Source organism: Eptesicus fuscus, chromosome 9, assembly GCF_027574615.1.
Source record: "Eptesicus fuscus isolate TK198812 chromosome 9, DD_ASM_mEF_20220401, whole genome shotgun sequence".
NCBI lineage: Eukaryota > Metazoa > Chordata > Mammalia > Chiroptera > Vespertilionidae > Eptesicus > Eptesicus fuscus.
The window spans coordinates 90910017-91198374 of NC_072481.1; the positions used below are offsets into that span (position 1 = coordinate 90910017).

General features: G+C 42.3%; 1 protein-coding gene and 1 pseudogene across 5 annotated transcripts; one reads left to right on the forward strand and one right to left on the reverse strand.

Annotated features, from left to right (window-relative positions):
* Nucleotides 1–18680: 18680 nt before the first annotated feature.
* On the reverse strand, nt 18681–232890 carry CDYL (chromodomain Y like). 5 transcript variants are annotated; one of them, XM_054721523.1, is made up of 7 exons: nt 232509–232890; nt 110374–110764; nt 41718–41974; nt 40163–40335; nt 34361–34571; nt 20299–20442; nt 18681–19035 (listed from the first exon to the last, which is right to left on the reverse strand). In XM_054721523.1, exons 1-7 carry the CDS (start codon nt 232530–232532, stop codon nt 18877–18879), a joined length of 1359 nt encoding a protein of 452 aa, XP_054577498.1. In that variant the 5' UTR covers nt 232533–232890; the 3' UTR covers nt 18681–18876. The 5 variants fall into 5 exon arrangements, with proteins under 5 accessions (XP_054577498.1, XP_054577497.1, XP_008153086.1 ...); XM_054721522.1 differs by having other exon boundaries at nt 41718–41908; nt 110098–110764; XM_008154864.3 differs by having other exon boundaries at nt 110098–110764.
* On the forward strand, nt 160325–160696 carry LOC103298116 (ubiquitin-60S ribosomal protein L40-like; annotated as a pseudogene).
* Nucleotides 232891–288358: the final 55468 nt, after the last annotated feature.

The following is a 288358-nucleotide window of genomic DNA, read 5'->3' on the forward strand; positions in this document are numbered from 1 at the left end:
TATGCGTGATGGACAGTTTCCATGGCTACCCAACGTCTGAACATCCTTCATGCATTAAAAAAGTTTGGGTCTGAATGTGGCAGTGGGGTGCCAGGTAGCCCCCCAACCCAGCCCCGCCTGCCCCACATAGGTGCAGGACTCATGTGAAGAAGGCGTGATATCCTTGGGAAGATCCAAGACAGAGACACAGTCCTGCAAGCAGACTGAGGACAGAGAATCATTCATTTATAATAACACTAGAGTCCCAGGGCACGGATTTATGTACCAGTGGGGTACCTTGGCCTGGCCTGCGGGGATCGGGCTGAAACCAGCAGTCCGACATCCCCTGAGGGGTCCCAGAATGCAAGAGGGCCCCCTGGTGGTCAGTGCGCATCATAGCTACCGGTTGGCCAGTCGAACGGTTGGCCAGTTGCTTAGGCTTTTATATATATAGATAGGCTCCTACCCTGGTGTGTAGCTCAGCTGGTTAGAGCATCGTCCTAATACGCCAAGGTTGTGGGTTCGATCTCTGACATACAAGAGTCAACCAATGAATGCATAAATAAGCGGAACCACAAATCAATGTTTCTCTCTCTCTCTCCCCCTTTCTCTCTCTTTAAAATAAGTAAATAAAAAAAAAAAAATAGCATGGGCTCCAGAGGCTTCATGGCTGGGAAATGAGCCAGTGGGGAAAAGCCCAGTATGCCAAGGTGCAGAGCAGGAAGGGGGAGCTGCAAGGAACAAAGAGAAGGGGCGCTCCTTTTGTCTAGCTGCTGGGCAGTATAGAGATGAGGGGTGCGGTTGCAGCTGAGTGCTTCACATGTCTTCTGACTGGCTTTTGTTGTTTGGGTGCCAGCCCTGGCCCAGAGTCTGCACTGTAAGGAGCCTGCCAGGGAAGATAGTAAGGATTGCTGCCAAGCTGGTGAAGGCTGGTTGGGATGTCCTGCAGGCAGGGTCTCCGGGCACATGAGCAAAGCTGGGGCTATGCGGAGGGCCTGACTCCCAGGAAGTGGCCCCATTCCAGCCTTTCAGCTGTTTCTGCTTTCTGGGAATTGAGAATTTTAAACACTCAATGAATGCTCCAACCTACAAAAAGAAAGAATTTGCCTGCTGGACTTAACCAACATTATAAATTACTAGAGGCCCAGTGCACAAAATTCTTGCACCGGTAGGGTCCCTAGCGGCTGCCGACTGCTGGCTGCCAGCTGGGGCCTCCCTTCCCCTTCCCCTGTCCGTCTGCTGCCGCCGCTGGCCAGAACAGGGCAGTCAGGGGGAGGGGCCACGGGCAGTTGGCTGGCCAGCCCCTCCCCCTGGTTGAAGTTCCAGTAGAGGGGACAATTTGCATATTAGGCTTTTATTATATAGGATTGTTGATCTACTTATTGGTGACAAAAAGCAGATCAGCAGTTAGCTGGGGAGAGATGGGAGGGCAGGAGGGAGGCTTACTGAGAGAGAGGCACACGGAAACTTTGGGGTGATGGAGATGTTCACTGTCTTGATGATGATGGTGCCACTGGTGTATACATATTTCAAAACGTATCCAGTTGTACATTTTAAATATGTGCAGGATCAGGTAACATGTTTTAAAATTTTTAATCTTTATTATTGAAAGTATTACAGATGTCTTCTTTTTTTCCTCATTGTCTCCCCCTCAACCCCACACCCTCATCCCCAGGCCTATGTCTGTGTCCCTGGGCTACACATTTAAGTGTATAAGTTCTTTGGTTTATCTCTTCTTGTTTCTCTCCCCGCCCTGAGGTATGTCAGTGTGTTCCAGGCCTCCAGGCCTCAGGACTTATTTTGTTGGTCAATTCATTTTGTTCATTAGATTCCACATATGAGTGAGATCATGTAATACTTGTCTTTCTCTCACTGGCTTATTTCACTTAGCATGATACTCTCCAGGTCCCTCCGTGCTGTCTCAAAGGGTAAGAGATCCTTTTTTTTTTTTTTTCCCCACTTTCACTGTTCTAGGGTTCTGTGAAGGTCCAAGCCGATGAGAGGACTAGCCAGAAGTACAGGGTAGGGAACATTTAATCCCACATCTATCTCATCCCCATGACTATTTAACACACAGACAGTCACTGGAGCTTGTGACTTGAACTTCAAAATTTGTAGGGCCCGTGACAAGAGTCCCTCTTCTTTTAAAAATAATATGTTTTTATTGATGTCAGAGCGAATCATTGATCAGTTGCCTCCTGCACGTCCCATACCAGGGATTTAGCTGAAACCCGGGCATGCGCCCTGACCGGGAATAGAACTGTGATCTCCTGGTTCATAGGTCGATACTCAACCACTGAGCCCTGCCGGCGGGGCCCTCTTTTTCTTTTTGCAATGGGATCCTCTTCCCTCCTCCTTCCTGGGAAAATTGGAAATTGATAAGAGGAGTGTGAAAACTGTAAGGGAATGAAGCACAAGAGAGAGCCCCATGGCAGAGCTGAGGACTGTTGTTCTGACAGTCTCACACCCTTATAGAACAAGATTTATAGGTAATTTCTCTCCAAACTGTGCTTATGTAACAGTTTCTTACTCCAGGAGGATTTAGAGCTCTCTAATAACAAAAGAAAAAAGTCAGTGCAAACTATCATACCTAACAGATTGTTACTAAGAAAAATTTTCACCAAAATGTAAAAATCAACAGATTATTTTTCCTTTTACACGAAAGAGGTCTAGGAAGAGGTGCTTCTGAGGAGGGTTGCTGAGGTGTTGACCTGCTTTCTGTAGGAGGTGCCTCCTCCAGGAGCCCTGAGGTGGCCCGGTCCATTTCAGCTGCTCTCTTGGACCCTCTGGGGATCAATAGTTCCTGCCAGGCAGCTGGTGAGGAATCAGAAGCTGGGACACAGGTCCCCACACCAGGACCAACACCTCATTAGCACAGCACTGAACCCCAAAGCAAAATATGGGAAAGTCCTCCACCAAAACACCCAGCAATGGACCATAGGGGCTGGCTTCACAGAGTGAGCTAGAAGAGGCAGGAAGAGACCAAGTGCATGCAAGATGGAAGTCACAGGATTTCACAGCTGATTTTAGAAACGACGGCCCATTACTTTGCTATATTCTGTTTGTTAAAAAGAAGTCACTTGGTTCAGCCCACCCTGAAGGGAAGGGGATTACAGGAGGGTATGATTACCAGCAGGTGGAGATTATTGAGAGCCAATTTAGAAGATGCCTACCATACTCATCCATGGAAACTTGCAAAAATGAATCAACTCAAAACCGGTTACATGACTGTTAAATCCCTGCAACCTCATTAAAGGTCAATTTCTGAGTCATGCCAAAATCTCCCTTAATGATTTGTACTTGCCTAGTTTCTGTAGTAGAGCTATCAATTTTTGCTTTCTATATTTTGAGGATAAGGAATTGTTCTTTCAGTAAAACTCCATCTGCTGTCATTATGAAGTAATGTTCTTCTCTAACATGCTTTTTACTTTAATACTAGGGGCCCAGTGCATGAATTTGTGCACCTTGAAAGGAACTGCGGGCCGAAAGGCTGTGGTGGGCACAGGGACGGGTCTTGGCCCATCCTCTGCCCCTGGCCTGGCCCCTCCCACCGAAGCCCCCAGTCCCATCTGCCTGCAGCCCTGCTCCCATCACCGCCACTGCTCCCACGCACTGATGGCACTGGCCTCGCTCGCACCTGCTGATAGCACGGAGCGATTGGGGCAGGCGTCATCAGTGGGTGTGAGTGGCAGCTGCTGCCCCAATTGCCTCTCAGGAGCAGGGGGAGGTAGAGAAGCCCTCAGGGGTGATTGGGGCCAGTAGCTGCAGCTTACACCCGCTGACAGTGCTGAGCGATTGGGACCAGCGCCAAGGGCTGGCAGCGGGTGCAAGTGCCCAGCGGGACCATGGCATGCAGGAGCAAATAATTTTCAGTAACCACCAGAGGCTTGTCCCAATGACAGCAACCAGCACTCTGCCTTGGTCTGGCACCCCTGCTCACCTGCTCCACCATCCCGCTGCGGCTGATGCCTGTCATGTTCCGTGTTCTGCTGCCTGCTGCCCACTCCCGCCATGTTCTGAGTGCACCCCCTGGTGGTCAACACACGTCATAGCTACCGGTTGTTTGGTTGTTCTGCCATTCCATCTATTTGCATATTAGGGTTTGAATACACACACACACACACACACACATATATATATATATATATGTATATATATATATATTTTTTAAATCCTCATCTGAGGATATGTTTTTATTGATTCTTGGTGGGCGGGGAGGGAGAGAGAGAGAGAGAGAGAGAGAGAAAGAGATCGATTGCCTCCCATACTTGCCCTAATCTGAGGTTAAACTCAAACCTAGGTACGTGCCTGGCTGGAAATCGACCCTCAACGTTTTGGTGCATTGGATGATGCTCCAACTGAGCCACCTGGCCAGGGCCTACTTAGTAGATATTCTGATATTAACACAGCTACGGCAGGTTTTTTTGTTTTGTTAGTATTTGCACAGTACATATTTTCTACATTTTTACTTTCAACTTTATATATTTTTGTAAAGAGCATATAGGTATACCTACATCTTTTCATACAAGCATTTAGTCCATTTTCACTTAATGTTTTTATTACTATTTTGATCTAAAATTCACCATGTTAATTATGTATTTATTATCAATCCCTTTTTGTTCCTTTTGTTGCTTATTTTGAATCAATTAAGTACTTTTCCATTTTCTCCCTATCTTAGTTTAGAGCCATGGTCGGCAAACTGAGGCTTGCGAGCCACATGCAGCTCTTTGTCCCCTTGAGTGTGGCTCTTCCACAAAATATCACAGCCTGGGCGAGTCTATTTTGAAGAAGTGGCATTAGAAGAAGTTTAAGTTTAAAAAATTTGGCTCTCAAAAGAAATTTCAATCGTTGTACTGTTGATATTTGGCTCTGTTGACTAATGAGTTTGCCGACCACTGGTTTAGAGGATATATGATTCTTTTTTAAACAAAATTAAGATATAATTCAAATGCCGTAAAATTAACTACTTTAAAGCATATGTTTAATGGTTTTCAGTATATCCCCAAGGTTGCACAAACATTGCCACTAATTCCAGAACATTTTTATCAACCCAAAATAAAACCCTGTACTTGTTAGCAGTCAGTCACTCAACCCCCACCCCTCACCACTGGCAACTACTAATCTACTTTCTGTTTTTTTCTTCTTCTTTTTAAAAATATATTTTTATTGATTTTGGAGAGGAAGGGAGAGGGAAAGAGAGAAACATCAATGATGAGAGAGAATTATTGATCAGTTGCCTCCTACACTGGGGATCGAGGCCACAACCTGGGCATGTGCCCTGGCCAGGAATTGAATCGTGATCTCAATGCTCAATCACTGAGCTCCGACGGCCAGGCTACTTTCTGTTTATATGGATTTGTTTATTCTGATCATTTCATACAAATGGAATCATACAATATGTGGCTTTTGTGGCTTCTTCCACTTAGCATAATGTTTTCAAGGTAGAACCATATTATAACGTTTATCAGTACTTCATTCCTGCCCAGTTGGCATGACTCAGTAGTTGAGTGTCAACCTATGAACCAGGAGTTCAGAGTGCGATTCCTGGTCAGGGCACATGCGGGAAGTGCAGCCTCAACCCCCCGTGGGGGGACGTGCAGCCGATTGGTGATTCTCTCTCATCACTGATGTTTCTCTCTCTCTCTCTCTCTCTCTCTCTCTCTCTCTCTCTCTCTCTCCCCCTTCCTCTCTGAAATCAATAAAGATATATTTTAAAAATACTTCATCCATTTTTATTGTCAAATAACATTCTATTTTATGGATCTACCGTATTTGTTTATCCATTCATCAGTTTGATGAACATTTTGGTTGTTTGCATTTTTTTTACTATTATGTATAAAAATGCTATAATACTTGTTTTCCATCTTCTTGGGTATATAAGTAGGAGTATAACTGGGAGTGAAATTTCTTGGGTATATGTTTATAACTTTTTTGGAACTGCAAGCTGTTTTCCACAGTGGCTGAACCAATTTACATTCCTACCAGCAATGTAGGAGGATTTCAATTTTTCCACGTTTTCATCAGCATCTGTTATTTTCCATCATAATCATCCTGGTTTTGTGAAGTGGTATCTCATTGTGGCTTTGATTTGCATTTCCTAATGATTAATGATATTGAGCATCTTATGTACTTATGTTCATTTGTATATCTTTTGAGAAATGTCTATTCAAGTCCATTGCTTATTTTTAAATTAGGTTGTCTTTTTATTGTTGAGTTGTAAGCGTTCTTTATATATCCTGGACACTAGACTCTTATCAAGTATATAATTTGGAAATACTTCCTCCAAATTAATTAAATCTTCACCTGAGGACATGCTTTTATTGATTTTAGAGAGAGGAGGGGGTGAGAGAAAAGCATCCATGGTTGCCTCCCAACTGGGGATCCAACCAGAAACTTGGGTATGTGCCCTGACCGGGTATCAAACCCAAGACCTTTTTGGTGTATGGGATGATACTCCAACCAACTGAGTCACACCATCCAGGGCTTCCTCCATTTTATGAGTTGCCGATTCACTTTTTTGGTAGTGTTCTTTGATGTACAAAGTTAAAAAAAAATTTTTTAATCGAGTGCAATTTGTTATTTCCTTTGGTTAACTGTGATTTTAGTGTTATATTTTAAAAATCCATGTCTAATCCAACATCATGAAGAGTTATATCTTCATTTCCTTCTGAAAGTTTTATACTTGTAGGTCTTATATTTAAATTTCTTATCCATTTTGAATTAATTTCTTTTACTTTAATTTGATTTCTTTTTTAAAAAAATTCTCACCTAAGGATATGCTTTATTTGATTTGAGAGAGGAAGGGGGTAGAGAAAGAGATATCAATTGATTGCCTCCTGTATACACCTAGACCAGGGATTGAACCTGAAACCTAGGTATGTGCCCTGATCCGGAATCAAACCTACAAACTTTTTTGTTGTTGCTGCTAATCCTTGTCTTAGGATATTTTTTCCATTGATTTTCAGGGAGAGTGGAAGAGAGGGAAAGACAGAGAGAAACATCTATGTGAGAAAAACACATTGATTGGTTGCCTCTTGCACGAGCCCTGACCAGGGAGAAGCCTGCACTGAGGTATGTGCCCTTGACCAGAATTGAACCCAGGACGCTTTGGTGGGCAGGCCGACGCTCTATCCACTCAGCCAAACTGGCTAGGGCTAACCTGCAAACTTTTGGTGTACAGGACAATGCCCAACCAACTGAGCCACCCAGCCAGGGCTAATTTGATTATTTTGCATGTGGCTATACAGTTGTCCTAGAATCACCCACTTTTCTCATTAAATGGTCTTGGCACCCTTGTTGAAAACAGATTATAGATGTGTGGTTTTATTTGTAGACTCTCAATTTGACTCCATTGATTTATATATCTACCTTATGCCAGCACCACACAGTCTTGATTACTGTAGCTCTGAAGTAAGTTTTAATTTGAGAGGTAACCCTGCCGGTTTGACTCTGTGGTTAGACCATCGGGCCCGCAGAATGAAGGGTCGTGGGTTCCATTCTGGTCAAAGGCACATACCTCGGTTACAGGTTCGATCCTGGCCCTGGTCAGGGCGACTGTGGAAGCAACCAATCTATGTGTGTGTCGCTCTGTCTCTGCCCCATCCTCCCACTCTCTCTAGAAATCAATGGGAAAAATAGCCTCGGGTGAGGATTCACTAACAAACTAAATAAATAAATTTGAGAAGTTGTCAGCTCTTCAATGTTGTCTTTTTAAAAAATATATATATTTATTGATTTTTAGAGAGAGAGGAAGGGAGGATAGAGAGATAGAAACATCGATGAGAGAGGAAGTCATTGAATGGCTGCCTCCTGCATGCCCCTTGCTGGGGATTGAGCCTGCAACCTGGGCATGTGCCCTGAACCAGCGACCTCTTGGTTCCTGGGTCCATGCCCCACCACTGAGCCACTCCAGCCGGGCCCTTCGGGCCCTTCCACTTTGTCTTCACTTTCAAAATTGAATTGGCTATTGTGGCTTCCTTGCATTTTCATGCAAATTTTAGGATTAGCTTGTCTACTTCTGCAACAAAATAGGCAGTTGGGATTTTGATAGGGATTTTAGTGAATCTATAGATAAATTTAGTTTTTCCAGTTTAACCATGTTTTTTTTTTCCAATCCATGAATGCCTTTCCAATATTTTGTAGTTTTCAATGCAGAAATCTTGTACTTCTTTGGTTAATTTATTCATAAGTATGTTACTTTTTTATTCTATTATAAATGGAATTGTTTTTCTTAATTCAGTTTTAGATTGTTTATTGCCACTGTATAGAAATACAACTGATTTTTGTATTTTGATCTTGTTTCCTGTAACTTTATTCAACTAATAGGGGTTTTTTTTTGGTGTGTATATGTGGTTCCTTTAGCATTTTCTATATATATTAAATCACATTATCTACAGATAGTTTTACTTCTTCCTTTACAATCGGGATGACTTTTCTTTCTTTTTCTTTTTAATTGACATATAACATTATATTAGTTTCAGGTGCACAAGATAACGATTCTATACAGATGCTCCTCTACTTACAATGGGGTTATGTCCCTATCAACCCATCCTAAATGGAAAATATCATAATTCAACAATGCACTTAATACTACAGCTGGTCATTGAACAGTATGGTTTTGAACTGTGTGGCCCACTTGTATGTAGGCTTTTTTCAATCAACAATCTGAAAAAAATTGTAGATGAACCATGTAGCCTAAAACAGATAAGCCTACATAAATACATTATAGTATTATAAATGTATTTTCTCTTCCATATGGTGTTCTTAACATCTTATTCTATTTAGCTTACTTTATTGTAAGAATTCAGTATATAATACATATAACATACAAAATATATATTAATCGACTGTTTATGTCATTGGTAAGGCTTCTCTGATTATTACTAATAACTGTAAGGTTATTAGTAAAGTTTGGGGAGTCAAAGTTATATGCAGATTTTTGACTGCGTGGGGATCAGTGGCCCTAAACCCCAAATTGTTAAAGGGTCAACTGTACACTGTAGAGTGTCAGTTGTTTACCCTGGTGATTGTGTTGCTGACCACGAGCTGCGGCTCACTGCCAGTATCACAAGAGAGTAGCATACATTTTTGCTAGCCATGGAAAAGATCAAAATTCAGAACTCAAACTTCAGGTTCTACTGAATGCATTTTGCTTTTTCACACCATCGTAAAATTAAAAAAAAAGAGTAAGTTATAGCTTCATAAGTCATATTGAAATGATCACTACAATAAATCTAATTAGTATCCATCACCATACATAGTTACAAATTTTTTCTTGTGATGAGAACTTTTAAGGTCTACTCTCTCAGCATATTACATCTACTCTCTCAGTATATTACATTCCCATGACTTAGTTCATAACTGGAAGTTTGTACCTCTTCACACTCTTCACCCATTTTGTCCCCTTTGCTGCCACCCTTGACCACCCACTTCCCCACCCTAGACCCTGGCAACTACCAATTTATTCTCTGTATCTATGAGCTTGATGTTTGGTTTGGTTTTCAATTCCACATACAAGTGAGATCATTTGTCTTTCTCTGACTTATTTTACTTATCATAATGCCCTCAAGGTTCATACATGTTATTGCAAGTGGCAAGATTTCATTCATTTTTTTATGGCTGAATAATATTCCATTGTTTATTTATTTTCTTGTCTAATTGTCCTGGCTAGAACTTTCAGAACAATGTTGAATGGAGTGGCAAGAGCAAACACCTTTGTCTTGTTTCTGATTTTAAGGTGAAAGCTTTTAATGGCATTATTAAGTATGATGTTAGCTGTGGGTTTTTCATAGATGTCCTTTATCAACTTGAGGAAATTCCTTTCTAATCCTAGTTTGTTAAGTGTGAGGATGTTGGATTTTTCAAACACTCCCCTCCACTGCATTTATTGAGATAATCTTGTTGTTTCATCCTTTATCAATGTGGTGTATTGCATTGATTTTTGTATGTTCAGCCAAACTTTCATTCCTGGGATAAATCCCACTTGGTCATGGTGTATAATTTTTATGTGGTACCAGGTTGTTTTGTTGAGGATTTCTGCATCTATATTAATAAGGGATATTGATTTACAGGTTTTTCTTTTTTGTTGTTAATCCTCACTGATATTTTTTCCTCACTGATTTTTAGAGAGAGTGGAAGGGAAGGAAGGAGAGAGAAACAGAGAGAGAAACATCGATGTGAGAGAGACACATCAATTGGTTGCCTTTTGCATGGGCCTCAACCAGGGCAAGGAACTGAACCTGCAACCCATGTACATGCCCTTGACTGGAAATCGAACCCGATACCCTTCGGTGCACAGGTGGACACTCCAATCACAGACACACCGGCCAGGGTCTGTTTTCTTTTCTTGTAACGTCCTTGTGAGGTTTTGGTAATAGGGTAACAATGGCCTCATAGAATAGGTTAAAAAGTATTTCTTCCTCTTGGAAGCACTTGGGAAGGATTAATATTTTCTTTTTAAGCATTTGCTTTATGGACTCATGAGAACTCGTGAGTGAAGCCATCTGGTTCTGACCTTTCCTTTGTGCCAAGTTTTTTGATTACTGATTCAATCTCTTTACTTGTTGGGATATTCAGTTTCTCTATTTCTCCTTGAGTCAGTTTAGCAGTTTGAGTCGTTCAAAGAATTAGTTCATCTCACGTAGTTTATCTAATTTGTTGGTATACAAATGCTCGTAATATTCTCTTGGAATTTTTTACTTCTATAAGGTTGGTGGTACTTTCTCCTTTCAGTCCTGATTTTAGTAATTTAAGTATCCCTTTTTCCTTGGTCAGTCTAGTTCATCTTTTCAAAGAGTTAACTTTTGATTTTCCCTGTGTTTATATTCTCCATTTCACTTGTTTCTAGTCTAATCTTTATTTCCTTCTTTCTGTTTGCTGGTTTAGTCTGCTCTCCTTTAAAAAAATATTTTTATTGATTTCAGAAAGGGAAAGGGAGATAGAAACATCAGTGATGAGAATCATTGATTGGCTGTCTCCTGCACACCCCCTACTGGGATGATCAAGCCCACAACCTGGGCTTGTGCCCAGACCGGGAATTGACCCCTAACCTCCTGGTTCATAGGTCGATGCTCAACCGCTGAGTCACACTGGCCTGGTTCCTTTTTCTAGTTTCTTAAGCTGAGAGGCTAGACTGACTTGGTATCTATTTATTTTTCCCTTTAAAGATAGTGTTTTGTTACATAATTTATTGTGTGTTTTTTAAAATTTTTCCTTCATCTTTATTTTCTAACTAGAGGCCCGGTGCATGAAAATTCATGCACTGGAGTGGGGGGACTGGGGGGAGGGTCCCTCAGGCCGGCCTGCCCCCTCTCACAGTCTGGGAGCCCTCAGGGGCGGGAGGCGACCCGGCGATCAGGGGAAGGTGATGCCCCATCACACCTCTGCTGCTGCCACTGCCGGCAGTGCAAGCCTTGGCCGGCCCTGGTTACCTGAGCCTTGGGCAGCCCTGGGCAGCTAGGCAGCTGCCATCCGAGGCTTGCCTGTGCCTCGGGCTGGCCTTGGGCAGCTGAGGGGCTGAGGGGACTGGGGGACTCTGGAGGCAGGTGTGGGGCTGAGGGGACTGGGCGCTGCCATCTCGTGGCTGTGGGCGCCACCATATTTGAGGGCAGGGCAGTCAATTAGCATATTCCCTCCTTATTGGCTGTGGGCACCGCTATCTTTGAGACGGTGTGAGGGTCAATTAGCATATTCCCTCTTTATTAGATAGGATTTCTCTTGTAAAGGTGTCTTTTTTTGCTGTTTAGAAATGTGTTTAATTTCTACATTTTTTAATTTCCTAAATTTCTGTTGTAAATAATTTATTTCCATTGCAGTTGGACATATATTGTATGACTAGAGGCACAGTGCACGAAATTCATGCACGGGGGTGTGTGTCCCTCAGCCCAGCCTGCACCCTCTCCAATCTGGGACCCCTTGAGGGATGTCCGACTGCCCATTTAGGCCCGATCCCCGGGATCAGGCCTAAATGGGCAGTTCGACATTCCTCTCACAATCCAGGACTGCTGGCTCCCAACTGCTCACCTGCCTGCCTGCTTCATTGCCCCTAACAGCTTCTGCCTGCCAGCCTGATCACCCCCTAACCACTCCCCTGCCAGCCTGATTAACACCTAACTGCTCCCCTGCTTGCTCAATTGCCCCTAACTGCCCTCCCTTGCCTGCCTGGTCACCGCTAAATGCCCTCCCTTGCTGGCCGGGTCACCCCTAAATGTCCTCCCCTGCAGGCCTGGTTGCCCCCAACTGCCCTCCCCTTCTGGCCCAGTCACTCCTAACTGCCCTCCCTTGCCAGCCTGGTTTCCCTCAACTACCCTCCCCTGCAGGCCTGGTCCCCCCCAACTGCCCTCCCCTGCAGGCCTGGTCACCCCCAACTGCCCTCCCCTGCAGGCCTGGTTCCCCCCCAACTGCCCTCCCCTGCAGGCCTGGTCGCCCCCAACTGCCCTCCCCTGCAGGCCTGGTTCCCCCCAACTGCCCTCCCCTCCAGGTCTGATCATCCTCAACTGCCCTCCCCTGCAGTCCTGGTTGCCCCCAACTGCCCTCCCCTGCCAGCCCAGTCACTGTAACTGCCCTCCCCTGCTGGCCTGGTCACCTCAACTGCCCTCCCCTGCAGGCCTGGTGCCCCCCAACTGCCCTCCCCTGCAGGCCTGGTGCCCCCCAACTGCCCTCCCCTGCTGGCCTGATTGCCCACAACTGCCCTCCCTTCTGGCCCTCTTGTGTCTACATGGGGGCAGCCATTTGTGTGTTGGAGTGATGATGGTCAATTTGCATATTACATCTTTATTATACAGGATTTCAACCCTTTAAAATTCATTGAGACTTGTTTTTATTGCCTAACATATGGTCTATATTGGGAAATGTTCATGTGCACTTGATATGTCTTTTGCTGTTGGGTTGAGGGTTCTATAGGTGTATGTTAGGTCTACATGGTTTATAGTGTTGTTGAAGTATTCCATTTCATTGTATATCTGGTATTTACTTGTTTTTTCCAGAATATTCCATATAGGTGATATTTGTCTCCCAGTTTTAGAATACAATGTAAATTTAGAAAAAGAGAAATTAGTGTTAAAGCTCATTAGACTTTATCTTTTACAAAAGCCTGTATTAAATAATTTATTAGTCATCTATGGACATAATATAGCTCTAAAATTATAAAGTTTGTTTTGAAATACTTAATTTTTTTATCTCACCAAAAAAGTAACTTTTAAACCAATGTTCAGATTATCCAGTGCCATTTTCACCAAAGCAGATATTTATCTGTGTCTTCAGAGCCACTGTGGGAATGTTCCCCATAGGATAGGGAGGAGTTTCCTGGAATATAGTCAGCCCTTCCCAGTCAGGGTGTTTGTTTCTAAATGTGGTATGTATTATAACTCCTACAGATGCAGAAATAGTCTGTAGATTGCCAAAATTCTCTGGTAGGTCCAGCCTCACTTGAAAAAAGTACTAAATCCTAAGTCGCCAAATAGCCTCACACCACCCACTTTGTCTAACTGCCCCACTTCTGCCCACAGAAACACAGGCCTGTGGGGACCAGAATAGACTGGTCCTTCCAGGCCATTCTGCCCTGGTCAAATACCCTAGATCAGTGATGGGCAACCTTTTGAGCTTGGTGTGTCAAACTTCGCCAAAAAACTGAGCATAACTCAGGGAGAGGGACAAGCTGCCCACCCCGGTAGTGTGTCACTTTGAGGAAAAAACATTATTTCGCAAATGTTTCATCCTCAGGAGCAGCAAAGGTTTCATCCTCGGCATGCGGCCGCCTTAGCGGCCGCGTGTCATCAGAAATGGCTACGCGTGTCAATGCTGACACGTGTGTCATAGGTTCGCCATCACTGCCCTAGATACTTGGCTCTCAGTGTAGAGGTCATGAGTTAATTGGTTTCGTGTGCAGTACTGAGGGTTTGCTAAGCAATTCTAATGTGCAACGTTTGACACCCATCACTGGACACTTCCCATAGTCAGTTTTTACCTCAATCTGATTTTGGCAAGTCAAGTGGTCAAGTTGTTGAGGGAAGCAGGCACCCAGAGCAGTGGAGTGTGAAGCAGTAGCTAGTAGCTACTCTTGAATGCCAGGACACATACAAGGCTGTATGATGGGAAGGATACCTGACGCCTCTGGGCCAGTTTCCTCTGTATAAAGAAGTGCATGCAATGCCACAGATCCTCTCCCACTCGATCTGGGCTTTACTGCAGGGCTGAGGGTTCCTCCGAGGACTGTTCTCACCTGCCCAGAATCTGCCTTCTTGTGGAGGGAGGGTAGGGAGAGTAGAGTTCCCCCGGGCACGTACTGGAGGCCATTAGAGTGCACTTTAGGACAGGAAGGGCATGGGCTGGGGAATGCTGGTTACAAGATAGAAAGGTCAGAAAGAGGCCACCTGATGGGCTAGCTGGCCTGGAATTTGAGGGAAGCAGATGAGACAGCTTCTTGAGGGCCGGCCGGACAGGCTGATGGAGCCGTGTTCCAGGCTGTCCCTCTCACGTCACTACTCGGTAGCTACCAATTCAACTGCAATGCACACATTTCCCTTCCCTTGGAGACGTAACATTTGTTCACGCTAATGTAAGTGAAGAGGTCATGCATGGGTGGGGTGGAGCCTGTAATGTGGCCAAAGGGGAGTTGGCCAAGGCTGGCCCCAGACCCTCTGGGCTCCTGCTTTACCCAGAGACTTGGGGTAAATAAACCCCAAGTGAACCCTTGTTCACTCTTGACCAAGTAACAGGGGCCAACAGGGGCCACGTGAGCAGCCCTGGCCGGGTGCTCTCCCCACACTCCTCTCCATTTACATTGTGGACATGGAGTTCCCGCAAAGATCTCAAAGCTCAGGGTCTTTTGATTTCTTTAGTCTTCTTGCCAGGGATGTCAGAAATGAAGCCAGCTACCAAAAGATTTGACAGCTCTCATCCTATATAATAAAGAGCTAATATGCAAATAGTCATCACACCCTCACACTGTAAAGCAGTACCGGCTCAGACACTCAACACTGGGAAAAGAGGAATGGGGACCAGACAGGCACAAATGAGCTCCCAAGAGAGGAATGGGGACCAGCCAAGCACAAATGAGCTCGCAAGAGAGGAATGGGGACCAGTCAGGCTGTAGCCCATGAGAGGACAAGCCGCCTACCCTACAGTCCCAGGTGGCAGAGGCCTGGGAGAGGGATAGGCCACATGCCCTGCGATCCTGGGCACCAGTGGCTGCACCTGTGTCTGCAGCCCAGCCCAGGAGAGGGACAAGCCACCTGCCCCACTGTCCCAGGCACCAGCGGTTGGGGCTACGGCCCAGGAGAGGGACAAGCCACCCACCCCACAGTCCTGGGCACCAGCAGCTGCACCTGTGCCTGCAGCCTGGGAGAGGGACAAGCTGCCCATCCCGTGGCCCTGGGCACCAGCACCTGCAGCTGTGGCCTGGGCAAAGCCGCCTGCCCACGGTCCCCTGTGGCTGCGGCTGGCCCCAGGCGAAGATGGCCCAGGCCCTGGGTGCATGTGGCCGGCCAGAGTGCGGGAAGCCCAGGTCCCGAGTGCCTGCAACCAGCCAGAGGAGGGAATCCTGGGTCCCAGGTGCGGGGCGAGCCAGAGGCAGTTAGGGGCAATCAAGCCAGCAGGAGAGCAGTTAGGGGTGATAAGGCAGGCAGGCAGAGGTGGTTAGGGGTGATCAGAGGGCAACTGGGGGGGACCAGGCATGCAGGGAAGGGCAGTTGGGGGTGACCAGGCCTGGCAGGGGAGGGCAGTTGGAGGTGATCGGGCTGGCAGGGGAGGGCAGTTGGGGAGCAGTTAGGCATCAATCAGGCTGGCAGGGGAGCAGTTAGAGGATGATCAGGCTGGCAGGCAGAAGTGGTTAGGGGTGATCGGGCAGGCAGGCAGGCAAACAGGATCCAGCAGTCCCAGATTGCAAGAGGCAGTCAGACATCCCCCGAGTGGTCCTGGATTAGAGAGGGTGCAGGCCCGGCTGAGGGACCTGCCCGTGCATGAATTTCGTGCACCGGGCCTCTAGTTTTATGATATTTTATTAAAAATATATTACATCAATAAATAGTCTCTGAAAACTGAGTATACTAAAAAAAAAAAAAAATCACATGAGCTAGCAGTATTTGGCGCTCAGGGCAGTGTAAGTGCTGGCTGCTGTCACTGCCACACAGCTGTGGAAGCCAGGCAAGAAGGGGACGGCCCTGGTCGAAGCCCTAAATGGGCAGTAGCGCCCACCTCTACCTCAACTTCCGAGGGTTGAGCAGTGCTTCACCCCAGGGGCTGGGAAGCACTAGGGGAGAGGACTTGATAAACAGAACAGAATATGGTTTTTTAACCTTTTAAAAGCATACAATGGGCCTGGCTGGTGTGGCTCAGTGGTTGAGTGTTGATCTACGAACCAGGCACATGCCTAGGTCGTGGGCTCAGTCCCCAGTAGGGGGCATGTGGGAGGTGGCCCATCAGTGATTCTCTCTCTTCATTGATGTTTTTCTCTCTCTCCCTTCCTCTCTGAAATGAATAAAAGTATATTTAAAAAAAAAAACAAAAACAAAAAACATACAATGGGTGTTTTTGGCATGCTGCTCCACCTAAGATTTTATAAGACTTCATTCCTTTCCCACAGCAGTGTGGCTGTAGCATAATTATTTAACACAAACCTTACTGATGAACAAGGCATGCTGTTTCCAACTTTCTACTATTAGGAACAATCCTGAGATGAGTTTAATTGTATATGTATCTTTATTCTTATTTTCTGCAAGAATTCATTCATTAAGATGAATTCTTATAAATAGGACTTACTGGGTCTAGGTTTTTAATACTTATTTTGACAGTTACTACCAAATTCTTTTCTAAAGTTCAACTAATTTAGAGTTTCACCATAATGAGAGGCTACATTTTCCATCACCTCACCAAGATTGAGCATGAGCCTACTGAATCAGTTCCCTATTTGTAAATTCTAAAAAACAGACATTACACGGAAGTTGCTAGAATATAGGTTTTTGCCACATTGAACTGGGCTGGGAGGTTGGTCCTACCTCTGACCACTTACCCACATGATCTGGGGTGAGTGTTTCACACCTCACATTCTTTACCTATATAACTTTCTGTACACAGATAAAGTCTCTTAATACTGAATCAAAGATATAAATCACAGGAGCTTATATGAGACACAATATAACTCTAAACATGCAGAACTAGTTAATATATGCTAAAAATATGCTTCTTTGAGAAAGAAGCAACAGGATGAGTGACACAAATTTCAGGAAATGAAAACGGTAACCTGAGGAGGGGAGGTGGATGTGACCCAGGAGGACACTGGCCATTTTCTAGTTCCTTCCTAGGGGTAGTTACAGTGGCTCGTTACTCTTTATACTGTACAAATGTTTTATGCTCCTATGGCTATTTCACAAAAAAGATTGTACATTCATTGAGAAACTTCAGAAGTGAAGAATTATAAGAGAAAACATTTTAAATGTGTTAAGAAATATTAGTTTTATTTAACCAGTTTTCACAGCTGAATATTTATTCTATAAAAACTTTACAGATTGTACAGTTTATATATATTTCAAACTACTGAACGAAAAAGTAGGTCCCACAGATGCAAAAATACTGCACCAACCAATCCCAGGTAAAGGCAGGTTTATACACTGTACAGCTCTCCACGCAGCCAGGAGGCGGTCAGTTCTAGTATAAAATTTAAAACTGTACAAAAATAAGGTTTTGATTTTATTTCACTCTTCATACATTCAATATGATTGCAAGTGCAGAAGCCTACCTACTGCCAGGCCTCTGCAGTCAGGAATTGGCCCCGCTCCTGAGAGCAGTGCGCATGTCTGTTCATGTAGGGCACTCTTGGACACCACACTGAACTCAGCGTATTGTGTAGACATGAGCCCGGAGACCAAGAACATTAAACATCCAATAGAAGGTAGTTCTTTTTCTTAAAAAGGCGTTTCTGCATTTAATAGTGTGCCAAAAGAGTTTTAACTTATTAAATAAAATATATTCTACGTGAACCTAAAAAATACAGTTTATAAACATAAAAATACTTTTTTTGGTGTAATACATCAATCATATCTGCACATAGAAAACCAAAATTGTATACAGAGTAGCATTTCTCACCCAGCAACAAGAAGCATTGCAGTTATTTTTTCAAAAGGGTCAAAGACACTATTTAAATCCCACTAAGGCTAACTTACAGCTTAGATTCCATACTCAGGCTGTTCAGTGAGTCACTAGGACTGCAAAACAAGCTTTCTTCCCGAGACAGTGGTTTCTCCATGTTAACTGGGTGAGAACCAGGCATATTAAAAGAGAAGGAAAAAGCAACTGATTTTTTTTTTTTCAGCATAAATCCTAAGTGTACTTTAGTTTGGGGGCATGTTCACCAGTGGATTTTTCATCAGAAATTTCCTAAAAGGTAAGTTTTACTTTTGATTTGGACTTTTCATCTGAGTTACTGTGCCTTCTTGGAGAAAAAAAGCACATCTCAGATCTTTCTGTATCTCTATTTGGGGCAGGGGAGACGAGGCTGTCTAGTGCCTCTTTAGAGTCTGTTCTAGAAGGAAAACAAACATTATCCCAGACTTTTCCTGCAACCCCAAACCAGCAAAACACACTTTCTTCTTTATACAGTACAAGCCAAAGATAGCAGAAATTAGAGCTGCAGCGAGCAGTCTAGCGCTCACCATTACTCTCATACTTGCCTGAATATTAAGTATAAAATAATGATGTTTGGGCAAAGGAGCTTTGTAATTATTTATTTTAAAGTTACAGTACTTAAAAACTCCTTGACAATAAATAGCTTGGATGTTTCAAGTCCTGCTTCCAAGCGTGAGCGAAGAGTGAACACGTTTCAGGCTGTGAGGATGGATTCGGGCACCTTGGAGCCACAGATGTCCTGCTCTTCAGTTCCAGTGTCATCAGCAGGCAGCCTGCCAATCAAAACTCATCGATCTTCCTCTGCAAGTATTTCAGCATGGAGTCCATCCCTTGGGCGGAGCCCCAGATCTTCTTCAGCACTTCACACTCCCTCTCATTGGCCTGCTCCAACTCTGCTTTCATGTTGCAGCGCACAAGGGCTTTGGATTCCTCCAGCACCTGGACCCAACAACACAGTTAGTTAGCGGGTGTGTGTCTGCAAGCACTGGCTCCACGGCACAAGTTCATGTGGGTAATTATCAAACCTGAGTAACGACCTATCAAAAAAAAAAACTACTAGACATTTCCCACAATATACACCAGGACTAATATATGTACAAAGTCTATTTTACACTAGATATCAGACACATTCTCAATATCAAAACGGTTGTCAAGCTATTTTGAAAGGGAGCTGTATTGTCTACTCCCTGCCTCTTCCTGACACCAAGACCAGCCGTGGCCCACGCTGCTGTGCTGCATGAGCCCACGCATAACTCTGGTGCTCAGGGGAAACCGGGAGAATGTCTGCTGAGGGGCTTTAATTCTAATGAGGGCTGTTCATGTTTGGGATAGCTTAGAGCAGCAGTTTCCAACCTTTTTCATCTCATGGCACACATAAATAAAATTCGGTGGCACACCAAAAAATATTACATTTTGCTGATCTGACAAAAAAAGTATAATTTTAATTCACACTGGTCGGCTATTGTGTTGACTGTTCTCATTTTTTTATTTTAAGGGAAAAGAGGTCAGTGCCCCTGACTAAATAGTCAGGTATTGCATGTTTTAAAAATTCTTGTGGCACACTGGTTGAAAATCACTGGCTTAGAGGGAAGTTAGATCAGTTAATATCAAATAACATTTCACCTTATAATTTGGCAAGTGCAATTTTGTTAAAAGATTAACTATTATCCAGCACATTTATTAGACAAAACTTAGGTCTACCGTGTGGAAAAAGTGATTATATGAAAGGGCTTTGAAAGCAGAAGAGCTATATAAATGTTGTTTTTTTTGGTAGACTTTTATAGGGTTAAAAAAAATAATCCTCACCTGAGGACATGCTTATTGATCTTCGAGAGGGAGATGGCAGAGGGAGGGAGAGAGAAACATCAATTGGTCGCCTTCCTGTACTTGCCCTGACTTGGACTCAAACCCACAACCTTTTGGCCAGGGCTATAGGGCATTTTTAAGTTACTAAACTTGAGATTGAAATGCTTTCCTTTAATTCTTGTGCATTCGCAAAGGGAGGACAGGGTAAGCAGATTGAAGCACTGGCATCCATTATGGCTGCCGTCAGTATTTCCCATGAAGGTGGCTGTGCAGGGAGCAAATGTGGGAGGGCTCAGGGAAATACTGTGAAAAGTCTGATCTTTCTGGAGGAAAAGGTCATGGCAAAAACACACACACACAAAAAGTCACACATGTAAGAGAACAAATTTGACGTACAACTGGATTACACGAGGCAAGCTCCTTAATGCGAACCATGACCTCTTGGGTGAAGGTCCCAGGCCAGAACACCTGTGAGACCAGGCCTTTGCCGCACGCCTCCTGCGCTGTCAGCTTGCGGCCACTGAGCAACATTTCATTTGCCTGAAAGGAAGAAGAGTTGACACCGATATGAAATGTGACGGGAGGCAGGCAGAAAAGACCCAACCCAATAACTCACCCCTTAAAAATGCACACTGAGGATGGGTGTTTGAACGGCCTGGGCTGGGACCCCCTGCACACCCTCCAGGGCTGCACCCAACGCGCACCTCTCTAGAGCCTGTGCACTGAGCAGAAACCCAGCACAGCACAGCCCACGACGCGGGCAGGAAGCAACAGACCGGTCAGTGGGTTTTCAAGAAAAATGAATGTAACAGACTTATCTTACGATGTAATACAGGATCAAACAGACAGCCAAGAAATCTAAATTAGAGAAGATCTGTTTGTTAATTTGAAGTCACTGGCATGTCCCTCTCTACCTGCCTCCTCCTCCCAATGTGTGAACTCATTTAATACACAAAACAGTTTCCTGAGAAAATGAGGCCCAAGCAAAGCTAGAACATTTGCAATTTTAGGGACGTGAGCCAGCCACGGAGCTTCTGCACATGCAGGCGGGGAGGTCCTGCAGGGGGATACCTGGGAGGCAACGGCCAGGACTGAAGCACCCGCAACGACCACTGCCTAGGAGGGTCTGACTATATGCATGACTCAATGGAGGGAGTGAACACTTGGTTTTAAGTGTGTGTGTATACACACACACACACACACACACACACACACACACACACACATGAAATTGGTTTTAACTTTGTCCTGGATTCTACAGCACTTTTAAGGTCTCATCACAAATTTGCATGAATTTCATTATCACTCTAATGATAGGCTCACAGATGCTGAAGTAAGGAGAAAAGAGGAGAATAGCTATCTGACAAAGAAACTGCACGATTCTAATGTCACAATTTCCTATCTTGCATGGTTAACCTTCCTGAAGATTCTGGTGGTCACAAAGAAGCTTCTGAGCTCAGGTAAAATGCACTTTTGGTAGGTGTCTTTCTTTTCCAAAAGAAGCAAAATCATTGTTATGAAAAGACCTTAAAGTATTAAGTGTCTCTCTCAGTTGACAGTACCTGTGTACCTCCGGTAAAGGCACCTCGATGGCCAACTGCACGTGAAGTGCACAGTTTAGAGCAGTGGTCGCCAACGGGTGGTCCGCAGACCACTGGCGGTCCGCGAGGTCTGAAAGGTTGGTGACTGCTGGTTTAAGGAAACCTTGCGAGCAGCGGCCGCCAACTGCTGGTTTCGAGTATGCACACAAGAGCTGGCAGAGCAAATGTCCTGCGGATTCATCACCCCATTTCAACATCAACAGAGATGCAAAGCAGCTGTAGAACAGGGTCTTCAGAAGGACTGCAAGGTTCTTAACACTCACGACTCACTTGTGTCCCCAAGTGGAGCATGTTATTTGAGTAAGTCTTGGACAAAGCCATGGGTGTTTGAAGAGTCTGAAGGTGTTCTACAAAACACCCGAACAGCCTCCTCAGTGGAAAGGTATAAAATAAACAACGGATTTAAAAATCTGACTTAATCTTATTGTTAGCTGTTAAGATTGTTCTTCTGAAGGCAGGTCCAAATGCAATGAGAAAGGAAAACAGTTCCTGATGAAATGACTTAACTGGGAAGTGCTCTATGGACAGAGAATTTTCAATTCCTTATATGCATTTCTTTTACTCCCAACATACTGTAAAGACAACACAACTAAATCACTTAGGTTAGTCTGAAGTACGTTTGTAGGACAAACATGAACTGCAGGGTCTTCGCTTGGAGAGTGAACACAAAGGACTTCGCTGGCCCGAGTGCACATGGGCAGTGGGAGGGACAAAGAGCAAGGCATCCTTCCTGCATTTCTCCTCCAGCGCCTCCAGGGGCCCTCTCTGTTCTCCCAGTCATTTTGAAAGTTTTTTTTTTTTTCCCACCTGGAGGCCAATTTACTGCCCTACCACTATTCTCTTCTCTCCTGGTCTTTCATTCCCTTTTCTTGATTCTCTCAGGCTTGGAGCCAGGAAGCTGGGGCTGACAGCCCATCAGAACCATCCTCTCCTCCAGTCAGCGAGAACCCAGCTAACTCCCTACTGGCTGTCAATGGATGTGCAGGACATTTCTGAATCTACCCAAAGGACTGAATGGTGGGACTAACTCAAGGCTGTTAAATGCTTTCTCACCAAAATACAGGCAGTGAGTTGGTTTAAAATATACTTATCAAGTAAAACCATTAGGAAAAATTCCCTTGGTAAGATTAAATATACATAAGTTGAATGGATATGTTCTCATACACTCAATTTCCAATAGTTTTAAAAATACCCAATGTGGTCAAAATTGTCCAACTGTTTTAAAAAAGTTATAGTGTAGCTATGCAGACAAATGATAAATGCCGAAGGACAAGAAAGTATTAAGTTGAAGTATAGGTCACATGGGATATGGCACATGGTACTCTAGTACAGCTATTTTCAACCTTTCTCATCTTGGCACACAAACTAAAATGTGACACCAAATGTTTTTGCCGATCTGGCCAAAATAGGTACAATAGAGTGGTATGTTTCTTCACCATCCTGGTCATCTGAGCCAGGAATAATACATTAGTTAAAATTTTCCTGGTGTGTTAGCCATGACTGGAGTTAAGCCTTGCTCTTTGAATAGATAAATGTCTTAGAGGTTGACTGCTTCCTGTTCAAGTTTAGCCAAAAAGATCACATTGAGAAGTATGGTGAGGAAACCTGACGGGCTTGGGTGGGGAGGAACCAGGAAGCTTCAAATCTCAAGGAGGCATAGCTTGGCAGTGGTTCTGCCACTTACTCCCTCGAACCAGTCTCTAATCTCCTCAGAGGGCAGCTCCCCACTGTAAACTCAGGGCAAGGCTCTCAGGACCAAGAGCTGCCAGGCTTACAGATGGGAGTGTTGTCAGCTTTGTGGTTCCTCAGCTGTCAGTCACAGGGCCCAACACTTTCCTGAGTGTAAAGGCTCACAGGGGTGGGCATTGAGACAGGACTGGGCTTTGCAGTGTCTGGCTCAGCGTGGGCACTCCACGAATGTTCACTGGGCACAAGGAGGACTCACTGTAGAGCATTATACTCTTAAGCTAACCTACATAAGCTGTGACTACAGCCTGGCTCCAAGATCTCTCTCCCTGCAGCAGATACTACAGAAAAAGGTAGTTTTCCCAGCTTGTTTACCTGCATGTTCTTCTTATCCTGCTAATACAATCGCTTTAGCTTGCCATCCTGCAGTTTTGCTCATAGCAAGTGGGGAAAACCAAACTTGTTCTAGGCTTGCCTCAGGCTCCTGAAATCCACACACACTAAGAGCTCAGGAAAGGAATGGCACCATCTGGGCAGCAGTCCCTTTCAGTAAGACTTGTCACAATACAACTCACCTCATCAACGTCCACTCATGAGTGTGTAGAGGTTTTAGTCAGCTACTCCAAAAAAAGTGCAGATTTTACACTGTGTGCCATTTAGGCTCTTTGCTCCAGCTTTATTTAGAGCAGGATTTCTCAAGCTGGGCATGAAGATACTCTGGCCGGGAAAAGACTTTAGTGTGGAGGACGGCCTGTGAGTTGTAGGATAAACTAGCATCTCCTCTGTTGTGACCCCAAGTTTCTAGACATTGCCACCTGCCCATTAGGACTGGAGGATGGGGCAAATCGTCCTGGCTGAAAACTGCTGCTCAGGTTACACAGGGAGATCACAGGAGAAGCAAACAATAATGATTTTCAAGCCTTGTCCAGCGGGGTCAAAGGTGAGGGAGTCAGGAGTAGACATCCACTTTGTACTACCTTCAAGCTACTTATGGATCTTTCTTAGCACAGTGGACTCTAAGACCGCTACCTCTTAGCAGCATTTGGCCCAAGGGCTCCACTTCCAAGCTACCTTTGCCCAAAATGTGTTCAAATGTGAAGTTTAATATTTTCCCCATAAAAAAATGGAGATGACTTGAGGTGAACACTGATATGTCACCTAGAGCTGCTGGCCCAGGAAATAATTGCTGCTCAACTGCCAGGAGCAGTGTCAGCAGGCAACTACCTGCGAGAGCTTTCCAGGCAGCCTCTCCCAGGGGCAGGCCCTCTGGGGGCTGCTGCATCCAATGGCTGAGTGTGGTGAGGGCACCTGGAACAACTGTGATGGCCACATATGCCCCAGAGTCTACCATGGGCTCAGCTAGGGCATCATCCGAACTGCACCACAGCTCACCTTTGCCCTCTACCCAATCCTGTTTCCTCTCTGCCTCGTCAGAGGTTGATACCGAATCCATGTCCTGCTTGCCATAGTCACCTGACCTCTGCTTCTACAGAACTACCTTGTGGCAGGTGGGAGTGGAAACGGTGATGAAAGGATTTATTGCTCCCTAGCTGGCTGGCAATGAAGACCTTCTCACAGGTGATGGGATAGTAACTGCTAGTTGCCACTGACACAAACAGAGGGATTCCTGGGTACCAAGATGGCAGAGAGAGTTGTGACCCACATCCAGACCCAGGACTTATCAGAGTCGCCAAGCTCCAGGCAAGGTTGATCAGCCACACACAGAAGGTCTGTTTGGCTATGTGAGGAAGGAAGAGGGAGGATAAACTTGGTATGGGGACTTCTGGGTGGATGCCCCCAAACTCTGAACCCTAGATTCCTCTGAGCCCTCATAAATGGCCCACTCATCTCCATTCAGAACAAGTGCTACCCCTTGTTCGAAGACAATACAGAAATCTCTTTCTACAGGACTGCATCACTTCCCTTAAGCCCTGCGCATCCCCTCTCTTGGCCATCAGGCCTGTAACTCCCCAGAAGAGTTGCATGACACAGTTAGAAAGTGCTGGTGGAGCTGGGAGAAGACAAGGGACTGAATTCTGAGGATTCTTCTTGACCAGGGGGCAAACCACCGGGTTGGACAGGGGAGCTTTCCTGACCTACAAGACTTAACATGCTGGCAAGTGCCCAGGAGAGGCTGTGTGGTCTTGCTGCTGGGATGGCTTCTAAAGTATGGAGAAAGTAACAAGGGTCCAGGCCAAGTGAAGTTGAAATGCCAGAACCGCTGTGGCTGACAGTGAAGAGGGTGGGACAAGATGCCATGAGGAGCTTATGGCAATGCCAGAGAGATGATCTCAATGCAGGTCCCTGGGGTTCTGGAGCAAGGCCGTGCCTTCCAGCAGAGAAGTATATATCTTTTAAACAATAATTCTAGTGTGCATTCTGGGCCCTGGTAGAGAAAGAACACCTAGCTCTGGGACACCAAGTGAAATGTCCATCATAAGCTGAGTTATCAAGGTCTAAGGGTCAGACGGGGCCAGTGGCAGGTGCACAGCTGGGATCAGGCACAAACACTAGCGAGCATAGGTGAGATGCATAAACAGGTGGCCCAGACCCACGCACTACGCACCACTGATGTACCAGTGCCCCGCCTCAGTTAACATCTATGGCTGAATGGGGATTCCCTATGAACAAGCTTGGTTTATGGGTGGCCTGGCTCAAAAGAACATGCAAGGGGAATGCTCTGAAATGGGGGATATGCCTGATCATTTATCTGGTGTAAGAGAACTTCATCAGGGTTAGAATCCAGAGTGAGCAGGGTAGTGGTGAACGGTCTGTCTGACTGGCCAGGGTCCTGGAAAATTGGGGACACAGATGTGTAGGCTAGAGGCATATAGATGTGTAACTGGGGAAGGGTATAGACTGCTGGCATGTCAGTGTCCACCAGAGAGCACCCACCATGAAGAGGAACTAAACAACTACATAAGAAAGGTGACACTAGCCAGTGTTGGTTGTTTGGCCCCCTGGTGCTGGAGCTCAATAGCACGGGCTCTGACCTATCAAGGCTGGTTCAGCTACTGTTGTGGCTGGACATGAAGCCTTCTAGTAGCAGACACCAATGCCAAGCGACCTGCTTGGCATCATTCCTGAGGCAACTAGCCAGCCAAGCATAAGTTGAGCAAGCATGTCAAACTCGCAGGCAGCGGGCCGCATGCCTCATTTAAAGAAATGAGGCATGCGGCCCGCTGCCTGCGAGTTTGACATGCTTGGTACAGGAACAGATGCTTACTGTGGGTTTGGGTTTGCTTTCCTGCCTGCAAGTCCTTAGGCGACCTCACTCTGAGGCTCACTGGGTGTCACAGAACACAACACCAGACCAGAATATCCCCCTTCCAGCAAAGGAGGTGTGGGAGTGGGTCCTCTCGCGGAGTCACATTAAATACCTGCAGAAGCTGCCAGCCTAGGAGCACTGGGATGACCCATAGTACGGGAGGAGCACCAGCCAGCAGGTGTGCTCCTGGAGGATGGGCACTGTCTCCCAATTCACAGTATACACAATGCAAAGACCTTGATATTGTACCATGTTCACAACAAGAACACAGCCTGGGAGAGAAAGGGTGGAAGCAGGAGTGGCTGCATTTATGATCCCTCCCAATGATCTACTGAGGGACATTGTGCTTCCTCTCCTCTGGGCGCTGCTGGTCCCAGAGGGGGCATGCTTTGTTGGCAGATACAACAAGGGTCCCAGAGAACTTGAAACTCTGACCACTGCCTGAGCACTTGATGTCTGAGCCCAGGGCCAGCAGGCGAGGAGGGGATGTGTGGAATCCTGGGATCCACCAGGAGCCCCCTCTTTTTCCTCCCCTGCCAACACCAGCTGAGCACGGCATGATAACCAGGCCTCAGGCCTCTTGGGGACCAGTGACCTACCACCAGGGCAGCACTGAGGGCTGCAGAGGTGGTGAGGGGGTGGTCTAATACAGAAAGGGAGAGGATGAGGTGAGGGAGGACTAAGACCAGCTATGGCAGGGCGGCTGCAGTTTGTCATATTAAGCCCTCTCCTTTACATTCCTTGATTTAAACTATTTAAAACTTTCTATCTTGGGAATAATTTTAGACTTATTGGAAGATTACAAAAGTAGTACAGAGTTCTTGTCAACCCATCATCCAGCTCTCCCTTAACATTAAGATCTTATATGACATTTTACAGGGATCAAAACCATAAAATTCCCATTGATACAATACTATGAACAGAACTACAAATCCTGTGCAAATGTTGCCAGTTTTCCCACTGCTGTCCTTTCTCTGATCAGAATTCTGAGAAGCCACCATGCATTGAGCTGTCAGGTCCCCTTGGCCTCCCCAGTCTGCAAAGGCTTCTCAGTCCTTCCGACTGTGGCAGAAGGGCGCTGCTCCGCATCTATAGACCGTGCCACACCTGGGCCTGCTTGGCACTCCCTGGATGAGACTGAGGCAATGCACATCGGCAGGACTCCAGCAGGCTGACGCGATGTCATTCTCTGTGCAGCACATGAGGGCAAACCACAGCCGACAGGCCTTATTTCCGATGAAATATAATCTCTCAGGAAGGAGTCGTCTGCAGGCTTCTCTACTTGAAAGTTACTGATTTTTCTATCGTAAGTAAAGAGAGAATGCATATATCCTTCTTCTCATGGTACTTTTACTACCCACTAATTTTAACATCCACGTGGTTCTTGCCTGCAGCAGTTACCACTGTCTAATCCTCCTCCTCTAAGTCTCCCCCAGGAAGAGAGGACTCGGGAACCTGGAGGAACTGCCCCCCTGCAAACTGTTCGAAGAGGCAGATCCAAGGGATAAGAGGTGGGCTGAGATCCACTACAGGGAGGTCTTGCTGCCCCAGCTGCTGGCAGTGCCATCAGCAGACATTCATTAGCTCCTGTGGGGACTCCCCCACTGCAGAGAGCCACCGACCATGGGCACAGCCCACTCTCAGTGATAATGGACATAAAGGAAGCAGACACTTCGGTCCACTGTGGTGCATCTACTAAGAGGCCATATATGTCCCGGAGCTCCCATGGGATAGCCGAAGCTTTGTCAAGCCTGCTCACAGTTCAATTTCTCCTCTTATCTCTTCCTTGTCCCTTCAATAGGTGTTGGATACTTAACTCCACTTAGCATCTGCTTTTGGAGACACTACAGAAATACCTCAGAGACATTGCAGATTGGGTTCCAGACCATCGCAATAAAGTGAATATGACAATAAAGCAATTCACATGAATTTTTGTTTCCCAATGCATTTACAAGTTATGGTCATACCATACTGTAGTCTATTACATGTGCAATAGCAGGTGTCTAAAGAGACAATGTACATACTTTAATTTAAAAACACTTTATCGGAGAAACCAAGGTGGCGGCATAGGTGAAACACCTAACCTGCAGCCGGGCACAACAATTTCAAAGGCACAACTAGAGGTCAGAACGGACATCGTCCAGAACCACAGGAGAGCTGGCGGACTGAAATGCCCACAGCTGGGGGGAAGGAGAGGGCCACGGGGACAATCGGGGGAGCCGTAAAAGCCTGAGGTATGGAAAAACTGGTGGAGACACTGAGCGCGCGCGCCTGCGGGGAGGATGGAGCCGGAGAGGAGGGGGCGGCTGACGGCCCGGCCGGCGTTCACTGGCAGGAAGGAGATAAAGGCTCCGGAGTGCGCTAAACGCCGGCTCCGACTGCACTGAGCGCCAGTTCCGGGCGAAACCCTGGGAAGCCAGGCGCAGGCTGGGGGAATGAATCTGGGCTGTGGGGCGAAGGCACAGAGGAGCGGGGGAAGGCAGAGCTCCAGAGGCGCGCATGGGAAGGGGCGCAAAGGACGGACTGTTGCCTGCGCCACTGAACTGCCCTAGCGGGAAGGAGACATAAGTTCAGGACCGTGCTGAACCCCAGTTCCGACTGCACTGAACCCCAGTTCCGGGCGAAACCCTGGGAAGCCAGGCGCACGCTGGGGGAATGAATTTGGGCTGTGGTGGCGGAGGCACAGAGAAGCGGCGGCTCCAGACGCGCGCACTGGAAGGTGCGCAGAGGACGGACTTTTGCCTGCGCCACTGGGTGGCCCTGCTGGGAAGGAGACAGGGACGCCAGACTGCGCTGAGACCCAGTTCCAACTGCACTGAAACCCAGTTCCAGGCGAGAATCTGGGAGTCCAGATTCATTAGGGGAGGGACTGGACTGTTTGGCAGTGGGCGAAATTCCAGGGCGCGTTTCTCTCAGAGGTGTTTGCAAGGAATACAGAGGGACACAGACACAGGAGCCTCATAGGGTGGGGCTGACAGGAAGCCAAGGTTGTAGGCTCCACCCTGTAGCTCCGCCCCAGCCAAGCTGAGCAGAAGCTTTTTCCTGCTGAGTGCCTCAGGTAGTGGCTGACCCACACTGCATTGGAGACCCAGAAACGAGGGCATCTAGTGGTTGGTGGGAGATGACACCAGATTTCAATCACTTGCATAAGGGAGGCATTCTAGAGGCAGACTCAGTGAGCGCCAAGGCATTGCTGCATCAAGACCCGGCCCACAAACATGTCTCCTGCACAGCAACTCTTCCTATATGGACAAAGAGGGTCCTCACGGCCAATTGGCCTGGAGGACAATTCCTCCCAGTGACACCAACAACAATCAAGACTTAACTGTACAAAGGAGGACCAAGATGGAGACATAGGGCAGCAGCCTGATCGTTGCCTACCACAACAATATTGAGACTACGACGGGAGAGCAGAGCAGACACCAGCCAGAAAGACCGGGGGGCTGGCTGAGCAGATGCTCTACAACTAGAAGAAAAGAGAGGGGTACGCAGGATGATGCTGATGCCGGTGACCCAAAGTCCACACTTTAAGAACTATGGCTCAGGCGACACAATGGTGGCCTGGAACGTGCTCGGCGCAGTTCCCCCGGCGGTCTCCGGCTGAGGGGATGGCTCCACTCGCTGCCGAGCACGGACAGACGAGCCCCTGGGAGACATGGGGTGGGAGACTCCGTGCTTGCTGACCTCCGAGTCCTTCAAGAATCTCAATGCCCCGAAGTGGCCAGGTGCGCACGCTCAGCGACTGGCCACCGTTGCAGACCCAAGGGCCGACGCAGCGACACCGGACCAGCCCACCGCCGGGCACCGGGCACACCGGAGCCTTGCCGAGCCCGCCGCCCAACGAGTTCTGCGGCAGCCGCCCTGGAGCTCTGAGAAAATGACCGAAGGAATTGCTGAGAGGGAATCGACCAACAGGAATTGGGATCAAGAAGACAAAACCCCGCTGAGACCCGAGTCCAGGCGAGCCTGCGAGCCTCTGGGCTCAGATGTGGTCACACGCCTCTGGGTCTAGGTGAGGCCTCACGCCCCTGGGTTTGGGTGAGGCCACACGCCCCTGGGTCCAGGTGAAGCTGGATTCCGGGTTCGGGTGAGGCCATGTGCCCCTGGGTCCGGGCGAATCTGAACCCTGGGTCCGGGTGAGGCCGTGGGCCCCTGGATCCGGGTAAGGCTGGGTCCCGAGTACGGGTGAGGCCGTGCGCCCCTGGATCCGGGTGAGACCACGCGACCAGGGGTCTGAGAGAGGTAACGCGCCCCTAGGTCCGGGCGAGACCATGTGTCCCTGGATCCGGGTGGGGCCTCGTGCACCTAGGCCCGGGTGGGGCCACGTGCCCCTGGGTCTGGGGGAGGCCAGGCGTCCCTGGGTCCGGGTGAGACCGTGTGTCCCTGGATCCGGGTGAGGCCTCGTGCGCCTAGGCCTGGGTGAGGCCACGTGCCCCTGGGTCTGGGGGAGGCCAGGCGTCCCTGGGTCCGGGTGAGACCGTGTGTCCCTGGATCCGGGTGAGGCCTCGTGCACCTAGGCCCGGGTGAGCCCAAGTGGCCCTGGGTCTGGGAGAGGCCAAGCATCCCTCGGTCCGGGTGAGACCATGTGTCCCTGGATCCGGGTGAGGCCTCGTGCACCTAGGCCCGGGTGAGCCCAAGTGGCCCTGGGTCTGGGAGAGGCCAAGCATCCCTGGGTCCGGGTGAGACCATGTGTCCCTGGATCCGGGTGAGGCCTCGTGCACCTAGGCCCGGGTGAGCCCAAGTGGCCCTGGGTCTGGGAGAGGCCAAGCGTCCCTGGGTCCGGGTGCGACCATGTGTCCCTGGATCCGGGTGAGGCCTCGTGCACCTAGGCCCGGGTGAGCCCAAGTGGCCCTGAGTCTGGGAGAGGCCAAGCATCCCTGGGTCCGGGTGAGACCATGTGTCCCTGGATCCGGGTGAGGCCTCGTGCACCTAGGCCCGGGTGAGCCCAAGTGGCCCTGGGTCTGGGAGAGGCAAAGCGTCCCTGGGTCCGGGTGCGACCATGTGTCCCTGGATCCGGATGAGGCCTTGTGCACCTAGGCCCGGGTGAGCCCAAGTGGCCCTGGGTCTGGGAGAGGCCAAGCGTCCCTGGGTCCGGGTGCGACCATGTGTCCCTGGATCCGGATGAGGCCTCGTGCACCTAGGCCCGGGTGAGGCCACGTGCCCCTGGGTCTGGGAGAGGCCAAGCGTCCCTGGGTACGGGTGAAGCCAGATCCTGGGTCCCGGTGAGGCCGTGCGCCCCTGGATCCATCCGGGTGAGGCTGGGTCCCAGGCCCGGGTGAGACCACGCGCCCCTTGGGTATGGGTGAGGCCACGTGCCCCTTAGTCCGGGTGACGCCGTGCCCCTGGGTTCGGCCGAGACCAAACCAGAGGGAGTCGGACCTCCATTACCACCATTTGTCCACCATCCAGAGCTGAGGGGTCAGTGCTGACATGTACACATAAGGAACTACTGGACATTGAAATTGGGTCTCAAAAGAACTGTTGGGCCAGGGGGAAGCTCGCTACAGATTGATTCATTTGCCTGTCAGCATAACTATTATTGCTCGTCTCACATTCAGTTCTTATTAGTATATATCTAGTGACATATGATCTCGCTCATCTAGGGGAAATGATGAACAACATAGACTGAGGAACAAGAACAGAACCAGAAGCAAGGAGGCATCGATCGGACTATCGGGCCTCAGAGGGAGGATAGGGGAGGGTAGAGTTCAACCAAAGGACCTGTATGCATGCATATAAGCCTATCCACGGTTAAGTTCAACAGGGGATTGGGGCATGCGTGGGGAGAGGGGTGGGATGGGAATGGGGGGATGAGGACAAATATGTGACACCTTAATAATAAAGAAATTAAAAAAAAAAAAAAAAAAACACACTTTATCGCTAGAAAATGCTAACCAGCATCTGAGCCGTCAGCAAGTCATTATCTTTGCTGGTGGAGGGTCCTGCTCGATGTTGACAGCTGCACACCAATCAGGGTGTTGGTTGCTGAATGTTGGGGTGGCTGTGACAATTTCTTAAAATAAGACAAGCCTGAAGTTTGCCACATTGACTGACTCTTCTTTTCATGAACAAATTGACTCTCTGTAGCATGTGATACATTTGAGCCAGTCCTCTCAAACCTGCTGCTGCCTTATCAGCGAAGTTTATGTAATATTCTAAATCCTTTTTGCCACTCCAACAATGTTCACAGTATCTTCACAAGTAGATTCCATCTTAAAAAAACCATTTTATTTGCTCATCCATGAGAAGCAACTCCCCATCCGTTACAGGTTTATCATGAGTGCAGCACTTCAGTCACTTCTTCAGGTTCCACTTCTAACTCTAGTCCTTGCTATTTCCACCACATCTGTAGTTACTTCCTCCATGAGGGCTTGAAACCCCAAAGTCACCCATGAGGGTTGGAATCAACTCCTTCCAAACTGTTAACGTTGATATTTTGACCTCTTCCCAGGAATGATAAATGATCTAAATGATAGCTAGAATGGGAAATCCTTTCTAGAAGGATTTCAATGTACTTTGTATGGCAGCTATAGCCTTACAAAATGTATTTCTTAAATAGTAAGACTTGAAAACCAAAATTATTCCTTAAGTCTATGGGCTGTAGAATGGATGTGGTGTTAGGCATGAAAACAACATTAGTTTCACTGTACATCTCTGTCGGAGCTCTTGGTTGACCAGGTGGATTGTCAATGAGCAGTAATATTTTGAAAGAAATCTTTTTTCTAAGCAGTAGTTCTCAACAGTGGGCTTGAAATATTCAGTAAACCATGTTGTAAACAGATGAGCTGTCATTCAGGCTTTGCTGTTCCATTTACAGAGCACAGGCGGAGTAGATTTAGTATAATTCTTCAGGGCCTAAGGATTTTTGGGGTGGTAAGTGAATATCGACTTAACTGAAAGTCACCAGCTGCATTAGCCCCTCACAAGAGTCAGCCTGTCCTTTGAAGCCAGGCATTGACTTCTCCTTTCTAGTTATGAAATCCATAGATGGCATCTTCCTCCAACATAAGGCTCTTTCATCTACAATGAAAATCTGCTTAGTGTGGCCACCTTCATTAATTATCTTGGCTAGATCTTCTGGATAACATGCTGCAGCTTCTACATCAGCACTTGCCTCTTCACCCTGCACTTTTATGTTATCGAGGCAGCGTCTTTCCTTAAACCCCAATCTCTGCTGGCTTCAGGCTTTTCTTCGGCAGCTTCCTCACCTCTCTTGGCTTCCATAGATTTGAAGAGAGTTAGGGCCTTGCTCTGGATTAGGTTTCAGTGTCAGGGAAAGCCATGGCTTGTATGATTTTAAAACCTCCTACATATCAGCAATAAGGTTATTTTGCTTTTTTATCAGTTGTATGTTCACTGGAGTAGTATTTTTCATTTCCTTCTAGAGTTTTTCCTTTGCATTCATAGCTTGGCTAACTGATGCAAGAGGTCTAGCTTTTAGCCTATCTTGTCTTTCAACACACCTTCCTCACTAAGCTGAATCATTTCTAAGTTCTGATTTAAGGTGAGACAAGTGTGACTCTTCCTTTCACTTGAGTGTAGCTTTTAGGTAATTAGGTATATTAGACCTTTCCAGTGCAAACTCTGTTGTATGGTTACATATTGGGTATTTACTAATAGTGAATGTCAATGTTAACTATGTAGAGATATAGATTTCTCACTGAATGAGGTCCTTCTCTAGGAAATGACATTAAACACTGTCCATAAATGTTCTATAAACCAATATGAAAACGTGTGATTTCATGAATTACAAATATAAGTTAATGAGCAAGAAATGAATTACAAGTGTATTTGATGAAAAGTCCCCATAGAATGACACCCTGTATATATTTAGAAAACCAATAACCAAACTAGATTTCTTCAGGAAGTTTTCTAAAATTATTTTTTAAAAAGAGATACTCACAGATGCTCCTCCCATAATCTTGGGAAACATAACGGTGGAACAGCCATCTGGACTCTGTCCGAAGGTAGTATAGGGTGTTTGAAACCAAGCCTTTTCATTGGCCCAAACCACATCACAAAGAGGCAATATGGATGCTCCTAGTCCAATGGCAGGGCCATTTACTGCTACAATAATAGGCTTCTTAAACTGAATGAAAGTATTCACGAAGTTTCTAAAATGAAAAATAAATGGGGAATTACTCAAAATATTATGGATTTGAGCAACAAAAAACCCACTATTATGGAATTCAATTTACTAGGATTGTAAACTCTGTGAAAATTATGAGTTGAGATTTGTTGAAGGTCTTCCCTCAGAAGTTGTGGACCATGGATTTATTTGCTGTGTGTTATAAAGGCTTACTGATACCCGAGCTGCCATGCTGGAAGTGGCTGTTGCCACAGGACCTATCTGAAGACGATGGGCAATACACAGCTGAGGCTGCTCTTATATCTGCAGTGGCTCATGGGCTCTATGACCAGTATGTCTTTTCCCTCAGCCTTCCTTCCCTTAAGACACAAGGAGCCCAATAAACATCATGAGGGTCAGATGACCAATCTAGAAGCTCTCACAGAGAAAACCTGGCACAGGGCATACTATTAACACTGTCCAATGTTGAGCAAAGACTAGAGGATTGGGGTCAGGAACCATGGGGTTGGGACCTGGACTGGATAGGTGATTTTAGACAGCTGATTATTTGGAAACAACAGATATTTCCTGAGTTTATATAGGATTAGACTGAATGCCATTGGGGATATAGAGACAAGAAGCTTACAGGCTGGTTTAAAATATGAGATTCAAACAAGAAGAGCAGTAACCGCAGACACCATTTTGAACTCCGCTGTGTTGTGGAATACAATTAAAGCAGGATTTCAGAGGAGAGTGAGACTAAGGGTAGGATGGCCTTCACAGAGGATGGCAATTTCTACAAAACTGAGCCAAGGCTATTTGTAGATTTGTTTTAGGTTCAGGCTGGAATAGTAGGCTGCTTTAGGGTAGGTTAGTGCCATGCCATACTGGGAATGTGCACCTCCACCACTAGAAGCTCATTTTATGCACAGAGGTTGCTTTCTTGTTCTGCTTTAACACGGGGAAGAGAAGGAAAAATACACACCAAAATAAGTACCCAATAATTCCTTTAAGGCAGTCTTAGTTCTAGATAAGAATCACAGAATTCTAAATTCTAAATCTGATCCCTATCTTTGGGTGTTCTCTATCATTCAGCAATTTAAAAGCTAGAGTATTCTGTTCAGATTATCTCTGAAAATCATGATTTGGCATCTTAGACAGTACCCCTGCCCCCCATTGACACAGAGGACCATATATTTTTGAGGACAGGTTGGGAGGTGTGTATGTATGTGCATGTGTAGAACAGGAAAAAGGAGGGACTGTAAGCAGAATTTGACAGCTTGCAAGCCTAACTCCATAACTGTTCTCAATGGTACCCATAGTCATAGACCTCAGCCTGGTTTCCAAGGTTTGCTGGATCTTTATCTTGAGTGAAAATAAATTCATTCAAATGAATGAGTTGCACTAGACTTTTTAAATGAGAGCACCTAAGGCACTGGTGTAGCAAGATCACATTGGGTTTTACTGATACAAGGAGAGCCAGGCAACCTTTTAAATAGGTCCTTGAAATAACTGTTGACAATCTACATGAAGATACTTCAGTTATACCACCTTTGAGGATTTGGGTCAGTACACATGATAGAAATACATTTTGTATGCTCAGTTATTGATGACTCTTGACAAGGTAACTGCTGAATTTATTTCCATGATATAAAGCAAGACATTTTTAAAGCATGTTTCTCTATTTTCATCTCCCTCATATGAATATCTGGAAACTACGAATGGGATGGTAGATTAATATGGAAAAAATGATCAAAATAGTGGAATAATAAATTCTATAGAGAAATGGTAAAAGGAATTAATTATTCCATGTAGCAGTGTTTTCTCTCTCTACATGTTTGGATAAAAGAAAAAAGGTTCTAAAATAGATATTGCAAAATCAAAGCTTGTATTTTTAACAAACTGGAGAAATATTTTCGGAACTGGATCTCCCATCCCTTAGATGCTACTTTAATTGTTATTTTTGCTTGGAATGGTAACTTAATCTGAAAGCCATCGCTGTTTCTGAAAAGGGGATGAATTAGCTAGTACTCTCTGGGGTGAAGACCATGTTCCCTTTTCAGAGAACACAACCTGGACCTTTCTAGAGTGTAAACTCTGGGATGCCAGAGATGAGCATGGTTCTCAGAGATTTGGTTTTGTTTAAAAACAGAAAAACAAAACAAAACAAAACTTTATTTAGTTGCTTTTCTGTTTAGTAGAAACTTCTCAGTCACTAGCAGAAGTGGGGATGGGGAGCTGCCTTCAGGGTGGGGGATGAAGCTCCAGGGGCTTGGCATTCAAGGAGAACCTATCTTCCTTGCTTTTGCAAGTTATTTTAAAACAAAATCAAAATGCATGAACGTTCAAATGTGCTCAGCTCAATGCAACATATTGAATTTAAAATTCAGTTTCCTTTGAATTTTCTGCAAATTGAATTAAAGACTGTGCCGGGTATGACAGGGAAGGAAAGATCATTGGCCACAATGGAGTTTTAAAAGACTTATAATTAAACAAAATAAAAATTCTAACCATTCTTTTGAAGAACATTTACTACTTCACAGACATACCAAGGAGAAACTCACATAAAACCCACTACTCTAAGAACTGTTTGGGGAAAATGAGGCTACCAGATCTGAAGTTTTAGTCGCTCACTGCCCTGTCTCAGCTGAGCTTTCCCTTCCTAGTGAATATATAGACTAGGGCTGAATGAGGAAGAGGTTGAGTTCTAGGGGTATTTTACTCACTGGCCTTGTTCTTCACCCAGGTCCCTCTTTGTCTCACGCTGTGGTGGTGAAGATGCCCCCTCTGGGGAGAGAAAGTGCTCCCCTCTGGGGACAGAAGGCTCCCTGGTTTTTCAGTTCCCGAAGATTTCAAAAGCCTAACTTTACAAATTGACTCGTAATCATTTTATCACTAATGTACTAAATATTTTTATTACAATTTATTTGCAAGCTGTTTATCACCAACGTTTCTGTTAACAGAATTAGCGGCAATAGATTCCCAACAAAGCTAATGTTTAAATCTAATCTTATTTCCTACTTTTCTTTTGGAAACTTGCTATAATGACATTCCTTACCCCCAAGTTTTAAGAAATCAAGACAAGATACCACAGAAACAAAAAATATATATAGCAATAGCTTTACGTGTGTAGGCTAATTTTAAACATATAAAAATTAACTGAAATGCAAATGAGCAAGAGTAAAAGTTAAGTGAATCTGGTGTAATTATTTTTAGGATCCTGCCAGTGTACATTAAGAAAAATTCACAATGACAAAAAAAATATATTCATTTAAAGAAGACCCAAGTTAAGTTTCCCTAAAGCAGGATTTGACTTTTCCCTAGAATACTGATTCAGTTCTTGTGAGGAGTGAGGAGAGTGGGAAGGTCAGGAGAAAAAAGTGGGAGAGTGGGTAGTTGATGAAAATAAACATTTAGCATCACCTAGAAGTTTAACAAATGAAATCACTCTAATCTACCTTTCCTCTGCTTTTTCTAATCCCAACAATACAAGCCTTAGCGTTGACAAGAGCAATTCAACACTGGAGGAATGGGTTGGGATTAGGGTTGAGGCACCAACAAGATTTAGAAATGGCACTCTGGGAAATGCCGGTGGGGTGAAGTGAGCCAGCACTGAGAAGCACTGGCTGGCAAAGTCTATTTTCTTATCACAGCAGATCTCCCCAAATTACAGTATTAGGTGTAAAATCAGTGTGCTGTTACAGAAAACATAGAGTCACCATTTGAGATATGTTTTATACCAGAAAAATAAAAATTAAGTTCACTAGTTCATCCTGAAAAGATAGAAGGGACTTAACAATTAGGATTGCCTTAGAGGTACTGACAATCTGTCAAGGAATCACATGGATGGTCAAGCAGTTTAATTTCAAACTGAATAACAAGATGGACCCATCTAGCATTCTACAAATTTGGAATTATTTAGGAGACTAAAAATAATACTTGAAATGAAAGTATTTTTGAAAAACTACTATATGATAGCTTAAGAAATGGTAATGTTCAAGAAGACTAGGAAATAGATAATGCCCTGTATTCATGTATATATCATATGAGAAAACATAATTTTGAAAATCATTAACAATGTTATAAAAAGCCAAAGTAATGCCCAACATAAGGAGATCTGTCAGAGAGAGATGCCACACACAACTCCAGACCTACCAAAACAGAAATGCACTCCACCAGTCTTGACATGCACTTCTGAATTGTTTAGGGACCACAAAGCTATGCCCCCAAGGCCACTGCTTAGGGTCTCAGCCACCTGGAGCCCAATAATTATCAAGAGAGGCTCAACTTCAACTCTCCAAATACCTAGGGATTTTGGAGACCATCCAACCAACTTTATTGCCATTTTGCAAATCTGTGACTCTAAGGTTTCATCTTTCTGTAAATAACAAAGGGTTCTTAATGGATCACTCAGGGACATGTCATTTTAGGGAGGTGTGTGGAAAGCACAATGGTCCTCTTGGTTGGTGACTGGGCTTCATTTACTTTAATCTTCACTCAAGGCTTTATTTATTTATTTATTTATTTATTTATTTATTTATTTATTTGAGGGAGGGAGGGAGAAAGGGAGGAAGATAGACAGACAGACATTGATGTGAGAGAGAAACATGGACTAGTTGTCTCTCATATGCACCTCATCCAGGGACCAAACCTGCAACCTAGGTATGTGACTGGTAATCAAACCTTCGACCTTTTCGTGCATGGGATGCCACTCCAACCAACTGAACCACACCAGCCAGGGCTGGGTTTCATTCACTTTAAATAAATAAATACATTTCACTCTGGAAAATTAGATACTTTAAATACATACAGTAATTAGCATGAGAAATGAGGGACATGCTTATAGCAGAATTATGTGGTTCTAGGAAAAGATTTTTCAAATGTTAACATATAGTGGAAAAATCCAGAAACAGAGAAAATGGAAACATGTAGTCGTGTTATTAAATGAAAAAAGGAAGTTGTAAAACAACACTGAATAATTTCATTTATTTAACAGAAACAAAAATAAAGCTTTATTATTTGTGTGTGTGTGTGTAATACATATTTAAAAATGTTTAGGAAATGGTTGGGGAAGACATACAAATGAACTGCAGATAAGAGGTGAGATAGAGGAAACTTTTACTTTTTACTCTATGTTATAGTTTGATGTGTCGTTGACACTCAGGATAAATTTGAACAAGAATGTGTATTGCTTATACTAAAAAACAAAACAAAACTTTTCATGTGATGTTATGAAACTGGATCATCATAAAGCCTAGACAATTTATTTTAGAGTCAAGCAAATGTAAGTTATTATGTGAAAGAGAACGCATCTTTATTTAAGGGGCGAAGACAGAACACACTCATACGACAAATAATGTGGCTATATGCTATTATACACTCTAATCATTAAACGCTCCCTGAGCACTTCACAGGGTTTGAGCCAGACTGGAAATCAGTTATTTGCCCAAGGCAAGTAGCAATGTATGCCAGGCCCACAGAAAAGATAGATGATTTAATTACTTTTACTACTCGTGTCTCCCAGTGGAAGGAGATGTACATTTCATTCACAAGCTTGTTTAAGCCTGTCCTATCAACCACTGGTAACTAAAAGCAAAACACTCAAACCAATGTTCTGAAAATGCCATTCATGCATACCTGATAGCTTCAGCCATTTTAGTGCTTTCTCTTTTTCTGTCATCTGTTAAGCGCCGTATGAAATAAAGAAAGTCGAGCCCGCAGCAGAAGACGCTGCCCACTGCGCTGAGCAGCACGAGCTTGCTGTCGTCGGCAGCAGCCGTGCTCAGTGCGCTCTGGACTTCTTTCATTACCTGAAAGTCACCAAAAATTAAAGTGGCAAAGAGTATTTTCGATACAGAATCCTAAAAGCATTTCATTGTGGAATATCTAGATCTACACAAAGTACATTTACAGCCTAATACTGTTCCCTGTACCTACCACAATTTAAAATAATTCACAAATTTCTTATTTCTGTAACCTGAGATTGGGAATGCTAGCCAGAGAGTATAATTGGGAAGACATGTGAATCTAAGTTACCTTAATAGTCTAATCATTGTGGCTCTCAGAAGATAAGGCAAATTACATATTATGTCCACTTGGAATTTCTACACTTTAGACAGCAGCTGACACATTCAACCATTAAAAGAAACCAGTTCAGTTCCCTGGGTCTTGTTGTTGTTGTTGAACACTAGCCTGCCACACTTGAGACAGAAATCCCAATAGTGTGGTGCTTAAGTGCAGTAGGTGCAAGGATATGAGCATGGAGACGTTAGAAAGGCACAAAACCATTTGGAATGATCTCTGCAGCATTTACAAATAACCAATGAAGGGGCTCTGTAGTCTGAAAATGGACTGGGAACCAGTGCCGAACTGGTTTGTCATGTGACCCTGGCCAGATATACAAACTTGATGCAGTTTGGTTTTCTTGTTTGGGAAAAACTTGACCTATCCGCTCACAAGTGGAAAACAAGCAATTACCAGAACTTAAAATTTTAAGTAAGGTACAATGCAGGTTCAAATACTTCTGATTTTAGATATTATTAGAACCAAGGTTATCTATTTAGGTCAAAGAATTAAACCTTTGCAAGCATTAGTTTCCCTTGATCCTTGAAAACTAACTTTACCAGGTACTACTAGTAGTGAACATGTGTTGAAATCGTTGTAGGTGTTAAGTTCCACTTCCATGCTGAAGATTGACTGGGAATGATGTTAAAATACTCTGAAGGGGCTGAAACCCAGGGTTATTTCAGTCTTGTTCCAACAAAGAACCCTTCGAGAATCTGATGAAGAGATAAAGAAAAGAATGTGCACACACACATTCTACATGTAACTTCAGGGAGGCCGGAATCTCCCAGATGCCCCGCACGCCCCCAGGTTAAGAGCTCATAACCTGGAGCACAATTACCACCTCCTCCATTCAGAACTCTGGTTCCTGTCCCAACCCACACCCTTGAGAATGAAGATGGACACTCAACACATGCATACTGTCCCGACTTCACTGCAGTCATGACTGTTATAAGGACCAAGACTGTCACACTTCACCTGTGCTTCCTACCTCCTGATGGTTACTGTGAAATGGCCCAGAAGGAGAGTTAGAAAAACATACAAAAAAGTGCCAGTTTGGCTGAGCAGGCCTGGAAAACAGGGCTTGGAGAAACAGGACGCACAAATCAGCCCAAGGAACATTTCTCACCTCTGGATTTAGTGAGTTATTCTCTGATGATTTTGTAGATAACAAGATGTGGGTGAAGCCATCCTGCTTCCTGACGACAATATCTCTGTATCTGTAGGCACTTTCAGTTTGCCTCACACTGAAACGCAACCGCTTGTCAAAAGGCTGGTCTCTTCTGTCGTCAAGAAATTTCCTTTTCCCGGCTGTCACTCCTGTAACAGATGTCTGTATGTTGGTTGTTCCATTGGCTGTTAATGCATCCATAAACGGAGATGTACCTGCCAAGAGTTTGAAATCACAGTGGTCTGTGATATCTTGCTACCAATTTCACTCCCAGTGTCATCTTTGAATTAGTTAAAAATGTTCCTTACAAACTCAGAATTTTAATGTTTCAATGCAAGAACATTAAAAATCAGAAACTTTGGAAAGCCTACTTTTAAGGGCATTTGTTTTCCATCCAAGTCTGACAAGGAAATCACCCTCTTGCTTATTTTGCCTAAAAAAGAAAGATGGGAAGGTATTTGCTGAAAGAAGCAACAAAATTGGAGACTTCTAAAGAATGGTATTAAAAGAGAATGGGTCTCATGGATAATACCTATTCCAGGCTTGAGAAGTTGAAAGGAAAAAGGAAATTGATTCAAGAAAATATCTTATTAGAACCAAGGTAATCTATCAACTTGTGCAGACACATGATGCAACCACCGTTTTATTTTTTAAAAATATTTTTAGATAGAAACATCTATGAGAGAGAAACATAGATCAGCTGCCTCCTGCACACCCCCTACTGGGGATCGAGCCTGCAAACAAGGTACATGCCCTTGACCAGAACTGAACCCAGGACCCTTCAGTCCATGGGCTGACGCTTTATTCATTGAGCCAAACCGGTTAGGGTGCAACCATCCATTTCTGAGGGACTGCCCTACCAAGTGGTGCCATGGCTGCCACCAGCCCTTGTGGGGCACTCAAGATACTCAGTTCTTATGGATGTCCTGGGATGTGACCACTTACGATGCCTGTCCAAGGGTCCTAGCTCTACTACATTTTCTATCGCTAAAGACAGCTCTCTTTCCTGCCACAACAAGTTCCTGCCTGTGTCAGCTCCTTAACGTCAAACCTGGTTGCTGTTTTTCAATCCATCTTAAAGATATGGTCTCCTGAATTTAACATTTATTATGATAAAGACAAGAGTTTTATTTAATACTTTCCTAGGGTTACCAAGAAATGTCAGAATAAGAATTCAAGTATTAGGTAAATAATTACCCTATTTATATGATCTGTCTACATATTATCTAACCTGGTAATGAGTACACAGAGCCTTTGGGTAGAAGAAAGGGAAAGAAATGTAAAACTGTGTAAGAAAATTGCCTAATAAAATTAGCAATGGAGAAGTTCTCTAAGGGGAAGAACATGATAAAATATGAGTTGGAAGCATTTCCTCCAAAGTGAAAGAAAATAGGCCAATGCCACCAAAGAAGACTCACAACAGGACATTTAGAGAAGTCAAATCATTTCTGATGTAAAACCACCTGACTTTCTATCAACTGGCACAAGTATTTTGTAAAATTTTTTAAATCAATTCAGTTTGTTTAAAAATTGGAAGAGATTATAATACATGTATATAGTTCAAGAGTCTAAAAATGTAAAAAGATATATGGCGAAAGGCCTCCCACCATCTCGTCCTCCTCTAAGGTGCCATCTACCCAGGACCCTCAACCCTTCAGTTAGCCATTGTGTCTGGTTTCCACGTATCTTTGAAATATCTGTGGGCCCTGAGAAAAAAGATTCATTTGATGTGAACCCTGAGAAGGAATGTATATGTTGAAATAAACTTTTAATGGTCAACCGAGGGTCCAAATTTGATAAAGAATGAGTCTAGCGGTCATTTGCTGACAGGGGCTCCTTCAGTACTCTGTATATTGGGAAAATCCTTAGACTTAACTCTCCGCTTCCCACACTATGCCCTGCTTATGTAGGCTGTCTGAGTCACCCATTGCAGGAGGAATGGGTTGGGATTAGGGTTGAGGCATCCAGAGTGAATGAGGAGCCCCCTGCCCCACACCCTGGGCCTTTCCCTACTCCCCTAGTTTCGTCTTTCTATCAATGGACTGAAACCTGTCCCGTTCAATCAGAACTGGACAATTGTATCCTCATTTACTTTTATAATGACCAGTCAGAATTGCATAATTTGGACTAACTGGGAACCTGGTTGGAAACTTTCTTGATAAAAGGCGGCCTCATCCTAGCCAGATTGCTCAGTGGTTAGAGCCATGGCCTGCAGATGGAAGCGTCTTGGGTTCAATTACTGGTCAGGGGCACACACCTCGGCTGCAGGTTCCCCAGCCCAAGTAGAGGTGCATGCAGGAGCAACCAATCAATGTGTCTCTCTCATGTTGATGTTTCTCTTTCCCTCTCCTCCCTCCCTTTCACTCTCTCTAGAAATCAATGGAAAAAATATCCTCCAGTGAGGATAAAAAATAAAAAAGGGCAGCCTCCCCTCTGCCTCAATGGAGTGAGTGCACTTTCAGTTTGCACTGGATGCTGTATTTCCCCAGTTTGCAAACTGTTTCTCCTGGAAAAAAAAAAAAAAGTCTCCCCTTTCCTGCACCTCTTGGGGAATTTTGGTTTACAGTATATGTAAGCAAATAAGAATATAAATATTTCTACTTTAACCCTCCTTTAAAAAACAAAAATGGCAGTATACCAGACACAGTGTTTTGTCATATCTTGTTTTTATTCATTTGCTGTATCTTAGAAATTGTTGTCTATCAGGCCAGTTTTCTTACTCTTTTCTAAAGCTGCACAGCAGTCCACTGAATAAATGTACTATAATTCATTTTACTAACCCACAGTGCAACATACACTAATATCCAACAATTTTTTGATATTTCAAACAATACTGTGACACATAACCTTGGCTTACGTCATTCCAATGCTGGCAAATCTTTAGGATACGTTTCTAAAGGATTTGTAACCTAAAGTATATCTAACTGAAAGAACACTTAATAAGCTGTGACCAGTAAGACAAGCTGAATCCTTCTGAGGACCCTTCCTCTTTCTGTTAACCTTCCACCTCTCTGGTACCAGATTATTCCCCCATCTGTGTTCAGAAATGTCCTCCAATCTTTTCTACTCTAGATACCTCCCTCTAATCTGCTCTTCTCAGCACTACCTTCTACTCACACGTCCATCACAGCTTGACTTGGTCTATACTTGCTGTCTCCACTTCTGCCTCTGTCCATCATTCCTCAACCCACTCCAATTCGAAGCTGGAGTTGACATGACCAGACAACTTCTTGAGAACAGAGAAATGGATCATGGATGATTATGAACTACTGAACCTAGTGCCCAGGAGACAGGGATACTAATAAGAGTTTGATGTAGGTGAGGAAGGATGAGAGGAAGAGAAATTAGATTTTATTCAGGTGAAGTTGCTGCTGAGCACAAAAGAGGGAGAAAAAGTCAAGGATGGAGATAAGTACTTGGGAATTGGTGCCCAGAAATGATGGCTGAATTGAGAGTAGGAACACCAAAGGAAAGAGTGAGGAATGAGCCCGCTAGGGAGAGCCATGTGCAGGACCAGGAGGCAACAGAGAAGCCAGAAGGCAACAGTAGGCTTCCCAAAAGGAAAGAGAATGCCATGGCAACAGGATGTGTCAGTAGTGGCATACACAGAGAGGTAAAGGAGAATGGAGAAGAGGTAACTGGAGGGAGGGGAAGGAGGAGATTAGAAGTCATTAAAAAACTCGGGCAAATTGTTTCACTAGAGTACTAAGGGTAAAAGCCAGACTATAGGATTCAAGAAAGACAGATAAAAGTTGTTAAATAAAAAACATAATTTTCAAATCAAGAATCTGCTAAAATGATGCTTTAAGACCAGCTGACATGGCTCAGTCGTTGAGTATTGACCTATGAACCAGGAGGTCACGGTTTGATTCCCGATCAGGGCATATGCCTGGGTTGTGGGCTTTGGTCCCCAGTGTGGAGTGTGTAGAAGATAGCTGATCAATGATTATCTCTCATCAATGATATTTCTATCTCTCTCTCCTTCCTCCCTTCCTCTCTGAAATCAATAAAAACGAGTGTGTGTGTGTGTGTGTGTGTGTGTGTGTGTGTGTGTATTTTTTAAATGCTTTAAGGAACAGAGAAATACAACTGCAGGTGAGTGGACAACTGATCTTTAAGTGATGGCTGACAATGATTTCCCTGACTAAAAAGAGATCACATCAGGAATAATCCTGTGCAGATGCAATCTGGAAGGCCACATGACTTGGGGTGAAGTGACAGAGGTGAGATGAATGGAGACAGGCTGGAGGCTCCGGCCTTCTTGGGAAGAGGGATTCTTGCAGATTACACATGCCAGTTTGCTAATAACAAGTGAGAGCTATTTGCGTCTTTAAGAGTTACTAACCCCAAACTGAATTTTTAATTGGTACTGTACCAAAGCACAATTAGAATGATCTCAGCAACATAGGGGACAGAGTGTTGGCCTAGGTAGCAGGCTTTTACCAGGACAAAATCCCAAACTGTTCTTGTTTCTCAGTGTCATTTCTTTTCCTATTTAAAAAAGCCACACATTCCTTAACTCTCCAAGAAGTTTACCTGGTGGCTTCCTTCCACAAAGCAGGATTTCTAGGATACGAAGTGCATGTAGCCTTTATATATGAATCAGAAAAAGCCCAACATTTTTTTTTAAGGCAACAGGTCCTATGGAGCTATCCATGGTTCTGCAAATTTAGAAATGGATTCAAGTTGGCTTATGCTGACCAGGACTGTTGAACCTGGCCTTCATCTCCCTGTTAAAACTGTACTGGCTCACTGTTGCCATTATGGTCCCTGCTGATTTCACCCACCCCAATATGACTCCTGAGATCCTGCTATCCACCTATGGGGTGATGTAACATCTCTGTGGCCTGACTCAGAATCAGACTGCCAGCACTGACTTGGTCCTGCCTCCTGACTGGAGTATCAAATGGCTGGTTTCTTCTGCTTATCTAGATGGCAGGTCAAATGCCACCTCCTCAGAGAAGCCCTCTTGAACCACCTCATCTAATGTGGGCCCCTCCCCATCAGCATTTTCCAATTGCCCTCTTTGTTTTTTGTAGCATTCCTCACCAGTTATTTCTTTCTCATTTGGTTTTTATTTATAGTACTAGAGGCCCGGTGCATGGATTTGTGCACTGGTGGGGTCCCTCGGCGTGGCCTGCGGACATCCACTGAGGGATACCGGATTGTGAGAGGGCACAGGCCAGGCTGAAGGACCCCATTGGTGCACGATCAGGGCCAGGGAGGGACCGTGGGAGGGCTCCAGGGAATGCCCAGCCCATTTCACCCAGTCCCAATCAGCAGGACCTCAGCAGCAAGCTAACCTACCAGTCAGAACGCCTGCCCCCTGGTGGTCAGTGTGCATAATAGCGACTGGTCAAAAGGTCGAATGAACGGTCGGACACTTAGCATATTAGGATTTTATTATGTAGGATAGATTGTCATATTCCACACAGTTCCATGAGAGCAGGATCCCTGTCTGTCTCATTCACTATGTATCTTTAGTGCTTAGAACACATAATATTTACTAAATAAGTGATGGAAGGGACTGTAAAGTCCCTTTAGTCCAGCTTCCTCCTCTTAGAGATCAGAAGATAAGTGGCGGGCCGAAGGTCACACAGCTGATTATTTTGTGCCAATCTGGGGACAGTGAGTGCTGTACTAATAGGGCAGAATCAACTGCTAATGACTAATTCAAAGGTAAACACTGAGATTCAGGGGAAAAAATCCTCCACAATTTAAACTGTGTGAGAATTTATTGTGACTCACCAGACAAACAGATCCATTGAAAACACAGAAGCTTGTCTCAGTGAACTGATAGTTTCTTAAGGATATAAATTCAGAGACTACTAAATGATTTTCCAGGATTTACTGGCATAAAATTCCACTAGAAAAAACACACCATTTTAGTGTCTCTCCTAATAAGCTTGACAGCAAAAGCAGTACCTTCACATGTATTGTTAACCTCTTAAAATTTGCTCCTTTAAAAGCTTGTCTCTGTAAAAATGAAATATGCCTTCTGCTTTCAACCACAAGAGGGAAACAGTATCTGGATCTCCTCACTTGCCAGTGAAACTAGAAAACTGAACAACAGCCATGGAATAACCACTTCAGACACTGGACAACAGGCAGTGCAGGATTATGCTCTTACAGTGAAGGGAGCAACAAGGTGAGCCCAGAAATCCACTGATTTTCTGGCTGGAGGCCATTTCCACGCTGCAGGTGCAGGGAGGGGAACTCAGATACTGCCTGCAAAAACACTGAACTGAGAACACAGGCTGGCTGTGAGGAGGCCCAGGAGGCTATATTTTGTGAGATGGCGTATTGAAAAGGAGGGAAATACACAGAAAGTTCCAGAACTGCCTAGGGATCCACTTGAGTTGAACACCAATCTGAGCATGCATAGGGTGAAATCCACAGGCTTGGCAGAGAACGACTATCTATAGATTGAATAACTGCCAGAATTCACAAAGCCTGGAAGCCCTCACCAGCCAGAGTGGAAAGACTTCACCGAATATGCAGGGCATTGGGTAGAAATCCCAGAACAAGTACTAGCTACATTATAGAGGCTACTCTAGAATGGCACTAACAAAGCTTAAAAATAAGCCTTCAAAGGATCAAACCAATATGTAAGCAACAACTGGCTGCTAAAACAAACATAAATTACACTTAAAAGCATACAATAAAATCCAACATGTAAAAGTCACAACATTTACTAATCAAAACTTGCTAAACATGCAAAGAAATAGGAAAATAGGACCCATAACCAAGATGAAATCAGTTAATGGAAAGAGAGCTAAAAATGAGAGATGAAGGAATTCACAAAAAAGGACATTTCCACTACTGTTATAAATAACCTCAATGTGCTCAAGCATTTAAAGGACAACATGAACATGAGGAAATGGAAGAATGGAAATAAAAATTTCATTGGATATGTTTAAAAGGCTGAATACCACAGGAGAAAAGATCAGATAACTTAAAGGCATATCTATAGACTCTACCCAAAATGAAGCAGAGTGAAGACAGAAAATACAATGAGTAAAGCCCAAGTGTGCTGTGTTATAACATCATGTAGTGGAGCACATGTGCAATTTGAGTCTGAGAAAAGGTGTGTAAAAAATATCTGTAGAAAATAATGGCTGAAAGTTTTCAATAATTTGTTGAAAACCAAAAGCCTTTATACCCAAGGAGCTTAACAAATACCAGTTGGATAAATACAAAGAAAAACAAAGTATGGCACATCATTACCTATTGAAAGCTAGTGATAAACAGAAAATCTTCAAAGCAGGGAGAGAAAAAGACATAACAGATACACCATCAGAATTGCATATTATTTTCTTCAAAAGTATAAAAACAGAAGAAAAAGAAGGCATTTTTCTTTTATTTTTCTAATATATCTTTATTGATTTCAGAGAGGAAGGGAGATATAGAAATATCAATGATGACAGAAAATCATTGACTGGCTGCCTCCTGCATGCCCCCTAATGGGGATCGAGCCCACAACCTGGACATGTGCCCTTGACTGGAATCAAACCCAGGGCCTTTCAGTCCACAGGCCAATGCTCTTTCCACTGAACCAAACTGGCTAGGGCAGAAAAAAGCACTTTTAATGTGCATGAAGGAAGAGAAGCCAACTTGGACATCTACACTAATAAAAGAGAAATATGCAAATTGACTGTCCCTCTGCCACGCCCACCAACCAATCAGAGCGAGTATGCAAATTAACCCAACAAAGAAGGCAGTTAATTTGCATACGTAGGCTACGAGTGGCCTGGGTCGCTCCTCGCCTGTAGGCCCACGTGTAGGCACCAAGCGGCTAGGGGTGGGGTGGGAACATCCGCCGCGTCACCATAGCCACGCAGCGCTCGTGCGTTGGCACCAAGCTGCGGCCTAAGTCCACGCCCCCCAGCCTGGCGCCCACAATGCAGGGCTGGCTGCCGGCCTCGGGCACGTGTGGACCCAGCGGCCACCGTGTGGCCTGGGTTTACACGCCCCCCCAGCCCGGTGCCCACAATGCGGGGCTGGCTGCCGGCCTGGGGGGTGTGCCCCCCCTGGGCTGCGGGGACATGCCCTTAGCCCAGTGGACACATGCAGGGGATCCTCTGCACATGATCTGCGGAGGAAACACCTTTTCTTAAAAAAATATATTTTATTGATTTTTTACAGAGAAGAGGGGAGAGGGATAGACAGTCGGAAACATCGATGAGAGAGAAACATTGATCAGCTGCTTCCTACACACTCCTCACTGGCGATGTGCCCCCAACCAAGGTACATGCCCTTAACAGGAATCAAACCTGGGACCCTTCAGTCTGTAGGCTGATGCTCTATCCACTGAGGCAAACCAGTTAGAGTGTAAACACCTTTTCTGACCGCTCATTGGCTAAGCTCCTGTACGCCACCACTTGCAGTGTTCTTGGTAACTTGGGTAATAAGAATCCAAGAAGGTGATCTAGGGTTTTTCCACCACACTTCTGGAGGAAAAAACGAAGGTACGCTGCTGGAGGGCTAAGAAATGTCATATCCTGCCCTAGCCAGTTTGGCTCAGTGGATAGAGCCTCGGCCTGCCGACCGCAGGGTCCGGGTTCGATTCTGATCAAGGGCATGTACCTAGGTTACAGGCTCCTCCCTGGCCGGCACCCAGATCAGGGCTCATGCAGGAGGCAACCAATCAAAGTGTCCCTCTCACATTGATGTTTCTCTCTGTCTCTTCCTCTCTCTTCCATACTCTCTAAAAATCAATGGAAACATATCCTCAGGTGAGGATAAAAAGAAAGAAAGAAATGTCATATCCTATGAAAGAGACATCTTGAAAATGCCTAAAGAAACTTGTCATTTTTTCGTGGTGCAGGGACTGGAGTCCGTGTTGATGAAAACACCTTAGTGGCTGTGGTTGGCTGGCAGTGGCTGCAGCAGCGGGGTGATGGGGCTGGCGCCTTCTCTTGATCAGCCTGGTCGCCTCCCGCAAAGGGAGGCCAGACTGCGGCTTAGGCCCGCTTCCCCTGCGGTCGGCAGGCCAAGGCTCTATCCACTGAGCCAAACCGGCTAGGGCAGGATATGAGATTTCTTAGCCCCTCCAGCACCTGGGGAGCGGACCTAAGCCGTCAGTAGGACATCCCCTGAGGGCTCCCAGTATGAGAGGGGGCAGGCTGGGCTGAGGGACCCTCCCCCTCAGTGAACGATTTTCGTGCACCGGGCCCCTAGTATGGTATATATGTAGCATTGGTATTCTTCAAAAACAAAGCAGAAGTGAAAACTTTTCCAGACAAAAGCTGAGAGAATTTGTAGCCAGTAGATCTCTACTATAAGAAATGTTAAAGTTCTTCAAGAAAAAGGATATCGGACAAAAGCTTGGAAATATACAAAGGAATAAAGAGCACCAGAATTGGTAAATATATGGGTAAAAATGAACCTGCACAGATTGAGAGCGGGCAGGCCGGGCTGAGGGAGCCCCCCTCCAGTGCATGAAATTCATGCAAGGGGCTCGGCCCTCGCAGCGACCCCACTCACCCCGCCCACTGGTCATTCTCGAAGGTTGTCCTAGAGGGTCGTTCCGCCGTCCAGTCTGATTAGCATATTAGCTCTTTACTATATAGATTATATAGAATAGCTACATTAAGGACATGGTTCTAGTACAGAGAAAATGACCAACTAGACTTGGGCCTAAAAGTAGAGCTCCTGCACTAGCTGCTTTGGGTCAGTGAATCGGGAGTCAGCCTCCCTCTACACCCCTGCCCTGGGCTGAAGGGTCTTCTGTTTGATTCTGGTCAAGGGCAGGTACTTCAATTGCTGGCTTCATCCTGGCCCTGGCCAGGACGTGTGCAGGAGGCAATCAATTGATATATCTCTCTTGCATAGATATTCCTCCCCCCGCTTCACTCTCTCTAAAAATATCCTTGGGTGAGGATTAACAAAACAAAACAAACAAACAAACAAAAAACATAGCTCCTATGATAATATATGCATTACAAATCAACACAAGTCAGTGGTTAGACTGTCGGTCTCCACACAGAAAGGTCACAGGTTAGATTCCCGGTCCTGGAGGCAACCAACTGATGTGTCTCTCTCACATCAATGTCTCTCTCTCTCCCACCATCCCCTCCCTTCTTCTCTCCCTTCCATTATTTCTAAAAAATTAATGGAAAAAAATCTCCTGGGATGAGAATTAACAACAACAACAAAAAGCTGGTAAATTTAATAAGCTGTCAAGGCAGAATGGGTCTCAACCTCAAAAAAAAAATTCAAAACTGTTTTTTAACTATCTTGGATATTCATGGCCATTGCTTTCTTTAGCTTAAGTTAAAGAGCAAGCACTGTAGTTTTACAGAATTATTAACCCTCCTTTATCGAGTTTGACATTTCAAAATACTGTTATCCATACCCATTGAACTGAATCCCATTTAACTATACAAAGCCCATTTTATTCAGATTACATAATTTGCAAACTGAATTCATTATAACTTTTCAAATGAATATGAAAGTAAAGACAGGCTTTAAACACCAGCATCCAATTTTCCCACGTTAAATGAATCCTTTATAAATAACTAGTGTCCCTACACACGAATCCGTGTGCGAGCAGCTCACTGCAGCTTGCCTCAGCTGGCTGCCCCGCCCCGCCCTGCCCCGCCCCCCGCTGCTAGTAGCGCTCTTCCTCGTTCGCTGCCCCGCCCTCCTGTAGCTCTCTGCTGCTCCCCGCTGCCCTGCCCTCCTGCTGATCGGTCATTACGAGTCATGACATAATGACCTCTTTATTATATAGGATTATAAAAATACCTTTGCTCCAACTCCTTCAATTACACTTTCCTGTCCATAGGGATTTCTGGGTTTAAGATTATATATACTCACTAGCGATCGGGGCACAAAATTCCTGCACGGGGGGGGGGGGGGGGGGGGGGCAGGGGGAGACGGGATACAGAAAGGGTGGGGGGTGGTCCCCTCAGCCCGGCCTTCACCCTCTTGCAATCCGGGACCACTCGCTCCTCACTGCTCGCCTGCCTGCTCTCATGCCTGCTTGCTCCTTACCACTCAGCTCGCTGTTCCTTAGCGCTGCCGAGGAGGTGGGAGAGACTCCCGCCACTGCCGCTGTGCTTGCCAGCCATAAGCCCGGCTTCTGGCTGAGCAGTGCTCCCGCTGTAGGAGTGCACTGACCACCAGGGGGAAGCTCCTGTGTTGAACATCTGCCCCCTGGTGGTCAGTGTGCGTCATAGTGACCAGTCGTTCAGGTTGTTCTGTTGTAATGGTCGCTTAGGCTTTTATATATATAGATTCTTAGTTGTTTTCAAAAGATAATATATTGTCAGTGCTGCTACAATGTTTTGTTTCAACAGGATGGATATATTAGGAACAATTTGAGCATACTACAAGTTTCACCTATGCTTATGCCTGATTTTGTCTGTAGAAAGTTGGTGATAACTACCCTCAGGTGAATCTAGCTGGGCAGGAATACGCAAAACCCACATCTGCAGCAGCTACTCCGTCCTCATCTGGTGCACAGCTTTCCCTGTGATTTCAGATCCCATGGCAGCACAATTCACAATAACCCAGGAGCTGAGCCCTTCCGACACCCACTTCCTCCAGCAAACTGCAGGACTTCTTTGAGATAAAGTGCCACATGTATTGTAGTTATTTATGTTTTTCTTAGCCATTTAAAATGTCACATTGTGCCACCATTTTTATTAGGGTCCTATCTTATTTTTAAATATGCCAATGACAAAGTTTTTGTATGCTGGGCCTTTCTCCCATTTCCCTCATAAGTCCTGTGGTCTTTCTAGTGCATGACTTTGCATAGTGTGATTTTTAGGAATGCATATGCTGCATTACAGCAGAACTGGCTGTACGTTTTCTTTCCATTGCTCAGTATCAAAGTCATCCTTTTTTATTCACAGCCACATTTGAGACCTGGCCCTACAAATAAAACCACCTAAACACCAAACCAACCAGACACTGCTCAATGCGGAATAAGCATGGAAATGTTACATCAAGCCCCACATCCAGATAGAGCTTTGTTTTTCATCAGCCAAATCCTTCCAGGAGGAACTTCCTAATGTCAGGCAGGGGCTCCACCCAAACCCCACTGACAGATGCCTGGACACTGCTGTCCCCATCCCAAACTGTACAGGTAAGGAACCAGAAACAGTGGGCTTCCAAAGCAAAGGCCCCCAAGCTTCGCGAAACTGAATGAAGATTCTCCAACAGGAAGGAGCCAAAAGCATCGTGTGTTTATGCTCCAAGGCACTTAAGTGAGATCTCCTTCCTTATTCCAGCAGCTATAGCAGTTTCTGTCCATGCTCAGTCTAGATTAGAAGGTCTTTTTCTTCTAGTCATTTCAGTATAGCTACTCTATACCTAGTCTGATCCTCAACTCTTTGTGTAGGGGTGGGTGAGTGCTATGTTATTTCTCCCTATTCTACACAATAGTGCCTTTCAAGCTTTGGGATACAAAATCAATTTTGGGGATACCAATCAACAGTTACTTAAAAGAGACTAGGAGAAACTAGAGAGCACTGCATACCAGTACCCTGGTCCACCAGATAAAATGCAACTCTTACTATGGGTTGTACTGGAGAAGTTTGAAAACAGCTTTAGACTGCGAGCACCTGTGCAGGCGGTGCCCATCTTGCCAGAAAGCCTGAGCTTTACTTCTGGGCATGATCCACAGATGGGGCTTCCCTGGTGACTCCAACCTGGACTCAGTATTCCCTTCCCTTGTTGTATCCTCTAGACCAGCGGTCACCAACCTTTCGGACCTCACGGACCACCAGTGGTCCACGGACCACTGCTTGGCGACCGCTGCTCTAGACACTCATCACATTGAGCTGTAAAGAGCTGATTCCCCCGGGCACAGTATCTGAAACTTGGTCATAAGCCTCAGGAAGGTCACACCTTCCTCTCACTCAGCAACAGTAAGGGGAAGAGACAGATACATTAAAAGCATTATCGCTTCAGGGCAGACTTACATCCAATTAACCCCTGCCTTAGTTCTGCCTCTGCACTGTTCTTGCAATTCGCCTGATTTTCACAGTAACTTTTCTACATCTTGACTACTTGATCAGTCTCACTGCTTGTCTAGCTTTAGTTTTGCTACCACACACTGACCATAGCCAACTTATGGCCACAAGAGCTTATGGCTTCAAATCTTTTATTCAAGTACTTTTCCTATAAAACTAGGAAAAGTCTGACATTATCTCTTAAGAACTAACCAGGCATGACCATTTGCATTCTAGCTACTGATCATGAACTAGAGCCATACCAAGCTGGGTGAGGGGGCTCCCGGTACAGTATTAGTACTTGGGAATAAACACTGCAACCTACTCATTCTTTACGGAGAAAAAGAACACAAAAGAATGGAGGCTGCATAAGAGCTATTTTAGTCCGTGAAGTATACAAATAATTCCTTGAAAAAACTAAATAACTCCTGAATGCTAGAAATATACTGAAGGAAGATGAATAAAAAACTGTGAAATGAATTATTTAAAAACTCGAGAGCACAGAGAATTAGAAAGCATGTTGAAAATCAAAAAAGAACATAAACTGTGGTTTCTTCAATTAAAATTATTCTGTTCAATAACTAGCTTTTCAGTAAATCAATCTAAAAACATTAAAAGCAACGAGATTTAAAAAGAACATTTTATTTTTAGATATTAAAGAAAGGTAGCAATTAATGAGACTATGCAACTTTAAATAAACTTTAGATAATTACAATTTTCTGAAACGTATATAAGGCCAGCTTTAACCAAAGACTTGTGAACCAAGAGATATCCTATAATATAATGCTTGACATGTGAAGTCCACTGTTGTGTGGCTAAGTGCCATCTATAATAGGGGTTCGCAACCTGACTGCCCAAGAGAATCATTGGGCAGCTTTGTAAAACATGCTTCTTGGGCCACATTCCCAGCTACCTGGGGATTCTAGGAGTGGATCACAAGCACCTTTCCCATGATTCTGATGCATACTGAAGGTTGAAGACTACTATTCTAGGGTAAAAAATACGGATGCAGCATACTTGTTTGAAACAGGATATTCAGGGAAACCCAAAGGAAAAAAGCGTAGGTCAGCAAATTGAGACTAGATTAGCAATAACATTTCTTCCTCCTCAGAGAGTCAAGTCCAAATAAGTAAAACAGGTAAATAAGGAAATGAAAAATAAAAAAGGGATACTTACAGGAAGAACACTGGGAACAATATAGGGAGATGCTAAATTAGATAAAGAAGATTATTAGAAATATAGAAAAACTTGAAATACTCAAAGGTAGTCAACATAATTGCTTTTGTCAAACAAGTTTAGCTAGTAAATCAAAGGAGACAGTGAAAACTCAGGATCTGGGAACCAGCAGTGAGTGCTGGTCACCATCAATAAGATTATACTGCTACTTAGTGAGAATGTCAAAGACATGAAAAAGGACCAGTCAAAAATTAAGCATACACTAACTGAAATAAAGAATAATTTACAGGGATTCAACAGTAGAATAGAGGAATCTGAGAATCAATCAATGATTTGGAATATGAGGAAGCAAAAAACATCCAATCAGATGAGCAAAAAGAAAAAAAGAATCCAAAAATATGAAGAGAGTGTAAGGAGCCAACTTATACTGGGACAACTTTAAGTGTACCAAATTTGCATTATGGGGGTACCAGAAGGAGAAGAGAGAGAGCAAGATATTGAAAACCTATCTGAAGAAATAATGACAGAAAACTTCCCCCACCTGGTGAAAGAAATAGACTTACAAGTCCAGGAAACAGGGAGAGTCTCAAACAAGAGGAACCCAAAGAGGCCAATACCAGGACACATTACAATTAAAATGCCAAGGGTTAAAGACAAAGAGAGAATCTTATAAGTAGCAAGAGAAAAGCAGTTAGTTATCTATAAGGGAGCGCCCATATGGCTATCAGTTGATTTCTCAATAAAAACTTTGCAGGCCAGAAGCGAGTGGCAAGAAGTATTCAAAGTGATGAATAGCAAGGACCTACAACCAAGATTATTCTACCCAGCAAGCTCTCATTTAGAATTGAGGGTCAGATAAAAAGCTCCACAGACAAGAAAAAGCTAAAGGAGTTCATCACCACCAAGCCCGTATTACATGAAATGTTGAAGGGTATTCTTTAAGAAGAAGAAGAAGAAAAAAGATTAAAAATATGAACAATATAATGGCCATAAATACATATCTATTAACAATTGAATTTAAACATGAAAATAAACAAACAAGAAATCTAATAAACAAAATAAACTGGTGGATAAAATAGAACCAGAGGCATGGAAACATGGAACAGACAGACGAATCTCAGAGGGAAGAGATTAACCAAAGATCTTACCTAAGGACACAGACATTAGGGTAGTGAAGGCCTGGGGTGGGGCAGGGCAGGAACTGGGTGGAGGGGGAGAAATAAGGTGGTAATGAAGGGACATCTGTAATACTCTCTACAATAAAGAATAAAAAAAAAGATTAGCCCTAGCTGGTTTGGCTCAGTGGACAGAGCATTGGCCTGAGGACTGAAAGGTCCCGGGTTCGATTCCGGTCAAGGGCACACGCCAGGGTTTCGGCCTCCATCCCCAGTGGGGGGCGTGCAGGAAGCAACCGATCAATGATTCTCTCTCATCATTGATGTTTCTATCTCTCTCTCTCTCTCCCTTCCTCTCTGAAATCAATAAAAACATATTTAAAAAAAAAAAAGATTATGCTGCTTTCCTCTTTATAAAAGGGTATTCAAGGAAACATGTTCACAATTTCAGTTAAACAGCCTCAAAATGTGGAAATAGTCTAATGGTTGGTTCCTATATTATTTATATTTATAAAGTTTCAGTTAATAGCATTCAGGAGAGTAAAAAATTTCTAGATTCTGATTAATCATCTTCCCTTAGAACAAACTTCCCATTCATTGACACTTTTCCTTTTTTTCTTATTCTTAACTAAATGCAAGAGAGGAATCCCAGTGATCAATCATACTAAGTTTCTCAGTGGAAATAATCAGAGGTCAGAGACACAAAGGCAAAAAGGGGTGGTGACCAACGTTCATGGGTTCATATGTATTCCTGGGGCACGATCCTGCATCTCAAGAAATTTCAATTTTACACGATGAAAACCCAAGGTCCAAAGAGCTTAACTGCCTTGCCTGAGGTTAGTAAATGGTGAGGAGGCACATGTTCAAATCATACCCAGGTCCACCAGCTGCACACATGTTGTCTCCATCATACGCAGTTGCCTGTTACAGTGGTAAAGACACAGACATGTGAAAAGCTAAGGAGAAAAAGGTAACTGATGTGAAAATGCGATTAGTAATAAGAAGTGTCTTCAAGAAGGTTAGGAACATTTCTAGTTAATATTACTTAAGATTTCAGAGTGTTGGATTTTAATGAGCTCTCAGGTACTTTTGCATATAGCAGGTGCTCAACAAATATTTGTTGAAGATAATTGGCATATTAAAGCACTACACCATTAGCAAAAAAATGGAGATGGCTAGATATATGTTCAGGAGACCCGAATGAAGGTTTATTATTTCAAAAAAACAGGATGGGAAACAACAGTCTTAAATCAGCCTTTTACAGGTTATACTAAGTTAAAAATAAAATGTTTAAAAATATATGGACTTAATGCTGGGACAATGAAGAAAGAGAACCAACAGTTCACCTACTTGCCTGTAACAACTGGAAAAAATCAGCCTAAAAATATAAAAGATCCAGGGGGTGAACATGTGTACTAAGCCAGTTTAAAACAGAAAAAAATAAAAAATCAAGGGCTGTTAAAACTCCCAAAACATATCCAATCACTTGTTAAATGTTATGGGCTCCAAAGAGTCTTCATTTACATTTGCCTCAATCCAGGAGGAAGGGCAGAGTCTAGTAACCTGGGCAGAGAGATGAATTAGTAAGTAGTCACAGCTAGCATTTCTAGTCCTGCAGAGAGAAAGTTTGGGAAGAAATACCCTACGTGTATGTGTAAATGCTTCCTCACTGTGCTTAAAACACATCCATCTCGCCCTAGCTGGTTTGGCTCAGTGTATAAAGTGTTGGCCTGCGGACTGAAGGGTCCCGGGTTCGATTCTGGTCAAGGGCACATGCCTGGGTTGCGGGCTTGATCCCCAGTGGGGGGCGTGCAGGAGGCGCCGATCAATGGTTCTCTCTCATCGTTGATGTTTCTCTCTCTCTCCCTCTCTGAAATTAATAACAATATATTAAACACACACACACACACACACACACACACACATCCATCTCCAATTTGTATCTATCCATCTTAGAGCTGTAACTTACATTACCTACAACAGGATAGACGGCCATCATTTTTTCAGAGGATGTTCAGGGATGTATAATGTTAGTGCGATTATTAAAAACAAACAAACCACATGCACAATTTAAAAACTGACATATAATTTGATTAATAAACTTGCTTTGATATTTCGCTTTAACCACTCTTGCTTTTATACCTAGCACTGAATATATACAATTGGAATACTGTTCAGCTGTAGAGCTACTGGGGCACATCAGCTCTGCCACGGAAGGCTCTTTTCATGCGGCACTCTCAACTGCGGACAGGTGTACCGCACCCAGGAGACCTGAAAGCAGTGCCCTGTGTCTCCAGAGGACACCTGTGGACTCTGTCCTTGAGAAAATTACAGTCTAGTAGCTTCAGGTCTGTCTTGTCCCAGAGTTCATTTAGTTTGTCTACAAGACACACTGACTCTCTTTAGGGCTAGTGTAGACACCAACACCAAAGCCCTACATGAGCCCCTCGCCAGTAGGTCAGGGGGTCACTTGCAAGTCCCCCTCCATGCTCACCACCTGCCTGTCATATAAAGAGAGAAACTCTTATTGAGACAAGCCTCTCAACTATAAGTTGCCACCTCATAATTCCTATAGCTAAGCTAGGCAGGAGAAGCGGCGTTCTAGTACCTCAGAAACAGCTAAATTCTAATTATATATTTATTTTGCAAAAGTCCTAAATAAAATATTAGCAAACAGAACTTGGAACATAATATTTTAAAATTGTAAAACATAACCATTTTTAAGTGTACAGTTTAGTGGCATTAGGTACATTCTCACTGTTGTGCAACCATCACCACCCTCCATCTCCAGAACTCTTTTTATTTTCCCAAACTGAAACTGTACCCATTAAATAAGTATTCTCTATTTTTCATGGAAACGTAATTCTACTTTTTGTGCCTATGAATGAGTGTTCTAGATATCTTATATAAGTAGAATTATAGGATATTTGCCCTTTTGTGAGTAAATTTTTTCACTTAGCATGTCTTCAAGGTTCATCCATGCTATAGCATGTGTTAGAATACCGTTCTTTTCTAAAGCTGAATAATATTCCATTGCATATATACACCACATTTTGTTTATCCATTCATCCATCAATCGTGAATAATGGCTATTGTGAATAACGCTGCTATAAACTATGAACATGAGTTTATAAATACCGGAGTCCGTACTTTCAATTCTTTGTACCCAGAAGTGTAATTGGTAATTTTATAGATTATATAAAATATCCATAACTGTTGACATACAAGGGATAAATATGGTGTTGTTTAATTTTTTGAAGTTATATTTAGTATTTTTGTAAATTAGCTAGAATGCACGTAATTACTAGTTATAATCAAATCCCCAGAGAAGATCATGGACTGGACTGTGATTACTCTCATTTTCTTGCTAAATTTATTTGGTTTCTCTATGATGGGGAAGCAGAGGAGACAAAGATGTAAAATCCTTCAAATGTTGGAAAGGGGTTAAAATAATCAAAGATAAATTCCGCAAAGATCATGGCCAATTCTGAGGCTCTTAGCCCAGAGACAAAACCCCAGTAAAATACATTATTTGTTGTTTCTCTTTTTATGGCCAGAAATAGCTTTCTCCTTGCCGATCTTGCGTTTCAACGTATGCATAAAGTTCATATGCTTCTCAGAAGGTCTGATCCAGGCATAATTAAGCTTGTGCTTCTGATTCTGAGCACTAGCCTTGCTTTGAAAGACAGAGAGTTTGGCAGTAGGAGAATAAAAATAGCTTGGAGATATTTCTTCTTTGGAATAAACACACTCCAATTAGCAAAGTGACTGTAAAGTATGTAAACATCTATATCAGTTCAGGGTACAAGGAGAGACGACCAAGTGTCCTTGTCCATGTTTTCAAGTTTCGTGGTATAAAGGTCAGTACTCGACAGCATGGTTATATGTAGAAGAACCCTCTGTCAGTTTTAATCTTCACTGTGAGTTGTGCTGAGCTCCTCAGAGAGCATTCATCCCTAAAGGGATTTGGGTTCTTAAATCTAGAAAAGTGACCAAGTCTTTAGTTGACCAAGGGAATGTAAGCATCCATTTTTATTCAGTTCTTCAACACTTATGGCAATAATGCAATTACAAAGCTCTCAGCGTTGACATTTTAGAATCAAGAACACGGAGGAAAAAAAAAAGAACACGGAGGAAACTGAAGTCCTTAAAAGTGAAGTGTATTATCTGAACAGGCTAATTTTAATAGTGCATGTCCATTAATTTCAAATCCTAGATATTAAAGGAAGATACTGTCATGGTTAGATACATGAGGAGTATAACCAAACATCTACTCCAAATAAAATTAATTTCAAAATCTGTATTTATTGCTCCTAGAACAGAGATACCTCACAGAGGGCAAGAGTTCAAGCATCTCCTCTGAAAATACATTATTACCAAGAGCAAGGATAGATTCAAGGTATCTGCTAATATTCACAGTAAGATCTACTTCAAACTTCTATCTGCAATGTCAACAGCAACAGGCTAAGAATAAAAACCTGCCATCTATACTTTTAATATTTTCTAAGTGTTACCACTTCAATCAATGTCTTGAGTATTCAAACAGAGGACAATATTATTAACTTCTTCATATAAGCTATCATTTTAAAGCAGTTCTCCTTTCCACCTTTCATCTCATCTTTAAATCAGAAATAGTTTAAACTAGAATAACCCTTACATTAATTGTAACTATGTTCTCAAATGCTATTATAATGACTCCCTAGATATGTAGCTCCATATCAGTGTATGTTTTGGACCCTGAAGGGCTCAGAGACCATTAAAGCTACAAAGCCAAAGCTTGCTGAAAGCACAACTAATCTTCAACAAGATGAACTAGGGATGAGAGCACTCCCAGGAAAAAAAAGTCAGTCCTGTAATTAGCTGCTAAAAGCATAGGACACTTATTTCTGGGGTTTCTAGAGGCCAGAGCAAGGCTGTAACCCCTATTTTTAAAGATTCCAATATGAATACAAACCTATTACTTAAGAAGATAACTTGGTATTTCTAAGAATCAAGGGAAGTCTTTCCCTGAAGGTCTTCGAAAAAAAACAAGAGACCAAACACACAGACACTCAACCACCCCAAAACCAGAAGGAATGAAAAACAAAAACGATAAAGGGAAGAACAATACACAACACGGCAGATTACAAATTCAAGAGAATCCCCAAGTACATTAAATCAATGATTTTCCTAATACTTCCTCATAAGCAGAGCTATCTGCCCCCCGCCCCCTAAACAAAATGGGAATAAAAAACAAAGCTGATCAAAGCAGAGATGCTCTGGTGGCTGGGGGCATTCCTTGGCTCCTCAGCCTCTGAGACCAGTCTGCTGGAGAGGTGGTGCTGGCCCTGCAGGTGACTGAACCTTGATTCAGAGGACTTGCCCAATAAATGGAGAAATACCAAACTTCCTTGGATTTATGAAGTGCCATAAAAAAATGAAAATACCATTTCATGTTAAAAAGAAACAGGCTATGAGGAATTGAGATATGCCTCTGTCCTCACAGAACTCAGCTGTTTGTAAAGAACTACCCTGCTAATGGTGAGAGGTCAGAATCACTAAAAGGGTCAGAAGAGGCAGGCCTGGGGAGCAGAAACTGCCATTGAGAGTTTGTACCATGAAGATATTCACTATGCACATGTTTATTTTCTCAACAGATATTTCAAATTAATTTCCACATATTGGAAGTTTGAAGCAATCAAGCTCATCGTTCTAATATTAAAAAACAATAACACACAACTATCTTACTTCTAAAACATAAAATCCAAACATCAGTCCATACAAACTGTGTACACTCTCAAGGGAGCAAAGTAGTAAACTTTTTTTTTGGAGGGCAATTTGACAATATATATCAAAACAATAAACAAAACCAAAAACTTCTGATGAATCTAAATCTAGGAATTTATCTTAGAGAAGTAATCATAGATATCCATTTGGATTTGACGAGAAGGAAGTTCCTTGCAGTGTGTGTCACAGTTAAGACTGTGCTGTAAGTCAGACTGTGTAATTATGCTCAATGACACAGAAAGGTACAGATGAGAAGTCAAGCCTGGCACAGAGAACAGTGAGCCATGTGTTCTTACACACAAACTTACATGGAGAGCACACTGAGTGAAAAGCTGGCAAAGTCAGACCCTCTTGCCCACTCTCAACTATTGATTCATTTCCTAGTCTCTCAGCTACAAGGACATGGACTCTCTTCACCCTTTTCTCACACTATGGATACTGTGGTAAAGCTGTCAGGCTTTTATTACTGTAGCAAAATACTTCATACTTGAGCATGAGTTAACCTCTAGAGAAGTTTTGTAGGCCATGAAGCTGGTGGTGCAAAGGCCAAACCAGATCCAGATCTGACTCACCATGATGACACCATCTGTGGACATGGTTCTAAGAAACCATGTGAAAACCTACTCTAGTTACACATCAATTCTATAAACCCTGTGTTTTATTGCAAATGAAAATTAAATAGGAAAAACAGATTAATTATTCAGAATTAAGAACAGACCTATCCACAGCTAAAAAACTGGTTAAAGAGCTAGACAACTTTTTTTGAACTCCTCAAAGAGTTGAGGTTGCAAGGGAACCAAATGACCTGAAATTCAAGGGGAAGACTGGGGCATACAGGCTGTCTCATCTGTGGCAGAGTATAAGTGGAACGCAGGGCCTCTAAAAATCAGTAAGAAGGGATCAGCTAAAACTCTAAAGAACTGCTAACGGCTGAGTGTGAGCTAGCATGACATATACTAGTAAAAGCTTACTCATAAGAAAGATGGGGATGGGGACGAGGCAAGAGATCAGTCACAAACTTAACAACTCAGCATGGAGGAGGGGTCTGCCACTTCCATGGGAAAAGTATGAAGGCCCACTCACCTAATCTCAGGCCTTTGGGGGAGTGCAGCAAACTTCACTGAACCATTAGAACAGAGGGAAGGAGAGTGTGTGGGAGGGGAAAAACCCTTTTATCCCTTAGGCAGGAGAACAAATAACTGATAAAGCCCCATCTACAAGGCTCAGGCACAGAGAGCCTAAAACAGAGAAGGGACTAGAACAAATAACTGGCCTGATCCCACTCTCCCTCCCACCTTCCTACCCTAGCCTATCAAGAAATGAGTGGGGAAAAAAAACACCAGAAGTCTACTTCCAGGGGAGGGGCAAGACCATAGGCGGACGAAGACACAGGCCTACAGAGACAACTGAAAGCTGATGGCAGAGCACAAACATTGAGGAAAAACCCTCCAGCAATCTCAGTAAAACAAAATCCAAATCCAGCTAAACTCCTGACTAAAAGGACTCAATCCCCCAACTAGCTGCTTAAGAAGAACCATACCCTTTTCTAGCCATAAATATTATTTATCTCAGTCTCTCTTGTTTCATATAAGATATCCAGCATTCAAACAAAAACTAATACACAGAGAACAAGAAAATAATACAACTCATTATCAAGAAACAAAGCAAACAAACAAACAAATTTAAAAACAAACAAACAAACAAACAAAAAAACAGACTCAGATAATGGTAAATAATTATGATACATACAAAAGGACCTACCAGAAAAGGTGGACAACTTGCATAAACAGATGGGGCATTTCAGCAAAGACAGAAACTTTCAGGAACAGTCAAACATGAAAGCCAGAAATAACAACAAACCTGGGGGTGGGGAAGAATATGATTTGCAGAATTGCTACATTATCTTAAAAGTCCTGTTTTCCAATGAACAGGTAAACAATGAGATCAAGGAAAAAAATCAAGATACCTTGAAACAAAATGGAAAATGAGGACACAACAACCCCAAATCTATGGAACATGATAAAAGCAGTCATAAGAGGGAAATTCATAGCATTACAGGCCTCTCTAAGGAAATAAGAAAAATCTCAAACAATCAATCTAACTTAATACTTAAAGGAACTTGAAAAAGAAGAACAAAGCCAAAGTGAGCAGAAGAAAGGAAATAATGATGATCAGAGCAGAAATAAATGAAGTAAAGAGTCTAAAACAACAATACAAAAGATCAATGAAACCAACAGCTGGTTCTTTTAACGATAAACAAGATCGACAAACCTTTAACCTCACTCATTAAGAATAAAAGAGGACCCAAGTTAAAAAAAAAAATCCAGAATAGAAAGAGGAGAAGTAACAACTGATACCAAAGAAGTTCTAAGGATTATAAGAAAATATTATGGACAACTATATGACAACAAATTGCACAAGCTGGACAAGATTATATGTTCTTAGAAACAGATAATCTTTCAAAACTGAATCAGAGATTCTGAATAGATTACAACTAGTGAAGCTGAAATAGTAATTTAAAAACTCCCAACAAACAAGGGTCCTGGTCTGGATGGCTTCACAGGTGAATTTTACCAAATATTCAAAGAAGAACTAACACCTATCTTCCTCAAACTATGCAGAAAAATTCAAGAGGAGGGAAGACTCCCAAGCTCATTTAAGAGGCCCACATTATCCTAATTCCAAAACCAGATAAAGGTAGTACTACAAAGAAAGAAAATTACAGGCCAATATCCCTGATGATGTTAAAATCCTTAACAAAATATTAGTAAACTGGATCCAGCAATACATCATGATCAAGTGGGACTTATTCTGGGGATTGGTATAATATTTGCAAATCAATAAACATAATATACCACATGAACAAAACGAAGGATAAAAACCACATACTTATACTAATAGATGCAGAAAAGGCATCTGATAAAATTCAGCACCAATTTATAATAAAAACTCTCAGCAAAGTGGGAATAGAGGGACCATAATTGAACATATGACAACCCACAGGCAATATCATATTTAATGGGCAAAAACTATCAGGAATAAGACAGGTATGTCAACTTTCACTACTCTGTTGCTAAAAAGAAATGTTTTTATTGATTTTTAGAAAGAGAGGAAAGGAAGGAAAAGAGGTAGGAAGAAACACTGATGAGAAACCAACTACTGGGGATCAGTCCGAAACCTGGGCGTATGCCCTGACCGGGAGGAATACAACTGTTACCTCTTGGTTTCTGGGTTGATGCTCAACCACTGAGCCACTCCGGCCAATTTAGCTTTCACTACTCTTATTCAACATAGTACTGGAAATTCTAGCCACAGCAATCCAACAAGAAGAAGAAACAAAAAACATCCAAATTAGAAAGGAAGAAGTAAAAATGTCATTATTTGCACATGACATGATACTGTATATAGAAAACCCTAAAGATTCCCTGAAAAAACTACTAGAACTGATAAATGATTTCTGTAAAGTTAGCAGGATACAAAATAAATATTCAGAAGTCAGTTGCATATCTATACACCAATAATGAACAATCAGAAAGGGAAACTAAGAAAACAATCCCATTTACAACTGCTTAAAAAAAAAAAAAAAACAGCTGAGACCGGTTTGGCTCAGTGGATAGAGCGTCGGCCTGTGGACTCAAGGGTCCCGGGTTCGATTCCGGTCAAGGGCATGTACCTTGGTTGCGGGCACGTCCCCAGTGGGGGGTGTGTAGGAGGCAGCTGATCGATGTTTCTCTCTCATTGATGTTTCTAACTCTCTATCCCTCTCCCTTCCTCTCTGTAAAAAATCAATAAAATATATTTAAAACAACAACAACAAAACAACAAACAAACAAAAAAAACAAAAAACCACTTAGGAGTAAATCTAAGCAAGGACGTAAAAGACCTGTACTCAGCAAATTCTAAGACACTGAAGAAGATTCAAATAAGTGGAAAAATTATCGTAATTAAAATGTCCATATTATCTAAAGCAATCTATAGATTCAACGCAATTCCTATTAAGACACCAACGGCATATTTCACAGAACTAGACTATTTCAAAAATGTTTATGGAACCACAAAAATCCCAAATAGCAAGTGATCTTGAGAATGAAGAACAAAATTAGAGGAATCATGCTACCTGATAGCAAGCTATACTACAAAGCCATATTAATCAAAACAGCAAGGTACTGCATAAAAACAGACAAACAGATCAATGGAGAATAGAGAGCCTAGAAATAAACCCACACTTTTATGGTCAATTAATATTTGACAAAGGAGGCAAAAACATACAATGGGGTAGATAGTCTATTCAATGAATGGTGTTAGGAATATTGGATGCAAGCAAAAAAATGAAACTAGACCACCTTCTTACAACATACACAAAATAAACTCAAAATGAATTAAAGACTTAAGTGCTAGACTTGAAACCATAAAATCTTAGTAGAAAGACACAGGCAATAAAATCTGGGACATTTCTCATAGCAATATTTTTTCTGATATATCTCCTCCTGTAAGAGAAACAAAAGAAAAAATAAATGAGACTAGATCAAACTAAAAAGCTTTTGCACAAAGGAAACCATCAACAAAATGAAAAGGTAATCTACAGAATGGGAGAACATATTTATCAATGACACATCTGATAAGAGGTTAATATCCAAAATTTATAAAGAACTTATAAAAATCAACATCAAAAAAAGACAATCCAATTAAAACATTGGCTAAGGACCTGATTAGATACTTCTCCAAAGAGGACCTAAGATGGCCAATAGAAATATGGAAAGATGCTCAACATCACTAATCATCAGAGAAATCCAAATTAAAACCACAATGCGATATCATGTCACACCTGTCAGAATGGCTACCATCAATAAATCAACAAATAAGTGTTGGTGAGGATGTGGAGAAGAGGGAAACCTCATGAACTGTTGGTGGGAATGCAGATTGGTGTAGCCACTGTGGAAAGCAGTATGGAGTTACCTCAAAAACTTATAAATGGCCATGGCTGGTTTGGCTCAGTGGATGGAGCACTGGCCTGCAGACTGGGGGGTCCCAAGTTCGATCCTCAGTGGGGCCGTGCAGGAGGCAGCCGACCCATGATTCTCATCATTGATGTTTCTATCTCTCTCTCCCTCTTCCTTCCTCTCTGAAGTCAATAAAGATAACAATTTTGAAAAACACAACTTAAAAATAGAACTCCCTTATGATGCAGCAATTCTACTTCTGGGACTATATCCAAAGAAACACAAACATTAATCCGAAAGAATATATGCACACCTATGTTTACAGCAACGTTTTATTTTTTACAAGAGCCAGTATTTGGAAGCAGCCCATGTGTCCATCAGTAAATATGTGGATAAACAACCGGTGGTACATTTACACAATGGGATACTACTCGGCTGCAAAAAAGAAGGAAATCTTACCTTTTGTGACAACATGGATGGTCCTGGAGAGCATATGTTAAGTAAAATAAGCCAGTCAGAGAAAGACAAGTAAAGTACCATATGATTTCACTCATGTGGAATCTAATGAGCAAAATGAACTAACAAGCAAAATAGTGACAGAATCATGGCAAAGGGTATGAATACAAAGAAAAGTTAAGAATTGGAACCATCACTAGTTAGATAGTTCTACTCTAATGGTTGAAAATAAGGATGTCTGATATCCCTGGGACACTGAATAAGTGGACCCACAACACTGTTTTTCTCCCATTGTGGATTGGCTGACTGCCACAGCCCTTGAATCTGGAAACAGCTTTGAAATGGGCTTTGATCAGGAGTTCCTCTCTTGTATCTTTGCCATTGCTAAGAGAATATGATCAGTTAGCCTGCTGAAGGAGGAAAAAACAATGAGTCACCCCAGCTATTTCAACTGAGGTCATTCAAGACCAGGTAAGAATTTTAAATATTCACCTTCATCTGAAGCAGTACAGCTCAAGCTCTTGAGTTAGGTTGTCTCAAATTCTATTTCTGCCACTAATCAGCCAATAAAATAGGAAAAGATGCTCGATGTCACTAATCATAAGAGAAATCTAAATTAAATTAAATCCAAACTTGTCCTTGAAAGAGTTGTTGAACCTTTCTCATCAACAAATGGAGATCATAATAGTAGCTACCTCACAGCTATCCTATATAAGGAGATAATATGCAAATTGACTCTCACACCCTCACAAGATGGCTGCCTACGACCAGGTTGGCAGGGGGGTTAGTAAGGGACAACCAAATGACTGAACAAGCAGGCTGCATGCGGCAACCAGGCCGGCAGGGGGGTTAGTGAGGGATGACCCAATGACTGAATAGCAGGCTGCGTGGGGCAACCAGGCCGGCAAGGGGGGGGGCAGTTGGGGGCGACCAGGCCAGCATGGGGGTCAGTAAGAGGCGACCAGAATGGCGGGCAGTTGGGGGCGATTACGCTGGCAGGGGGGGTAGTGAGGGGCGACTAGGCAGGCGGGGGTGGGGCAGTTGGGAGCGACCAGGCCGGTGGGGGGGGGGGGGGAAGTTGGGGGCAACTAGGATGGCGGGGGTGGGGGGGGCAGTAAGGGGTGACCAGGCCAGTGGGGGGGGGGCAGTTAGGAGTGACCAGGCTGGCAGGGAGAGGGCAGTTGGGGGCGACCTGGCTGGCAGCGGGGGGCAGTTAGGGGCAACCAGGCTGGCGGGGGGGATGTTAGGGGCGACCAGGCCGGCAGAGGGGCAGTCAGAGGCGACCAGGCTGGTGGGGGGGGCAGTTGGGGGCAACCAGGCTGGCACAGGGGGGCAGTTAGGGGCGACCAGGCCAGCAAAGGGGGGCAGTTGGGCACAACCAGGCCGGCAGGGGGTGAAGGGGTGACCATGCCAGCAGCAGGGGCAGTTAGGAGTAACCAGGCCGACAGGGAGGGGACGGTTGGGGACTACCTGGCCGGCATGCAGAGGCAGTGAGGGGCGATCGGGCATAAACTGGCAGTCAGACATCCCCCAATGGGTTCTGGATTGGAGAGGGTGCAGGCTGGGCTGAGGGGACCCCCCTCCCATGCACAAATTTCGTGCACCAGGCCTCTAGTCTCTCTCTCTCTATATATATATACATACATACATATAAAAGGCTAAGTAGTCGACCGACTGTCCGATACATATGATGTACACTGACAACCAGGGGGCAGACGCTAAACACAGGAGCTGCAGAGCTGCGGTGACTTGGCAATGGCAGTTCTCAGGTGACGTACCCCAGAACCAGAGAGGAGGGAGTCCGATTCCTCGTGGGGCTGCACAATTCCACCTTCAGCCGTGGGTTATGTTGCTGCTGGGGCACTGTCGGCCCCGAATCTGGTTTACTGTACACTTGCATTTTCATTCCACACCCTGGGCGACAGCAACTTTGCAAAGTGCCCTCTCACACTCCAGGACCCCTATCCTATATAATAAAAGGCTAATATGCAAATTATCCCCTTGACAAAGAGTTCCACCTGAGGGGGCCCAGCTGGCCAAACCCATGGCCCCTCCCCCTGACAGGCCCCGCCCCCAACCAATCCCCACCCCGATCGGGAGCGGGGCTTGTGCCCCTCCTCCTGGCCGGCTTGGCCCCAATGGGCCGGCCAGACCCCGCCTATGCACAAATTCGTGCACCGGGCCTCTAGTTTATCTATAATAATAAAAGTGTAATATGCAAATCGACCAAATGACTGAACAGCAGGCTAACTGTCTGGACAACTTTTCAGACGACTTTCCAGACAACCATGCTATGCTGGCACCAAGCTAGCCAAGGCAGGTGTGATGCGATTGGTTGGGGATCAGGAGGCCCAGCCATCACCACATGACCACCCCACAGAGGGAGGCCCAGCCAGGTGGGGTGATCCCACTGTGGATTGATCCCACTGTGCTGCGATCAATCACGGAGCCCCGGCCGGGTGAGCAGGGCATCCCTGTGCGCAGTGATCGATTGCGGAACCCTGCAATCGATCGCCTCAAAGTAGGAGGCCCAGGCTACCTGACTGGCAGTGCTGCGGTGGTTGGGCGGGGCCCCCCTCTGCAGGGCATTGATCTGGGGGCCCTGCGATCGATCGCCCCACAGAGGGAGGCTCAGGCTAGCCAAGAGATCACACCCTATGCCTGTCGCCTGCAAGGGAGGAGACCAGTGGCGGGAGGTAGGGGGTGTGTGTGGGGTGGCGCCACACAGATGGCAAGCAGGGAGAAGGAAAGCCCCCCCCCCCTCCCCGGCCAGCCTCACCCCCAATCGCACCCCCCACCCCTACCCCCACCCCCAGCTCCTTACTCTGACAGGAGGGAGCCTGATTCCATGTGGTCCCTCCCCTGGCCAGTGTCGACAGAATACGTCTGAAGACCAACTATTGGCACAATGTACCTTTGCAGCCCAAAGAAAGCGTCGTCGTCTGACAGAATATGTCTAAAGAACAGCCATCGACAAGTACTACCAATACTGGTAGGAACTGCCTTCATAGCGAAAATGAAGTAAATGAGCATGCAATTATCGAACATAGTTGTGGTGGAATGACTGTTACATGTCAATTCTGCCTATCACTAAATTTCTCCATTGAAAAACCATCTGATGGAAAATTTACTCTATGTTGTAGGAAAGGTAAAGTTTGGAAAATTTACTCGATGGAAAATTTACTCTATGTTGTAGGAAAGGTAAAGTTTGTCCAAATGATACACATTTTCCAGAATACCTGGCATATTTTAAAAAATTAATGATAAATGAAGATTCTGACAGTAAAAATTTCATGGAAAATATTCGACAAATAATTCAATAAAAAAATCTGTATTTTGCTTCAGTGGGTGCAGATATTGCATCACCCTCAGGATATTGGCCATACTGTTTTAGAATACATGGACAAGTTTATCACTGTACTGGAATGGAATTTTACATCCTTTGGGTGGTGTTTCTTGGAAGTTTGTTCAACTCTATATTTTAGATACGGCTGAAGCGACAAGTAAAAGATTAGCAATGCCAGAAAACCAAGGTTGTTCAGAAAGACTCATGATCAACATCAACAACCTCATGCATGAAATAAATGAATTAACAAAATCATACAAGATGCTACATGAGGTAGAAAAGGAAGCCCAATCTGAAGCAACAGCGAAAGGTATTGCTCCCACGGAAGTAGCAATGGAGATTAAATACGATTGTAACAGTGGTCCAGGTAGATATAATTCTCCCTGTGTAACCGAGGTTGCTGTCATATTCAGAAACAAAGATGGAGAACCTCCTTTTGAAAGGGACTTGCTCATTGATTGTAAACCAGATCCCAATATTCTGAATGCCACTAAAATGAAACAAATCAGTATTCTGTTTCCTACATTAGATGCAATGACATATCCTATTCTTTTTCCACATGGTGAAAAGGGCGGGGGAACGGATATTGCATTAAGACTCAGAGATGACAGTGTAATTGACAATAATACTAGATGCAAGGTAAGGACGAGTCACACAAATGCAGTATTATGGATTTCATCTCTCCATCCGGGACACATTCAATCCTATTTTAAATTCAGGAAAATTAACTCAACAGTATATTGTCGACTCATATTAAAAAATGGAAGCCAATCAGATAAATTTCATTAAAGCAAACCAATCTAAGTTGAGAGTTTGATGGATTATCTCACATCTAAATCTGAAAATGACAATGTGCCAATTGGTAAAATGATAATACTTCCATCATCTTTTGAAGGCAGTCCCAGAAAAATGCAGCAGCGATATCAGGATGCTATGGCAATTGTAACAAAGTATGACAAGCCCAATTTATTCATAACCATGACATGCAACCCAAAATGGGCAGATATTATAAACAATTTAAAATGCTGGCAAAACGTGGACTGCCTTACGCTCACATATTATTGATATTAGATAGTGAATCCAAATTACGAACAGAAGATGACATTGACCATACAGTTAAGGCAGAAATTCCGGATGAAGACCAGTGTCCCTGACTTTTTCAAATTGTAAAATCAAGTATGGTACATGGACCATATGGAATACAAAATCCAAATAGTCCATGTATGAAAAATGGAAAATGTTCAAAGGGATATCCGAAAGAATTTCAAAATGCAACCACTGGAAATATTGATGGATATCCCAAATACAAATGAAGATCTGGTAGCACCATGTCAATTGGAAATAAAGTTGTTGATAACACTTGGATTGTCCCTTATAACCCGTATTTGTGCCTTAAGTATAACTGTCATATCACGTTGAAGTCTGCGCATCGATTAAAAGTGTCAAATATTTATTTAAATATATCTATAAAGGGCATGATTGTGCAAATATTCAAATTTCTGAAAAAAATATTATCAATCATGACGAAGTACAGGACTTCATTGACTCCAGGTATGTGAGCACTCCTGAGGTTGTTTGGTGACTTTTTGCAATGCGAATGCATGACCAATCTCATGCAATCACAAGATTAGCTATTCATTTGCCAAATGAGCAGAATTTGTATTATTGTACTGATGATTTTGCTGAAGTTATAGATAGGGCTAAAAGGCATAACTCTACTTTGATGGCTCGGTTCTTATTGAAAAGAGAAGATTCCAACAAATGTAATTATTATTATTGGGAGATTCCACAACATTATGTGTTTAATAATTCTTCGTGGAGAAAATGCCAAAACAACAGGAATAAAGTATTAGGTAGGCTGCTCAATGTGAGCTTTAGAGAACCAGAATGATATTACCTTAGACTTTTGCTTCTGCATGTAAAAGGTGCAATAAGTTTTGTTGATCTGCGAACTGTAGGAGGTATAATTTATGATACATTTCGTGAAGCTGCTAAATATTGAGGATTATTAATCGATGACACTATCCTTAATATGCCCAAACAACTATGTCAACTTTTTGCATATATGTGTGTATTTGGATGTCCTTCTGATGCAGACACATTATGGGATGAGAATAAATCCCATTTTATTGAAGATTTCTGTTGGAAATTACACCGAAGAGAAGGTGCCTGTGTGAACTGTGAAATGCATGCCCTTAACGAAATTCAAGAAATATTCACATTGCATGGAATGAAATGTTTGCATTTCAAACTTCTGGGCTATCCTTTATTAACGAATACAACTACATGTGATGAATCGTACAAGCGACAACAGGCAGAGGTTTTGATAAATTCTCTGAACGATGAACAGTTGGCAGCCTTTCAGACTATAACTTCAACCACCGAAGATCAAACTGGACACTGCAAATGCTTTTTCTTGGATGGTCCAGGTGGTAGTGGAAAAACATATCTGTATAAAGTTTTAATACATTATATTAGAGGTCACGGTGGTACTGTTTTACCCACAGTGTCTACAGGAATTGCTGCAAATTTACTTCACGGTGGAAGAACCTTTCATTCCCAATATAAAGTACCAATTCCATTAAATGACACTTCAATTTCTAGATGTAATATAAAGAGTGAAATTGGTAAAACCATTAAAAAGGCCCAACTTCTCATTATTGATGAACGCACCATGGCATCCAGTCATGCTATAAATGCCATAGACAGATTACTAAGAGAAGTTATGAATTTGAATGTTGCATTTAGTGGGAAAGTTCTCCTTCTTGGAGGGGATTTTCGACAATGTCTCAGTACTGTGCTACATGCTATGCGATCAGCCATAGTATAAACAAGTTAAAGTACTGTAGTGTTTTGGGATGTTTCAGAAAGTTGTCTCTTACAACAAATATGAGATCAGAGGATTCTGCTTATAGTGAATGGTTAGTAAAACTTAGAGTTGGCAAACTTGATAGCAGTTTTCATTTAGGAATGGATATTATTGAAATCCCCTGTGAAATGATTTGTAACGGATCTATTATTGAAGCTACCTTTGGAAATACTTTATCTATAGATATTAAAAATATATCTAAACATGCAATTCTTGTCCAAAAAAAATGAGCATGTTCAAAAATTAAATGAAGAAATTTTGGATATACTCGATGGGGATTTTCACATATATTTGAGTGATGATTCAATTGATTCAACAGATGATGCTGAAAAGGAAAATTTTCCCAATGGATTTCTTAATAGTATTACTCCTTCAGGAATACTGTGTCATAAATTAAATTTTGAAAGTGGGTGCAATCATCATGCTACTGAGAAATCTTAATAGTAAATGGGGTCTTTGTAATGGTACTAAATTTATTATCAAAAGATTGCAACCTAACATTATCAAAGCTGAAGTATTAACAGAATCTGCAGAAGGAGAGGTTGTTCTAATTCCAAGAATTGATTTGTTCCTGTCGGACACTGGTCTCCCACTTAAATTAATTTGAAGACAGTTTCCCGTGATGCCAGCATTTGCGATGACTATTAACAAATCTCAAGGACAAACTCTAGAAAGAGTAGGAATATTCCTACCTGAACCTGTTTTTGGACATGGTCAGTTATATGTTGCTTTCTCTTGAGTTCGAAGAGCGTGTGACATTAAAGTTGTAAATGCTTCATCACAAGGGAAATTAGTCAAGCACTCTGAAATTGTTTTCATTCTTACTGTGGTATATAGGGAGATATTAGAATAAGTTTAATCAATTTATCAGTCATTTTTTGTATCAATGTTGTTTTTATATGTTTTTGTTGTTATTTCATGTCTTTGTTGTTGTTATATCATGTTGTTATTGTTTATTTATTAAATTTATATATTATTTTCATATACATTTTACTAATTTCTTTAATCTCTGATACTTCTATTATAGAAAAAGGGCAAATAGCGATATTAAAATATTTCCTCTAATTAATTTCCTTTCAATGTGCACAAATTTTTGCACCAGACCACTAGTATATATATATATGGCTAAGTGATTGGCTGTATGTCCAATGTGCACTGGTGATTTAAAAATAAATGTTGACTCGCACATGTGCGATACATATAAAGCTCTCGCTGGCACCAATTGTCGATCGTGAATTTGGTTGACACTTCTATTATAGAGGAAGGACGAATAGCGATATTAAAATATTTCTTCTAATTAATTTCCTTTCAATGTGCATGAATCTGTGCACCGGGCCACTAGTTAGGTGAATAAATGACTGCTATGTGTAAAGCACTTAATAATAGTCCCTAATGTTCATTGAATACTCAATGGAGATATGCTATAACTATTACATACACAATATTTTAGTTTGCTTTTAAATTTCCTTCGAAATTGATTTTATTTCTCATTTTCTGAACTACTTTTTAGTAGTATGTTCATCTTTTATAATTCTAGAACTTAAAAAAATTATTTTAAATAAAGTATCAATGTATTTTTTATCCTTGGACTATACCTTTTGAAATAAGAGTCAAAATGAATATTATTATGTCCCTATATATTTTTTTAAAAGTAGGTCTAAGAGAATAGTTCTAGTGGAAATTTCTAGTTCATACTTCATTGTCTTGTCAATCTCAGATAGCCAGCCAAGCCAGACATGGAAGGAAGCCCAGCCAAGATTAGAGATGGCCATTCAACAACCCCAGATGTGTAAATAATAAATGCTATACACCCTGAGGTTTCGAGACCATTTGTTACACAGCATTATTATAGTGATGGATAACTGATATGCCCAATATACAGTACTTAAAAACTCTACAGCAAATGGTCTTCTTAATGATGAAATCTGAATTTTTTTTCAGAGATAAAGACCAAGAGAGCAATAAGTAATGTTAAGATTTAAATGATGTCATTTATAATAGCATCAAACAAAGTATTTTACAAAACCCAAGGAATTAATCTAAGGAAAGACATGCAAGGTCTCTACTCAGAAAATTGTAAAACATGTTCATTAATTGTAAAGATACCAATTCTCCTTAATGATGAGATGGAATGCAATCTCAATGAAAATTACAGTAGGTTTCTCCCTGGGGAGTGGAAATTGGCAAGCTGACTCTACGCTGTATATGGACATGGAAAGGGCCAAGAGTTAACCAACCAAGGCACTCTCAAAGAAAAACAAGGAGGAGGACTTTCTCTAGGAGATATCAAGATTTAAAGATACCATAATAAGACAATGTGGAATTGGCATAAAGACAGATAAGGAACAGAACAGAATAGATTGACCTGCATATAGAGTCCCTGGCTTTTGCTGGTTCAAGCAGTGATGAAAGTGGAAGATTACATATCTACATGTGAAAAATTCTAGAAGGCAACAAAAGAGAATGGGTCTAGGGATTAAGGAAAGATTTCTTAAAACAGCAGGAAAAACAAAAGAGAAAAAAACTGGAATTGGAGTACTTAAGAATTTCTGTTCATCAAAAGACTATCAGAGAATAAAAATAAATAAATAAATCAAGCACATACTAGGCAAAGACCTTTGCAATACTCCTGAGAAAGGGTTGTATCAGAGTCTGTATAAAGAGCACACTGGGCTTGTAGAAACCAATCAAATATCAACATGGATCCAGTTCATATGGATGAAATACTGCAGTGAAAATATGGAAGGGAGTCTAGGGTATTTCCGAGATTGTTAGAGGGGAGTTCCGTAGTTATATGATATCAAATGATACTTCCAAAGGTGAAGGGGTACAGGAGGAGATGGGAAAGAACTTGGGGGACAGCCAACAGGGCTAGACCAGGGGTTGGAGGGTCAAATCCGGGCTGCCGCCTGTCTCTAAGAACAGTTTTATTGGAATACAGCTATACTCATTTGTTTACATGCTGTCAGTGGTAACTTTCGTGCTACAACAGTAGAGCTGAGTAGTTGTAACAGAGACTGGCCCCAAAGCCTAAAATATTTACTATCTGGCTTTTTACAGAAAAAAAAAAAAAAGTGTTCTGATCACTAGGCTAAACTGCCCCCTTATGTCCAGTGTAACTTCCCTATTAAGGGATTGGAGAGTGTTCCCTGGAAGACTAAAAGGAGATAACTGTTTAGCTAACAGGAATATTTTAAAGCCAAGGATTATTTTTTAAAGTCTAAATTGCCAGCTGTGCAACCAGATTTTGTTTTCTGTTAAAAGCCAACAGTATGACAATGTCATAGAACCACCAAAGCTATCAACTTAGACATAGAATCATGGCTTATATTTTAAAACTCTTAATTTCTAAAGTGATTATGGGAATGATATAAAGAAAATGTATTTGTTCCAAAATAGATGCCTTAAAGCAGGGGTGGGGAACACCCGGCCTTCTAAATCATTTGGTCTTGCCCTGCCAAGGCAAATGCAGGTGTCCTAGTGGCCCCTGGCAGACAAAAAGGTTCCTCATCCCCACCTTAAAGCAAGCAAATAAAATCAGGTGCTACTGCCAGCCAGCGTGGCTCAGTGGTTGAGCATAAACCTATGAACCAGGAGGTCATGGTTCAATTCCCGGTCAGGGCATGTGCTCGGGTTGCGGGCTTGATCGCCAGTGGGGAACGTGCAGGAGGCAGCCATCTCTCGCATCATTGATGTTTCTAGTTCTCTCTTCCTCTCCCTTTCTCTCTGAAATCAATAAAAACATATTTTAGAAATAAAATAAAATCAGGTGCTATTAACATCACTGAAGGATGAATCATCTCCATTCCTCAGGTAGTTCAGTAAAATATATTTTGACATAATGCTGTTTGTGTTTTGTACTCATGCCTATTTGAGGGGCAGGTATAAAGTACTTGTTAAAAAACAATTCCCAGTCTCCTGCACAGCCCCAGAGCAATGAAATAGCCCTTCTTACCCTTTTCTTTTTTAAAACAATCCAGGCTCCCTTCTGAGTTGTGACCTCCTTCTTCTTAAGTGTATTTGAAACTTCAAAATAAATATCATGATAAAAACAGGGCCCTGGCCAGGGAGCTCGGTTGGTTACTGTGTCCTTTTTTTTTTAATCCTCACACGAGGATATTTTCCAACTGATTTTTAGAGAGATCGAGAGAGAGACAAAGAAAAATAGCGGTGAGAGAAACACATCAATTGGTTGCCTCCTGCACTTGCCCTGACCAGGGCTCTGGCCAGGGAGGATCCTCTAACTGAGGCACGTGCCCTTGACAGGAATTAAACCTGGGACCCTTTGGTCCGCAGGCTGATACCGTATCCACTGAGTCAAAATGGCTAGGGCTAGAGTGTCCTCTTGATATGCCAAGGGTGGGGGTTTGATCCACCGATCAGGACTACAAGAAGCAACCAATGAATGCATAAAAAAGTAGAACAAACCATGGCTCGCTTAAAAAAAAAAAATCATGATAAAAAACAAATGAAAGCAATGGTAATTTCTGGAGAAAAAATTTATCTTGAAAACCATATAATTTTGACTTTGATCATAGATCAGTGTGAATATTTGGTCTGTTGTTTTTTTTCCACAAACTTAAATAAGGGAAAAAACAAAAACCTGGCTCACCAGACAGCATTACACAGTAATTTTCAAAATCAAATGTTTTGGGGGGCTTCTTCCCATCCTACCCCCAAGATTCCAATGATTCCTGGGAGTAGACTAACTTCTATGTTCTCAGAACAAAGAAGACTAACCTCATATTCTTCAAGAGTCCTATAAATCTCAACAGTTATTTCTTTTATCTCAAGTTTTTTCCATATTAGATCCATCTTTAGAGCCCTCACCACCTAGATGTCCATTCCAACAATCTTATAATATACTAGAGGCCCAATGCACGAAGATTCGTGCAAGAATGGGTCTTCCTTCCCTTGGCTGCCAGCACCGCCTTTGCTCCAGCCTGGAGTCGCCTTTCTGCCTTTGCTTCGCCCGGAGTCGTCTTTCTGCCTTTCCATGCTTCCCAGAGTCCCGGAGAGGCTGGGGAGTGTGGAACGCCTGCATCCCGCCCCCAGGCCACTCGGTGCCTGTGTATGCAAATTAACCCGATAGCTTGTTGGGTTCATTTGCATACATGCTCCTGATTGGCTGGTGGGCGTCGTGAAGGTACGGTCATTTTGCATCTTTCTCTTTTATTAGTGTAGATTGTACCTTTCCAAAACAGACTTTGAAGAGGTAGGCTTCATTTTTGTATATACAGATATATGACAATTAAGTTAGTAATTGCTTATCTCTTCATATTAACAGGCATACCATCTCTTAAGACACAAATCCACTGCTTGAAAACGGAAACTAAGAGCCTTAGAAGAGGCTCTCCCACACTGACTAAAAACTGGTCCTTAATAAAGACTTGAAAGAAATAAGGCACATATCAACACAATTTACTGAGGTGGCTCTAACACCAACTCTGACTGGGTCCTTACAACTTTGAGTTTCATATTTATATCTATGTCATTGTTAGATTTGGAGGACAAATTTAGTTCTGGCCAAGTGACTCAGAGCATCGTCCCATACACCAGAAGGTTGTGGTTTTGATTCCCCGTAAGGATATGTACAGGAGGAACTGATTGCTGTTTCTCCCTCACATCAATGTTTCAAGGAAAGCAAATTTCATTTTTTATATGCTACTTTTATATTAAAAGCACACATTCTAAACAATATTTTTAAAACTACTCCAACTTTAAGCTGAGAAGGTGGCCCTCTACCAGTTTCATAGCCTCTCCCCGTACACATTTCTTCTCCCCAAATTTAAGCCATGCCACATTTAGGGAAAATATGGTATCATTTCTATTTTATAGTTTCAAAAAAACCTATCAAGTTCTGTAAGAAAAGGAAATACTTATAGTTAAACCAACTATTCATTCATAAAACAGCAGTACAGTTCATTTTTAATTCTCTGTGGTAACAGGAGTTGGGCAGAGTGCTAAGAGCTTGAAAACAGGAAAATGAAGATGAGCCTTGCTCTTACCCTATTTCCCTTCTCATTCCTCCTTCACCGGTCTTATGAATGCCAATGCAAGGACTTACGCAGTGTTAAAACACACCATTCTTGTGGTGCTAGTGTGTTTTTCAAGTTTATTTTGAACGTTTTAATTTGGCCATCCAAGTCTGATATATTTCTATTTCCTGTTTCTTACATGAGGATGATGAGCCTGGGAAATACCAGTTTTGTGTTTCCCAATGCCACTTACCCTGAGGTAAACTGCTAAACTGAGCTTCTCACCTCTCCATAGCAGAAGGCCCTGATAAATTCTATAGGAACCAGCAGTGTGAAGGCTATGGAAGTGCTTCCTCTTTAAGAACTCGAGGCTCAGTCTTTGCCCTCCCCCCATCACCTTTGTTGCAGACTTGGAATATTTGGCTTCTCACTAATTTAGATAACCTTCTCTGTTTTCATCTAAGAGAGGGCAGGTAGGTGGCTGGCTGAGCCACCTCTACTTGGTCTGGAGGGCCTGGGGGAGCAGGCAGCCTCTCTCTTTCAACACAGCTTTCTCTCCCAAGGGTGTAGCTGAGAATAGCCTTATAATCAGAGAAAGAGCTCCATGGAGCTCCTCCTCACCTGCCCTGAAATACATTTAAAGCAACTGCTTCAAATGCTATCTTGCTTTGAATAACAACCATCCCCATTTTCTAATAAGAAAGTAGCCTTTTCTCTACAGATGGGCTGTCATATACTTCTGGGTTCCTAGGTACGGATGCGAGAGGGCAAGTCAGTATTCCTACTCTTCACTCCTGGAAATAAGGACTGCTCTGAAATATGGGATTTTTATTTTATTTTTGTTAATCTTCGGGTAGGGAGAAGCTTCTTCAAGAGAAGCTTTTTGTAAATCCTGAGCTACCATATAGGCATCTTTTACTCTCTTGCTCAGAACACTTCAGCTGTGGTGTGAGAGGACCTCCATTTAATATCTAGCTCTATCATTTACCAGCTCTGTGACTTAAAGCAATTTGGTACACTTTATCGGTAAACAAGGGCCAGTAATATTTATAACATTTGCTTTACAGAGTAACTGTAGGAATTAAACAAAAATACTCAAAAAGTGACTCAAACTATGCAAATGTCATATATTATTACTAACATCACTGATAAATATGCTCTTCTACAGAACAAGGCAAAAGAACAGAAATTTGATGCCTTTGACTAGAGACCTCTCTGAGAATGATTCTTTTTTCAATTTTTTTATTGATTAAGGTATTACATGTGTCCATATCTCCCCATTGCCCCCCCACCCCGAGAATAATTCTTTTTAATTGTTTATTTATCGGTTTGAGAGAGAGTGATTTGTTGTTCCACTTATTTATGCATTCACTGGTTGATTCTTGTATGTATGTGCCTTAACCAGGGATCAAATTCACAACCTTAGCCTATCGGGACGATGGTCTAACCCAGTGGTCGGCAAACTCATTAGTTAACAGAGCCAAATATCAACAGTACAACGACTGAAATTTCTTTTGAGAGCCAAATTTTTTAAACTTAAACTTTTTCTAACGCCACTTCTTCAAAACAGACTCGCCCAGGCCGTGGTATTTTGTGGAAGAGCCACACTCAAGGGGCCAAAGAGCCGCATGTGGCTCGCGAGCTGCAGTTTGCCGAAAACGGGTCTAACCAACTGAGCTACCTGGCCAGAGCTCGAGAATGATTCTTTTAACTGTCACAACTTTACTTTAGTATAACTGGGCTCCCAAACACTCTATATTAAGTCCATTTCTTTTTTTAAATAATTTATGTTTTTAAAGATTTCTTACTGATTTTTAGAGAGAAGCATCGATCAGCTGCCTCCTGCACACCCCCTAATGATTATTGAGCCTGCAACCCAGACATTTGCCCTGACTGAGAATCGAACCAGCAACCTTTCAGTGCATAAGACGATGCCCAACCAATTAAACCACACGGGCCAGGGCTTAAGTCCATTTCTGATATTCATGAGTATTTCTTTTCCATGTATCTTTCTCAGTTCAAACAAATAAACCATCTTGCCATCTTTAGTTGAGTTTGTGATGACAAGGACTGCTGAATTCTCAGCACAAGCTAAGCTGTGGTTTTCGCTACCTTGGGAAGCTGCTTTAGTTGTGATTTAGAATCTGCTTCTTTCCACCATAGTGATTTTATTTTCTGACTTAATGAAATGGAACTTGGATGCAGCTGTTGCTAGGTTTTTCAAAATGTGTGACCACAAAAAAAGGGCAGGTTGGATAAGCCACACCTCTGCGAGCCCTTCCTCCAGATTCAGGCCAACTTGGTAACTGTTCTTGGAACCTCCCACAATGCATGATATTGCTGATGGAAAATCCACGTGCCCCAGGATGCACTTCCTGTGCTGTTTCTGTTAGGCAAGTGTTCTTACAGTGGCTCTCTTTACAACTTACCATGAGCTTATCAGACGGACAGAGACTAGTTATATCATATTCTTGGGCTTAATGTACAGAAAACCCTCAGGAGGATGGTTTCCTATGTGTAAAGTCCAATATATGAATAGCACGTCACCTCACTCACACTGTCAGCACCGAAGGAAAAGGACGCCTTCTTTTGCCATATCTCCACCCAGTATCACAACTGACCCTTTTGGGTCTTTTGATGACATAGAATGTTAGTATCTTTTTATATTATTTTCATAACTAGAGGCCTGGTGCACGAAATTCGTGCACGGGGGTGTGGGGAGGGGGTGTGTCCCTCAGCCCTGTCTTGGCGTGCAAAGACGCCAGCATCCCTCACCCAGCCTCTAGCCAGAGGTTCCTCCCCTCCTTCTGCACAGCCTCTGGGAAGATGCTTGTCCTGGGGCCTCCTCAGGGCCCTGGCCCACGACACCCTGCAGTTCGGGTACTCGGGGGCTTGGGCTTTCAGGTCTGGCTTCCTCATCTGGCATGGTGAGCATCAGCTGCCATGGGAGCCTTGCCTTAGGAGTCACCCCCTTGGACCATACTACTTGCGAGTGTGTGTGTGTGGGTGGCCTCGGTGGCAGTGATTTGATGTCTGTAGCATGCCCGCTGACACCCACCACCACAGCGCCACACTGGTCCCGTCTGGACTGCTGGCAGGGGGCTTCCAGTCTGCGACTGGGGGCTGCAGGTGGAGGACCCCGACACCCATAGGGCTGTCAGCATCAGGAACTGGAAAGATCCATTTTTCTGGTTCCTCCCCTGCCACGCGGATACTGAGCTCCGGGTCCCACAGGCCCGTTCATCCCGCCACACGGCCAGCGGGGGCGGGGACGTGGGCTCACTGCCCCAGAGGCCCCTTCTGTGCCGCAGCACAGCCATGGCGCAGACACTGAGCTCGCGCTGCCGCTGGTGAGCTCAGCGTCCCGCCAGCCCCAATCGGTCCCCGCTCAGCGTGGCGCGGCAGCCGATTGTGTCGGCGGGAGGCGCGGGGGGCGGGGACTTGCGAGGAGGGCAGGGAGGCACGGGGAGCGGGGTCCCGCCGACGTGATCGGCCTCCGTGCCGCTGAGCAGGGACTGAATGGGGCCGGCGGGACGCCGAGCTTGCATCGCCAGCAGCGGCGCGAGCTCAGCGTCTGCGCCATGGCTGTGCTGTGGCACAAAAGGGGCCTCTGGGGCAGCGAGTCCCTGCCGCCGCCGCCCGCGCCTCCCACCGGCCCCATTGGGTCCCCACTCAGCAGTGTGGCGGCCAATCGCGTCGGCGGGACCCCGCCCCCTGCCCCCCACGCCTCCCGCCAGCCCAATCAGCCACCCTGGCCACCCTGAGTCCCGCCCCCCGGCGGCCCAATCATTGGCATAGCGGAGTGATGGTTAATTTGCATATTACCCTTTTATTATGTAGGATGAACACTGCACTTTTGCATATGCCACTTCAGTAAACAGAAAGCTTTAAAATACATCATTTAAAACCACTTCTAACAAACAGGATGCTACTCTCATAAGCAGCTCCTGCAGAAAACAGATGACCCTCCAGGTTACATACAGGTGATTATGGCCTGAAGTTGTCTGAATAAATTAGGAGTGGCCCTGCTTACTCCCCAGAAGGGGTCAGAGCAAATTTTCCAAAACCAAAGCAAATTGTTTTCTAATGGTCAGGAAAAAAAAAAAATCTCCAACTTGCAAACAGGCTAAAGAATGCCCACATATCATTTTGTCATGCTGGAGAGCACTCTTGAGATATGTCCACCCAGGATTAGGTGATTCTTTTTTAAAAAAAATATATTTTATTGATTTTTACAGAGATGAAGGGAGAGGGATAGAGAGTTAGAAACATCGATGAGAAAGAAACATCTATCAGCTGCCTCCTGCACACTCCCTACTGGGAATGTGCCCACAACCAAGGTACATGCCCTTGACCGGAATCGGACCTGGGACCCTTCAGTCTGCAGGTCGATGCTCTAGCCACTGAGCCAAACCAGCTAGGGCAAGGTGATTCTTTAGGGCTATGTACCTTTGTTTGATTTACTATTTAGCATGAACTAGGATATTTTATAACTCCAGAAGGGCACATATTAATTTTCAAAAACTGATAGTGATACAAATGAAAAGCATTGCTTAGAGACACAATGATGTCTATTCCAGGGAAAAGACACCAAAAGTTAGCTTTATGGTCTGTGGTAAACTCACAGCTCAGGCATTGTCTTTTAAGTAGGACAGTTAACCCTTGAACAGCATGGGTTTAAAGCGCATGAATCCACCTATAGGTGGATTTCCACCCCCCTCCCCCCAATAAATAATCTACATGTATTTTCTCTTCCTTATGATTTTAACATTTCTTCTCTCTAACTTACTTTATTGTAAATACGCTATATAATACATATAAAATACTAAATATGTTCATCAAATATTTGTTATTAATAAGGCTTCCAGTCAACAGTAGGCTATTGGTAGGTAAATTTATAGGGAGTCAAAGTTATATGTGGGTTTTTGACTATGCAGGGGCTAACACCCCTAATCCCCCCTCCCTGGGTTGTTTAAAGGTCAACTATGCTTAACAGAAGGTTTTATGCTTAAGAAAACAGACCTTGTAATCTTGGCAGAGCCAAGGATGAAGGCCAGCTGATCCACAATTCCAGGGAGTGCTATTCACCAGGGAGTACCAGGGAGAGAGAAGCCTCTAAAGTTTATGCTGCACTGGACACAGCAAAGACAGTAAAACGCTGTCCCAGGGGCTCTGATTGTGGACTGTCACTAGTAGTTAGCTTAATCTGCAAAGCTAAAAGGCTAAGTAAACCAGACTGAAATTAACTTCCTAAAGCAAACTCTAAAACATCTAGCTTTAGTCTAGATTAGTGTTTCTCAAATTAGGGTCCAAGGACATACTATCAAGAGTCTATGAGGTGAACAACAGGTATTAAATCCTATGCTTTGACTCTAGTGATCATCTACACGGACTGATGGTGTGCTTTGTGGCTTTTAGGCCCCTTTTCCATCAGGCTATTGTCAAGGATCACCTTCAACTGTGATTCTGAACCCGCCTTCCGTGACAATCACTGAGGGACCACCTCCATCTCTGCCAGTGGGCCTGGTATTCATGCTGCTCTAACAAAATGAGCTACCAAGACAGGGCTCGTTAGTTAATTCTTGTATATGCTTTAGCCGGGAATTGAACCTGCAACCTTGGCATATCAGAACAGTGCCCTAACCAATGGAGCTACCCGGCCAGGGCCACAGGGAATTTTTAATGTTTTTCCAATTGAGGGGGAAATGTTTTTCAAGGGTACTCCAAGTGATTGGCCTTTAGAGGGATCCACACATGATGCACACTGAAGAATGATGGCCCATGAGCCACCTGACAGCAGGCAGGGACATTTATGTATCTTTTTGTTTATGGACACCTAGCAGCGTGGCAGGGAACGGAGAACTCTAGGCAGAGCTAAACCACAGAATCAACGATCCACCTTACAAAGACATACTGGCTTAAGATGAGAATCACATGGTGAAAACCAAGGGGTCTATAGAGAACATTTAATCTAACATTTTATACATGAGGACAAAAGCCACTCAAAGGTCAAGAGAGAAAATGACGTCAGCACAATAGGTTCAAAATATAAAACAAAAGTCTAAAAGCCACAATTTGCTGTTACATAAATACAATATTAATAAAAACAGTAATTTTAAATCTAGTTTTGAGCATCTAAGACTACTTTAAAACTATAGTAGAGCCAAACAAACTCCAATGGTCAACTTTTCTTTCAATTCTTCCACAAATCAATGAAAGACACCTAACCTACTGTGGCTTTTTCTGCATTTTCCAATAGCTGCCCCATTTTCCATAGCAGGACATCTGGATAACATCCTGTCCTTCCAGTAATCCAGCTCAGGGCCACCCATCTGTTGTATGAGTCCCAGTTCTAATGTGGATGTGTTACACAGTAATGTGTGCAACTCTGAAGATTGAGGCAAAGTGCCACCCGAGGCGGTCACAGGATTACACAGATGACAGTCAAAGAAACACAGTGTGGCCCTGGCTGGGTGGTGCAGTTGGTTGGAGCATCATCCCATGCACCAAAAGGTTGTGGGTTCGACTTCCCGTCAGGGCATGTATGGGAGGCAACCGATCGATGCTTCTCTATCACATCGATGTTGCTCTCTTTCTCCCTTCCACTCTCTCTAAAATCTATAAGTACATATTCTCGGGTGGGGATTAAAAAAGAAAGAAAGAAAATACAGTAAGTAACTTGTTTATTTAATGCATGTTAGAAAATCCCTTGTGAAAAGTGAATTACTTTGCAAGTGGAAAATTTACTGGGGCAACCACTCCATCCCCAAACAAAACAAAACAAAACAAAACAAACAAAACAAAACAAAACAAAACAAAGCAAAACAAAATAAAACAAAGATCAGATGCAGACCATTCTTATACCACTGCTTGTTATAAAGCTGTAGCAATTGTATCCCACCAAATGAGATTTAACTGAAAATCAAAAGCATAGAAGTCAATCTTGTGATAGGAAAGGGAGAATGTTTTCCACTTTCCCTTTGAAGTCCATAATATGGTTTGAACCCCAGAAATCAGAACACAGTATCCAAAGTCATACCCTGTAAAAGATACCCCACGCTCCACGGCTGGTGTGAGCTGTATGGCCCTGTCCTTTTTCCTACTGCCTTTACACTTGTACTGCTGCCAAGTATGAACATCAAGAAGAGACGATGCAGGTAGAGCACCGTCACAACTCTGGCAATACAGTAATTAAACAGCATGATCTTCCATAATCATGTTGATAACGTTCATATTATATTTTCAAGGTATTCCTACAATACTAAAATGTCATTTAACCTTTAGAGGTTATGCCAAGTATAGGGAATAGCTACCAAGCGTTGCTGAAAGTGTCATCCAAAGAAAATGCTACAATTATATTTCTACATGCAGCACATAATTTAAAACTGTATTAGGAAGATGAAAACTAATCTCTGCCCAGTCATAAAAGTCACATCACACATTCATGTAAGCAGTTTCACTTATTGGATAAAATGTAAAACCCTCTCTCCGTCACCAATATAAAACTTAATTAGAATTGTGGGCACATCTCTTCATTTACCATATCATGTTACTATTTGACTTTATGATTTAATTAGAACCAAGGCTGTATTTTTTTTGTTGTTGTTGTTGTTGTTTGTTTGATTTAAGGCTCTAACCATTGTAGAGACACAGGAATTCCCACAATAATAACCGTTAACACTAAAAATGATCCTGTAAAATTGGTGACAAAAGGTCTTCAATGTAAGGTGCCCAACACTTAAGCAGTCAGCGCTAGGGAAGAGAGGGCTTCTAGACACGAAATGTGGTTCAGGTTTTCACATCCTTCAACTCTAACCCAGACAGAGCCCACAGATTCAATGGTTTCATTCTCCAAAACAAATGACTCTCCTCTTTATTACTTCAGAATAATTCAGTAGTTCATCCTTCCCCACAGAAGGTTTCTAAATACCTCCTCCCAGTATTAGGCATGGCGCCGCAGAAAAGGCACTGGAGGAGTACTGCTCTGTTTGGTGACAGAACACAGTTTTTAGAATCAGCTGAGCAGTTTAGCAGATAATTCACATTTATTGCACATAAGGAGAGACCAACACTGACATGCACACCATATCCCGCGTACTCAGACCTGTGACTGACCCTGACGTGGGACACTAAGCTGCCAAAGATCAAGTAAGGTAGTCCTTTAGGTCAAGGACTCCTTAGGGGTTTTAATACTCTTAATCAAGTCTTGAGAGGGTTGGAGAGGATAGAACCCAATACACAAACCCAGTTTTCAGTAAGACTGTTATACACAATCATGCTATTTGCTTATCCAGCTTTTAGTTTTAAAATTCAGGTAATGCCGGTGGGGGTTTGGGGTGGGGGGGGGGTGGCGGGGAGGGGAGCCGGGGTTTGCATCTTGGACAGGTTAGGGCAATGGTTAACTTCCTTTTTTCTTTTTGGTTAATCCTCACCTGAGGACATTTTCCCATTGATTTTTTTTAGAGAGTGGAAGGGAGGGTGAGAGACAGAGGAAAAACATCTATGTAAGAGAGAACATTGATTGGTTGCCTTCCACACGTGTACCGGGATTGAGCCTGCAACTGAAGTACATGCCTTTCACCAGAACTGAACCCATGACCCTTTAGTCCACGGGATGAAACTCTAAGCACTGAGCCAAACTGGCTAGGGTGTGGTTAACTTCTTAAAACTGTAACTGAGACTGGGGGGACTCATATCAAGGTACAGTTGATGACATAGGGACTGAGTTATGCTAGTGATTAAATGTCTCTATTTTAGTGTGTGGTGTCTGTGACAATTACTTCTCAGCACATACAATACACTTTGCAGTGGCTAAGATAATTATAAGTACAATCTGCAGTTGTAGGATGACATACAAAGTAACTTATGTCTTCTCTCCTGACAGCATACTGCCTCCTCTTGCCACCCATAAATAAAAACGTAAACCGAAGGCAGAATTAGAGTTAACTATGATTGAGATAACTGGGTAGAAAGAAGGTTGTTTTAGGTCATTTGAGAACCTAGTATTCTCCCATTTAAAAAAATTTTAAGCAAAACAACTCTTTAATAATGAAGTAGAAAGGGTAGTCCAGATGTTATAAATAAACCTGATTATAAAGTGTCATCTTCCCAAGAGGGGAAGGAGCTAGATATAGCATTGTGAATTTAAGAATGAATAACAAATCCATTTGCCTTGAAGAGCAAATACATAGTTCAGAAAATAACCTGGAGTAAAAAATGTTTTGGAAGTTAATATTTAAAATGTTTTCTTAATATTTCAAATTTTGAGTACCTCGGCAGATCCTATTTATAGTCCTAGATTGAGAAGCAATTACATTAGATCCTTATCACTAGGGGAGATAATTATTTACTTTATGAGGGTAATTAATTTTTTATAGAAAGAGTTCTATCTTATTAGAAGTCATCATTTCAGCAAGAGTACATCTGTACAAGGATTAGTTTATTAAAATCTCCTTATCAATAGTCCAGTATACTGCTCTTGCTTTAAGAAACACTGCTTAAAAACCCCAGGGCTGAACTTTTCAACACCATGGTATGCTCCATCCATTCTGGACCATCTCATCTTTGTCAACTATAACACCATTCAAATGGACATCTATAGTGAGGAACAAGAGCACTTTCATGAATGGCTATCCTACCAGGCTATGAAATCCTAGAAGTCAGGAGCTGTATTTTATTGAGCTCTGAATTATCAGCAACCAGCACAGAGCCTGGCACACAGTAAATGTTCACTAAGTTTATGATAAAAAGGCATGGAACTTCAAGAAATTTCCCTGTGCAAATGTGATTGGCTGATTATCAATGTGTGCATGGAACATATTCAGTCAGAAACTAAAAGCAAGGTTTAAAACATGCCTTAAGCCCTGGCTGGGTAGCTCAGTTAGTTAGAATGTCATCCTAATACCAAAAGGTCGTGGGTTCAATTCCTGGTCAGGGCACTTACCTAGGTTGCAGGTTCAATCCCCAGTCTGGGTGTGTATGGGAGGCAAAAGATTGGTGTTTCTCTTTCTCCCTTAAAAAAATCAATAAATATATCCTAGGGCAAGGATAACAAAACAACACCCCCCCCACCCCACACACACACACACACACCACCACCACATGCCTTAAAACCAGGGGAGAAACTGTTTGAGGAACTGAGAAATTACCAAAGATAGTTCATCAGAGCCAACAACTGCTTGAAGCCAAGTAAAATGAATCAAGCATAGCCGATTGCAGTTGCAGAGGCCAAAGCTATGGAAAGTGGGAAAGGTGAGGTGAGCCAAGGAACCAACTGGAACCAGACTCCTTGGGAGAAATAAATAGAAGCCTTCTTCTCCCCTTAGCACCCATATAATGGCAAGCAGCTGTGCACATTTTACAGTCAGACAAGTGCTTTGATCACTGGGTTTGTTTTCTGAGGTAGAATAAATTCTTTACTAGCTTTTGCCCAGATAAACAATACTGTATTAATTTTCAATAAGATGGTAATTAGGAAAAGTCATGTTAAGATGAATCACACATTTAGGGACCACCTTCCATGGGGGAGGTAGTAGAAAAACTAGCATGGAAGTCTCAGGTCTTCCTCTCAAAGTTCACTGTATCCTGGGGATAGCAGTAAACAGGCCCCTGTCAACCCCACTTAAAAGGACATGTGCAACTAGAGCAGAGGCCTGGGAACAGGAATACAGCCTGCTGATTTTACTGACTGGGAAGAAGGCCCCTAAGTGCTTAGGTGGGGAGTGGTGGCGAGAGGCAGCTGGAACCCCAAGGAGGTGGCCCTTGACCTGAGCAGTTGCACCAAATACCCTTCTGTGTATGTGTGTCACGGCAGTCTAAGGAACTGTGCCAATTAAGGGGTGGCAGAAGAAGGCAATTGAAAAGAAATAGCCACCTCGACCTCAGTGCCATCTTCTTAGAAACTTCTGCACCATAAGAACCAAGTAGAAGAAGCAAATGAGCAGGCTGAAGCACAAAAGAAAGATGAGGCAGATGTCTAAGTAAACTGCTAGCTTCTGCATCCATGGAAGGCCCAGGAGCAGAAATAAGGAAAGCCAGGGGCCAGGGACACTGGTACCAATTTGTGGACGGAATGCCTGCTGTCTAGAACTTATCAATGGGCTCTAGAACATCTATTGCCATCTGACTGCTACACTGGCTCATACAAAAACAGTCCCTTTAGCCGAAACCGGTTTGGCTCAATGGATAGAGCGTCAGTCTGCGGACTGGAAGGTCCCAGGTTCGATTCTGGTCAAGGGCATGTACATTGGTTGCGGGCACATCTCCCGGTGGGGGATGTGCAGGAGGCAGCTGGTCGATGTCTCTCTCTCATCGATGTTTCTGGCTCTCTATCCCTCTCCCTTCCTCTCTGTGAAAAATCAATAATATATATATATAAAACAGTCCCTTTGGTCCTTTGCTCTGGACCTGTGACATTCTGGACTAGTTCTGTTCTCAGTTATGGCTGAACGTAACATGTGTACAATAAATCATCTTTTCTGCTGACTTAGCATAAGAAAAATAAAGAAAGAAAACAGCCAGAGATGTAAAAGGTGAAGAAAGAATAGTAGGGCTCCAGAAACAAGTATTTAAAAACAAAGACAAAATAAGTGTTGGTGAGGATGTGAAAAAATTGGAGACCTTGTGTACTGTTGGTGGAAATATAAAATACCATGACCCAGCAATTCCACTTCTGTGTACTTATCCCAAAGCATTAAAAGCAGGATCTCAAAAAGATATCTGTATACCCATATACTCTGTAGCATTACTCACATTAGCCAAGAGGTGGAAGCAACCCAGATGTTTTCATTACTCTATTATTTTTCTCTCATAGCTCTTATTTTTCTCTTCCCTTTTTTTATGGCTTTTTCTTTCTCCTTTTTACCTTTCCTTAATTTTCCCCCTTTTCATACTGTCTTCTTTCTTTACTGTTTTCCTTTTCCTGTTTTTTATTCTTATACTAGAGGCCTGGTGCACGAAAATTCATGCACTTGAGGTGCGGGGGAACGGTCCCTCAGCTCAGCCTGTGCCCTCTCACAGTCTGGGAGCCCTCAGGGGATGGTCCACCTGGCAGTCAGACATCCTTAGCACTGCCAAGGAGGCGGGGACAGGCTCCTGCCACCACCACTGCACTTGCAGCTGTCAGCCCAGCTTGTGGCTGAGCGGAACTCGCCCTGTGGGAGCACACTGACCACCAGGGGGCAGCTCCTGTGTTGAGTGTCTGCACCCTGGTGGTCAGTTCCCATCATAGCAACTTGTCGTTCCACCGATAGGGTCAATTTGCATATTACCCTTTTATTATATAGGATTTTCTCTTCTTTCTTTTCATATGCTTTTTTCTTCCCATTTTCTTTTTCCTATTACTATTCTTATTCTCTTTTTTATTTTCTAATTGTCCTTTCTTTTGTGGTTATTTTTGCTGTTGTTGGGTTCTGTTGCATGCTGTTTTGCTTCTTGTATTGTTTTGTTTTGCTAGCACCTGTACAACAGCTTGAACAACATGGCTGGGGTTAAGCCTCACAGTCAGCCAGCCTGAGGGTTGATCCCTCACACAAAACTGACAACAATTAAGAACAAACTATAAGAGGAGAGCCCAAATAATTCACAAAAGGGACATTCCTAGAGCATCCAGCTCAGCAGATAAGAGGAACTGCATCACTGGATTCCACAGGACACTTACTACATAAGTTCACCCCACAAAGACTGTGAGTCACAACATTTCTATCTAATACATAAAAACGAACACAAAAAGACAGGCAAATGTGGAGACAAAGAAACAATGTCCAAATGAAAGAAAAAGAGTAATCTCCAGAAAAAGAGCTAAATTAAATGAAGACTTTATAAATAGTTATAAAGATACTCAAGGAACTTAGTGAGAACTACAAGGAACTTAATAGAAACTATAAGGAACTTAGTAGTAACTACATCAGAATGAAAAAGGACATATAAATCACGAACAAGAACCAACCAGAAATGAAGAATACCATATCCGACATCAAGAATACACTGGAAGGCACTGGCCAATGTGGCTCAGTGGTTCAAGCATTGTCCATGCACTGAAGGGGGTGGGTGGGTTCAATTCCCAGTCGGGGCACATCTGGGAGGAAACTGTTGGAGTTTCTCTCTCACACAGATGTTTATCTCTCTCTCTCTCTCTCTAGAGAGAGAGAGGAAGGGAGAAGGGGAGAGAGAGAATCATTGAGGGGGAAAAATGTCTTCAGGTGAGGATTAAAAAAAAAGAATACACTGGAAGAAATTAAAAGTAGGCTGGATGAAGCAGAGGCTCGAATCAGCAATTTGAGAGATAAGGTAGTAAAAAACACCTAATTGGAGCAATAACAACAGCAACAACAAAAGAATTTAAAACAGGGATAATTTAAGTGAAAACTGGGACACCATGAAATGTAACAATACCTGCATATCACAGGGGTGCCTAAAGGAGAAGAAAGTGAGCAAGGGATAGAAAACCTATTTGAACAAATAAATAAAATTCTCTAACTTGGTGAAGGAAAAGGTTACTTACACAAGTTCAGGAAACACAGGGAGTCCCCAATCAAGATGAATGCAAAGAGACCCACAATAAGACACGTCATAATTAAAATGGCAAAGTTAGAGACAAAGATTCTTAATGTCAGGAAGAGAGTAACAGTTACTTAAAAGGGAGTTCACAAAAGGCTGTCAGCTGATTTTTCAACAGAAACACTTCAGGCCAGAAGAGAATGGCACGAGGTATTCAAAGTAATGAAAAGCAAAGTCCTGAAACTAAGACTCCTTTATCCAGCAAGGCTATCATTTAAAATTGAAGGTGAGATAAAGAGCTTCACAGACAAAAAAAAAGCTAAAGGATGCATTTCCACCAAACTAGCATTACAAGAAATGTTAAAGGGGGGACTACTTTAAGAAAACGAAGAAATATACAGAGAGAAGAATATAGGTATAAAGAAAAATGGTACTCCCATTTGACCTAGTAATCCCACTTCTAGGAATATATCCCAAGAAATCAGAAATCCCATTCAGAAAGGATATATGTTCCTATGTTTATAGCAGCACAATTTACAATAGCTAAGATTTTGGAAACAGCCTAAGTGCCATCAGCAGATGAGTGGATTAAAAAACAGTGGTACAGGAGAAACCAAGATGGCGGCATAGGTAAACATCTGAAATTGCTGCCCTGCACAACCACTTCAAAACTACAACTAAAAAACAAAACAGACATCATCCAGAACCACAGGAAGGCTGGCTGAGTGGAAATTCTACAACTAAAAGGAAAGAGAAAAGCACATTGAGACTCAGAGGAGCTGTGGAAGTAAAGTGCAGAGGTATGGAGGCGCGCGTGTGGAGAGGGCTGGCAACTGAGTATGCGGATGTCTTTATCAACCGGGAGGGAGACACAAGCTCCCGACTGCTCTGAACTCCAATTCCGGGTGAGACTCTGGGGACTCAGACTCATACAGGGAGAAACTGAACTGTCTGGCAGCGGGCGGAACTCGAGGGCAGCTCTTTCTCAGAGGTGCTTGCAGTGATTACCTAGGGACACTGAGACCCGGGGGCCTCTTAGGGCAGGGCCGATGGTCAGCCATTGCTGTTTGCTCTGCCCTGAGACCCCGCCCCACCCAAGCTGTGCACAAAGGCTTTTGCATATGAATGGCCTGGTCCTTTGAAATCTAAAATTACCTAACAAACTGCAGCTGAGTCAGAGAGACCCAGAACATCCAAAAGAAGGCCCAAGGCCTCACAGCAGCTTGCACTGCTTCACAGCTGGGCCTCATCTGGGCACCTCCAAACCCCAAACAAAGAATAGGAATCTGCAGATCTCTCTGTAGCTCCTGCTGGGTGGCCTCAGGCAGAGGCTAAATTAGCACCTCCTTGGAGATCCAAGAGCCAGTGTACCCAGGGGTCAGAGTAGGACCATTCAGATTACAACTCCTCAGATCCATAAGAGACACACTCAGGGGGCAGACTCAGTGAGCACCAAAGCCCCACTAAAGCAAGTCTTGCCTCATAAGGGTGTCTCCAGCACAGAAGTTCTCCCATCGTAGACACAGCTGATTCTCACAGCCAATTGGCCTGAGGTCAATTCCTCCCAGTGATACCAACAACAATCAAGGCTTAACTACAATAAGACTGTGCACACAGCTCACAAAGAGGTGCACCAAGAGTGTCCACCTCAGGTAACTGGGGAGGCTGAGCCACTGGGCCCTATAGGACACCTAGCACACAAAGCCACTCTATCAACTCAGGGAAGCAGCCAAAATGCAGAGACAAAGAAACAGATCACAAATGACAGAAATGGAGGAAAGCAAACTACTGGATATAGAGTTCAAAACCATGGTTATAAGGTTTTTCAAGAATTTTCTAGAAAAGGCCGATAAATTTAGCGAGACCCTCGAGGATATGAAAAAGGACCAACTAGAAATTGAGCATACACTGACTGAAATAAAGAATAATATACAGAGGTCCAACAGCAGACTAGAGGATCGCAAGAATCAAGTCAAAGAGTTGAAATACAAAGAAGCAAAAAAACACCCAACAGGAAAAGCAAAAAGCAAAATGAATAAAAAATATGAAGGTAGTGTAAGGAGCCTCTGGGACAACTTCAAGCGTACCAACATCCGAATTATTGGGGTGCCAGAAGAAGAGAGAGAGCAAGATATTGAAAACCTATTTGAAGAAATAATGACAGAAAACTTCCCCCACCTGGTGAAAGAAATAGTCCAGGAAGCGCAGAGAAGCCCAAACAAAAGGAATCCAAAGAGGACCACACCAAGACACATCATAATTAAAATACCAAGAGCAAAAGACAGAGAGAATATTAAAAGCAGCAAGAGAAAAACAGTTAGTTACCTACAAGGGAGTACCCATACAATTGTCAGCTGATTTCTCAACAGAAACTATGCAGGCCAGACTGGAGTGGCAAGAAATATTCAAAGTGAAGAATAGCAAGAACCTACAACCAAGATTACTCTACCCAGCAAAGCTATCATTCAGAACTGAAGGCCAGATAAAGAGCTTCACAGATAAGAAAAAGCTAAAGGAGTTCATCACCGCCAAACCAGTATTATATGAAATGCTGAAAGGTATTCTTTAAGTAGAGGAAGAAGAAAACGGTAAAGATAAAAATTATGAACAACAAATATATATCTATCAACAAGTGAATCTAAAAATCAAGTGAATAAAAAATCTGATGAACAGAATAAACTGGTGAATATAATAGAATCAGGGACATAGAAAGGGAGTGGACTGACAATCCTCGGGGAAAAAGGGGTGTGGGAGGTGCGGGAAGAGACTGGACAAAAATTGTACACCTATGGATGAGGACATTGCGGGGGGGAGTAAGGGCATGGGTGGGGTGAGAACCGGGTGGAGAGGAGCTATGGGAGGAAAAATGAGGAACAACTGCAATAATCTGAACAGTAAAGATTTATTTAATAAATAAATAAATAAATAAGTAAGTAAGTAAGTAAGTAAGTAAATAAAATGTGGATGAGGCTTTGAAAAAACACACACAAAAAACCCCACAGTGGTACATCTACACAATGGAATACTACACTGCTGTAAAAAAGAAAGAACTCTTAGCATTCGCAAAGCATTGATGGACCTGGAGAGCATTTTGCTAAGTGAAATAAGCCAGTCAGAGAAATATAAATATCACATGATATCACTCATTTGTGGAATACAATGAACAACCTAAACTGATGAACAAAATAGATCCAGAGACATAGAAGCATTGAACAGACCGTCAAACCTCAGAGGGAAGGTAGGGGAGAGTGAGAAGAGGTAGGGGTAAGAGATCAACCAAGGGACTTGTATGCATGCATATAAGCATAACCAATGGACACAGACAGTAGGGAGGTGAGGGCATGTGCTGGGTAATGGGAGTGGCCGGGGTGAGGTCAATGGGGGGAAAAGGGGACATATGTAATACTTTAAACAATAATTAAAAAATAAATTTTAATTGCAATTACTCATTGCTAGTATATACAAAAGCAATTGACTTTTGTGTATTGACCTGTATCCTACAATAATCTGATTGCTTATTAATTCAAATACACTGTTTGTTTTTCAAAGAAAAAAAATGTCAAAAACAGTACCTTAATAATAAATGTAGCCGAAACCGGTTTGGCTCAGTGGATAGAGCGTCGGCCTGCGGACTCAAGGGTCCCAGGTTCGATTCCGGTCAAGGGCCTGTACCTTGGTTGCGGGCACATCCCCAGTGGGGGGTGTGCAAGAGGCAGCTGATCGATGTTTCTCTCTCATCGATGTTTCTAACTCTCTATCCCTCTCTCTTCCTCTCTGTAAAAAATCAATAAAATAAATTTTAAATAAATAAATAAATAAATAAATAAATGTAAATGGCTTAAGTGCTTCAATCAAAACACATAGAGTAGCTGAATGGATAAGAACACATGACCCATATATATGCTATCTACAAGAGACTCAACTCAGAAAATATTCATACAGGATGAAATTGAAGGGATATAAAAAAATATTCCATGGAAACAACAACAACAAAAATGGGGTAGGGTAGCAGTACTCCTATCTGACAAAACAGACTTCGAAACAAAGACCATAACAAGAGGCAAAGAAGGTCACTACATAAGACTAAAAGGATGGATCCAATAAGACAGCTCAACCTTTCTAATGCCGCGACCCTTTAATACAGTTCCTCATGTTGTGGTGACCCCCAACCATAAAATTATTTTCATTGCTACTTTATAACTGTAATTTTGCTACTGTTATGAATCGTAATGTAAATATCTGTGTTTTCCACTGGTCTTAGGCTCTACAGCAGTGGTTCTCAACCTGTGGGTCGCCTAAGACCATCGGAAAACACAGGTATTTACATTACGATTCATTAACAGTAGCAAAATTACAGTTATAAAGTAGCAACGAAAATAATTTTATGGTTGGGGGTCACCACAACATGAGGAACTGTATTTAAGGGTCGCGGCAGTAGAAAGGTTGAGAACCACTGCAATAAGAGGACATAATTCTTGTAAACATATATGCACCCAATATAGGAGCACCTATATAAAGTAAAAAAAACTCTTGCTGGACTTTAAGGGAGAGATGGGCAGCAATACAGTCATAGTAGGGGACATTACCACCCCACTGTCATCACTGGATAGATCTTATAGACAGAAAATCAACAAGGAAACAGCAACCTTAAACAACACACTGCATCAGATGGATCTGATAAAGCAGCAGAATATACTTTATTCTCAGTGCACATGGAACACTCTCAAAGAAAGACCATATCTTAGGACATAAAATAAGTCAACAAATTCAAAAAGATTGAAATCATACCATACATCTTCTCATCAGAATGAGAGATCAGAATGGCATGAAATTAGAAATCAACTATAATTTAAAAAACCTCAGAAACACTCAAATACATGGAGGCTGAATAGCATGTTACTAAACAAGTAGAGGCCTGATGCACAAAATTCGTTCAAGAGTAGGCCTTCCTTCCCTCGGCTACCAGCACTGGCTCCCCTCTGGCACCCAGGACCAGGGGCTTTCTTCCGGCTGCCGGCAGGCACCCGGGACCCAAGCTTCCCTCGCAGCCCAGCTTTGTCCGGAAGGTTGTCTGGAATGACATCCAGTCTAATTAGCATAGTCCGGAAGGAATCCAGTCTAATTAGCATATTATGCTTTATTATTATAGATGAATGGGTTCCCAAGGAGATCGAGGAAGAAATAAAAAATTATTTGGAAATAAATTAAAATGAATACACAATAAACCAAAATCTATGAGACATAGCGAAAATAGTCCTGAGAGGGAAATTGGGGCATTATAGGCCCACCTCAAGAAGCCAGAACTATCTCCAAAAATCTAAACCCTACACCTAAAAGAACTAGAAAGTGAATAAGAAAAGCCCAGAATAAGCAGAAGAAAATAATAAAGATCAGAATGGAAGCAAATAACATAGACTCTAACAAACCAATACAAAAGATCAATGAAACGAAGAGTTGCTTCTTTGAAAAGACAAATATACCTGATGAACCTTTAGCCAGACTCATCAAGAATAAAAGAGAGAGGATTCTAAATAATTAAAATCAGAAATGAAAGAGAGGTAACAACTGACATCACAGAAATACAAAGGATTGTAAGGAAATACTATGAACAACTACATGCCAACAAATTGGACAACCAGGGCAAAATGGACCAATTCCTAAAAAAAAAAAAAAATACAATCTTCCAAAACTGAATCAGTAAGAAGCAGAAAAGCTGAACAGACCAATAACAACTAATGAAACTGAAGAATCTATAATAATAAAAGGGTAATATGCTAATTAGACCGGATAGCCAAATGATCTTCTGGATGACCTTCTGGACGAAGCTGAGGCTGCAAGGGCCAAGGCAAGCCATCACGGCTGCGAGGGCCGATCCCCTTGCATGAATTTTGTGCATCGGGCCTCTAGTAAAAAATAAAAATAAAAATAAAATAAACCTCCCAACAAACAAAAGTCCTGGATCAGACTGCTTCACAGGCGAATTTTACTAAACATTCAAAGAACTAACACCTACCTTCCTCAAACTATTCCCAAAAATTCAGGAGGAGGGAAGACTTCCAAACCCTTTCTATGAAGCCAGCATCATCCTAATTCCTAAACTGGATAAAGACACTATAAATAAAGAAAATTACAGGCCAATATTCCTGATGAACATAGATGCTAAAATCCTCAACAAAATATTAGCAAACCAGATCTAGTAATACATTAAAAAGATCATACACCATGACCGAGTAGAATTTATTTCAGGGATGCAAGGCTGGTAAAATATCCATAAATCAATAAATGTGACAAATCACATTAAAAAAATGAAAAGAGAAAAATCACATCATCATATCAATAGATGCTGAAAAGGCATTCGATAAAATCCAGCACCCATCTTATATAATAAAAGGCCAGGGACCATAAGCATAACGACCGGAACGACCACTCGACCAATTGCCATGAGGTACACTGACCACCTCTCAGTCCCTCCCCTCCCCCTTTTCCCACCCCCCACCTGCAGGCAAATGGGGAACCATGGGGAAGTGGGTGGGTGGCTGCGGGGTGGGACTGGGGACTGGTGAGCAGGCTTAATGGGTGACCTCTTGGTCCCTCCCCCCGGCCCTCAGGCTTCGATGGGTCAGCGATGGTGAATGGGGTAACCGGGGTGGGTGGCAGTAGGACCAGGCTGGCTGTCAGGCCACTGGATCCCCAGCTCATCCCAGCTGCTCGGGGGCTCAGGCTGGCAGGAAAGCGGGCACCAGCAACTTCACCTCCAGGCGCACGCTGCTGCTCAGGGGCTCAGGCCGGCGGGAAAGTGGGTGCCAGCAACTTCACCTCCATGTGTGTGCGCCGGGCCGGCCACTGATGAAACACACTGCCCGCTCGGGGACGCTCACGCGGGCGCTGCCGCCGCCACTGCAGCTGCTGCTGGGGCTTGCAGTGCTGACGGAAGCTGAGGGGCTCACCCGCAACCTACCTGCCCTGGCAGCGGAGGCAGCGTTTGGCCTGGGGACTGGCAAACGGGTAGAAGATGGCCCTCAACGCAGGCTAGGCCTAGGGACACTACCCGCATGATTTTGTGCACAGGGCCTCTAGTTTATGATAAAAAAAAACTCTCAGCAAGGTGGGAATAGAGGGATCATACCTCAAAATAATAAAGGCCATATATGACAAATGCATTGCCCACATCTTACTCAATGGGCAAAAACTAAAATGTTTCCCTCAGATCAGGAACAAGACAGGGATGTTTGCTTTCACCACAGTTACTCAAATTGTACTGGAAGTCCTAGCCACAGTCATCAGACAAGAAAAAGAAATAAAAGGCATCCAAATTAGAAAGGAGGAAGTAAAACTTTCATTATTTGCAGATGACATAATATTGTATATAGAAAACCCTAAAGACTCCACCAGAAAATTACTAGATGTAATAAATGAATTTGGCAAAGTAGCAGGATACAAAAGTAATACCCAGAATTTGGTGGCATTTTTATAAACCATTAACAAACGCTTCAAAAGGAAAACTAAAAACAATCCCATTTACCATTGCAACAACAAAAAAATAAGGCACCTAAGAAAAATTTAACCAGGGAGGTAAAAGACCTGTACTCAGAAAACTATAGGAACTGAAGAAACAAACAGAGGAAGATGCAAACAAACTGAAGCAATATTGTGTTCATGGACTGGAAGAATTAACATTAAAATGGCCATACTACCCAAAGCAATCTATAGATTCAATGCAATTCCTATTAAAATACCAATGGCCTATTTCACTGATTCAGAACACACATTCCAAAAATTCATATGGAACAAATAAAGATCTTGAATATCCATAGCAATTTTGAGAAAGAACAAAGTTGGAGGGATCAAAATATCGGGTATCAAACTATACTACAAAGCCACTTATTCAAAACAGCCTGGTACTAGCACAAAAGCAGGCATATAGATCAACGGAACGGAACAGAGAGCCCAGAAATAAACCCATGCCTTCATGGTCAATTAATATTTGACAAAGGAGGCAAGAGCATACAATGGAGTAAAAACTGTCTCTTCAATAAATGGGGTTGGGAAAATTGGACAGGTACGTGCAAAAAAAAAAAAGAAAAGAAAAGAAACTAGACCACCAACTATCACCATATACAAGAATAAACTTAAAATGGAAAAAGACTTTAATAAATGTAAGGTGTGAAACCATAAAAACCCTAGAAGAAAACATAGGCTGTAAAATCTCAGTCATGTCTCTGAGCAATATTTTTGCTGGTATGTCTCTGAGGGCATGAGAAACAAAAGAAAAAATAAACAAATGGGACTACATCAAATCAAAAAGCTCCTGCACAACAAAACAAACCATCAAAAAAACCAAAAAGGTTTGGACCCCACAGTATGAGAGAACACATTTTCCAATGATCCATCTGATAAGGGATTAATCTCTAAAATATATAAAGAACTTATATAACTCAACACCAGGAAGAGAAACAATCCAATTAAAAAATGGGCAAAGGATCTGAATAGACACTTCTCCAAAGAGAACAGAGATGGCCAATAGATATGTGAGAAAACACTCAAGGTCACTAATCATCAGAGAGATGCAAATTAAAACCACAATTAATTCTCACACCTGTCAGAATGTCTACTATCAATAAATCAACAAGTGTTGGCGAAGATGTGGAGGAAAGGGAACCCTAGTGCAATGTTGGTGGAAATGCAGACTGGTGCAGCCACCGTGGAAAATTGTATGGAATTTCCTCAAAAAGTAAAAAATGTGCCCTGACCTGTGCTGATCAATGGTTAGAGCATTGCCCTGCACACTGAAGGGTTACAGGTTCGATTCCCAGTTGTGGGTTCACGCTGGTTGGGGTGTGTGAGGGAGGCAAGCAGTCAATGTCTATCTCATCTCTCATCTCTCTCTCTCTCTCTCTCTCTCTCTCTCTCTCTCTCTCTCTCTCTCTCTCTCTCTGAAAGTAATGGGAAAAAATATCCTCTAGTGGATTAACCAGAAACAAACAAAAATCTGCCTTTTGATTCAGCAATCCCACTTCTGGGATTATATCCTAAAAATCTGAAACCAATCAGAAAGTATATATGCACCCTTATAGCAGATTTATTTATAATAGCCAAGATCTTGAAACAGCCCAAGTGCCCACCAGCAGATGATGGATAAAAAAGCAGTGGTACATTTACACAATAGAATACTATGCTGCTATAAGAAAGAAGGAATCCTTTGCAGCAGTACGCATGGACCTGGAGATGATTATGCTAAGTGAAATCAGCCAATCAGAGAAAGACAAATACTGTATGACTTCACTAATATGTGGAATCTAATAAACAAAATAAACTGACAAACAAAATAGAACCAGAGGCACGGATACATGGAACCGACTGACAAATGACAGAGGGGAGGGTGGTGAGGGAGCTGGAGAGAGGAAGGTGAAGAATTAATAACTAAAGGACATATATGCATGCATATACCACGGACAGACAATAATGTGGTGAAGGTCATGGGAGGGGGGGTTGGGTAGAGGTGGGCAAAAGGAGGGTAATGGGGGATATCTGCAATAGTGTCAACAATAAAAATTTTAAATTATGAAGGAAAGAAAATGTAGTATATTCATACCATGAAATACATATGCAGCCTTAAAAAGAAGGAAATCCTGTCATAGGCTACACTACATGGATGAACCTCAAAACATTATGCTAAGAGAAATAAGCCAGTCACAAAAGGAAAATACTATTTAATTCTACTCATATAAGGAAGGTATCTAAAGTTCTGAAATCACAGACACAAGAATAGTGGTTGCCAAGGGATTGGAAAGGGGGGAGGGAGGGGCGGCAATCAGTGTTTAATAGACAGAGCTTCAGCTTTGTAAAATGAAAAAGTTCTAGAAATCTGTTATATACAAAGTAAATATACTTTAACATTCTGAACTATATACTCAAAATATTTAAGATGGTAAAGTTAATGTATGTGCTTGTTACTACAATTAAAAATGAAAACAAAACAAAAACAAAGACATGGTGAATCATAATACATGTGGCTGGGAGTGATGTGTTCTGATAAAGACTGAAGCACCAGATTTGTTAATTAGGAGGTGATCAGGGGCCAAGGTACTGAATACTGGAGAATGATCTAGGACAGGAGCCAGACAGAAGAGTGAGTAGGAAAAGAAAAGAGAAAGCAACTGTGAACCATATTCTCCAGAAGCCTGGCTTATAAGAAAAGTGAGAATTATGGTGAAAACAAGTTTTTAAAAAAGGAGAATCCTGAGAAAAAGGGGCTATTGAATTCTAGTCCCTTCACTTCCTCCAGCCTAGCGTTATCAGTAAAATGGGCATTCCTTAAGAGTAGCAGGTATGGTGACTAGCGACAGATTGATGCAATGAGTCTAGCACAATGCAGGGACACAGAGATGACTCAGAAGCCCAAGTCATGGGGTGACTCAGAAGCCCAAGTCTTGGAGGAATGCTGAAATAGGACCATGAGGCTGATCAATCAGACAGTAACAAGCAGGGAGAAAAGTCAGAAAATAAGACTCAACAAGGAAGGGCCTTCATCTGGAAGTGTCTGGCTTTCACTGCCCCAGCCATCACAGTAGATGAGTATTCTACTCCAGAGACTGCGAGGGAAGGAGGCGGCCTGTGGTATAGGTTCTGATTTCAGTGAAGGTAAAAAGGTGAATGGGAAGTCCTCTTTCAGGAGGTTGAGATTCAGAGAATTTGATGACGACACAGCTATAAACGCTACAGGTGCACTACTATGTTGGGGGACAGATGAGGAGGAGGAAGAAGCCAGCCCAACTGAAAAAAATTACAGAAAAAGACTTCAGAGACTGTAGCTTGGGGGTAACAATAGCAAATGCACAGAATCACACACTGAGGTCATTTCTGTCTCCAAATGACCAAGTGCTCAAGACAGTGGAAAGGCTCTACTGTTCTGAATGATACTGAGCTCTACAGTGAACAAATCTGGGTGAGGGGCCTAGTTATTATCTACTAGAGGCCCGGTGCACAAAATTTGTGCATGGGGTGGGGGGTGAGGGTCCCCTCAACCCGGCCTGCACCCTCTCGCAATCCGAGACTCCTTGGGGGATGTCTGACTGCCGGTTTTAGGCTCTCACAATCTGGGCCCGCTGGCTCCTAACTGCTCGCCTGCCTGTCTGACACCCCTAACCACTCTGCCTGCCTGCCTGCCCGATTGCCCCTAACTGCTCTCCTACCAGCCTGATCACCCCTAACCACCTCTGCCTGCCTGATCACACCTAACTGCTTGCCTGCCTGCCTGATTGTCCCTAACTGCCTCTGCCTTGGCCCCCACACCCAGGACCCAGGCTTCCCTCCTCCGGCCAGCCGCATGCACCTGGGACCAGGGCTTCCCTCCCTCTCGCTGGCCACAAACACCCAGGACCCAGGCTTCACTCCCTCTAGCTGGCTGCAGGCACCCGGGACCCTGGGTGGCCCAGCCAGGGCCCTGGCTTTGTCAGGAAGGACGTCCTAAATGACGTCCAGGCTATCTGGTCTAATTAGCATATTACCCTTTCATTAGTATAGATAAAGTTGCCTGCTGGATATTGCTATACAGCAAAATTATTCACTGATATATTAAAAGGGTTTTCTGCACCCTTAATCGACAGATGTTTTCTTCAGTTTTTCCAGCTGAAAGAATCATATGTCATTCCATATTTGCAAGCAAGCTCAAAACTTGCCCTAGCTCTTGTTTTCTTGGCAAGTTCTCCCAATTACCCCCAAAATCTTCTCTTTTCACAGATTTTAGAAAATAGCAATAATGAAAGTAGAATAACAGAAATTCCTCCAGCAACTCCTTCATTCCCACACAAATGTTAATTAAGTACAAATCACATATAAACAATTGGACTAGGCAATATAGAAGATTCTAAAGGAGAAGATTAAAATGTTTGCCACAGTGCTTTCCCATTTTACCATGAGAAGTATTGTGTTTCTCCATCGGTTCTGGATATTTCTCTGCATCTTTTCCACCAGGATTTACTCTCTGAGGGAATAAGCTCTCTTTCTTCCAGTCCAAGTGTCCAAGCCACCTTGGAGAATTTGACTCCTTAGTGTCTTCTTTCAAGAGGTTCCTGATAATCTGAGTTTTTAAATAGTCTTCCTTCATTTTTGATTTAAAATGTGACTGACTTGGAAGAGCAGCCAACTTAGACTCAAAAACAGGAAGTGAAAAGACAAATATTAGTTCAGTCTCATGGTGAACAACATCTGGGGCACAAGTGTGGTGTGAGATGATTATATACTGTTTGAGAGGACTACCCCAAAGCTGAAATATGACATTAATTGGAAATTATTACTATACTAGAGGCCTGGTGCACGGATTCGTGCACTGGTGGGGGTCCCTTGGAGTAGCCTGCAGGGATCGGGCCGAAACTGGTGCCTGCCACACTTGCTCATCCTGGCCCCGCTGTGCCTGCTGCTGCCACTGCTCAGTAGGCTCGCTGCTGCTCCGCTGTGGTCTCCAGGCTGTGGCTGCCAGCCGTGAGCCCTGCGTCTGGCACCTGTCAGTCAGCTGAGTGGCGCTCCCCCTGTGGAGCGCACTGACCACCAGAGGGCAGCTCCTGCATTGAGCGTCTGCTCCCTGGTGGTCAATGTGCGTCATAGCGACTGATCAACCAGTCGTTTGGTGGCTTTAGGCTTTTATATATACAGATAGTACATAAGAACGAAAGTTGTTTTATGGAGAGAGCTCTCATTTCTATTATTACTTAAGCATAAGGAAAACTAAAGGACTACATTAATATAGTCATTAATGAAGTATCAATTGTTTATCTCAACCTATCTCAAATATATTAAAGAGGATTTGTCTGAAGATTTTTAATTAAAAAATATAAAAGAATTATTTCTTTTGTAGGATTAAATTGTTAGGCGATTCAAAGAATAACAGACAGAAGATAGGTGTATCACTTAAGTTTTAACATTTCTCATATTTCTGAGTGAAGCAATATATTCATCCTTAAATCTTTGTTTAATATTTAAAAGTTAAAAACTAAGGATACACACACATGGTTATTCTGTAAAAGTAATCATGTGTGTTAAAATTCTCCAGAAACATTTACTCTTTTGGCTAACAGGTATTTTAATATCTGTTGTATTTGGTGGCAAAAATATCCTTCACACTCAATTAATATTTTTAAAAAGATGGTTCATTTCCCAATGATGCCATGAGTATTTGTTTTAATTTGTTTTTGAAATACTCATTAGTTTTCTTATGTAGCTCTACAATTAATATAGAAAGTAAAACCAAACAACTGCTTTAAAAATTAAAAAATGAAGCTAACATAGTTTCAGTGCTGCCTGTCATCCAGGAAAGGTGCACCCTGAGAGCAAGTAAGAGGTTTTCTGGAATGTTCCCGTGCTTCTGGCCCACATAGTTTGTCATTTCAATAGCATTTTTCCTTCCCATTTTAGTGTGACCCAGTGACAAGGCTACAAGACTCATTACCATCCTTGTCTTTAGAGAGCACCTTGCCTTTAGTGAGCAATGGAATCATTCCCTCCACAAACATTTGCAGAGCACCTACTATGCGCAGGCACTACTCCAGACAGTAAGATTTAGTCCTGGCAAAACAAAATCCCTTAATGGAGCTTACACTCCAATTGAGGGAACAACGGAAGCAACTTCCTAAAAAGGGGAAGGGTGAGGAGAAGCAAAGGCCTTTGGTAGGTGCCAAGTTGTCTACGCAAGACACCACTTGTTTTTGGTATCGCATTTTTTTCAGGAAGGAACTCCAACTGCAGGCTCCTGAGGGGGTAGATGCTGGTTCTTTTCTTTCTTGGTCTGCAAACCTGATTTAGATCATGGCCATCAGGGATGCCATTTACCACTGCCCTAAAAACATTCCTGAGTTGCTTCCATGCTTCCTCTCTTGTAAGTAGAGAGTATATAGGACTCAGGGTCAGGAGAGAAGGGCAGCCACAAGGGCCTTGGAAACAGTGTTATTCCAACCCCAAATACCTAACTCCATAGAACAAGATAAAAATAATGTAAGATTTTATGCTTTCACATCCCTCGTGGTTCTAACCATAGCCATCCTTAAGGACATTTAATTTTTTTGATATGGGAAGAGTAATAAACATAGAAGTCAGCAGCTCCTTATTTAAATAGAGACCAGCATACTTATTATACATAAAACTGAAGGTTTTTGCTGAGGGCAGTTAACCCTGCGTAAGTGTGGTAAAAGAAGAATGTAAAAAACTTAGGGGTCAAAAGTTTGGAAAATCATGACACCCCCTGCCAAAGGCAGGTACATACAACTTTTGTAGACAATCAAGGGGGAACTGTGGCTTCCTAGAGCAGAGGTTAGGAAACCTTTTCTGTAAAGAGTCAGATAAATTTTTCAGTTCTGCAGCTATAAGGTCTCTGTCACAGTGATTCAACTCTATCCCTGTGGCTGGAAAGCAGCCACAGACCATAAGTGAACAAATGACTATGGCTGTGTTCCAATAGAACTTTATTTATGAACACAAATTTGAATTTCTTATATTTTACCTGTCATGAAATATAATTCCTTTTATTTTTTTCAAACATTATAAAACATAAAAACCATTCTTAGCTTGTAAATCCTACAAAAACAAATGGTGCACTGGGTTTGGCCACAGGCTGTAGTTTGTCAACCCCTGTCCCAGAGGGTGACAGCAGGGCCCAGCCCTTTTTTGTAGTCACAGAGCCCAGCACAGGGCCTGACCCTAAATAATCAATCAAGAGGTAGATGTTCCTTTGTCCTGTGGAGGCTTGCTTGCAATGTTGAGAAAAACTCGGTAGTAAAAATTGAGAAATGCTCTGATTCCATATCTGCTTTTAGTCCTGTCTGAACATCACGCTCTCTCTGGACTCGTCTTCCCTATCTGTAGAATAAAGCATACTATTAGCAGCTTTATAAATTATCTTCTACCTATGAACTCCTATGGTCCTTCATTTACAACAAAGTAAGAGAAAACTATACTCACGAACAGGTCAACAATACAAAGTCAACTCTAAATGAGCTCACACAGTTCCTTTACACAGGTGAAGGCGAAACTTTTGGAATAGGGAAGAGGTGCTGCATTTGGGGAAAGTGTGTATCTGAATATCACTAGCAAGATGGCAACTTACTGTCCAAAGGTAAACCCCATATTTCAACATACTTCTTCACTGTTACACAGGGGCCTAAGCCAAAATTTGTCGGAGGCACCACTGTAAGATGGTTAGAGTAGTGTATTAGATGAATTTTCTTTAGAGAAAAACAGCTCCCCTAAGCAAACTGGGATCATTTCATTTTGTTGTACATTATCTACTTAGCATTACTTGAGGGAGACACACAGGTAAGGAAAAGGGAATGGCAGGAGTACTGACTTGGAGAGAGAGAGAGAGAGAGAGAGAGAGAGAGAGAGAGAGAGAGAGAGAGAGAGAGAGAGAGAGAACGGTAGGTGAGGGCCCAGCAGAGATACTTATGAGCACATCTGCTAACTAAGGCAATGGTGTTAACATCAGACTGGCAACTGGGGTCCCCCTCCCTGTTCAAGAATGCATGGGAAACTCTCAAAAGGCAGAATACAGGTGAGCAATTAGAAATTTATGGCAGGTAAGAAATCACCAAGACCTAAAGTGAGGGAGGACGAGTGGAGCTTACTATCAGAGAAACACTTAATAGAATTTGTACAAACTGGTAGCTAGCTAGGCATGGGCAAGTGGAGGGAAGGAAGCTGTCTGCTGTCTTAGGAGATGGAGAGGTTATGGTATCACCAACTAGGCTGCAGAATTCAGGAGCAGGGGTACTAGGTAAACCCTCATTGAAAGGCATTTCTGATTATTTAAATGGGTTAGCAAAATAAGGATCATGATTTCTAATCAACACTGGTTATACTAAGATTGTTAACATGAGACTCAGTGTCTAAGATGTATAAAGGTAGGTGGCTTCAGAATAAAACTTCCTGTAAAAAAAATACCAACATTAACCTATTTAGAGTTGAGTCAATGTGATGGAAGTTTGTGGGTGCCAAATTAAACAGACTCGCCAGTTCTGATTATGAGAGAAGTGCCAAAGGCTTCAAGAAAGGAGAAGCTGGCAATATCTCTCAATGGTTAATCAGACATCTGTTACAGACTCTGCAGATTCCTTGCCATCTAGAGTAGGACAGACACAGAGGGAAGGGGCACCCATACCCGTTTGAAAAACCACCACACATGCTGAGTTAATAGCCCATGGCATTGACAGGGACGACAACCGCTGAGCCGCTCACCTAGACACTCACCTTTTCCATTAACAGCCAATCCCGTGGCCATGGCTGCAGTCACGGAGCCAGACACCTGAGGCACCAGTGGGTGTATTCGGGGCCTGCTCCCCATTCTAGCTCGCTCGGCACCAGGGCCCAATAAAGCTCCGACTGGCTTTTCAGCTGCCACTTCCGGTGTCACCGTATCCCCCTGACCCTGCTCAACGGGGTCCAGTTTCTCAGGGCTCTCACTCTGAAAGCCGTCCACTGTGGTCCTGCTCTTAATGGGACTCTTAGGCACAAGTATCTTTATACCTGATTTTGCTAGGTCCATATTCTTTCGGTTCGAGAGAGATGGAGTTGTGTTTTTCCTGAACTTCTGGCTGGCAGCAAATAGTTGACTGTTTTTGGACTCAGGGTCTTTGCCAATCACTAGTGATTTAGGAGTGGTCTTAGAAAAATTGCTGTTGGTGGATCTGGAAATCTGTTTCCGGGCATTGTTTGGAGAGGTCCTATTTGTTCTGGTTAATGTGTTTTCTTTCTGCTTTTCAGTGTGGCGTCTGTTAAAATCATGAATGTATTCCTCACAGTTCACAAGATGCTGTTCTGGTTCCCAAGTGTCATCCTCACTGTCGTAGCCTTTCCACCGAACCAAATATTCTGTCTTCCCTTTTTTGTTTTTCCTTTTGTCAACAATGCTTTCTACCTGTTTATAAAAGAAAAGAAAAAAGTATAAACATAATATCTAAACAATACAAGCTTAATAACATCAAAAATAATAAAAACCACAATAGTGAAAATGATTTCTTCCCTAAATCAAATCACCTGAAAACAGAAAAGTAACAGAACATATGTAATTTTTGCAATTTCCTTGAAATTAAGTCCAACAAAATATAATAACAGTCACCCATAGCCTTTTGCCTGGTCATCCTTAAGTTACCAAGAGCAGGCACTCAAGCAATAAACGGGCTGTGGTAAATGAACAAACCTATGAGGGGCTAAGAGCCTTTGAGGTGCGGAACTGGCTCACAGAGGGAACATTACTGGGACCACAAGTATCCTTTAGAAGCACTCAGTGAAAATTAAAAAGGTTAACCGAAAACATAATGCTTTATTGGTAATAAAACAGTCTAGAATGGCTAGGTTATTTATCTTCAAATCTGGGTTTTAACTAATTTTACGCTATCATCTTTAAAGGGAGATGCTGTTAATCTTTGAACTTAATATATACCATATCAAATTTATGAATTTATACCTTTCCATAAAACATTACTGTGACAAATTCTACTACCTTAACATCCTAAATGTAAATGGAAAATCTATGACTCATATGAACAAAATATACTTGACATAATGTCCTCCATGTTACTGGAGAAATATTTAGAATCTCGTTACCTCTCCAGTTAACATAAATACCATGGGCCTACTTCCCCAATGGCAGCATGTACCTCCATACCTTGTAAGTAGAGGGCTACAGTCATACAGCTATTTATTTAATCATGAACATCAGTAACTTTCTCGAAAAGTATAGGTTAGATGACATAATAGTGTATTTAGTTCCAAAACAACAGAGACTAATTAATACAACTACAGACACTTTTGGAGAATGGTAGAATAACCCACCCTATCATACCCCTACTCTCAACCCTGCTCCCCCTACCCCTCAAATATATTTACCTGGATTTAGAGAATTAGAGTCCTTAACTATAGAAAAGCCTAAAATTAAATCACATTGTTGCTCCCGGTCAAAAAGGATTAAGGGTAAAGAAAGGCCTTTTTTTAGCAGATGGCAGATCGAATGCCTAAAAGATCTCCACAGAGCCATTAAGTAATACCAGATCTGCATATGTAAGTCCACACAATGCATACTGTAGCATGGAGAGCTTTGAAAATAATCCTCTCCTCCCCTCACCCCCCCCCCCAACCGCCCACTCCTTTGCTTGTGAAGAACTATGTATAAAGGCAAAAGTATTTCAACTTAAGAAAAAAACATACTTCTGGAAAATTCCATGTAAATCAGTTTCGTGGTAGAAAAAATTTAAAAGTTTTAAATACAAGGGGTAAAGAGACTGTCCCAAGACAAAACTATGTTTAATACTATTTTTTTTCTAAATCAATTTTCATTCCAGAAACGTAAGTACAGTAAACCAGAGGACCTCATTTCCCTTTCTTCCATTTCCTTAAAGCTAAAGCAGGGGGCTCATGAAGCAGGGTAAGTGTCTTTGGAATGTACCTCTGGAACCTTCTCTTGCCAGTCCCCCCCCCCCCCCCCCCCGCCCCCCCAGTTCTGCCGCTCTCTCAGGAAACCCAAAGGAGGTACAACAGGAACCAGTTTAGCAGATGTGGAGGGTGCATGTGGTGCGTTTTCTGTATACTCAGTGGCCAGCTTTGTTTAGACACTGAAAAAGGCAGTAACAGGGGAAATGTTAGATCAGGGGGTGGTGAACATTATGTAAAGGACCACATGGGCCATGTGGTCTGACAGCTACTCAACTCTGCGACTGTAGCACCAAAGCAGCTACAAGCAACACGTGGATGAGGTGTTATTAAACAAACAAACATACACACATCCAAAAAAACTAGTTATGGACACTAAAATTAGGATCTTGCAATTTTCACGTGTCATAAAATATTACACTTTTGATTTTTTTTCAACTATTAACAACCACGACAGGCCTCTAATACCAACTTCAGACTAAACTGGGGACATGAACATCCCTCCCCCCCTTCAATGCAAGGACATATGTCCTCCTCTTTGAAAGCTTAAACAGAAAGTTCTGTTGATTCCTACTCTGAGTTGCTAAAATAAATTAATCTCCCACCAAAATGTATCACCTGAATTCCACAAAATGTTTTACTGGCATATTAAGCCTAAAATTATTTCCAACAATTATAGTTGTGAGGGAGGAAAACCAGAAGAGAGACACATAAATAAATCTTTCTTCAAGTGTCCAGTCCCTTCCCCTTGAGTTCTCCCTCTTCCTGACAATATAACTTTCTGAAAAACAGTATCAACAAACTATCTTTCTCAAAGTATATAATGCAGGGTTCCACTTCTAGTTACACAATTTCAATGCAAAGAACTTTATACAAAACCAACTCTTCATAGAAGTAAAGAATTGCAGATAATTTCTACTAAGATTTTTAAAAACCAAAACAAAATGAAGAAAGGCATAAAAATCTCATCTACATTACCAAGGTAGTGTTTTGCAATGTTACCCACAATCATATGTGGAATAAAATTCTGGCAAATACAAATCATAACAACTTCATTGAGTACCAGTGGCATAGTAAACTGACCAAAGTTCTCTGTTAGAATTTCCTTCTAAAACTCAATCTAAAAAAACGAAATGTGAAACAAGTAAAACCAAGCCTTTCTTAGTATTATAAAGTTCTCTGATGATGTACAGAGCAGTAAAATTAATCAAAAAGGGTCATTCCAAACACCGAACCCATTTTACCTACCTCAGAGCACAGTGCAGGATCTCTAGGCCCAGGAATGTTCTACAGGATTGTGGAAGACAGAAACAAAAGGATAGGCAAAAAGTTTGCTAACACATGAACAAAAAAAATCCAAGGAGAAACCCAAACTGGTTAAAGAGCTCAGTAAGAGAAGGATGAAAGAGCAACTGTCATGGTTGCAATTACAATACCAAATAGTCTGAGAAACAATATCAGGGCAAAGCATGTAAATATATTGGCTTACAAGAAAAAGACCAAGCTACAAAATATACTCAGCAGGAAAAGTTTGTCACATTGTATCATCATCAATAACTGTGTCAGCATCCATACCGGTTGTTAATACTTAATTGGATGCCTCCCAGAACAGTGGAAATAGGCTGTTAGAATAACTTTGAAAACACAAGCAATGGTGAAAGCTTTTCTTGGGTTTGGGTATTACACCAATGGCTGGGTAATTTGGAATAACAGAGCATCATTATGGAAAAATAAATTCTATCTAATAAAGAGGGAATATGCTAATTGACCCTCACACTGTCGCAAAGATGGCAGCGCACACAGCCAATAAGGAGGGAATATGCTAATTGACTGTCCCACCCTCAAAGATGGCAGCACCCACAGCCACAAGATGGAGACACCCAGTCCCCTCAGCCCCGCCGGGGCACCTACCTCCAGAGTCCCCCAGTCTCCTCAACCCCCCAGCCCCCCAGGGCCGGCCCAAGGTGCAGGCAAGCCTAGGATGGCGGCTGCCCAGAAGCCCAGGGCCACCCGAGGCTTGCGCTGCCAACAGTGGCAGCAGCAGAAGTGTGATGGGGCGTCGCCTTTCCCTGATCGCTGGGTCACCTCCTGCCCCTGAGGGCTCCTGGACTGTGAGAGGGGGCAGGCAGGGCTGAGGGACCCTGCTCCAAAGCATGAATTTTCATGCACTGGGCCTCTAGTAAATAAATAAAACCCTTATATAAAAGAATTCTGGTGGACCTTGGAAAAGCAACAGCTTTTTAGATGAAGAAGATCCGTTTTTCACCAGCAATCTGAAACTTGCATTAACTAAGAACAGTTGTTAACTAGTAAGAAAACAGGCAGATGGTTCTACTGCAAGATATAGAGGACTAATATAAACATAACTATTTGACAGCACTAGAAAGAAACCAAGAGCCCAACACCAAGGAGATTGGACTCTTAAAACAAGGGTACCCAATGACTTCTGTGCTCCCTAATTTGCTGCTGACAGCATACAGTCAGAAAGTGGAGTCTTACAGGCTTTAGTATCCAAGAGCTGAGTCAGGACTGAACAGAGTGGCTAACATCTGAGGAATCGATAACAAAGAGAAGCCCCCCACCCCAACATATTAACCCCTTCAAGTCCTCAGCAATCTCCTGAACTATACCAGGCCAGGGGAAAGCAACAGTTGGTATGTTGGGAGAACCCAAACCACCCCCAAGTTTGATGATTCACTAGGAGGTTTCACAGGACTCAGCATACAGTCCCACTCACAGCTATGATTTATTACAGTGGAAGGATATTAAGCAAAATAAGCAAAGGGATCAAGCCTGGGGGAAACCAACTGCAGGCTTACATGGTTTCTCTCCCAGTGGAGACACACTGAATGTGCTTTGAGTTGGGTCTTACACCAATTGCTATGAGTTGTTGCAACACATGCGAAGTGTTATCTATCAGAGAAGCTCATTAGAGATTCAATATCCAGGATTTTTACTGGGGGTTGGTAACACAGGCACCCTCTGCCTAACATGCATCAAAATTTCACATTCTGGGAAGGAAGCAGATGATGTTCAGCACAAACCATACCAACATAGTCAAACTTAAACACGAGGTAGAGTTTCATATCTGGAATGGCATTATAAGGAGCTCGGCAGACACACTTCCAATAAGCAAAGTTGGTGGGGAAAAAAAATCCTAAAACTAAACTCTATGGCCATGGAGCGAATGAAGAAAGATTTACTCAAGAAAACCTGCTAACACTTGATAAGAACAAAGAAAGTTTGTGACTTTTGAGCCCTGACCCACTTCCTTCTTTCCCCACCCAGTTCAGAGTGACAACAGCTACCATCTCTCACCAGGATTCGGGCTACAGCATTCCCTCTCTCCCACTCAAAGTAGAAGAGGCAAATAAATCCCTGATGAGGATTGACAGAGAGTCAAGGTCAGGGGCTCCTTTCCTCAAACTGGCCTTACTCATATGGAGGCTCTACCCCAGGGGCGACAGGACAAAAATACTGGGGTTTTGACTGCTCTTGCCCCAATCCACTCATTGGGGAGAAATTCAATGCTGGGAGAGGCAAGCTGAGACCAGAGGTTACCACTTACTTGGCATCAGACTAGTGGTTCAGAGATTTTGCCTGGGGGAGAGGTATCTATAAGAAAAGAAATGTGACTTTATTTGAGACAGAGTTTCAGAAAGTTTAAACCTATGGATGTTCTTGAAAATGATAACTAAAAGCAACAAATTAAACTATAGCTCACCTAGTTCACCAGGGAGAACCAGGGAGAGTGACAGCCAAGAAGTGCTTTCTTGGGATAATAACAAATCTCAAAGACTGGACAAAAAAACTACCCCTGCCTACATTTAATTGGATCAGGCTTCTGAACAATTTATGCACCAGGCATTGTCAAAATCAGTAGAATAATTAGTAGAGTCTAAAGAGCTAGGTGTACTACCAAATAAAGCCAGCAGCTTAGCAAGAAGGGAAAGAGGCAAAGAAGACCCTAGTCAAACCACTGTCATCCCACTCACCCAAAGCTGGGACCTCTAGGAATCGCATCAAAGCCTCATAATGGGGGAATAGACCACTATATTAGTCTTGCCAAGACATAAATCAAACCACCAAGCAAGTAACAAAAATAAATCCAGTATCCAGAGCTGTTACATATAATCTAAAATGTTCAGTATAAAAAAATTACAAGATATGAAAAAAACACAAGAACAAATGACCCATACACTGGGAATAAAAAACAGGCAACAGAAACTGCTTGTGAGAGGGAGAGCTACCAAGTATAACAAAGACTAACAGTAAACAAACAAATATTATACCAAGATTATATGCCAATGATTTAGGTAACTTACATGAATAAACAAATTCTAAAAAAAAAGACACACTGCCCTAGCTGATTTGGCTCAGTATAATCTCAGTAGATGCATAAAGAGCAATTAAACACTCAATAGACTAGAAATAGAGGGAACTTCCTCAACCTGATAAAGGGCATCTAGAAAATACACACAGCTAATATATTAAATGGTGAAAGACTGAATCCTTTCCCCTGCCCCAAATAAAAAACAAGACCTCTCTCCACTTACATGCAAAATTGTATTAAAGTTCTAAGTAATTAAGCAAGAAAAGAAATAAAAAGACATCCAGATTGAAATGGGAGAAGTAAAATTATCTCTATTTGCAGATGACATGATCGATATAGAATAACGTAAAGGAGACCAATTAAAACTATTAGAATTACAAGCGCAGTAGCCTAACAGGCCACATAAATCAATATACAAAAATAAATACATGCAGTAGTATACTGCATCAACTGTATATAGTAGCAGTGATCCTAGTTAAAGTGAAAAGACACTGCATAATCATGGATCAGGCGATGCAACAGTGTTAATCTATACTAATAATCTATTCTATACTAACAAAAGGGTAATATGCTAATTAGACTGGGTCGACCGGACATCTTCCGGTCGTCCGGTCCTCCTTCCAGACAAAGCCACGGTGGTGGGGGCTGAAGCAGAGGCTTTTAGGGGCGATCAGGCTGGCAGGAGAGGGTGGTTAGGGGTGTTCAGGAAGGCAGGCAGGTGAGCGGTTAGGAGCCAGTGGTCCCGGATTGCGAGAGGGATGTCCAACTGTCAGTTTAGGCCCGATCCATCCTAAACCGGCAGTCGGACATCCCCCGAGGGTTTCCAGCTTGGAGAGGGTGCAGACTGGGCTGAGGGACACCGCCCCCATGCACAAATTTCATGCACCGGGCCTCTAGTCCTATATAATAAAAGGGCAATATGCAAATTGACCCTAACGGTGGAATGACCTCTTGCTATGATGCGCACTGACCACCAGGTGGCAGACGCTCAATGCAGGAGCTGCCCCCTGGTGGTCAGTGCGCTCCCACAGAGGAAGCTCCGCTCAGCCACAAGCCAGACTGACCGCTGCAAGCACAGTGGTGGTGGTGGGAGTCTCTCCAGCCTCCTCCACAGCGCTAAGGATGTCCAACTGTGGCTTAGGCCCGCTCCCTAAGCCACAGTTGGACATCCCCCGAGGACTCCTGGGCTGCCAGAGGGATGTCTGACTACCAGCTTAGGCCCGATCTCCCAGGGATTGGGCCTAAGTCAGCAGGTGGACATCCCCCAAGGGATCCCGGACTGGGAGAGGGCACAGGCTGGGCTGAGGGACCTCCCTGAGTGCACAAATTTTCATGCACTGCGCCTCTAGTATTATAATATTTCCCAAATTGATCTAAAGATTAAATGCAACCTCTACTAAAATTCCAGCTAATTTTTTTTGGGCAGATATTAGTGTACTACCCTGAAAGTCCAAATGCAATTGCAAGGGATTCAGAGTATCCCTTTCAAAAGAAGAACAACAACCTTAAAAAAGAACAGTAAAGGTAGAACTCACATTTCTGGTTTTCAAAACTTACTATAAAGCTATAGTAATCAAAACAGTGTGAAACTAGCATATAGACCAGAAAGCCCAGAAATAAACCCTTGCATGCAGGGTTTAAATGATTCCCTATAAGGTTACCAAGACCATTAAATAAAATAATCTTTTTTTTTTTTTACAACAAATGGAGCCCTCATATGCTGCTTGTGGGAATATAAAACGGTGCAGCCACTTTATATTCCCACAAGCAGATGAGGGTGCACCCCAGTGCTGACTGATTCTCCAACAATTACATATAGCTGCCATATGACCCAGCAATTTCACTTTTATGTATCTCCTCAAGAGATAGTAAAGCTCTGTCCCCATCAAAACTTGTATATAAAGGTTTTTAGCAGAACTATTCATAATAGTCAAAAAGTAGAAATAACCCAAATGTCCATTAACTGATGAATAGATTAACAAAATATTATATGCCCATGTAAGGGAATTTTATTTAGCCATGAAAAGAAGTAAGTTATGGATGAATCTTGAAAACATTATGCTAAGTAAAAGAAGCCAATCACACACAAATAACATCCTATATAATAAAACCCTAATATGCAAATCAACCAAATGGCAGAATGAGTGGTTGTTATGATGTGCATTGACCACCAGGGGGAGTTATGATGTGCACTTAAGGCAGGTGGTCAGTGCTCTCCCACAGGGGGAGTGCTGTTCAGCCAGAAGCCTGGCTCATGGCTGGCGAGTGCAGTGGCAGTGGGGGGAGCCTCTCCTGCCTCAGCGGCAGTGCTAAGGAGAAGCGAGACAAGAGGTAAGGAGCAGTGAGCAGGCAGGTGGTAAGGAGTGAGGGGTCTGGACTGCGAGAGGGAGCAGGCTGGGCTGAGGGACCCCCCCCCATCCCAGTGCACAAATTTCATGCACTGGGCTTCTAGTATATGATTCGATTTTTAAGAAATGTCCAGAATAGGCGATTTTAGAGGCAGAAAGTAAATTAGTGGTTACTTAGGCTAGGAGAGAGGGAGGCAAGATGTAGGAAGGAAAGGCAATGGAGGGAGGGCATAAGCAGGTGACAGCTAATAAACACAAGTTTCTTTTTTAGGTGATAAAAATGTTGTAAAATTGACTTGGTGATGGATGCAATACTATAAACAGCCTATTAATTATATAATCTAAACGGGTAAACTATTTTGTACCTGAATTAACCTCAAGAAAAGCTGTTTGTAGAGGAACAAGAGCTGAAATAAAATTTTTTTTGCAACAAACCTTCAAGAACCACAAAGGATCTGAAATTTTACCTATCTGCTGTCTGCCAAGTTAGCTTTCAAAATTTTCATCCATGTTGGTAAAATACAAGATTCCTCAAAATCCTTTATTACTCATAGCAGTAACAACTGTCTGAGTATCAGCATTTTATTGCTCTGATTACTTGAGCCCCGATTCCTATTAGGGCACTATAAAGAGGGCCGGATAACAGGCTCATGCAGTAGGTTACAATACAGGTAAGGAACCCAGAGCTTGGGCAACCAAGTCTCTGTAATGGTCAGGTAGCATGTCTGTTGCATTTCTATCATCCAAAGCTATAAGCAAATCTACCTTAAGGTCTGAAAGGAGACACTATCTTTGTCTCCAGGATTGTTTGTTGCGCCAACATCATTGAAAAACTAATGCAAAGAGGAAAAAATGGCGACCAAGTAGAAAGACCTTTCTGGCACCTCCTCCCAGGGACAGACTGGAAATAGAACTAAAGTGGGGAATATACACCCGGAATTACCAACGGAGGTCCACCTGAGGTGGAGACTTATATCAAGGAAGGACAGAAAAACACCTGAGACCAGTAGGAAGGGCAAGGTCTTGAGAAGAGCTAACCCAGCTTCCAGGGACGGTAGGCCAAGAGTGAGGAGTGGCTAAGGGAAGGTCTGTTCCCTCAGAAGACAGAGGCCCAGAATCCAGGCTGGGCTCCACAGTCTGAAGTACCAGAACCCAGACCCGTGGGGCCCACCTAGCATCCAGCCATGAAAGACAGCAGGGTTGCTGGCTGGGGAAGAGTCTGGAGATGGTAGACCAGAGCAGGTCAGAGAGAAAGCTATAATTTTGGTTTGGTTTGGTTTTTAAACCCAGAATACAGGAGTTTTCATTTGCAGCTACTCACTGGAGGCGACGGTGTAGGGAGAGAGGCGCAGACTCAAGCTGTCTAAGAGGAGACTGGGGTGGGAAGCACTGAGAGGAGATGCCAGGAGTCCCGCATTTGGTCCTATACCCCCAAATCAAAATGGCCATTTTAACTGAGAGGAGTTAGCTACTCCCAGTAGCTGCAGGGCAGGAAAAGAAAAAGGTGATACAGCCTGCCCTGCTTCAGGAGTCCTTCCTGCCACACCCAGCATTTTGACCTCTTCAGAGCGGGGGGGGGGGGGGGAAGGAAGCAGAGGCCAAGTCTACAAGTTTTTTTTTTTTAAATATATTTTATTGATTTTTTACAGAGAGGAAGGGAGAGAGATAGAGAGTTAGAAACATTGATGAGAGAGAAACATCGATCAGCTGCCTCCTGCACACCCCCCACGGGGGATGTGCCCGCAACCAATGTACATGCCCTTGACCGGAATCGAACCTGGGACCTTTCAGTCCGCAGGCTGACGATCTATCCAAACCGGTTTCGGCAAGCCTACAGGTTTGAACAGTCGCAGGGAACATCAGCAGTGATTGGATTGGGGGAGGGACCATCCACCGCACTAACCTGAGAACCGGACTATAATTTCCCCATTTGGGAGGGCTGATAGAAACTCCAGGTTTTCAGCAAATCTCACTGGACTGCATATAAGGATCTCTGTCCAGCCAATGGCAGAGTAATCTTCTGGGCTACTTGCAGATGAGTAGGGAACAGGGAAACACACCTACCACATTTCTGGAAAGCTAAACAGCACCTCCTCCACCTAAAGCCCTTTCAGAAACAGATTGTTGGAGTAAGATTGACAGCTGGCTAGCAGGCAAAGGCAGGCAGAGGCAGAGCCCCAGGAATCAGAGGAAGTTGTTGAAGGGGCCTTGGGCCCCATACTGCTAACAAATCTGCTTTAGAGGGCAGACTGGCTGCTCCTGCTTGCAGCCAAGTCCCGTGGAGACGGACACAAATGGATCACTTGAAGCTTCAAGCAGATTGTTTCTGACAGTGGTTAGCACCTGAGTACCTCACAGGAAGGCCGGAACTGTCAGACAGAACAGTCAGTCACAGTCATCAGAAGAGTAGGATCCAAAGGGATCTTCCATGGAGCATTAAACTCTATTGAAACAAAAACCACTTCACTTTTTTTCCCCGATTTTTTTTCCTTCTCTCTTTTCTCTTTCCTTTCCCATTTTTCTTCTTAAATTTATATTCATCTATCTGCTTTATTGATTTGTTATTGTAGTCTCTATTATTTTGTTCATATATCTAATTTTCCTCTTCCCTTCTCCTACTCAATCTTTTTTTTTTCTTTCTCTCTCTTGCTTTTCTCCTTTCTCTTTTTTTTTTCTTTTCTTACTTTGGGTCTGTTTTATCCTCTATATTCCTTTTCAAAATGTTTTCTTCTTTCACTCCTTTATTTTAAACTGTTTTCATTTCTGTATTCCCCCAATTCTTTGCTCTTATTTTCTTTATTTCAGCTCTACACCTACATATTCCTCCACCCCCCCGTTTTTTGTCTGTGTGTTTTGTTTGTTTTGTTATTTTTCTCCTCACATATTTTTCTTCTTCTATCATTATTGCTCTCATCAAAGTGGGACTAGAGGGATCATACCTCAACATAATAAAGGCCATATTTGACAAACCTACAACCAACATCATATTTATTGGGCAAAATTAAAACCATCTCCTCTAAGAATAGGAACAAGACAAGGATATCTACTTTCACCACTCTTATTCAACATAGTACTGGAAGTTCTAACCACAGCAATCAAACAAGAAGAAAAAATAGACATCCAAATTGGAAAGGAAGAAGTAAAACTGTCATTATTTGCAGATGGTATGATATTATACATAGAAAACCCTAAAAGACTCCACCAAAAAACTATGAGATTTAATAAAAGAATTTGGCAAGGTAGCAGGATACAAAATTAACACCTAGAAATTGATGGCATTTTTATACTTCAATAATGAATTCTCAGTAAGGGAAAATAGAAAAACAATCACATTTACCATAGTAACAAAACAAAAAAAAATTAAGATAGGAATAAACTTAAACAAGGAGGTAAAATACCTATGCTTGGAAAAACAACAGGACATTGAAAAAAGAGCTAGAGGAAGATATAACAAGTGGAAGAATATACTGTGTTCATGGATTGGCAGAATTAACATCATTAAAATGTCCATCCTACCCAAAGCAATGGGTAGGATGGACATTTTATATATATATATTCAATGCAATGGACATTTTATACAAATATTCAATCTATATATTCAATGCAATCCCTATTAAAATAAAAAATGTTCTAGCCAAACACTCCAAAAATTCATATGGAACCAAAAAGAAAAAGACCCCGAATAGCCACAGCAATCTTGGAAAAGAAGAACTAAGTTGGAGGAATTACAATACCAGATATATCAAGTTATACTACAAATCCACTGAACTCAAAACAGCCTGGTACTGGCACAAGAACCGGCACAATGAAACAGACAGAGAACCCAGAAACTGACTCAAGCCATTATGCTCACTTAATATTTGACAAAGGAGGCAAGAGCACACAATGGAGTAGACAGTCTCTTCAATAAATGGAGTTGGGAAAATTGGACAGGTACATGCAAAAAAATGAAACTAGACCACCAACTTATATCATACACAAGAATAAATTCAAACTGGATAAAAGACTTAAATGTAAGTCGTGAAATCATACAACTCTTAGAAGAAACATAGGCAGCAAAATCTGAGATATCTATTGTAGCAATATGTTTACTGATACATTTGGGGCCAAGGAAACTAAGGAGAAAATAAACAAATAGGACTAAATCAAAATAAAAAGCTTCTCCACAGCAAAATATCCATCAAAAAAATGAAAAGAGAGCCCACTGCATGGGAGCACATATTAGACAATGATACATCTGATAAGGGGTTAATTTCCAAAATATATAAAGTACTCATACAACTCAACAAAAGGAAGACAAACAATCCAATAAAAAAATGGGCAGAGGACCTAAACAGATACTTCTCTAAAGAGGCCATACACATGGTCAAGAGACCTATGAAAAAATGCTCAATATCACCAATCATCAGAAAGATGCAAATTAAAATGACAATGAGGTACCAGCTTACACCTGTCAGAATGGCTATCATCAACAAATCAACCAAAGACAAGTATTGGTGAGGCTATGGAGAAAAGAGAACCCTAGTACACGGCTTATGGAAATGCAGACTGGTACAGCCACTGTGGAAAACAGTATGGAGTTTCCTCAAAAAAACAAAAAATGAAATTCCCATTTGACCCAGTGATCTCACTTATAGGAATATTAGAGGCCCGGTGCATGAAATTTGTGCATGGGTAGGGTCCATAGGCCTGGCCTGTGATCAGGGCCGATCTTCCCCCGCTGCTGGCAGCTAACCCCCACACCCCACCACTGACACCGGTTGCCCTCTGTGTGGGGGGCAACCAGCAGGGCGATCAGGGCCCTGCTCACTTGTACCGCCTTGGCCTGCCACTACCCGTGTCTGCTGCTACCTACCCCTAGTTCCCTGTTCCCCATCGGGCAACTGGACCCTATTGGCCAGGGGGAGGGACTGAGAGGTTGGACGGCCCCACCCCCTGCCACCAGTCGCCCTTTGTGTGCGGGGCGACCAGCGGGGCAATTGGGGCCCCACTCACTTGCACCCGCCTTGGCCTGGCACTGCCCACGTCTGCCGCCACCCACCCCCACTTCCCAATTTCCCATTGGGCGATCAGAGCCTGCTGACCGGGGTAAGGAACAGAGAGGTTGGCCAGCAGTTCCCCATCAGGTGATGGGGGCCTGTGGGCAGCTCCTGCGTTGAGCATCTGCCCCCTGGTAATCATTGACCGGTCATTCTGCTGTCCGGTCGATTTGCAAATTACGCTTTCATATATATAGACTAGAGGCCCAGTGCATGAAATTCGTGCACAGGGTGGGGGGGGGTGCCCTCAGGGGATGTCCGACTGCCTGTGGGATCGGGCCTAAACCGGCAGTCAGACATTCCTCTTGCAATCTGGGACCGGTGGCTCCTAACTGCTCACCTGCCTGCCTGCCTGATGGCCCCTAACTGCCCACCCCTGCCTCTGCCGGCTGGTCTGATCGCCCATAATTCAACCCCTCTCCAGCCTGGTCGCCCCTCACTGCCCCTCCTTCTGGCCTTGTCACCCCTAACTGCACCCCCTGCCGGCCTGGTTGCTCCACACAGTCGTTTGGTCGCCCCTCACTGCCACCCCCGCCGCCGACCTGGTTGCCCCACACAGCCTGCTGTTCGGTCATTGCGTGAGGGCATCCCAACCAATTTGCATATTACCCTTTTATTAGTATCGATATCCTAACAAAACCAAAACGCCAATTAGGAAGAATATGTGCACCCCTGTATTCATAGCAGTGTAATTTACAATAGTGAAGATTTGGAAACATTCTAAGTGTCCATCAGCATGAGTAGTTAAAAAATCTGGTGTATCTACACAATAGAATACTACACTGCTGTAAAAAAGAAATCTCTTACCCCTTGGAACAGCATGCATGGACCTGGAGAGCATTATACTAAACAAAATAAGCCAGTCACACAAAGGTAAGTATCACAAGATCTCATTCATGTGAGATCCAATGAACAAAATAAACTGATGAACAAAATGTATCCAGAGACATAGAAGCATGAAATAGACTGATGAATTTCAGAGGGAATGGAGGTTGGGGGAAGAGAGACTAACCAGGGAACTTATATGCATACCAGGGGCCCAGTGCACAAATTCGTGCACCTTGAAAAAACTGTGGGCAGTGAGGCTATGGTAGGCACAGGGGCGGGTCTCAGCCCATCCTCCGTGCCCCCACCCAGCCCCTCCAGCTGTGGCCCCTGGGTCCATGTCTGCCGGCAGCCCTGCTCCCATTCGTTGATGGTGCCGGCTCCAGTCGCACCTACTGAAAGCGCAGAGCAATTGGGGCCAGCACCAGCAGCGGGTGTGAGCAGAGCTGGCGCCGTCAGCAGGTGTGAGTGATGGCTGCTGCCCCGATTGCCCCTCAGGAGCAGGGGGAGGTGGGGAAGCCCTCAGGGGCGATCAGAGCCAGCAGCCACTGCTCACACCCGCTGATGGCGCCAAGCGATCAGGACTGGCGCCAAGGACCAGCAGTGGGTGCAAGTGAGACCAGCACTGGCAGTGGGTGTGAGTGGGGCCGTCGCTGTCAGCAGGTGGCCCCCATCTCCCCTCAGAGCAGAGGGAGGTGGAGAAGCCCTGAGGGGTGAAAGGGGCTGGCAGCTGCTGCTCACACCCGCTGATGGCGCTGGGCAATTGGGGCTGGTGCCGGGCACTGGCAGTGGTGTGAGCGGTGGCTCCAGCGCTGGCAGCGGGTGTAAGCAACAGGCAGGACTGCGGTGCACAGGAGCAAAGAATTTTCAGTAACCACCAGATGATGACAGCGACCGGCGCCTCACCTTGGTCAGGTGCCCCGCTCACCTGCTCCACCATCCTGCCGTAATCGACGCCCACCATGTTCCGCGCATGCCCCCTGGTGGTCAGTGCACGTCATAGAGACTGGTTGTTCGGTTGTTCTGCCATTCAGTCTATTTGCATATTAGCCTTTTATTATATAGGATATGCATAGCCCATGGACATAGACAATAGTGTGGTGAAAGCCTGGGAGGGGCAGTTGCGGGGTGGAGGAGGCTAATGGGGGACAAAAACAAAAGGGACATCTGTGATAGTTTCAACAAAGATAAATTTTTAAAAAAGAAGAAGAAAAGGAAAAATAATGCAAAACAAATGCAGCCAGAGTCTCTGCTTCCAAGACATACAAAAATGTAAGAAATCTCTTTAGAATTGTCTCTCAACAATATTTACCCCTTGTTTCTACATTGCGTTGGCTTTTGGGAAATTCAGTACACTACTCCATCAGCTACTCTGTTAAATCTGACCAGAGACTGGGACCATATCCAATCTGCCTCATACAACATTTAATTAAAGCTACTATCAATAGGACTCTAAGCATCAGGCTAAGCCACACTACAATCTTGCCCTAAACTATGCCTCCCATTGTCCTGGACCCAAATGGCTGAACATATTCCATAAACTATCAGGGTCTATCTCAGAAAGCCAGATGGCTTTCAGGTATAAGTATCTGAACTGACTTTTCCTCTTGCTCTGCAGCTTGTACAAAAGGATGCATTAGTAATTCCATGAACTCTGTCTTGACCCACAAGAAGGAAATCCAGAGGAATGGTATCACCCGTAAAAGCCTGAGCTGGGGCTGACTTGAATATCTCCTGAGGTGTTTTCATTGCTCATTTCAGAGAAAGTCAGGGACAAATTTCCTACCACCTTTACTATGGCTCTCACTGTTGGGCATGCAGGATGTATATACACAGTAAGGCAATTATCACTCTAGGAACTTGCCCAAGGAAATTGAGATTTGCCTCATTTTGGAGTTTTCTCCAGTCTTATGAGGGCTATATAACCTACTGATTCTTCTTTAGACACTTTAAAGACATGTTAATATCTGACTTTCATACAAATATAGTCCCAATGATGCCCCTGTTGGTCCAAGAAAGTGTTGTTTACAACTACTGGGGTTCCCTTAAGAGGGCCCTCTATCATGGAATGGTAGCATCCTGCGGTTACTGTTAGGGGGAAAAAGATACCCAGGAATGATCAGGATGAAATCCAGAATTTTTAGAATAGGTGTATACAAAATCTCTCACAACTTTTGTCTTAATCATATCCCAGGGAGCAGCATAGAGGAAATGAACCAGAACCCTTATCACAACCTTTATACAGAGAACTTAATTCAAGATGTATTAAAAACCTAATTATAAAGGTTAAAACCATGAAGCTCTTAGAGCAAAATATAAAACATTACCTTTGTGACTCATGGGTAGGAAAAGATTCTTTAGGTCAGCAGTCGCCAACTGGTGGTCCACGGACCACTGGTGGTCCATGAGGTCCGAAAGGTTGGCAACCACTGCTTTAGGTCACAAAAAAACAATAACAATGAAAAAAAAGAAAACTGATCAACCAGACTTCATCAAAAACCAATATTGAGACCAAGATGGTGGCATAGTTTAAACACCTAACCTACAGCCGGGCACAACAATTTCAAAAATACAACTAAAAGTCAAAACGGACATCATCCAGAACCACAGGAAAGCTGGCGGACTGAAATGCCCACAACTAGAAGGAAAGAGAAAACCACAAGGATAATCAGAGGAGCCGTAAAAGCCTGAGGTATGGAGACACGGGCGGAGACACGAGCACGCGCGCGTGCGGGGAGGACGGAGCCGGAGAGGAAGGGGCGGCTGACGGCCTGGCCGGCGTTCACTAGCAGGAAGGAGATAAAAGCTCCAGATTGCGCTGAACACCAGCTCCGACTGCACTGAACCCCAGTTTCGGGCGAAACCCTGGGAAGCCAGGCGCACGCTGGGGGAATGAATCTGGGCTGTGGGGCGCAGACACAGAGGAGCGGCGGAAGGCAGAGCTCCAGAGACACGCACGGGAAGGTGCGCAGAAGAGGGAAGGTTGCCTGTGCCGCTGAAGCGCCAGATTGCGCTGAGACCCAGTTCCAACTACACTGAAACCCAGTTCCAGGCGAGAATCTGGGAATCCAGATTCATTAGGGGAGAGACTAGACTGTTTGGCAGCGGGCGAAACTCCAGGGCGCGTTTCTCTCAGAGGTGTTTGCAAGGAGTACAGAGGGACACAGACACAGGAACCTCATAGGGCAGGGCTGACAGGAAGCCAAGGTTGTAGGCTCCACCCTGTAGCTCCGCCCCATCCAAGCTGAGCAGAGGCTTTTCCCTGCTGAATGCCTCAGGCAGTAGCTGACCTACACTACATTGGAGACCCAGAAACGAGGGCATCTAGTGGTCGGTGTGAGATGACACCAGTTTTCAACCACACGCACAAGGGACACATTCAGGCGGCAGACTCAGTGAGCGCCAAAGCATTGCTGCATCAAGACCCGGCCCATAAACATGTCTCCTGCACAGCAACTCTTCCTATATAGACAAAGAGGGTCCTCACGGCCAATTGGCCTGGAGGACAATTCCTCCCAGTGACACCAACAACAATCAAGACTTAATTATACAAAGGAGGACCAAGATGGAGGCATAGGGCGGAAGCATGATCGTTGCCTACCACAACAATTTTGAGACTACGACGGGAGAGCAGAGCAGACACCATCCAGAACCACCGGAGGGCTGGCTGAGCAGATGCTCTACAACTAGAATAAAAGAGAGGGGTACGTGGGGTGATGCTGACGCCGGTGACCCAAAGTCCACACTTTAAGAACTACGGCTCAGGCGAAACAATGGCAGCCTGGAACGTGCTCGGCGCAGTTCCCCCGGCGGTCTCCGGCTGAGGGGACGGCTCTACTCGCTGCCGAGCACGGACAGACGAGCCCCTGGGAGACAAGGGGTGGGAGACTCCGCGCTTGCTGACCTCCGAGTCCTTCAAGAATCTCAACGCCCCGGAAGTGGCCAGGTGCGCACGCTCGGCGACCGGCCACCGCTGCAGACCCAAGGGCCGACGCAGCGACACCGGACCAGCCCGCTGCCGCGCACCGGGCACACCGGAGCTTCGCCGAGCCCGCCGCCCAACGAGTTCTGCAGCAGCTGCCCTGGAGCTCTGAGAAAATGACCGAAGGAATTGCTGAGAGGGAATTGACCAATAGGAATTGGGATCAAGAAGACGAAACCCCACTGAGACCCGGGTCCAGGCGAGGCTGCGAGCCTCTGGGCTCAGGTGTGGTCATACGCCCTTGGGTCTAGGTGAGGCCTCACGCCCCTGGGGCTGGGTGAGGCCACGCGTCCCTGGGTCCAGGAGAAGCCGGATTCCGGGTTCAGGTGAGGCCTTGCGCCCCTGGGTCTGGGTGAAGCTGAATCCTGGGTCCGGGTGAGGCCGTGTGCCCCTGGATCCAGGTGAGACCACGCGACCAGGGGTCTGGGAGAGGTCACGCGCCCCTGGGTCCGGGTGAGGCCGTGTGCCCCTGGATCCGGGTGAGGCTGGGTCCCGGGCCCGGAGGAGGCCATGTGCCCCTGGGTCCGGGTGAGGCCACGCGCCCCTGGGTCTGGGTGAGGCTGGAGCCCGGGTCCGGGTGAGGCCATGTGTTCCTGGATCCGGGTGAGGCTGGGTCCCGGGTCCGGGTGAGGCCTAGCGCACCTAGGTCCGGGTGAGGCCACGCGCCCCTGGGTCTGGGAGAGGCCACGCGCCCCTGGGTCCGGGTGAGGCCATGTGTCCCTGGATCCGGGTGAGGCCTCGCGCACCTAGGTCCGGGTGAGGCCACGCGCCCCTGGGTCTGGGAGAGGCCACGTGCCCCCGGGACCAGGTGAGGCCATGTGTCCCTGGATCCGGGTGAGGCTGGGTCCCGGGTCCAGGTGAGGCCGCGCGCACCTAGCTCCGGGTGAGGCCACGCGCCCCTGGGTCTGGGAGAGGCCACGCGCCTCTGGGTCCCGGTGAGGCCACGTGTCCCTGAGTCCGGGTGAAGCCGTGCCCCTGGGTCCGACCAAGACCAAACCAGAGGGAGTCGGACCTCCGTTACCACCATTTGTCCACCATCCAGAGCTGAGGGGTCAGTGCTGACATGTACACATAAGGAACTGGTGGACATTGAAATTGGGTCTCTAAAGAACTGTTGGTCCAGAAAGAAACTCACTACAGACTGATTCATTTGCCTGTCAGCATAACTATTAGTGCTCGTCTCACATTCAGTTCTTATAAGTATATCTCTAGGGACACATGATCTCGCTCATCTAGGGGAAATAATGAACAACATAGACTGATGAACAAGAACAGAACCAGAAACAAGGAGGCATCGATCGGACTATCGGGCCTCAGAGGGAGGATAGGAGAGGTTGGGGGGAGGGGAGAGAGATCAACCAAAGGACTTGTGTGCATGCATATGAGCCTAACCAATGGTTAAGTTCAACAGGGGGTTGGGGCATCCGTGGGGAGGGGTGTGGGAGGGGAATGGGGGGATGAGGACAAATATGTGACACCTTAATCAATAAAGAAATTAAAAAAAAAACAAAAAAAACAAAAAAAAAACAATGTTGAACAAATGTGTAAACAAGCCATAGATTGGATATAATATCCATAAAAAATATCTCTAAAGAATGGTCCCTAAGACTAATAAGTAATTCTTAGCATTCAATAATGAAAAGACCAAATATAGTTTTAAAATGAGCAAAAGATTTGAGCACACATACCCAAAAGTATATGAATGACCAGTAAACACATTAAAAAGTGATGAACATTATGAGTCAGATCAAATTAAAAACAATGAGATCCTTCCTTCCTTCCTTCCTTCCTTCCTTCCTTCCTTCCTTCCTTCCTTCCTTCCTTCCTTCCTTCCTTCCCTCCCTCCCTCCCTCCCTCCCTCATAATGGTTCAAATAAAAAAACACCAATGGTGAGTAAGCAGACATTCATACATTGTTGGTAGTCATTTTGGTAGAAGGTCTAAGGCAGTAGTCGGCAAACTCATTAGTCAACAGAGCCAAATATCAATAGTACAACGATTGAAATTTCTTTTGAGAGCCAAATTTTTTTACTTTAAACTTCTTCTAACGCCACTTCTTCAAAATAGACTCGCCCAGGCCGTGGTATTTTGTGGAAGAGCCATACTTTAGGGTCCAAAGAGCCGCATGTGGCTCGCGAGCCGCAGTTTGCCGACCACAGGTCTAAGGCAATTTATAAAACTAAACAAATACCAACCCTATGACCTAGTAGTTCCAATCCTAATTACTCACCCAAAAAGAATGAAAACATATGTCTACAAAAACACTTGTATAACACATTTTATAGAAGCTCTGTTCATAATGACCCAAACTAGAAACCACTCAAGTTTCCAACACCAAGTGATTAGACAAACAATGCTACTCAACAACAAAAAAGAAATTAGTGATTTATGCAAGAGCATGGCTGAGTTTCAAAAACATTACACTGGATGAAAAAAAAAAAAAAAAAACCTTGCTCAAAAAAGCCAAAAAACCTGTTCTTCAAAAACAAGAACAGAGCTTGGTAAGGAATTGATTGGGGAAGGGGCATCAGTGAAATTTCTGAAGTGACAGCTTTCTAGCTTAATAAGCTGTAGGGTTGCACAGATTTATGCCTTTCTTAAGGTCAGCACCTGGTATAATATTTAAGGTGTGCATTGCAATGTTAGAAATTTTTATATCAAAAGAAAAAAGCAATAAACAAATATGGACTAGTTAATAAAATGCGTGCTAAATGATTTTTAGGAGGAAGAGTACTGATTTCAGCATTTACTTTAAAACATGTCATAAAGAAAATGACTTGTGAATGAAGAGTGGAATAAATAGTAAAATGTTCATAGAAAAATCTATGTAATGGGCACATGAATGTTAATTGTAAAATTCTTTCAACTTAGGTGTTTACATTTTTCATAATTAATGAGGAAAAGTCAATATTCATTTATTTTACAAACTAAGAAATAAAGGAATCTGCAAGCAATTACTAAGAAAAATAAGTAACTTCAGTAAAGTCACAAGATTAAAATTTTAAAACAATACCAAAGAGAAGAAAATAGTTAAGATCAGAATGGGAATAAACAAAATAGAAATCAAACTAAAGAATAGAAAGATCATATAAAACCAAGTGCTAGTTCTTTGAAAAGATAAACAAAATTGACAAACCTTTAGCCAAATTCATAAAGAAAAGGAGAGGACTCAACTAAAAAAACACCATAAATGCAAAAGAAGTTACAACCAACGCCACAGAAAAACAAAGAATCATAAAAGAATACTATGAACAAGCCCAGCCAGTGGGCTCAGTGGTTGAGCGTTGACCTGTGAACCAGGAGGTCACAGGTTTGACTCCTGGTCAGGGCACATGCCTAGGTTGTGGGCTTTATCCCCAGTAGCGGGGTGTGCAGAAGGCAAACAATCAATGATTCTGTCTCATCGTTGATGTTTCTATCTCTCTCCTACCCTCTCCCTTCCTTTCTGAAATCAATAAAAAAAAATTTTTTTTAAAGAATACTATGGACATTTATATATCAACAAATTAGACAATCTAGAAGAAATGAATACATTTCTAGAAGTATATAACCTTCCAAGACTGAACTAGAAAGAAATTAAAATCTAAAAAGACCAATTAGTAGCAATGAAATTCAATCAGTAATAAAAAAAGGCTCCCAACAAAGTCCAGGATCAGACAGCTTCTCAAGCAAATTCTACCAAACATTTAAAGAATAATTAATACCTATCCTTCACAACTGTTTACAAAAATTGAAGAGGAAGGTACACTTCCAAACTCATTCTACGAAGCCAGCATTGCCCTGACACGAAAACCAGAAAAAGATACTACAAAAAATAAAAATAAAAATTGGCCGAATCCTGCATAAATATAGATGCAAAAATTCTCAACAAAATATTAAGAAACCTAATTCAACAATACATTAAGAGGATTAGAGACCATGATCAAGTGGGATTCATCCCAGGGATGCAAGGATGGTTTAACATCCACAACTCAATCAACATGATATATACATTAATTAAATGAAGCATAAAAACCATATGATCATCTCAATAGATGCAGAAAAGGCACTTGACAAAATTCAACATCCTTTTGTGATATAATTCCTAACAAAGTGGATACAGAAGGAATATATCTCAACATAATAAAGGCTATATATGTTAAATCATACAACTGAATATTAAAAAAACAAATAATCCAATTAAAAATGGGCAGAAGGTCTGAATAGACATTTCCCCAAAGAAGACATACACATGGCCGAGACCGGTTTGGCTGGGTGGATAGAGCGTCGGTCTGCAGACTGAAGGGTCCCGGGTTCGATTCTGGTCAAGGGCATGTACATTGGTTGCGGGCACATCCCCTGGTGGGGTGTGTGCAGGAGGCAGCTGGTCGATGTTTCTCTCTCATCGATGTTTTTAGCTCCCTATCCCTCTCCCTTAAAAAAAAAAAAAAAAAAAAAAAGACATACACATGGCCACAAACATGAAGAGATGCTCAACATCACTAATCATCAGGGAAATGCAAATTTAAACACCAATGAGATATCACCTCACATCTGTCAGAATGGTTATCAACAAGACAACAAAGAATATGTGTTGGTAAAGATGTGAAGAAAGGGAACCCACATGCATTGTTAGTGCAATTGTAAACTAGTGCAGCCACTATAGAAAACAGTATGGAGGCTCCTCAAAAAATTAAATTAGCCCTGACTAGGTGGCAAGTTGGCTGGAGCATCACCCTGTATACCAAAAAGGTTGTGTGTTTGATCCCCAGTTGGGCACAAATGGGAGGCAAGCAATTGATATTTCTCTCTCACACAGATGTCTAGCTTCTCTCTTTCTTCTCCTTCATCTCTCTCTAAAAATTAATAAAAACTAAAATGAAAAAAGAAAAATAATAATAAAAACTGTCTAGCTGGCATGGCTCAGTGGTTGAGTGTCAACCTATGAACCAGGACATCATGGTTTGATTCCTGGTCAGGGCACATGTCTGGGTTGCAAGCTCAATCCCATGTGGGGCGTTCAGGAGGCAGCCGATTAATGATTCTCTCTCATCACTGATGCTTCTGTCTCTCCCTCCCACTTCCTTCCTCTCTGAAATCAATAAAAATATGTTTTTTAAAAATTAATAAAAATATCTCCTCAGTTAAGGATTAAAAAATAAAAATAAAAACTGGACCTGCTATGTGACCCAGCTATTCCACTCTGGTTATTTATCCAAAGAAAACAAAAACACGAATTTGAAAAGATTCATATGCACTCCTATATTCATTGCAGCATTACTAGTAAGAGCCAAGATATGAAAGCAACCTAGATGTCCACCAACAGATGAAGGTGTATACATGTGTACACAATATCAGAGAAATATTGAGCAATAAAACAGAATGAAATCTTATTATTTGTGACAACATACATGGACCTAGAGGGTATTATGCTAAGCAAAGTAAGTCAGAGAAAGACAAATACTATATGATTTCACTTATATGTGGAATCTAACAAAGAGAGAAAAGAATAAACAAAATAAAATGGAAACAAACACACAGATATACTGAACTAGCTGATGCTGGCTGCCAAAAGGAAGAGGGGCAAGGGGTGGGGATTTACATAAAAAGTTGATTAAAAATATGTATGTAAAATGACAACTTAAACCAGCCATATTAATAAATATAAGTAAATGGGTTAAACAAACATAGTATTTAAAAAATGGTTGATGGAATTCTGTATTACTACATATTCATCAACTAGAGGCCCAGTGCACAAAATTCGTGAATGGCGGGTGTGTGGGGGGATAGGGTGGGGGAGGGTGGTCCCTCAGTCCTACCTGCAACCTCTCCAATCTGGGACCCCTCAGGAAATGTCCGACTGCTGGTTTGTGCCCCCACTTTTAATAGATGACAACTCCATTGTTGTTTCTTTTCATGCTTAAACCCATTGGAATTAGTAGGTATTCAAAGTGTGTATACATTTTGGGGGGACACCCTGTATATCTCCAGTCAGCAGTGAAAGGAACCAACGGCGGATTTGGAAACCCCAGACAGGGAACCTCGCTCACTCCCGGTATGTCTCCCCCCTCCACTTTCCACCTTTGCGGGCAATGGGAGAATCAATGTTTTCTCTCATTAACTCGGAAAAGCAGTCCTGTCACCCGCTGCCTGGCAGGAGTGTGCTAGGCCCCAAGCGAGCAAGGCTCAGTCAGGGCAGCCTTCGCTCGTGGGTGCCGGCCCCCAAAGTGCACATTCCTCCTCTGCAGTCGCCCCGACTATCCCACCATTTCACTGAGAGGACGAAACTCCTCGCCTCATCTGGGTTCTCAATCTTGAACGCTGACTGAAGGCACCTCAGCAAGGGCTACCCGCGCCCACCAGGTGTGTCTGTCCGCACCTGCTCCCGCCTCAGCACCTGCACTAGCTCCATGGAGGTGATCTCGTCGCTGCCCTGGGTCCACAGGAACAGGGTGTCACCACTCTGCCCTCTCACAGGCACCCAGAACACCCACACACTCTCCGAAGGACGTTGAGTGTGCTGGAGGGAACGTGCGCATGTCCTGTGGGGATGTAGGCATGCTAGGGTTGATGGAAATGTGGCGGAGGGGCGGGTGGAGGTCTTGTGCGTGCCATGGTCTGGGACTGTTGCTGGCACACATGGGTGACAGCGCACTGGGGGACGTTCGCACGCCGGGGGGGGAGGAGAGGATGTGTGCACCAGAGGCCTGCGGCTGCGCAGATCCACAAACCCCCATGGTGTGGCCAGGAGGACGTCAATCTGGCCCACCACAGTGGCTGTCCCTGTGATCACGCACTTCCTGGGCCAGGAGGCGGGACTTGCGCAGCCACTCCTCGTTGCTGATGGCCTGCAGGCGCTACTTCAGCTCGGCCCACAGGCTCCGCTTGGCACGCTCATGGCTGCCACCGCCACCATGTGGGGAGTATACGATGCCCTCCGCAGGCCCACCTCCCCCGCCCAGAGGCTTTCCGCGCGTGCTACCCACTGGTCTGGAGCACCCCGCTCCAGCTGCTCCACGCCTCCGCATGCCCACAGGCCGTCCACAAACAGGGCGGAACGCCTGCGTCGTCACCGCGGCCTGGCCACCACCATCTGTCATGGAGTGACCCTCAATTTGCATATTCTCTCCTTATTGGCTGTGGGGGTCGCCATCTTTGTCGTGGATGTATGGTCAATTTACATATTCCCTCTTTATTAGATGAGATATATTTTTGAAGCAGGTTGGTAGAATTAAGGTATAGGAATATTCAATGGCCATGTCTTCCAAAGTGCTAAGTGGTAACTTCCTTTTTTTTTTTTATATCCTCACCAGAGGATATTTTCCTGTTGATTTTTACAGAGAGTGGAAGTTAGAGGGCTAGACAGAGAAAAATATCAAAGTGAGAGAAACACATCGATTGATTGCTTCCTGCACAAGCCCCGACAAGGGTCCAGGCCGGGGAGGAGCTTGAAACCGAAGTACGTGTCCTTGACCGGAATCAAACCCGAGACACCTTTTGGTCCACAAGCTGACACTCTATCCACTGAGCCAAACCAGTTAGGGCCTAAATAGTAACTGTCTAACAAAAAAAGAAATGCCTTGTTTTAAATTATCAGCAACTGTGAATTTATGGTTATTCTCTTCTTCCCCAATATGAGACAGAATTCTATATGCAGATCAATTAAATTGATCCCTTTTGCCAAAAGTAATAAATTCATTATAACTATCCATTTTGCTTATGATTTACACAAGTAAGAATGTATTAAAAACTTTTAATAAGTTAGCGCCATTTAAAAATTTTACCAGTTAGTCACATCTTTGGTGCTTTGTTCTGAATAAGAGTAGGATGGTATCTGGTACTAATGAAACCACTTGCTTCTTGCATACTTGACAAACAAATCACAAACTGAATCAAATCTATACATGTATTGTATAAACAAGGGTGAATCAGAACTTTTGCTGCACAGCTGCTCAACTGAAAGACTATAAAAACTTAGTTCATAACAACTGTATTATTCTTCAGATACCTCAAAACAGAATAAAGCATTTGTATTTCTCACTGACAACACAAACCAAAAATGCTAAATGGATAACTTGAGGAACTAATAAAGAAATTGCTGTTCTGATTCAGAATGCTTGCTACTATGCTTTACTGTCTGGCTACAGTAAATGGATAAAGACAAAGATGAAATTGTTCAGAAACTGAAAATAGATAAAGTAGGGATTTTAAGGTTAGAAATATTATATCTAGCTCCATTTCCATAACAAAGCAGTAAATCTAGAAACTATAGTGCTATTGGCAAGCCTCCTCATGTTTTAAATTTAAAATAAAATCTCCCCCAAAATATTCACTTTTAAACTAAATGTTCAATTAAAAAAAAAAAAAAGCCAAACCTAAATGTCAAGGAATGCCAAAATTAGGTTAAATAAATATGTATTGCCCTTGCCCTAACTGGTTTGGCTTAGAGGATAGAGCATCGACCTGCAGACTGAAGGGTCCCAGGTTCAATTCCAGTCAAGGGCATCTACCTTGGTTGTGAGCACACCCCCAGTGGGGTTGTGCAGGAGGTAGCGGATCGATGATTCTCTCTCATCAATGTTCCTAACTCTCTATCCCTCTCCCTTCCTCTCTGTAAAAATCAATAAAATATATTTATTAAATAAATAAATAAATATGTATCAGGCAAATAGTAACACTCAGTGAAAGTAACATTTGTGACAGATTTTACTGATACTATTTGATGAAAATGTTTCTTGTGGAAAAAAATGGCGGTAGAATAGACAGGTCCCGAGCCTTGTCCCAGAGCAGAAAGAAAGAACAGCTGAGGGTCGCACAGGGAGTATTTGTTGGCGAATGAAGGGGCAGCTATACTCCATGAGAGGGTGGGGGACTTCTGGACAGGGTTCCCCTGACCGGGCAGCCCCCACTGCTGCTGGGTCCTCTCCGGAGCTATGGGCTCAGATGCGGAGACCACGCCATCCTGAAGGGGAAAATGGATCTTATCAGAAGCTTGAAAAGCTACAACTGTGGCAACCACCGAACAGCTGCGAGCCCCAGAACACCGGTCCCCAATTGGCACATACACGCGGATTCAGAGGAGCTCTACACTCCACCACGGAAAGGTCAGATTTCACCTGGGATAAGGAGAGAGAGAACTACATAAACAGACATCCGGAGAAGAGAGACCATGGGGAGACAAAGAAACAGCCCACATATGAAAGAAAAGCAGGCATCACCAGAAAAGGAAGTAAATGAAATAAAGGCAAGCAACCTGTCAGAGAAAGAATTCAGAAAAATGGTCATAAGGTGGCTGAAAAGAATAGAAGACAAACTCGACAATATGAGTAAGAACCAAGAGGAAATGAAGAAGAACCAAGAAGAAATGAAAAATGACATCGCTGCTGTAAAGAACTCAATAGAGAGCATCAAGAGTAGACTAGAAGAAGCAGAGGACCACATCAGTGAGCTAGAAGACAAGATGGGAAAAAATACCCAAGTAGAGCAGCTTCTAAAAAAGCAAATTAAAAAGCAGGTGGAGAGCCTAAGGGAACTTTGGGACAACACGAAACAGAACAACATCCACATAATAGGGGTCCCAGAAGGAGAGGAAACTTAGCAAGGAATAGAAAACCTGTTTGAAGAAATAATGACAGAAAACTTCCCTGATATAGGGAAGAAAAAACCCACACAAATTCAAGAAGCCCACAGAGTCCCAAGCAAAATGAACCCCAAAAGATCGACGCCAAGGCACATTATAATTAAATTGGCAAACACCAATGACAAAGTAAGAATCTTAAAAGCGGCCAGAGAGAGACAGAAAGTTACATACAAAGGAACCCCTATCAGACTAGCAACTGATTTCTCAACAGAAACTCATCAGGACAGAAGGGAATGGAATGAAATATACAAAGTCATGCAAAGGAAGGGTCTGAATTCAAGAATACTGTACCCAGCAAGGCTATCAATCAAAATTGAAGGTGAAATCAGGAGCTTCACAGACAAAAAAAGGACTAGGGGAATTTATTACCACCAAACCAACAATGCAAGAAATGCTAAAGGGACTGCTGTAAAAAATATATATATATAAGAAGCGAAGAAGGAACACAGGGATAAAGAATAAAAATGGTGACAAATAAGTACCTATCAATAACTTTAAATGTAAATGGATTAAATGCCCCAATTAAAAGACAGGGTAACGGATTGGATAAGAAAACAAGACCCATATATCTGCTGTCTACAAGAAACCCACCTCAGAAAAAAATGATGCACACAGACTGAGGGTGAAGGGATGGAAAAAGGTTTTCCAGGCGAATGGAAATGAAAAAAAAAGCTTGGGTAGCAATACTTATATCTGACAAATTAGATCTCAAACGGAAGGACATAACAAGAGATAAGCTTCGAAGGCCACTTCATAATACTAAAGGGAGCAATCCAACAAGAAATAACTCTGGTAAACATATACGCACCCAATACAGGAGCACCCAAACACATAAAAAAAAACTCCTGGAGGATATCAAGGGAGAGATTGACAGCAATACAATCATAGTAGGAGACTTTAATACCCCACTATCACCATTGGAAAAACCCTCTAAACAAAAAATCAGCAAAGAAACATCAATCCAAAATGACACATTAGACCAGATGGAATTAATTGACATCTTCAGAACATTTCACCCCAAAGCCACAGAATATACATTCTTCTCAAGTGCACATGGGTCATTTTCAAAGATAGACCATATGCTGGGACATAGGCAAAGTCTCTTCAATTTCAAGAAGATAGAAATCATATCAAGCATCTTCTCAGATCACAGTGGCATAAAACTGGAAATCAACTACAATAAAAAGAACCCCAAAAAATCAAACACATGGAGACTAAACAGCACGCTATTAAACAATGACTGGGTTACCAGAGATCAAGGAAGAAATAAAAAATAGCATGGCAACAAATGACAATGAAAACACAACAATCCAAAATCTATGGGACACAGCAAAAGCAGTCTTCAGAGGGAAGTTCATAGCTCTACAAGCCTACTGCAAAAAAACAAGAAACAATGGTAATAAATTACCTAACCCAACAAATCAAAGAGTTAGAAAGAGAGCAACAAGAAAAGGCCAGTGTAAGCAGAAGGAAGGAAATAATGAAGATCAGAGCAGAGATAAACGACATAGAGATCAAAGAAACAATAAAAAAGAGATCAACAAAACCAAGAGCTGGTTTTTTGAAAGGATAACCAAGATTGATGAACCTCTAGCCAGGCTCACCAAGAAGCAAAGAGAGAGTACACAAATAAACAAAATCAGAAATGAAAGAGGTGAAATAACAACAGACCCCACAGAAATACAAAGGATTTTTAAAAAATACTACGAACAACTTTATTCCAACAAACTGGACAACCTGGAGAAAATGGACATACTCCTAGAAAATACAACCTTCCAAAACTCAATCAGGAAGAATCCAAAGAGCTCAATAGGCCAATAACTATGGAAGAAATTGAAGCAGTCATCAAAAAGCTTCCGGCAAACAAAAGCCCAGGGCCAAGCGGCTTCACAGGGGAGTTTTACCAATCATTCAAGGAAGAACTAAAACCTATCCTCCTCAGACTATTCAAAAAAATTCAAGAGGAAGGAACACTTCCAAGCTCCTTCTATGAAGCCAGCATCACCCTAATACCAAAACCAGATAAAGACAACACAATGAAAGAGAATTGCAGGCCAATATCCCTCATGAACATAGATGCCAAAATCCTCAACAAAATTCTAGCGAATCAGATCCAACAATACATCAGAAAGATCATACACCATGACCAAGTAGGATTTATCCCAGGAATGCAAGGATGGTACAATATCTGCAAATCAATAAACGTGATACATCACATAAACAAATTGAGAGAATAAAATCACATAGTCATATCAATTGATGCAGAAAACGCACTTGACAAAATCCAACACCCTTTCTTGATAAAAACTCTCAACAAGGTGGGAATAGAAGGATCATACCTCAACATAATAAAAGCTATATATGATAAATCCACAGCTAACATCATACTCAATGGGCAAAAACTAAAACCATTTCCCCTAAGAACAGGAACAAGACAGGGATGCCCACTCTCACCACTCCTGTTTCACATAGTACTGGAAGTATTAGCCATTGCAATTAGACAAGAAGAAGAAATAAAAGGCATCCAAATTGGAAAAGAACAAGTAAAGCTGTCCTTATTTGCAGATGACATGATATTGTACATAAAAAACCCGAAAGCCTCCATCAAAAAACTAATAGACTTAATAAATGAATTCCGCAATGTAGCAGGATACAAAATTAACGCCAAGAAATCTATGGCATTTCTATACACCAATAGTGAACTTAGAGAAAGAGAGACTTAAAAGGCATTCCCATTTACCATCGCACCAAAAAAATTAAGATACCTAGGAATAAACTTAACTAAGGAGGTAAAAGACCTATACGTGGAAAACTACAGGACACTGAAAAAAGAGAGAGAGGAAGACGTAAACAGATGGAAGAACATACCATGTTCATGGATTGGTAGAATCAACATCATTAAAATGTCCATACTACCCAAAGCAATCTACAGATTCAATGCACTCCCCATTAAAATACCAATGGCATATTTCACAGACCTAGAAAAAACTCTTCAAAAAGTAATCTGGAATAAAAATAGACCCCAAATAGCCACAGCAATCCTGAGAAAGAAGAATAAAGTAAGAGGGATCTCAATACCAGATTTCAAGTTGTATTACAAAGCTACTGTTCTCAAAACAGCCTGGTACTGGCACAAGAACAGACATATAGACCAATGGAATAGAATTGCGAATCCAGGTATCGACCCAAACTGCTCAATTAATATTTGACAAAGGAGGCATGAACATACAATGGAGTCAAGAGAGTCTCTTCAATAAATGATGTTGGAAAAATTGGACAGATAAATACAAATAAATGAAACTAGATCACCAACTTACACCATACACAAAAATAAACTCAAAATGGATACAGGACTTAAACAAAAGACGGGAAACCATAAAAACACTAGAGGAATCCACAGGCAGCAAAATCTCAGACATATGCCGAAAGAACTTCTTCACTGATACTGCTCCTAGAGCAATGGAAGCTAAAGAGAAAATAAACAAATGGGACTACATCAAAATAAAAAGCTTTTTCACAGCAAAAGAAACCACCAACAAAACAACAAGGAAGCCCACTGTATGGAAGAACAAATTTAAAAATGTTATCACTGATAAAGGTTTAATCTCCAACATCTATAGGCAACTTATACAACTTAATAAAAGGAAGATAAATGATCCAATAAAAAAATGGGCAAAGGACCTAAATAGAATCTTTTCAAAAGAAGACAGAAGGAAGGCCAAGAGACACATGAAAACATGCTCAAAGTCACTAATTATCCAAGAGATGCAAATCAAAATGACAATGTCGTACCATCTCACACCTGTTAGAATGGCTATCATCAACAAATCAACAAACGACAAGTGTTCGCGAGGATGCGGAGAAAAAGGAACCCTCGTGCACTGCTGGTGGGAATGCAGACTGGTGCAGCCACTGTGGAGAACAGTATGGTGTTTCCTCAAAACACTAAAAATGGAACTCCCATTTGACCCAGTAATCCCACTCCTAGGAATATATCCTAAGAAACTAGAAACAACAATCAGAAAGGATATATGCACCCCTAAGTTCATAGCAGCACAATTTACAATAGCTAAGATCTGGAAACAGCCTAGGTGCCCATCAGCAGATGACTGGATCAGAAAACCATGGTACATCTACACAGTGGAATACTATGCTGCCATAAAAAAGAAGGAATTCTTACCATTTGCAGCAAACTGGATGGAACTGGAGAACATTATGCTAAGTGAAATAAGCCAGTCAAATAAAGAAAAATTCCACATGATCTCACTCATTTGTGGATAATAAAGAACATTATAAACTGATGAACAAAAAGAAACCATATTTTCTGGCATATAAGACGACTGGGCGTATAAGATTTTCCTGGGTTAAAAAGTCATCTTATACGCCGGAAAATACGGTATTTCCATCTTAGAGGTGAAGTGACTTGTGCTCAAAACTGCATAGATATATACCGTATTTTCCAACGTATAAGATGACTTTTTAACCCAGGAAAATCTTATACGCCCAATCATCTTATATGCTGGAAAATACGGTAGATACAGAGGCAGTAAAGCATCAAACAGACTGTCAAATTATAGCGGGAAGGTTAGGGAGAGGTGGGGGAGATAAGAGATCAACTGAAGGACTTGTATGCATGCATATAAGCATAACAAATGGACGCAAAACACTGGGGGGTGAGGACATGTATGGGAGTGGGGTGGGGGGGCGGCAATGGTAAGATATGTACACATATAATACCTTAGTAAAAAAATGGAGAAAAAAAATAAAAAGAAAAAGAAAGAAAATCTTTCTCATAAATTTAAGCTGACTGATGGGTACCTTTGTGTTGAAAACCTCTACTAAGTTCTCTGTTTAAAGGAATGAATACGTCTGCCAGAGGAATAAAACCCACTCTGGGGTGAAATGCAACAAAACTGTTCTACATTCCAAAAAGACTATTAAAATACAAATACACTTATACACATATACTCTGATCAACTACAAACAAATGAACCATTTAGGAACCAGAATATAATTGCTTTGGCCAGAAAGCAAAATCTCAACGTCTGCACTGAGTTCCCAGGTGATGTTATAGAAACCAATCTCCAATATCAAGCGATGTAGGCTCCCAGCAGAATCTGTCATAATGCCAATGAGGAACAGGAGGGGTCAGAGCAGAATTGTAATGGAAACTTTAGTTTTGTCCATTGTAACACGAATATGAGACAGAGTGTGTGCTAGACCAGGGTGCCAAGTAGTTTTTGTGAGAAAGTACCCCTTTATATTTTCTCCTAAGCCCCTTTAAAGGAAACTACTTAGGGTGGAGGGCCACTACCAAATATAATTTTAACACAAAATCCCAACAAGCTCGGGACCATGATGGAAGTAGTAGTCAATATTTGCAAACTCTGAAGTGTGACAAACTAGCTTTGAGATGGTCAAGAGTTCTGATCTTGAGACCCTCTGGAGGTACCAGAACCAAATAGATTCTAAAATCCAGTTCTGCTAACCACAGTCAATCTAACCAATTCTACCTATACGTATGGAGTGTCTACAACTCATTAGGCTTGTTTTTGCTGAGACTCTAGGATAAAACAAAAACAGTATTTCTCCCTATTATTTTGGAAGTTATATTCAAGTGAAGTCACCAAAATAAATGTGGAATATATTTAATATATATCATTGTTAAGAGGAAAAAAACACACAGGAAGAAGACAGGGTAATGGCAGAAAGGTTGCTCAGTAGGTGAGCCATGTAGATAACCTAAAAGAAGAACATTTAGCCAGGGGGAGCTGACAGAAACCTTAAGAGGCAGGAGTGTGCTGAAATGTGTGTGAGGAACAGCAAGAAGGCCAGGGAGGTTCAAGTGGAGTTAACAGGAGAATTAAAAAAAAACTAGGGGGAAAAATGAAAAAAGACCAAGTCAGGAGGGTCGCGGAGGGGGGTGGGAAGGCGAGGATTATTTAGTGCCTTATAGTCATACCATATAGATGGAAGCCACGGAAGAATGGTATCTGTTTTACATTTCAGAATTTTGACTCCAGTTACTTTGTGGAATTCGAAAGAATAATTGGCAGGCTACTGTAATAATCCTATGAGAGATTATGTCACTTGGAGTGGTGATATGTAGAGATGTTGAGAAGTAGCTGGATTTGGAATCTTAATTTAAAGGAGTACTAATAAGATTTCCTGATGAATTGAATGCAAGATATGGGAGAAAACAAAAAAATGAAGGCTAACGAAGGTATTTGGCTTGATAATTGGAAAGATGGAGTTGACACTTACTGGGATGTAAGGGTTCATTTAAAAAAAAAAAGTATTTTTATTGATTTCAGAGAGGGAGAGAGATAGAAACATCAATGATGAGAGAGAATCATGGATTGATTGCCTCCTCCACGCCCCCTACTGGGAATAGAGCCCAAAACCTAGGCATGTGCCCTGACCTGGAATCAAATCGTGACCTCCTGGTTCATAGGTCAACACTCAACCACTGAGCCACACCAGCTGGGTGAGTTCATTTTTAAACACATTACGAGAAGATGTAGAATAGACCATTTGACTCACACATCTGGAATGTGGGCTAAAGATAGAAATCTGAAATCTGTAGGCATTAAAAGTTATTAAATTCATGGGATCATGACAGAATTTAAGCAAGGATAAAGAAAGGAGTTTGAGGACAATCCTGGGAGCCTCAAATATTTAGAAAATAGAGTGAGTAGCAGAATCCAGCACATTATAGAGAAAGAATAAGGAGTGATACTGAAGGAGAACCAAGAAAGTGATATCCCAGAAGCCAAGAGTTTTAAAGGGGAGGTCAGTTAATCATGTCTAATGATCTTAACAGATTAGACGTGGGAGAGTGGTACTTCAGCTATGGAGGAAAGAAGACATTGGCATCCTTTCCACTGAAACCACAACTATAAAACTTGACAAAGTTGTCAAAAACAACCATTTCAGGGCCCTGGAAATGCAACAAAGGCAAACAATAGATTGAGAAGCATATATTCATTTTAAAAAAACTGCTGAACTTGGGGTATAAACAATGGAAGTTGGTGGCCTTGCTACCTGGGGCTGTTCCCCACCACAGCTGATAGCATGATAGCTCTGCCACTGTGAGACTGGCCTTGAAAGCCTGCAACTTAGCTGTCAAGGAGACTAACTTGGTTTAAACCAAATGACAGAAAATACATGCCAGAACAGAGGTATAGGCATAAACTTAAAGCAAGATCTAGGAAATGTGATAGCCATCGAGGAGTTTGCTGAACATTCCACACACAGAATGGACGCTAGAGGGGCTAGTACACTGTAAAACCTAGGGCAGTCCTCTCTGAATGCACTCCCAACCCAAACACAAATCCAATGCAGAGTTTGGAAGCCTTATGGGCTCAAGGTGTTTAACTACAATCTTTGATCAAAAGATGACTCACAATAAAATATGCAGGCACAGGAGTGACTCATAGGAAGTCAGGTCAAAAAAATAAAGATAAAGAACTAGGGTAGAGGATCTGAGCAGAAAAATCAGTGGCTACACAATCAAAGGGGGTAGGTAACACGATTCCTAGGATTACATTCAGACAAGCAACTCAAAACACACACACACACACACACACACACACACACACACACACTCAACAAAAATAAGAATAAAAAACCTCAGGAAAAAAATCAAAATAGTGAAACACTCATATAACACCAATAAAGTATGAACCATACTCAAAAATAAAAACAGTCAATGAAAACCGTCTCTAAGTTTACCCATAATTTGGATTGGCAGAAAAAGATTTCAAGTCAACTATTAACACACTTTTTTAAATGGGAGGAAACCATGTTTAAAAAATTAAAGGAAAACATAACAATAATTACTCATAGAAAATATGAAATAAACTGCCAAAAAAAACCAAAAAAATTCTAGAGTTGAAAACCACAATAACTGAAATGGAAAATTCAGCACATGGGCTCAACAATGGATGTGAGATGGGAGAAAAATAAGTGAATTTTTGAGAAATTTAGACTTTACCTAAATTAAAGAACAGAGAGAAAAAGTATTAAGTAAAAAAAGAGGAACAGAAAAAAATATTTTAATAAATAATGACTGAAAACATTCTAAATGTGATGAAAAACAATAATTTACAGATTCAAGAATCTCAACAAAGCTCAATTAATATAAATACAAAAAGATCCTCAGAAATACAATGGTTAAACCATTAGGCTAAAGACAGAAAAATCTTGAAACCAGTAGGGAAAATAACAAGTTAGCATGTATAGGGAAACAACAATAAATGGCTGGCTTTTCATCAGAAACACTGGAACGCAAGGGAAATCACATATTCACAGTAACAAAAGGAAACCAACGATTAATTCAATATCCAGCTAAACCATCCTTCAAAAATGAAGGCAAAATAAAGACATTTCCAAATAAACTATACTAAGAAAATCTATTTACAGAACTGCCTAACAAAACATACTAAAGAAAATCTTATAGGAAAAGACTCCAGACAGTAATGCAAAAGGAAGAAATGAAGAGCACTGGAAATAGTAAATATGTGGGTAAATAGAAAAGACTGGCTGAATAGTGTGGGTTTTTTCTACTCAATTTCTTTAAATAAAACAAGATTGCATAAAGCAAAAATTACAACAGTAATTATGTTATATTATGTCTAACATAATAGACATAATATATAGGGTATCCTAAAAATGTATACACACACTTCGAATAATTATAAAGGCAGAGTTTATTAAAATACACTTCATTTTCAAAATTGAGCTATCAGCTGTTACAGTGTGTATACTTTTTGAGGGACACCCTGTATCCTACCTAATAAAATAGTAATATGCAAATTGACCACACCTTCGCTACACCCAAGCCACACCCACCAGCCAATCAGGGCGAGTATGCAAATTACCCAACAAAGATGGCAGTTAATTTGCTTACACTGAGGGAGGGAGGAGTGAAGACTGAAGACAACTTAGAAGGAAGAGGGAGGAAAGGTGGAAAGTAAGGTGGCTGCCAGAGGGAGGGGCGGGGCGGGCGGCAGCAGAGTGCGGGTGTAGGCACGGAGGCAGCGGCAGGGCAAGCGGCCACATGCAGGATTCTTCCTGCAAATGGGCTACTAGTATGACAATAAGCACGAAGAGGGGTAAAATGCATACATTGGAATAAAGGTGATATACTGATTGGAATTAAAGTGTTATTAACATAAAATGGATTGTGATAAGTTAACCAGTAAACTGCCACGATATTTTGAATTTAATTAAAAAAGGTCCGCCGCTTGAATATATAGACGCTTATGAATCCTTAGAGCAATCACTAAGAAAATAACTCAAAGATATAGTTTTAAAAACCATATGAATTAATATGGTAAAAGCAATAAACATTTAGCATAAGACAAAGCAGGAATAGAAAGACAAAAACAATGAGATAAAGAGAAAATTAGCAAACTGACCAACTAAATCCAACTGTATCAACAATTACACAAAATCTGAGAGAACTAAACACTTGCAACAGCAGAAGTCGTTAGACCAGATTTTAAAAAGCAACTATATTCTATCAACAAGAGACTCATTTTAGTTTCAAAGATGAAAACCTGAACCCTATCAACCAACTCAGCCTATCTGACATTTACAGAACACGCCATCTTGTTAACAACAGGATGCACATTTTTTTCAAGTGCACACAAAACATTTATCACAAGAGATCATATTCAAGGCCCTAAAACAAGTTTCAATAAATTTGAAAGGATTCAAGACATAAAAAAGGATTCTTACCTAGATACTATATATTGGAAATTTTCCAAAATTTGAAATCAAACAACATACTGCTAAAAAATCTCTCACTGGTCAAAGAAAAAAGTATAGGGGAGATTAGAAAGTCTTTGGAATTGAAACAAAATGGAAACATAAAATCTTATGGAAGCTCTAGCTGGTTTGGCTAAGTGGATAGAGCGTCCGCCTGAGGAGTGAAGGGTCCCGGGTTCAATTCCAGCCAAGGGCACATGCACACGTTGTGGGCTTCATCCCCCCGAGTGGGTGTGCAGGAAGCAGGTGATCAATGATTCTCTCATCTCTCTCTCTGTCCCTATCCCTTCCTCTCTGAAATAAATAAAAATATATTTTTAAAAAATCTTATGGAATACAACTGATGTAGTACTTAGAGGAATTTTTTTTTTTTAATCTTTAAGCACCTATTCAGAAAAAAAAAAAAGGCGGGGGGGGGTGGGGGGGGGAATCAATAATCTAAACTTTCCACCTTGGGGAACAAGAACAGAAGGCCAAATAAAGATCAAATAAAGCAGAAGGTAGCAAATAATAAAGATCCAAGCAAAAATCAATGCAACAGCAAAAACACAAGAACCCAGAAAAAACAACACTGAAAAGATCAACAAAAGTATTAAACCTTTAGCTATACTGACCAAGAAAAGACGGAACACAAAATACCAGTATTAAGAAATGGAAGAAGCAACATCACTATCTACTTGACAGAAATTAAAAAGATTACAGAACTAATGTAATAACTGTATCAGTGGTATATAGGACAAAAGCTTATGAATGAAAAGGGGGCTATGTAATAAATCTGACAAGATCAATGACTGAAAGTAACCTCACAGGATGATCTGATCATAAATTCCTAACTGGGCAAGTCATGGTGGGTGGTCAAGCCCCAGGGCCTATAAATTCCTTAGAAAAAAGGGTTGCCATAATTAAGCAAGCCCTGTCCATTGTTCTTGTGCATTTAGGTCAACACACCTTTGAAATGCCAGAGTAAATCCTCTTTTCTAGATCCCTGGAAGGTGTACCTACCCTCAAAGGAGCACATGATCTTGTTGCCTATATACCATCCCTATTTAAAAAGTATCCTTTACAATAAAACATGTAAAAGAAGTATCTTTCCACTTTTCTTTTTATTCAATCATAGAGATTTTTCTTCCTTGTTTTCTCCTGTCTCCTAATCTACCACCAATGGATTTCATATCATCTTCCTTACATTCCTTCCTTTGATTCCAAATGCATAAAAAGAACTACAAAACTGCCAGAGCATTTTCTCAACCTGATAGCTGCTTCCAGGTATGTCCACAGTTGCCTCAAATAAACTCTTAGATTTAGACATTCTTACATTGACAAGCCTCAGGATCATCTCAATGAACACAGATAAAGCATTTGACAAAATATAATTTTATGACTAAAAACTGTCAAAAATATAGAATTATAAGGAAACATTCTCAACTTGATAAGGAAATCTTAAAAAATCTGACAGCTAATATCTCAATTACTGTGAAAGGCTGAAGGCATTACCTTAAGTACCTAGAAGCAAGATGTCCTTCTTTCTTAGCACTCTTATTGCCCATCATACTGTGGGTTCTAGGTAGCACAAAAAGGCAAATGATACAGACTAGAAAGAAAGTAAAACTGCCTTTATTTGTATAGATTGTCCACCTAATGATCAACCTGAATCCTGAATATTCTCTGTCATTCCTGACTCAGAATGCAAGAAAAACTAAGGAATCTACAAAATAACTATGTAAACTTAATAAATGAACTTAGCAAGGTTGAAGGATACAAGACGATATATAAAAGAGTCAATTGTATTTCTATACACTGGCAATGGACAATCCAAAAATGAAAATAAGAAAGCAATCCCATTCAAAATATCAACAATGATAAAACAGCAATCAATTTAATTAAAGAAGTTCTAGAATTTTACCCTGAAAACTTCAAAACGTTATTGAGAGAAATTAAAGATCTAAGTAAAAAGGGCCTACAGGCTTCCACTTGAGGGAGCTACAAAGACCTAGTGTGATAGGCCCTACTGTGCCCCAGTGGTAAAGAGACAACCAGTACTCTGGGCGTGTCTTCATAGAGGCTGGGAGAGGAAGGCATGTAAGGCTGAGGATTATGGGGATATGGAAGAATTTCAAACACTTTATATGCACACACAATGTAGTTTGGGGTCATGATGCTGCTTGAAAATTGTGACTAATTGCTAACTGCAAGGTTACTGATTCTGGATAAGTAAGCCACAGGGCTTTGTGTCCTGGAAACATTTCTTCAGATTCTCTGTTTCCAGCTGTCTTCTCTTGTGGACCAGATCCACAAGTAACACTCTGGAGCAGGATCCCACTCTAAAGCAGTACTAACAGTTAGGGTTGTTCAGAAGATCAGCATTAACCATACAAATACCAGTCTATAAAGTTGGAAAATAGCACCATGCGATTTTATAAAATCAGCATGTTGACACAGGCCTGACTTGTCCATGCATTAGCCTCAAATTCTCTATTCAAGTTGAATTCACCTGATTTTGCTTTATTATTTTGCTCACTTACAGGACCAAAGCCAACTACATTCTAAGACTGGCTTTTGCTGTAGAGAACAGAGAATATGTTCTGTATGTGACCAAAATAAAGTTTATGCATTTTTATTTATATCCAGAAGCAGCTCCTAGCTGTGAGTCCTGCTCTTCCATTATCAACCCCTTAGCTCTGGTACTAATGATATACTGGTGTAAAATTCCAGTTGCAAACAGATATATATTACCAGTGCTTTGTTTTTTAATGTCTTTAAAGTCTCTATTCATAAGGAGTATTGCCTACCAGATAGATTTTCCTTGCTTCATCCGAAAGCAATGTTTTCACTAGCCTCCCAAAATGTGGTAGTGGTGCGCACGCTCATGCGCGTGCGCATGCGTGTGTGTGTGTGTGTGTGTGTGTGTGTGTGAGAGAGTGAGAGAGAGAGAGAGAGAGAGAGAGAGAGAGAGAGGAGGGGTGAAGGGGGGAGGGAAAAAGAGGACATCTATAATCTGATTGTACACCTAATGATTAACCCGAATATTCTCTGTCATTCCTGACTCATGCATCCTATATAATAAGAGGCTAATATGCAAATAGACCGAACGGTGGAACAACTGAACAAGCTATGACATGCGCTGACCACCAGGGGGTGCGTGTGGAACATGGCGGGTGTCGGCCGCAGTGGGATGGTGGAGCAGGTGAGTGGGGGTGCCAGGCCAAGGTGGGGCGCTGGTTGCTGTCATCGGGCAGCCTCTGGTGGTTACTGAAAATTCTTTGCTCCCATGCATCACGGTTCTGCCTGGCGCTTGAACCTGCTGCTGGCACCCAGCGCCCTGATCACTCAGCGCTGTCAGAGGGTGTGAGCGGCGGCAGCTGCTGGCCCCAATCTCCCCTCAGGGCTTCTCCACCTCCCCCTGCTCCTGAGGGGTGATTGGGGCTGGCAGCCGCCTCTCACACCCATGGCCAGCATCTGCCCCGTTCGCACCCGCTGATGGCACTGGTCCCGATTGTTTGGCACCATCAGCGCGTGTGAGTGGTGGCTGCCGGCCCTTATCGCCCCTGAGGGCTTCTCCACCTCCCCCAGCTCCTGAGGGGCAATCGGGGTAGCAGCCGCCACTCACGCCCACTGACAGCGCTGGCCCTGCTCGCACCCGCTGTTGGCTACAGCCCCAATTGTTCCACGCCATCAGAGGGCATGAGCGGGGCTGCCAGCAGATGGGACCAGGGGCCACTGCAGGAGGGGCTGGGCGGGGCGCCGAGGATGGCCAAGACCCGCCCCTGTGCCTACTGCAGCCTCGCGGCCCACAGTTCCTTTAAAGGTGCATGAATTCGTGCACTGGGCCCCTAGTTAATAAATAAAAAAAGCAGTATGACGCAGTTGATACTGAGCAACCCCCTCCATAGTCCACCTCCAGTCCACTCCTCTAGGTAACCACTATTCCAAATATGTTTATCAGTCTCATATATTCCTGAAAAAACATACTACTTATATGTGTCTATCTCTTGTAACATATACAGTTGACCCTTGAACAATACAGGTTTGAAATGTTTGGGCCCACTTATACAGATTTTTTTCCAATAAATACCTGCACCATTTTCCATCTGCAGTTGTGAGTGTGCAGATATGAAGGGCCAACTGTATGCATTGATTAATCTATGCCATTTAATGTTTTTACTTTATTTTAAATATATAAATGTTTATGTGTGTGTATAGTATATGTTAATATATATATATATATATTTTTGATTTTATTGATTTCAGAGAGGAAGAGAAAGGGGGAGAGATAGATAGAAACATCAGTGATGAGAGACAATCATTGATTGGCTGCCTCCTGTACATTCCACACTGGGGATCAAGCCTGCAACCCAGGCATGTGCCCTGACTGGAATTGAACCATGACCTCCTAGTCCTTAAGTCGACGCTCAACCACTGAGCCATGCTGGCCAGGCTATGCCATTTTATATAGGGGACTTTGAGCATCTGAGGATTTTAGTATCGAATGGACCCCCATCCCTGGTAGATACCAAGGGACAACTTCAGTTTTTGGAGAATCTAAAGTTATACTAGGATATTCTACTGCATGGAGGGGCTAGGAGTAGGGGTGGAGTTTGGGGTGGGGGGCTGGGGTCAGAGCCCATAACCCCCATGTTGTTCAAGGGTCAACTGTAGAATCATTTTGCATGGTTTCAAACTCTATACACTTTTATAATTTTCATAAATGTTTTTGAAATTAATCCATATTCATGTAGATCTAGCTCACTCAGTGTAAAGGTTGTAGAATATTCCACAGTATGAATAAAACACTCATTAATTTACTCATTCTCATGCTGATAGGCATTTGAGTTGCTTCCAATTTTTCTGATACAAACAATAATTCAACAAATATCTTTGCTGACAACTCATTATGCACATGACTACTTCCATAAGGTATACATCGTGAAGAAAAACTGCTAAAATCAGACTGTATAAGCACCTATAACTTAACTAAATATCAAATTGTAGCCTAAAGTGTTTAACCATTTACATCCTAATCAGCATCAGTTTCTTCACATTCTCATTAACAGAGTAATATTTTTAAGTCTAACAGGTATTTCAGTCATCTTTCTCATCCTTTATAAATTCTATCATATTTTGTGTCTTTTCAAAGAACTAACTTTTGTGCTTGCACCATTGTTTTGGGGTTATTTTCTATTCTTTATAATGTCATTTTTTTTTCTTTCAAATTTTCAAAAAGCACAAAATTAGAAATTCAGTTTCTAATTAATAAATTATAATCTTGCCCTAGCTGGTTTGGCTCAGTGGATAGAGTGTGGACTGAAGATCCCAGGTTTGATTCCAGCCAAGGGCACATGCCCGGGTTGCAGGCTCGATCCCTAGTAAGGGGTGTGCAGGAAGCAGTTGATCAATGATTCTCTCTCATCAATGATGTTTCTATCTCTCTCTCCAATCCTCTCTTAAATCAGTTTAAAAAAAAAGGAAATGACCATTTAAAAATAAATAATGATCAGATAATATCCTATATAATAAAGAGCTAATATGCAAATGGTCATCACACCCTCACACTGTCACACCTTAACAGCTCAGACACTCAACATTGGGGAGAGAGGAATGGGGACCAGCCAGGCTGCGGTCCGGGAGAGGGACAAGCCGCCCACCCCGCGGTCCTGGGTGCCAGCGGCTGTGGCCCGAGCAAAGCCGCCCGCTCACAGTCCCCTGCGGCTGAGGCTGCAGCCGGCCCAGGGGAAGCCAGCCCGGGTCCTGAGCACCTGCGGCCAGCCAGAGGGAGGGAAGCCCGGGTCCCAGGTGCAGGGAGAGGCAGAGGTGGTTAGGGGCAATCAGGCCAGCAGGGGAGCAGTTAGGCCCAGAATGATATAAGGACATAGCAGGTAACTGGACTTAATGTATTATTAACATAGCAAGTGAGCATTTACCAAGCACTTATTTGGCAACCACTGTTTTAAGTTCTCCACATGAATTAACATTTAATTCTTGAAAAACCCTATGAGATAAATCATTATCTATCATGCCCATTTTACGGAGGAGAAAATGAGGCAGTCCTATTTCAAACATAGGCAGTCTAATTCCAAAGACTACACTCTACCTTCATGTTGTGGCCTTAAATTTTAAGGATATATATACACGTGTGTGTGTGTATTAGAGGCCCGGTGCACGAAATTCGTGCACGGGAGGGGGGGGGTCCCTCAGCCCAGCCTGCACCCTCTTCGATTGGGCCTAATCATCCCTCTCACAATCCAGAACTGCTGGCTCCCAACTGCTTGCCTGCCTGCCTTCCTGATTGCCCCTAACTGCTTCTGCCTGCCAGCCTGATCATCACCTAACTACTCCCCTGCCATCCTGATTGATGCCTAACTGCTCCCCTGCCAGCCTGATTACCCCTAACTGCCCTGCCCTGCAGGCCTGGGGTCCCCCCCCCCTCCCCACAACTGCCCTTCCCTGCAGGCCCAGTCGCCCCCAACTTCCCTCCTCTGCTGGCCTGGTCATCCCTAACTGCCCTCCCCTGCAGGCTTGATCACCCCCAACTGACCTCCCTTGCAGGCCTGGTCCCTCCCAACCGCCCTCCCCTGCTGGCCATCTTTGTGGTGGCCCTCTTGTGTCCACATGGGGGCAGCCATCTTGTGTGTTGGAGTGACAGTCAATTTGCATATTACTTTTATTAGATAGGATAGAGGCCTGGTGCATGGGTGGGGGCCGGCTGGTTTACCCTGAAGGGTGTCCTGGGTCAGGGTAGGGGTCCCCTTGGGGCATGGTGAGGCCTGGGCGAGGGGCCTGTGGTGGTTTGCAGGCCGGCCATGCCTCCCGGCGACCCAAGCAGAGGCCCTGGTATCTGGGATTTATCTATCTTCTATAATTGAAACTTTGTAGCCTTGAGCAGAGGCCAGGGTTGCGGGAAGCTTGGCTTCCTCCATCATCGGGGGCAACTCAAGCCTCCTGCTCCATGGCTGCCGCCATTTTTGTTGGGATTTATTTATCTTCTATAATTGAAGCTTTGTAGCCTGGAGTGGAGGCCAGGGCCGGCCAGAGCGGGCGGGGAGCTTGGCTTCCTCCATTGCCGGGGAAACCCACGCCTTCTGCTCACTCCGTGGCCACAGCCATCTTGGTTGGGTTAATTTGCATACTTGCTCCTGATTGGCTGGTGGGCATGGCTTGTGGGCATAGCAGAGGTACAGTCAATTTGCATGTTTCTCTTTTATTAGTGTAGATATATTGTTTTGTTTTTTTTAAATATATTTTATTGATTTTTTACAGAGAGGAAGGGAGAGGGATAGAGAGTTAGAAACGTCGATGAGAGAGAAACATCGACCAGCTGCCTCCTGCACATCCCCCACTGTGGACGTGCCCGCAACCAATGTACATGCCCTTGACAGGAATCGAACCTGGGACCTTTCAGTCCGCAGACCGACGCTCTATCCACTGAGCCAAACCGGTTTTGGCAATATATTGTTAATCCTCACCCAAGAATATTCTTCCATTGGTTTTTAGAGAGAGTAGAAGGGAGGGGTAAGACGGAGAAACATCAATGTGAGAGAGACACATCAATTGGTTGCCTTCTGGCGAGGGCACCAACTAGGGCCTGGGATCAAGCCTGCAACTGAGGTACGTGCCCTTGACAGGAATTGAACCCGAGATCCTTCAGTCCACAGGCCTCGCTCTATCCACTGAGCCAAACCAGCTAGGCAGAAAGCTCTTCTTTACAAAATAATTCTACCTTCTAAATATAGAAGAAATGACAGAATCAGAAAACCATCATATGGTAACACTCACTGAAGATTCAGAAAGGAGGGTCAGTGGCTGCTAAGTTCACATGTTGAAACATTAATGGAAATGAGATTTCCGCCTGGTGTTACATGTTGCCCCACCACATTACCTAAGATCAGAGAGGAATGTATCCCCCTTTCACAATGGAGACACCACTAGCGCCAAGCCACCAAACTCGGCATCCAGCAGTGGGACAACATGCCACTGGGGGGCCTAGTGTAACAATGTGAGACAGCACAGGGCAGTTAGACATTAACCCAAACTTTCAATTTACAGGAAATATAAAGCACAGAAAAATAAGTTATGCAACACCACCAGGAAACAATTAGATAAATCCAGAATATAAGATATTCAATAAGAAACTGGCCTTGGTTGCTTCAAAAAGGAAAGTAGGGGACTGATCTAAAATAAGTATAAAATAACACATTGTGTTCATTAGTATCATTATCACCATAGCTTAAGTCTAACATCATTGAGATTGCTGGCTGGTATTCAGCACCCTCTGCCCAAGTATCAGATCATCTCCCAAATTTGACTGCTAGTCTTCCATGGTTAAATATGAAGAATGATGGCTACATGTTTCTACTGAAACAAGGCTGAGAACACCTGAATATATGCACAGCCATATTCTTAGGCCTGTCAGTATCAGTGACTGCCCAGAATTTTTAACAAGAGGCAGATGGATGCAATGCATCCGTAAATGCAGTGAAGAGTTAAACAGGAATTATTGCTCAGTGTGGGGTGGTGGTGGTAGTGTGCGTTCACAAATGATCTGTGTTTCTAACTTCTCAAAGACCCCCAAATCTTGCCTGCCACAGTGAAGACAATGCAAAATCTCACTCCTAACCCACAGGTATAAGTAAACCTTTCCAAGAGCAGAGACTCTCCAATATGGTAAAGTGTTCATGCTTCTAGGAAAAATCTTCAGCAATATCAATAATGAAAGCTAATAAGAATCAAGCACTTCATATATCTAAGTGCCAATCACTGAGTTAAGTCTTTAATATGGATCACCTTGTTTAAGTCCCACAATCCTCTATATCCATTTAGATAAGAAAACTAAAAGTACCAAGAAAATAAGTGACTTAATTTCTAAATTAAGAAATTAGAAACAGAGCTCTCAAGTGGTGGTCACAAATTCCTTTCTAACAAATATGATGTCCCCTTGCTTTGAAAGTGAACAATGAGTCACCCTATAAGACCTATGTCCACTCATCTAAGTGCTGTCATTGTCATCCAAAATTTATTATATAAGTGTTCTCATTGAACACAATTATAAATTTAGAGCTATAGTAGAATTTTTATAAGGAAAGGAACTCCACTAATATTCTTAAAATTATACTTGTAACACAAAAGAAATTACTATTTTAGGTGGCCCCAAAACCATTAATGGGAAAATAAATTACACTGAATTTCCTCATTATAACATTTACTAAAACAAACTTTTTTTTTTACTAAAATATAAACTTTTCTAGTTAGTTAACAAAAGGTCACCAAGCTGAACTTGCTAATAAAATATAACATATAGCATTGTGAGAGGTACTAAACCCTACATCTCTTCAACTATACCACAATTAGAATAAGAGATTTTTTGTGTCTATTTAAAACCTAGCTATTTCCCTAGTGCCTAGCATACAGACATTCAATAAATACCTGCTGAATTAATCAAGGAATGAATCATGACAATGGCACTTAACTTGTAGTGTTAGTGTGAAGATTCAATAAGCTAATACTAAAAAAAAAAAAAAAAAAAAAAGGTTAACAGTTATTATATGCATTATTTGTATAAGGCCTTTTTATTAATAATATTTCTTCTACCCACACAATCGTATGCAGTAGGTTGAACATGTATTGTTTTTACCAATTTATTCATGAGAACACAGGTTCCAGAGAATGACTGACCTGAAGTAGCCTAGCCAATACACTCTATGTAGTGGTAGAGCAGGGACTGTGCTCTCTGGATCTATCTCCCCAGTCCTATCCCTTTCCCCTGCTTTTGTATTCTCTAGAGCTTAGCACCATTCTCTGTACCCCCACTCACACCCCCACATGTTTTACTTCTTGAGTCTCCATGTTAGTTCATCTGTTTTGTATCCTGTTGCAATCCCTTGAACTTTCAAGTGTCTGGCACATAACAGGTGCAAAATACAGGGGTGGACAAAAGTAGGTTTACAGTTGTGAGTTCACAAAATAGTTTGTTCTTCTATTATTTACTAATTATTGTATAGTTTTCTATAGGAACAACTGTAAACCTATTTTTGCCCAGCCCAGTAAAGAGGCTTTATCTCACTGCTTCAAGTTGGGGAAAGGATTTTGTTCTGGCATGACCAATTTACCATTTGGGGGAAACTTTATATTAAAATTTAAAATAAATTAAATAGACAAAGTTTTTTGAACAGTGAAGTTTATGTTCAAAAGCAATGAAGTTGAGAAAAAAATGAGAACACTTAAGAAATAACTTTTTAAAATGGCTACCCCAAATAAATTTGTAAGTACCATACCAAGCAGAAAACACTTAAGATTTTTAAGAATCTTTGATACTGCATAAATATCATGCTGCTCAATACTGACCTTACTTTCTATAGTTTCCTGTTTATAATTCTGGTACCCTCAAAAAGCATTTGTATTTGGCAGGTAATCATTAATGCATGCTTCCACACTACTTATTTTGCCAAAAATCAGTATTACCTGTTTTAGTAATTGGCCTATCACTTCACATTTTTAACAAGATTCAATACCATTACAAAGCCCCTCACCTATAAAATAGTGCTTTATACAATTGCTGATTTTAAGGAACAGTAATACTTGGAGATTAAAAATGGCAGCAGAGTATGTGGATGCTGCACAGACATGCTCCCAGGAACAAAATGGTATTAAACTAAAATACAGAAAAGCTTCCTGAATAATCAATGGAAAACTCCCAGGAGCGAACCCTGATACCCGAGGACCGAAAGTGGAGACCACAAAGCGACTGTTTTCCTTGATATATTAATGTTTATTGTATTTATGATTATATTTAAAATTGTTTCTCTTGAAATATTAATGTTCTTTGCATGTAACATTATTATATTTAAAATAGTTTTTTCTTGAAATAGTAAACAAATAAAATAAAAACAAAAAAAAAGATTGGGGGTGAGGGGGAGAAACTACTTTAAAACAGCTGTCACCAACCTTTCAGACCTCACGGACCAGTGCTTGGCGACCAATGATTTAAGAGATTAGGGACTAAGGCAGTGATGGGCAACCTTTTGAGCTTGGTGTGTCAAACTTCGCCAAAAAACTAAGCATAGCCGAAACCGGTTTGGCTCAGTGGATAGAGCGTCGGCCTGTGGACTGAAAGGTCCCAGGTTCGATTCCGGTCAAGGGCATGTACCTTGGTTGCAGGCACATCCCCAGTGGGGGGTGTGCAGGAGGCAGCTGGTCGATGTTTCTCTCTCATCGATGTTTCTAGCTCTCTATCCCTCTCCCTTCCTCTCTGTAAGAAATCAATAAAATATATTAAAAAAAAAAAAAAAAAAAAAAAAAAAACTAAGCATAACTCGGGCAGTGTGTCACTTTGAGGAAAAAACATTATTTCGCAAATGTTTCATCCTCGGCATGCGGCCGCCTCAGCCGCGTGTCATCAGAAATGGCTACGCGTGTCATAGGTTCGCCATCACTGGACTAAGGCAAAAAGAGCTTTATCTAGATGTACCAAAATAAATCAGACTTATACAGACTTTTCTAAGATAAATATAATCAAATCAAAAATGTGATCAAGAAAAAGAATTGACACAAGTTAATGACAACTAGGGCCTAATATATTAAGGTACTATATTTTAAATCTTTGCTGTTATACAAGAAATGTTTAGGAAAATTAGTCAAATATTATTAACAAAGGAAATAGTAAGATTCAAAATACCCTATATATGCAGTCTTCTGCCCCTTGCCTCCATCACCTTCACAAAAGAGCTGGCCAAACTACATGGGTGACCTAAGAGGCTTCAGAGAGAAGCCTCAGGCAACCACCTCAAACTGTCATACATACAACTGAGGCTTGTTGACAACATTTATCGCATCCTAAAAATCAAAGAAAGACTAAAAAATCAGGAAACTATAAATAGTCACACAACTGAAACTGTCCTGTTCTGCTTATTAGTCTCCAGAAAGAATTCCTCTCCTGATCCAAATATTTGCCTTTTCATTAAATTGAATGAAAAATTCAGGTCGCGCTCACAACGAGGATTCTTTCCTACCTGGAAGCCCTTCACTGTTCTAAACAAGAAGCTGTGCATTGTTCTCACGTGAGGGCTTATAGTATGCATTTGTCAAAAGATAACATTTTTGTTCTTTGTCTTCAAAGAAGCAGCAGAGCACCCTCCCCAGATGCAGAACTTTGTGAAGACCCTGACTGGCAAGACCATCACCCTCGAGGTTGAGACCAGTGACACCACGGAGAATGTCAAAGCTAAAATCCAAGACAAGGAGGGCATCCCGCCTGACCAGTAGTGTCTGATTCTTGTGGGCAAACAGTTGGAGGATGACTGCACTCTCAGACTACAATAGAAAGAGTCCACCCTGCAATTGGTGCTTTGTCTGCGGGGTGGCATCATCGAGCCCTTCCTTTGCCAGCTAGACCAGAAGAACAATTGCGACAAGATGACCTGCAAATATTAGGCCCACCTGGGCTCCCGCACTGTCAACTCTGGCAAGAAGTGCAGCCACATCAACAACCTGGGGCCCAAGAAGGTTAAATAAGGCCCCTCCACCATCTCCTCAACCCATAGGGCACCTTCTGCCTGAACCCATGGCCCTGGGGCCTCATTAAAGTGTCCCTTTCATTAATTGGAGAAGTTTAAAAAAAATAAAGAAGAAAAAGAACATTTTAAAAAGTAACATGAAGTATAATCTGACTCTATGTATTTATTAGCAACCGATTGTATGGAAAAGAACAGCATAGGCAATTCTGTTTCAGTTTTAGAAAAACTCGCCAATTTCTGCAGAAATTTGACATTGAAAAAAATTTAAAGCATCTAAGAACCACTTTGCTGTACTTGAACTTTACTATAAAGTTCATTCTTCATTAAACAAATATTGAAGGGCCTATTATTTGTCAGACACTGTTCTAAACAATGAGATATACAATGGACCCCCACCCACCACCAATATATATATATAGGACCCCCACCCACCACACACACACACACACACACACACATATATATATATATATATACACTGCCTTATAGAGATTATACTTTTTTTAGAAAGCCTACTATATTTCAAAGAATAATAGGTAATTACAGTTAAATTTTACTAAACTTCAATATTAATAAGCAATATAATGCTATTATTAACCAATGTTCTCCCAATAAATTTAATACAAAGTTTCAACACTGCTCATTAACCTGAATTCTACCAGATCTTAATTTAAAAAATGGTGTGCCTCAGTGGTTGAGCATCAACGTTTGAACCAAGAGATCAGTTTGATTCCTGGTCAGGGCACATGCCAAGTTGTGGGCTTGATCCCCAGTGTGAGGCGTGCAGGAGGCAGCTGATGGATGATTCTTTCTCATCATTAATGTTTCTATCTCTCCCTACCTCTCTGAAATCAATAAAAATATATTTTAAAATAAATAAATAAAAGTGTGAAACATGTCCAACTGACACAAACTCTCAAAAACTTGAGCAGATTTCTAACCATCCCTATAGCATTTCTGGTGTAGAAAACACCTGAGAACTGCTGATAGTTTCTAATTAAGCTGGAGGCTTCCTGCATCTTCCAACCTTCACTGTTGAGCCCTATCCTGGTTGTGGAAATACACAGTTGCTATTATATTTTAAAATAAAGCAGTGGTTGTTAATTAGGGTGCTTTTCATCTGCTCTAAAGCACAATTTCTAAGTCTGAAATAAAAATATCACCACACTGATTAATCATGGAGAAAACTGACATTTTAAAGGCAGAACTTGATATATACAATGAGCTACATGAAGTGACTACACAAATCCTACTTTGATTCACTCTTAACTTTCAGTTCAAGGCAAAAAAGAAAACGCAAAGACCCTTGCCTTGAATTTTATACTATAATCATCACTAAACTGATGCCATAAGTTTCAGGTGTCAGGTTAAGAATATAGAAGTTAAAAAAAAAAAAAGAATATAGAAGTTATCTGAGACCTAGACTCCACTATCACAAGATGCTTAGTCTACAAAAAAAAAAAAAAAAAAGGAATTAAAAAGCAATAAACATAATTTCAACTCAAAGATATGCTATAACAGCCCTCTTGGCTGATAGAAGAATGTGGAAAAAAGGACATTCAGGTCTGCTAAATAGGACACTGGAGAACTACAATAATTGTGGTCGTGTCAACTGGGAAACTAGAGGGAGAAATGGTAGGTAATGAACTAAAGAGGTACTAGATAAGCACCTCATTCTCCCATGTGCTTAGCTAGCGTTTTCCCAAGACTTACTGAGTCTACATCTCTGGGGTAGAAACCAGAAATGTACAACTACACTCACATGCCAATGATTTTGGTGTATACAATCACTGCAGGACTGGCTTACACTTTCGGTCTCAATGTCCAATCTGGTTTCACATGTGTCCTTTCATTTTTAATTAAGTATTATGGTTCACCATCACATTAAAATAAACCAGTTTTGGTTTAAAATATCTCCATTTTGCCTGTCTTGTTTCTGCTGCAATCTCATCTGGTAGTGTGCAAGACACTCATGCAGTGAACAGTGCTCTCATTTTACCATGTGGCTAAATTAAACCTAAAGGTCAACCAACACCCTAGCTGGTTTGGCTCAGTGGATAGAGCGTCGGCCTGGGACTGAAGGGTCCCAGATTCAATTCCAGTCAAGGGCATGATCCCCAGTGAAGGAGGCAGCCTGAATCAATGATTCGCTCTCAGCATTGATGTCTCTCTCTCTCCCCCCTCTCCCTTCTTCTCTGAAATCAATAAAAATATATTTTTAAAAAATTTTAAAGTAAAATAAAATAGAAATCAATCAACAACAAAACACCTATTTTCCAAACCCTTTTTAGGTCCAAGATAACTAACACTCCCCTCCTTAAATTATGCAAGGTACTCATTGATGGACCAGAGTATGCTACTGACGCTTGCGAATAAAATGTGGGAGTTACATGTAGAGGGTTAATCTAACAGTTCTTAATATAATGATTTTTGTCATTCATTGAATGGTGTAAATCTATATTTATTTTACTGATTACTTTTATTTTGCAATAAATTTTATTAGCAACAAACTAAAAGTTAAATACAGATTTAATTTAAAGATTTATTACTGAATTTCCATTTCTTAAGAAAGTTAATGACAAATGTGTAATTTGCAAATGTTCATATCCACATTTGTCATGCTCTATGGGATGCCACTCATATAAATGGACCTCTGTACACCAGAAAACATCTGCTGACCAAACATCAGCATCCAACTTTAAAGCTGTTTTTAAGATGACAGTGCCCAGAAGAACTCATTAGGGAGTGCAGCTACAGAAGAATTTTCATTTACACAATTACAGCATTTACATTTCTTTCTGAATCATGACTTTTCATTTAGATCAAATAAGTATCCTACTTAATTGCATTCATTTTTCTCCCTAAAGTTTCTCCTGCACATATAAGAGGTGACACAATAGCTGTTAAATATTGGCTCCTTTAGCTATAGAAGGGCTTTATAAGCAGTTAGATCGTGCCAATTTACAAATAGAAAATCTATTTCATTAGTGGTTCTATTTATTTCATCCAATTCATGAAACAAGGGACAGCAAAGTATGACATGCTGGCCAACTCCTGCCTGCCACACGTTTTGGCATGTCCTACAAGATAAAAATGGTTTTAACAGTTCTCGTTGGCTGGGAAAAGGTAAAAAAGATATAATTCATGATACATGAAATGCATATTTCAGTGTACATAAATAAAGGTGGACTGAGACACACTCACACATTTACATATTGTCTAGCTACTTTCAGGGTATGGTCGCAGAACTGAGTAGCTGCAGCAGATCTCTGGCCCACAAAGTATAAAATATTTTCTATGTGGATCTTTATAGAAAAGTTTTGCTGAATTCTGCCTTAGAAGGTAAAACATCTGGATAGTTCTACAAATAATACAAAAGCTCAATGTAGAACATTATTTGTTTTTGTGATTTTAATCTGAATACAGATTTTCATATACTATACACTGTGACAACAAATTTCTGAAGTATTTCTGAAAGGCTGAAGTTGAATTAAAAATACTTCAATATAATATACATTCTTTTTCTGCTGCTCACTTGCTTAAGCCTTTACAAATCTACCTTGAAAATCAATCCAATTACCACAAAACGATACAAACGTTTTTGGAGCATTAGTCAAAACTTTCAACAAATAGATTTTTTTAAGGTCAGCTTTTGAAGCTTTTGGCAAACTGCAATTACTAAAACCAAAACTTGAAAATAAGAAGACAGTGAAATCAATCCCTATAAAAGCAAGCAAAGAACTTTTTTTAAAAAAATCAAATATTCAGAGTTTTAGAATGAGTACTATAACTAAAATTCAGTAAGTATGCTTTGGAATACTCAACTTATCCAAAGAATCATTTTATAGTGTTCCTGTTTTTAAATGGGTAACTAACTATATTCTGTACAAAAAAAAAAAAAAAAAAAAGGAATTAAATTGAAACACTAAAAAATGTGTAGAATCTAAATTTAAGCAAAACAATCAAAAGAATCAATGAGGCAATTATTTGACAATCTTTGTCTTATAAAATTTATTGAACAAAGGTATTTTGAATAGATGTTATAAAAAAAAAACAGCTCTTGTGAAAATATCTGAACTGAGACATCTCTCATCTCAGTTTTTAAAAGTCTGAAAATACCCTCCCCTTTAGCAGAAGTTGCTCTGGAAGCACCAAGAGTATTCTTTCAATTGGCACACCGAGAATAAACTCAAAACATCAACAATCTCAAACTTAGTTACACACAGAAAAAAACCTTTAAAAGAAGTTTTCAGGTAATATGATGAGAATTTTATTTAAAAAAAAAGCCATGTTGGAGAAAAATGTATTTGTCAGAATAATATCAGTAACATGGCACATGATAAAAGTATGTGAAATTATACCAAAAATAAGAACTAATTTTTATAATATTTAAATGACCAATTTAGTTATTTAATACACAGAAGTTTGCTTCTTTGATAATTTTATTTTTTAAAATAGTTTTTTTTTAAATAGAATTATTTTATAGGTCTATCATACAATAAATTTGGTCAAAAACATTTAGAAGATTATATAACAAGTTTTAGTCCCTCTTTTGCTCTCACGTGCCTCCATTTGAATGACTAATTAGAAAACCTTGTGTGAAGTGTGTGCAGAGTCAAATAAAACCAGTTGCCAAGCTACATCCCTGAACATGTGACACTGCCTACTCAGTCCATGCCTCCAAGAATGGTTCATCTACCTGATCTGAACACTTACCCATTCAACAAGAAGTGTCAATATACTGGGGAAAGAGGTGAGCAAGAGAGACGCTGGGCAAATATGAGCAAACACACAACCCACACCCACCATTCCATGTTAGGGCCACCCACAGGAGACAAACCCCATTTTGTTCCATTGAGCTTCCTTATCCCCAGTTCTCTCCTTACATCCAGAACAAGGTCTACAACTCACAGGGCCATCTCTAGCAAGGAGCCAGAAGTAGAAAAGGTACTCTCCCCTTCAGCTCTTTTTCACCTTTTCCCCCACCTTCAGAGCTGGCATCTTCTCAAGTGCATTCCAAGCCTCTGTCAGTCATACTATACACTCAGTGGCCAGATTATTATGATCTCTGAACACATAATAATCTGGCCACTCAGTGTATATCCTATATAATAAAAGGCTAATATGCAAATTGTCCCCTCAACCAGGATTTCGACCAGCAGGCAGGCCGGCCAACCGCCCATATCCCCTCCCCCTGGCCAGGCTGGCCGGACCCCACCCATGCAGGAATTCATGCACCGGGCCTCTAAAAAAACACACACACACACACACACACACACACTGAGTGGCCAGATTATTATGCGTTCAGAGATCATAATAATCTGGCCACTCAGTGTAGACCAGTATACTTAGAGCATCTTAGGGCAGATTTGGTCCAAGATTCGATCTTTGCAGCCAACCTTCCTTTGCATAACATTATGTACAACTTATTTTTCCCATTGCACAATAGTGTAAACAGGAAAAGGTTTTCAACTCTCGTTTTCCCCCTATCCCTAACAGATTTTTAAAAATTTTAATGAGAAGTCCTTTAAAAAACTTGTAATGGACAAAGTGTTTACTGCAGAAACAGGAAAGATGGTGAGAGCCATGCTCCAGAGTGGGTACATAACAAGTGATATCACTGGAAAAGGAAAGCAGAAGGTTTAACTCCCAGGACCCTTGAGGGAAATTTTAAAAACAATAACAACAAAAAGGTAAACTAAACCAAACTGAGAATTTATCATCCTCATTTAAAAGTCCCAGCTCCTCTGTCCTCTGCCCAGGCTCAGTTGGTTGGAGCATTGCCCCATACACCAAAAAGGTTGTGGGTTCGATTCCTGATCAGGGTGCATACGGGAGGCGACAAATCGATGTTTCTCTCTCACATCAATGTTTTGTGGTGTGTGTGTTTTTCTCTCCGTCCTTCTCTGTCTCAAAAAAAAAAAAAGTTAATGAAAATATTAAAAAGTCCCAGCTCTTCTAGGGGGTTGAAAGTCTGAAAGCACCTACATAAAATATCCTATATAATAATAGAGGAATATGCAAATTATCTGGGACGCCCTCACTGGTAACTACGGGCAGGAGCGGGTGGGCGTGGCTGCATGCCGCTGGAGGCTGGGGGACGTGAGGCTGCGTCAAATAAAATAAAACGCGTTCACATGCCCTAAAGCACAAACATCCCAGCAGATAACTCAATGCAGGTTATTGTGTAATTACAATGATTACACAATAAATCACAATGATTACACAATATTGATTACACAATAAACTTATTTTTGCCGGAAAAAAAATCTTTCTTTTAAAGATGCCCCAGTAAGGCTGCTGAGGCTTTCATCTGTCCCTTTCTACACCGAAGACGACAGGGTTCAAGGAAGAAGGGCTCTAGTTTCATTTTCTCAGCACCCAGCTAAGAGGCCTCCCTCTGAGCCCTGCACAGGATGGGCATTCCGCTCCAGCCTGGGAGCCCTGAAGGGAGGCAGAGCCAAGTGCTTTCCCTCCAGGACCCTGCTCTCCCTGGGAGTCCGGAAATCCGCCTCCTGGAGCAACTGCACAGCAGCCAGGCCTGGCGAGCTGCGGAGAGGGCAACCTACCTATGGGGATGTGTATGCTGGCGGAGGTCACACAGATGCCATAGTTGAAGTCGTCTGGGGGTAGTGGGGATCAGAGTTGGCCATGTCGGCCATGGAACCTCAGTTCCCCGCCGAATGACTAGATCACACGGACCTCAACAGTCCTCGGTTACTTCCTGAGCAACAGTCAGCCCCGACCGGGGATCAAACCAGAAACCTAAGTAGGTGCCCTGACAGAATGGAACCCAAACCTTTGCTGTGGCAGAGGAGCTCCGGCCCACAGCAGGGGCCAGGGCACCCAGAGGGGTTTTGTTGAGGGGCCCTGACAGGCAGCACACAGCACAGTGGGTTAGAACTCCTCCTGATACAGCAAGGCTGCGGGTTGGATCCCTGGTCAGGGCACAGACAAGAAGCAACCAAAGAGTGCATAATAAGTGGAACAACACACTGGTGTTTCTCTTGCTCCTTTCCTCTCTCTAAAATCAATCAATTAAAATTAAAATAAAAAATAAACCCTCTGGCTTGCAGAGGTGCTAAAACAGTTAGAAAGCAAAGTCCCATCCCCTCCCGTTCATTCAACAAATACTTCATATGCTCCTTCAATAATTACACTGGGGATGGGTGGGTGTTTGTTTGGTTAATCCTCACGTGAGAACATCTTTGCATTGATTTTTTCTTTTCTTTTCTTTTTTTTTACAGAGAGTGGAAGGGAGGGAGAAAGACAGAAACTAATGTGAGAGACATCAATTGGTTGCCTCTTGCTGAATCCCCGACCAGGGCCCTGGATTGAGCCTGCAACCCAGGTACGTGCCCTTGATCGGAATCCAACCCAGTACCCTTCAGTCCGCTTGCAGAAGCACTATCCACTTAACCAAACCAGCATCTTTTTTTCTTTTTAAGTCCTCCTCTAAGGATATGTTTTTTTCATTGATTCTAGAGAGAGAGGAAGGGAGAAGAAAAGAGAAAGAAACATCGATCAGTTGCCCAAGCAATCTGACAGGGATGGAACCCACAACCTGTGTATGTGCCCTCAGCTGGAATCGAACCCATGACCCTTTGGTGCGTGGGAGGACACTCTAATTACTGATCCACACCAACCAGGGCCTGGAGATACATTAAAAATTTTTTTTCAGATATTCCCTGGCCAGGTGGCTCAATTGGTTGGAGTCGTAACCTGTACACCAAAGGATTTCCTGTTGGATTCTAGATTAGGGCACACACTTAGGTTTAGGTTAGATCTCGGTGGGTCAGCAGGTACAGAGGCAGCCTACTGGTATTTCTCTGTCACATGGATGTTTCTCTCTCTAAAAATCAATTTTAAAAACATCCTCAGGTGAGAATTAAAAATATATATATATATAAATTTTCAGATCTAAAATCATATTTGGTTCTTTTTTACATTTTATTTTTCATTTACAGTTCACAACCAATATCCTATCCTATATAATAAAATCCTAATATGCAAATCAACCAAACAGTGGAATGACTGGTCGCTATGAACTGACCACCAGGGGGCAGACGCTCAACGTAGGAGCTTCCCCCTGGTGGTCAGTGCACTCCCACAGGGGAAGCGCCGCTTAGCCAGAAGCCAGGCTCACGAGCGGCACTAAGGAACAGCGAGCGGAGTGGTAGGGAGCAGCAAGCAGGCGGGCAGTAAGGAGCGAGGGGTCCCGGACTGTGAGGGGCACAGGCCGGGCTGAGATACCCCCCACCCCCAGTGCACGAATTTCATGCACTGGGCCTCTAGTATTAATTAAAACCCACTTTTGGCTCCATAGTTCTCTTTTCTACTTTACATGGTTATTGGTAGCATTTGTAACTGACTTGGAAACCTAAGTCTTATGAATAACACTGATTTAAAAGTTCCCAGACCAAAAACATCAGTTAAAAAAAAAAGTTTTGGAACACAAACCATTTATGAATTATGGAGTGCCTGCTAGTAAATGTGACTGTTACAACGTATGTAACAGTGTAGCCTGACTAAAATACAGCAGGGGGTGATGAAGAAAAATTACCTATGTCATCCCAGATTTAGATTTATGGTAGGGAAGTATTTTCCAAAGCATATATAACCTACTGATAGTATACAGATGACTTTTAGATGGCACAAGGGTGAGCAGTTAAATTCACTATCACTACACTTATTTCAACATATAGTAGAAAAACCATAGCTAGCATCAACTGTTTAACATAAATTAAAGGAGTAGTGTGGTCCCACCTATGCAGACCCCTTGAATTACAGAAATAATTACAGGAATGGTTGTTATGCACACCATTAACTTTTAAAATCTTGAGTGACCTTCCACAACAACCATCCAGAAGTACAGACAAGCTCAAGAAAATGGCCGGGCAGCCCTGGCTGGACAGCACAGTTGGTTAGAGCGTCATTCCAATATACCACAGTTGTGGATTCCATCCCCAATCAGGGCGCATCAACCAATAAATGCATAAATACGTGGAACAACAAATGGATGTTTCTCTCTCTCTCTCTCTCTCTCTCTCTCTCTCCCTCATCAATATATAAAAATATTAAAAATAACATTAAAAAATGGCAGGACAGGCAGCTCCTACTTCTCCCCTCTCACCCCAATCCCCAAAACATCAAAAAACAAGCAGAAACTGTTAGAACCAACTTTGTCAGAACCCTGAAAAGAAGTCAATAGTTTATAGCAAACAAGTGAACACTACATCATGAAAAAGTAGAAGAGCTCTGTGCCACTTGTTCTTGCCCCATCATACTCCCAGCAGTTTTAACAAAGGCAGCTTGCATGTTGATCCCCAGTGTGTGGGCCCCTGATTTCTGGTCCTAAAAAGAGCAGAGCAGTCTTTATTCACAAATCATTGTAGGTTATGTTCTAATCAGACAGGTTACCTACAGGATTGACACAAGACACTTGAACTTAGGCCAGAGAAGTGGCATTGCTCAAAACCACTGCAAATGAACTAACAACAACCTACAGACACCCAGAGCAAAAGATTATGATGGTTAAAGAGACTCCAAAAAGCCTGTAAGAAAAAAAGCTGGGGAGAGAATCAGGACATTCAAAAGCACTGTAAGTGGGGATAGAAAGCCATACACATGCCCAAGGCAGGATGCATGCTCAGAAAAGACCTTAGAAGACATGCAACTTTCACTTCAGTGCAAACCTAAGTGTTGAAAGAGTGCCCTGTCACAGAGCCAATATGCAAAGACTGGGAGGGGTTGTGCTTTGTTTGTTCAGTTCCAGGCATCCAAAGAAGTATCCATCGAAACACTAGATGAACACAAGCTAAGGAACAGAGACTTCAGTGACCATATATCAGAATCTTTGCAAATAGTGAAACCAACAATGAGTAAGTCAAGACATTGGACTTACTAAAACAACAAAAAAATTTTATTTTTTTAAAATGTTTTTATTGAGTTTAGAGAGAGAGAGAGAAACATCTATGTGAGAAAGATACTGGGAATCAAACCTGCAACCTGGGCATATGCCCTGACTGGTTGAACCAGCAACCTTTTGATGCATGGGATGCCTCTCAACCAACTGAGCCACACTGGCCAGGACTAGACAACAGAAATTTTAAAACAATTATTTTAAATATGCTCAAAAAGCTAAAGAAAAACATGGACAGAGAACTAAAAGAAATTAGAAAAAATGATTTATAAACAAAATAAATAAACAAATTATAAAAAGGAACCAAATAAATATCTGGAGCTAAAAAGTATAAGAACAGAAGTAAAAATTTCACAAGAAGGTTTCTATAGCAGATTTGAGCAAATAGAAAAATGAACTGATGAACCTAAAAAATAGGACAATTTTTACTGTTAGAAAAGCATAAAATAAAGAAAAATGAACAGAGCAAACATAACTAATGAGATACCATCAAATGGACCAACAAATTATACATGCCCCAGAAGAAAGGGATAGAAAAATTATTTGAAGAAATAAGGTCCAAAAACTATCCAAATTCAAGGGAAGATAGCAATCTACAAATTCAAGAAAATCAACAAACTCCAAGAGAACCACTCTTAGACATATTATAACCAAACTGCTGAAAGTGAAAATACTGAATAGCTGGGCTCAGCTCTCTGCCTGACCAGTGTGACTGTAGGCAACCCTTCAACCTCTGGGCCCCATTCTTTCATCTGTCCAATAGTTAACTGTGAGAAGATCACATCACCTTCTAGCTCGAACACCGAGATTATATAAGCTGGGGACATCTTAGCAAAGATGTCTAGACCCAGTAATTAAAAATTATAAGTAATTCTATGTATTTCTATTAATCAATAAAAGCAAAGCATCAGCAAATCTCAACATGATTGAGATTTATCGTAAAACAATGAATCCAATATATATGAATAACACCCCTATTTAGAAAAAACTCCCAAGAGCTACACAAAAAAAAACACAGAAAGCCTTTTTTAAAAAAGGTAATACTTTTATTATCTAAGAATTTATCGATTTAGATTTAAGAATAATACTCAAATTTCCAACATTCATTTTTGTGCAGATGTGAGAGAAGCATTCCCAATTCATAGGGACCTACACAGAATATGGATTTACCCAGCCCTTGTGTTAACTTTCACAACAGATATATGAACTTAAAGACAGGAGGGGAATCAATCCTGGGGGAAAGTGGGAGGGGAGACAAAACCAAAAAACCTCAAGATTTGTTTTAGCCATCTGGCAAAGGAATGACACTCAAGTTAATATGATTTTTAAACCTGTGATTTTAGTGCTAAAAGCCTGTGGTAAGAGTTGGCTTTTATATCTTCCCAATTTAGAGTTTTTACTAAGGAATATAACTGTTTTATTCCTCCTAAAGAAGGAAAGTTAATATGGTGATAAAAGTTCCCAGATAAAGTCCAATAAGCAGAACATGATTAGGAAAACAAGACACTAATAAAAGATTTGCTTTGCTCATAAAGACAAATTATGGCTCAAGGTCAGTAAACTCTACAACTTTAATGAACAAATCTTCTACCTTAAATTTACACTAGAGAAAGAAATGATAACACCCCCACTTCCCAAACAATCCACTAAGGACAAAAGAATACAGCCTAATTCAGCTGAACGTTGTCCATAAATTATACAACATGAACATGGAGGACAGTCTCAAGTGTTACTTCAAAAGGCTTCAAAAATCCTTCCCTTTCCTAGGAACAAATGAGCTTTCTTACTTAAAAAGGTTACCAATATCATTTCTATTACTCAATCCCATTCTTGGTGTTTTCTATTTTAAATTTAATAGTACCTAAGGATATAAAGATTAAGAAAATGTAAATTTAGCAGTAACGATAAAACAAGAATTACTTGTACTTAAACATTTTTAACATAAAAAAGTTATTTTTTCAAAGTTCTTTTAGAGGAATACTTTGTCCCAAGAAATGGACTACACAGATAAATTCATCTAAGTTTGATTTAGCAAACCAGTCCAAAACAGATCATAGTATACACAGAAATTTAAACTTTTGGTAAATAGGCATGATGAGTCAAAAATAATACTGGATGGAAATACTGCCTAATTGATTATGAGATTTATACCTTCAAGACACAACATACGAAAAATAAAGTTCAGATATGATAAATAATATGGTAATGGTAAAAAAAAAATACTAACTTTACATTTGGAGATGGACTGTTCAAATTACAAAGAAAAAGACCAATGAACCTGCCTACATGTTAAAAAGTAAAATTCAGATAAATAAAAAGCACAGAAGTATGAAGAAAATAAACTCAGAAAATGTATTTGCCACAAAGAATTAATACCCTTAATATAAAGAGTTAAGAGAAAGTGCCCAGCCAGTGTGACCCAGTGGTTGAGTGTCAACCCATAAACCCCCATGAACCTGGAGGCCTAGGTTCAATTCCTGGTCTGGGGGTAGGGGGGGAGCACATGCCCAGATTGCGGGCTGGAGGGGGGGCGGCGCATGCAGGAGGGAGGAGGGGGGTTGGCGCATGCAGGAGGCGGGGGGAGAGGGGGCGGCACATGCAGGGGGGGAGGGCGGCGCATGCAGGAGGCGGTTGATCAATGAGTCTCTCTCATCACTGATGTTTCTATCTCTCTCTCTGCCTCTCCTCCTTCCTCTCTCTGAAATCAAAAACAACAAAATTTTTTTTAAAGTTAGCAGCAAGTAATTTAAAAATCTAACTAGAAAAGAGCTAATAAAATTTTCAAAACCACTTGGCTCTAGTAAGAAATGCAAATCAAAAGGTAATAGTTTTATTTTTTTATATTTTTATTTTTAATTTAATAAATCTTTATTGTTCAGATTATTACAATTGTTCCTCTTTTTTCCCCCATAGCTCCCCTCCACCCGGTTCCCACCCCACCCTCTACCCTTACCCCCCCCCCACTGTCCTCATCCTTAGGTGTACAATTTTTCTCTAGACTCTTCTCGTACCCCCCACCCCTTTCCCCCCGAGAATTATCAGTCCACTCCCTTTCTATGCCCCTGATCCTATCTAATAAAAGAGTAACATGCAAATTGACCATACCTCTGCTACACCCACAAGCCACGCACACCACCCAATCAGGAGCGAATATGCAAATAAACCCAACCAAGATGGTTTCGGCCACAGAGAGCAGGAGGGAGGCTTGGGTTTCCCCGGCAATGGAGGAAGCCAAGCTTTCTGACTGCCCTGGCCAGCCCAGGCCTCCACTCCAGGCTACAAAGTTTCAATGATAGAAGATAAATAAATCCCAACAGAAATGGTGGCAGCCACAGAGCTGGAGAGAGCAGGAAGCTTGAGTTGCCCCCGGACATGGAGGAAGCCAAGCTTTTCACTTGCCCTGGCCAGCTCAGGCCTCCACTCCTGGCTACAAAGTTTCAATTATAGAAGATAAATAAATCCCAACAAAAATGGCTGTGGCCACAGAGTGAGCAGGAGGCTTGGCTCCACTCCAGGCTACAAAGTTTCAATTATGGGAGATAAATAAATCCCAGATCCCAGGGCCTCCGCTTGGGTCGCCAGGGGGCGTGCCTGGCCTGCAAACCACCACAGGCTCCTCGCCCAGGCCACCCCATACCCCAAGGGAATCGCCACCCCATACCCCAAGGGAATCCCCACCCTGATCCGGGACACCCTTCAGGGCAAACCAGCTGGCCCCCACCCATGTACCAGGCCTCTATCCTATCTAATAAAATAATAATATGCAATGTCAGTCCAACACACAAGATGGCTGCCCCCATGTGGTCAAATATGACTGCATGCATGTAGACACAAGATAGCCACCAAAAGATGGCCAGCACGGGAGGACAGTTGGGAGGGACCAAGTCTGCAAGGGAGGGCAGTTGTGGGCGATCAGGCCAGTAGAGGAGGGCAGTTGGGAGGGACCAGGCCTGCAAAGGAGGGCAGTTGGGGGCGATCAAGCTGGAGGGGAGGGTAGTTAGGGGTGACCAGGCCGGCAGAGGAGGGCAGTTGGGGGCGACCGGGACTGCAGGGAAGGGCAGTTGCGGGGGACCCAGGCCTGCAGGGGAGGGCAGTTAGGGGCAAAAAGGCTGGCAGGGGAGCAGTTAGGCATCAATCAGTTTCTCCCAAATGAGTCTCGGTCCCCAGAGTCTCACCTGGAACTGGAGTTCAGTGCAGTCGGGAGCTTTTGTCTCCCTCCTGCTTGAGAAAGCTAGCCGCGTACTCAGATGCCCGCCCTCTCTGCGTGCGTGCGCCTCGGTACCTCTGCCTTCCACAGTTCCTCTGAGTCTCAGTGTGCTTTTCTCTTTCCTGACAGTCCAGTTTCACCCCATATGAGTCTGGGTCCCCAGAGTCTCACCCGGAACTGGAATTCAGCGCAGTCGGGAGCTTTTGTCTCCCTCCCGATTGAGAAAACCAATCCCCTCCGCACGCGCATCTCAGTACCTCTGCCTACTGCAGCTCCTCTGAGTCTCAGTGTGCTTTTCTCTTTCCTTCTAGTTGTAGAATTTCCACTCAGCCAGCCTTCCTGTGGTTTTGGATGATGTCCATTTTGTCTTTTAGTTGTAGTTTTGAAATTGTTGTGCGAGGCAGCAGTTTAGGTGTTTACCTATGGCGCCATCTTAGTTTCTCAAAGGTAATAGTTTTCTATCAAGTAAATTAAGTTTTCTATTTTGTTTGCTGTATATACCCAATGCTGGTAAGGGAATACTGGCCCTCTTAAGTACTACTGGTGGGAGTGATAGGTGGCTCCAGAAAAAACCTAAAATGCCCATAACTTCTAATCCAGTAATTTCACTGTTTAAAAAAAACTTCTCTTAAAGGGGGAAGGGGAACTGTCATCAGAAGTAGGTCACAGTATTACTATAACTGTGTAAGTGTATAATATCTTTAGGGAAAGAGCAACAGTTCCATGCATGAGTATTAGAAAGTCTCTAGTTGAAATTAGGCGGTTCCCAAGTGTTACTATTATCATGTTGCATAACTCATGTGACATACTCTTTTGCATGTATCACAATTATAAAAGAAAAACGTAATAAAATAAAATGCCTATAAAGGTTAAATGGATTTTGAAACAGTATTAAGAGGAGAATATAAACATTTGCTAGTTACATTTATAAAGGAAATTTAATGATATGGGGATATGCTCATGTTTGTAAAAAGCAGGACACCAATATAATGTCAACCATGCTAAATACGGGTGTATACAAACTGGGTGTGTTCATGGAGGGAGATTACAACCATGGTTGGTATCTCAAATCTATACTATACACAATATATACTGTCTCTACTAAATACATAGTTGTTGGCTTGCTACTGTTTTCTTATTATAATCACACAATCAGGCTAACTTTGCTCACTAAGAAATGAAGGTATAATTGCTTCTGTAACAATATTTACAAAGCACTTAAAACACTATCTACCACATGAAAAATAAATCCTGGTAAGTATTAATTTCTCAGAGATCTTCACATTTCCGTCTTTGTAAAATATATAACACAACCCCTTTACTACTTACAAAACGGTAAAATCAGGGATGTGGGCTGGAGAGAGTTGTGAGACCTCCAGGCCCAGAGGGTCAGAAGGAAGCTGCATGGTACCGAGGCCGAATCCCTTGAGACAGGTGTAACATCTGACTGTGGAAAGGAAGTCCACAGGGCTGCTGGCGGGAGGCAGGTGAGCAATTAGGAGCCAGCAGTCCCAGATTGCAAGATGGATGTCCAACTGCCCCCAAGGGGTCCCCAATTGGAGAGGGTGCAGGCTGGGCTGAGGGAATCCTCCCCCTGTGCACAAATTTCGTGCACCAGGCCACTAGTAAAAACCAACCAACCAAACAAACAAACAAAAACAACCCAGTGGGAGGAGAAACCAAGATGGCAGCAAAGGTAAACAACAAAGCTGCCGCCTCGCACAACAATTTCAAAACTACAACTAAAAGACAAAACGTCTATCACCCTGAACCACAGGAAAGCTGGCTGAGTGGAAGTTTTACAACTAGAAGGAAAGAGAAAGGAGCACAAACCCTGAAAAGCTGAGGTACAGAGGCACGCGAATCGGGCTGGTGGCAGGCAACTGGGCACGTGGCTTTTTTTCAACCCGAAGGGAGACAAGATCCCGATCACTCTGAAATCCAGTTTCTGAGAAGATGCGGGGGACCCAGACTCCTACGGGGAGAAGCTGGACTGTCGGCCATCGGGTCAGAAAGTGAGGGTGACTTTTTTGCAGAGGTGCGCCCAGCAATCAGTGTTTACTGCGCTGGAGTGCGGGATGCAGGGACTTGGAAACACGGAAAGACAGAGAAGGCTGGCTGGCAGCCATTGCTGTTTGCCACGCCCTAGCCTAGTGACGCCCTGAGACCCCGCCCCGCACATTCTACAAACCCGCCCAGGCTCCACACAGTGGCTTTTGCATATAAATGGCCTGCTCTGTGGCAGCTTAACCAAATAAATTGCAGCTCCAGTAAGACTGCTCCAAAACCGCCAAATCCCAAGCAACGAGGAGAAAACTGTAGTTCTTGCTGTAGCTCCTGCTGGGTGGCCTCAAACAGTAGCTGACCTGCACCCCACTGGAGATCCACAAACTAGTGTATCTAGTGGTCTGTGTGAGACGACACCAGATTTCAACTACTCTCATAAGGGACACATTCGAGAGGCAGACTCATTGAGCACCAAAGCCCTGCTGGAACAAGTCCTGCCCCATAAACGTGTCTCCAGCACAGCAACTCTTCCGTTATTGACATAGCGGTTCCTCACAGCTAATTGGCCTGGAGGTCAATTCCTCCCAGTGACATCAACAACAATCAAGACTTAACTACAACAAGGCTGTACACACAGTCCACAAAGGGGTGCACCAAGAGTGTCCATCTCAGGTAACTGGGAGGCTGACCCATTGAACCATATAGGACACCTAGAACACAAAGCTACCCTACCAACTCAGGGAAGCAGCGAAAATGAGGAGACAAGGAAACAGATCACAAACAAGAGAAATGGAGGAGAACAAACGAATGGACATAGAGTTCAAAACCACAGTTATAAGGTTTTTCAAGAATTTCCTAGAAAAGGCCGATAAATTTAACGAGACCCTCGAGGATATAAAAAAGGACCAACTAGAACAGTGATGGCGAACCTATGACACGCATGTCAGCACTGACACGCGTAGCCATTTCTGATGACACGCGGCCGCATGCCGAGGATGAAACATTTCCTGCTCCTGAGGATGAAACATTTGCGACTAGAGTCTTGGAGTTAAGTTTTTTCCTCAAAGTGACACACTACCCGAGTTATGCTCAGTTTTTTGGCTAAGTTTGACACACCAAGCTCAAAAGGTTGCCCATCACTGAACTAGAAATTAAACATACACTTACTGAAATAAAAATATTATACAGAGACCCAACAGCAGACTAGAGGAACACAAGAATCAAGTCAAAGATTTGGAATACAAAGAGGCAAAGGACACTCCTCCGGAGAAGCAAGAAGAGAAGAGAATCCAGAAAGTTGAAGATAGTGTAAGAAGCCTCTGGGACAACTTCAAGTGTACCAACATCAGAATTATGGGGGTGAGAGAAGAAGAGAGAGAGCAAGACACTGAAAACCTATTTTAAGAAATAATGACCGAAAACTTCCCCCACCTGGTGAAAGAAATAGACTTACAAGTCCAGGAAGCGCACAGAACCCCAAACAAAAGGAATCCAAAGAGGACCACACCAAGACACATCATAATTAAAATGCCAAGGGCAAAAGACAAAGAGAGAATCTTACAAGCAGCAAGAGAAAAACAGTTAGTTACCTACAAGGGAGCACCCATACGATTATCAGCTGATTTCTCAACAGAAACTATGCAGGCCAGACAGGAATGGCAAGAAATATTCAAAGTGATGAATAGCAAGAACCTACAACCAAGATTACTCTACCCAGCAAAGCTATCATTCAGAATTGAAGGTCAGATAAAGAGCTTCACAGATAAGAAAAAGCTAAAGGAGTTCATCACCACCAAACCAATATTATATGAAATGCTGAAAGGTATTCTTTAAGAAGAGAAAGAAGAAGAAAAAAGTAAAGATAAAAATTATGAACAACAAATACATATCTATCAACAAGTGAATCTAAAACTCAAGTGAATTAAAAATCTAAGGAACAGAATAAACTGGTGAATATAATAGAATCAGGGGCATAGAATGGGAGTGGATTGATAATTCTCAGGGGGAAAGGGGTGTCTGTGTGGGGGGTACTGGAAGAGATTGGACAAAAATCATACACCTATGGATGAGGACAGCGGGGGGGAGGTAAGGGCAGAGGGTGGGGTGGGAACCGGGTGGAGGGGAACTATGGGGGGAAAAAAAGAGAAACAACTGTAATAATCTGAACAATAAAGATTTATTAAATTTTTAAAAAACGGAAAAAAAAAACCCCAGTGATTTTCCTATACATTGGCAATCAACTAAAAATCAATCTTCTTTAAAATTCCATTCATAAAAACTAAAAAAAAACACCTAAGTATAAACCTAACAAAAAAATAAACAAAACTACAATGCACAATCCACACATATATAAATGCATAGATACATATACAACCAGCTTTAAAGTTTTAATCAAGTATTTAAGGCTAAAATAAATTGAGAAAAATACCATGTTCAGAAATGAGTATCAGAAGGCTCAACTTCTCATTCAAATTAATCTAGAAATTCAATACAATCTCTTACCATAAAAACTCCAATAGAATTTTTCATACAACTTGACAAAATAACTTTAAATTTTCTATAGAAGTGAAATGTGAAATTTCTTAAAAAAAAAAAACAACCACAAAAACAATTTTGAATTACAACGAAGATGGGAACTGGGCAACTTGATCTGAAAACATATAAAGCTGCATAATAAAACAGTATTATAAAGAATGTGCAAGCCCTAGTTGGTTTACCATCCTGTGCACCAAAAGGTGGTGGGTTTGATCCTCAGTCAGGGCAGGTACAGGAGGCAACCTATTGATGTTTCTCTCTCACATAGATCTCTCTCTCTCTCCTTTTCTCTTTCTCAGGTCAATAAAAAACGTATCTTCATGTTGAGAATTTTTTTACAATATGCAAAATGATCACTGAAATAAAGTAAGAGTCAAATTGATACAGCGTCTATAAGGCAATTTAAAAGGATTTTTACATTAAAAATGTCCACACCATTCCATCTAGTTATTTCACCAGTGCCTATACACAACACATGCCCTGAAGAGTTTACTCCAACAACAAATGCTGCAAACAACCTTAATGTCCTTCAATGGTGAAATGACCAGTCATTTAAACAACAGTACAGAAGGGGAGTTGGGAAGCAGAAATGAAAAAAATAAGACAGGCCTACCACACACCAATAAGGATAGGCCTTTAGAAGTCTCTAGGACATCTTATTGATGAAAAAAGTTACAGCACTAGACCATCTGTGTAAATTACAAATACACACTAGAAGCATTTTCTATTCTCATATATACAAAATCATGTGAGCACAAAAACCTAAGTATTCTGTTAAAATGTAGATTCTGGTTCAGAATGTTTGTGGTAATGCCTGATATTCTGTATTTCTAACAGTTCCTACAAGATACTGCAACTGCTGGTCCATGAACCACATTATTGAGTGCAGTGAGGGCACACAGATGATCTGGAAGGATCTGAAGAAGGCTCATGCAAAGTGGTTACTGACGTGGGAAGGGAGTGGAGGGTGGAGAACAACGGAAGTTAGATCATGAGTAGGAGTAAAAAGGGGCTTTAGCCTTATTTATAACTAGAGGCCTGGTGCACAAAATTCATGTATGGGTGGGGTCCCTAGGCCTGGCTGGTGATCAGGGTCTATTGGGGCCGTCTCACCCAGTCCCTATCAGGGCCGGGCCAGCAGGGGCCTGCCAGCTGCTGGACGGGGCCTGCTGGACAGGGGGAGGGACCACAAGAGGTTTGCCAGCGGGGGAAGGACCAGGGGAGGTTGGCTGGCCGTAGGAGGTTGGCTGTGGGAGCACACTGACCACCAGGGGGAGCTCCTGCATTGAGTGTCTCCCCCTGGTGGTCAGTGCACGTCACAGTGACTGGTCAACTGGTTGTTCTATTGCTTTAGTCGCTTAGGTTTTTATATATATAGATCATTTATTTTATAGGAATGATGTAATTAAGTTTTACGTAATTAAAAGCTAGTTTTAAAATACCCACATTGACTACTTTTGAGTGTTACAGAGTTACTGAATTCTAGGAGCCTCATAGTGGTTAAGTACTCAGAGAGGGTCATTAATGTCAGCCTGCTCTGCTCCTCAAATACTGCTTAGTAATTGGCCAGAGGAGAACAGTAGCTGAGGGAAATTAATTGATAAGCTGGTGTTGACAGTCATCACAATGCAGAGGTACTTTTAAAAACACAATTTAAATCAAGAGCTCTATTTTTTTTGAAATTTTTAAAGTCTGTAACTTTATTAAAAATAACCTCTATTTCCATCTAAATATCTTTACAACATAATTTTACAGTTTTCCATATGACCCACTATGCTTCATCTCTGCCACATATTCTTTTTTTTTTTAAAATATATTTTATTGATTTTTTACAGAGAGGAAGAGAGAGGGATAGAGAGCTAGAAACATCGATGAGAGAGAAACATCGATAAGCTGCCTCTTGCACACCCCCTACTGGAGGTGTGCCCGCAACCAAGGTACATGCCCTTGACCAGAATAGAACCTGGGACCCTTGAGTCCGCAGGCCGACGCTCTATCCACTGAGCCAAACCGGTTTCGGCTGCCACATATTCTTGTTAATTAATCCTTCCAGAGGAAATCCTTAACTACAAAAGAATAAGCATGCAGAAATGTCCCTTCTATAATGACAGCTATTAAAAAGTCTCCAGGCCTAGTTTTGCAAGTGAGGGGACCTGAAGCTTCATTAAAGGCTAGTAAATCGGCCCTGGTGGGATGTAGTGTTGTTCCCTGCACCAAAAGGTTGTGGATTTGATAACCTGTCAGGGCTCATATGGGAGGCAGCCGATTGATGTCTGTCTGTCTGTCTCTCTCTCTCTCTCTCTCTCTCTCTCTCTCTCTTTCTCTTGATGTCTCTGTCTCTCTCTCTCTCTCTCTCTCTCTCTCTCTCTCTCTCTCTCTCTCTCTCATCAATACAAGCATATCTTCGGGTGAAGATTTTTTTAAAAAAGGGCTAGTAAATCAGCTCCCTCTATGATTGACCTGACTTGAGATGATATGCACTGATTAGCCATTTCACTGTTTTTTGAAGGAGCTATCTGTAATCTATACTAATAAAAGGGTAATACGTTAATTAGACCGGGTTGACCGGACATCTTCCAGTCGTCCAGTCCTCCTTCCGGACAAAACCATGTTGGCGGGGGCAAGGCAGAGGTGGTTAGGGGTGATCAGGCAAGCAGCCAGGTGCGTGGTTAGGAGCCAGCGGTCCCGGATTGTGAGAGGGATGTCCTGGAGTGGAGAGGTGCAGGCCGGGCTGAGGGACCCCACCCCCCGTGCACAGATTTTGTGCACTGGGCCTCTAGTCTATATATATAAAAGCCTAAGTGACTGAACAACCAAACAACCGAACGACTGGTCAACCAGTCGCTATGATGCGCACTGACCACCAGGGGGCATATGCTCAATGCAGGAGCTGCCCACTGGTGGTCGGTAGCTCCCACAGCCAACTCCCCCGGTCCCTCCCACGCCCCCCCCCCCCCCAACTGGCCAACCTCCCGCAGTCCCTTCCCCCAGGTAGACGGCCAAATTCCCCCAGTCCCTCCCCCCGACCAACCCTTCTCCCTGGCCAGCCAACCTCCCGCAGTCCCTCCCCCACCCCCTGGCCGGCCAACCTCCCGTGGTCCCTCCCTCACCCCTGCCGGCCAACCTCCTGTGGGACTGGGAGAGACAGTCCTGATCGGTCCTGATCGCCGGCCAGGCCAAGGGACCCCACCCATGCACAAATTCATGCACTGGGCCGGCCCTGGCCTCCGCTCAAGTAATTTAATATACAGAAATGGCCACTCAAGTTAACATTGGGACTGGAAATTCAATCATGAAATCATAATAAATTAACTGGGAGAAAAAGTCTTAAGTCTAGTGATGAATCATTCCATACAAATATAGCAATGATGAAATTCAAAAGAAACTGACTTAGCTAAGAGCTACTAGCCACATAATCTGTCATTAAAGTATATTATGAGAGTCAAACAATTTTTAAATGCAGTACCCTCTGAAACGGCGGAATTTCTTTCTTGAAACAAACTATTCTAGTTGAGAAATCATTTGGGAACTAACTCCTGAGCTGAGTAGCAAGAGTAGATGTTAGAAGTATACTGTAAACAGGGAGCAGTGAGGGTGAGCAGCTGAGTGTTTAAGAACTGTGCATTAATTAGGAAGCTATCCTTTAGCAATAGGGAGTCGTTAAGGTAAAAACAAGCCATAAGTCGAAAGACACAGGGGGAGAGGGCAACAAATATCACTAAGGACTGATATCCCTACCTATTTAAAAACAAAAACAAAACTCTTAAAAATCGAAAGACATAGATCCAAAATCCAGGGGGGGGGGGGGGGGGGAGGAATACACAAACAGGCAATTCACACACAAAGAAATATATATATATTAATGGGAGGAACCAAGATGGCGGCATAGGTAAACACCTGAACTTGCTGCCTCACACAACCACTTCAAAACTACAACTAAAAGACAAAATGGGTATCATCCAGAACCACGGGAAGGCTGGCTGAGTGGAAATTATACAACTAGAAGGAAAGAGAAAGCACACTGAGACTCAGTGGATAGAGCGGAGGTGCAGAAGTGAAGTGAAGAGGTACGGAGGCACGCGCGGAAAGAGCTGGCAACTGAGTACATTGTTGTCTTTTTCAATCAGGAGGGAGACACAAGCTCCAGACTGCTCTGAACTCGTTCTGGGCGGGGAGTAGTTAAATAAACTACTGTACATCTACACAGTGAAGTTCCATGCAGCTATTTTCCCCCCATTTATTTTTAGAGAGAATGGACAGAAGGAAGGGAGGGGGGAGAGAAAGAGAAACATCTATGTAAGAGAGAAACATCAATATGATAGACACATCGATTGGTTGCCTTCCGCATGAGTCCAGACCAGGGCCTGGGATCGAACCTGCAATCCAGGTATGTGCCCTTAACTGGGAATTGAACCCTCGACTGTTCAGGCCAATGCTCTAACCACTAAGCAACAAGGGCCAGGGCATGGAGCTCTTTTTTTAAATGAAGATGCTCTGTCTCTATGAACTCATTTGGGAGTGATTTACTGACAATAATATACTTTTGCACTTCGCTTTTTTCAGTTAGTGTCAGTATATTATGGCACACATAAACTAATCAGAATTCTGAAGAATACCAAAAAAATGTACTTTCTTGCCGATCTGACAAAAAAAAATAGGTTTTGATTCTTTTGTACCAAACAGCTATTGTTGTGTTGGTTGTTGTCATTTTTTTAATTTGATAATCTAAGGGAAAAAAGGTCAGTGCCCCTGACTAAACAGTCAGGTATTGCATGTTTTAAAAATTCTTGTGGCACACCACTTGAAAATCGCTGCTCTAGAGTTTAGGAGTTTGCAAACTTTTTCTATAAAAAGTCAGACAATAAATATTTTCAGTTTTGCAGGCCACATGGTCTGTCACAACTTCTTGATCTGCCATGGTAGTGAGAAAGAACTCAGATAATATATAAACAAATGGGTAGGCTGTGTTCCAATAAAACTTTATTTTAAAAATACAACAAGAAATGGCCGAAACCGGTTTGGCTCAGTGGATAGAGCGTCGGCCTGCGGACTGAAAGGTCCCAGGTTCGATTCCGGTCAAGGGCATGTACCTTGGTTGTGGGCACATCCCCAGTAGGGGGTGTGCAAGGAGGCAGCTGATCGACGTTTCTCTCTCATCGATGTTTCTAACTCTCTATGCCTCTCTCTTCCTCTCTGTAAAGAATCAATAAAATATATTTTTAAAAAAATACAAGAAATGGACTGGATTTGGCCCATGGGCCATAGTCCACTGACACCTGATCTAGTTAGTAAGTTTCTCACAGGTTTCCAGTTAGCATACTACTTTTATGTGCATACTAGAGTTGAGTAAATGCATTAAAATAGTGAGAACCAGGTTTCTCACTGTTGGAAAAAGAAGTTACAAATAAAGAAAAAAGGATAGAATGATTACCACGCTGTTGGACCGAGATTATAAAAATATAAACTTTTATGTTTTGAATACATACACACAACAGACACATGATAAAGATGTGTAGGTTTGTGCGGGCCAGTGTACAAACATACATATATTTCCATAGCTCTGTCAACTAGGAAGGTCCAGAAGCAATGATACCTCAGTTGCAACAAGCACACCTTATTAGACCTGAGTTTCTAATTGCTACTCTCCAATAAAACTAAACAGAGCTTTCTGCAAAAGTGGTTGATTCCACTTTAAAAAAAATTCAAGATGAACCCTAAGCACCTGTGGTGGCTGGAAATAAGGAAGGGCTCAAAAAAGTAAGGAGGAAGGGAGCATGACAGAAGAACGTAGGAGCCGAACTTAGGAGCCACACATAGGAGCTTCCAGTGGCCAGAAGTAGAGCAATCTGATTAACAAAAGTAAGAGTATTAGATTATAACCCATAGAACTGTAGAAATCTATGACTCTGTAAAGACATAAATAATTGAATGAATATGTAAGGGGAGAAGTGACAACTTTTTTTTCACAGAAAAACTCAAATTACTAAATTGGAAAGAAGGTATAAGCAAAGGAAATAGAAAAATCACCATTAGGGCCCTGACTGGTTTGGCTCAGTGGATAGAGCGTCAGCCTGATGACTGAAGGGTCCCAGGTTCGATTCCGGCAAAGGGCACATGCCTGGGTTGCGGACTCGATCCCCAGTAGGGGGTGTGCAGGAGGCAGCCAATCGGTGATTCTCTCTCATCATTGATGTTTCTATCTCTCTCTCCTTCTCCCTCCCTCTCTGAAATTAATAAAGGAATATATTTTTAAAAAATCACCAATAGGTAAACATCACAAAAATAACTACAGAAGGCAAGATTCACCAATGGAATGTTAAAGTTATTGGGCAAAAGTTCAGGGACAAAGTATATCCCCCTCTTCTTGGTGTGATGCATTGAGAAGGTATTATGGGATGAATTGTGCCTGCCTCTACCTCCAAATTTGTACGTTGAACTCCTAATCCCCATAGCCTCAGAAAGTTACTGTATTTGTAGAAAGAGCCTTTAAAAGGTAATTAAGTTAAAATGAGTTTTTTAGGTTGGGTCCTAATGCACAGAGGAAAGACCATGTAAGGACACAGGGAGAAGGTGGCCGACTGCAAGCCAAGGACAGAAGCCTCAGAGGAAAGCAAATCTGCCAATACCTTGATCTCAGACTTACAGCCTCAATAACTGTGAGGAAATAACTGTTTATTGTTTAAGTTACCATCTGTGGTACTTTGTTATGACAGCCCTAACAAACTAATACAGAAGGAAACAACACCACTTCAATGGAATTCTTGCCAAAAAAAGGTATGAACCTGAATTTAATAATGAAAAACATAGAAAATTCAAATATAGGGACTCTACAAAATAACTTACAAATACTCTTCAAAAGTGTTTAAGGGCACCCTGACCTGGGTGGGTCAGTTATTTGGGCATCGTCCCATGCACTGAAAGGTGGCCAATTTGATTCCAAGTCAGGGCACAAGCCCAGGTTTTGGGCTCGATCCCAGTAGGGGGCGTGCAGGAGGCAGGTGATAGATGTTATGCTCATACATTGATGTTTCTCTCTCTCTCTCCTAACTTCTCTCTCCAAAAATCAATAAAATAAAATCTTTTAAAAAATGGAAGTGTCAAGGTCATAAAAAGAAAGACTGAGACACTGTCTGTTACAGATTAGAAAAGACTGAATAGACATGACAACCAAACAGAAAAATAACATTAATGGAAAAACTGGCAAAATCTCAGTAACATCTATAGTTCTCCCAATGTTAATTTTCTGATTTTGATAACTGTACCATGATTATGAAAGATGTTAAAATTCAGGAAGTTGGAATTCCAGAGCTGAGTGAAGAGTAACAAGAACTCTTTACCATTTCGCAACTTTTTCTTTAGTCCAAAATTATTCCAAAATAAAATGTTAAAAACATTTTTTTTTAATTTTGAGAGCCCTTAAGATATTTTTGTAGGAAAAGGTTAAAACCCATTTTAAATTTTAGAAGGATCACTCTGGAAACAACATGGAGGTATTAACTGTCCCTCAGTTCCAAACTATCTTTCTTTTTCCTGCTTTGTGATACTGGAGCTCAATACAACACACACACATTCCTCCTCTGCCTGCTAACTTGATATTAGCCTTTGCCAACAGAGGGTGCTGGAGGGACACTGCCAAAAGGTATCCTTCCCCTTCCTTCCTTCCTCCTCGTCCTCCTCCTGTGTCATTTTCCTAATGGCACTAGAGGGTCAACATCCCGGGCAGGTCATTGGCAAACACTCCTCAGAGGTCAGCACTGGGTTGGCTACCCCACCACTCAATTCCTTCCTTGTCCCTCCAGTTCAATCTGAGTGGTATCTGCTTTCTGCAGGTGCTGCTTAGCCAGCTCTTACAGCTAAACAACTCGTTATTAAAATTCCACTCCCCCCCTCAGATTACCAGAGTGGCTTCTGACTCCTAACTGAACTTTACCTAATACAAGTCCTAGCAACACCTTCCTAGTTGTTTACACCATTTATGTACCTTCTTCTTTAAGCAACCAAATGTTTTTGTACTATGGGAACAGAATATATCTCTTCTTTGACAAGATAGCTAACATGAGTTACACACTCAATTTTAGAAGTTTATAAAGCAAAGCAAAATTTACTCATTTGTTTTTTTTTTTAAAAAAAAGCTAATTCACTCACTGACAGTGTATTAATAGGTTTTATCATATTAAGATATAAGTTGCTTTATATGCATTATTTCCATTCAAAAGCATCTTCTAGTCTAGGTTTTTGTCTAGTTTTGAAAATTTGATTCAATCCTTTATTCTAAGATAAAATAATTTTTTGTTAACTATGAGGTTACTATTAACAATATAGCCTTCTTATCATATTCAAAACAAATAGAACTAAATTTAATATGCAATATAATGTCAGATGTGCAGAAACTACCTCCAGAAAAAAATGTCAAAGAAAATCCCTGTAACCTCTCTTTTCTAAAAGAAAACCAAACAAGAAAAAGGTGAGAATATACCAAGTAACCTGGAGCACACAGATAGAGGTATAGAATTACAACAAATATTTATGCTAAATGGGCCAACAGTATTTTTCAATTTTGTGTTTTCATTTAAGTGATGAACTAAAAAAATCCAATTATTAAGTCTAATACCCCTTAAAGATTAATCTGCCACTGAAAAGCATTTTCTCAAAAAACTAGGAAATTCTACAACTGGTATGGGATAGAGAGAATATATCAAAGGAGCATAAGTATTTTTTGTCTTTTAACAGCCACTTAGATGTTAGCCAAATCTGAGAAACAGGGCTAGAAAAACGATCAAAGGGAGGGCTGTTTTGTTGTTTATAGAGAGTGATGAGTAGGTACTGCTAAGATTAATCATGGGAGAAAACATTTTTAATTTTACTAAAAATCTGAGCAAGTCAAACAGCTTGAGCCATCATATCCTATTGGTAGAGAAGGATAGGTATTAGGGATCAGAACTGGGTTTTCTCTGGCTCTCAAACCACTGACTGGAATAGCACAATAAGGGTGACACAGATCTTTGTTTTGAGATATGAATTATAATTCGATTTCACTACTTTGTTAACACTTTTCTTCAACTCTAAAAGGAGGTGATAAACACCTGTCTTGCAGTGATGTAAGGAACATGAGTTAAACTCTTGGTCTTTCACTCTGTGATAATTCTATAATTAGCTTCTCTTAGCCTCAGTTCCCGTATCCTTGTATGTACAAAACTGGAAGAAGGCGGATTAGGCAAGATTATTGCCAAGGACCTTTCTCCATGAATCTATTAAATGTGCGGAGTGACCTGTGTTTTCGTGGGTCTAATAATATGAGTGTTACAATTTTTCTCTTCTTTTTATCTCTACTGATTTAGTCTCCAAGTGATTAAAAACCCAAGCCTCAAAAAAATTATGGATCTTGCATTGGTTTCTTAAAGAAAAGATAGCAAATTTTTAGAACATGCACAGAAAATAAAGGTATTTCAAAAATCAAAAAGTTAAGCTCTACCGGTTTGGCTCAATGGATAGAGTGTCGGCCTGTGGACTGAAGGGTCCCAGGTTTGATCCCAGTCAAGGGCACATGCCTGGGTTGCAGGCTCGATCCCGAGTAGGGGACATGCAGGAAGCGGCCAATCAATGATTCTCTCTCATCATTGATGTTTCTCTCTCCCTCTCCCTTCCTCTCTGAAATCAATAAAAATATATTTTTTTAAAAAATCAAAAAGTTAAGAGCATAAGTAGTAAGACATAAATCATAAAAGAAACAACTTTCAACAAAAATAATGAAATTTTCATTTTGACCAGTATGGTAAACAAACTAGTTTAGCAAGTACGTCAAGTACAATAAATAAACACACACAAAGCTATGTTAAGATATTTCTAAAATACTTTTTAAAATGTAGTACTCACAAGCAGTCAAGAAAGAAAATCTTTAAGAATATAAAGATGAGTGCTGGCTAGTTTGGTTCAGTGGATACAGCTTGGCCTGCGGACTGAAGGGTCTTAGGTTCAATTTCGGTAAAGGGCACATGCCTGGGTTGCGGTTTTGATCCCCAGTTGAGGGCATGCGGGAGGCAGCCAAACAATGATTCGCTCTCATCATTGATATTTCTATCTCTCTCCCTCTCTGAAATCAATAAAAATATATATTTTTTTAAAGAAGAATATAAAGGTGAAGGGTTTCCGGTCAAGGTGGCAGTACAGGTAAACACAGTAATTGCCTCCTCCCATAACCACATCAAAATTACAACTAACCTACAAAACAACCATCATTCAGAACTGCCTAAAATCTGGCTGAATGGAAATCCTATAACTAGGGAATTAAAGAAGAAGCCACCAAGACTGGCTCATCCAAGACATTTCCAGTGACTTTTCTATGTAATTGGCCTTTCTTGCCTCATGATTCAGACTTCTACAATTTCTCCAAAAAGCAGCAGCTTGCCTCAGTGTCCCCATAACTCTCAATAAGTGGCCCCAAGCTCAGCACTAGTGGCAGCCTGCCTTGTTTCAAAGCTTTGCCCTCTCCTGGGCACCTCTAAGCCCAAAATAAGTAGCAGGCTTCTGCAGATCGCTCTGTAGTTCGTGCTGGGTGGCCCCAGGCAGTAGCTGACTTTGCACCTCCCAAGAAGCCCAGAGCCAGGGCACCAGTTGGTCAACTTCAGACCATATAGGATTACAACCCTACCATCTCCACAAGCGACACAATCAAGGGACAGACTCTATGAGCACCAAAGCTGCACTGAAGCAAGTCCAGCTTCAAAGGGTCGCCCTCCTACACAGCAGTTCCTCTGCTGTAGTCACAGCAGATCCTCACAACTGATTGGCCTGGGGGTCAATCACTTCCAGTGATGCCAACATCAATCAAGGCTCAAATACAATAGGACAGTGCACACAGTTCACATAGGGATGCACCTAGAATGCCCAGCTCAGGTGACTGGAGAGGCTGAGCCACTGGGCCCTATAGGACACCTACTACACAAGGCCACTCTGCCAAGTCTGGAAGACACAGCTGATCTATCTAATACATAAAAACAAACACAAGGAAGCAGCCAAAATGCGGAGACAAAAAAACATGTTGCAAATGAAAGAACAAGGGAAATCTCCAAAAAAAACCAACAACAACAAAACACTAAATTAAATGGAAGCAGGAACAATACCAGATACAGCGTTCAAAACAATGGTTATAAGGATGCACAAGGAAGTTACTGAGAACTTCAAGGAACTTAGTGAGAACATCGACACCATAAAAAGAACCAGTCAGAAATAAAGGATACACTAACTAAAATGAAGAATTTACAGGGGGAATCAACCGTATAGCAGAGAATGCCAAGAATCAAATAAAAAATATGGAATATAAGGAAGCAAAACACACCCAATCAGAGGGGGAAAAAAATTCAGAAATATAAAGATACGTGAGGACCCTCTGGGACAACTTCAAGCATACCAACATCATAGGTGTGCTGAAAGGAGGAGAGCAAGAAATTGAAAGCCTATCTGAAAAATAATGACAGAAAACTTCCCTTACCTGGTGAAAGAAATAGTCTAGGAAGCACAGAGAGTCCCAAACAAGATGAACCCAAAGAGGCCCACACCAAGACACATCATAATTAAAATACCAAAGGTTAAAGACAAAGAGAAAAATCTTAAAAGCAGCAAGAGAAAAGCAGTTAATTACCTACAAGGGAGCACCCATATGACTGTCAGCTGATTTCTCAACAAAAACTTTGCAGGCCAGAAGGGAATAGCAAGAAATATTCAAAGTGATGAATAGCAAGAACCTTCAACCAAGACTACTCTACCCAGCAAAGTTATCACTCAGAATTGAAGGTCAGATAAAGAGCTTCAAAGATAAGAAAAAGCTAAAGGAGTTCATCACCACCAAACCAGGATTATATGAAAAGCTGAAAGGTATTATTTAAAAAGAGGAAAAAGAAGAAAAAGTAAAGATAAAATTATGAACAACAAATACATACCTATCAACAAGTCAATCTAAAAGTCAAGTGAATTAAAAATCTAAACAGAATAAACTGGTGAACATAATCGAATCAGGGGCATAGAATTGGAGTGGATTGATAATTCTCAGGGGGAAAGGAGTGTCTGTGTGGGGGGTACGGGAAGAGACTGGACAAAATCATACACCTATGGATGAGGACAGTGTGAGGGAGGTAAGGGCAGAGGGGGAGAGGGAACCAGGTGGAGGGGCGATATGGGGGGGGGGGAGAGAAGAAACAATTGTAATAATATGAACAATAAAGATTTATTAAATTAAAAAAAAACTGGTTATATTAAAACCAAAAAAAAAAAAAAAAGAAAGAAAAGCAAGGACCTTTAACCAAGATTACTCTACCCACGAAAACTATCATTTAGAATTGAAGGTTAGATAAAGAGCTTCAAAGATAAGAAAAAGCTACAGGAGTTCATCACCACCAACCAGTATTACAAGAAATGTTAAAGGGTCTTCTTGAAGAGCAACAAGAAGAAAGTGGAGGAGGAGGAGGAGGAGGAGGAAGAGGAAGAAAAGAAGATTATACTTAAGATAACATTTAATGGGGAAACACTTTGTAAAACAGATGACTGTCTACCTACTATGCTGCACACTTGAAACTAATACAAAATGTTGAATGCAAACTATAACTGAAAAATATATTTTTTAAAAATTCTTCTTCATTATCAAAAAAAAAAAAAAAAAGGGAAAGAACATAAAGATGAAAGTCCAAAAATCAAGGTAAGCAAGATCTGAAGCCAAATAATACCCTAAGGCACCTACTGGTGCTTGGTAATCTAGAGGTCAGGAGACAAAGTCTGTGTGAGGTGTGAAGTTAGATCAGAGACCCACATATACAGGCAAGATTCAAGGGTAACCAGGGAAAAGAGTAAGGAAATGCACTTATCTTCATTAATTTTGGTTACAGGAAGTTGGTGAGAAAATGGGGAGAGAATTCTCACCTACATTCCAGTATTCAAAGCAGTATAAGAGCCATGCTTCATTTCAGGACTGGAGAAACTATGAGAGAATAAGGGCAGCAAGAGTTTTTCAATCTCCCCAACTCCCCAATAAAAAGAAAAAAAAAATCTTCAGCTAATAGCCGAAAGAAAACTAGGTAGATCAAAACCACAAAATACTATTGAGAAGGGACAAATGACCAAAAGCTACAAGACTCAGATTTACCAGGAACAGTCTCTGATGGATGAAAACAGAAGAACCTCATCACTATCCAACAGGAACTCAAATGAAAAACTGGAAAAGTGAGTCACTGTGAAAGCAGCAGCCCAAAGTAGAAGTAACTTTTGCACACTTGATTCACAGGTGAGCACAAGAAATCCAAAGTAAAGTCTAAAAGGACTGGAGCTGCCTAGGCCTTAAGGGCTCTCAAAACCAACCAGCTAAAGCTGCTTTCTACAAAAAAAAAAAACTACTGGGGACAGAATACAAATTGAGCAGGATAGGGACAGTAGGAACAATGGAAAGAGGAGGTCCAAATGAAAGTGGAAGGATATGTATCGCAGGTCAGAACCAGATCTTGGAAAGTACCAGGGCATATTTTCAAATATGACGGAAGAGGAAGATCTGGAGTTGGGACTTTAGAAAACCTCTCCTGACCCATTCCTCCACCCCTAAAGTGCAGAAACACTGATTTCAAATAAAAATGAATAGAAAAAGGATGGAAGCTGGATTTCATACAAATATTTTACAAGAAAAAAAAAATGACAAATAGATTAACTCTACAAGCAATGAAAGCACAACAGAAAGGCATGCTCACGAAACAGTTGAATTGTACCCTATATTTCAAAACAAACTAAGTAAATTATCTATAATGGTAAGAAGAGTCAATAAGTCACATGAACACCCACAGTCAGCATTTATGAAAACAGAATTTAAGGACAGTGTTTACAAAAGCCAGGAAATGGATTAATTCTCAAAAACTACAACCCTAAGGGGGGTAAGAATTGTGAACATGTGGTTTCTTGGCTTGAACGTAGTGTCTAGCTCTCAAAGCCATGGCAAAAAAAAAAAAAAAGGTGGCAGAAAAGCCAGCTAAAAAGTGCCAGGAATTAGAGTTCAGAGCTGGGGAGGCAACTAGAATCTCAGAGCTTTCTGACAGCACAAGAACTGTAAGAGTGACAAGTTCAGGGAATAAAATGCTGAAATCCCTGGCTGACAGCTGAACTACATATCTTCAGAGGAAACCACAAGCATCATGAAAAAAATGCAGTTAGGAACATGAAAGAAATATTTTGAAAGAATAACATGGAGCCAAATCTATAAATTTGATGGTCTTTCCCAACTGTGTTCAGCTAGGGTGGCAGAAAGCTTGAAATATCAGAGTAGAGTCCAAAGTTAGTAGAATAGCTACAACCCAGGAAAATCCTAAGAAAGAAAGTCACAGAGAGAGTAGTATGTCTATTTCTACCAAGATGATTAGCCAACTTCCAAATCTCATAGGCACAGGGGAGACCCACGAGGCACCAAACATCAGTGGGAAGATATAAAAACAGAACACAGACATAAGCTGTTACCTATCACAGGGAAAACAAAATTTATAGTTTGCCTCTAAGTAATTTAACTGCTTGTTACAATAAAAACCCAATAATCCTCAGAAAAACACAAGAGTTGTCACTTCAATATGTCGAATTTTCATCTAGACAAGCAAAATAACAGTAAAGTGCTTCCTATATGCAGATAAAAAGACAGTCAATAGAAAATGACTCAGAGTCATAAGGATGTTTAATGTTTAACACTTTAAAGCAGCTACCATAAACATTTCAAAGAATTTGAAAAATATGCTCAAGGAATTAAAGGAAAATATGGTATCAATGAGTAAATAGATCAGTAAACAATGTCAACAGAGAAACAAATGAGTAAAACATTTACTAAAATAACTCTAGACTCGCTAAACCATAAATTGATGCTTTCTTCTCCATCTGTAATGAACTTGAATAAAAAATAAATTGAAGAAAAGAAAAAGAGGACAACAAATTAGTAGAATACAAAGACATGTTTGAAAGAAAGCAGCACACTAATTGAAAAGCCAAAAGGAGAGAAAAAAATTCTGAAACCCCAAAACTGAAAAAAAAAAATCCCCCCAAAGCTCAATGTATTTCACACAAAATAAACACAAATAAAACTACTAAGACCCATCTTAGTCATACTGCAGTAAGTCAAAACTAAAGAAAATCTTAAAAACAGCCAAAGAAAAATGACGTTATATACACAAAAACAATTACAAGAAAATACATTGATTTCTCATTAGAAACTATGCGAAGTCTGAAGACACTGGGACCACAAACTCAAATTGCTAGAGAGTGGGGGAAATCTTGTCAACCAAGAATTCTAGTATCCAGCAAAACTGTCCTTAAAAAATAAAGGTGCCCTAGCTGATTTGGCTCAATGGATAGAGTGTCAGCCTGCAGACTGAATTATCCTAGGTTCGATTCTGGTCAAGGGCACATGCCTGGGTTGTGGTCTCAATCCCCAGTAGAGGGCATGCAGGAGGCAGCTGATCAATGATTCTCTCTCATCATTGATGTTTATATCTCTCCCTCCCTCTCCCTTCCTTTCTGAAATCAATAAAAATATATTTAAAAAATAAAATAAAGATGAAATAAGAAAATTTTAAAAAACACACAATTTATCATTCACAGATATGTGGTACAAGAAATGCTAGAGAAAGTTTTCTAGTCCAAATGGAAATTACATTAACTGGGAACCTGGATGTACAAAAAGAAATAAAGAAAAGGCAGAAATGGTAATTATGTGGCTATATGTAATATATAAATTCTTGTCTTAGTTTCTATAAATAATAACCACTTAAAGAAAAAAAATACAACACTGTTGATGGATTTACAAAGTATACAGATGTAACATATGATAATACTGAGAATAAAGGGGGAAATCGAAGTATATTATTGAACAAAGTATACAGACATAATACATATGACAACAGTACTTATAAGGATAAGAAAGGGAAATGGAAATACACTATTGGAAAAATACTGTGTTTTACCTGGGACAAATGAATGCTAAGTAGATTGTGATAAAGCTAAAATGCACCTTGTAATTTCTAGAGAGCAACCACTACCACCATCACCACACCAAAAAAGCAAAGAAATACAGTGGGAGGGAGGAAAGGGATGACAACAGAAAAATTAAAATTAAATTAAAAATTTTTGACTAACATAAAAACCAAGAAGAGAAATAAAGACAAATAAAAATCTCTTCCTAAAGGGAAATACAAAATGACAGACCTAAATACAACCATATCAGTAATTATTTTAATGTAAATGGACTAAATACTCTAATCAAAAGGGGAGGGGGGGAACCTCTGAGACCTAACATCTAAAAAAATCCCCCAAGATGTCAACATCATGGTGGCATGAGAAGACTCCTTTGTTTCTCTCCTTAAAATTACAAGTCAGGAAACTATAATTCAACAAAATATCCCCTGCTAAACACAAACACATCTTGAGATCCACACATAGAAACATCTGAAGGTAAGCATGTTGGAATGAACAGGGAAGGTGGGACAAGACATGAGAGAGACAGACCGAGTGTGGCACCTGCCTTGGCCCCAGCTGACACAATAGCAGTGAAGGAGTTCGCTACCTCAAATGTCCAGAAAGAGAAACAAACCCCTCAAGTACCATGAATAACCAAGGGAATAAAGTACCTGAGAAAGAAAATGAAGTCTCCAGAAACCAAACTCAAAGAAATGTAAGACTGGTTTAAATGACAGAGAATTCAACACTGCTGTTATTTAAAAAACTCTATGAGATACAAGAAAACTCAACAAGATACAAGAAAACTCAGAAAGGCAGTTCAATAAGCACAGGAATAATTTGATACTCACTCCTAATTGGCTGGTGGGTGTCACGAAGGTACGGTCAATTAGCATGTTACTGTTTTATTAGATAGATAGGCCTACCTCGACAAACAAAAATCTCAAATAAACAACCTAAAATTACACATTAGAGAACTAGAAAAGGAAGAACAAATGAAGAGCAAAGTTAGTAGATGGAAGGAAATAATAAAAATTAGAGCAGAGCCTTGCGTGGTGTGGCTCAGTGGTTGGGTAGCATCCTGTGCCCCATAGGTTGCCAAATGGATTCCCCATCAGGTCACATGCCTAGGTTGTGGGCTTGACCCCTGCTAGGGGGCATGCAAGAGGCAGCCAACTGACATTTCGCTCTCACATTGATATTTCTATCTTTCCCTCTCCCTTTCTCTTTCTCTAAAAATCAGTAAGAAAATCTTAATTTAAAAAAAGCAGAAATAGATTAATTAGATAACAAAAAGACAACAGAAAAATTAATAAAACAAAGAGCTAATTCTAAAAGACTAAAATAATTGACTAACCTCTGTCTACACTCACTATGGAAAAACAAGACTCAAATAAAACTAAAAGTGAAAGAGGAAAATTTACAATGGATACCACAGATATACAAAGGATTATCCAAGAAGACTATAAAAGGCTATATGCCACCAAATTCGTAATCTAGAAGAAATGAACCAATTCTTAGAAATATACAACCTTCGTAGACTGGACCATGAATAACTTAAATACATTGATCACTAGTAAGGAAACTGTAACAATAATAAAAAACCTCCCAAAAAACTAATATCCAGGACCAGATGGCTTCACTAATGAATACTAACAAACATTCAAGAAGATTTAACACCAATCCTTCTCAAATTCTTCCAAAAAATTTAAGAGGGGAATACTTGCTCATTTTATGAGATCAACATTACTCTGATACCAAAACCAGGGAAAGACAACTCAAAAAAAATTACAGTTCATATGTCTAATGAACACAGATGCAAAAATCCTAAATAAAATACTAGCAAATCAAATACACCAATATATTAACTATATCAGAATCAAGTGAGGTTCATTTCAGGGACACAAGATAGTTCAACATGTGAAAATCAATCAATGTAATACACCGTATTAAAAGATAAAAATCATCTGATAATGTCAATAGATGAAGGAAAAAAAACATTGACAAGATACATCTCCTTATGATGAACATACTCAATAAAATAGATATAGAAGAAAATTGCCTCAACATAATAAAGGCCATTTAAGACAAACCCTTGGCTAAATCATACTCAACAATGAGAAACAGGAAGCTTTTCCTCTAAGATCAGGAACAAGACAAGAATGCCCACTCTCGCCATTGTTATTAAACACTAGAGGCCTGGTGCACCAATTTGTGCATGGGTGGGCTCCCTTGGCCTGGCCGGCGATCAGGGCTTTCGGGCCTGCAGGAGGTTGGCCAGGGGAAGGGGTGGCTGGCTGGGGGAGGGGCCGTGGGAGGTTGGCTGTGGGAGCACACTGACTACCAGGGGGCAGCTCCTGCACTGAGCATCTGCCCCCTAGTGGTCAGTGTACATCATAGTGACCAGTCAACCGGTTGTTTGATCGTAACGGTTGCTTAGGCTTTTATATATATAGACTAGAGGCCCAGTGCATGATTAAATCATGCACGTGTAGGGTCCCCTAGGCCTAACCTGCCATCCAGGCCATATCCACTGCCCCACAAAGCCTAGCACGCTCCACGGACACTGCTGGCAGCCTGCTCCCGCTTTTGATGGCAGGGGGTCCGCTGGTGCCAGAGCGGACACACAGCTCCCCGCTTTCAATCACGGGGGAGCTGGGTGTCCGCTGGTGCACCAGGCCTTTCAAAAGCTCCGGCGGAGGCTTTAGGCCTGGTGCCAAGTGGACAGACACCCAGCTCCCCCGCTTTCACTTTCGATCGCGGGCGAGCTGGGTGTCTTTCCTCTGGTGCACCAGGCCTTTCAAAAGCCTCCAGCAGAGGCTTTTAAGAGGCCTGGTGCCGGAGCAGACAGACACCCAGCTCCCTCGCTTTCGCTTTCGATCGGGGGGGGGGGGGGGGGGGGGAGCTGGGTGTCTGTCCGCTGGCACACCGGGGGAGCTGAGTGTCTGTCCGTTGGTACAGCAGGAAGGCCTCTGGCAAGAGGCTTTTGAAAGGCCTGGTGCCGGAACGGAAAGACACTCAGCTCGCCCGCTTTCGCTTTTGATCGCGGGGGAGCTGGGTGACTGTCCGCTGGTGCCGGAGCGGACACCCAGCTCCCCGCTTTTGATGATGGTCGGCGGCGGGATGTGAGCTCGCTGCCCCAGAGGCCCCTTCTGTGCCGCAGCACAGCCATGGCGCAGACGCTGAGCTCGTGCCGCCAGCTCCCGCCGGCCCAATCAGCCACCCCGGCCACCCCGAGTCCCGCCCCCCCCACGCCTCCTGGCCAATCGTGGGCATAGCAAAGGTACGGTCAATTTGCATATTACTTTATTATTAGGTAGGATAGTACTGGAAGTCCTAGTCAGAACAATTAGGCTAGAAAAAACAATACTGACATCTAAATTGGGAATGAAGACGTAAAACTGTCACTATTTGCAGATGACATGATTCTATATATTGAAAACTCTGATGACTTCACCAAATGACTATTAGAAACAATAAACAAGTATAGTAACGCTGCAGTATATAAAACTCCCTTGTATTCCTATCTATATACAATGACATAAGAAGAAGAAATTAAGATAATCTCATTTACAATTGCAACAAAAAGAATAAAATATCTAGGAATAAACTGGACCAAAAAAGCAAAGGACCTGTACACTAAAAACTTCAAGACATCGATAAAGTTGAAGAAGACACAAAAAATAAAAAGGTGGTTCATGTTCATGGATTAGAAAAGTTAACATTGTTAAAAGGATCGTATTACCTAAAGCAATATACAGATATAATGTAATCTCCATCAAAACCTTGATGACATTTTTCACAGAAAAAACAACAACAACAACAAAAAACCCCTCATTTGTATGGAAGCACATAAGACTCCCAAATAGCCAAAGTGATATTGAGGAAAAAAAACAAAACAAACAAAAAAGAAACACCAAGTCAGTGGCATTGCACTTCCTGACTTTAAACTGTACTACAATGCTACAATAATCAAAACAGTATGGTATTAGCAGAAAAATAGATACACAGACCAATGGAACAGAAATGAGAGCCCAGATAAACCCACATAAATATGAGCAACTTATTTTCGAGTAGGAGCCAAAAACATACAACAGAAAAAAGAAAGCCTTTTCAATAAATAGTAAGGGAAACTGGAAAGCCACATGCAAATGAAACTAGACTCTTTTTTGACACCACACACAAAAATTAACTAAAAAAAGATTAAAGATTTGAATATAAGACCTGAAACAATAAAATGCACACACACACACACACACACACACACACACCACACCAAAAAAAAACCACTGGCACTAAACATATGGACCTTGGTCTCAGAAGGATTTTTGTGAACTTGACCCCCAAAACAAGAGAAAAACAAAAATCAACTAATGGAACTAGCCCTAGCCAGTTTGGCTCAGTGGATAGAGTGTCGGCCTACAGAACGAAGGGTCCCCAGTTCGATTCCGGTCAAGAACACGTACCTTGGTTACAGGCTCCTCCCTGGACTGGGCCCTGGTCAGGGCACATGCAGGACATAACCAATCAATGTATTTCTCTCACATTGATGTTTCTCTCTGTCTTTCCTTCTCTCTTCCACTGGAAAAATATCCACAGATGAGGATTTTTAAAAATTAAGTAAGTAAGTAAATGGAACTATATCAAACTAAAAAGCTTGTGCACAGCAAAAAGAAACCACCAACAAAACAAAAAGGCAACCAACAGAAAAGGAGAAGATATTTGCAAATACCTCTGGCAAGGGGTTAATATCCAAAACATAGAAAGAACTCACACAACTTGACAACAAAAAAAACCCAATTAGTAAATGGGCAGAGAAGCTCAACAGACATTTTTCCAAAGGACACATACAGATGGCCAAGAGATACATGAAAAGATGTTCCACATCACTAGTTTTAATGGAAATCAAAATCACAATGAGATACCATCTCACACCTGTTAGAATGGCTATTATCAATAACACACGAAATAAGTGTTGGAGAGCATGTGAAGAAAGGGAAGGCTCATACACTACTGGTGAGAAAGTAAATTAGTGCAGCTACTATGGAAAACAGTACGGAGGTTCCTTAGAAACTTAAGAATAGAACTACCATATGACCAAGCAATCACTCTCCTTGGTATCTACTAATTTTAAAACACTTATTCATAAAGACATATGTAACCTTATATTCATTGAAGTATTATTCACAATACCAGTACATGGAAACAATTTAAGTATCCTTCAATGAATGACTGGATAAAGATGTGATACATATATAAAATGGAATACTACTCAGCCATAAAAAAAAAAAAAAAGATGAAATACTGCCATTTGTGACAATATGGAAGTATCTTGAGACTATTAAGTGAAATAAGTCAGATGGAAAAGGACAAGAGCCATGTAACTTAACTTACATGTGGGGTATAAAATAAAAAGCAACAAACAAAAAACAAACTCGTAAATACAACAGAATGGTGGTTACCAGAGGGAAAGGGGCAGGGGGAAATGAAAAGGGTTAAGGGGGTAAATATAAGGTGACGAGAGAACTATGCTTCAGATAGTGAGCACACAACAGAGTATATGCAAAGGTTGTATTACAAAACTGTACATCTGAAATTTGTAATTAACCAATGTAAACCCAGTAAATTTAAATTTTTTAAATCCCCTTAAAAGCTCAACGTGTCTCATAAATTGTCAAATTGAATTTTTTTTCCAAAAGCAAGAACCAACTATATTCTAATTTTAAAAGAAGCACTTTAAATATAAAGACAGAAACAAACTGAAAGGCCGAGTAAATATAAACCAAGGCTAGAAAGGATATATTAATATAAAACAAAGTAGATTTCAAGGAACATTATTACTGACAAAAAGGGACATTTCATAATAATTTTAAAAAGTCAACAGGATAAGATATATATGCATATATAGGGTGTTCCCCCAAAAAATATATACATACTTTGAATGATTATAAAGTCAGTGTTTATTAACATACAGTTCATTTCCAAATGTTAAAAGAAGCTACAGCCCTAGCTGGTTTGGCTCAGTGGATTGAGCGTTGGCCTGAGACCTGAAGGGTCCCGGGTTCTATTCCAGTCAAGGGCACATGCCCGGGTTGCGGGCTTGATACCCAGTTGGGGGCGTGCAGGAAGCAGCCGATCAATGATTCTCATCATTGATGTTTCTATCTCTGTCTCCCTCTCCCTTCCTCTCTGAAATCAATAAAAATATATTTTAATTTTTTTTAAAAAATCTACAGAAATGAATTTTTTGTCAACACCTGTTTTCAAACTGATGAATCAAACCCTCAACCTTCTGGTGTGTGGGACAACACTCCAACAAACTGAGCCACACTGGCCAGGGCAATAAGCTGTGGTTTTTTAAAATGTTGATTTTGAAAAGTAATAGACAATAATCTTAATCTAGTGGAGGTGAGGTTGGAGATTTCAATAAACAATTAATGGTGAGCTGTCCTTGCTATGTCCTCAAGGAAGACAGATATAACTTAGTTAACTATTAAATACATACCCCTCCCCCTATTTTGGGACATTGAAAAGAATTTTAAAATTCCCACTGAGGATAAATGGAGGAACAGATATATTCAAAAGGTAAATAATGCTGACACCCATGGCACATTTCAAAAGAGAATTACTAAATAATTTGATTATTCAGAATAACAGGTCAGCAGAATTTAAAGAAATTAATGGTAACCACAAAGTCAAAGAACCTCTATCTTCAGACTAGCAATAAACAGGCCAATCCACACAGAAAAACCTCTAAAGCCAATAGATGGCTGCAAAGAAAAAAGAACTAAGCAAAGAAGGATAATAAACGATAAACATTAACAAGTCCAACCACTTTAGAAATCATATATTCAATTCATAGAAACATCATATTGACATTTTTAAACCTTGCTATTGTTGCTTGCAAGAGACTTCCATGATGAACAACATAGACTGAGGAACAAGAACAGAACCAGAAGCAAGGAGGCGATCGGGCCTCAGAGGGAGGATAGGGGAGGGTAGGGGGAGGGTGGGGGGAGGGGGAGAGTTCAACCAAAGGACCTGTATGCATGCATATAAGCCTATCCAACGGTTAAGTTCAACAGGGGATTGGGGCATGCGTGGGGAGAGGGGTGGGATGGGAATGGGGGGATGAGGACAAATATGTGACACCTTAATCAATAAAGAAATTTAAAAAAAAAAAAAAAAAGAATACTCAGGACCAAGTAAAAAAAAAAAAAAAAAAAAGAGACTTCCAAACAAAACCAGACTTTTTTAATTTAAAAGGAAAAAGATATGACCAGCAAATACTACCCAAAACAAGCTAGTATATGTATGTGTATACAAGAACAAATTTTAATTAAAAAATTTCAGTAATAGAGGGGTACTACATATTGAAGGGTATAATAAATCTGATAAATACCTAAATTTGATATATATATATACATATACACTGGAATCTTGAACTGAACAAATTTAACTCTAACCCCAAAATAAATCTTTTACAAGACCACAAAAGGAAACCTCCATGAATATCAAAAATTCACAAAGACCGTTCTCTGACCATGATGCAATTTAATTACAAAATAAATAGTGAAGAAAAAGATTTTAATCATAAAAATATTTAAATTTAAGTACTTAAAAACAAACAAAGTCCTTGTTGCTGTAGTTTTTAATATTTTTTTGGCTTTTAAAACGTGAATATATATTCTAATAAAAACAAGTAAATATGTTTTAAATGCACAAAAAGAAAAATCTAAAGATTAAGATTGAAGAAAATAAACCTGTAAGATGTGGCTAAAGCTGTACTTATAGGATAATTTTACAGCCGTTGTTAAAGAACAAGATGAGCTAAGTGTTCAACTCAGTATGCTAGGAAAAGAACTAAGTAACCTAAAGAAGGCAGAGGAAATAAAGAGCCAGCAATAAAAAAGTAGAAGACAAAGATACAATAGAATCAATATATTAAAAAACTGATTCTTTAAAAGTTTAAAATAAGAGAAAATATCTGCAAAAAAAATAGGTATATAAAACATGAGGCATATTAAAGGTATATAATCATAGATATAGATTTTTAAATATCCTAAGAATATCTATAATAATAAAAGTGTAATATGCAAATCAACCGAATGGCCCTCCGGACATCCTTCTGGATGACCTCTGGACGAAGCCGGGGCTTCAGCCGTGGGATCGAGGCAGCTGCTGCAGCTGCAATGGAGGGATCGGATCAAGGCAGCCGCCGCGGCTGCAAAGGCCTACTCTTGCACCAATTTCATGCATCAGGCCTCTAGTTCTAGCTAATAAGAGTAATGTGCAAATTTACCATACCTCTGCTACACCCACAAGCCACACCCACCAGCCAATCAGGAGCAAGTATGCAAATTAACCCAACCAAGATGGCTGTGGCCACAGAGTGAACAGGAGGCTTGGGTTACCCTGGCAATGGAGGAAGCCAAGCTCCTGTAGCCCTGGCCTTCGCTCAAGGCTACAAAGTTTCAATTATAGAAGATAAATAAATCCCAACAAAAATGGCAGCAGCCACGGAGCTGGAGAGAGCAGGAGGTTGAGTTGCCCCAGCGATGGAGGAAGCCAAGCTTCCACAGCCCTGGCCTCCACTCAAGGCTACAAAGTTTCAATTATAGAAGATAAATCCCAGAAACCAGGGCCTCTGCTTGGGTTGCTGGGGGGCGTGGTCGGCCTGCAAACAACCACAGGCCCCTCGCCCAGGCCGCCCCATGGGAACCCCCACCCTGATCTGGGACACCCTTCAGGGCAAACCAACTGGCCCCCACCCAAGCACCAGGCCTCTATCCTATCTAATAAAAGAGTAATATGCAAATTCACCATCACTCCAACACACAGGATGGTTGCCCCCATGTGGACACAAGATGGCTGCCACAAGATGGCCACCAGGGGAGGGTAGTTGGGAGGGACCAGATCTGCAAGGGAGGGCAGTTGTGAGTGATCAGGCCAGCAGGGGAGGGCAGTTGGGAGGGACCAAGCCTGCAAGGGAGGGCAGTTGGGGGCGATCAAGCCTGCAGGGGAAGGGCAGTTTGGGGGGACCCAGGCCTGCAGGGGAGAGCAGTTTGGGGGGTACCCAGGCCTGCAGGGGAGAGCAGATAGGGGGTACCAGGCCTGCAGGGGAGGGCAGTTAGGAGCAATCAGCTGGCAGGGGAGCAGTTAGGCATCAATCAGGCAGGGGAGTGGTTAGGGGTGATCAGGTGGCAGGCAGAAGCGGTTAGGGGCAATCAGGAAGGCAGGCAGGCGAGCAGATGGGAGCCAGCAGTCCTGGATTGTGAGAGGGATGTCCCAGATTGGAGAGGGTGCAGGCTGGGCTGAGGGACACCCCCACCCCATGCACGAATTTCATGCACCGGGCCTCTAGTTTTAATATAAAAAACTTCAGGCCATTACTGACTCAAAAAATAGAAAGCACTGCTAAACCAACAAGAGCTAATTCTTTAATGGATAATCAAATAGTTCCACTCCTATCTTAAGAGGCAACAGAGGCTCAGATGATTTTATAGGCAAGTAAAACAAAATCTTTAACCAAAGAAAAGGAAAAAAATCCAAAGATTTGGCAAACTGTTTGAGACTAGGAAAAAATACTGTTAGTTTCTTCTCCTTCAAATGACTATAATAATTTGAAGGGGGGAGGAAATGGACTGAATTTGCACAGATGAATGAAGACAATATGCAATCAAAAGAAAAAGAACTATGGTATGTATAAAACTATTTTTTTATACATACACGAATTCGTGCACCTTGAAAGAACTGTGGGCCACGAGGCTGCAGTGGGCAAAAGGGTGGGTCTCGGCCCATCCTCCATGCCCCAGCCCAGCCCCTTCCACTGTGGCCCCCAGTCCCCTATCTGCTGGCAGCCCCGTTCCCACCAATGCCGCTTGCACCCGCTGACTATGCAGAGCAATTGGGGCCGGCGCCAGCAGGGGTTGCAAGCAGGGCCAGCGCCATCAGCAGGTGCGAGTGGCGGCTGCCTCCCCGATTGCCCCTCAGGATCGGGGGGGGGGGGGGGGGGAGGTGGAGAAGCCCTCAGGGGCGATCGGAGCCAGGAGCCGCCGCTCACACCTGCAGATGGCTCCAAGCGATCAGGACCGGCACTGGGCACCGGCAGCAGGTGCGAGCTGCGGCTCTGGCACTGGCTGAGGGTGTGAGCGGGGCCAGCGCTGGCAGTGGTTGTAAGCAGCAGCTCCAGCATCAGCAGCAGGTGTGAGCAGGGCTGGTGCCAGCAACAGGTGTGAGCGCCGGGCGGTACCATGGCGTGTGGGAGCAAAGAATTTTCAGTAACCATCAGAGGCTGACCCTGATGAAAGCGACCGGCGTCCCGCCTTGGTCTGGTGCCCCTGCTCACCTGCTCCACCATCCGCCACAGCCAATGCCCGCCATGTTCTGCGCGCGCCCCCTGGTGGTCAGCGCACATCACAGTGACCAGTTGTTCGGTTGTTCTGCCATTTGGTCTATTTGCATATTAGGGTTTTATATATAGAGAGATTATGAGAAGAATTGAAGAATGTACAGAAACGACCGTGCCTAAGCTCAATTTATCCCAGAAATATAAGGAGGGCTCAACATCGGAAAATATACATTTAAAAATTAAAGAAAAGAGGGAGTAAATGACATTCTAAGAAGTGCAGAAAACACATTCAGTACAATTGAATGTTTCATGATTTTAAAATCCCTCACAAGCCAAAATAAGAGGGAACTTTACCCAGATATTTTAAGGTATAGAACAAATCTCTACAGCTTTTACTTAACCCTTTGCACTCGCTTGCTTTTTTCTCGATTCCTTTATTCTAATGCTAACCGTGTCGAGTCACACTCGACATCCGAGTGCAAAAGGTTAATAGTAAAATGTTATGAAGCTTAGAATTAGAAATAGTTGTTATAGTATATTAAACATTATACTGGATGTTCCCAGCCAATGTAATAAAAGGAACAGAAATAATTGGAGAAAACAATATAATTATACCTATTTGCACAAGATATGATTATCTACATATAATCTAAAATAATCTACCAATTTTCAAATAATAAGGTTGTGTTAACCAATTAAAAAATGTAACTTTAAAGAGATTCCATTAATAAGAGTAACCAAAAACTAGGGTTAGGAATAAATCTAAGACAGGTTACACGAAACTTCTGGAAAGTTCCTAACAAGACATTACTGATGGACCTCAAGGTGGGGAGAGGGAGAGACAGAGAAGAGAGACAGAGACCTGAGTAAGGGAACATTTGCCCTATGCCATGACCTTGGATTTACTGCCCTCTTGTCAACTTAACTTGGGTAAATCATTCCCGCTACTGCCCTTCCTCCCTCTTCTGATTCATTAGTTTCCCCTTCCAATAGTTCTTTCCTATCATCAAACAGCATACTGTAATTTCTCCTATCATAAAGCAACCACCTCACCATCTTGGTTCCCATTTCACAGCACTGCTCTTGATAGTGGCCTATAATCATCATCACCTCCAGTTCTTCTTTTCCCATTCTCTCATGAGCCTGTACCAGGTAGTCCCCAAACTCCACCAAAACAGCTGTTGCCAAGGGGCCTCTGTGCCACCAAATCCAAGTCAATTCTTAGTTCTCGGCAACAGCCCAGAACACAGTGGACCATTCCTTCTTCTTGAAAATGTCTTCACCTGACTTCCAGGGCACCACTATGCCTTGTTTGTTGTACTTTCCTGCCTGCATCTCTTCTCAGTCTCCTTTCCTGTGTCTTTATCTCCCCCAAGCTCTAAAATTGCTCCCAAGATTCAATCTTCACATCTTTTCTTTCCCTAACACTCCCCCCCCCCCCCCCCCCCCGCCGGATTATTCAGTTCTCTCATGGCTTTAAAAACAATGTATAATACATCAATATCTCCCAAAATTGTCTCTGGCCTAAGCATATGTGCTAAATTCCAAACATGTAGCTTGTTGCTGTTCAACATACCTGCACCGAGATGTCTAAAAGGCATCTCAAGTTTAACATGCCTATAATCCAACCCCTATTTATCCACCCACCAGCCCTCCGCGTAATAAAACCAAAGATGCCTCTTAAGTTTCTAAAACCTATTATAAAACAGTATGTTGTGATCAAGACAAACACCGACAGAAGAAACTGACCCACACATAAATGAAAACTTCATATGTGGCACAAGTGGCAAATTAGTGGGAGAGGGACAGACTATTTAACAAATGGTACAGATTATCCACATTTAAAAAACAAATCAGACCCCAACTTCATACCATACGCAAAAACAAACTGAAGGTAGATTAAAGTCCATACTGTAAGAAACAAAGCTTTTAGATGAAAAGAGAGAAGACAAATGATCTTGAAGGAAGGAAGGATTCCCTAAACAAGAAGTAAAATTAAGATAAGTTTGACTACATTAAAATATAAAATTTCATCAATTTGGCAGATAAAATATGTAACTACAGTTGATCCTTAAACAATTTTGAAGTTTGGGGAGCCAACCTACCATTCCTGAAAATCCAGATAACTTCTTAACTCCCCCAAAATTTAACTATGGTCGACCATTCGCACCCCCAGATTAAACCAACCAGGAATCAGTAGCAATATTTTCGATCCCCAGTTGGGAATGCAAAAAATACTCTTCCATACCTGCTGGATGAATCCACAGATGTGAAACCCGGGTATCCGAAGGGCTCACTGTATTTACAGGGGGGCAGGGGAGAGGAGGGGCTGAGAGAAGCTACCTATAAGTGGACTTGCAAAGTTCAAAAGCCCTGTTGTTCAAGAATCAACTTGAAATTTTTTAAATTACAGATTTTAAAAGTTTTAATTAAGAATGAAACCACAGCCCTAACTGGTTTGGCTCAGTGGATAGAGCGTCAGCCTTCGGACTCAAGGGTCCCAGGTTCAATCCCGGTCAAGGGCATGTACCTTGGTTGCGGGCACATACCCAGCAGGGAGTGTGCAGGAGGCAGCTGATCGATGTTTCTCTCTCATAGATGTTTCTAGCTCTCTATCCCTCTCCCTTCCTCTCTGTAAAAAATCAATAAAATATATTAAAAAAAAGAATGAAACCATTTTTCACCAGTACAGGATCCTTAGTTGAAAGCCAAAATAGAGCCGGGGGAAGCAAAGTGAAAAGTCACCATGACTGCGGAAGAACCTGGTGTGACGTGCAGCGGGGACAGCCACCAAGCATCAGGATTGCGAGACGAGGGATGAGAACTACGGGATCTAGATAACCTGCCTGCAAGGGAGCTGGTGAAACTAGAAAAAGGGGTTGCAGCCCCAGCTAAAGGGCCACATGTACTGTGGCTTATCAATACACTTTGTGAATGGGGCTTACTTTAAAAAAAAAAAATTTTTTTTAAAGTTTGACTCAGTGCATAGAGTGTCGGACTGCGGACCAAAGGGTCCCAGGTTCAATTCAGGTCAACCTCAGTTGCAGGCTCCTCCCTGGCCCAGGCCCTGGTCAGGGCACGTGCAGGAAGCAACCAATCGATGGGTTTCTTTCACAACGATATTTCTCTCTGTCTTTCTCTATCTCTTCCACACTCTCTTAAATAAATAAATAAATAAATAAATAAATAAAAGGAAAAGTATCCTCCAGTGAGGGTTAAAAAAAAAAAAAAAAAGGACCAATGAAATAATAAAGGTTTCATATAAAATTTTAACAATTCCTTCATATTACCTCCTATTTGTCTTGTTAAATAGCATACATATACATCTATTTTTATTAACTAACTTATCTACATACATCCATTCTATCTGTATGTATAGAGATTTCTGGATTGATTTCTATGGTTTGTGGTAGTTAGTCTCAGATTGTAGAGATTGGATAATTTTTTTTCTTTCTTTTTTGACTTCTACCCTCTTAACTCAATGAACATACACTAACTCAGCCTTTATATATAAACCACAAGTAAAGTGATGAGACTATATAAATTCTGGAAATTCAAAAGGACCAGACTGCCATGTGAATGTTATCTGGTTCAAATTGTGACCATCAAAGGTCAAACTCATATTTCAAAAGGCTGTTGATAACAAAAACATTCTCAGAACTTTCTCCTCTTTTAGGATTGCCCTCTTCCATGGTGCCAAATCTTCATTCTCTATAGAAGAAATGAATTTTGGAATGAACTAAGTAATTCATAACTGTAAATCCAGTGAGTTAAGTTGACATGTTGTAAGTCAAAAGTGGTTTCTCACACACAAAATAACGTGACCTAATAGAAAACTATCACTAGGCACCAGGGTTGTTCCTCTGCATCTCAGTGATTCTCAAAATTCCTCATTTCCAAATACTAACTAAAGCTATTGATCTGATGGAATTAGTTATACGATGAACACTGCTACTGGTGATTAAAAATCACATGCTGGCCCTGGCTGGTGTGGCTCAGTTAGCTGGCCATCATTCAGTGCACCAAAAGGTTGCCAGTAAAATTCCTGGTCAGGGCACATGCCCAGGTTGTGGGCTCAATCCCTGGTAAGGGGTGTGCAAAAAGTAGATGATCAACAAAAAATCTTTACATAAAATAAAAAAATAATAATCACATGCTGATTTATTTGATGTTGTTTTCTTGGTTCTTAGGAATGTTAGTTAATGCTTGCCACTGTAGATGAGAGATGAGTCTTCCTAATGTTTATAGTGGACATGTCTTTTCCTTTAATGTATTTTCCAAACGTGTTACTTTATTTTTTTAAATCATTATAAATGTCTAATTATCATTGTTCATATTCATTCTCTTTTTGTAGAAACTTTCAAATTCTCTTTCACATGAGCACTTGCTTATTTTCTTTGGACAAAATTTTGGACATATAGAATCTCTTATCTTTTCTGTTTTCATCAATATTTTGTGCCTCACTATAGACACCTGTTTAACTTAAAATCTTTAAAGATAGTAAAAATTGCTACCCAGAATGATGCATTAAGTTAATTCTCCTTGCAAATCTGCTTCACCTCATACAAAGCTTATTCATTTTCTACCCTTACAATTAGTCACTCATTTTTAGGTCCACACAAAAGATTTTCGTGCTGCTGTGCACAGGTAACCTACTGGCTATCTTTGAAATTAGAGGTCATTAGTTGAGACTTCCTATTCTGCTTCCACAAGCTACATTAGAAAATGTCACTGCTAAAGTCACATCTGCTCCATGTTCTGCTTAATGACCCCAAGTACAGTGACCAACCTATCATCTGTTAACTTATACTACAAAGGGTTTAAGGTTTAAGAAACCTGTGTAACACTAGTTAGTCCTCATAGCAATAAAAATGAGTAGAGCCCTAGCCCGTTTGGCTCAATGGATAGAGCAGTGGTCGGCAAACTCATTAGTCAACAGGGCCAAATATCAACAGTACAATGATTGAAATTTCTTTTGAGAGCCAAATTTTTTAAACTTAAACTTCTTCTAACGCCACTTCTTCAAAATAGACTCGCCCAGGCCCGTGGTATTTTGTGGAAGAGCCACACTCAAGGGGCCAAAGAGCTGCATGTGGCTCGCGAACCGCAGTTTGCCGACCGTGGGGATAGAGCATTGGATAGGCCTGTGGACTGAAGGGTTCCAGGTTCAATTCCGGTCAAGGGCACATGCCCGATCGCAGGCTCAATCCCCAGTAGGGAGCATGCAGGAGGCAGCCCATCAATGATTCTCATCATTGACGTTTCTATCTCTTCTTTCCCTCTCCCATCCTCTCTGAAATCAATCAATAAATCAATAAATAAATCAATCAATAAATATGTAAATAAATATATATATTGTTGTTGTTTTTTAATGAACCCTAGCTGGTTTGGCTCAGTGGATAGAGCATCAGCCTGCAGACTGAAGGGTCCTGGGTTAGATTTCAGTCAAGGGCACATGCCCAGGTTGCAGGATCACAGGAGGCAGCCGATCAATTATTCTCTCTCATCATTTATGTTTCCATCTCTGTCTCTCTCTCCTTTCCTCTCTCTGAAACCAATTAAAATATATCTTAAGAAAATGAGTGGTCTTTTTTGATTGAGGCATTATCAAATTTACAGTCAGCCCTTCTTTCGTGCAGGTTCACATCCACAAATTCAACCAACCACATATCGAAATTGTTTTTTAAAAAGTTACGTTGCTGTTGATGTGTACTATGTAGTTATGTGTCTACAGTGGTTGCTGGTTGCATTTGTACTGAATATGTAAACTTTTTTCCTTGTCAATATACCCTAAACAATACAGTGTAACAATTATTTACATAGCACTTACACTGTATCTTTATAATACAATGTTATACCAGAGGTTATGCACAGGTTATATGCAAATACTACGCCATCTTCTATATATATAAAACCCTAATATGCAAATAGACCAAACGGTGGAACAACTGAACAACCAGCCGCTATGATGTGCACTGACCACCAGGGGGCAAGCACGGAACATGGCAGGCATTGGCCACGGTGGGATGGTGGAGCAGGTGAGTGGGGACGCCAGAACACAGCGGGGCGCCGGTCACTGTTATCAGGGTGAGCCTCTGGTGGTTACTGAAAATTCTTTGCTCCTGCATGCCACGGTTCCTCCCAGCGCTTGCACCTGCAGCCAGGGCCACCACTCAAACCTGCTGCCAGCCCCGATCGCCCCTGAGGGCTTCTCCACCTCCACCTGCTCCTGAGAGGCGAGGAGCAGGGTAGCATCCGCTGCTCGCACCCGTTGCTGGCACCAGCCAACCCCAATCGTTCCGTGCTGTCAGCAGGTGCGAGCGGGGCCAGCGCTGTCAGCGCTTGGGAGTGGCGGTGGCAGGACTGGGGCTGCTGGCAGACAGGAGACCGGGAGCCAGGGCGGGAGGGACCAGGCGGGGGCGCGGATGATGGGCCGAGACCCCCCCCTGTGCCCACCACAGCCTCATGGCCCACAGTTCCCTTCAAGGTGCACAAATTCGTGCACTGGGCCCCTAGTTTAATATAAGAGACTTGAGCATCCCCGAATTTTGGTTATCTGCAGGGTATCCTGGAACCAATTCCCCACAAATACCCAGGACTATATGTGTCTTAGAAAACAACATCTCCAACACCTTAAAGTAAATCCTAAAACCACAAAGTAAACTCTAAACCCTAAATTCTTCAGTTTTTATATAGCATGCAAAAGGTCATCTACATATACTTAAATATAATACTAAGTCACATTATTATTAATTGTTCATTAAAGTTTATTTATAAGGTTTTCATTTAAGCAATCTTCACTTTTAAATGGTTTCATCAGTAGTAATTATAAACTCTTTTCAAGAAATCTTTCAAATACCACTTTTAACAAATATAAATCATAAGGATGTTTACTAAATATCTTCTTGCTAACATACATCCAAAACAGATGAGGGAGAAAAGTAAATTTTTCTACACGTTTGTTGCTCCTTTGTATCATTATTGATGTCTTACACATAATAAACAAGCAAAACCCTGACTGGGTGACCTGTCCTAAACTGATAATGATGTACAGAAGGGAGAAATTCATTTTCTACTAAGGACAAAAGGAAAAGGGGAGAAGATGGAGCAAATAAAAGACTAGCTTATTTTAGTTTGAAAGTTTATTGTAGAAAGACATAATGATTCTATTACTCACCTGTTTTTCTCATAATCAGGAAACTAACCTTTCTAAATAGTTCAATTCCATATTCTATGATGAAGTATAGCAGGAGGTCGGGCTCTAAAACAGGGGGGGTTGATAAGAATGACAGAGAAAGCAAGTAGGTGGAAAAGACATCAACCCACTTAACTTCATTTCCCTTGACCCAGACTTAGAAAAGGCCAGAAATTAAGAAAGCTGGAGAAAACAAAAGGAATTTGACAATAACTGATCCTACAACAATTTTCAGTGACAGGAGCTTCTGATGTATACCTCCCTTCAAAAACTAATAAACTGCTGCACATGACTCTTAAGCCATTCTTTCTACTTAGGTAGTAGCTGCATTAGTTTGAATCATAGAGTTCCTGCCCACTGGGATTGAGAGAGATGCTTGGAGCCGGGAGGCTTGCCAGGACTGAGGAACCAGAAATGTATTTGGCCCAGCAATAAAGCCTGGTGGGTGCGCTGATTGTGAGCACTGCCAGGTCTTGACCCCTGGGTTTCTCTTTCCCCTTCCTGGGATAGAAGCACAACTGAAAACCAAAAGAGCTTCTGAAGAAGCAGTACCAACTGCTTTACTATTCCTATAACAAAAGTGAGAAGCATGCCTTCACTGCTGCTCAGCCCCCATGGAACTTCAGAGAACATAAGGGCTCGAGTTGACCTCATATCACCTGCAGAAGGAAGTTCCAACCCATTTAATGTAGGACATCGCAGACATCCCTCCTCCCAAGGCAGCAGAGTAAAGTCAGCAGTGGTCCTAACAGGTGGCACTCCCTGTCAGGCCAGCAGATGATTCCAGAGAAACTCAGATCATACTTTTGAGTGGTGGGAAGTGCTGGTAAAGCACAGGAAGGGTGGGAATTTCCATCTTACTTTTTAGCTCCCATCCCAATCACCCAGCAAAGTCAGGGATTCAGGAATACAGCACGGCACTCCAATCTTGCCTACACAGAGGAAAAACAAGAGTTTTGACCCACCTTCATGAAGTAGGTCACATTGATGTCTTTACTTACTCCAATGTTTGCTTCTCGAACTCTAAGGGAAGCACTCTTCTTTAAGGAGAGACCTGTTCCACTACAGAAAAAGCTTTTAAAACAGTTCCCCAAACTCCAAGGCAGGTCCCTCTACTGCAATAGAATTCAGCCAAGACAAGAACCTAAGGTTTTCATTTTCCATTTAGTGGATTATGCCTACAAGATAACTTGAATTTTTGGCCAATCCTTCCCCCACTCCCCACCACATGATTTTGGTCTTTTTCTCTCCCAGACTTCTTGACAAACATGGGAGTGTGGCATTGCTGTAAAGCTCCCCACTCATAATCACAATCTTTTTTCTGTTGATTTTGATCAGATTGCTGGGTAAGCAGAATGTGTCTGGTCTTAACACTTTATACACATCTCATTTCCATCTAATTCTACATAATCATTGCAACCTCATCATTTTTAAGCAGTCCCAAACAAGAGCTGCTTAGAAAGAATTGTTTCCCCTAGGAATACACTTTCACTTTCAGATAGGCATCTACCAATTTAATCAAGACATTCTCAAAAATTCACTTACGAGCTGAAGCTAGTGGTACCGACTGATGATGGTATATAAAATAATTCTAGAGCAAATTTCACTCACACGTATACTCCAAAAGAAGAGCACTACAAATCATTTTCTAGATCACACACACCTCTATCTTTAAAAATAACAAAATAACTATTTACCTCTTTTTAAGCTCAGAAACTCATCTATCTACATTATAAAAGGCCAGTGTCCCTAACGACCGCAATAACCAGACAGACGAACCGTCACCATGAGGTGCATTGGGCACCTCTTGGTCCCAACCCCACCCCGCCCCCTCCCACCCATGACCAGCGGCTCCCAGCGCAGAAAATTCAAACCAAGGGGGTATGACTGAGGCAGCGGATCAGATTTTAAAATAAAAATCTGCTTTTGTGACACAAACATGGAGCTGGAAAAGCAGTCCGGGCTAGGCAGTGTCTCACTAGAACGATCACCATGTGTTCCTCTCCCGCCTGCCCCATGTCCGCAGTGCTGACTGGAGGTACTGCTGCGAAAAGTTGGGTGACTCGTGGCTCCTGGAGGCGGGGCGGGCAGCTCCTGGCTCCCGGCGGACTGCTCGAGGCTCCCAGCAGCAGCTCGCCCCTCCTTCACAACGTCCCACCCAGCAGCGGGGGAGGGGGCAGCCTCCCTCCTTTCCAGCCCCCAACATCCTCCGAAACCCTGGGGAGAAGTGCCCACCGCCCAGCCGGACCGATGCCTCAGGCTCCCCACCCTCGAGAGCCCACAGCCGGCCAGTGGCTGCCGCTCCCCTCAGCCACCAGCCACCAGCCATCAGCCACCAGCCCGCCGGGAGGGGAGGGGAGGAGAGAGGAGAGGAGGGGAGGGGAGGGAAGCTGTTGGTGCGACTGTCGGTTCAGCAGGCCTGCAGGAAAGCTCTGCCAGTGTGCCTCCTGCTTCACCTGTGCCGGCAGGACCCCGCCCCTGACCCTTGACGCATATTCGTGGGTGTTGCCGCCATCTTGGGCAGGTCACCGCCGGGCTGACTGCCCAGGCCTCAGGAAGCAGACGCCCGGCGGTGGCCATGACAAAGAGGTCATGGAGGGTCAAGACACTGCCTCTGGTTGAAGCAGGTGCTGTGGGAGCAGAGGGACCAAATGAAATGGTTATGTCCAACAGCCATCTAACGCCACACGTGGTGTGCGAATTCGTCATTGTTAGAGCCGAATTTAGAACTGGTGTGCCCCATTTTAAGCAGACCCCCCAAATAGACTTACCATGTTGATAATTCACTTTACTACAGAAAGAATGAACAGAGATTCTTGAAATAAGCAAAATACTTTGCAACTCATAGTATGAAACGTTTAAACATCATTAAAAATAATCTCTATGAGTAAAGGGAGTTGATATTAGCAAAATCTAATATACCCAATTCAAAATGTCATTCAGAAATGCATCTATTATGTAAAATCAAAGTATGGTACCTAGGGTTTGGAAAAAGCAACTTTACTCCGCTCTACCTGCTCATCCCCTCAGCCTTATGCTTTGCACAAAAGTCTCAATAAAGAGATGGAGCAGAAGGAAAAGTAATGCCTCCTGGCACTGAAATTTATCAGTTTCTTCAACAAATATTTATAAAAGTTGTATTAACTTTGTGCCTGTATTATAGAAACACAATACAGCTCTGTCCCTATCTTCAAAGGGCTTAAAGTCTCTGTGAGTTCCCGGTAAGGTAAACCCATAAACAGCCAAAGAAGCAGGTTCCAATACAATTCTTATTATAAAAATTACTGAGTAAAAGACTGTCCTCACTCTCCCTCTAGAACAAGAATTAAAAGAAGCAAATAAATATAACGAATGAATTCAAACACCTTTGGAAACCCCAACCCTCAGGGACTAACACAGGTTTTGTGAGGCCTAAAGTTTACGGAACCTGAAGGACTAATTTGGGGGAAGAGGGATGTAATAAGATTCAAAAATGACTTTATTTAGAATAAGAAAATAAATTACAAGTAACTGTAGGCTTCGGGAATCTGTCCCTTTCTCTTTTAAATCATTTCAGGCAGGTTATCCAAAATGCTGCTGGTTGCAACTTGCTTGCTCTGAAGCTTCCTTAGCTTTACCATAAAAATAAAAATTAAAAAAACATCTCAACAACACTCCTTTCTGGACAAAATTCTTTTTTAATTTTTTTAATCTTATCTAAGTAGTAAATACATAGTTCATAATATAACTTTTTTCTCCCTAATAGGTGTGTAGTGTAGTGGTATATCATTGTTGCTTTTATTCTATTGTTGACACTATTATAGATGTTTCCCATTTCACCCCCTCTACCCTCCTCCACCCAGCCCCCCACCTCTGGCCATCACCACACTTTTGTCTATGTCCATGCCCCTCCCCTCTGACCTCTGTCAGTCACTCCCATCTTATATAATAAAAGGCTAATATGCAAATCGACCAAACAGTGGAACAACCAGTCACTATGACGCACACTGATCACCTGTGTGATCAATGCAGGAGCTGCCACCTGGTGATCAGTGCGCTCCCCCAGGGGAGTGCCACTCAGCCAGAAGCCCTGAGCTGGGCTCACAGCTGGCAAGCGCACCAGCAGTGGCGGGAGCCTCTCCCGCCTCTGTAGCAAAGCTAAGGATGTCTGACTGCTGGCTTAGGCCCACTCCCCCGAGGACATCCCCTGAGGGCTCCTGGACTGCGAGAGGGCACAGGTGGGCTGAGGGACCCCAGCCGTATGCACGTTGGGGGTGTCCAGGCCAGCAGGGGAGGGCTGATAGGGGCAGTAGGCAGGTAGACAGGCAGGTGAGTGGTTAGGAGCCAGTGGTCCTGGATTGCGGGAGAAGTCTGACTGCCGGTTTAGGCCCACAGGATCGGGCCTAAACCGGCAGTCAAGACATCCCCCGAGGGGTCCCAGATTGGAGAGGGTGCAGGCTGGGCTGAGGGACCCCCCCGACACACACACACACACACACACTGTGCAAGAATTTTGTGCACCGGGCCTCTAGTCTATACTAATAAAAGGGTAATGTGCTAATTAGACCAGGAGACCAGACATCTTCCTACCATCCAACTTCCTTCCGGACAAAGCCACGGTGATGGGGGCCGAGGCAGAGGCGGTTAGGGGTGATTAGGCCAGCAGGGGAGGGCAGTTGGGGGCCATGAGGCCGGCAGGGGAGGGCAGTTGGGGGCCATGAGGCCAGCAGGGGAGGGCATTTGGGACCATGAGGCTAGCAAGTGAGGGCAGTTGGGGGCCATGAGGCCAGCAGGGGACGGCAGTTGGGGGCCATGAGGCCAGCATGGGAGCGGTTAGGCGGAGATCAAGCCGGTAGGGAGGCAAGTGGTTAGGAGCCAGCAGTCCCGGATTGCGAGAGGGAATGTCCGACTGCTGGATGGGGCCTAAACCGGCAGTCAGACATCCCCCAAGGAGTCCCAGATTGGCTAGGGTTCAGGCCAGGCTGAGGGACCCCCCGCTCCCGTGCATGAATTTTGTGCACCAGGCCCTAGTATATATATAAAAGCTAAACGACCATTATGACCAGACAGAAGCTATAATGCGCACTGACCACCAGGGGGAAGCTGCTCAATGCAGGAGCTGTCCCCTGGTGGTCAGTGCGTTCTCACAGCCAACTTCCCACAGCCAGCCAACCTCCCGCAGTCCCTCCCCTCAGCCGGCTGGCCCCAATCGGGACTGGGTGAGACAGCCCTGATGAGCCCTGATCGCCAGCCAGGCAGAGGAACCCCACCCGTGCATGAATTCGTGCACTGGGCCTCTAGTCCTATATAATAAAAGACTAATATGCAAATTGTCACCTCAGATGATTGTTCGACCAGGAGTTCGACTGGGAGACCAGGAGTTCCACCACTCCCTATGATATACGCTGACCACCAAGGGGCAGTGCAGAACATGGTGGGCACTGGCGACGCACCGCTGGCAACGGGCAGTAGTGGAGGTGCTGCCAGCCCCAATGGGCCCCGATAAGAGTGGGACCGCGGCAGGATGGTGGAGCAGGTGAGTGGGAGGCGCCAAGCCAAGGCGGGTGCAAGAAGAGGCCCAATCACCCCACAGACGGTGACCAGTGGCAGCAGTGAGGGGCAGGGCCGTCACCTGGCTCCCAGGTGCTGAGGGAGCCAGGCAGGGGGTCCGACCCCCTCACCTGCTCCACCATCACCCCGCAGGCAGGATGGTGGAGCAGGTGAGGGGGCGGCGGCAGGCCAAGGTGGGGTACCAGGCAGGATGCGGAGCTGCGAGGCTGGGGGCACAAGCTGAGGCTGTGAGGCTGGGGGCACGAGCTGGGGCCATATCTCTGCAGGCCACCCCAAAGAACTCCACTCATGCACAAATTCATGCACTGGGCCTCTAATCCTACATAATAAAGAGGTAATATGCAAATTGACCATCACTCCAACACACAAGATGGCCACCCCCATGTGATCAAAGATGGCCACCCCATGTGGACACAAGATGGCTGCCACAAGATGGCTGGCAGGGGAGGGCAGTTGGGGGCGACCAGGCCTGCAGGGGAGGGCAGTTGGAGGGAACCAGGCCAGCAGGGGAGAGCAGTTAGGGGCAACCAGGCCAGCAGGGGAGGGCAGTTAGGGGCAACCAGGCCAGCAAAGGAGGGCAGTTGGGAGCGACCAGGTCTGCAGGGGAGGGCACTTGGGGGAGACCAGGCCTGCAGGGGAGGGTAGTTGGGGGGGACAAGACCTGTAGGGGACGGCAGTTGGGTGGGGACCAGGCCTGTAGGGGAGGACAGTTGGGGGGACCAGGCCTTCAGGGGAGGGCAGTTGGGGGGCAATCAGGCCGGCAGGGGAGCAGTTATGCATTGTTCAGGTTGGCAGGGGAGTGGTTAGGGGGTGATCAGGCTGGCAGGCAGAAGCAGTTAGGGGCAATCAGGCAGGCAAGCGGTTGGGAGCCAACATTCCTGAATTGTAAAAGGGATGTCCGACTGCCCATTTAGGCCTAAATGGGCAGTCGGACATCCCACGAAGGGTTCCAGATTGGAGAGGGTGCAGGCTGGGCTGAGGGACAACACACACACACACACACACACACACACACACACACACGAATTTCGTGCACCAGGCCTCTAGCGTATATATAAGAGGGAAGTTAGAGGACTAAGACTGGGGGACAACCTGTGCCAATGGAGAGTTGGCTAAACTCCATCTCAGGTATCTGAAGTATACTAGGTGTACTGGTTAATAATACATATTTTGTAATCAAAGAAAACACATTAATTTCAAGAGAAACATCAAAAGAGCTTTATTCAAAGTAAAATCCATTGCTAGCTACACATTTCCACATCTTTCAGGTAATTTGTGACCAATAGAACTTTTCTTGTTTTGAGGCAAACCATTCAGAGACCCAACTTTCCACTTCTTCATACGTTTTGAAGTGCTGCTCAGAAAGTGCGTGTGCTGTCGAAACCGGTTTGGCTCAGTGGATAGAGCGTCAGCCTGCAGACTGAAGGGTCCCAGGTTCGATTCCAGTCAAGGGTATGTACCTTGGTTGCGGGCACATCCCCAGTGGGGGGGGGGGGTGCAGGAGGCAACTGATCGATGTTTCTCTCTCATCGATGTTTCTAGCTCTCTATCCTCTCCCTTCCTCTCTGTAAAAAATCAATAAAGTATATTAAAAAAAATAAGAAGAAGGAAGTGCGTGTGCCATCGATCTGAACAAGTGGTAATCTAAAGGAGCAAGGTCTGGTGAATACAGCGGGTCGGTTAATACTTCCCAGGCAAGATCTTTTAACGAGTCTTTAACTGGTTTTGAAGTGTGTGATGGTGCATCACCATGAAGCAAAATTACTTTGCCATGTCTTCTGGAACATTCTGGTAGTTTCACAATCAAAGCGTGGTTCAAATTGATTATTTATTGTTGGTAGTGATCAGTATTAATGGTTTCACCTAGTTTTAGAAGCTCATAATACACCACACCTTCCTGATCCCACCAAACACAGAGCATTGTCTTCTTTCTGAAGCGATTTGGCCTTGCAGTCGATGTTGATGGTTGACCTGGATCAACCCATGATTTTGTGCATTTGGGATTCTCAAAATAAATCCACTTTTCATCACCAGCCACAATTCAATGCAAAAAAGACTTTCTTTCGTGCCGTTGAAGCAACACTTTTCGGTTTTCCACTTGTCTTTCGTTCAGTTGATGTGGCACCCATTTAACTTCCTTTAAAATCTTTCCCATTGCTTGTAAATGATCAGAAATTGTTTGCTGAGCAACGTTTAATCTTTCTGCAAGTTGTTTTTGAGTTTGACACGCATCTTCATTCAATAATGCTTGTAATTGTTGGTCTTCAAGCTTTTTCAGTTGACCTGGACGTTCTTTGTCTTTCACATCGAAATCATCACTTTTAAAGTGTTTAAACCAGCGTTCACAAGTATCTTGAGATGGAGCATGTTCACCATAAGCTTCCCAAAATATTCAGCAGCACTTTTCTTCAAAATAAAGTAATGAATTATAACTTTCCACAAATGCTTTTTTTTTTTTTGGCACGAAATTCGACATTTTTAAGTGTAAAAATATCTATGTTAACACCTTCGGCAAATTTGACATATGAAGTTTTGAAGCTTGTTGTTAATACAACAAAATAGCATACATATCAAATCGCATATATGTCAACATATGTATAACTCCATCTATTGCAAAAAATCCGCATTATTAACCGGTACACCTAGTAGGACAATAGAGGATTTCCTCTTGTATTGTAAAGAAAAAAAGCAAGGTAAGCAAAAGTGAGCAGTCAGACCCCTACCTCCCAGACCAGAGGCTTGGAACAAGACAATAAGCAAGTACCGAATCTAGATCAAGAGTCAAAAAACAGGATAAATGAAGCTTAGACTCAAAGGGACCTGGCAGAGGGATGAAAGTTAAATTGGAGGTATCAGACTTGGACATCTAGATGAGCAAATTCAGCAGGAAGAGAGGAGCTGAAGGATGAAGATGCCCTGAAAAACAGGAAGTTTTCTAAGAGGGCTTTGGCCTAGCCCAAGGGCAGGAAGGAGTTATGAAGCAGACAGGCCCCCAAGCCAATAGGAACCTACAAATGCTCCCATGACTGACTCCAAGGAACAGCACAATTGCTCTTTTAAGTAGAGAATCAGACTTGAGATAGAAACATCTAGTACACTTTCTCTTGAACATTCAGCAATAAGATGACTTTAGATAGAAAATAAATATCTTTTAAGTTGAATGGTTAAAGACAATTACTGAAACAGATTTAAAAAAAATTTTTTTTGAGCCCAGCTGGGTGTGGCTCAGTGGTTGAGCATCAACCTATGAATCAGGAGATCAAAGTTCGATTCCTAGTCAGGACACATGTCCTGAATGAGGGCTGGATTCCCAGTGGGGGGTGTGCAGGAGCAGCCAATCAATAATTCTCTCTCATCATTGATGTTTCTATCTTTCTCTCCCTTCCTCTCTAAAGCAATAAAAATATATTTTAAAAAATGTCTGATTACTCAATTCAAGTATTCTCATTTACATATCACCAATATCAGTTAATATTTCCCTTATCTAGCATCATTATGGAAGATAATACAGTAAGTCCCTGTTTTTAAACCAGGGTACAGATATATAGCAGGAGATGAAGAGCTGTAGGAAGACACTAACACATGGCTCATTTCCTAAAGCATCAACCTGATCCCCAAAAATTTATGGAGAAGAGTTAGCTGTTAAGTACTTTTAAAACATTCAATAGCAAACGAAAAAATATTCACAAAGGCTTTAGATAACATGAGAATTCAAAAGCAAGCCACACTTAACAATCCCCCTGCCCATCTCTATTTCCTAATTAGGGCACTTGCTCTCTTTCTTCTGCTGTTAAAAACACTTAAGGTGGAAACTTTGGAAAGCAGTATCATAAAAATAAATTTAATTTTGTCACATGCCAAAACTTTTTGAAAACGATTTTTGATAGCTCTTTCCAACATGATCTTTTCTTTTTGTAAACATGCTCCTCAGATGCTCTATGAGGCTCAGGAGTCCCTGTAATCCATGACCCAGAGGTACAATTACCAGATCCCCTGTACAGCTCATCTCAAAAGCAAAGTTATTGTCTACTCACCTGCCTTTAGCAACTCCCTTTCCTTTACCAAATATCTGTTTCTAACACACTAAGGAAGCCAGTTAAATCCAAACATATCATGCCTATATAATAAAGGTAAACAGCCTTCAAGAGAGACCCAGAATCGTTCAAAGTGTACAGAACAAGGCTTTTTCTTTTTTTTTTTTTTTTGGTCTTTGTTCTCACATATTCTAAATAACTGAGGCTTCCAGATTGGTTACATGCTAACATAAGAAATGCTAGTGTATCCAACTCTGTCATGCCCTGAAATCCTAAACAGTAAAATATTGATGAAAAATTGGTACATTTTAACCAAAGATATTCATTATGTACAATGAACATTGTTGGACTTCATTAACAAATGCTAAGGAACTACCAACCTCTTGAAAACTTCACATGGCAGAGCCCATTATAAATGGAAATAAGGCAAAAATAAAGACATTTCCTAAATATATTGTGGCTAACTTTTCCAACTGTAGAATCTACTGTTAGACATCCACCCACACTTTTCACCAATAGCTAAACAAATACTGTTACCAACATTCCAAATACTCTTTCTAGAAACACAGTTTTCCTCCAAATTATTTGTATCAAATTTAGAAATAATTTCCTCCAAGACATCATGTAGGGTTTTGTCAAACACGAGAGCTAAGTACACAGTTCTCACATATATGGTACAATTCCAAATGCTATAACTGCAGTCACTATAATTGTATCTCAGCTAAAAGTCAGGATTATTGACTGCTCACTACATTCATGTTCTCAGATAAGCACTGTGATAAAACAAAAAACAGACATGCAGCCATTCCAGAAGAAAACATGATATTATTTAATACCTACAGAAAGTAATGCATAAGCAGTGCACATTAATAATTAATAGTACAAAACAAAAAGTAAATTAGTCACACAAAATTTGAAGGGGAGGATTCCTGCTAGCAGCGAACTCCAATAAGGTCCTGAATGAGGACTGACACCGAGGCTGACAAGTAGTTGGGGGATCCACCACTTACTAGAAAAACAGCAATGCAAAGGGGCTGCATAGATATGGACAAAGTAATCCAATAACTATGGCTTCACTAGCTCTAACCAACTGAAGATGTGCTTATACAAGATATAGCAAAAGTAGGCTTATAGTTGTTCATATTGAAAATAAAATATTTAATAAATAATAACCCTATATAATAAAAGCCTAATATGCAAATTGTTCAACAGAGTTCCACTGGGAGTTCAACCGCTCACTATGATGTACACTGACCACTAGGGGGCGGCGTGGAACATGGCAGGCGTCAGTAACAGGGCACTGGCAGTGGAGGCGCTGCCAACCCCCATGGGCCCGGAGGAGAGTGGGCCCACGGCAGGGTGGTAGAGCAGGTGAGCAGGGGGCAGGCCAACGTAGGTACGAGCGGTAGCCGGATCACCCCGCCAATCACCCTGCAGAGGCGACCAATGGCAGCGGCAGGGGGCGGGGCCCACACCCAGCTCCCAGGCACTGAGGGCGCTGGGCAGGAGACCTGGCCCCAGTCAATCTTCCCGCAGATGGCCACCAGCAGCCCGCAGGCCCTGATCGCCCAGGGAACTGGGGGTGGGTGGTGACGACCAACCTCCCGACCAACCTCCTGTGGCGCCTGGGCGGGACGGGGGAGGGGGGCGGGGGGGTGCTGCGACCTCTCGCTGGTTTCCTGGGGGCGGGTGATGGGGACAGAGGTGCGGTGAGAATGCTGGGTGTCTGCCAAGCTCGCTCTCACTCCCCCTGCTACCCTCCCCCCGGAATGCCAGGGCTCCCGCGCCATGGAAGCCCCCCCCCCTCCCCCCCCCCCCCCCCGCACTCAGGTGCCCGGCACCACACCACACCCACACGGCCTCTCCCGGGTAAGCGGGTAAGCCGTAAGCCGGGCTCTTCCGGGTAAGCCCTCTTCCGGGTAAGCGGGTAAGCCGGCCTCTTCCGTGTAAGCCCGGCCGCAACCGCGGGTTCGCGCAAGAGCCGGTCTGTGAGGCCGGGCCAGGAGAGTGCTGCCTGCTCAGCTTCCATGTGGCGCCGCTGGGCAGCCTAGAGGCCCACACTGCGCACCGGCCCCCAGTGCCTGGCCATGCTTATCACATCTCCGTGTGAGGACTCGGGCGGAGGGGGGCAGGTGGGGGCCCACAGGTCAGCTAGGACCTCCCTTCCACGCCAGATGTTGGGTGCTTCAGTCGTCAGCCAGGGACCACACCCATGCACAAATGTCATTCCCCCGACCTCGAGTACAAGATAAACTGTGTTTGACATACTCACAATCCTGTATACCAAAATAGGCAGAACAAAGATGTTGAACATTTTGCCTCAGAAGCATTAGTTTTTTAACTATTATATCCATTTCCATAAGTGTTCCCTTGAAATCTAGTTTATACTTTATTTTCATTTTCAACATCTTTAGGTAAATCTCAAGTGTTGGCTCAAACCTTCAATCCCTATGTTCATGGTACCACAGATTCCAAATCAATAAGTTTGCTATGGATTCTGGTTAAAAAAAAAAAAAAAGCACACATGTTCCAAAGGGTACTCTCACTACAAAATAACTAGATCTTCAATAGAATATAATTCTTAATACTTTAGTGGGCTTCACGAAGCGAGGAAAATATCCAACTGCCCCAGTAACTCCCCCAAGACAACCATAACAGCAGACAAACACCAAAGACAAAGAAAGCATTCCACAGATTGGGATGGGGGGGTGCATGGGGTAGAATATTTAGAAGTAAAAATATATTTGTTGAAATTAAAAATTCAATGGGTGAGCTAAACAGAAGATTAGACACAGCTCATTAGTAAACCAGAAGTTAGGACCAAGGAAAGACCCAGAATGCAAACAAAACAAAAACCAGGAGATGGAAATGAGAGGGCAAGAAACAGAGGATAGAATAAGAAGATCTAATAAATGACAACTTGGAATTTCCAGAAGTCCATAAAAGAGCAACAGTATATGATAAAATGGCCAATAATTTTTCAGCACTAATCAGACACAAATCCACTAAAGAAACAAGATATATATACCAAACTCATTAATAAAATCACAATGCCCACACCTGAAACCTATGTGATCATATTAATTAATGTCACCCCAATACATTTAGCTTAAAAGGGAGGGGGTGGGGGGGGGGAGATACAATGTCCACAAATGTAAAACTCGAGAACACCAAAGCCAAAGTGAGAAACTCAAAAGCAACCAGAGAAAGAAGACAGATCTCTGGCAAATTAACTAATCTAAACTGACAATAACCTCCTCAAAAATACTGGGGAAGCCAGAAGACAATTGAATAATATCTTCAAAATGCTATAAGAGCTGAAACCAGTTTGGCTCAGTGGATAGAGCGTCAGTCTGCGGACTGAAGGGTCCCAGGTTTGATTCCGGTCAAGGGCATGTATATTGGTTGCGGGCACGTCCCCAGTAGGGGTTGTGCAAGAGGCAGCTGGTCGATGTTTCTCTCTCATCAATGTTTCTAACTCTCTATCCCTCTCCCTTCCTCTCTGTAAAAAATCAATAAAATATATATATTTTTTAAATGCTATAAGAAATAACCAATTAACTGGTTTTATTTGGAATCAATTCCATTTTTCAAAAATAAGGGCAAAATATATTTCCAGATGATTAAAAAAAAAAAACTAGCTACTTTTCCAGCCATAACCCTCACAAAAGAAATCTCTAAAAGAATATACTCGAGAAAGGAGGAAAAAATCATCCCAGCAGAAAGTTCTGTAATATGACTAATGCTCAAACAAATTGGTAAAGATATAGGTAAAGCGAAACAAATATTGTCTGCATGGAATAATAATATTCTATCTCATGAGGTGTTTTTTATTCATGGGCAATAATAAACAATGGAAGATAATAGCATGTACTAGTAAGTTTATGGTGGATCAGAGTTAAATGATTTTAAGGTCCTTTGTCAGAAGTGGAGCTCAAATAATAATTAACTTTAGACATTATGTTTGTACAACTTCAAGAATAGCCGCTTAAAGATTGGAAATAGCATACAACTTCCAAACCAAAATCAGTGAGGTTTTAATATGGTTTTACTGTAGGATCTGGCTGGAGCAGAGCTGAGTTTGGCAAAAAAAAAAAAAGTCAAGGTCTAGCTCAGAGGTATCACGAACAAATCCAATTCTAATATTTGTTTGGGGTCACAGATTTCTTTGAAAAACTGTTAGTCCTCTCCCCCAGAAAAAAATGCTCATATGTACTTGTACAAATTTTCAAAGAAACACAAAAGACCTTTCCCAGACTTCCCAGAGAAAAAGAATCCCCAAGGCCTTGGCCAGCTTAGAAAGCTGAAGAGAGTTAAGTTTATGTGGGTAACAGTAAAGTTAGAAGTTCTCCCTATCCTAGAGTTAAAACCTCATATGAAATGTAAAAGGAACAGCACAGGGCATAATGTTTCAGAAAGGAGGAACTTGGAGTTAAGGAATCAAAAATGGAGATATTCCTATAATTCAGGCTTGCATTAAAATGTAATTCAACAGTTACACAAGTATTACAATAGCTGAACTGTGGAAAATAATGGCTAGAAACAAATTCCTAGTTTTAAAGATTGTAAACACCAATCTTACAATCTGGTGGGCAAGTATGCCATACACAATGAAGACAGAAAATATACACAATGATTTGTTTAGAAAGAGGAAGGGAGAGAGAAAGAAACATCCATGTAAGAGAAACACATCACTGGTTGCCTCCCGCACACACCCGACTGGGGAATCAAACCCGCAATCTGGGTATGTGCCCTGACGGGAATTGAACGCACCATTTTCTGGTATAACAAGATTACGCTCCAACCGAGCCATAGCAGGCAAGGCTACCTAGTGTTTTTAATACTCCCTTTCTGGAATGACTCAATTAATAACCGGCAATGATTAAAGGACCTACAAAAAGTATTAGTCTGGTGCACCTAAAGCGCCTCTTCTGCAAAGGCAGATCCTAATACCTCCCAACCTCAACTTGCAGACCATTGCAATCCAGAGGCTCCTAAATCTACCTGCATTCCAGAAAGAAGCTTATGGAACATAGATTCCTGTCTCCACCCAAACACTGAAAACTACTATCTCATGGTCTGAGCCAAAGAATCTTATTTTAAAAGTACCCCAGACGACACTACAAACACACACTATATAACACTATTACTCCTTATTCACTAAAATTTAACTCATATTGGCTTTGTGCACCACTGATATTCAAAACTGTAAATCAAAATCTTGCAAATAAAGTATTTCCTAAATACCATGGAAATACATTCAGTGGTTAAAATCATTATAGAGCATAAGGAAAAATTCAATGCTTCTTAGATATCACAGCAAGAACAGAAAAAGCTTATTCTAGAATACAAGAATTGAAAGCAAATTCAAAGGAAAAGCACAGGAGATGTGTTTAGGCCAGTGGTTGGCAAACTGTGGCTCGCGAGCCTCATGCAGCTCTTTGGCCACTTGAGTGTGGCTCTTCCACAAAATACCACGTGCGGGCGCACACATACAGTGCGATTGAAACTTCGTGGCCCATGCGCAGATGTCGGTTTTCGGCTCTCAAAAGAAATTTCAATCGTTGTACTGTTGATATTTGGCTCTGTTGACTAATGAGTTTGCCGACCACTGGTTTAGGCAAATGAATAAATATTCTCAATAGTTCACATTTATGATAGTGTGTTAATTTTCTTTCTTTTATATATATATATACTGGTGGCTCGACGCACAGAATTCATGCAAGAGTAGGCCTTCCTTCCCCCTGCTGCCAGCACCAGCTTCCCTCCGGTACCCGGGACCCAAGCTTCCCTCGCAGCCCCGGCTTCATCAGGGAGGACGGAAGGATTCCGGTCTAATTAGCATATTACACTCTCATTATTATAGATACATATATATCAGAGAGGAAGGGAATGGGGGAGATAGAAACATCAATGATGAGAGAGAACCATTGATCAGCTGCTTCCTGCATGGCCTCCACTGGGGACTGAGCCTGCAACCTGGGCATGTCCTTCTATCAGGAATCAAACTGTGACTGCCTGGTTCATAGGACAACACTCAACCATTGAGCCACACTGGCTGGGCTAAGATAGTGTGTTAATTTTCAAAATACACATACATTTGACTTTACTGCCCCTCAATCAATTTCACAAGTCAAATAACTCTCTTCCTTTTCTAATTTTGGCGTTCTCAATCTTTTAAGAGCTAGCTTACACCACACACAACAGATGATGGTTTATCTTAACCAACATCATAGGTCTCCTGATCTCTGTGACTTCCATTTGAACTACACATGCAGATTTTATTTATAATTCTGCTTTTGGTCAATGTATATAAAAAGAGCCATCTTATCCCAAACTTAGGAGGTTCAAAAGACTTCTCTTTCCCCCAGATCCTGATTATGTTTCCACACTAATCAGCTTTAAGACAATTTTTAAATAAGGCAGGTATAATTTCATTCTTAAAAGCTTACTTCCATTTTTGATTGACTGAAACATTCTTGTGTTTGATAATGTTTTCTCAAAAGGCCAAGACTAGATCACTGAGATTGTCCTGAAATTTAAATTAGCTATTATAGTAGTTCTCACGGGAAACCCCACAACCACTGAGAAAAAAGAATTAAGATACACAATAAGAGAATGCCTCTTCATGTTATAAAGGGTCAATTCCTTATTTGGTCCACATATTGAAGGAAAGAGTGGAACTCAGAACTTCTGGCTCTAAATCTAGGGCTGGGATTGGAGCAGGAAGTCTTTCTATACTCCACACTTCACCCTCCATATGTCCCAATCCCAGGGTAAACCTGAGCTCCAGAACAGATCATCTAAAGCAGAAGTCAGACTAAGACATAGAGGCCAAATCTAGTCCATTGCCTGTTTTTGTAGAACCCATGAACTTAGAATGTTTTACATTTTTAAATTATTTTTTAAAAAAGATTATTGTATGCCATGTAAAAATTACATGAAATTTGAATTTTACTGTCCACTAAGTTTTATTGGAACACAGTGCTCATCCATTTAGGTATTGTTTCTAGTTGCTGAGCTTAGTAGTTAAAACAAAGACTACCTGGCCTACAAAATTTAAAACATTTAACTTTCGGGCCCTTTACATAAAGTTTGTGGACCCCTGAACTAAAGGATGCTTGTCTTTTTGTGAAAGCTACTTAAATTCTTAACATGAGTCAGTCAAAACTCTAACTTCTCTAATCCTAGTTGCTGGTGATACAGGGAGTAAATTTACTGTATCTTTCAACTAACAGTAGCTCTTCCAATTTTGGAAGGCTGATGGCTGATGTTTCTTCCACCCTATCTTGTCTGGGTCCTGATCCCTTATTTTTTTATTCACAAAGCATAATTACAATTACCATTAAATTACAATAACCTTTACTAAGGATCTATTACCATATACCAGGCACCATTCTAAGTGTTGGAGATCTCACTTCTTTTTAGGTGAGAAACAACAGCTTAGCAACCAGGTAACTAACTTGTCCAAGTTCACATAGCTACTGTAGATCTCTGCTCTTACCATATACCACATTACCTCAAAAAGCAAGACTGAACTTCCTCTTTTGTCTCAATATATTCCTCTAGAATGGTGGAGTCTGAGGCCAAACGTGAAACTTCTACTTCAATTTAGGCAAAATTGGACAAAACTAGGCAACTAATGTCCCATGACTGGATACTGAAGTACCTTGTGCTCTCCCCAGCCCTGTCAAACAGCTTGTCAGCCTGTAGTATTCGTTTACAACTGCATATCAGTTCTGCCTCACAAATAATACTGCCTTGATTTAAAAATATACAATCCTATCTTTAGAAAACAAAAACCAGGCCTCAGGGATGCATGTTAGGTCAGTTAATATAATAACCATCACTTACTGAGTATTTCCTATGGGAATTGTGGGGCATGCTTTACATGTTTTTTTTTATTTAAACTTCACAGCTTTGGGAGATAAACATGGATTCCAATTTTACAGATGAGGAAACTAAACCTTCAAGGTTAATTTACCCAAGGTGACAGGGTTGGGATTCAGTAACTATGTTCTGACTCCAAATCCAGGCTCTCAACCATTATGCTGAACTTTGAAATATCAACTTTCAATCATAATATGGTCAGTGTTGCCTACAAGTAAAGGAAAACTTACAAAATGTACCATGAAAAGATACTGCCTACCATATTATTTACTTTCACCTCCACTACTATAACTTTTTCATATCTAAAACAAAACCCAGAATCAAAAATTCAATTGTACAGGTGTATCATTCCTTTCCAATGCACTTATTTCTTCCCCAATAGATTTTTTTGAGGGTATAAACCATTCTCATACCCTTGTTCCTATGAAACCTTCATGACAGGCATTCAATAAACATGCTGAATGAACAGAAGCTGTACAAATATTACTTATAAATGAATTCTGCCAGGAAAGTAGTGAGTAGAAGATACACAGAAGCAGCAAAGAAAAAATTAAATGTAATTCCTTATACACTAGTGGTAAACGTATTGTTTTCAGGATCGTTTTTATACACATAAGATACAACTTATGTATAAGGTGCCACCTTATGGAATGAGCTAAGTGTGCATTTATAATCACAAAATGAAGAGTGAATACTCAAGGCTAAACTATTAAAGAATAATCTAATGGAGAAACCAAAACCCCTCACATCCTCATACTGTGTACTTTCCCAACTGTATGTCTTAACCTGGAAGATCTTCTGCATCTTAGCCTCTAATTCTAGAATTTCCCCGTACAGAACACGTTCTTTCCTGGAAGGGAAGCTTGAGAACAAGGCGTGTTTTTTCCCTTTACATACCCACATGATCCAAGATAGTATCTTGAATACAGGAGGGCATTGCTACTGTATAAAGTGGTTGAACAGAATGGAACATTTTCAGGTGCCAGCTAAGGTACACTGACCATATACAATTTAAGGGGAGGCAACAACCTCACCATTAATTCTACAGAAGGCAGACTCCTCCTAAAACTTTTGCAGACACTTGCTTTTAAAAAAAACAACAAAAAGTTGTTAGAAGGCTATCACTGTTGGCAATAGAGCTCCATTCTGTGGCATTATTTGCTCACAAAAGAAGACACCTCGGAGGGCTCACCTGGTACTTATTACGGGTTGGTTCACAAGGGCCAAGGGGCTCTACTTGTTATAGACGCTCACTTAAGTCCCTACACATTCAGGTCCCTAAACACATCACAAAGGTGGATTACAGAGAGTTCCAGAAGTTTTAAGTCTCTTATGAATATATATTTATAAATATATATGAAACTGAAGACATTTATCCAGAAGAACAGAAAGTCTTCTAAGCTTCTGTACTCCCAGGAAGTCTACTTTGAAATACGTCAAGAAGTTACATCGAGGTATACAAAGTATGTCTAAAGATCCAAACTGATAACTCCAAAACTTGTAGTTGAAGCTGACAAAACTGCCCACAACTAAGAGTTCTGATTGCGCCCTTTCTTACTTTCAGCGCTGCGACGCAAGTGAATGATGGTATATCAGCGTTAAATTTAAATTTCCTGACTCTGGCCACAATGCTAACCTAATTAAAGCATGTGGTCAACGTTTAGCATTTTCGGTGCGATATTTTGCATCGCTTTGACTAGCAGCAGAGTTGAGAGACAGTTGCACGCTTCCTCGTGCCCCCCAAAGCCAGAGGCAAAACCCCTCACCAAAATGCTTTATTAAATGGACAGGAAAGGCACCCCCGCGCCCCTTCCAGATCCCACCGAGCGGTAGCGGGGGCTTCCCACCAGTCACCCTCCTCAGGAACTTCGGGCTCAGTCTGAGCAAGTCGCTCGCACAAGCGCTACTTCCCCGCGGCCAGGACCCCCCAGCCCCAGGAGCCTGACAACTCCCGGGAGGCCCCCCCACGCCCGACGCGTGGCTGCGACTCCCCTCGCACACATTTCCCGTCCGGCAAACTGCTGCCGGGGGGGAGGGGGCAGGCAGCGAGGTGGGCACCGGCGGCAGAGCCGGCCGTCGGAGTGGACACGGCCGGGCAGGGGCGGCGCGGGGTGGCGGGCGAGGGCGGCCCGAGGGTCCGGGAGGGGGAGGGGAGATACCTCGTACAGCTCCTCGGAAGCCATGGTGGGCAGTGGAGTTGCGGGCAGGCGGGAGGGGCAGGGTTGGGGCGAGGCGCCGCCGCCTGGCGGCCGACACTTTGTTTCAGTTGGGTCCCTGCGTGGCCTGCGCTTCCTGCTCCGCTCCGGCGCCGGTGCCCCGGAGGCGCCTCTCACACTCGCGGCCAGTGCGGGCCGGCGGCCGCGGCGGGGTTGTGCGCAGGAGCAGCTGCGCAACGCGCCCTCGCGCCCCGCGCTCACTCCCCGGCAGGCCGGCTGGGGCTCGGGCTCATCGCGCCCGCCGCGGGGCCGGGCCGGGCTGGGGCAGGCGCAGCGGCGGTACGCGGCGGCGCGGCTGCCTGCCTGGCTCCGTGGCTCCCCCTCTCCGGTGTAGTGCAAAAATCTTCCTACTTGCGACCAAAAAAAAAAAAAAAAAACCTGCCCCGGCTACTGGGCATGCTCAGTGCGGTCGCTGGGCTGGCGGAGCCCACTCCCGCGCTCCGGGTTTTCAGACCGCCCTCGCGGGAGGCGGGGAGGCCGGCGGGGCGGGGCGCCTGAGGGGAGCAGTGGGCTCAGCTCCCGGCTGAGGTGGGCGGGTGGGCTGGGGGAGCCGGCCGGCAGGAAGGGGTGTGGCCTGGGGCCGGTGGGCGGGGTCGTGGCGAGACGTGGGCGGCGCCGCCAGGGCGGTGGGCGGGGCTCTGGTTTGCCCAAGTCCCCTCGCGGAGGTCGGACCCGGCCGGGGCGCCGCCCACCGGGCCGCCCCGACGTGGGTGCGGAGTGCCAGGCCCCGTGCCCACGGGGGCAGGCGTCTGCGGGCCCGAAGTTGAGCAGGGGACCGTGGGGTCGAGGCGGCGGGCGTCTGGAGCCCACCGCTCCGACGGCAGTAGCCGAGCGACAAATGCTTGGCTTCCCTCCCGGGAGGCGCAGAGCTCCCGCCTACGTGCGCCCTCCGGATCTCCCGTCGGGGACCGGGCCAGCCCGCAGGCCGCGTGGCCAGGTGAGGCCCCCCCACCCCAGCACGTGTCCGCCTTCCTCGCGGCAGCCGCCAAGACGCGGAGCTCGGACCACGTGCCCCGCCGAGTTGCCCGGCACCCTTCGGGCACGCTCGCTCAGCGACCGGCCGGAGGTGGGAGCCTGGCGCCCGGCGAGGCGAGGGCGGTGCGAGGGCGCGGCGGCTGCATCAACTCTGCCCGCGGTTTCCCCCGCTCCAGGCCTCCCTGTTCCTCTTGGAGCTTCCACCTTCTCCAAAGAGGAGAGGTCGGAATCTGGACTCCAGGGAGGTCTGGGTTCTAAAAGATGGAAACTGTCGGTGGTGGTTCCCTTTTGGGGAAGCGGGGTGTACAACTACACGACAGGCTCTCTCGGTCGGAACAGCGATGAGCCGGCCCTTCCTCTGCCTCCCATGGGCCATGGGCAAAGCGGGGACGGCCAGCGAGGCTAGCCTCCAGGGCACACCTGCCGAGAGGCTGGGCGTTTCCCTCTCCGTGCGGTGTGAGGAAGGGGCTTCCGGGCCCGACTCTCCCAAACAGCAACTGCAAGGCTTCCTGCTGGACGCAGCGGAACTTCGCGGGGCAGTGCAGAGACAGTTCCCATTCTCTCCCACCGCCCTGCGCCTGGAAACCACCATCACCAAATCCTACATTTCTCCCAACACATCCTCTCCTGCCACCCGGTTCCTGGTGCTCCAGTTCCTAACCGACCTCCTAGTCCCCAGGCTCCTCCACCAGTTTTCTTCCTAAAACCTCATTCGGTAGTGCCCCAAAATACAGTGCAACTACAAGGCTTTTCACAGACCCCGCTGGGTTTCTGCCCTCCTCGCGCCCAGGAACGATCGCAACACTTGTTCTTTAGTCACTTCCAGTCGAATCACCATTTTCTTCGTGCCGGTGCCTCTACCTGCAATTCCCTTGGCCACCTTTCAACCTTAAACTCCAGCTCCGACGTCACCTCAAAAAAAAAAAAAAAAGTCTCCTCTGACTTCCAGGGCAAAATGAGTTACTCCCTCTCCAGCGGCTCCTGAGCACTCAGGCTGCTTCACTGCAGCACTTACCTCTGTGTTTTAGCTCTTTAGTCCACTCTTCTCTCCCACGTCCGTTTCAAGACCATGACCTCACAGATCCCATCTTCACAGTTGACTCTCCAGCCCTGGCATCATTCTCTACATACAAAATATGTTCTTGTTCAATAAATTGGAATTCCAGTGCTCTAAATAAAGCCCGATACGCACACATCCAATTCCCATTATCAAATGCTTTTACAACAGAATCACAAAGTCCCCACCACTTTTGCCAAGGCTCTTTCAAGTTCTGCCTCTTTTCCTGATGGCCCAGCCAATTTCCTCTCCTCCAAAACATTAGCGCCGCTATCCTCTGATTTAATTTCATTATTTGCTGCATTTGGTAATTGTCTCTCTAGACACACAAATTCATCAACATAAGTTGTAAGCTCCTTGAAGGCAAGGACTGGGACTTTATCAGCCAAGTCTCAAAACAGCGCACTCTCCTCGAAAATAAAGTGCAGAGGTGGTGTGTGTTTTTTTAATTACACAAGCGTAATAAAATATTTTAAAAAGGGATCCTCAACCTAAAATGGACAGACAGATCTCACATATAAACCTATATACAATGATAGATTGATGTAAAAATAAACATGTATTATTTTTCTCACGGCCACCAAAAGTATAGAATTTAAGCATTCACAAGTTGCTCCACTGTGTGCTTAATGGACTGTAATGTTAAATATATCATCCCTAAAGTCTCCAATACTACCATTGTTACCAAGGGAAGGGAGGAAGAAACAAGGGTAGAAAGATCCCCACAACAACAATATTTATTAAGCTAGTACGTTTGAGATAGATACAATCCTAGGGTAAGTTGACCTTCCCCAATGTGGAAAAAAAGGGGTGAGGGAGGGAATTACAACCTAAAAAAGTTAACTCCAAAAATCAATTTACACAGACCTTTCATCCTGATGCTTATTTATGATGCTATGATTATTCGTCAACATTAAAAGAGTGTCTACAGGGTAGGGTCACCTCCATAACAAAGCAAGAGTAAACTATTCTCCTAAGCTAAGCTCCAACTACCTCTCTTCAATAATTAGTTGGTTTCCATCTTAATTAAGAACACTGGTCGAGGAGACCAGTACTAAGGTACACACTAGTGACTGAGATATTGGTCAAGTCCACTTTGCCCTCCACCTGAAACACCCACTGTTTTATTAAATGCAATTTTGCTTATGTTTATATTTTACTTCATTAGTTCAATTTGTCTTTTAAGCAAATTCTGCTTTCTTCCCTCATTTTTTTTATATAAACAACATTTTATCAGTGCTCATAATAGAAGTATGTACAAGATTACTTAATGGCTTTAAATTTATGCCACCTTTTATAAAATAGTGAAATTTTGCAGTAGTTACCACAACCACGTGTGTGGGTGCTGTGAGAGTACTTCTTCAGGAACTTGAGAATACAAGTGAAATCACATTTCCTAAACACATCAAGACAGAAGTCGGCATTGTACCAAAAATACATGAAACACGATAGTATGTACTAGTAAAATCCATGAATCTTAAAGATTATCGAAGTAGTCAACAAGCAAGATGACATCCACATGTGATTAAAATACTACACAACTACGAGCAGTAAGCTTCAACTCTTACCTGTTGTAAGCCCGTGGTGGAGACCAACATAAACCAGTTTATTCCTTTTCCAAATTTCTCTGAATGGTTGGTAGTTGAAAATCAGTACCACCCAAGATAAGACTTTTCAAATCAGAAGTCAAAGCTGTTTCCGACTTGGCAGGACAAGAACTAATATCCTACATTAGAAGTTCTCCCCTTTACTCAGACAACAGCCCAATCGGTGGCTGCTTCCATTATCCCAAGAATCTATCTGCATTTCATCTACATTTGAATTCTAAGGCCCAGGAGAGGAGGTGGGGGATGGGACTGGAAAAAGGAAAGGATTCAAAGTCTAGCAACTACTACTCTCAACGAGCCAAAGGCATTCTGAGGTTGAATGGCTGTGAAAAAGCTGCTGATAGTGATTTCCTTTATCAATTTTGCACCCCAAAAACATAATCTAGTTTGGCTACCTTCTGCAAAACCCAAAATTTAACTTAGTTTTTAATGAAAGAAAAGTGACCTAAGTTTTTTGTGTGTGCACACTGTGGCCAAAGAGAAATCAAATACCATTCTTGTTATAGAGTATCCACTCGACAAAATTTGAGGAAATTCCTACCTCAACCATGTATTCAAAAGAAAGTAAGAAAATGTTAAGCCTAAGAAGCAAAAGAGAAACATAGAGAACCAATCATAAAATGAATTCAGATTCTAGGGCCTTTTTTGAACTTGGAGCCAAGCACCTTTTCCTTCCCAGAAAGCGTAGATTGGGTACCAGAGCCCTTTTCTTTTCTGGACAACCAACCGCCTCTGACCCCTGGTTTCGGCTGCCTCTTCCTTCCCTGGCCACGTAGTCAGTTTCCTCATTTCAACTGACAGCCTTTCCCTGCCTGCATCTGTCTCAGACCCCAGCCTTTATTCTCTCTTTTGTTTAGAAACTAGTACCTAATCCAGCTGCCGCACTGCTGTTTCCTGGCCAAATGCCACCATTTATTTAATCTCTTTACCCTAGTGATATCAACTCTGAGACTTCTTCACATTTGGTTTCAGCAATTTCCTCTTAGGCTGAGGTTCCACCATTGCCCAAACCTCATCTATTTACAATTAAGGATAATTTTCTTTCGAACTGGATTTAGAGTTTAACTGTGGTTCTTTTTTTCTATTAATGTTAATTCTAGAAATTAATTTGGTTAATTCTACCAAAAATTGTTTGTAATATATTTTTGTTGTATTTTCTTTTGATTGATTTAATTGATCAAGATGGAAGAAGTGTTTCATTTATAACTTTATATATTATTTCACCTTCTGAGAAAAGAAAATAACTAAAAGTCATCAAGAGTAAACAACCTTGGATAAGGGGAGAGATCAACCAAAGGACTTGTGTGCAAGCATATGAGCCTAACCTGCGGTTAAGGACAACAGGGGGGTGGGGGCATGTGTGGGGAGGGGTGTGGGATGGGAATGGGGGGGATGAGGACAAATATGTGATACCTTAATCAATAAAGAAATTTTTTTTAAAAAAGAGTAAACAGCCTTAAGGTTCTGCCATTACATTCTGGTTGACTTTACAACAGGGCAGTAATTAATTCACTTTGGATTCCTGAAAAAAACATTTAATGTAAATGTCCCTTGAGTTATTGTGACTGACACTTATGTTTGTTACTCTAGTGAGACCATTCCAGTAAACTCATTACCTTCTGAGGAGAGAGAGAGAGAGAGAGAGAGAGAGAGGGAGAGGGAGAGAGAGAGAGAGATTATCAATGAGAGAAGGCAACTAGGGAGAAGTGTGTGGACCATCTGGCTAGTAAGGAAAATAGGAACACCAGGTTCACCAAAAACAGTGGAATCCAGAATTAGCACAGGACCAGAGCAGGAGGGGGTTGAATATAAGAGTAAATTGATAGATCCTTCCTTCCCCCAACTGATGGACGGAGTATGACGTAACCTGCACCTGCGGCCTGGACATTCCTGAGCACCTAACCAGGCACCTTATATGGACTATACATTGAACCACCCATCAGCACCTGCCAAATACCCTAAGCCAGGGGTCCTCAAACTTTTTAAACTGGGGCCAGTTCACTGTCCCTCAGACCGTTGGAGGGCCGGACTATAGTTTAAAAAAAAACTATGAACAAATTGCTATGCACACTGCACATATCTTATTTTGAAGTAGAGAAACAAAACAGCAAAAACACCCACACGTGGCCCGCGGGCCGTAGTTTGAGGACGCCTGCCCTAAGCCCTTGATTCCTAAGTACCTAAGTGCCTAATCATGTGCTTGATATGAAACCACCAATCAGTGCGTGCAGAGTACCCTAAGCCCCATCCCTTCCCATTCCTCCCCTCAAAAGGCGTGTTCACCTCTGCACGTGTTGCTGTTCTCCCCTGCGAGACAGCCCGGCAGGTCCTTCTCCTCTAATAAAGCCTGGAGTCCTGGTTTTCCGGCCTCTCTCATCCTTTCATAAATGAATCCGAAAACAAAGCTATGGCTACACAAGCATATGGAAACATGTTTTGGGGCTTGATTTTTCAATCACTAGTAATGTCTAGTGCAGAGGTCCTGGACTTGTGTCCCCAGACAGGTTATAACAGGTTCACTTTGCAACTTATTAGAAGTATAAATTCTCGCCCTAACAGGTTTGGATAGAGCGTCAGCCTTCGGACTGAAGAGTCCCAGGTTCGATTCCGGTCAAGGGCATGTACCTTAATTGCGGGCACATCCCCAGTAGGAGGTGTTCAGGAGGCAGCTGATGTTTCTTTCTCATCGATGTTTCTAACTCTTTATCTCTCTCTCTTCCTCTCTGTAAAATATCAATAAAATATGTTGTTAAAAATAAAAAAAAGTAAGTACAAATTCTCGGCCCACTACCCACATACTGGCACCCAGCAATCTGTTTAACAACTCTTCCAGGTGATTCTGATGCATGCTAAAGTTTGCGAAGCACTGGTTTAGCAGTTTTGTTTCTTTCTTTGTTGTTTTTAAATCAAGCTACAGATTTCAAACCATTAGTGAATCTTTAGATTATTTTAGTAGATCTTGACTTGAATTTTTTTTAAATGAGACAGGATGGAATGGATAGAATTGAATGGACTTGGGAAAGAATTAGTGTGCACACATCAAATATACACACATGGACATACATATACACACATGGACATACACTCACATACATATACATGTATGTTTTATACTAGATCATAATGTAAAATCTATTTCTTACATTTTGATTGAGATAAAAAAAATTTGAAAGTCTGTGTTTGTAGGATGGATAACAAAACCCTGCAAAGTTGAATTGCTAATTATAAATGAATGGTATTACCAAAGTGCTCTAAAACCATTTTCTTAAAAGTTTTAATGATCTCTTTTTGTACTACAAAAGTGTCTTATTTCTCCGTAAATACTACAAAGGTGTTCAGACCAGGTTCCTTTGTGAATTAGCACATATTCTAGAGTAATATATTTTGAACTAATAAGGATTTATAGTATATATTTTAGGCCTTTCTTTCCTAAGAATGTAGAAGCATTTCCAGAGTATCCCTAACAAACTGCAAAGTGAATGCAGTTTACTTTGGTCAATAGCAACATTAAAACATACATACACACACACACACACGCACAAGCACTTACCCTGTGCTGGGAACTGTTATAAGCACTTTACAAATATTAATCTCTTAAATTCAACAAGCACCTAATAAAAATTAGAGCTAACATTTACAAAAAGCCTAAGTAAGCACATCCATCCATAAAGCACCTTTTGGAATAGGTACTATTGTTTCCATTCCTAGTAAGTGAGGAAACTAAAATTCATATTCAGGTCCAGGTAACTAGGCCTGAGTTTTGAACCATTAAGTTATATTCAGTCATTCTTGCAAGGAATATTTCTTAACCACTTTTTGTGTGACAGGTCCCTGGCTAATCAATATATGTCCATACTATCATCCCTTCTCCCAGGCAACTAATAATCTATTGGGAAAGATAGACATTAAATTGTTAGGAAAAAAGTCTGAACTATAAATCAATATTAATTGCAAGAAGCTGTGAGCTCACATGACCTGGAGGTGAGTCTGGTCTGCTGTTTCCCCCCAAACAGAGTCCATCACCCCATGGACACCCTAGACATGCTTGGGCATAGCAAGGCAGGATCATTGGAAAGTTATTTTCAATAATTTGATACCTTTGTGAAAAATAGCATCTAGCCCAGCCAGTGTAGCTCAGTTAGTTGAGTGTTGTCCCATGCACCAAGTGGTCACTGGTCCGATTCCCGGTCAGCATACATGTCCAGGTTGCAGGCTCTGTCTCCAGTGGGGGGCATGCAGGATGCAGCCAATCGATGTGATTGATGTTTCTCTCTCATCAATGTTTCTATCTCTCTCTCCCTCTCCTTTCCTCTGTCTCTCTAAAAAAAAAAAAAAAGAAATCAATAAAAACATATATTTAAAAATAAATAAATAACATTTTTTTTAAAGCATCTAAATAGCCATCATGGGAGAAAACAACACTTTGACTTCCATGCAATTGCTTTACAGTTTAGCATTAAAAAAAAAAAAAAGAAAGAAAGAAACATGAGACATTAAAAATGACATACCCCTAGCCGGTTTTGCTCAGTGGATAGAGCGTTGGCCTGTGAACTGAAAGGTCCCAGGTTCGATTCTGGTCAAGGGCACATGCCTGGGTTGTGGGCTTGATCCCAGTGGGGGACTTGCAGGAGGCAGCCGATCCATGATTCCCTCTTATCATGGATGTTTCTATCTCTCCCTCTTCCTTCCTCTCTGAAATCAATAAAAACATATATATATTTAAAAATGACATAAAGAACAAAACAAAAACCTGTTTCCTACTTCCCAGCTAAAGATAATATTTCCATATTCAAGCCAATACTTGGCAGACTTTTGAATATTTTATGGAAATATGCAATATTCTGTTCAGTATTTAGGCCTCATTTAGTTGTTCTTTAGACAACTATTTTATAATGAATTTAGATGTACAAAAAAATTACAAATGTAATATAGAGATTTCCTATACCCTCACAACTTCTCCTATTATTGTTATTTTACATCAGTATCGTACATTTGTCACAATTAATGCACCAACATTGATACATTATTATGTATCAACTTGGCTGTTACTGTATGAGGTTCACAAGTCATGAATTAGGCATTTATAAGTCTAACTATTGTAACTGATGTGTGTTCAGTATTAAGGATTTGCAAAATAGGAACCACTCTATCATTACATAGCTAGGGGACCTGATTTATTGGATACATTAGAATGACTGGTAATTAGTATATCAATGGCTCCTTTTAAATTACTAAAGAATTAGACCAGATGGATCAGCAGTGAGAAAATTGAAACAACCATCAATAACCTCCCAAAAACTAAAAGTCCAGGACCAGATGACTTCACCAGTGAATTCTACCAAATGTTCAAAGAAGATTTAAAACTTATCCTCAAAACTCTCCCAAAAAATTGAAGAAAAAACAATACTTCCTAAAATATTCTATGAGGCCAATATAACGTTGATACCAAAACCTGGCAAAGATAACACAAAAAAAGAAAACTACAGACCAATATCTCTGATGAATACAGATGCAAAATCCTAAACAAAATACTAGCAAATCGAGTATAATACATTAAAAAAATAATACATCACGATCAAGTGGAGTTCATTTCAGGAACACAAAGGTGGTTCACATATGCAAATCAATCAATGTAATATACCACCTTAATAAAAGAAAGGATAAAAATCATATGATCTTATCAATAGATGCAGAAAAAACATTTGATAAGATACAACACCCATTTATGATTAAAATATTCAATAAAATAGGAATAGATGGAAAGTAAATCAACATAATAAAGGCTGTCTATGATAAACCCTTAGCTAATATCATACTCAATAGTGAAAAACTCTTAAGATCAAGAACAAAATAAGGATGTCTACTCTCACCATTCTTATACAACATAGTTCTGAAAGTCCTAGCCAGAGCAGTAAGACCAAAAAAAAAAAAAAAAAAAAAAGAAAAGAAAGAAAGAAGAAAGAAAAAGGAAAAAAAAGGCATCCAAATAGGGGAGAAAGAAGTAAAACTGTCACTTTTTGCAGATGACATGATTGTGTATATAGAAAACCCTAAAGACTCCACCAAAAAACTATTACAAACAATAAACAAATACATTCAAGTTGCAGGATACAAAATCAACGTGCATAAATCCATTGCCTTCCTATATACTAACAACAAAACTTCTGAAAAAGAAATGAAAAAAACAATTCCTTTTGCAATTGCAACCAAAAAAATAAAATACGTAGGAATAAATTTAACAAAGAACACGAAAGACCTATATACTAAAAATTACAAAGCATTATTAAAAGAGATTGAAAAAGATACAACAAAATGGAAAAATATCCTGTGTTCATGTATTGGGTGAATCAACACACTTAAAATGGCCATATTACCTAAAGCAATATCCAGATTTAATGCAATTCCCATGAAAATCCCAATGTCATTTTTTAAAGAAATAGATGAGAAATCATCAGATTTATATGGAACCACAAAAGACCTTGAATAGCCAAAGCAATCTTGAGAAAAAAAAGTATGCTGTATCATGCTACCTGACTTTAAATTATACAACAGAGCTATGATAATCAAAACAGCATGGTATTGGCAGAGAAACAGAAACACAGATCAATGGAACAGAATAGAGAGCTAGCTCAGCTATAAAACTACATGTATATGGACAGATTATGTTTTACATTGGAGCCAGAAACATAATAGAATAAAGATAATTTCTTCAATAAATGGTGCTGAGATAACTGGAAAGCCACATGCAAACAAATGAAACTGGATTACAGTTTGTCCCCATGTACAAAAATTAATTCAAAATAGATTAAAGAGCCTAAACTGGTTTGGCTCAGTGGATAGAGCGTCAGTCCGCGGACTGAAGGGTCCCAGGTTCGATTCTGGTCAAGGGCATGTACCTTGGTTGCGGGCACATCCCCGGTGGGGGGTGCGCAGGAGGCAGCTGGTCGATGTTTCTCTCTCATCGATGTTTCTAGCTCTCTGTCCCTCTCCCTTCCTCTCTGTAAAAAAATCAATAAAATATATTTAAAAAAAAAGATTAAAGAACTAAATATAAGACCCAAAATAATAAGTTACATAGAAAAAAATATAGGTACCAAACTTATGGACCTTGATCGTGGAGAACATTTTATGACCTTGACCCCAAAGACAAGGGAAATAAAGCAAAAATAAATGAATGGGACTATATCAAACTAAAAAGCTTCTGCACAGAAAAAGAAACTGACAGCAAAACAAGAAGGCAGCCAACCAGATGGGAGATGATCTTTGAAAACAGTAGCTCCAACAAAGTCTTAAATCCCAAAATATATAAAGAACTCATAAAACTCAACATCAAGTGAACAAACAGCCCAATAAAAAAATGGGAAGAGGACCTGAAAATACACCTCTCCCAAGAAAACATACAAACAGCCAATCTACACTAATAAAAGAGAAAGATGCAAATTGACCATACCTTTTTCAACACCCACCAGCCAATCAGGAGTGAGTATGCAAATTAACCCAACAAAGATGGTGGGTTAATTCGCATATACAGGCGCGGAGCGGCAGGGGTGGGACACCTACGTCGTCACCATGGCAACAACACAGGCATTCAGCACTGCCCCAGCCACTCCAGGCCTCTGGGCAGCGTGGGAAGGAGGAAAGGCGGCTCTGGCCAGAGTGAAGACGGTGTCGGCAGCCAGGGGATGGAAGGCCCATTCTTGCATGAATCTTCACGCATCAGGCCTCTAGTAGATATATGAAAAGATATTCAACCTCACTAGCAATTAGGGAAATGCAAATCAAAACTCCAGTGAGATATCACCTCACCCCTGTTAGAATGGCCATTATCAACAACACAAGCAATAAAAAGTTTTGGAGAGGTTATGGAAAAAAGGTAACCCTCATGCACTGCTGTTGGGAATGTAGATTTGGTATAGCCACTATGGAAAGCAGTTCCTCAAAAAATTAAGAAGAGATCTACCATACGACTCAGCAATCCCTCTCCTGGGTATATACCCCCAAATCTCAAAATCATGTATTTGTAAAGATATATGCACCCCTATGTTCATTGCAGCATTATTCATGGTGGCAAAGACATGGAAACAACCAAAGTGTCCTGCAATTGAGGTGGTACACATACACAATGTATATACACAAAAAAGCTGATGTGGTACATATACACAATGGAATAATACTCAGCCATAAGAAAGGATGATATACTGCCATTTGCAACAACATGGATGGACCTTGAGAATATTATGCTAAGTGAAATAAGTCAGTCAGTCAACAAAACAGAGAGACAGCCAACCAGGTGGGAGATGATTTCACTCATATTTGGGATATAAAACTGAAACTTGTGAATTCAAACAGCAGTGTGGTGGTTGCCAGAGGGAAGGGGATAGAGGGATAAGGGGGCCCTAATATATGATGACAGGAGATTTGACTTTGGATCGTGGGCATACAGTGCAAAATACAGATCTGGTAACATAGAAACCCATACCTGAAACCTATATGATCATGTCCACCAATGTCACCCCAATAAATTTAGTTTTAAAAAAAAGTATAGGAAGTTGTTACTTGAAAAATAAATAAATACATTACTAGAGGATGTGTTACAGAACTTGTTTAATTTTAACCAAATTAACAACAAAAAGACAAACACACCTCTCAGATTGTTTTGTGGGCTTTATTTTTGGATGTATGGGAATGAATTAAAAGACCACATAAATGAGAGCAGTTTAGAGCTTGCTATAGCAAGGGAATCATCCACAATCACTTGTATTGGGGAGAGACTCAAAGGCCATTGTAAGAGTATGAAAGCTTATAGCGAGAAAAAGAGAAGTAGTCAGGTATGCTCTGATTAGCGGTTGTTAGCATGGGGAGGCCAGAAATCAGCTAACTAGAAGTAGGGCATCTCATGTTATTGGTTTGGAAGCATCTTTTCCTTTTCCTGGTTGTTTCTGTCTTGGAGTTCGGGGGGCAAAACATAGGAATCTGGCAGTCCAAATTCTGACTATTCTAGAACAATTGTTGAAGAAAATATGCTTGGCTTCTACATTGTTTGTTTCTTATTTTCTCTCAGTATTTTTAATATATTTTGTGTTCTGATTGTCGTTGTTTCCATTGAGCAATCTGCTATGTTTTTGTTCCTTTGAATGTAATCTGTCTTCTTGCTATTTTAAAAATATATTTTTTTTATTGATTTCAGAGAGGAAAGGAGAGGGAGAAAGAGATAGAAACATCAATGATGCCGGGGCCGGTTTGGCTCAGTGGATAGAGCGTCGGCCTGCGCACTCAGGGGTCCCAGGTTCGATTCCGGTCAAGGGCATGTACCTTGGTTGCGGGCACATCCCCAGTGGGGTGTGTGCAAGAGGCAGCTGATCGATGTTTCTCTCTCATCGATGTTTCTAACTCTCTGTCCCTCTCTCTTCCTCTCTGTAAAAAATCAATAAAATATATTTTAAAAAAAAAGAAAAAAGAAACATCAATGATGAGAGAGAATCATTGATTGGCTGCCTCCTGCACACCCCACACTGGCAATCAAGCTGGCAACTCAAGTATGTGCCCTGACCAAGAATCGAACTGTGACCTCCTGGTTCATAGGTTGACGCTCAACCACTGTGCCACACTGGCCGAGCTATCCTCTAGCTATTTTTAATATTTTCTCTTTGTCTTGGTTTTCAGCTGTTTTACTGTGATGTGTCTAACTGTTTGTGTATTTATCCTGTTTGGGTTCACAGGACTTGTTAATCTGTGTATTGATATCTTTGACCAGTTTGGAAAATTTTCTCACCCATTCTCTCTCTCTCTCTCTCTCTCTCTCTCTCTCTCTCTTGCTCTCTCTTTTCATTTGGAAGAACAGAGAATTTTATTATTATTGTGCTGGACTAAAACATACTCATCTATTGGTCCTATAGTAACAAGCTGTGGAAATAATTTTTTTTAAATGTATTTTATTGATTTTTTTACAGAGAGGAAGGGAGAGGGATAGAGAGTTAGAAACATTGACGAGAGAGAAACATTGATCAGCTGCCTCCTGCACGCCCCCCACTGGAGATGTGCCTGCAACCAAGGCACATGCCCTTGACCGGAATCGAACCCGGGACCCTTCAGTCCGCAGGCCAACGCTCTAACCACTGAGCCAAACCAGTTAGGGCGAAAATAATTTTTTTGCATCTTAAATCTTGATCAATATTTATTCTTCAAAATTTATCACCCATTATCTTTTTTTTAATTATTTTTTTTTCTTGATTTCAGAAAGGAAGAGAGAGGGAGAGAGAGAGAGAAACATCAATAATGAAAGTGAATCATCGATTGGCTGCCTCCTACACGTCCCATACTGGGGATAGAGCCCACAAACTGGACATGTGTCCTGACCAGGAATCAAAATATGACCTCCTGGTTCATAGGTTGACACTCAACTACTGAGCCACACCACCCAGGCTCATCCATTATCTATATACTAGAGGCCCAGTGCACAAAATTTGTGCACAGGGGAGTTTCCCTCAGCCTAGCCTGCACCCTCTCCAATCTGGGGCCCCTCAGGGGATGTCCGACTGCCAGTTTAGGCCTGATCCCCAGTTAGACATCTCTCTCACAATCTGGGACCGCTGGCTTCTAACTGCTCACCTGCCTGCCTGCCTGATCACCCCTAACCGCCTCTGCCTGCTGGCCTGATCACTCCTAACTGCCCCCCCTGCCGGCCTGGTTGCTCCTTACTGCCCCCCCACCCCCGCCAGCCTGGTTGCCCCCAACTGCCCCCCTCTGCTGGCCTGGTTGCCTCTAACTGCCATCCCCTGCTGGCCTAGTCATTCCTCACTGACTCCCCTGCAGGCCTGGTTGCCCCCAATTGCCCCCCCCCACCGGCCTGATCACCCCAACTGGCCCCCCATCAGCCTGGTCACCCCCAACTGCCTCCCCGCCGGCCTGGTCACCCCCAACTGCCCCCCCCCCCACCAGCCTGATCACCCTAACTGGCCCCCCACCAGCCTGGTCACCCCCAACTGCCCCCCTGCCGGCCTAGTCGCCCCAACTGCCCCCCTGCCAGTCTGGTTGCCCCATGCAACCTGCTGTTCAGTTGTCCATCCGGTTGTTTCGGTTGTGATGACCCCTGGCTTTTTATATATGAGGATATAAAAGCCTAAGTGACTGTTATGACCGAATGACCGGAATGACCAGTTGACCGGTTGCTATGATGCGCACTGACCACCAGGGAGCCGATGCTCAATGCAGGTCAGTGCACTCCCACAGCCAACCTCCCGCAGCTGGCCAGCACCCGCTCCCCGATAGGCCCGATTGGGGGGGGCGGCCGGCCCCCGATGTTCCGCGGTTCTTCCCCCCAGCCAGCTGGCCAATCTCCTGCAGACTTTCCCCTGGCCGGCCCAGCCCCAATCAGCCCCAATCACTGGCCTGGCCGAGGGACCCCACCTGTGCACGAATTCGTGCACCAGGCCTCTAGTCTCTTAATGTTGCTGCTACCTCAGTCACTTCTTCTCTTCTTGAGATCCAATGAACATATGTCAGAACTTTTCACTGTAGTCCCACTTGTCCTGCAAACTTTTCTAATTTTTTAATTTGTTTTTCCACTTCATTCTAGGTACTTGATTCTGACTTATCTTTCAGTTTACTAATTCTCTCTTGAGTTGTGTCTGATCTGATCTTATATATTTTTTTTTGTTTTGTTCTTTAATCCAGACTATCTATTTGATTTATTAGTTTCTTTGTTGTTGGTTGAAATCCTCAAACTTGCTTGATTTTCTTAATCTCCTTGACCTTAATAATATAGTTATTTTGAACTTGGTGTCTCAAACTCTAATATTTGTAGCCTCTGTGGGTCTGTCTCTATTATCTGCTATTTCTGTGCCAGATGTTTTATTTGCAAAATTATAGAAATGTTTAAAGTCTCTGATAATGCTATTTTTCTCCAAAGAGGATTTATGTTTGCTTCCGCTAGCTACCTAGGTGCTCAAACACTCAAAGGTTACCTAAAACCAGTTTTATGAATTGAGATCATTCAAACCTGAGCAGCAGACTCTAGGAGTGCTTACTTCTGAATTACTCTTTTTCTTAAGTTCACTTTGAACATTCTATAGGAGTTTTACCTTAGTATTACAACTTATATTAGGACATATAGTGTGGGAGCCCCTTTCACGTCCCGCGTGTTTCAGGGTTCCCGTTCAGGTCCTGTTTCTGGAGAAGGCCGCAATCAAAATGAAGAGACTGGAAAAGAGTTAATTTGGGTAGATGGGGGGCCAGGCGGGAGTCCACCTCTAGTGGGAGGACTACCACTGCTCTGGCCTTTGCAATCCCTTTTATTGGGGTTCTGAGATACACCCATTGCCCTTAGGCAGGTAATTCCAGTAACAGACAGATTATCTTATCAGTAAGGATTTACATGATTATTTGGTGGGGAAGTTGCCTCAATTACTATTGTCTCAATTAGATAGGGAGTGGTTGGCTCTGACCTTTAGCTTCAAGGTTGACCAGCCTTCCCGGATTCCCTTTTCACATAACTACCAAGTGACACTGTTCGGTTTCGGCATATAGTCAGAAGGCAGGGGCGGGTTAAATCCAGCAGTTATATAGCACTTTACATTAAATTGAGGACATGTTAAATTTCCATATCAAAGGATGGAGAAAAGCCCATGGATTTTATTTATTAGGGGTAGGATGGGGCTGGGAGTTGGGTTGCTTGGAATATAATTATAGAAAAATACATGAAGTGAAGCCTCAGTGATATATCTGTGTGTGTTTTTCCTGAAAGTTAGGCTTATATTTGATAGTTCAATCTATATTAAGCCCATATTTCTCTCTCTTTACTTCAAAATCTTCAACCAACTATTTTCCTTTCCGGCCAGACTTCTTCTTGGTCCCTTTATGCTAATTTTCTTAGTGTAGGTTCAGATTTCTCACTCTGAATAGCTCAATTTCACATGCACCTCCTTCCTCTATGGTGGAAATAGATGGCCTGTCCCCTACTTTGCTGAAGCTTCTTCTCCTTTCTCTATTCATTGCTAACTCCACAAATATTCCTCTAAATGAAGCTTTTATTCTGACCAATCCACAAAGGACTAATGCCATCAGCATTTAACACTAAGCTTCCATCAACTCTGAAAGCAGTGTACACATTTATTTATCCTTGGTATGTTTACTACTTGGATCATTATCTTTTTTTTAATTGCCATTCTGTTCTCTTTGTCCTTATGTATGTTTTGTTTTGTTTTTTTATCCTCACTCGAGGATATTTTTCCTTTTATTTTTAGAGAGAGTGGAAGAGAGAGGGAAAGACAGAGAGAAATATTGATGTGAGAGAAACACATCTATTGGTTGCCTCCTGCACATGCCCTGACCCAAGGGAGGAGCCTGCAACTGAGGTACTTGCCCTGGACAGGAATTGAACCCAGGACCCGTCGGTCCACAGGCTGACCCTCTATCTACTGAGCCAAACCGGCTAGGGCTATGTATGTTTCAATGCATCTCCACTCTCTGCTTTAGAGAGAGAGCTCTAAAAAGAGTTTCAGCCAACAGTACTCTGAACCCATGAACTCCCAGCATAGACGGTTCAGTGATGATGGTGAGGTCAAAATGCCATCATTTCAACTAGTGCATTCTCTCTCTTTTTGTACTAATTTTTTCTTTTAATCTTTATTGTTGAAAGTATTACATATGTCCCCTTCCCCGCCATTGACCTCTCCCAGCTTGCCCCTGTCCCCTACCCTTCTCTCTCTCGCTCTCAAAAAATAAAAAATAAAATAAAAAGAAATTCAGCTTTATTGAGGTATAATTGATGTATAAAACTATAAGAGATTTAAAGTGTACATTGTGGTGATTTGATACATGTATACATTGTGAAAAGATTTCCCTCATTTAGTTAACATATCCATCACTTCACATATTTTTCTCTCTTTTGTGAGAACATTTAAATTCTGCTCTCTTATCAAATTTCAATTATACAATACAGTGTTACCAATTATAGTCACCATTTTTACATTAGCTCCTCAGACCTTATTCATCTTATAATGGAAAGCTTGTTCTACTGCTGTATTTTTTTAAAAAAATATTTTTATTGATTTCAGAGAGGAAGGGAGATAGAGAGAGAGATAGGAACACCAATGATGAAAATCATTGATCGGCTGCCTCCTGCAAGCCCCCTACTGGGGAATGAGTCCACAACCTGGGCATGTGCCCTTGAATGGAATCGAACCTGAGATCCTTCTGTCCACAAGCCAACGCTCTATCCACTGAGCCAAACCAGCTAGGACAGTGGTCGGCAAATGCATTAGTCAACAGAGCCAAATATCAACAGTACAACGATTGAAATTTCTTTTGAGAGCCACATTTTTTAAACTTAAACTTCTTCTAATGCCACTTCTTCAAAATAGACTCGCCCAGGCCGTGGTATTTTGTGGAAGAGCCACACTCAAGGGGCCAAAGAGCTGCATGTGGTTCGCAAGCCGCAGTTTGCCAACCACTGAGCTAGGGCTACTGCTGCATTCTTACAATAAATTGTTATGGAGCCGGAGCAGGGAGGTTTTTTCTTGAATATGAGAGGATATGACTGTATCCAGGTGAAGTCAGTGCATGAGGATAAACGATTGTTTCAATCCCAGGTTGACTGGCTTGGTTCAGCAGAAGAAACAATAGACTCGTTTTGGGAATAGAGGTAAAATGTAACGATAATCTGTTCAAGGCACGTTATTGTCAAAGTCTTATACTTTCTGAAATAAAAAGATCAATGAATGATTTTAGATTAAGCACTAAGATCTGCAAAATTACTAAAAAGTAAAAAATTGAAAACAATTTTAATGTTGAAGTAAATTATGGTACATCTATGTAATAAAATATTATGTAGCCCTTAATAATAAGATTTTTTTTAAAGATGGGGAAATGCATATGTCTAAATATTAAGTGAAAGGACCTAAACACAATACATAAAGTATCTCTGGAAGGATAGACACATAAAAAGTTATAAAAACTGGAAATATTCATTTTTATTAAGGTGGCAAACTGGATGACTGGGACAGAGGACAGAGAATACTCTTCATTCTATATCTGTATGTTCTGAACTTTAAATTATGTGAATGTATTACTTATTTTTTAATGAAAATAATTAAGTAAAAATGAAGAACCAGGAAATATAAAGACATATGCAGTATAATTTCAAGTACTCAAAAATGTACATAGAAAAGTGTCTAGCAGAACTATGATAAAATATCAACACGATTCCCTCTGGAATTACAGGGTTTTTATTCCTTACTGTATTTCTGTATTTTCCAGAGTTTTATGTAAGCAAAGTTATATTTAATAAAACAAAATTTATTTAAAGATCAATGAAAAATATAAAATTTTAGGAAACCTATTTTAAATGTCCTTTAAAGGTTTACAGATTATAATCAATTTTTTTTTTTTTTTTAGTTAGAGATAAAGTCATCCTTTGGGAGGATTTTAATCTTATATAATAAAAACATAATATGCAGCATACGAGCCTAACCAATGGTTAAGGACAACAGGGGGGTGGGGGCATCCGTGGGGAGGGGTGTGGGATGGGAATGGGGGGATGAGGACAAATATGTGACACCTTAATCAATAAAGAAATTTTAAAAAAAAGCGTAATATGCAAATTGACTGAATGACTGAACAGTGGAACGACCATCCAGACGACCCTCCGGGACCACGCTATGACACCCACTGGCGCCAGGCCAGCCAAGGCTGGTGCGATGCAATTGGTCGGGGGCCCGGACATCACCCCATGATAGCCCCACAGAGGGAGGCCCAGGCCATGGGCCAGCCCGGTCCCGGGTGCTGGAGGAAGCCAGTGCTGGCAGCCTGGGGAAGGAATGCCTACTCTTACATGAATTTTGTGCATCAGGCCTCTAGTATTTATATAAATGAATAAAATTTATACAACATCTTTTCTTCAAAAGTTATATGCAGAATAGATTCCTCTTTCCATAGAAGAAAAGATCATTTTTCACTTAAAGAATGAGAATTATTTATTCTGAGAATTAAGAGAGTTGAATTCTCATGGTCGGTATGTAGTGTGACCTTGGACAAGTAACTTAACTTCTGTCAGATAATTTCAGTTCTGAAACAAAGACCTTGGGTTCTTTAGGCTTCTAAGCATTTGGGGTAACATGGGATAACATTTTCAAAAATGTGAAAAATGGGGAAAACGGGAACATCTGCTATACTGTCAACAATTTTTTTTAAAAACAATTTTTTAAAAAGAAATACAAAAAATTGCAGAAATTAACTTTAGTTTGCCAACTTTGTTTTATTGAGAAAAGTTATTACAGCAACAACAAAACCTGTGACATACCCTCTACTATATATTATCACCATTATTTCATAAAACAAAGTAATTTTAACACACAGAGTAGGAGAGTCACAATAGCAAAATATGGGGTAATCCTTTAAATTGTATTATTTTTACAAAGATTCATTAAAAAACGTTTTTCTCATTTTCTTGCAAACTTGTGTTTGGGAATCATTTGCTTAGATGAGGACCATTTCAACTCTAAAATAGTATGATTCCAAATACAGAAATATGGAACAAACTCATGTTAAATAGGCTGAACTTATATTCTATACATTTATTCATGTCAATCAATTATAGATACAATGGTGGCTCAAACCAATCATTTATGCTCCCACAGAGCTTAAAAAGAAAGTGATTCATCAGTTAATGATAACCATAATAATTTTTCTTTTTCAGTACATGTTGATGCCAAGTATTTGCCTACATGTTCTATACTTCACTGAAAATCACAATATGCTAAATAATAGACAAAAGTAACTCCATTTTATTAAAGAACTAGAGGCCCGGTGCACCGATTTGTGCACCAGTGGGGTCCCTTGCACCAGTGCACGATCAGGGCCGGGGAGGGACCGTGGGAGTGCTCCAGGGTGTGTCCAGCCTGTTCCACCCAGTCCTGATCGTCCGGACCCCAGCAGCAAGCTAACTTACCAGTTGGAGCACCTGCCCCCTGGTGGTCAGTGCACATCATAGCTACTGGTTGACCGGTTGAACAGTTAGGCTTTTCTATATATAGATTTGAAAGTGACTGAATTTGTACAGTTGATTGGATAGGAATTTAGGAGTTCTTAATTTCAAAACCCAGGTTCTTTTCATTTCTTCTACCAAAGTAATGTGCTTTCTTTTAATTTTATATTGTTTATAGGTGATTTCCATTCCCAGCCTCTGAGGGACATAGAAGATGTTTGAAATTCATCCATGCCCTCTAAAAATTTAAAATCAGACCAAAGAGGCAAAACACATAATCACACACACACACACACACACACACACACACACACACACGGATTTTCTTTAAAACACAAAGCAACATAAATTGGGCTGAATGAATAATGCAAATAAAAAATACAGTAGACAAACTTTAGAGGAAGGCAGAAACCACAGAACTAACTCGGAGCATTTCAAGGGAAAGAGGTGGGAGAAGATTGTTTATTTTAAAAGAGGAAAGACTGTGTGAACAAACATTTAGAAGGAAACTATTCCAGAGAGGATGAGGACAGTAAGGACCTTAAGACACCGTGGTCAGCTGAAGGCTTCTGATCAGCTGAACCACAGGGCAACTGCTGCCCTCAGAAGGTTCACCAGGGGTGATTCAGGGAAGAGGGTGTGCACAGGAGCCAGAGGCGGAAAGAGAGGACAGCAGTTTATTGAAGACATTAATGAAGACGCATGTGAACTAGAGGAAGGACGGAAGAAAATTAAGAAGAAGCAACATTACAGGACTTTGTGATAGATTTGATATAAAGGGTAATTAGGAAGATGGGGGACGAAAATATCGGAAGATTTTAGCTTCTATGTTTAGTAGAGAATTATGGTAAAATAGGCTAAAATGGGGATATAGACAAAGTTTGTTTTGGAGAAAATAAAGAGAATTTAATTTTATATAAAAGTTTGGGGAGGCAGCTTAACATGACAAATGAGTTTAAATTTTATTTTTGCAATGTAATTGCTGAAAACGGCAATTTTCTGTACCTCTCTTCTTCCCAGGTTTTCTAATAGTAAAGTAAAGGTGGAAAACCCCACCTATATGATGGTTCAGAGGATTAAATAAGGTTTGTTTTTAAAAGCACCTTTTTGGCCCCGGCCAGTGTTCCTCAGTGATTAGAGCATTGGTACATGCACTGAAAGGTTGTGGGTTCGATTCCTGGTTAAGAGCACCTTCCTGGGTTGCAGTTTCGATCCTGGCCCTAGTCAGGCACATTCAGGAGGCAACCGATTGATGTGTCTTTCTTTCCCCCTTCTTCCCTCCCATCCACTTTCTCTAAAAATCAATGGAAAAAATATCCTTCAGGATTAACAAAAATAAAAAAATTAAAGCACCTATTTGTAGCATGTAGCATATACAACCAATGAAAAAAAAATTTTTTTTATTGCTAAGTCTTATGACAGCACTAACAAATAAAGTTGACAGTAATTATTGATGACTGACACGGTGAATTTGAGGTGTCAGTGTAATTATCCAGTAGGTAATCTGAGCCTAGAGGTTGGAACTCAAGTGAGTATTCAGACTAGAGAGTCATCTGTTATAAGAGTGATTGTTGATGCTTTAAGGATTAATTATCGTAAGGCAAGCGTGAAGGGAGAAACAGCCAGACTGAGTGCTGAACTTGGGAAATGCCCACAGTTAGAGGGTGGGAGGAAGACGAGAAAATGTTGATAAGACAAGGCTTAAACAGAGAGAGAGAGAGAGAGAGAGAGAGAGAGAGAGAGAGAGAGAGAGAGAGAGAAAGAGAGAGAGAGAAAAGAGGATGTGATATTATAGAAGTCGGGGGTGATTTCAATAAAGAAGCAGTAAACATTTCCAAATGCACGTAGTAAAGCCTTGTACCATGAGTTACTTAAATTTTAGAGCAATTTCAAAAATGATAGTAACATACATAATAAAAAGGATTTAACTAATAGGATATTTTTCAGGAGTACATATTTCTCACCTTCAAAGACAGACTTCTAATTAGAGTAATCACATATCACTTTAGTAAATAGGAAGGGTTTATAATCAGTATACTAAAGTATTCAACAGAGCAGTGCTGGATTATGATAATCTAATGGCATTTTAATATGCACATAAGAATAAAAGTTGTTGGGAAAGAACTCTTTAATATTCAAATATTCCTTCTTACAAATTATACTCTTCACTTGTTTAATATACTCAGAGAATAAACTTTAAACACTTTGTCCAAATTGTCACAAAAGCCAAATGATACGGTTCAACTGATTTTTAAGATTTTAATGTTTTGCATATATTTTTTTCTGTTTTGCATATTGATGAATCCAAAAACTGAATGTCTAAGATCAAGTGCCTTATCTCTGCTTCCTCTGGTTTACATTCACGACTTACGTTGCCTCTGAAAATCATAGCTGAGCATCATCCCCAAGGCCTAGCATCTACAAGTACTGGCCAATGCTGCTAGGGACTGAATTCAATTCAACTACGGTAGATTTATAAAAACAAGTTGGTTTAAAAAATGTGAGAATACAAAGAGGTAAAAGAATTTGTCAAAGGGAAAAAGAGGTAAGAAAATTAAAGCAAGAGTAAAATTATTACAGAGTAATATATTTCATTTGCCAAACAAAGTTTCCTAGCAGCCAGAGCAAAGAGGAAAGCACTCCAGGTTATGAGGTTAGTGTTGTTGTTCAGAAGACAAAAAGTTATTAAAAGCCAGGTTCTCCTGAAGCTGCAGCCCAGGGGAGTTTTTCCCATGGGTCCTCATATAGGAGAAATCTGCAGTATGGCCCACTGGGCTATCAATAAAATCCCTGTGTCAAAAATAATGATGCATTTCTTTAGGGTTAGATCTGATAGCATCCCTCTATGTATATACAGTTCAGTCAAGTTTATTCTACAAGGAGGCAAATACTTGTGATCTAAACACACAGTGCTCTGATGATCAAGTTTGATCCAAAGGTAAATTTTAAGGTATTCAGCAAAATGGTTAGTATACATAACCTTCAGGGAATTCTCACAAATATTGTTTCTCAAAAATCAGTGTTTGCTAAAGGATTGTACAGCAGAATGTTCACGGTTGCAATCTCTGGCGAGAGTCCCGAGTGCAGGTATTTTGTATGATTGAGAACAGGCACACGTGCCTTGACCACTGGCAGACCAAGAGGAAGGACAAGGTGCATTTGTGACAATGACCTAACCCACTTGAGCTTGCATGTAGTCAGTCACATCTAAGGGAATTCACAGTCAGGTGTGGATAAGACACCATTTGAGCCTGCTTTCTCAGTTTAAAATGATAATGAAGATCACTAAATATATATATTATTTTGTTTTTCAGAGTTTCAAATACAGTCTCTCCCACTTTATCTGATTTAGTTCTTGCTGCAATATGATGAGACAGGGCAGGTATAATCATCATTTTATAGACAATACCCCCAAAAGGAAGAGGGGAGATCTAAAGATCTCATTGAGGACTATGATTCCATGATTTTCCTTATGAAATATCTTGTCTGTGTGGTCTTTCAGAATCACAGCCATAATTGTCTTAACGATTGGGAGAGAACCATGAGGTGCTTAAGTCATTATTATCCTGATTTCAGCCCACACTGTACACTTAAATCTTCTTGTTCTAATTCTTCTTACTGGAAGTTAGAATGGAAGCCTGTTAACCCACAAGTTCAGAAATGTAAATTTTTGTTTGTTTGTTTGTTTGTTTTACAGAGAGGAAGGGAGAGAGAGAAAGTCAGAAACATCGATGAGAGAGAAACATCAATCAGGTGCCTCCTGCACACCCTCTTCTGGGGATGTGCGTGCAACCAAGGTACATGCCCCCGACCAGAATCGAACCCGGGACTCTTGAGTCCACAGGCCACCGCTCCATCCACTGAGCCAAACCGGTCAGGGCAGAAATGTAAATTTTTAAAGTTGTCCTGCCAGAAGGCAAAAGAGCCTGTGACCAGATGACTTATAGCTTTAAAGAGTCATTAAAAAAAACACCCTTTATTTGGAGGCACTTGCAATCCCCTCATTGCCCTTTTACAGCATTCATCTTGGGAAGGGAGGGAACGGATCTCTATCCTTGGGTTCTTGGCCTCAGGGATAGTAAGGGGCTTTAGCGGAATTCCCAGGAGTTCTCCATGGAGGATATCTTGTGAATATTAACAGGGGCAAGAGGCTGCTGGGAAGACCTGATGTTTTCATTCTAATTGCCCAACACATTATTGTTGCTTCATTCTACAGGGGATTTATTGGATCACATGTGCAGCAACACATGCTGGAGACTGGAGAGGCTATTTAATGGCTGCAAAAATAGAGATGCCACACAGCCTGCGCGCAGCTGTGGCCTTGCCCAGTATTACCAAATTCGTGCTGGCCAGGAGCCAGCAAACAGTCACAGGCAAGACAAGTAAGGTCCTCCATAGCATGTTAATTAATATTCCTTCAACCTGTAAAAGATAAAGCCTCTTGTTAAGTATTTACACTGAATGAAAGTGAAGATTTCCTGGATTAACTTGCACATCCAAGTATAGGTTTCTCCTATCAATTTTCTCCGTCTCACTGAGAGAAATTTTAAAACCAAAATTGGCTGGGTAGAGTTAAAGCTGGTCTATACCAGAATGGAGCCGCTCTCATGTGACTTTGAGGTTTTCTTCCCATCCTTATCCCCGAATGGAGCGTGTATTGTGGAATATAGGGTGTTTCATCCCCATTTTTACTGTTCTTTTTGTAAACATTTCTCATTCTCACATCTGAAATGACTTAGCAGCAAAAAGAAGCATACTTTGCATGTATTTTATAAAGGGGAGCAAGAGCAAGTACGAAAAGCATATTTAAATATGGTTATTTTTTTGGAAGAATTAATATAGTGTAGATCGATGCTTCTTAAATGTTAACATGCCTCCAATCCACCCAAGGACTGCATTGATACACATGCTGACTCTGGAGGTTTGCTGTGGGCCCCAACAGTCTTCATTTCCTTTTCTTTTTAATTGATTTCAGAGAGGAAGGGAGAGGGAGAGAGAGGTAGAAACATCAATGATGAGAGAGAATCATCGATCCGCTGCCCCCTGCATGTCCCCTACTGGGGACCAAGCCCGCAACCCGAGATATGTGCCCTTGACTGGAATCGAACCGGGGACCCTTTAGTCTGCAGGCTGACGCTCTATCCACTGAGCCAAACCGGCTAGGGCTGTCTGCATTTCTAGCACATTCCCAGGTGATGCTGATGCTGCTGGTCCCTGGACTACACTTCACGTAGGAAAGATATAAACCTACCCTTGGCAACACTTCTAACATTAAAAAAAATTTCTAGGCTACTCTCACCAGACCATTAAAAGGGCATTGTGCTCAAAGCCAAATATGTCTAATTAAAAGCTCTAGAAAGACGTCTGATTTCTTTTCATGAGGTAGCAAACTCATCTCAACAAACTTACAGCATGTACAGAATCTCCTTTTATTCTTTCTCCAGCCATTAAAATTTACTTGTTAATAAGGTTCCCTTTCACTCTCAGAGGAGTCTCAGTTTAAAAAATAAATCATAGAATCACTCTACTAACCACCCATACTGCTTGTATAGTCATTTAACGTGTATAGTCATTTAACACATTGCTGTCCTGTATTGCTACTTATTTCTACACTAGAAGCCCGTTGCACGATGTTTCGTGCAATAGACTTTCCTTACCTGGCTGCCGGCATCAGTTTTCCTCCAGTACCAGTTTTCCTCTGGCCACCCGTGGATCGGAGCCCCTCCAGCCAGCGCGATTGGCCACCTGACGCCATTTCCTCTGGCCACCCGCCAATCGGAGCGCCTCCCGAAGGCTGGGGGCAGGACTCGGGGTGGCTGATGGTGCTGGCTGGAGGTGCTCCGATCAGCAGGTGGCCAGAGGAAAACTGGTACTGGCTGAAAACTGATGCGGGCAGCCACGCAATCGGCCACCCTGAGTCCCGCCCCCCGCTCCTCCAGCTGGCCCAATCGTGGGCATAGCGGAGTGATGCAATTTGCATATTACCTTTTTATTATGTAGGATGTGTCCATGTCTTAAGTTTCCAATGAGATCACAATGTATTTGAGAGTCAAAAATCTTATTTATTCATTTAATCAGTACTTACTGAGTGCTCTTTAAACAACCTGGGGTCATTGTCCATATGTAAATACAAGTTGGATTCAATAGCTCTCTTTTTTTCTGTTTTTTTTTTTTAAAATAAATCTTTATTGTTCAGATTATTACAGTTGTTCCTCTTTTTCCCCCCATTGCTCCCCTCAACCCGGTTCCCACCCCACCCTCTGCCCTTACCCCCCACCCCATCCTCATCCATAAATGTACAATTTTTGTCCAGTCTCTACCCGCACCTGCCACACCCCTTCCCCCCAGAGAATTGTCAGTCCACTCCCTTTCTATGCCCCTGATTCTATTATATACACCAGTTTATTCTGTTCATCAGGTTTTTTTATTCACTTGATTTTTAGATTCACTTGTTGATAGATATGTATTTGTTGTTCATAATTTTTATCTTTACCTTTTTCTTCTTCTTCCTCTTCTTAAAGAATACCTTTCAGCATTTCATATAATACTGGTTTGGCGGTGATGAACTCCTTTAGCTTTTTCTTATCTGTGAAGCTCTTTATCTGACCTTCAATTCTGAATGATAGCTTTGCTGGGTAAAGTAATCTTGGTTGTAGGTTCTTGCTATTCATCACTTTGAATACTTCTTGCCACTCCCTTCTGGCCTGCATAGTTTCTGTTGAGAAATCAGCTGACAGTCATATGGGTACTCCCTTGTAGGTAACTAACTATTTTTCTCTTGCTGCTTTTAATATTCTCTCTTTGTCTTTTGCTCTTGGTATTTTAATAATGATGTGTCTTGGTGTGGTCCTCTTTGGATTCCTTTTGTTTGGGGTTCTGTGCGCTTCCTGGACTTGTAAGTCTATTTCTTTCACCAGGTAGGGGAAGTTTTCAGTCATTATTTCTTCAGATAGGTTTTCAGTATCTTACTCTCTCTCTTCTTCTGGCACCCCCATAATTCGGATGTTGTATGCTTGAGGTTGTCCCAGAGGCTCCTTACACTATCTTCAAATTTTGGATTGTTTTTTCTTTTTTCTTTTTCAGCTGAGTGTTTTTGCTTCTTTGTATTTCAAATCTTTGACTTGATTCTTGCGATCCTCTAGTCTGCTGTTGGACCTCTGTATATTATTCTTTATTTCAGTCAGTGTATGCTTAATTTCTAGTTGGTCCTTTTTTCATATCCTCGAGGGTCTCATTAAATTTATTGGCGGTTTCTAGAAAATTCTTGAAAAATCTTATAACCATGGTTTTGAACTCTATATCCAGTAGTTTGCTTTCCTCCATTTCTGTAATTTGTGATCTGTTTCTTTGTCTCCGCATTTTGGCTGCTATCCTGTGTTGATAGAGTGGCTTTGTGTGGTAGGTGTCCTATAGGGCCCAGTGGCTCAGCCTCCTCAGTTACCTGAGGTGGACACTCTTGATGCACCCCTTTGTGGGCTGTGTGCACAGTCTCGTTGTAGTTAAGCCTTGATTGTTGTTGGTATCACTGGGAGGAATTGGCCTCCAGGCCAATTGGCTGTGAGGATCAGCTGTGTCTACGATGGGAGAACTACTGTGCTGGAGACAACCTTATGGGGCAAGACTTGCTTCAGTGTGGCTTTGGTGCACACTGAGTCTGCCCCCTGAGTGTGTCCCTTATGGATCTGAGGAGTTGTAATGTGGATGGTCCCACTCTGACCCCTGGGTACACTGGCTTTTGGATCTCTAAGGAGGTGCTAATTTAGCCTCTTCCTGAGGCCACCCAGCAGGAGCTACAGAGAGATCTGCAGATTCCTCTTCTTTGTTTGGGGTTTGGAGATGCACAGATGAGGCCCAGCTGTGAAGCAGTGCAAGCTGCTATGGGGCCTTGGCCCTTCTTTTGGATGTTCTGGGTCAGTGGTCAGCCAACTCATTAGTCAACAGAGCCAAATATCAATAGTACAATGATTGAAATTTCTTTTGAGAGCCAAATTTTTTAAACTTAAACTTCTTCTAACACCACTTCTTCAAAATAGACTCACCCAGGCCGTGGTATTTTGTGGAAGAGCCACACTCAAGGGGCCAAAGAGCCACATGTGGCTCACGAGCCGCAGTTTGCCGACCATGGTTCTGGGTCTGTCTGACCCAGCTGCAGTTTGTTAGGTAATTTTAGATTGCAAAGGGCCAGGTCATTCATATGCAAAAGCCTCTGCGCACAGCTTGGGTGGGACAGGGTCTCAGGGAATTAACAGGGATGAGCAAACAGCTATGGCTGATCCTCAACCCTGCCTTAAGAGGCCCCGGGGTCTCAGTGTCCCTCGGTAAGTGCTGCAAGCACCTCTGAGAGAAAGCCGCCCTCGAGTTCCGCCAGATGCCACACAGTCCAGTTTCTCCCCGTATGAGTCTGGGTCCCCAGAGTCTCACCGGGAACTGGAGTTCAGAGCAGTTGGGAGCTTGTGTCTCCCTCAGGATTGAAAAAAACAACCACGTCCTCAGTTGCTAACTTTCTGTGCTCATGCCTCCGTACCTCTGCACTTTACTTCTGCACCTCTGAGTCTCAGTGTGCTTTTCTCTTTCCTTCTAGTTGTAGAATTTCCACTCAGCCAGCCTTTCTGTGGTTCTGGATGATGTCTATTTTGTCTTTTAGTTGTAGTTTTGAAGTGGTTATGCGAGGCAGCAATTTCAGGTGTTTACCTATGCCGCCATCTTGGTTTCTCCGGATTCAATAGCTCTTATCAGAAAACATCTAAACCAGTGAAGGCAAACCTACTGACACGCGTAGCCATTTCTGATGACACGCGGCCGCTGAGGTGGCCGCATGCAGAGGATGAAACATTTGCTGCTTCTGAGGATGAAACATTTGCGAAATAATGTTTTTTCCTCAAAGTGACACACTACCCAAGTTATGCTCAGTTTTTAGCGAAGTTTGACACACCAAGCTCAAAAGGTTGCCCATCACTGATCTAAACATAAGTCAGAAAGCATAAATTGATTCAGTAAATATCTGGATAGCAGTGGCAACTATGGTAGAGCACATCCATCCATCCATCCATCCATCCATCCATCCACCCATCCAAACAAAACCATATTAAAAAATCACTCTGTGCGAGGCACTGGGCTAGGTCCTAGAACTATGACAACAATCAAAGCACAGCCTTTGTCTCTTAGGCATTTTACTTTATATCAAAATATTTATTGACTTATTTAAAAATATTGATTTTCATTTTTCAGTTTATTCAGAATACAGAGACATAATCTGTATGGAGAAATGAGAGCAGGAAATGGGTATCTATTGGAATGAGCATGATTCTGGAAATATAGAGACTGTGATTTTGGCCCAGGCTTCAAAATGATCAATGTGCCTATAGAGAAGTAACTTCCATCCTCTGGGCTTCAATCTCCTCGTCTGTAAAATGAAGGAGCTCAATGATTGCTAGGATTCCTTCTACTCTTACAATTCTATTATAAAGTCAAGATTTTTCTTCTCTTCTGATAAAGACTTCCAGGAAGAGAAGAATTTTAGGAAAACTTTGAATAGCAGAGAAGATAAGATTGTAGAAGCCCTTAGGGATGGTAAATTATAAACCAAGAGACTTCCAGGCTTTTTGCACACTTTCTTTTTTCATATTTCTACCTCCATCATCAGTTTTACAGTTTACCAAGATGTTCCCTTCTATACATTTTATTTAATTAAAATTTGCTTTCCAAGTCTTTGCCATCAATCTCTCCTTCTGACTTTCCTTTCCTGGTCTCCTCATTCTGTGTCCATGCATCCTTTTGGCTTTCTTAATTTCCCTTGCATCTCCCAATGCCATCATACCTCAGTTTTGCTCCTATCTCAATTCTTGCTATCAATTTCCACTTTTATTCACTCAGAATTCTCTCTTACTGTCTACCAGAAGCCAATTAGACATTTGCCAAATAGCCTGTGTTATTAATATATATTCTTTATGCTATTTTCCCTGGTGGAAGATGGAGCACTAGAAATCTTATATCCCCTGGAAAAATCTGCCCATGTGTCTTGGTGTATCAAGAAGTTACCTGACAGCCTGGCCAGTGTGGTTCAATGGTTGAGCAACGACCTATGAACCAGGAGGTCATGATTTGATGCCCAGTCAGGGCACATGCCGGGGTTTCAGGCTTGATCCCCAGTGTGGGGCGTGCAGGAGGCAGCTGATCAATGATTCTCTCTCATCATTAATGTTACTATCTCTCTCCCCCACTTCCTTCCTCTGAAATCAATAACAATATATTAAAAAAAAGTTACCTGACATGATTCATGAATGGCATGTATCTCTGTAGATTGATTCATTCATTTGCTCAACAGATGTTTATTAAATACCCAGTATACACAGCTTTGTGTCAAGACACAGAAACAGGGAGATATGATATTTCTCTTCCTGTACCTTAAAATATAGGAGGGAAGACAGACTTGTAAACAGAAGAATTACTGTGTAGTATGAGCACATGGGGCAGAAGCCCCACATGACTCCTGTGGAAAAGCTCTCTTGGAGTATTGCATTTGACTTCCAAACCATGGTGACTTCCCTGTCACCCACTTCCAGGTGTCCCTAACATAGTGACCTTGCAACACAGTGGAAGACCTGGCCAGTGTGAGTGTAGCACAAGGGTGAAGAAGGCCTGAAACATTTGTGCAGGGAAGCAGGTCAGCTTACTCTCTCCAGATAATCTCATCCTTTCCCTGCCTCCAATTACTCTATGCCAACAACTACACACCTTTTTTTCTAGGCCAGATTACTCTGGTGAGCTCTAGACTCCTGTGACCTCTATTTGATATCAGCCAGTCCCCAAACCTGCTCCTCTCCTCCTGTTTCTGGTCTCACCTAATTTTCCAAGCCAGAAGCCAGGGTGTTGAGCCTGACTCCTCCTTCTCTCTCACCTGCCATCCTTAAGCAGGCACCAAACTCTGTTGTCTCCACCTGGTCAGTAGCATTTCAGTCCATCCACTTCTGTCCATTCCTGTTGTTGTACTTATTTTTGGCCATCACCATCTCAATACTGCATTAACTAGATAGACTATTCACTGGTTTCTCCACTAAAAGGCAGCGTTCAAAACATTCCCCACCCTGAAGCTAGAGTGACGCACAAATATGATGTGACCTCTTATGTTTAGCATCCATTATCTTCAGAATAAAATCCAAACTGGTTAGTATGGCATACCAGTACCTTCAGAATTTGAACCTAGCCTTCAGGCTGACTTTTGTCACACATTACCCTCTACCCATCAGTTCCATGAATGTAAGATCTCTCTTGCTTCTGGGCTTTTGCCCCTGCTTTCTACTCTGCTAGGGTGGCCTTCCTGCCTGCCTGCACTTGGCTAACTTCTATTTATCCTTCTAGGTCTTTGCTCAGGCATTATGTCCTAAAGAAAGCCCCCCTCACCCCTTGCAAGATTGGGTGTGACATGCCTCTTCTGTGTTTACACAGTACCTAACCTTAACCCTACTAGCACTTAACATCCTGTTCTGTGTCTGCAGAGCAGGGCTTTGAGTCCTGTGGCATTTCCAGTCATAAGTGCAGTAACTGGCATAGAGTGGACACTATGTGTGTGTGTTTTTTTTAAAAATTTTTTATTGATTTTTTACAGAGAGGAAGGGAGAGGGATAGTTAGAAACATCAATGAGAGAGAAACACCGATCAGCTGCCTGCTGCACACCCCTTACTGGGGATATGCCCACAACCAAGATACATGCCCTTGACTGGAATCGAACCTGGGGCCCTTTAGTCCGCAGGCCGGCGCTCTATCCACTGAGCCAAACCAGTCAGGGCGGACACTCTGTGTTTGATGAAAGAAGGAAAGAATAAAGGAAGGGGTTTCTAAGAGTAAGAATGAAAGGTTTTCAAATCATACTTAGTTTATTTACTCATTTTTCTAAATGCTAACCTCTTCCTACCCCCACCCTACTGCACTTGTTAAGACCAAAATATGTAGTTTAAAAATATTAATTAATAATCTGTAGCTAGAGTGACTTCCTCCTGATTAAACCAGACTGATTATGCAGGTGACAATTGACTAGTTAACCTCAGAGTCACTCCTTTGAGGAAAAAACAAAACCTCAAATAGTGATTAAGAGATTAGCTTTGGTCTCTGAGAGATCTGAGTTCAAGTCTTGGTTCTGCTATTTGTTATGAACTTGGGTAAATTATTTAACCTCTCTAAGCCCCAGTTCCCTATCTTTAAAGTGGTAATCATAATAGTATGTACCTCATAGATTTTGAAGATTAACTAAGTGTACAAAGAATTTAGTACATTGCCATTTAGTGCATAGTGTCAAAAATGTTGATTATTATAATAATCAGTGTCAATAGGACTCCAGACAACTCTTAGGTTTTAGCAAGCATCTTTCTTCTTTTCCTCTCACAATTTTGCAATTTGTAGTTAGATTCTGGACTAATGGGCCCCAGCCACCTCTCTCTTTCCCCCTTCATTTCCTCCTCCCCAACTCCCATTCACCTGTATCCTCCATTGCCAACCTCTGCTATTTTCTGAGTCAGGAATTAGTCAACATAATCATAAAATCTTTGGAGCTCTCCTTATGAAAAACATCATTTCAAATCCTGTTCCAACTTGAGAAAAGGTGTACAAACTATACAGGAAAAGAAGCTGTTATCAAAGTCACTCATGGGTGATTTATCTCAGTCCTAAACTATCAGGTTTAGGTTATTATTAGGAACTCTCATCATAATCTGTATCTGACTAGTCACATCTTTGGCTATAGCACGTTGTTCTATGTTTAAGCCACTATTATTTTGCATTTTCATATTTCATAGTCATATATTGAAACATCCTTATCAATATGAAATTTGACACCTGGGAGTTAGGCAACATAAGTAATAAAATCCAATAGTGTCATTGGCTTAGTGGAAAAGGTCAGGTATTGAACAGATATTATTGGTTGGAAAGTTAGTGATCCTTGTTATGCTGTAGCAAAATACTTAATCCAACTGTTACTTGCTGAATCATGCAAACTGAAGGTATAGCTAGGGGGGAAAGGTAGGAAATGTAACCATTTAGTATATATTGGTTGTTTCTTGTGGCTTTTAGCCAAGTACTAGTCTAAAGATATGAACTACAAAGGTATGAACTTGAGCTGGAGCTATCCAGCCTGCCAGCAGAGATGGTAAGGAACACAACTTTACTAAAGGATTGTTTCTGCTCGTAATCTAAATTAACTATGAGTCCTATAATTGGGAATCTTGTAGGGATGAAAAATGCAACATTTTTTTTACCCAGATTGAAGCGGTAATAAAAAGTGCCTGCAAGCCCATCAGTCTTGACCGGAGACAAGAATGTGGTATCCATTGTTGGTCAATGGAAACAAGCCCAGCCAGAAAGATCAGATGGTGAGTGTTGCCATCCACCCAACTTTTTTTCTTTGTTTCAAATGGTCTCAAGGATCACCAACATCAATTTGAGAAGGAAAAGGTGGGCAAAGCATTAAGAGTTATAAATAGACCCTAGGCGGTCTGGCTCAATGGATAGAGTGCCAGCCTGCGGACTGAAGGGCCCCAGGTTCGATTCCAGTTGCAGGCTTGATCCCCAGTAGAGGGTGTGCAGGAGGCACCTGGTCAATGATTCTCTCTTATCATCACTGATGTTTCTATCTCCCTCCCCATCTTCCTTGCTCTCTGAAATCAATTATATATATGTAAAAGAGTTATAAATAAAAGGTGAGACTCTTCAGGCTTAAAGAGTGTTCGTGGACACAGTTTTAGGGTGTGATAACTCATACTTGGAACTCACTGGAAATAAATAGCTTGGAAGCAGAAGTCTCCAAAAACTTCTGTGTATTTGACCCGCAAGAGAACCAGCGGCTCTCTGCACCTGCACAAGCAAGAAGGTGGCTGTGGGAACGATGCAGCTCCCAGGAAGAGCCTGTCTTCCACTGCCCAGGGCTCAGATACAGCCATGGGAGAAATGCACAAGGACTACCCTCCTGGAGGGCAAAGCCAGTGCTCATGGGGGACAATGGACAAAGGCATTCCTCCCAGGAGGCAGCTGCCTGCAATTTCTGAGGGGCCAATCAAGGACTGTACTCCACTGCCAGAAAAGGGGGTCTTTGCATTCCTAACCAGCTGGATTTGATAATTGCTATACACCTCTACCTACAGAATTTCCTTTCCCTCCCTTTTCCAAAGGGAGATATGGTTATTTTGTTCCTACTCCAGCAATTACATGGCATGTAAATCATTTTGTTTTGGCTTATAAGTGACCAGACCTTGAGGAGCTGCATCTGAATGTGATGGAAACAGGTGCACATCACCTGGAGATGTTGGACTTTAAGCGAGATGCAATAAGTGGGTGAGACTTGGGGTCATCTCCTTTGCAGAGTGAAATGCATGGGTCTATGTAGGGGATAAAAGAGTAGGCCTAGAACTTTGGGAAGCTAAAGGGTCAGACTAGCACAGAAACTGCTAGGTGCCCTCCAAGATCCACTCTTCTCTTCTTTAATAAAAGAATAATAGTGTTTAAGCAGGCACATTGTTACCCAGCTAGAAGTCTGTATTTCCTTGACCCCCTTACTGTGCCATGCCAGCTCAGCCAAGGGTTTGGTGAGCCTGGGGGGGCGGGGGGTGGCAAAGAATTGAGGAAAAGACAGGCAAAGAGCATAAGCTGGGTCTAGGTGTATCTCCTGTGTCTGGCTAAGGCCACAGAGAAAGATCCAGACGGCAAGCTGAGCCTTTATTTTATAGCCAGAGCTGAACAAGGTAGTGGTCACCATAGTTACAATGTTCTTGTGAGTTTCACTTGTTTTGTCAGCACTTGCTGCATCTCCCACAGCCCATTAGCTACCCAGATAAGATCTAGGGAGCATCATAAGGTCAAGCTTAATTATGCTAAGAGGGCTGTGCCCTCTAAGCTGGGACTTGTTTGTGGTTTTGCCAACAGGTCAGTCCCAGGCTTAACCCTTTAGCTGCTCCCTACACCTTACCATTTAGATATGGGCAGGCAATTAAGTTGTGTTGCAAGAAACTTCTTGGAAGTTTCCTTAAAAGGAAAAAAAACCTATGCCCTTTCCCCTCCTCCTTCATCCTGCTGATTTGAACATGGATGTTCTGTTTGGAGCTTCAGCTACTATCTTGGACTATGAGAATGAGGAACACTGGGAGCTCAAAGAAGCATGATGATGTCATGGAGCTACTAAACCAGCCCTGGATTGCTTACCTCTAGATTACCGAGAAAGAAATAAAGTTCTAGCTTACTTAAACCACTGCATTTGGGGGTTTTGTGATATGAAACTGAATCTAATCATGATTGATACACTCTCTGTGTGTGATTTACCCAATTGAACTTTAAGAATATGGAGCAGTTGACTTAGTGGTGTGGATTTGAGATCTGGTCCACTGATCACTGAACTATCTTCTGGGAGGTTGAAAAAACAAACAAACCTACGTTGCCTCCTTTAGCTTTGAAAACAGCTAATGTTGGACTGAATTAGAATGCAGGCCTGATATATTTTCAGGATTGGAAAAAATTCCATAATGTTTTGCCCAGTTAAAATAATGATAGAGTGTGCACTTTCTCTGGGAAGATGGCATCCTGCCAGCTATGAAAAAGAATAGGGGTTATGCTTTGGTCGGGGCCACTCTGTCACCCATACTCTCTGATCTAACCCCAGTGTTCAGAGTTAGAAAGAAGGGGTGGTTTTGTGTGTCTGATAATTTAGAAAAAGGACTCAACAGAAAAGTAGTCAAATTTAGTATACTAAATCCAGTTCCATGGATATCTATTTACTTTCTGGGGGTTTACATAGGGTTTCTCATCCTCAGCATTACTGACATTATGTACCAGATAATTCTTTTCTGGGGGCTGTCCTGTGCATTTTAGGATATTCAGTAGCATCCCTGGCCTCAATCAACCATCTATATTCTAGTAGCTCTGCCCCCTCCCCAGTTATGACAACCAAAATGTCTATAGACAACTAGATGTCCCCTAGGGGTCAAAATTGGCTACAGTTGAGGAACAGTGGCTTAACTTTTATCTGTTTTCTAATTTAATGTTTTCTTTTATCATTTGTCCTTTTGGGCCTTATTTAAGAAATCCTTTCCTATTCCAAGGTCATAAAGATATTATCTTATGTGTCTTATATTTTTAATATTTTATTTAAACATTCATTTCTTTGAACCTTCTGGAGTATTTTTGTGGTATGGTGTGAGGTAAGGATCTCACATATTATCTCTCTACCTCACAAGAATCCCATGAGGTAGGCATTAGTCCCATTTCACAGATGGGAAAACCAAGATTTAGATAAGTTACTTGCCCAAGTTTTATAGATAATAAAAGGCAGCAGAGCCAGGACTTGAGTCCTGGTTTGTTTGATCTTCAAAGCCCATGCATTTCCCTATGTGTCACAATGCTGCCCTAGAGAGCCAGATGCCAATTTATTTCTTAAGAAACTTTCTTGCAACCTATTGTGAGTGTATCACTTATCATTGGGTATGTCCTAGAATGGGATTCCAGTGTAGAAGTTCAAGACCAGGATCCAGGTCTTTTCTGGCTCAAAGCACCAGTGGTCAGTAACCAGACCTTGCACTGAATTGGGAGTAAAAGAGCAGTGGAAGTGGCCTCAGCCATCATTGATTCCTGGAATGTAATCTACATATTTATAGTTCTCTTTCTTTTGCTGCTTGATTGTTCTCTGGAGGTGAATATGGTGGAATCAGGGTAGAAAGAAGCGTACTGAAGAATCCAAAATAACTATTTATAGCAGTTACTGTTTTTCTCATTGATTTATAAGATTGCTCCATAATAGAGGAATACTGGTTCCTTTTCTATAATTTTTGTTGCAAATATTTTCAAGTTTTTTATTTTTCTCTTTTAGTTATTTCTGTGATATCATTTTTTAATATTTTTTAAATTGTTTGAAGTATTACATATAGTAGTACATATATCTCCTTTCCCCCCCCTCCATTGACCTTCCCCCAGCCTCCCCTATCTCCTCTCGCATGCCCTCATCCCACCCCCCAGTGTTTTGTGTCCATTGGTTATGCTTATATGCATGCATACAAGTCCTTTGGTTAATCTCTTCCCCCCTCCCCAACACTCCCCAGCCTTCCCGCTATAATTTGACAGTCTGTTTGATGCTTTACTGCCTCTGTATCTATCTTTTTGTTCATCAGGTTGTAATGTTCTTTATTTTCCATAAATGAGTGAGGTCATGTGGTATTTTTCTTTCATTGCCTGGCTTATTTCACTTAACATACTGCTCTCCAGGTCCATCCATGCTGCTGCAAATGGTAAGAATTCCTTCTTTTTTATAGCAGCGTAGTATTCCATTGTGTGGATGTACCATGGTTTTCTAATCCACTCATTTACTGATGGGCATTTAGGCTGTTTCCAAATCTTAGCTATGGTGAATTGTGCTGTTATGAACATAGGGGTGCATATATCCTTTCTGATTGGTGTTTCTAGTTTCTTGGGATATATTATGTGATATCATTATTTTTGACATATCTTTTTGTGTATCAAATCTATCAAGTTTCCTCATCATTTCTTCTATTACTTTTATGCTTAGAAGGCCCTTACCAGCCTTAGATCAGTTAAAGTTATGTATAGTTTCCTTTAGAAAAACTTTAAAAGTGTTTTTTAAAACTAATTTTTCATCATGTGAACAAAATACACTTTTTATTAATTTTTAAAAATATATGTTTTTATTGATTTCGGAGAGAGGATGGGAGAGGGAGAGAGAGATGAGAGAGAATCATTGATCCACTGCCTCCCACACAACCCCCACTGGGGATTGAGCCCGCAATCTGGGCACGTGTCCTTGATCAGAATTGAACCTGGAATTCTTCAGTCCACAGCCTGTGGCTCTATCCACTGAGCAAAACTGGCCAGGGCTCATTTTTTTCAGATAGTAGAAAAGAGTTTAGCATGAAAAGTAGTTCCCTTTCTTTAATCTTAACCACCATATCCCCAGAGGTAATCTGTTAACAGTTTCTTGGGTATCAATTCTGGAATATTTTCATGAATGTAGAGCATAAACTGAATTCACACCAACAGATCACTTAGTGGACTTTTTTTGTTGTCTCAGACTTGCGCGTCCCAAAGCTGAAGACTATTGACTTTAATTTCTTTCCAGTGTTAAGGGAGCTGCAAGCCTCACCAAGAGGCCACCAAACCGGCCCTGCAGCCACCTCCCTCTACCCTCACTGACCCAAATAAGCAGAGGCAGGAAAGTTGTGGGAGGAGGGTTCCATGAGCTGGGTTCGTGACCCAGAGTCCTCAGGGATTTGTGGATAGAATTCAGGGAATCCATGAACATGCATGAGAAAAATAATCCATCCTTATTTTCACCATCTTCCAGCTGAAATTTAGCATTTCCTTCCATTATGAATGTAGGGAACACGGCACAGTGATATTAGAAGCTATACCTTTGTCACCAGTAGAAACCACAGGTGTAGCCTTAGCCTGTTTGGCTCAGTAGATAGAGCGTCGGCCTGTGGACTAAGGGGTCCCAGGTTCGATTCTGGTCAAAGGCACATGCCCAGGTTGTGGGCTCGATGCCCAGTGGGGAGCATGCAGGAGGCAGCCAATTAGTGGTTCTCTCTCATCACTGATGTTTCCAGCTCTATCTCCCTTCCTCTCTGAAATCAATAAAAATATTTAAAAAAAAAAAGAAACCACAGGTGTTTTTATATCACAAACAGTTGTTGCAAATATCTCACAATATCATTTACACTCATCACTACTTAGAAATTACTGCTAAAACTCGTTAAATAACCCTATATAATAAAAGTGTAGTGTTGGAAGCTGCCCATTGCCTTCACTAGCAGAAAGGGGTGGACAAGGAGTCCGGAAGGCTGGTCAACCTTGAGGCTCCGGCAAGGGTCAGAGCCATACACACACTGTCTGGTTGAGACAAAGGTAGCTGAAGCAACTTCCACCTTTTAGTCTCATGTAAATCCTTGCTGATGGGCTATCACCGAGCTATTACTGGAATTGCCTGCCTAAGGGCTAAGGGTGTACCCCAGACCTGAATAAAAGGGATGGCAAGGCCAGAGCAAGGCAGAGTCCTTCCTTGGGCTTCCGCCTGGCCCCCAATTTCCAAATTATTATCTTGTCTTATCTCTTTCATTTGCACACGGCCTCCTTCAGAGCCTGAACTCGAACCCTAAACCTGAAACCGGAACCACTCGGGATGTGGGTCACCCGCAGTGTAGTATGCAAATTGTCCCCTCTACCAGAATTCTTCCAGGAGCTTGACCAGGGGGTGGGGGCAGGGTCAGCTGGGGGGAGGGAGGGAGGCCCTGGCTGGCAGCTAGCAGCCACTAGGGACCCTACCAGTGCACGAATTTCATGCACTGGGCCTCTAGTGTGTTAATAATGCAGCACACATATTACAGTACAAATTTAAAGAATGTTATTGATAGCTGCATTTTAATATCATTTCATTTGTAATACTGCATATTTTATTTTATAAATTTAAAATTATTATTCTGAGAAGGGGTTTTTTAAGTTTTGCCAGACTGCTGAAGAAGGCATCCATGCATAAGAAAGATCTAGAGAGAGAGCACAGTTTGGGGAGTTTCTCCTACTAACCCCTCACAGCCAAATGAGGGGCTCCAAGTTTGCCAAAGAGTCACCATCTTGTTGGTTCCCCACCCAGGGAGGCTGATTGTGAGGAGCTCACTTATCCCCCACCCTCAGGCTGTGATGGGCAGAGGTGGGCAGGGGCCTGGGGGTGGACCTGTGAGAAGAAATTAGCTCAGTGCATCTCCTGGATCAGACAACAGCACAACATTGAGACCTCTGTAGTGTCCTGAAGAACCTACACATGTGAACCCTCTAGGCTCAACTGCCAAGATAGGACTAGACTGCAGGGCTTATGCAAAAGTGTGTTGCCCTATTCTTTTTGCCCTCATTCCCACCCCTCTCCCCCCACTGGCCCCAGAAGGGTTAGAAGCATAGAAAGAGGGGGAGAAGAGGACCATTTTAAAGGAGCACTTTACTCTCCTGCCCAGTTGGATCCAGACTGAGATGGAGGGAAGGGAAAAGTCTTTGAATGGATGTAAAATTAATCTTTGACTTAGCCTGGCCTGACTTCTTAATACCTCAAATATAATCTCTTAAAAAAATCCTCACCTGAGGATATGTTTATTGATTTTTTAAAATATATATATTTTTATTGATTTTAGAGAGAGAGAGAGAGAGAGGAAGAGAGAGAGAGGAAGGGAGCAGGAGGGAGAGAGAGAAACATTGATGAGAGAGAAACATCAATTGGCTGTTTCCTGCATGCCCCCTAAGGGATAGAGCCTGAAATTCGGGCATGTGCTCTGACCAGAAATCCAACCATTGACCTCTCAGTGCCCGGGACAATGCCTAACCAACTGAATCACACCAGTCAGGGCCTGTTTATTGATTTTTAGAGATAGAAGGAGGAAAAGAGAGAGAGAAAGAGAGAGAGAGAGAGAGAGAGAGAGAGAGAGAGAGAGACATCAATTTGTTGCCTTCCATACATGCTTGACCTGGGGTTGAACCTGAAACCTTTTTAAAAAAATATATATTTTATTGATTTTTTTACAGAGAGGAAGGGAGAGGGATAGAAAGCTAGAAACATTGATGAGAGAGAAACATTGATCAGCTGCCTCCTGCACACCCCCCACTGGTGATGTGCCCACAACCAAGGTACATGCTCTTAACTGGAATTGAACCTGGGACCCTTCAGTCCGTAGGCCAAGGCTCTATCCAATGAGCCAAACCAGTTAGGGCAAACCTGAAACCTTTTTGGTGTATGAGGCCTTGCTCCAACCAACTGAGCCACCCAGCCAAGGCCTCAAATATAACCTTAATGAGGTTGCTCTTAAAGCTGAGTGACTAAAGATCTCAGTGTGTTCAGCTCAAGGAGTCAAGAAAAGGCTAGAAAGGAACATTTGAAGGCAGAGGTTAAAGAAAAATAAATCAATTTTATGGTGTGTGCCATGCAGTTTTGACTGTCTGTTGTACTGGCTTTGTTTATCCTTTTGCTCTCTCTTTTTTTTAAATCCTATCTAATAAAAGAGTAATATGCAAATTGACTGTCACTCCAACACACAAGATGGCTGCCCCATGTGGTCAAAGATGGCCACCCCCATGTGGACACAAGATGGCTGCCACAAGATGGCTGGCAGGAGAGGGCAGTTGTGGGCAATCAGGCCAGCAGGGGAGGGCAGTTGTTGGTGACCAGGCCTGCAGGGGAGGGTAGTTGGGGGGCCCAGGCCTGCAGGGGAGGGAAGTTGGGGGGGACCAGGCCTGCAGGGGAGGGCAGTTAGGGGTTACCGGGCCAGCAGGAGAGGGCAGTTAGGGGCAATCAGGCTGGCAAGGGAGTTGTTAGGGGGTGATCAGGCTAGCAGGCAGAAGGGGTTAGGGGCAATCAGCCAGGCAGGCAGGCAAGGGGTTGGGAGCCAGCAGTCCTGGATTGTGAGAGGGATGTTTGACTGCCCGTTTAGGCCCAATCCTGGGCCTAAACGGGCAGTCAGACATCCCTTGAGGGGTCCCAGATTGGAGAGGGTGCAGGCTGGGTTGAGGGACACCCCCCTCCCCATGCACGAATTTTGTGCACTGGGCCTCTAATATATATATATTCAGAGAGGAAGGGAGAGGAAGAGATAGAAACATCAATGATGACAGAGAATCATTGATTGGTTGCCTCCTGCACGCCCCCTACTGGGGATCGAGCCAGAAACCCAAGCATGTGCCCTTGACCAGAATCGAACCTGGTACCTTTCAGTCTGCAGGCTGACACTGTATCCACTGAGCCAAACCGGCTAGGGCTCTCTCTCTCTCTCTCTCTCTCTCTCTCTCTCTCTCTCTCTCTCTTTTTCTTCTCAAACACAACTTACTTTTTTTACTTTACTTATCTGAGTCACATATATTTTAAAAATTATATATTTTAAAAACATGTAACTCTTTAACCGAAGTGGAATCTTGCCAGGCTGTGTGGTGGGGAGGGTTGGGGGTTGATTTTTGCCTTGAAGGACTCAATGTGACCAAGAAGGTCCTGGATAGTGACCGCACCCCTACCTGGCAGGTTTGCCTGGGAAACTGTCACCATGCCACCTGAAGATTGTAGGGCTCTTGTTGACCAGAGTTAGGCAGACTGCTGCTCAGGCCCTTGGGGAAGGATAGAAGGTCAGCTAGCTGTCACAGGGGAGACACTTAATGTTTATGGAAAATCTGGAGACACTTAATGTTCATGGAAAATTAAGGGGAGACACTTAATGTTCATGGAAAATCTGGACCAAAGTTGTGAGAGAATGCCTGCCGGAACACAGTCAAGGGAACTTGGTGTCACTGCCTTCTCCCTGTGGGCCACAGTCCGAGGCTGAGACAGGTGACCAAGGAATAGGATGAATCTGCGGAGAGCTTTTGGAGGGTCTGAGGTAGCTTTCCAGGATCCCCTGCCCACCACAGTGCTGTGGGTACTCATCACCTTCATTCCAGTCTCCTGCCCCACTCATGCCCCAGCCACTTAAATCCTCCTTCCAATCCTACTATTTCTGCCGTTTTTCCTGGCCTATATCTTTTCTTCTTACTTTCATTTTCCTTCTTCATCTTAAATCTTTTCTCATTCCTTTTATTTTGCTTATTTAATGCTTACTCTCTCCTCATTTTTCTCCATTACCTCTTTTTTTTTTTCTTTTTAGTAAAAACTCAAGGGACACTGAGAGTTTTCTTCCCATTTTAAGCCAACCCTACATATTAGTTTTAAAATTATATATTTTCAATTTTTATCGTGTGTGTGTGTGTGTGTGTGTGTGTGTGTGATCATGCACATGTGTGCAAAGTCAGGTTTCAGAGAAAGTAGATTCAAACAACATGAAGTGTTGCAGGTGGCGGGAATGGCACAGGTGTCTGACTGGTGGGATCAGACCAAACCTGGGTTCAGCAACCTCGGTGCTTGAGTTCTGGCTAGGAAAGAATTCAGAGCCAAGACCGAAACTGTAAGAGAACATTTATTTGGTAGATTACAGAGGTAGAAGAAGTAATTCCTAGAAGAAATGGGCCTAGGAAACAAGTTACAGAGGTAAATAGGAGGGCCCTTAGGGCTTGGAAGTGAGAAAGATAAAGGTAATGTGCCTGGGGCCGGGAGGGGGAAAGGGAGGGGGGAAGGAGAGGGAAAGATATGGGTGTGCCCGGGAGAGAGAGCGCACTGTATCTTCAGGGCGGAGATTTTGGGGGAGGTCCCAAGGGAAGATCTCAATAGAATATTCAGCAGCATTCCAAGTGTGTCTTTTCAAGGGTCATTATTCAGTGCAACTGGTCCTGACATCAGCTGTGGCTGGTTTTGTTGCTTATCTGGACCTGGAGCTGGAATATAACTTGAGGCCTAGATGTTATCTCTAGGGAGGAAATGGCAGGAGGTCCAAACCACTTGACCAGAGATGTGCTAAGGGAGGAAAAGTCACCCTGGGGGCCAGGTCCCACCCTATAATTGATTGTTGCTAGGCTCCTGTGGCTTTCCACCCTGGTGACCTCTGTACCTGGCCCATCGTCCTCACTCAGTTTGTCTAACTGCCTACAACAGAAGGACGGCTGAGCAAAAAGGGGCTACGTGGGAAATTCCAGGAGCAGAATCAAGAATGCCACAGAGGTGGGGTTCATGTGTGGAGAAGAGGGGATTTTTTTCCACTTCCATTATTGTCCGGATCACTGTGTTGTAATTTATGCGTTTATGTGCTGAGTACCATGCTGGACGGAGTAGGCACACAAAAGACATCAAATAAAGGTGATTTGATACTAAGATGGACATTGGGACTTAGGAGGAAGAAGAACTCTGGGAAGGTGCACTGCTGAAACTGGGCTTGGAAAATAGAACTGACACCACACCAAAGCCTGGGTACATGCAGGTTCGTATTGTATTAAATTAATGGAATAGCCTGGAACTGTGAAATAGTTAAACGCACCTTTAGAAGGTACCCCAAGCTTGCTTTGGATTGTAGAAAAACTGTTTTCACTTCAAACGGCCACCTGACTTTGTTGTATTGGAGTGGGCAGACTATGAAGTGCATGGAAAGGGTCCTCAGCTCCTGGCATCTCTTTGAAGGAGAAATGCTCTCAGATTTCGTTACAATTGGAAGCAGAAAGCTACCCCAGCACCTGAAGCCTTCTGTCCAAGGGCTGGCTAGAATTCCTTGAAAAGTCCTTGGGGAAATTTACTTCCCTTCAATAAGCAAAGTCCAAGTGGAGTCAAAGCTGTCCTGTTTTAGGACCTTGGGCAATATAATTAACTGGCCTTTCTGCCCAGTTTCTTCATCTTTTCCTTTATTTTTTTACTTCAGCCAATAGTCAGCTCAGGACCTTGAAGCAGAAATAATTGGAAGTGTTCTAGAACCAAGAAGGAAGAAGGAGGAAGGTTGTGCAAGGAAAGGAACGCTGAGACTAATGAGACTTGTGCAAAGACCAGGGCCTCTGAGAGCCACAGCCAAGGCCAGGGAAAGGACCCCAGGAGTGAGAAAGGTGACAATTCAGAGCTGAGCCCCAGGCAAAGTCCGACTAACCAGTGAAACTACCAGGGATGTTTGAAGAACAAATGTGGCTCAGCTGTGGACCAGTCAATGTCTAATCATATGCAAACAAGCCTAATTTTACTGGGTGTGACTGGAGATAAAAGAAGTAACAGTCTAGGACTCTAGGCCATTTCATGTGAGTGGAGTGATAACAAAGAAAAATTATTCAGCTAGTTGAAAAAAATACTTTAAAAAATAAACAAATTCTGAAGCATGGACTAGCTAGAAAGTCAGTACTTGCCTGTAGTCTAAAATATGAACCTTCTAACCAACAAATGGCTTCTGTCAACAACGCAAAGCTTGCCACCCATAACCCTGGAGGAGAGGCAGTAGTAGATTTTAAATGTGGAAAAGGTTGGTAATGCAGAAGAAAGAGGCATCAAGACTGAAACCAACTAGTCCTAAACCACAAACACCAGAAAAAAGTTAACATATCATTTGTCACCATTTCACCACTAGTCTGCTAAATAGCGTACATTGACTACACTGAGCCCCCAGGTGGCTGCTGAAATCCTCAGCAAACATGCATTTTATTGTGGTGGTGGTGGTGGTGGTGGGGGGAGGGGGGGCGGTGTCCCACCCAAAGGGCAGCTGGAAGCAGTTAGTGAAAACCCAAGAAAGAGAAACCATGGCTACTCAAGTCTTATGTTAAACACAATATCAAATGGAGGTACTTGACATTTTTCATTTCTTTTGGTAGCTGTGGGAGGTAAGGATGGAATAAAGAGAGGGAAAGAGAAAAGAAGCACTAGGCTCTAAAAAAGCAAATAATATTTGGTTACAATCATGCAAAGAGGGATAACTTGGTCATTTTCCTTATTGTTCTGTACTAATTCATATTTCTCACGACAAGTGAACTGGAGCCTATAAAGAGGTATGTATTGCCAACCCACCCCACATCTGGACAAGAAGTTCTTTTTTATGTGTCTAAGAAAAACCCTTACGTTGACTCCCATATATATGTAAGATTTCTATCTTTTTCCCTCACTTGAATGTATGTCAGAGATAGAAGAAGTAATTCCTAGAAGAAACGGGCTTAGGAAACAAGTTATAGAGATAAAAGAAGGACACTTGGAGCTTGGGAGTGAGGAAGGTAAAGGAACCTGCCTGGGGCCAGGAGGGGGAAGGGGAAGGGGGATGGGAAAGGGAAAGATGTGGGCGTGCCCCGGAGAGGGAGAGCACACTGGGTCTTCAGGGTGGAGATTTTAGGGGAGGTCCCAGGGGAAGATCTTAATAGAATATTCAGCAGCTTTCCAGGTGTGTCTTTTCAGGGTTGTGGTCTCCATTGATTGATTGGCTGGCACCAGGGCAGGGGGTCATTATTAAATGGGATAAATTTCATTAATTATTGATTTGGATCATATCAAGTGGGTTGAAACAATATTCTGGAAACCCTTTGTTCAATAGAATGTTATACTTGTCTCACATCACCCACATACCTTCGAACTCAATGTCAAGGATCAAAGATGAACAGATACATTTGGAGATTCCATAACACACATTTCTTAAGTTACTAAAATTAGTATCTAAACATATACAGGCATACCTCGTTGGGTTTCCCTTTATTGTAAAAAGATTATGATTTGCTGAAGGCTCAGATAATGACTTAGCATTTCTTTAGCAATAAAATATTTTTAAGTTAAGGTATGTCATTTTTTTAGACATAATGTTGTTGCACACTGAATAGGCTAGAGTATAGTGTAAACATAACTTTTATTTGCTCTGGGAAACCAAGATTCACGTGACTCGCTTTATGGAGGTGGTTCAGCACTGAACCAGCAATATCTCCGAGGTCTGCATGCATAAATTAGGAATATAAGGTTGGGAAGTAGCATTAATTTAGGGCCTACTTAGTGTCAGGTATTGTTTGAAAACTATATTACTTAATCCTTATAAAGTAATCCTTGTTTGCATATGATTAGCCAATGAGTTATTTACCATTTCCCTCATTTTACAAAGGAAGGAATGGAGTCTCAGGGTAACACATTCAAAAATGACTCTAAAAAGGAGAAACCAAGATGGCAGCATAGGTAAACACCTAAACTGCTGCCTCACACAACAATATCAAAACTACAACTAAAAGACAAAATGGACACCATCGAGAACCACAGGAAAGCTGGCTGAGTGGAAATTCTACAACTAGAAGAGGAAAGCACATTGAGACTCAGAGGAGCTGCAAAAGGCTGAGGTATGGAGATGTGCACGCGCGTGCGTGCACACGCGGAAAGGATGGGTGGCTGTGTGCACGGGCGGCTGAGTGTGCGACTGGCATTCTAAAGCGGGAGGGAGAAGGAAGCTCCCGACCGCACTGAACTCCAGTCCTGGGTGAGATACAGGGAAACCAGACTCATTTGGGGGGAATCTGGACTGTCAGGGAAAGAGAAAGCACACTGAGACTCGGAAGCTGCAGAAGGCAGAGGTCCAGAGGCGTGCGTGTGCAGAGAGGACTGACTGCTGAATGCATGGGAGGCTGAGTGCGTGGCTGGCTTTCTAAAGCGGGAGGGAGACAGAAGGTCCCAACTGCGCTGAACTCCAGTTCCGGGCAAGTTTCTGGGAACCCCGACTCATTCGGGGAGAAACTGGACTGTCTGGCACCAGGCAAAACTCGAGGGCAGCTTTCTCTCAGAGGTGCTTGCAGCGATTACCGAGGGACACTAAGACTCAGGGGCCTCATAGGGCAGGGCTGACGGGAAACCAAGGCTGTCTGCTCTGCCCTGAAACTCTGCCCTATCCAAGCTGAGCACAGAGGCTTTTGCAATTTTGCAAGTCTTGTCTCATAAGAGTGTCTCCAGCACAGAAGTTCTCCCAGTGTAGACACAGCTGATCCTCACAGCCAATTGGCCTGAGGTCAATTCCTCCCAGTGATACCAACAACAATTAAGACTTAACTACAAGGATGAGCACAAATTCTATAAAGGAGTGCACCAAGAGTGTCCACCTCAGGTAACTGGGGAGGCTGAGCCACTGTGCCCTAGAGGACACCTACCACACAAAGCTACTCTACCAACTCAGGGAAGCAGCAAAAATGTGGAGACAAAGAAACAAATCACAAATTACAGAAATGGAGGAAAACAAACTACTGGATATAGAATTCAAAACCATGGTTATAAGGTTTTTCAAGAATTTCCTAGAAAAGGCCTATAAATTTAGTGAGACCCTCGAGGATATGAAAAAGGACCAACTAGAAATTAAACATACACTGACTGAAATAAAAAATATTATAAGGGGCCTAACAGCAGACTAGAGGACCGCAAGAATCAAGACAAAGATTTGAAATACAAAGAAGCAAAAACACTCAGCTGGAAAAGCAAAAAGAAAAAAGAATCCAAAAATTTGAAGATAGTGTAAGGAGCCTCTGGGACAACTTCAAGCGCACCAACATCTGAATTATGGGGGTGCCAGAAGAAGAGAGAGAGCAAGATACTGAAAACCTATTTGAAGAAATAATGACTGAAAACTTCCCCCACCTGGTGAAAGAAATAGACTTACAAGTCCAGGAAGCGCACAGAACCCCAAACAAAAGGAATCCAAAGAGGACCACACCAAGACACATCATAATTAAAATGCCAAGAGCAAAAGACAAAGAGAGAATATTAAAAGCAGCAAGAGAAAAACAGTTACCTACAAGGGAGTACCCATACGATTGTCAGCTGATTTCTCAACAGAAACTATGCAGGCCAGACGGGAATGGCAAGAAATATTCAAAGTGGTGAATAGCAAGAACCTACAACCAAGATTACTTTACCCAGCAAAGCTATCATTCAGAATTGAAGGTCAGATAAAGAGCTTCACAGATAAGAAAAAGCTAAAGGAGTTCATCACCGCCAAACCAGAATTATATGAAATACTGAAAGGTATTCTTTAAGAAGAGGAAGAAAAAGAAAAAGATAAAGATAAAAATATGAACAACAAAAACGTATCTATCAATAAGTGAATCTAAAAACCAAGGGAATAAAAAATCTGATGAACAGTATTAACTGGTGAATATAATAGAATCAGGGGCATAGAAAGGGAGTGGATGGATAATTCTCAGGGGAAAAGGGGAGTGGGGGTGCAGGAAGAGACTGAACAAAAAGCGTACACCTATGGATGAGGACTGTGGGGTGGGGGGGTAAGGGCAGAAGGTGGGGTAGGAACCTGGTGGAGGGGAGCTATGGGGAAAAAAGAGGAACAATTGTAATAATCTGAACAATAAAGATTTATTAAATTAAAAATAAAAGAAAAAAAAGAAGAAAAAAAAGAATAAAGAATCCAAAAATTTGGAGATAGTGTAAGGAGCCTCTGGGGCAACTTCAAGCGTACCAACATCCGAATTATGGGGGTGCCAGAAGAAGAGAGAGAGAGCAAGATACTGAAAACATATTTGAAGAAATAATGACTGAAAACTTCCCCCACCTGGTGAAAGAAATAGACTTACAAGTCCAGGAAGCGCACAGAACCCCAAACAAAAGGAATCCAAAGAGGACCACACCAAGACACATCATTATTAAAATACCAAGAGCAAAAGACAAAGAGAGAATATTAAAAGCAGCTAGAGAAAAACAGTTAGTTACCTACAAGGGAGCACCCATACGACTGTCAGCTGATTTCTCAACAGAAACTATGCAGGCCAGAAGGGAGTGGCAAGAAATATTCAAAGTGATGAATAGCAAGAACCTACAATCAAGATTACTCTACCCAGCAAAGCTATCATTCATAATTGAAGGTCAGATAAAGAGCTTCACAGATAAGAAAAAGCTAAAGGAGTTCATCACCGCCAAACCAGTATTATATGAAATGCTGAAAGGTATTCTTTAAGAAGAGGAAGAAGAAGAAAAAGGTAAAGATAAAAATTATGAACAACAAATACATGTCTATCAACAAGTGAATCTAAAAATCAAGTGAATAAAAAAACCTGATGAACAGAATAAACTGGTGAATATAATAGAATCAGGGGCATAGGAAGGGAGTGGACTGACAATTCTCTGGGGGGAGGGGTGTGGGAGGTGCAGGAAGAGACTGGACAAAAAGCGTACACCTATGGATGAGGACAGTGGGGGGAAGGTAAGGGCAGAGGATGGGGTCGGAACTGGGTTGAGCGGAGCTGTGGGGGGAAAAAAGAGGAACAATTGTAATAATATGAACAATAAAGATTTATTAAATTAAAAAAAAAGAAGCAACCAATGATTGCATAAATAAGTGGAACAAAAAAAAAATCACTCTAAAGATAGTAATGATCTTTCCCATGAAAACTCATGGTCCTTTCATGAGACATCAGCTACTGTGATACTGTGATTGTGAGGAATTTTAGCAGTTTGAATGCTATCAGGATGGAATCTAATCTTATGGTACATTTATTGGGATTTTAACCTCTAAAAATTTGACTAATAGTAGCGAGGGAATGATATTAGGAAACCATTCTGAGGATCACATCAATGATGAATTCCTATAATTTTTCTTCTGTAAACTAAGTTGCCACTCAGCAAATCAGAAGTTGTAGACAGTATATAAATACAGTCAGTTGCATTAGTTGGCAATTTGTGCATTTGTTTCTGGCTTTGACAAGAATGGACACACTTTGGAAAAGAGTGGAGATGCTTGCCTTCAATCAGAGCAGGGTGCTTCAGATTGAAAATGTTGGCAGGGTAAATCTCAAGATACTCTCATGTTATTTTGTTGGAATTATAAAGGGAGAGAATCAACGCAGTAAGGATTCAAAATAAGGCTCAATTATGAAACTAGTGTAGGTAAATAATTTCATATTTACACAAATATCTCTTTAACCCTCATGGCTTATTCCTTTTAAATTAACTAGGTGTAGACAAGGCCAGGAGTCATAAAGAACTTATAGTTATTTCTGCAAAAACTAGTTAGATTTCAACACTCACTGGTGCTAGCAAGTTGTCCCAGGTAAATGGTATGTACATGCTTAAAATAATGTTTTAAAATTTCTTTTGTATTTAAATTGCTAAGAGCAGAGACGAGGCTTGAGTCTCGTTGGGTCTCCCCAGACCTACTCTGCTCTGCTCTATGGCCCAGAATGCTGGCAGTGGAGGATTTCATCAACAGATTCCCTCCCTCTGCCTTCCAGTTGGATTCAACTAACGGTGGCACCTGGCACCGATATGAGTCTGGAGGGTGGCGGAGTGAGAATTCTGGGTTCCTTCCTTGCTGGGTTGTGGTGAATTCTAAGGGGGCCACCCTTACTGAAGAGTTGCCTTTCCAGGTTCTGATAATCTTTCCTTACCTTCCATATCCAAGTGCCAGTGTTTCCCCGCTGCTAGCCCAGGATACTCCATGGCATCTTGTTGATTTCCCTAGCTCTGCCCACACCTCTGTAAATAGGCTATGAAACTCTCCTCAAGTTACCCAGGGTGGCTGTGCCGTCTGTTTCCTGCTTGGACCCTGACCAGTTTCTGCTCAGCACAGTGCTTTATATACATAGCAGGGCATTCAATAAAGGCCTTTTAAATCAATTAACAGAGTAGGTGGAACATTCCAATATCTCCATTCAAAAATTGCATATACTAGGGTAACCAATATTTTTTAAAATTTAAAATATTTTTTACTGAAACAAGTTATAGAGGTAAAAGAAGGGCCCTTGGAGCTTGCTCCCGTTGGTTTGGGTCTGTGGGGAGTACTCAGGACTCAGGACTTTAGTTTAAAAATCAGGACAATTTTGGGGAAACCAGATGAGTTGGTCATTGTAGCATGCACTTTTAAAAAATTTTAAATTGGTTTCTAAAGAACATTATTTTACCTTTCAAAATATTTCTATGATTATATTGAAGCTAAAGTTGTTTTATTAAACAATGGAGTATTTCCCACATGAGAAAATCTTTCTGAAATGCTCTTCTTAAGGCAAATTGCTGTAATGTGAGCAGAGCGTGCTTTATTGTATTTTGGAACTAGGAAGACACTGGAAAGTGCTGTACGTGCTTATTAAGAAGTTTTGAATGAATAGAGTGGCAAAGTGCATTGCAGTGAAAAAATGGGGCTGCTTGAATATGATTAAAAAAGAAAACACTTCTAGGCATTTTCTTGTCCTTCCAGTGTGCTATTATCCTGAGAACATGGGAGGACGTTTACATATTATGAAGAGCATATTTTATTGTTTTGTGTTACTATTTCTACTTATTGGTATATTTTAATTCCCAAGAGATAGATCAGTTGGAAAAGAAAAGCAGTAACCTCAAATAAAGCTAATATTTTGAGAAGAATTCTTCATTTACATGTTGGAATATAGTTTATTTTTTTCCATTAGAGATATGTTTATTAAATGACAATATTAACACCTATCATACAGCTTTAGTAAATAGGCTACTTGGGAGGAGAAAATTTAATTGGGCTAAAAATATACCATGGTCTGAATGTTTTTCAATTCAAGATAATATTTTCTGGTAAGAGAGTTTTTGACTATTTACTGAAGGAAGCCAGAATTTAAAATATGCATCCCTTTACCCCTGCCATTTAATATCAATTTTCTTGATCTACTTCTGCTCCCGAAATCATTATTCCCTTCTAAGAGTCAGGCAAATTATTTAAAATAAATTGGTACTATTGGCTGTGGTTAAATTAGAATTTAACAACTCACCTCAGGTAGCTCAGAAAAGCTCTCTTTGGTATTATCTCCACACTGAAGTGGCTGTTGTTAATACATTTTCCAACTATAAACTACTATAATGAATGTATGAAAGATATTGACTTAAGTGTGTTAAATTTAGTTCATTATAACAAACATTTATTGTATGCCTAATATGTGTAAGAGAATAATAGAAAATCAGGTTTCACAGTGGAAAGGTACTCATTCAAACATCAAACCACTGAAAAGAAAAAGTCAGTAATTACTCATTTTGATTAGGTTTTATGAAATTACATTACATATGTATTTTTTTACAATTACAAATTGTAATTACATTACATATAATGGTATTTTTAGGTTAAAATTTCAAGACTAGATTCTTCTTATTTTTTAAAATATATTTTTATTTATTTCAGAGAGAAAGAAAGAGGGAGAAAGAGATAGAAACATCAATGATGAGAGAGAATCATTGATCAGCTGCCTCTTGCTCTCCCCTACTGGGTACTGAACACTCAACCCAGCATGTGCCATTACCCGGAATTGAATCTGGCACCCTTTAGTCTGCAGGTGACGCTCTATCCACTGAGCCAAACCAGCTAGGGCCTAGATTTTTCTTTTGTTTTCTATCTTTGAGAAATTTGTTAGAATTTGACTCAATGTTTATAAGCAACAATTTTTTTTTTCTTCAGAGAAATGTGAGGACATAAAGTAAGATCTGAGTCCTGAAGTAAAACTCCCCCTGACTGTGTAGCTTGCCCACAGATATATTTTGCAAGGTTAGGATGTGATGGTTGTGATTGAAAATGCCGTAGAATTTAATTTTACTGGACATAGTAATTATTGAGTCATAATCCTGACTTACAGTCATAATCATTGAACTGCAGAAAGGAATATGGAAGCCAAAGGACCTGTAACTCCATCAACAGAAAGGAGAGGATTTGGTCCAAATCTAAGTTTTCTTTGGTGTGGGAAATTTTTTTCTTTCTCTGTAATGGCAATAGGAGATATGTTGGGGAAAGTGGCAAGAGATCTTCAAAATAAAGATTCTGGAGCCCATTTCAATGAACAGAAAATGCTGATAAAAAGATCAAGGAAATTTCATATTGCAGATGGACAGATTATCTGATTTTAATTCAAAATGCCTCAACATCAGTAGCAATGGTCTGCTTTGAGGTATGTCATTCAAGGGTCACTCCATAACAGTTCTCCTGTCTTTGCTGTCTTCATTATAGCTTCATTCATTTGGTTCTAGAAGTCATTTTAATGTTCATGAAAATGGGTCATTAAGAGCCATGAAAATGAGTATCTTATTAATTAAAGTCAGTTCAGGCCTTGCAAGAATGAATGTCAAGACAGGTGTATAGATGGGAAGGAAGTATCATGACAAGTGAGAAGTACTTTAAAGGCAGGCAAAATGAGGCCAAAGTTTAAACCACTTGATGTTAAATTTTGTCTAAAGACAATTTTGTTTAATGTACTAACACAATTAAATATGTCTTTTGACTCTGTAATTCCACTTCTAAAAATTTATATTAAGGAAAAAAACCCTCAAATGCATAAACAGGATGAACATGCAAGAACTTTGATCACAGTATTCTCTAAAAGCAGTATAAAAGTGGAAATAACCTCTTATCTATCAGTAAGGGGTTGGAATATTTCTGCAGGAATTCAAAATGATGATGTAGATGTGTACTAGTATGTCAAAGAGGCTATGATATATTATTTTTAGTTAAATAGAAAATAATACAAAAAGTTGTGTCTAAGAGAGACACATTGATTAGTTGCTTCATGTAAGCAGCCTGACCATGGCCGGGGATCGAACCTGCAACTAAGTACATGCCCTTGACCGGGAATTGAAACCCCAATCCTGGCTGACATTCTTTTTTTTAAATATACTTTTATTGATTTCAAAGAGGAAGGGAGAGGGAGAGAGAGAGAGAAACATCAATGATGAGACAGAATCATTGATTGGCTGCCTCCTGCACGCCCCACACTGGGGATCAAGCCTGGAACTCGGGCATGTGCCCTGACCCTGGAATTGAACTGTGACCTCCTGGTTCACACACAGGTCAATGCTCAACCATTGAACCATGCTGGCCAGGCTGGATGACTTTTAAAAAACATTTTTTATACTTTTAGATAAAAAACTGTATGCACATGAATTACCTTGAAAATCAGAAAAACAACTAAAACAAATCTTTCATTTTAAAAACTAAAATGCACTTCACCTAAACAGCAATCCTTGACCATTGATCCTGGATGTCTCAGCTGCATCAGGAAGTGTCTTTGCTGGGAAATGAAGAGCCCTGTCTGCACGTGGGCTCTGGAGCTGCAGCAATGAAAGCATCTCAGTAGTCAAAACAGGAATCGGGGACCAGAGAACAAGCTCTTTGAAACATGACTTTGGACTCTGTATTTTCCTCCCACCCTTCTCTTCCCAATTTCTCACTGCCTGAAGTGCTTGCACTTGAATGCCTCACTGATTTCAAACCCATCATTCCCAAAACTGACTCAGACTTCCACGAATCTTTCTTGATGGGATGTAATCTCTCCTTCAATTGATCTTCTGTAGCAATTTGTGCTTCCCTTGGGGCACCTTCCTCCTGCTACCTGTGTCTCTGTATTATATCGATTTGAGCATCTGTCTTATTTCCCTTTCTGGATAAAAGGTCCCTGAGGCAGTGTCTTTGTCTTAGTCAAGGCTATCCACCCGAAGCACCTAGCTTTGCATTTTTCTGATAGGAGGCATTAAAAAACATATACAGCAAATAAATGAAAGAATGGACAAATGACTTCTGCAGGTACAGCTCTCATGACTTGCTTGTTTATCTTAGCAATGTAGAAAACCACTTTCCCATACTATATTGCTCTGGCAAGAACCCAGGAATGTCTTCGTGAGGATAAGGCAGAAAGAATTAGTTCTGCCTTCTCTGATATTTGTAAACATAGGGTGTAGGATGTGCTACCATTTGACTTGGAGGGAGTGGAAAATGGAACCAAGTCCACAATTTCTTAGGTCATTAAAAGTTATTAAAGAAAGCAGTAAAAGAATTAAAGTAATCATTGCAATAGGACGAAAGCTACAAAAATATTAATTTAGAGAAG

Bases quoted from the DNA above. Each gene is read 5' to 3' on its own strand.
- CDYL (XM_008154864.3), bottom strand. From the start codon at position 232,532: ATGGCTTCCGAGGAGCTGTACGAG. The intron at 41,975-110,097 runs GTGAGTGTCTAG...AACTCTTGGCAG, and splicing joins ATTGGCTGTTAATGGAAAAG to GTACATCTCCGTTTATGGAT. The intron at 40,336-41,717 runs GTGAGAAATGTT...GGTGACTTTCAG, and splicing joins ATAACTCACTAAATCCAGAG to GTAATGAAAGAAGTCCAGAG.